The following is a 271,179-nucleotide window of genomic DNA, read 5'->3' on the forward strand; positions in this document are numbered from 1 at the left end:
GTGTCCTTTAAGTGAGCTAAGTTGCTAGGCATATCTCCAAAGCAAAGCACATCCAGTAATTTTGTTGATTTCCTAAACTTCTGGCTTTTGCTCATGTTTATTGGCAAAATACACCATTTGTTAATTGGTATAAACATATTTTAGGTGTATCTTTTGTATAAATATTTTAGGTTTAGGGTGTTTTTCCTTGATTCTATGGATACTTTATATTCTCTGAGAACTTTTCCACTTGGAACATGTTACTTAAGAAATAATTTATATACTGCCTTGAGGTTATACCTACTCAGTGATAATCCAAAAAGAAAAAAGACCAAAGGCCAAGATATGAAAAACCCAGAAGAAGATCTGTAGTGCACATGCCAGAATTCATTCTAATTGAAGAGAGAAACTTAATGCCCACTACTGACAGGAAGTAGGGAACTGGCTAATGAATGTGGTTGTACATACAACAGGCTTCACACTCTCTAATGAACAATTATCTTTTATAGTTCGCTAGACAAGAGCTCCCTTTGCCTCCTAGTTTAACTCCTCCACAGAAGAGTACATTTGTTTTCCTGCCCTTGACCTTTTAAGCCAAATGGATATTAAAGCATTTTAATGTTTGCTCTGAAATCAGGCACATTAGTGTGCAACAGAACATCTGGGCCTTAGTCCTTGTCCTCAAAGATTGTTTCTATTTTCTCCTCCTTGCTTTATATCCATCACTTGCTCATGAGTGAGGGAAAGAATTCCCTCTTTAAAATGAAATTCAGAGCTTACACATACTGACCAGTTAAACAGATACAATAATAACTGCAAGCCTCAAATTTCTTTAAGGGAGAAAACAAAGGAGAGAAGATTGAGTAGGAAGTGAGGTTTCAGATGTTTACAGTTATGTAAAGTTTAAAAATAAAATAAAATTAAAAAAAAAAACTTACCTGCAACAGAGAAATAAATAAATAAATAAATAAATCCTCCCTCCTGTTACTGTAATCACTGGTATTATTCATTTAACTTAAACATAAACATATTTATAAATACATATACATATATGTATGTAATCAAGTATATTGTTGCCATTATTATTTTAAATAAGCTGTTATTTGTAGATTAATCAAGAATAAGAAAAATAAAAGTTCTTATTTTACTTGAAAAATAAATAAATAAATAAATAAAATAAAAAATAAAGCAAAGTACTTGCTTTGGAAACACATATGTTAAAAAACAGAGAAGAATATTTGAAGGAAATATGTGAAATTTTAACATCTATTAAACATGATCAGGAGTCAAAGCTGGCACAATGGTAAAGAATCCACATGCTGATGCAAGAGATGCAAGAGATGTGGGTATGATCCCTGAGTCGGGGAGATCCCCTGGAATGGGAAATGGCAACCCACTCCAGTATTTTTGCCTGAAAAAATTCCATGGACAGAGGAGCCTGGTAGGCTACAGTTCAAGGGGTCTCAAAGAGTCAGACACAACTTAGCAACTCAACAACAACAACAAAATATGATTGGGAATAAGTGGTTGCCTATTACATCATTTTCTGGGTTTTTTCTGCATGTTTGGAATAAACTAATATTGGAAGAAATGGTCTGTCTCCAGCTAGACAGACAATGGTCTGTCTTCAGCCAGACAAGACAAATTACAATAGCAATAAGATTTAGGATTTCCCACCTTCTAAATGTCCAGTATTCTTTGCCAATTCCTATCTCTGATTAAACTCTAGTCCTACCTCCAGATTGACCAGAATTGCTGCAAAACACCTTGAAACTGTTCACTGATCCATTACAAATTCATTCCAACAGGTCTAAGTTAGACACTCACTGTTTCTTAGCAACTTGTTTTATTTCTCCACTTAAATCAACTGTTATCATGTTGCCCACTTGAACTCTCTCAAAGTCTTTCTACTTTTCTCTGACCTCATCACCCATAAAGCTTCCCAGATGGCTCAGTGGTAAGGAATACACCTGCCAATGCAGGAGCCACAAGAGATGTGGGTTCAATCTCCGGGTCAGGAAGATTCCCTGGAGAAGGAAATGGCAACTCACTCCAATATTCTCGCCTGGAAAATTCCATGGACAGAGGAGCCTGGTGGGCTACAGTCCATGGAAGTCACAAAGAGCTGGACATGACTGAGCACACATACCAGTATTCTGACCAAGATAATCAAAGAGTTGAGCACAAACACACACAACACCCTTATCTCATTTCCTGAAAGATCTTTGCAAAATTTGTTGAGCTCTCCTAAGCTTCTTAGCTTCAAGGGTACTTTTCAAGGTAAATGTCTTAAATTCATGCTTTCTATTGCTGTGATATTTCTCCAAGAATTCCGGGTGTGGTACCATATCTTGATATCTTGTTCATAGAATTAACAAGATTAAGGTTATGGAAGAGTTCAGTATGTCCTATAACACTGCGTCAAGTATCTGAGCATGGCAAAAAGACCCTAACACGATCCTTCTCCCCAGAGCATGTCCACTTCCTGTGTTTCGCAACTTTAAATAATTATCTCCGCTTCAGTGCAAGAGAGACACATGACCTGATTCTAGAACGTGTAACAGGTGACAGGATGTCATGCCCGTGTTTACATCACATCACACAATATTCCATCTTAGCAGTCTGGAGTGCGATTCTCCTCATCGTCCTACTAAATAAAGCAAGTAGCCGTACTGAGGAGGCTAGTGACAAGAAACTGCGGGAGGGATCTAGCCAAGAGCCAATAAGGAGTCTGGGCCCTTCATAGTACCTCCTCAAGGAAATGAATCCTACCAACTTGAATGAGCCTGGAAGCAAAATCTTCCCAGTGGAATCTCCAGGTGAGAATGCAGCCCAGCCAACACCTTGGATGCAGTCTTGTGTAACCCTGATCAGAATGCCCTTAAATTAAGCCTTGTCTAAACTTTTGACTCACTCAGACTATGAGATAACAAATAAGTACTGGTTTAAGCCAAGTTTTAATTATGAAAAATAATACTCTGGGTTAGAGGAATTCCCTCTGAGGTGCTGCCACAGAAAAGCGGAGGTTCAATGATATAACACAGGAAGTGTCATGGAATTTTGTTTTTACTTAATAGTAGAGAGTACATACATATTCAGTTTAGCACACAAGCAGTCAGTTCAGTTCAGTTCAGTTGCTCAGTAGTGTCTGACTCTTTGTGACCCCATGAACCGCAGCACACCAGGCCTCCCTGTCCTTCACCAACTCCCAGAGTTCACCCAAACCTATGTCCATCGAGTCGGTGATGCCATCCAACCATCTCATCCTCTGTCATCCCCTTCTCCTCCTGCCCTCAATCTTTCCCAGCATCTGGGTCTTTTCAATGAGTCAGCTCTTCGCATCAGGTGGCCAAAGTATTGGAGTTTTAGCTTCAACATCAATAAACAACATCAGTAAACACAAGCAGTAAACATTAATAATTCTGAAGCCCTACTATGGGTCAGTGCTCTGTTGAGCACTCTGCATGTACTGTCTCATTTAATCCTCATAACAACAACTTATGAGGTAGGTATCATTGTGACTCCATGTCAGAGATGAGAAAATTTAAGCAGATCAATGCCAAGTGATTTGTCCAAGACCTCACAGCATGTAACAGACAGTACTAAAATCAAACTCCAGCCTGTCTCTTTCTGAGTCTTAGCTATTAACCATCACCACAGTGAGGATGTGTGCATGCTAAGTAGCTTCAGTCATGTCCAGCTCTTTGCGACCCCCTGGACCGTAGCCCACCAGGCTCCTTTGTCCATGGGATTCTCCAGGCAAGAATACTGGAGTGAGTTGCCATTTCCTTCTCCAGGGGATCTTTCCAACCCAGGGATCAAACCTGAGTCTCTTACGTCTCACTGCATTGGCAGACAGGTTCTTTACCACTAGCGCCACCTGGGAAGCCCCTCGGTGAGGATAATGAAGATCAAGACAGAGAGCGCTAGGTGGGAAAGGTGATTAAAGACCAAAAGGAGAGATATAGACAGACATGGGGCAAAAAAAAACAGCCACTTTGAGGTAAAAAGAAAGCAGGCAGCAACATTTTGCAGAACAACATAAATTACACATTTTTCATAGTATCAGTGGGAAAAAAATTCTAAAAATTACCTTTAAGTGAAGAAGTTATACCCTTGGGCAGAAGACAGTGGGCAAAAATAATATGCAGCATACAGACGAGGATCAGAGGAAGGTCAGCTAAACTTGGTCACTATAAGAACATTCAAACCAAATAAAAACAAAAACTATTTCTCTGGTAAAGAGTTTTCACTAAGAAACTGGAAATGTATATCAAAAACCATTGTCCAGTTTCATTCTTTGTGGTATTAAACTGTATGAACTGAAGTTCTCTTTCCAGAATGGGGAATCAGATTGTCCAGAAATTCCTTTGTTCCTTACTGCTACTGCTAAGTCACTTCAGTCGTGTCCGACTCTGTGCAACCCCATAGACGGTAGCCCACCAGGCTCCCCCGTCCCTGGGATTCTCCAGGCAAGAACACTGGAGTGGGTTGCCATTTCCTTCTCCAATGCATGAGAGTGAAAAGTGAAAGTGAAGTCGCTCAGTCCTGTCCAACTCTTCGTGACCCCATGGACTGCAGCCTACCGTCCATAGGATTTTCTAGGCAAGAGTACTGGAGTGGGGTGCCATTGCCTTCTCCATTTGTTCCATAATAAAGTTCTAAATTAGAGAACGCCTCATATTGTTCTAGATGAACAACTGGATTGGGGTGGCTCAAATGGTAAAGAATCTAACTGCAATGCAGGAGACCCAAGTTCAATCCCTAGGTCGGGAAGATCCCCTGGAGAGGGGAATAGCCACCAACTCGAGTATTCTTGCCTGGAAAATTCCATGGACAGAGGAACCTGATAGGCTACAGTCCATGGGGTCCCAAAGAGTCAGACACAACTGAGAAATGAACACTTTCACACTTTTACTTTCAAGATTCTTAGCCAAAATTCTCATGGTCAGAGTAGGCAAAACTCTTTATTCGAGTCTATAGTAACAAGGTGTGTTCTGCCCAGGTAAGTTTATTTTATAAGCCATAAATGGTATGATCCAAGAAGGGGAACCAGAATCAGCTCTCAGTATTTCACAGGAAAACTCAACAAGCCCAGATGGCAGAAGATCTAAGAGTGCAGCCAAGACCAAAGCTGAAGATCAGTAACCAGAGAAAGCGGGTACCTAAGGGGAGCAAATAGGTAAGAATCAGACTGAAATGTGAACCAAGTACGGAGTCAGTCTGCTTGCCTTTGCTCCAGAGCTCGTTTTCCTTGGTTAAGCAAGACCCTAGTCAGAGAACATCCTACCCAGCTGGACGGTAGCCTTGCCTGCTAAATTAACTACCTCAGCAATGCTGCTGGATTAGTATCCCTCAAAACGTGGTTTATGTCCTTGGCCGACACACTCTGAAAACAAAGCAAGAGCGGCAAGCCTTCTCTGAGCAAGCAGTTTACAACCAGGTTTTTCTTTTACGAAAGACAAACATTGCTGAGGCATGCAACTACTTCCAGCGGCACTGGATCCATGACCACAATGATGCTTTCCAGACTGTCACCCACTTATTGATTCCTATGTCTGTGTAGTAAATGATAAAGGACTCTTCTTCCCACGGACACGTTGCCTTATTGTGTTGCAATAGTTCTGTTTAATGCCAGATGAGCAGTTGCATGTCATCAGTTAGGATTTCTGATCTGCAGCCTGGATGTGAAGTGGTTGGTTAGTAGAAAACATGTCTCAGAAATGTGGTGTGAGAAGTTGCATAGTGGCTGTAAGGCATCCGAACTAAAGCCATGCCAGCTAAACTCCTATCATGTTGCCATTGAATCTTTCTGAGCTTCATCTTTGCTCCCTCCATGTCCTGTCTGGGATCACTTGCTGTTCTTTTTGGCCCCCAACCCAGATTTGCTCCTAGGACTCTTGATCTGTTCTCATCTTACTATTTCATTTTTTGTTCCTAACTCAGCTATCCGCCTTATAATTGGCTGTGATTCTGCCCCAAACTCAGCCATGCCCATATTGCTCTACTGAAACTTCTCAGGTCAAATTAAATGAAAATTTCATCATAATGAAAATACAATTATTTTTTCTGTAGTTCTTAGTATACCTCTTTGCCGGTTTGACACTTATGACACTTTCTGTTTCCATTACATTGCTCCTTTCTAGTTTTTCTCCTACCTCTTACTCCTCCTGTTGATCTCTCTCCTCTATGTTTTCCTCTGATTACTAGTTAAGTGTCTTCCTCAGAACCCTAACAGTCTTCATCCCATCACCATGAGGGTATGACATCCATGCCTATAGCATCAGTTCATTGGATACCTTTATGGTCTTTACTTCGAAGGCAATGGCACCCCACTCCAGTACTCTTGCCTGGAAAATCCCATGGATGGAAGAGCCTGGAAGGCTGCAGTCCATGGGGTCGCTGAGGGTCAGACACAACTTCACTTTCACTTTCACTTTCATGCTTTGGAGAAGGAAATGGCAACCCACTCCAGTGTTCTTGCCTGGAGAATCCCAGGGATGGGGGAGCCTGGTGGGCTGCCATCTATGGGGTCACACAGAGTCGGACACGACTGAAGTGACTTAGCAGCAGTAGCAGCAGCAAAACATATTATTTCACTTAGATGTGGAATCTTAAAAAAAAAAAAAAAACAAATGAATAAGAGTAACAAAATAGAAACAGTGTCCTAGATACAGAGAATAAAATCTGTTTTTTCCCTGTAATAAGGGTGGTAAGGGGATAAGTAAAATAGGTAAGAGAAATTAAGAGATGCAAACTTCCAGTAACAAAATAAATGAGTCACGGGGATGGTATGTCTAGCACGGGGAATATAGTTAATAATAATGCAATATCTCTGTATGGTGACAGATGGTAACTAGATTTATTGTAGTGATGATTTTGTAATATATAGAAATACTAAATCACTGTGTTATGGCACCAGGAACCAATATACTGTTGTAGGTCAACTGTACGTCAAAAAAAAGAAAACAAGACTCATAATTATTTACCTACTGCAAACTTCTTTAACTCCATCTCCTAGAATTCCCCAAATACACCCCTTTTTTTCCAGCTATATAGACTGCTGTAAACCTGTGAATGTCTTCAAACATCCTTAAAATGAGCTCTCCCATTCCAAAACTCCATTTTTTGTCTAGCTATTTCCTATTTATCTTCAAAACTCTGTTCAGATGTCACCACTTCCAAAAAACCGCTTCTAATTCACCCCTTTACTTCCAGGTCTAATTTCACTTTCATTGTGTGTTCCTCTGGTAGGCTGCAGTCCATGGGGTCGCGAAGAGTTGGACAGGACTGAGCGACTTCACTTTCACTTTTCACTCTCATGCATTGGAGAAGGAAATGGCAACCCACTCCAGTGTTCTTGCCTGGAGAATCCCAGGGACGGGGAAGCCTGGTGGGCTGCCGTCTATGGGGTTGCACAGAGTTGGACACGACTGAAGCGACTTAGCAGCAGCAGCAGTGCATTTATAATTCCACCCCACTAGACTATGAGATCCCTAAAAACAGAAAAGTATCCATCAATCCATTCCTAGCATTCAACAGGCATTTAATAAACATATTTTTTAAAATCAAGGGGAAAAGGAAAGAAAGGGAGGAAAGGAAGGTAGATTTGAAAAACCTACCTTAGAAATTAAATTTCAGGTTGATTATTGGAAGACAAATGTAGCTGTAGAGTTAATGGCCTACTTCCCTGGTGGCTCAGAGGTTAAAGCGTCTGCCTGCAATGCGAGAGACCCAGGTTCAATCCCTGGGTTGGGAAGATCCCCTGGAGAAGGAAATGGCAACCCACTCCAGTAATCTTGCCTGGAGAATCCCATGGAGAGAGGAGCCTGGTAGGCTACAGTCCACAGGGTCACAAAGAGTCGGACACGACTGAGAGACTTCACTTTCACTTTCACTTTTCACCCCCCACCTAAATTAAGTAAATTCTGAGTCTTGTAGACATCAATTAATAAAATGAAATCTAACTTCTAGAAGAATCATCTGCCTCCTTCAAGCAAAAATTGATAAAAATAGCCCCAAGATAGCACAAAGTCTGTTCCAGCCACATCTCCTTATAGGAGATTGTTAACAATAAGAAAATGAATCAACCAAAGGGACCTGAGGAAGGGTCTTGGAATTAAAAGAAAAAGAAGAAGCACTATAGTGGAACTTCTTGGGGTCATTCTACCCATATCAATTCTGAAGTTAAGTCCGTCTCATTCTTTACTAATTCCAGAGACAGCCACTTTACATTCATTGTGGTAATTATTAGGAGCTATTCACACAAGAATATTTGTGTGAGTGTACATGTCTCTGTGTCTGTGTGACTTTTTATTATTAGAATATGTCTATTTATTAGAGTCATTCAGGATCTATGATTAACATATGTGTTGAAAATTTAGTAATGTTCCCTCTTGTACTTTGTCCTAAACCTTCCTTACCAAGGGTTTACACATACAGAAATAATATCAGCCTTTTGATTTTATTCCCAATTTCCAATCTAATAGATTGCCTTGACTTCTATGCCATTAATTCAACTAAAATAAACTCATCTTTCTTGTCTTCCTTTAATAGACTTCACCAACTGAATCCTCTAATTCTATTATGTTCTTAGGTGAAGTCGCTCAGTTGTGTCCAACTCTTTGCAATCCCAAGGACTATAGCCCACCAGGCTCCTCTGTCCATGGAATTATCCAGGCAAGAAGACTGGAATGGGTTGCCATTTTCTTCTCCAGGGATCTTCCCCACCCAGGGGTCGAACCCAGGTCTTCTGCACTGCAGGCAGACTCTTTAGTGCCTAAGCCACCAGGGAAGCCATTATGTTCTTAGCCTTCTTATAATTCCCTATGCTCCAAGCTCAAATCATCTTTAACCTCTCCCTCTCCAGCACTCTTAATAACATACATACATATTCAGTCAATTACCAAGCCCTATCGAATATAACTCTAAAGCTCATCTTAAATTTATCTCTAATTCTTTATTCTCATTGATGCCATCATAGTTCACGTCCTTATTTCTAACCAGTACAATTTTTTTCTAATCTACACAATGCTTTTTCCTAATCTATATTATTGTCTAATAGTATCAGTTCAGTTCAGTTCAGTTCAGTCGCTCGGTCATGTCCAACTCTTTGCGACCCCATGAATTGCAGCACGCCAGGCCTCCCTGTCCATCACCAATTCCTAGAGTTCACTCAAACTCAACGTCCATCGAGTCAGTGATGCCATCCAGCCATCTCATCCTCTGTCGTCCCCTTTTCCTCCTGCCCCCAATCCCTCCCAGCATCAGAGCCTTTTCCAATGAGTCAACTCTTCGCATGAGGTGGCCAAAGTACTGGAGTTTCAGCTTTAGCATCATTCCTTCCAAAGAACACCCAGGTCTGATCTCCTTTAGAATGGACTGGCTGGATCTCCTTGCAGTCCAAGGGACTCTCAGGAGTCTTCTCCAACACCACAGTTCAAAAGCATCAATTCTTTGGCGCTCAGCTTTCTTCACAGTCCAACTCTCACATCCATACATGACCACTGGAAAAACCATAGCCTTGTCTAATAGTATAATCTATATCATTTTCTAGCCTATACTATTGCAACAGCCTTCTAACTTCTAATCTTCGATCCTTTTCCACTTTATCCAATGCTACACATTGCTGCCAAAATAATCTTCTTAAATCTGTCCTACAAAGCAGAGTTCTGATTGTGTCACTTTGTGACACTTGTAAGAATATCAAATGAAGATAAGATGGCACAATTCAAAATATTTTTGAAACTCAAAATTGCTTACTGAATAAAACTCAAGTGCCTTGTCACAGCATTCAGAGAATTACAGGATCATGAAATTGTTAAAAAAGGAACTTAAATATCATCTTGTACAAGGGCCCCAAGTTCTATCCCAAAGTATCCTTTCCTGTCTTATCTTTTTAATTACCTTTAACATGCCCTATACTCTAGTCAGATTAAACTTATTATCACTTATTTGACATTTATGCCTCAACGGCTATTCTCAAACTGTTTCCTCTGCCTGAAGTCCCTTCCCCTGAAATCTCTCTGTCAAAATGTACTCATCCTTCTAAGTTCCAGGTCAAATGTCCCCTCTTTCATTAACCCCTCCCTGATCCCTGCAAATGAAAAGTCATCTATCCTCTAAACTTTTACAACCCTGTTCGAATCTTTTCTTAAGGCACTAGAGCATCCTACCCTATATTATAAATACCATGAATATCTCTCATTACTGCCACTTGGCTATGAATTCCCAGAAGATAGAGACCTCAGTGTACGTATTTGTATCCCCTCTAAATATTTTCTCCTACCCTTTAGGAAAAATAAATTACTGTTTGTAAGTTGTTATTTACTCTGTTAAAAAAAATTGATAAAAGTGAAAATTTTCAACTGAGATTTCTCTTTTTAATTACCAGCCACTATCATAAATTTGGGAAAGAATAATTTTGAAGCCTAGATTTATACCAAGTAGTAAACAGTGTCTCAGATTATTAAACAATTTTATTCAAAAAATATTTACATGCAAGAAGCTCTGTGCCAGTGCTTAGAAAATACAAAGCTATAACCCTATTCATTAAGAAGAACATAGACTAATGAGATAAAACTAAATTTGTCATAACTGCAACACCAGTGTAAGCGCCATATGAGGAACAAATTGTTGGAAGCATTTAAACAAGTGTAAAACTCTAGGGGAAATCTCTAGAGGAGTGAGAAGCATATGGACTTAGAAGTCATTAAGGCTGTTTGAATCCTGGCTGACTTCTTTTAAATAGTGTAATCATGGGCAAAACATTTAATTATGCTAGGTCTCAGATTTCTCAACTGTAAAATGGAAATAATACCTACATTTGGCTAATATTCCTAAAATATAGTAAGTGATCAAAAAGACCTTCCCTCCTTCATTTCCTACAGATCTAAAAAAAAAAAAATCAAAGAAATACACCGCAGCTCTGGATTAATTTTAGTTCAAAGTGTTAAATTTGGGATGATTTGAATTCTCTCACCATACCACACTTCACAACGACATCCCTAGGAGAAAGTAAAATGAAGCCAGAGTAATTAAAAGCCACAGTTCTGGGGCTATCACAGGGCCAGGGCTGATTCACTGAAAAGACTGAGAACTTCTCTGAGGATGATAATTTCAGTTTGGGGTAGCAAAATCAAGTGCCATTAATCTAGTGTATCAGAGTCAGTTCTATTTGGTTTCTCATGTTGATTAATAATTGAGGCCATATCTCACAGTTATAAATATGCTCCAGCCCTGAAATGTTCCCAATAAATTTACCATCATTCTTAAATGAACATTTTACTGTCAGAACACAGTTTCCTCTTTCTGTTATATTGGCATTGAGCAATACGCGTTTAAACAACTCCAGTAAAAGCACCAAAATAGGTGTTTCAACATGCCATTGAGGAAAGTCCAGTTTTAATAAGCAGTTTAAGTCTTCCTCCTCCCAGTTCTCCAGCTTCTCTGGACCCCTTTTAGCAGCACAAACTTCTCCAAGTGGAGGAGAACCAGGCATTGCCCCAGACTACTTACATTACAAACCTAAGGAGACATCAAACTCAATTATAAACCTAACTACCTGTTTCAAGTCTGTTGTTTCTCTCAATTTCATGGCCTTGAGATTAATGGCAACCCTAAAGCAGGCTGGATTCTGGGTGAGGATCAAAGAACCATCAGAATTCACTGTTCTCTGATAGGAGACAGGAAATCGGGATCTAGATCTTAAACAGCTCTCAGTGTATAGAGTGCCTGATTATCCACTCTCAAAGGTACCAACTCGATTTGATTTAGCACACATTTATCAAATGCCTGTGTGTGCCAGGAATTCTGGTAAGCATTAAACATAAAAACACAAATAAGACAAAGTATGACTTCTAAGTGCTTAGAAAACTGAAACGCTGAGGCAAGTTGTTACAGGCATGAACTTTTTTAAAAGTAAAATAAAATAAGACTTCAAGGATCGTAAAGGAAAAAACCCTGGGAGAGATGGTACGTGGGTTCTCCAGCCCACGGTGTCCAGGCCTAGGAACCAGGTCATCCACTTGAGCTCATCACTGTCCCTTGTGATCTGGGCAGCTCTCTCCTGTGCTCTGCTCTAAACATAATATAACAACGTGGTTCCTGCCCTCAAGGCTAACAATTCAGGCTGAAGAGACAGTTTGTTCTGACACATTCCTAAATAAGCTTCAAATGTACAAGAGAGAAGCCAGATCAAATCTAAAGAAGCAGCCTCAGAAACACAGTAAATCTATGATGACTGACTGACCTTACTTACCACCTATAAAAATCATTTTTCTTCCAGAGACAGTCAATGCACTCATAGTCACCACTGTGCCAAAGCAAGCAACGTGATCAATCTGTTTATTCCAAGCTGATACCTGGTCTAAACGCAATATGGTTTAAATAACCTCAAACATGTTTATAGCCTCCAGGAGAATTTGCATATTTTTGATGAGACTCGTACACCATCTTAAAAAATACTTCATTCATTCAACAAATAACTATTGAGTTCCTGGTACTTGCATAACACTGCACAAGGTATTAGCATGTATAAATGAGAAAGCTCTCCCCATGGGGCATTTACTATCAAAAATAAACTTTACAAAGTTAAAATTTAATATTTTTTACTTGCTTCTGATTGCATGTATTTATCCTAATTACATAATTAGATGCAATCATCCTGAAAACAAAAGGGAAACTGAATTTTATTTTAAGAAGGCTCTCAAGGCACAAGATTAAAAAAAAAAAAAACTAGTATGTGAGCCAAATGCCAGAAGCCAAAATTTAAATCTAAACTATGAATATCAAAAAAGACTACAAAAGGCAACAATAAAAATTTATGTCTAGGGGTAAAAAGAAGTGGTAATCATAGAGTACATAGGAAAAAAAAACCCATAGTGTGTGGTGTACTCTATTGCAATAGAGAGGAAGTGAAACTCTGAAATTCCATCAAATCCCTATCATGTGTGTATCAAGGTCTAAAGACGAGAAGTAAGTAGGGTAGTAAATCTGGTGGTTCAACTTTACTAGATTGGTTGGTAAAAGAATAGGGATAGTTAGGGAGTTGCTATTAAGAGAACTTTATTAAGGCTTTGAAATTCAAATATAATTTAAAAAAATTTTTAATTAAGATATCCAGTAAAGAACTACTGTACCAATTAGTACATTACTTTGGTATTGCTTCTGAGTTTGGGAATCATAAATCTTACCCTTTTATATTGCCAGAACTAACAGAAAGTCTCATATTCAATAGACCACTGAGAAACATTTGTCATTAGTGATTATGATTGTATATGTGTGAATAATTTATGAATACACCTTACACATGTATTGATATTTGAGTACTTTAAACACATCAACTCTGATCTTCACAACAACCCTGAAAAATATAGGTAGCATTATTCTCTCTATCTAAGGAAACTGCATTTATGAGAGGGTAAATTTCTTGACCAAAGTGAAACATTAAAAGTAGCAGGGCCAAGTTTCAAACCAAGGTATATATTTAAAATGCAATGTGTGCAAACCATAATATCCTGGAACAAGCAACAGTAATGTTTCTCTAAACACCAAAATTCCTACCAGTGAATAAAATGCTCTGTTTTCTAAGTTCCTTTACAGAACACTTGCTGAGTTAAATAGTACATAAACCAGACACAGAGAACCAGATTCCAATTCACTGATGATAAAGAATATTTACCCTAGCAACTTTGAAAATATTCCTTATAGTTAATTTGAACATGGCATCAGTTTGCAGGGCTAACTCATTAGAACTCAGAACTCCCTCCTTTTCCAACCCAAGTCAATATTACCATTAATCATATTCTCAATAAAGGATTAAAATAACAAATCCCAAAATATTAGTTGCTTTTTATCATTTATTGTAACTGTCCCATCATATACACATTCACAGGCTTATCCTCAATTAAGATCACTAAATTCTTTGAATTGTTAGTCAGTTATAGCAGATTCTAAGTGAGGGATGAACCACATTTCATTACTGTGCTCAGATGCTCAGTCATGTTGGATTCTTTGCAACCCCAAGGACAGTAGCCCACCAAGCTTCTCTGCCCATGAGGTCCTGCAGGCAAGAATACTGGAGTAGGTTGTCATTTCCTCCTCCATGGGATCCGATCCAGGTATCAAACCCAGGTCTTTGAGTCACCTACTTCAGCAGTTGGATTCTTTACTACTAGTTCCATCCGGGAAGCCTGGGTTCATTACTGTACTGACTATAAAAATCTTAATTTTCCAATAAGTGCTCCAGTATACACTTTCATTTTAGTTCTAGGAAATGGTTATCTGTGATGAAACATATATGCAAACCATAAATGCTACCAAAATTACCAACTGATAAGATTTTTTCAAGAGAAAAAAAATTGATGGTCTGTGGGTACTGAGTCACTTCAATCATGTCCAACTCTGTGCAATCCTAGGGACTGTAGCCTGCCAGGCTCCTCTGTCCATGGGATTCTCCAGACAAGAATATTGTAGTGCCCTTCTCCAGGGGATCTTTCTCACCCAGGGATCAAACCCACATGTCTTATGTCTTCTGCACTGGCAGGTGGGTCCTTTACCACTAGCGCCACCTGGGAACCAAGTAATGGTCTCTTAAGGATCATTTTTTAGTGTTTCCTACTGAATCACTGAATTTTATTAATAGAAAACACATTAGAAATAGTTTATCCAAGCTTCTTTTGACAGATTAAAAAAAAAATCAACAGGCTCAACAAGTCTAAGAACATAATGATAAAGCTTCAACCTTCTGCATAAAAGATGATACTAAGATTCGATTTTGTAAGAAAGAAATCTTCCTAAGTTTTCACTGTACTACTACTACTTCTTGCTTCATTCCTCTCATATAAAAGCCAAGGATGCACAATTTCTTTCTCATGAAATAATGGGACTCCATTAAAACTGAAAAATTATCCAAGTTCTAACAAAAATATGTATGTGACACACACTTCAGCTATGTACTATGAAGTTTAAAGTTTGTAGTATAAAGAAGGGAGTTGATTTTAGAAATATACAGAAGATAGAATCAACAAGATCTGATAATTGATAAGGTGGGGGAGATGAGAAATTGAGGTTTATACATCCTAGACAGCAGCTTGAAGAGGAAACACTGTAATCGAAAATTAGAGTAGAATTGATGGAGAGAATATGGGATGGGGAAAATATGGGTATTTTGAAAGCTGATGTGGAACATTTTCCCTGGGTATTTTCTGAATGCAACTGGCTGGATGTATTGACATGGCAAAAATTTTCTTAAATTATCATCAGGTAGGACTTCATATGGCATCACCAACTCGATGGACATGAGGTTGAGCAAGCTCTAGGAGCTGGTGATGGATAGGGAAGCCTGGCATGCTGCTGTCCATGAGATCACAAAGAGTCGGACACAATTGAGTGACTGAAATGAACTGAGTACTTCATATAAGCACTCATGTGTTTGAGTACTTACATAAAGAGAATAAACAATATGATTGATCATTTAAAATAAGATTAGGACAAGTTTATATCTGAGGTGAATAACATCTCATTTTAATAGTAATCCATTCTGAATCAGATGATAATTGTAAAAAGTATTATTCTATCCATTTATAATATTGCGTAAATAAACCTAGACATATAAACTATAATAAATATCTTCTCTACAAATTATATGTGGAAGATTTATAGTCATGATCTTAATAAATACAAAATTCAAAACAGAAGTTTAGCATAGGTGAACTTGTTTAACCTATTAGAATTCTTAGATGAGAGAGAAAATGTCATTAGCTAGGAACAAAACCCCCAAAAATAAGGTTAAGGGAAATGGAAAAGCAACAGTGACATCTGCTGTCTGTTTTTATGGTTTCCTTAGAATTATCTTATATTTCAAATCTTTTCCTTCGATTTTCTTCTATATTTATCAGTGTTATATCTATAACATAAGAAATGCTATGCTGACTAGGCACATTCTGTCTACTCCACTGACTTGTTCCCATAAAATAATCTGAAGCAAACTATTTTTAAATATATGGTATGTCTCATGGACCTTTAAATAAACACAGCTTTACTGAAATCAGAGATATCTATAAATCAGTAAATTTAGAACATATAATCATGTTGGGCTTCCCAGGTGACACAGTGGTAAAGAATCTGCCTGCCAGTTCAGGAGACACAAGAGACATGGGTGCAGTCCCTGGGTTGGGAAGATCCCCTGGAGGAGGAAATGGCAATCCGCTCCAGTATTCTTGACTGGGAAATCCCGTGGACAAAGGAGCCTGGAGGGCTACTGTTCATAGAGCCACAAAGAGTCAGACACGACTGAGTGACTGAGCATATTATAATGTTACACACAAACTACTGAGAAGCTAATAGTCTTACTACTGTTCTTCTTTACATTTCCTCAGTAATGTTTTTATAAAAAATAAAATGACTTTACCTCTAATTTCTATGATATTCTACGAAGCACAATGCAGTTACTATGACATTAGATTCCTCCGCAGAATAGAGATGCATGACTTTAGGACTGAAAATCCAGGTTGCTTGCGCCACCACCAGGACCAGTCTTACCAACAGGAGGGGTATGCAGAAGCTTACACATCTCTCCCAGATGTGCAACATCCCAGCATCCCACCTCATGACTGCTGAACACCACAGTCATGGAGTCACTTCCTTGGTTAATGAATTTGTTATGAAATTATTCATGGCATAGTATTCCACAATATTCATCTTCACCCTAGAAGAATAAGACATTGGGCCATAAATGTTTACCTAGCTCCCGGAGGGGAGTTAATGAAATTGATTTTCTGTTTGACAATCAACTATTGAGTGTTTTAGTTGAAGAAGAAAAGAGAATGGTTTTGTTGTTGGTACACTGGCCCAAGAGAGCAGGCAAGTTATGAGGAAAATTGACTAATTAAAGCGTAAGGACACTAAGTACTTGGTCGAGGGTAAGAAGGAAGGAAAACTTGACAGAAAAGAGGTAGAATAACACCACAGACGGATCTGAACTGCATTGCAATTTTGTTCAATTCCCAAAATACCCATAAAACAATCTTTACATGAATATTGAGTAAGCAGTAACAAAGATCTGAGAAACAATAAAAAATAAAGCACCAAGAATATTCCTCAATTCTTAAACCAGTGATACAAGACCAAAAAGACACAGGAAAGAATGTGTGTACCAAGTACATTTATCTTACCTGAGCAGAGAGGCACTTATTTTTTCTTATTTGGTATAAGAAGGAAGGGATGCTATTCATCTAAGGTATGACAAATGACATCCTTTCACTGACAGCACACACCACAAAACAGAACCTGTGGCAGCTGATCTCACAGTTCCATATAAGAGAAAACAAGGTATGTGTAAAGGTTACTGGTTTGATGAAATTCTTTTTTAGATGACAATACAAAGATCCTCTACTGGAAAAGAAGCAGTTTTCATTCTAGGGAAAAGAGAAAGTCAAAGGCCCATATTGGGGAGAGAGATCATTTGTTCTGTTTATTCTTGTTTGAACAGACACATTCTAAAATGCTCATCAATTAGGATAAACATAGATAGGATAAACATTCAGAAGCAAATATTTCTATTCTCTTAATCCTGACATTTGAAGAAAATTTATAAAGAATCTTTATATAAAATAAATCTCAGCTATTCAATAAAGGCAGTATAGCTCAGGAATCTAAGTGAAAGTGAAGTCGCTCAGTTGTGTCCGATTCTTTGCGACCCCATGGACTGTAGCCTACCAGGTTCCTCCCTCCATGGGATTTTCCAGGAAAGAATACTGGAGTGGGTTGCCATTTCCTTCTCCAGGAGATCTTCCCAACCCAGGGATTGAACCTGGATCTCCTGAATTGTACGAAGACCTTACCATCTGAGCCACCAGGAAGTCCTAAGGAATCTAAGGTCATGATGAATATCCCAAGCCAAAGAAGAAATGTTTTTTAATGAAATCATTATTTGGTAATTTAATGTCTAAAAACAGCATCATCAAGCAGATGAACAAAATTATCACTGGAGAATACACTGGGTATATTAATACAAAGATACGTGAGTCATGTACTCTGCTCCACAGAGTTTTCAATAGATAAATAATGCATAAACATATGCAAAAGAAAAAAGTTATTCTTGTCTGTGATTTTCTGGTCCTGCATCACTGGTTTAAGGAATCTTCTTGACTCTTTCCTTTTCGTTGGCTCATTCTTTGTCACCACACTCAATGTCCATGTAAAACTTTGTTTTATGGGCATTTTGTAATTTGCTGATAAAGAGTTCAAAGTAATCTAACTTTACACCTAAATTAACTAGAAAAAGAAGAACAAATGAAGCTCACAGTAAGTAAAAGAAAACAAATTAAGATTCGAGTGAATCTTAATAAATAAAATAAGACCAAAAGGACAATAGAAAAGGGCAATGAAATAAAAAGCTTGTTTATTGAAAAGATGCCAAACAGCCAAAACAATCTTGAGAAAGAATGACAAGGCTTGAGGCATCACACTTCCTGATTTCAAGCTAAACTACAAAGTTATACCAATCAAAACAGTATGGTAATGGCACAAAAACAGACACATAGATCAACAGAACAGACAGAGAGTCCAGAAGTAAACCCATGCACTATGGTAAATTAATTTATGACAAAAGACGTAAGAATATATAACAGCAAAAGGATAGTCTCTTTGATAAATGTGTTGAGAACACTGTACAGCCACATGCAAAAAAAATAGACTATTAACATATGCTACCTGCAAATGAATTAAAGGTCTCAACATAAGACCCAAAGCTTTAAGTCTCCTGGAAAAAAAAGTAGGCAGTAAACTCCTTGACATCAGTCTTGGCAATGGTTTTTTGCATCTGAATTTAAAAGCAGAGGTAATGAAAGCAAAAATAAGAAGGTGGGACTACATCAAACATAAAAGCGTCTGCACAGCAAAGGAGATCATCAACAAAACCAAAAGGGAACCTACTGAGTGGGAGAAAGTATTTGTGAAACATCCTACCTGATAAGGAGGTAAAAAAATATTACAAAAAAGAGCTCACAAAATGCAATAACAACAACAAAAAAATCTGATTTCGTAAATGAACAGAGGATCTGAATAGGCATTTTCCCAAAGAAGACATTCAGGTGGCCAACAGACACATGAAAAGATGCTCAATATCACTAATCATCAGGCAAATGCAAATCAAACCACAATGAGACATTACTTCACACAAGGCTATTATCAAAAAAGACAACAAACAACAAGTGCCGGCAAGAATGTGAAGAATAGGGAACCCTCATGTGCCATTGGTGGGGATGTTAACTGGTGCAATCACTATGGAAAATAGTATGGAGATTCCTCAAAAAATTAAAAATAGAACTAATGTCTGACAAAGCACTTCCACTTCTGAGTATATATCCAAAGAAAATGAAAACAGAAATGGGAAAAGATATATGCACCCTTATGTTCATTACAACATTATGTGTAATAGACAATATATAGAAACAACCTAAGTGTTTGAGCTGTTCCCTAGTGGGTAAAGCATCTGCCTGCAATGCAGGAGACCTGGGTTCGATCCCTGGGTCAGGAAGATCCCCTGGAGAAGGAAATGGCAATCCACTCAGGTACTCTTGCCTGGAAAATCCCATGGACAGAGGAGCCTGGTAGCCACTGTCCATGGGGTGCAAAGAGTCAGACACAACTGAGCGACTTCACTCACTCAATCAAGTGTTCATCAATGGATGAAAAGATAAAGATGTAGTGTGTGTGTGTGTGTGTGTGTGTGTGTGTGTGTATGTATACATATACATGGAGTGTTAGTTGCTCAGTTATGTCCAATTTGCCACCCTGTGGACTGTAGCCCGCCAGGCTCCTCTGTCCTTGGAATTCTCCAAGCAAGAATACTGGAGTGGGTTGCCATTTCCTTCTCCAAAGGATCATCCAGACCCAGGGATTGAATATGGGTCTCTTGCATTGCAGGCAGATTCTTCACCAACTGAGCCATTAGGGAAGCCCATTGAATATACTCAGCATTAAAAAGAAATGAAGTTTCCATTTGAGACAATGTGATGGACCTTGAGGGTATCACACTAATGAAAATGAGTCAAACAGCAAAAGAAAAATACTGCATGATTCAATTTACGTGTGCAATTTTTAAGAAAGTAAAGCAAAACATAAATACAGAGAACAGATTGGTGGTTGCCAGAGGGGAGGTGTTGAGGGCAGAGAGAAATGGTGAACGGGGTCAAAAAGTACAAACTTCCTGTTATAAAACAAAGAAGTTATAGGGCTATAATACACAGAATGATGACTGTAGTTAATAAAATTGCATTGCATATTTGAAAATAGATAAAGTATATCCTATAAGTTCTCATCACAAGAAAAAAAACTTGTAACTTTATATGGTGACATGATAACTAGACATTGTGGTGATCATTTCATAATGCATACAAACATCAAAATGTATTTGTAAATCTGAAACTAATATGTTATATGTTAATTGTCCCTTAATTTTAAAAAATAAATTAAATTTTAAAGTCTTTTAAATTTAAAAAATAAATCTTTATAAATTGTTCCCAAAAATTTAACATAAAAATAAATGAGAACATGAAAATGAAGACAATGACCTAGTAAATGGTAAAGTTTTATCATCTTAAATGCCTTTTTTGCATACTTAGTGCCTCAGAAGTGTTTATCAGTCAATTATAGCCTTAAGAACAGATGAAATAAAAAACTACCCAGTGATACCAGTTCTCTTTATTAAACATTCTTTCTGGGCACACAGCTAGAAACTTTCCATTCATTCAGCATTTGTTTATGGGTGAGATAGTCTTCCCAGGTGGCTCAGTGGGTAAAGAAGCTACCTGCAATGCTGAAGATGCAGGACACATGGGTCCAATCCCTGGGTCAGGAATATCCCTTGGAGGAGGGCATGGCAACCCACTCCAGAATTCTTGCCTGGAGAAACCCACGGACAGAGAAGCCTGGTTGGCTACGGTCCACAGGGTTGCAAAGAATCAGACATGACTTAGCAACTGAGCACTGAGCATGAGACAGTATTAGACCTTTCCCAAAAGCACATGTACTAGGACTTAATGAGTCTAGACAGACATCTGGTTAGAGATACAAGAGCCACCTGAACTGCAGAAAGCTTTTTGGTTCCAGTACAGAAGTCTTATGGGTTTTTTTTCCCCCCACAGCTGTGTCTGTGACAGGTAGGTGCTTTCTGAAATGAGAATTTAAATGATCTCTGCAATGAAAGCCCATACCTGGAGTCATGACAAGAGCAAAGAAAGTAAGACGTTGATCCAAGTCAGCAACTGCTATGATTGAATTACCTTTTGGAGACAACATGTCTTACAAACTCTATAATACTACCTAGAATATCAAAACTTGGAACAATAAAGAGTGCAGTAAATATTAAGGAAATAGTGTGAGGAGATGGATGCACAGCTAAGTCCTTAGCTAAGTCCTAAGTCTTAGTATACATTAGTGTCTTTCACTTACATAAGTATACATATATGATTCTGATTCTTTATAATGCAATTATAATAAAAGCAGATAACAGAAGGAAAATATATTTGAAAAACTTTACTGAATATCTCTTCTACATTTTACTCTCACATAGGAAAACAAATATTTCCATTAGGATGCAAAAACCTCTCCTATACATTCACATGTAAGACTTCATGCAGAAGGTTCCTCAGTTTCCTTCATTTGCTTTTCCTATTTCAATCTTTCATAAACAAAGCCATTTCTAACAAGCTCCCAGGTGATGCCAATGATGCTGGTCCAAGGAACATACTTGGAGTATCAAGGCTTTCAAGCATAATGACCATAACTCACCTAAGAAATATTTTCCTAATTCCTGTACAGAAGGAATCCACCTAGAAGACTCACTAGCTCTTAGCCTGTGGTTCCTCTGTGGGGTGCTGATATTGTTTCTCTGGCTTTCTTTGGTAAATATACATCCTGTATCTTAACTTCCTCATCAAATTCTATGCAATTTTGAGCAGATGAATTAAATCTACACTCAATGATAAGAGGTAGTGTGCTGTGTGCTTAGCTGCTCAGTCATGTCCAGCTCTTTGCAACCCTTTGGACTATAGCAGGAAAATGAAGAATCTATAGTCAGACAGCTGTAGGCCCAAATCCTTCTCCTGCCTACCCAGCCAAGTGACTTTGCGAAAGCAGTGTAACCAATCTAAACCTCAGTCTCCTCATCTGTAAAACAGAGATGCCAATGGTACTTCCAAAGTTTACTCTGAAGTTTACATAGGATAATCCATGTAGTATTACCTGGTGAGAACTCAACAAGTGCTAGTTGTTAATATTGACTAACACAATGTCACAGCATCTACAATGCTCTAATTTGTATTCACATCTCTATTGATAGCATTTGAGACTTGAAATTCACAAGTTGATTTAGCCTAGTTGAATATGTTAGTCTCACAACCACCAGCAATGCCCATCCTCTAGATATATTAATCAAATTTTCCTTCCAAATACTAAGTGAAGAATAACATCTGCAATCTTTACATGTATATTCCAGGCATATGGAGTATTTAAAATTTTGTATTTATCATTGCAGCTTTCAAATATATAATACAATTTTATTAACCTACTGTCTGAAACTCTATTAATCAGGGCTTTTACTTGCAAACAACAGAACTGAATGAGCTAGTTTTAGCATAAAGGGATTTGTAGGAGAACATTAGCTAACTCATAGACTCCCTGAAATGGCTAAAGAGCAAGGCTTAGAGGCTCACAGAGTCAATGAGCCAAGAACACAGTGAGAAGAAAAGCATAGCTACACTGTGGGTCTGTCCTAAGAAACTCCACTGACATCCTTACTCACAAGTTAGTTCACTTGGTTCTGAATGCCCAAAGTCTTCATCAATTCAGTTCAGTTCAGTTCAGTTGCTCAGTCATGTCCGACTCTTTGTGATCCCATGAATTGCAGCACACAAGGCCTCCCTGTCCATCACCAACTCCTGGAGTTCACCCAAACTCATGTGCATCGAGTCAGTGATGCCATCCTGCTATCTCATCCTCTGTCGTCCCCTTCTCTTCCCATCCCCAATCCCTCCCAGCATCAGGGTCTTTTCCAATGAGTCAACTCTTCACATCAGGTGGCCAAAGTATTGGAGTTTCAGCCTCAGCATCATTCCTTCCAAAGAACACCCAGGGCTGATCTCCTTTAGAATGGACTGGCTGGATCTCCTTGCAGTCCAAGGGACTCTCAAGAGTCTTCTCCAACACCACAGTTCAAAAGCATCAATTCTTCGGTGCTCAGCTTTTTTCACAGTCCAACTCTTACATCCATACATGACCACTGGAAAAACCATAGCCTTGACTAGATGGACCTTTGTTGGCAAAGTAATGTCTCTGCTTTTTAATATGCTGTCTAGGTTGGTCATAACTTTCCTTCCAAGGAGTAAGCATCATAGCTACTCTGAAAAAATTCATCACCTTCATAACCATGCTTGTAGAAGGTCCAGTCTCCCTGTATATAACCAACATCTCACATGACTTGGCTTTATATCTCAATTCTGTCTATGTGGCAATGAAGCCTGGGAATGTAATCCACCATTTTCCAAAGACTGTCTGGAGGAGGGGTGGAATGGATGTTGGGTGAGCCAACCTATAATATCTGCTACCACCTTACGAGTTATAAGGATTTCCCCCCGATGAGTATTATAGGTGGCAGAGCCTGCTATGCACTATGGGAAAAAAATGCCAGATACTCACTTTCTTAGTGGCCTTCACAGCTGGCATGTTGGCCCTTGACCTCAGTTCTATCAGTCTTAGATGCATCCACTCTAGTTTTAACTGTGAACAATGACACAAAGAAGAGGAGAACATGAGCGATTTACTCTTGCAATGACAAGAGCTAGAGCATAATATGGCAATTGTAGCGGCGCTAGTGGCCCCAATCCAAAGTCCGCTATTACTGTTGTCCGTGTTGCAAAACACAGCACCCAGTCTCAGCAGCAGCAGCAATGTCCTTGGAGGACATGATTTAGAGCAATGTTCCTAGCTCTGTAGCCCTGGAGACTCTGTGCAGTTAAATGTCCTAAGAACTAGTTCATTTTCTGCTTGCATTATACACAATTGCTTTAACTAAGAACAGTAACATCAATTGATACCAGTTACAGTTGTAGCCAATAGTCCCTCAAAAAAAGGAATTGGATGTCTGGCCTGGTTGAAAATGAAAACAATGAAAAGCCAGCCCATACTAAGAGATGGGAATCTGGAAGCTCATGGCACAAATTATCAAATTATCACCTTACAGAAGTCCTCACTGAACAAGGACCACATAACCCACTGCCACAAAAGTATATGACAGGTGTGAGGAATTCAAGAACTATGGGCATGGAGTTTGCTTCTAACACTGCTACAGTGCTTAAAGGAAAAGAATGACGAGCCGAAATCACAAATTCTTGTCTAGAGGCATAAAGTGAAATCCCAAGTTTCTCTGACTGCTAAAAGAATCTCTTATCGCTTTCAGCCGCAGGGCTGAGATAACTGAAAATCAAACTCAAACTTTGATCCTGCAGGTTTCTAAATTATAATGTCAGCTGAATTCATACCCCACTGAGATCACTTATGTGAAAGTAAAAGCATTGATCAGAATAGAACAAAACTGAGATATGGAGGAGGGGTGGGGAGGGGAATGGTTGGATTTGGATGTCATAAATTCCCCAAACTCACCAAATCCCAGGGCAAGCCCTTGCTGGTGAAGACAATCTCACTCTCCTTGTCAAGAGAGTCACAGGAGGAATAAATTACCTATGAAAGTGAAGGGGCTGTCACAAAAATCAGGTTCTTTGGGTAGCACACATAGCAGAGTCAATGGCAGCTTCCGGAGTCCATTGCTAGGTGTGCCAACAGTGTGAGCTGCAGTTCTTGTGACAGCAGGGTCCCCACTGAGCTAGTTCTACAGCAGGATTTGGACTGCTGTTCTCATTTGCATAGTCCCAAGACTGGCTCTCCAGCTTAGAGTCCTCTGAATAAATAATATTCTTCCTAAATCAGCCAAAACTCATTTCCACTGCTTATGACTAAGAGGTGTTATGCTTAAATTTTTCAATAATACTTTATTTTACCCTTGACCCTGCCCTCCCGACCAAAAAAAAAAAAAATGTGGTCAAGATGTAAAACATTTCAACTCTGATTGCTTTGGAACAGTAAGTCCATAACCAGTTTAAATTTTCCTTACAATAAGAACTCATGCTTAGAGTGACAGGCTCCCTGCCTGGAAAATTTAATAAGAGATTCATGGCTGTTTGCTACTTAAAGAGAAAATTTATTCCCTTACACCTTTATCCATCCTTGTCTCTTTTATATGCAATATTATTATTCACAGTTTTCCAGTGGATTATCATAGAAAAGGCAAACACAAACTACTCCCTATGTAGCAGCAGTCATCTAATTTATCAAATCATAACCTACAAATTCCAACATGAGCAATTGCCTGGTCAGTCTAACACCGTGACAAACTAAATGCCTGATAAACAGCCACAACCCCTTAGAAAATTTATGGCAAAGACTTTTAAAACCTCCAGTAAAGGGCATTGTTGGTGTGACAGTGAAAACCATAGATCAAGCATACCCTTTTGATAAGGCCATTCAAATACTTAAAATAATACTTGGACTATTATCATATACATTGGAGGGGGTGGGGGGTGTTAGCAGAAAAGAAAGTCATTTTGCTGTCTGAGACCCATAATAGGTCACTAGTCTCATGGTCACTCAATTCAGCTATCAAACCTTTCCAGATTTGCTCCAGTCCACCATCTCCTGGGCGTAGGATTCTTATTCAAGGAGAACCCAATCACCCCACCAGCCCCCTGTCTCCTCATCTCCTAACACCACTGCCTGGCTCACCCAGGCAAGCTTTAGCATGGCTCTCCTCAGCAATACCACAACCCTGGCCACAGTGGCTCCTCTCACTACTTCTAAATTCAGGTGAAGCTAGGCTGGCTCCTTGCCACCCAAGTGTCAAAACATTCATTCATTTCCTCTCTTCCTCTCTCTACTCTCCTTTATTTTCATCATAACACTTGCCAGTAATTGATTATTCTTGTTCATGTGATCTCCATGACACCAGGAATTTTATCATCTGTCTTGCTCAACACTGTATTCCAATATCAAGAACAGTGCTCAGGATACAATCATGAACATGAAAGTGTTAGTCATTCAGTTGTGTCTGACTCTTTGCGAACCCAGGGACTGCAGGGTCCTCTGTCCATGGAATTCTCCAGGCAAGAATACTGGAGTGGGTACCCCTTCTCTTCTCCAGGGGACCTTCCTGACCCAGCAATCAAAGTGGTGTCTCCTGCATTGCAGGCAGATTCGTTACCATCAGAGTCACCAGGGAAGCTCCAGGACATAACAGGAGATCTACTAAGTTTTTGTGAATGAATGAAAATTGAAATTTTCCTATTTGGTTTAGTGGCAAAGAGATGATGAGTGATCTTTACTATTTCAGTAGAGTTCTAATGGAGAAGTATAATTGGAGAGAATGGGAAGTGAGAAAAATCAACAGAGAGAGTATAGTTCTTCAGAGAAGTTTAACTGTGGATGCGGGATTGCTGTAAGGGTGAAGTAGATATAGGGAGGCTTTTTAATGATGAGCAGATGAAGATATTGAAATGCTAATGGGAGGAAAAGAAGTCAAGATTCACTGCTGCTATTCTAATCTCATCCATTCACTCACTCATTCCCCTGGGTTTAGGAAACCAAGAGAGACTAATAAAATGACTAGCATGCACTCTTCAGAAAAAGCACATGCTGTGAGAAATACTTTCAATAACCAACATATTTGTGTGACAGTGCCATTTATGAACGCAGTGAAGTGAATAAACAAGCTGAACTTGTTGTCATTAGCTTTCAACAGGATAGCAGTTTTCCAGACAAATTCAATCTTTTCTGACTCTGAAAGAACAATTTTATGTTGAAAACTCTATGTTCAAGGAAGAGACTCTTTTTTTCTTTTTATTTTTTTATTGAGGGATAATTGCTTTACAGAATTTTGTTGTCTTCTGTCAAACCTCAACATGAATCAGCCATGCTGCTGCTAAGTCGCTTCAGTCATGTCGGACTCTGTGCGACCCCATAGATGGCAGCCCACCAGGCTCCACCATCCCTGGGATTCTCCAGGCAAGAACACTGGAGTGGGTTGCCATTTCCTTCTCCAATGCATGAAAGTGAAAAGTGAAAGTGAAGTCAGTCGTTCAGTCGTGTCCAACTCTTAGTGACCCCATGGACTGCAGCCCACCAGGCTCCTCCATTCATGGGGTTTTCCAGGCAAGAGTACTGGAGTGGGTTGCCAATGCCTTCCCCGTGTGTATATGTATGTATATATATATATACCCTCCCTTTTGAACCTCCATCCCATCTCCCTCCACATCCCACCCCTCTAGGTTGATACAGAGCCTCTGTTTGAGTTTCCTGAGACATACAGGAAAGTCCCATTGGCTATCTATTTTACATACTGTAATGTAAGTTTCTATGTTACTCTTTCCATACATCTCACCCTCTCCTCCCCTCTCCCCATGTCCATAAGACCATTCTCTGTTTCTCCACTGCTGCCCTGTAAATTCTTTAGTACCATTTTTCTAGGTTCCGTATATGTGCATTAGAATATGATATTTATCTTTTTCTTTCTGACTCACTTCACTGTAGAATAGATTTTAGGTTCATCCACCTCATCAGAACTGACTCAAATGTGTTCCTTTTTATGGTTGAGTAATATTCCATTGTGTATATGTACCACAAATTCTTAATCCATTCATCTGTCGATGGACATCTAGGTTGCTTCCATGTTCTAGCTATTGTAAATAGTGCTGCAATGAACAATGGGATACATGTGTCTTTTCAATTTTGGTTCCCTCAGCATATATACCTAAGAGTGAGATTGCTGGGTCTTATGGTGGTTTTATTCCTAGTTTTTTAAGGAAACGCCATACCGTCTTCCACAGTGGCTGTATCAATTTACATTGACACCAACAGTGAAAGAGTGTTCCCCTTTCCTACACATCCTCTCCAGCATTTATTATTTATAGACTTTTTGATGATGGCTCTTGAGAGTCCCTTGGACTGCAAGGAGATCCAGCCAGTCCATTCTGAAGGAGATCAGCCGTGGGATTTCTTTGGAAGGAATGATGCTGAAGCTGAAACTCCAGTACTTTGGCCACCTCATGCGAAGAGTTGACTCATTGGAAAAGACTCTGATACTGGGAAGGACTGGAGGCAGGAGGAGAAGGGGATGACAGAGGATGAGATGGCTGGATGGCATCACTGACTCAATGGACGTGAGTCTCAGTGAACTCCGGGAGTTGGTGATGGACATGGAGGCCTGGCGTGCTGCGATTCATGGGGTCGCAAAGAGTCGGACATGACTGAGCGACTGATCTGATCTGATCTGATTCTGATCGGTGTGGGGTGAAATCTCATTGTAGTTTTGATTTGCATTTCTCTAACAATGAGTGATATTGAGCATCTTTTTATGTGTTTGTTAGCCATCTGTATGTCTCCTTTGGAGAAATGTCTACTTAGGTCTTTTTCCCACTTTTTGATTGGGTTGTTTGTTTTTCTGGCATTGAGTTGTATGAGCTGCTTGTATATTTTGGAAATTAATCCTTTGTCAGTTATTTCATTTGCTATTACTTTCTCCCATTCTGAGAGTTGTCTTTTCACCTTGCTTATAGTTTCCTTTGATGTGCAAAAGCTTTTAGGTTTAATTAGGTCTCATTTGTTTACTTTTGTTTTTATTTGCATTACTCTAGGAGGTGGGTCAGAGAGGATCTTGCTTTGATTTCTGTCATCGAGTGTTCTGCCTATGTTTTCCTCTAAGAGTTTTATAGTTTCTGGTCTTACATTTAGGTCTTTAATCCACTTAGAGTTTATCTTTGTGTATGGTGTTAGGAAGTGTTCTAATTTCATTCTTTTGCATGCAGCTGTCCAGTTTTCCCAGCACCATTTATCGAAGAGGCTGTCTTTTCCCCACTGTATATTCTTGCCTCCTTTGTCAAAAATAAGGTACCCACAGGTGCATGGGTTTCTTTCTGGGCTTTCTATCTTGTTCCATTGATTTATATTTCAGTTTTTGTGCCAGTACCATACTGTCTTGATGACTGTAGCTTTGTAGTATAATCTGAAGTCAGGAAGATTGATTCATCCAGCTCCATTCTTCTTTCTCAAGACTGCTTTGGCTATTTGGGGTCTTTTGTGTTTCCATATGAATTGTGAAAATTTTTGTTCTACTTCTGTGAAAAATGCTACTGGTAATTTGATAGGGATCACACTGAATCTGTAGATTGCGTTTGGTAGTATAGTCATTTTCACAATATTGATTCTTCCTACCCAGGAACATGGAATATCTCTCCATCTATTTATGTCATCTTTGATTTCTTTCATCAGTGTCTTATAATTGTCTGTGTACAGTTCTTTTATCTCCTTGCTGCTGCTACTGCTGCTAAGTCGCTTCAGTCGTGTCCGACTCTGTGCTACCCCATAGATGGCAGCCCACCAGGCTTCCCCGTCCCTGGGATTCTCCAGGCAAGAACACTGGAGTGGGTTGCCATTTATCTCCTTAGATAAGTTTATTCCTAGATATTTAATTCTTTTTGTTCTAATGGTGAATGGGATTGATTGCTTAATTTTTCTTTCTGATTTTTCATTGTTGGTATATAGAAATTCAAGTGATTTCTGTGTATTGATTTTGTATCCTACAACTTTGCTAAATTCACTGATTAGCTCTAGTAATTTTCTGATACTGTCTTTAGGGTTTTTTCTGTACAGTATCATGTCATTTGCAAACAGTGAGAGCTTTACTTCTTCTTTTCTGATCTGGATTCCTTTATTTCTTTTTCTTCCCTGATTGCTGTAGCTAGGACTTCCAGAACTATTTTACTATGTTGAGGTAGGTTCCTTCTATGCCCATTTTTTTAAGACTTTTAATTATAAATGGGTGCTGAGTTTTGTCAAAGGTTTTTTCTTCATCTATTGAGATTATCATACGGTTTTTACCTTTCAATTTGTTAATATGGTGTATCACATTGATTTATTTGCATATATTGAAGAATCCTTGCATTCCTAGAATAAACCCAACTTGATCATGGTGTATGAGCTTTTTGATGTGTTGCTGAATTCTGTTTTCTAAAATTTTGTTGAGGATTTTTGCATCTATGTTCATCAGTGATATTGTAGAAAACTATAGTTTTCTATTTTTGTGTTGTCTTTTTCTGATTTTGGTATAAGGGTGATGGTGGCCTCATAGAATGAGTTTGGAAGTGTTCCTTCCTCTGCAATTTTTTGGAAGAGTTTTAGAAGGCTAGGCATTAGCTAAGGAAGTGACTTTTAATATTACACCTTGGGACTGAGAAGACTACAATGACTAATTTGATGAATAAAAAGAAATAATAATTGTTTCCTCCTGTAAAATACCTACTTTAGGTAACAGTTAAAGTTGAAAGTCTTTCTATGTTCATTAGTTTCAAGTCTCTCATCAATTCCATAAAATAGGATTTTTTTTAATTTTATTTTATTTTTAAACTTTACAAAATTGTATTAGTTATGCCAAATATCATAATGAATCTGCCACAGGGATACATGTGTTCCCCATCCTGAACCCTCCTCCCTCCTCCCTCCCCATACCATCCCTCTGGGTCGTCCCAGTGCACTAGCCCCAAGCATCCAGTATCATGCATCGAACCTGGACTGGCAACTCGTTTCATACATGATATTTTACATGTTTCAATGCCATTCTCCCAAATCTTCCCACCCTCTCCCTCTCCCACAGAGTCCATAAGACTGTTCTATACATCAGTGTCTCTTTTGCTGTCTCGTACACAGGGTTATTGTTACCATCTTTCTAAATTCCATATATATGCGTTAGTATACTGTATTGGTGTTTTTCTTTCTGGCTTACTTCACTCTGTATAATAGCCAGGACATGGAAGCAACCTAGATGTCCATCAGCAGATGAATGGATAAGAAAGCTATGGTACATATACACAATGGAGTATTACTCAGCCATTAAAAAGGATCATTTTTAAGTGGTTAACTTTTGCCCTTTTATTCTTACAAAGGAAACTCAACTTATCCCAATAAAGTTTCTTAGCTGGGATAAAATTTTCATAGTGCAACACAGTCATCTTAAGTGAGCTCGATAGGTGATTGTCCCAGAGGAAGTAGTATATAGAAATAAGTGATATTAAAGTGAAAGCACTTTAGTCTAATACTTTAAATTTATGATTCTGTTTTTGAAAGTAATACATAAGAAGGCAAACCAAGAATATGCCTCTGATTCCTATTCTTGCCTAAAATATACCTAGAATTACTTTTTAGTAATTTATTTTTAAAAAAGAAAAACTCCATATGAACTCTAGAGAATAAGAACAAACTACCTCAGTATGTTAGACATAACAAAGAACCCTAAAAAACAGAGGGCAGGTGGATTCAGAAGTATGAAGGAAAGCATGCCCCAAACACAGAAAAGATGGAGTCTCTAATGAAATGGAGTCTCTAATGCCAGGAGTACTCCAAGCACTGTAGTGGCAAAAACTGGTAGGAGAAGAGAACCTGGAAAACTGCTCAGGTTATTGTCAGGAGAACCAGATTTTGTGCATCCAGGTGGGTCTGCCAGTCTGGGACAGACTGTTAAGATGGTCATTTATCTTTCCCCTCCCTTCATTCACACTCTTGCAACGTGATGTTGCAGCTCCTCCCTTCTAGAAGTAGAATCTACTTCCCCACACTTTGAGTTGACCATGTGATTGCTTCAGTCAGCAGACATTAGCAAATATCATACAAGCAAATATGACTGAAAATCTTGTTTTCTTGTGCTTAGAACCCTGAGACAACCATTTGAACAAGCCCCAGCTGACCTAAAGGATAAGAGGCCTCATGGAGCAGAACCAAAGTGTTCAGCCTACTGCCAGAATGAAACCAAATATCTGAGACCAGTTTCAAAACCAACCTACCAATTGACAGCAGAACAGAAAAGTCACAGAACCACCTGCTGGTCACAGAAGTGTGAACAAGATCAGCAGAAAAAGCAGGGCAGCCTAGACCAGATGAATCACCATCAGACCCACAAAACTGTCAATTTAATAATTGTGCTGTTTTATTAAGTCACTTAGTTTTGGTTTTTTTGTTGTTTACAACCATAGATAATTGACACAACTTCCCCTTCTACTACTGAACCAATCAATGCATGAAAGTCAGCCATCTCTGGCAACAGCAGTTAGACTGAATACATACCTTGCTGATATCTGGTACCTGGCAAAATCTAGGAAAAATAGGAAATATCCAGAATCAGAATACTGGCAATGGGCTCACCCTTCCCCACAATAACTGAACCAAGCTGTGGTAAACAGAAATAACATTATAACATTCAGTGTCTTATCACAGGGATTCTCAAATACAAGGTGAACACACAACTAAAAATGACCAAAACATTTAAGGAAGATAACACAATAAAACAGAAGAATTAAACAACAGAAGAAATGAGAACACATGAACTAAGTAAGAATAAATATTAGAGGAAACAAAGTAAATTTAAAAGAAATTTAAATAACCTTAATGAAATAAGAAAGGACAAAAACTATGATGAAACAAGCGTGTGCTAGTGGCTTCAGTCATTTCTGACTCTTTGCAACCCTACAAACTGTAGCCCACAGGCTCCTCTGTCCATGGGATTCTCAAGGCAAGAATACTGGAGTGGGTTGCCATGCCGTCCTCCAGGGGATCATCCCAAACCAAGTATCAAACCTGCATATCTTATGTCTTCTGTATTGGCAGGTGGTTTCTTTACCACTACTGCTTGTCAGGCTATAAAAAAGAAACAGTTAGAGATCTTGCCTATGAAAAATGCAGTCATCAAAATAAAAACTCAAAATTCGGGCTGGAAAAAAAAAAGAGTGAACACAGATAAAAATTAAAGATACTCAGACTGTACCAAAAATAGAGCAAAAAGCTATCATATAGTAAAACATTTTAACTAGCTAGTACTAGTATTAATATATCATTGCTAAATTTTCCTGATTTTAATTCATTGTAATATGATTATAAAAGAGAATACCCTTGTGCTCTTACAAATTACACACTGAAGTATCTAAGGGAAACAGGAAACTAACTCTGTGACTTACTCTTAAATAGTTCTAAAAAAAATTATATACGTACAAAGAGAAAGAGAATGATAAAGCAAATGAAAAAGTAAATTAAATAATATTTAATATTAAGTAAAATTTAATGTAAATTAACATTTTAAAGTTAAGTATAGTAAGTTAAAGTATAATTAAAGGTCAAAACATAGGTGGCTCTAGAGGTAAAAAAAAAATCACTGCAGATGGTGACTACAGCCATGAAATTAAAAGACGCTTACTCCTTGGAAGGAAAGTTATGATGACCAACCTAGATAGCATTGAAAAGCAGAGACATTACTCTGCCAACAAAGGTCTGTCTAGTCAAGGCTATGTTTTTTCCTGTGGTCATGTATGGATGTGAGAGTTGGACTGTGAAGAAAGCTGAGCGCTGAAGAATTGATGCTTTTGAACTGTGGTGTTGGAGAAGGCTCTTGAAAGTCCCTTGGACTGCAAGGAGATCCAACCAGTCCATTCTAAAGGAGATCAGCCCTGGTGTTCTTTGGAAGGAATAATGCTAAAGCTGAAACTCCAGTACTTTGGCCACCTCATGCAAAGAGTTGACTCATTGGAAAAGACTCTGATGATGGGAGGGATTGGGGGCAGGAGGAAGAGGGGATGACAGAGGATGAGATGGCTGGATGGCATCACCGACTCAATGGACATGAGTTTGAGTGAACTCGGGGAGATGGTGATGGACAGGGAGGCCTGGCGTGCTGTGATTCATGGGCTCGCAAAGAATCGGACAGGACTGAGCGACTAAACTGAAATGAACTGAGAGGTAGAGAACCCGCCTGCCAATGCAGGAGACATAAGAGATGCAGATTTGATCCCTGGACCTTGGGAAGATCCCCTGGAGGAGGAAATGGCAACCCACTCCAGTATTCTTGCTTGCAGACTCCCATGGACAGAGGAGCTTGGCAGGCTACAGTCCATAGGGTAACAAAGAGTCGGACATGAGTGAAACGACTTAGCACATGCACATGCAGTTAGGTGTTTCATATGGTAAACTATATGGTAAATGTGAAATGTGAAATATGAATATGAATTTGAAATATGAAATTTTAAACATAGGCTTAAAATACATAAAATCTGATAGAAATGTGAAAATAAATCTACAATCACAGTAAGAGATTATAGTATTTTCTCAGTTCAGGAAAAATCAAGTACACAAATATAAATAGGAGTATAGAAATTTTAAAACAAAACAACCAAGGTTTGATCTAATTGACATGCAGAGAAGGAATATAGCATAATTTGCTTATTAAATCATGCTGACCTGAATTTCACCAATGATCTTAGGGTTCACATAATTCTTCTCCAAATTTATTTCTGACGTTAAAATTTGCTCCAAACCAATCACTCATATCACTATTGGCCCGATACTATAAAACAACTCCCTAGTGTGAGGACTCAGTGGTAACAATGCCTGAAAGTTAACAAACACATCAGAAAAGAAGAAAAGCCTGGGTTTGAAGGAATGCTATCAAACAGCGGCAGATGGTAAAGCCATTTTTTGACATAGAAAACTGGGAAACCAATACATTTAAAGTAGGAAGTATAGCACATATCATGTATTTATTACTGAGTTTAAAAAGTGTAACTGTAAGATGGTATGACCTTTTAAAGTCAGGAGCTCATTGAAAACTTTGACATTTGTAAGCACAGCATCTGTTACAAGTCATTCATTCTTCTTTCCCTTACTGTTGTGCACACAAATAACTGTATTATCTTGCTCAGCAAATTTGATTTAACCCGAAGTTGAGTGAGTTAAAGTGATAATGATTCACATGACAAAATAATACCTGAAGGAAAAAGTCTGATTTGACCAGTAAAACCCTTTTAAGAGAGAAAAAACAACTTTCAATAGAACTAGACATGTTGAAATTGCTAGTGTTTCTTATTTGACCATAATCAATTACCTTCCAAAATTGTCCTTGACACAATTGTGAGGTGAATCCTACCCAAACATGTCTTTAGGGAAAAGCAAAGACGATGGTGACGCTAAAAGATTTCATACAATCATTCATTCATTCTGCCAAATACTGTCACCCAAATCACAAAATAACCTTGTATAGTGCATGTCAACACAATGAACATCCGAATGAGGTAAGAATAGAGAAATTTTAGGTCGAAAAGATGATTCTCCAGCATTGTGTTGGTAGGTGGAGATATCTGATTCAGTTCAGTTCAGTCGTTCAGTCATGTCCAACCCTTTGCAACCCCATGAATCACAGCACACCAGGCCTCCCTGTCCATCCCCAACTCCCGGAGTCCACCCAAATCCATGTCCATTGTGACAGTGATGCCATCCAACCATCTCATCCTCTGTCGTCCCCTTCTCCTCCTGCCCTCAATCTTTCCCACCATCAGGGTCTTTTCCAATGAGTCAGCTCTCCACATCAGGTGGCCAAAGTATTGGAGTTTCAGGTTCAACATCAGTCCCTCCAATGAACACCCAGGACTGATCTCCTTTAGGATGGACTGGTTGGATCTCCTTGCAGTCCAAGGGACTCTCAAGAGTCTTCTCCAACACCACAGTTCAAAAGCATCAATTCTTCGGTGCTCAGCCTTCTTCACAGTCCAACTCTCACATCCATACATGACCACTGGAAAAACCATAGCCTTGACTAGATGGACTTGTGCTGGCAAAGTAATGTCTCTGCTTTTGAATATGCTATCTAGGTTGGTCATAACTTTCCTTCCAAGGAGTAAGTGTCTTTTAATTTCATGGCTGCAGTCACCATCTGCAGTGATTTTGGAGCCCAAAAAAATAAAGTCTGACACTGTTTCCACTGTTTCCCCATCTATTTCCCATGAAGTGATGGGACCAGATGCCATGATTTTCATTTTCTGAATGTTGAGCTTTAAGCCAACTTTTTCACTCTCCACTTTCACTTTCATCAAGAGGCTTTTGAGTTCCTCTTCACTTTCTGCCATAAGGGTGGTGTCATCTGCATATCTGAGGTTACTGATACTTCTCTCCGCAATCTTGATTCCAGCTTGTGCTTCTTCCAGTCAACCGTTTCTCATGATGTACTCTGCATATAAGTTAAATAAACAGGGTGACAATATACAGCCTTGATGTACTCCTTTTCCTATTTAGAACCAGTCTGTTGTTCCATGTCCAGTTCTAACTGTTGCTTCCTGACCTGCATACAGGTTTCTCCAGAGGCAGGTCAGGTGGTCTGGTATTCCCATCTCTTTCAGAATTTTCCACAGTTTATTGTGATCCACACAGTCAAAGGCTTTGGCATAGTCAATAAAGCAGAAATAGATGTTTTTCTGGAACTCTCTTGCTTTTTCTGATATCTGATTACTATCCTCCAAACTCAGGAGCTTTGAAATGAAAAAACAAAGCAGGCAACTCTATAACGTGCAATTAGGAAGTTTATTGCAGGTAGCTTACCTACAGGCAGGATTGGGCAGATGATGATGGAGAGGCATTTGAAGCTGTATTCTGCGATGCCTAAATGGGCACAAGACTTTCAGGAGCCAAGGCTAAAACCAGAATCTGACTACATAGTGAGAAGCATCTCCACACCTATGAGAGATGAGAACCAGTGAAACCCAGGGGTCTGAAGACCATCAACTATCTGTGTCAGCAAAGTCATTCTTCCAGTTTTTGTATCAGATGAAGACAGTGGTAAAAGCTGTTAGGGAATTTATCTGGCTTGGGCACATTTCTTGTGAGGAGGCTAAAGCTGAGTCACACAGGAGGAGCAGGGGACAGGTCTAACATGGAGCCTTCAAAATGGAGTGTGTGGCTCAACCACACGTTGACAGGCAACAATATAAACCTATATACCCCAGGATGTGTTTACAGTAGCAGATATTAAATATCTTTGATAATCATTTGTAAAGAGTTTAGAAAAAAATTCTGCAATATAATATGTTATTGTATTGTTTCTTGGGGTTGCTTTAGCAAAATACCACAAAAATGGTTTCAAACAATGGCAATTTATTGTCTCATGATTCTGGAAGCCAGAAGTCTAAGATTAGGTGTTGGCATAGTTGCTTTCTTCTGAAAACTTTAAAGAATCTGTCTCATGCCTCTCTCGTTTCTGGTGGTTGGCTGACAATCTTTGGTGTTTCTTTGCTTGAAGAGATATCATCTCAATCTCTGCTTTAATTTTCCTATGGCATTCTCCCTGTGTATATGTCTATCTCTGTGTCCAAATTTCCAATTTATATGAAGATACCAGTCACGTTGGGTTAGGAGCCACCCTAATGACTTTGTTTCAATTTGATTACCTCTGTAAACAGCCTATTTCCAAATAAGGTCACAGTCAGAGGTACTAGAGGTTAGGACTCCAATGTATCTATTTGAAAGTGACACAATTCAAACCGTTACCTTAAGGTAAGCAGTAGATACAAATTTATTAGCATAATCACACAACTACCTTTGGAATCAGTAGCAGTCAATAACTTTGTAGTTTACTAATGCCAAAGTGTCATTCCATATAAATCAACCGCTTTCCTGACTTTAATGCATCCATAATGAATTCCAGCTAACACAGACATTCTATGTCCCACTAATCTGAAAGGCAGGCATCCTACTTCTTATAAGTCTGGAGGAAATACCCAAGTTCTTCCCTTGGTTTCCTTGATACACACACACACCGAGCAAACCTAGTCAGTAGCCTACTATCCTTAACAAAAATAATCTATTTTATTTTTTTAATTTAAGCATACAAAAAATATGAGGTTCAGTTCAGTTCAGTTCAGTCGCTCAGTCGTGTCTGACTCTTTGTGACCCCATGAATTGCAGCACACCAGGCCTCCCTGTCCATCACCAACTCCCGGAGTTCACTCAGACTCACGTCCATCAAGTCAGTGATGCCATCCAGCCATCTCATCCTCTGTCGTCTCCTTCTCCTCCCGCCCCCAATCCCTCCCAGCATCAGAGTCTTTTCCAATGAGTCAACTCTTCGCATGAGGTGGCCAAACTACTGGAGTTTCAGCTTTAGCATAATTCCCTCCAAAGAAATCCCAGGGCTGATCTCCTTCAGAATGGACTGGTTGGATCTCCTTGCAGTCCAAGGGACTCTCAAGAGTCTTCTCCAACACCACAGTTCAAAAGCATCAATTCTTCGGCGCTCAGCCTTCTTCACAGTCCAACTCTCACATTCATACATGACCACAGGAAAAACCATAGCCTTGACTAGATGGGATTATGCAAACCAATAGTTAACTAAAAACTCACAAATGAGACTGTCTTCCCCTAGATAAATTGATATAGCAAAAGAGTAGTTCAGGATAAACTGAACGTGAAAATAATTTCAGAATGTTTCATTTCATAGTAAACTAGAATGAAAGTGAAAGTTGCTCAGTCATGTCCAACTCTTTGCAACCCCATGGACTGTAAAGTCCATGGAATTCTCCAGGCCAGAATAACTAACATGGGTAGCCTTTCCCTTCTCCAAGGGGTCTTCCCAATCCAGGGATCGAATGCAGGTCTCCCGCATTGCAGGCAGATTCTTTACCAGCTGAGCCACAAGGGAAGCCTAGACTAGAATAAGAGATCATTATTTACTGACAACAGATACTGTACCCTAAAAATGCTTTTCCTTTAAAATATTTCTAGAAAGATGGTGGACTATGTAGCTACAGACATTCTTTCCTTCGCAGAGACACTGAATAAATAGCAATATATGAATCAGAATACCTTTGTGAAAACTTTAGAGACCAGCTGAGGAGCTATAGCACCCAGGCCACTGTAAAGCCAAGAAGAGATCCCAGTGAAAGGGGTAGAAAAAGTATAGTGTCTGGCACACCTGTTCTTGTCCCTCACCCTGTCCTGCATAGTAGAGTATCCAGGAGCAAACTCCATGCCAGGGCTCTTCCCTCAGCATGGAACTACAAAGTGGACTTTGCATCCAATTTTCTGGCTTATATAAAGACTGCCCAAGGGACTCGTTTGTATCTCGCTGGGCTCAGTCTTGCTTGACCGAAAGAGATACACTAAAGAAGGAATGAATTCTCTTGTCTTACCCCTAAGAGAACTTTCTGTTTTAACTCACTGAAACAATTTCTATGCAGGCACTTCAAATTGATTTACAAAGCAGAAAGACCTAGAATGTTAATATGTAGTCAGATATAACTTTACTAAGCTTTTACTTATTTTTAAATGAGCACAGTAAGATGAAACTCCTTAGGCTTCCAACTTAAGGCTTACATGTGTCTAAAGGAATCATACAGGCTTTATTTTTCTTGAGCAATTGGAAGATGTTTTCATTTTGTAATGGGAAGAAAAATCTAATTTGACAATATTTTCTTTTCTCCAGTGGCAGTTGACTACATAATTACATTTTAAAGTGATGGTAGAAAAGTCGATCACATTATCCTTATAGTAATCATTTTTCAGATCATACAGCACAACTATATCATGACTAGACGTTCACAATCTCTGAAAAGAAGCTGCCTTCTTCAGCATCTACCTTCCTTCAAAAGAACCTTATGTAGGGAATTCCCTGGCAATCCAATGGTTAAGACTCCTCTTGTAATGCAGGGGTATGGGTTTGGTCCCTGGTCAGAGAGTTAAGATTCCCCATGCTTGTGGCCAAGAAGAAAGAAAAAACAGAGCATAAATAATAGAAGCAATATTGTAACAAATTAAACAAAGACTTTTAAAAAATGGTCCACATTTAAAAAAATCTTTTAAAAAAAGAACTCGCTATAAAAGCCCTGAAAGGCTAAGTGAAGAGAAGAATAAATACAGCTATTCAAATTACAGCCAAGTAATCCACTTTGAGACAAGAGGGTTTTCCTACTGAAGTATCAAGATAATTACCAATTCTCAGCTTTAATTGTCCCAGGGAAGAACTGGTCTGAAAAAAGCATGCTCTAAGAAATTCAGAAAATAAGTTTTCTGAACATGCTGTAACTTGAAGAAAAGGACTTTGCAATTTAAGTAGCACTTTTTGCAAACCCTAAAGCAGAGAAGCACAAGAAAGTTAGGGAGAACAATATAATAGCAAATAATTAGGGCAATCTGCCTTCTGCCTGATTTCTGGTCAGAGAGCAAGCAGGAATAAAACAGAATGTTTCCCATAGCCTATTTAATTGGGGATAGAAAATAACATAGAAACATTACAGTAAGCACAAGTTGAAAGAAATCATATTTTAATAATATTGTAGACACGGAATCTGAAATTAATCAGACAAGTTGGAGGAAAGCTTTGCAGGCAAGCAAAAACACTTGGAAATCTCTCATTTCCCTTCACTATCTGGTGATAATTTAACGCAGAAAGGTATCAATTTCCAGATTTAGAGGTACTTTTTTGTTCTAGCTTAGTGAATGGGAACATTGGTTTTTTTCAGCCTAATTTAGGTTTAATGATATCCCTGCTTTCCCCCATAACCTTTCCAGTTTAGCCTGTTGTAGCCCCTGAAAAGGACATAGATTTCCCTCAGGCTGTAAATGCTAGACAACCTATAATCCTCAGTACCTTTTTTCTCCCTGCCTGGCATCCAGGTCTGCTTCTGAACAATTGCTCCATTTGGCTCTATCATAGGGTACAGTATTGGTGCAGTTGCGATCCAGGTTCCCTGCCCTCAATTCTTGATGAAAGTCAGAGAGGTCCCTGACGAGTCCCTCTGAGAGTTCAGATTCTGGAAGTGGAAACTATCAGATTCCTTATCCTAGGATTTAAATCTACCATACCTTTACGGTAGTGATAGCACCATGTTTCTGAACCTCCTTCTCTATACTTTCCATCAATTCCAGAGACTTCTTGAGATCCTCCCACAAAAAAAAAAAAAAAAAAAAATCTTTTAAGTGAACTAAAGAAGGTTTCTTCTACACATAATTCAAAAACAGTGGCACTTTGATGTCATCGTAAACACTATTTATGGGTTTTTTTAACTTGGAGAATCAATCTAAACCAAGCCCTGAGAACACAATTTTGGTTATAGAAGAGACTTTTCATGGTCGTGACTTGAAATACACAGCAGGTAGTGTTGTAGGACGTTATTACCACACTTACAAAGAACTCTATAAAATGTGACTTCTTTAACAGCAAAGAATTTAAGCAGATTGAAGAGCATGAGAAAATCCAATGATGCTGGGGGTTCCCAATTAGATGGCATTGTTGCTTATCTTCCCAGCATTAAATTACACTTCACTAAGTCTCTATCAGATAAACTTAAATTATCCCTTAGCTGCCAAGATGGAGCTCCTATACTTAATTTCCCTTAGCCTTTTCCTGGCAGCTTTTACTTGTCTTTCCTGGGCATCTCAGGGGATGGTTTCATAAGCAGGGCAGAGCCTTCCTGAAAGGTCCAGCTGAGTTTTGTCAACTTGCAAGTGCATCCACCCTATTTCAAGTATCTCACATTGCTTAGGGACTTTTATCTAATAATAATTCACCCTGAACAGGTGCAGTGTGTTTTTATTACATAACATTTTCATCATTTTGAACTGCCCCAGACTAAATCCAGATTCCTTTCTTTCACATTAATAGAAATCAAGACACTAGCTAAAGTTTAAACAGAACAAAAATGGGAGCAAAAGGAATTAAACAAAATTAAGCAGTTGAAAAATTAAAAATTAATCTAACATTTAAATAATGAGAAGTAGAGATAAAGTAAGTAAATTATATCTCTATCTTTCTATTTGCAGTTAAAAGTTGGATTAGTTTTCTAATTCTGCATGATACGTTATTATAAGTTTATCAGCTTAAAACAAAACACATTTATTACCTCTCAGTTTTCTGTGGGTCAGAGTCTGGGTTAGCCAGATGCTCTGTTCAGGATCTCACCAAGTTGAAATATAGGAATATAGGTGTAAGTGACAGTTGTAGTCACATATGAGGTTTGTAGTTCTCTTCAGAACTCTGTAATTTCTGGCAGAAGTCATCACCTTGCAACTGTATGACTGATGTCCTGGATTTCCTGCTCCTGTCAGCAAGGAATCGCTTTCCACTCCTAGAGGTCACCCTCAGGTCCTCGTCATATGATTCTCTTTTCTCAAAATACAGCAGCTTCCTTCCTCAAGCCTGGAGGAAAGACCCAGTTTTGAAAAGACCTAGTCCCTCTATTAAGGGCTCATCTGAACAGGTCAGGTCCACCCAAGATAATATCCAATGTATTAACTAAAAGTCAACTGATTAATAAGCTAATTGTTAGAGTCATGTGCTGTGCTTAGTCATTCAGTCGTGTCCGACTCTTTGTGACGCCGTGGACTGTAGCCTGTCAGGCTCCTCTGTCCATGGGGATTCTCCAGGCAAGAATATTGGAGTGAGTAGCCATTCTCTTCTCCACGGGATCTTCCCAAACCAGGTATCAAACCCAGGTCTCCGCATTGCAGATGGATTTTTACTATCTGAGCCACCAGGGAAGCCCAATTGTTTAGTTATAGCTGATAATATTCACAGGTCTCCAACAGCCCTCAAAGGGAGAAGATTATATACAGGGCATGCACACCATGAGGAGGAAATTTTTTTTAATTTTCTAAGTTGATATTTTGTATTTTCATTTTTATTCAGTTCAAGAAATAGTTTTTTAATTTTCTTTCCTTTTTGTTTTTTTGGCCACGCAGCATGCGGGGTCTTAGTTCCCTAACCCAGAGATCAAACCCATGCCCCCTGAAGTCAAAACGCAGAATCCCAGCCACTTGACTGCCAGGGAAGCCCCCAGTGAGGGAGTCTTCGTGGTCATCTTAGACTTCTGATTAGCACACATCACGATCTAAAGTAGGTAGATCAAACATCAGAGGAACAAGCATACTATTCAAACTTAGATATAGACTTTTAACAACTAAAATATACAATGAAACATATATTGTTTTTGAGGGATGGACTGAGCAGGGAGAGAGAGTTTTCATCATATGCTTTTATGTACTATTTCAGTGTTATTGTTTTATATTACACAAGAATAATGTTACAGTAAAAAAAAAATTAGAAATCACAGACAGGGGATGGAAAAATCTCACATTCACAGACTCACCTTCCTATTCTTCTCTTAAGTGATCAAGTTACTTTGTGTTGATTCTGTGGACCTACTCTCTTCTTTCTTTATACTCTCCCTGGATGATTTCATCCATTCCTGTGGCTTCAATGATATTCTAAACACTGATGACTATCAAATATATATTTATATCCCTGACCTCTCTTTTGAATTCTACACACGGTTTTAATTCTTCCTACATACCTCCAACTACTTAACTAACCAGCATCTCAAACATAAAAAGTCCAAATTTTATTATTTGCTGTCACCATACCTTCTCCTTCTTATATTTCCTATATCGGTTGATAGTGTAACTATTCACTCAGTCTCTCAAACTATAAATTTTGGAGTTGTCTGTCATATCTGCCTATCATTCCTGGTCAGCAAGTCTTCTTGTGTATAATCAGACTAGTTCTACATCTGACTATCTATCATCACCACTGCCACACCATAGCCAAGCCTCATTTCTTTTAACTGATTTCCAAATACCAACCTTCCACCTACTAATCTACCCTCCAGGCTCCTAAGGATCATTTTCCTAAAAATCAAATGTGATTATGCCACTCCCTGTTTAAACTCTCCCTCTCCCCAATTTCCTTCGAGATAAGCCCAACCCAAATCTCATCCTTATCTCCATTTGTTCCTCATCACTCCTCTGTTCTTACTTCTCCCATGCAAACACAGTCCATCTTCTAGCCATGCCGAATTTCTCACAGTTTGATAAATAAGCCGTCTCTTTATAATTACTGAATTTTACACATGCAGTCTTCTCTTCCTAAAATGTTCTAGCTTCATATCCATCCACTCTTGTCTCCTCCCTGATCCTTCTCCCTCTCACCTTCTTGCACACTGCTCATTCCTATAGCAAACCTCTAGTCATTTTATGAACACATCTGCTCTTCAACACTCTGTCTATTCACACATTTTTTTCCTCTATATATAGAATACATTCATCAAATTCCTACTTATTTTTGAAGATCCAGTTCAAATGTTGCCTCCTTTAGCAGAGACTTCCTCACCCCCCTCACAAAGAGTTCATTTCTTTACCTTACAACATGATAACTGCATTTTTCATTTTCATCTCACTTATTATTTTCCCCGCTCAAGGACATTTTCGGGAGAGAATCTCTATTATTTGTATCTATATCATTAGTACCAAACACAATTCCTAGCACAAACTATATGTTCAATAAATGTTTTATAAAACAAAATTAACAAGAATGTTCACAAAAGCACTATTTGTAATAGCCCCCAAATGGAAACAACACAAATGTCACCTACTATTAAATAGGTAAATTGTGGTCTATTTATAAAATATAAATTACACACTAACAAAAATGAAAGAACTACTGCTACTTGCAAAAACACTGGTAAATTCACAAAATGATGAACAAAAGAAGCTGGACACAAAAGAGTACATACTACATGGATTCTACTTACATAAGCTTCAAGAAACAGGTGAAACTTCTCTACAGCAATAGAAGACGGAGCTGGGTGTAATGGCCAGGGCGGGGCACAAGGCACTCCTCTTGGGGTGCTGGTAATACTGTATCCCTATCTGGGTACTGTTGACATGGGCTTGCTCATTTTGTGAAAATTCATCACGTTGTATGTACATTTATGATTTTCAGTTTCCTCTATGTATGTTATACTTCAATAAAAGTTTACTTAAAAATTAATTTGCACTGCTCCTATGTTCTGCAGTATTGATGATCTGCTGGTTGGACTGTAATTTCTACCACCAATAAGAAAGGGAATAGCATGTTACCATGTTACTATTTCCTAGAACCAGTTTCTGAACTGAGATCATTATCCCAGCATGTTAAATGATTTGAAAGCATTATAGAAGCCTATTACACTTGAATATCCCCTTAACTTGTTAATTTTTCAAAGGACAAAAGTTTGAGCTTCACTAGGAAGTTTCCAAATGAAAGTGCTGATTGTCATTGTCAAAAAAAAAAAATCAGTCTTCTCTGTATCTTCCTTTAGAAAGTTGTGTTCAGTTACTATGATTGGCTGATAATGGTCCCCCAAATATATCAGGTTGTAATCCCAGGAACTTGTAAATGTTACCTTACAAGAAAAAAAGGTCTTCACAGATGTGATAAAGTTAAGGACCTTGAGATGGAAAGATCATCGATTATCTAAGTGGGCTTTAAATGTAATTATATGTATCCTTATAAAAAGACTTAATGACACACAGAAGAAAAAGCAATATAAAGACAGAGCAGAGATATAAAGATGCTGACCTTAAAGAATGGAATGAAGTGGCCAGAAGCCAAGGAATGTTGATAACCACCTGAAGCTAGAGAGAACAGAGATGACTTAATAGATATTGACTGAATAAATAAGTGGATGAATTCTACTAATTCTAATTTTTCTTTTATGAAGATAAGACAGACTCCATGAACAATAAAAGGATTTGATAATGAAATAAAATTTGGAAGTAAGCTTTGAAAAAAAAAAAAAGAAATGCATTTTCCCCTAAAGTGTCCAGAGGGCATGTCACCCTGCCAACACCTTGATTTCAGTGCAGTGATAAAGAGCCTGTACTTCTAGCCTCCAGAACTGTAAGAGAATAACATTTCTGATGTTTTAAGCCATGAAGTTTGTGATTATTTGTTACAGCAGCTACAGGAGACATTACTTTTCCAACAAAGGTCCGTCTAGTCAAGGCTATGGTTTTTCCAGTAGTCATGTATGGATGTGAGAGTTGGACTATAAAGAAAGCTGAGTGCCGAAGAATTGATGCTTTTGAACTGTGGTGTTGGAAAAGACCTAAGGAAATCAATCCTGAATAATCATTGGAAGGACTGATGCTGAAGCTGAAACTCCAATACTTTGGCCACCTGATGTGAAGAAGTGACTCACTGGAAAAGACCCTAATGCTGGGAAAGACTGAAGGTGGGAGGAGAAGGGGATGACAGAGGATGAGATAGTTGGAGGGCATCACCGACTCGATGGACATGAGTTTGAGTAAACTCTAGGAGTTGGTGATGGACAGGGAAGCCTGGTGTGCTGCAGTCCATGGGGTTGCAAAGAGTGGGACACAACTGAGCAACTGAACTGAACTGACAGGAGACAGGTAATAAATGTCAACCCTGTCTCCATTTAATTACAGAACTTGTCTAATACTGAAAATTGTATAATATCTCTCAAAAGAATACCCCTTTTTAAACTTGTATAGTAAGTTATTTTCCAAATTGATATGGATTGTGGCATTTTATTGGAGAAGGCAATGGCACCCCACTCCAGTACTCTTGCCTGGAAAAATCCCATGGATGGAGGAGCCTGGTAGGCTGCAGTCCATGGGGCCGTGAAGAGTCAGACACGACTGAGTGACTTCACTTTCACTTTTCACTTTCATGCATTGGAGAAGGAAATGGCAACCCACTCCAGTGTTCTTGCCTGGAGAATCCCAGGGATGGGAGAGCCTGGTGGGCTGCTGTCTATGGGGTCGCACAGAGTCGGACATGACTGAAGCGACTTAGCAGCAGCAGTGGCATTTTATAGGACACAGAAATATTCACAGAAAGTGAAAAGATAAAACAAATATTAGAACATAATTTATGTGGTTCATCATGGAGACCTTAAAACATATAAGTCTTGTGATTTTTTTACTCTCAAGTTATCTTTTGTCTACTAAGGGCTGAGCTTTAATATTCACTAGTTATTCACCACTTCAAGTGGTGTTAAACATAGAATGTAAGCCTACTAACTCAAAAACTCAAATGAGAGTATAAAAAGAATTTAATTCATTAAGGATTGTTTAAAATGCAAATATATAGGGATATATTGAGATCTCAGAGGGTTCTCAAATAAAACCTAAGTGCTTTATGGTAATTCATTAATCCACTTATCCTCAGTGAATGCTTGAGCTAATTTTAGCATATTGTATTCTCAGTGAATATGTCCCAATTCACCCAAAAGATTAATAGTTTCTTCAGTGCATACTTGTCAGGTACAAATATACAAAGTAATGTGCTAGTTGCTGATGTTAGAAGGTGGAGGAGTAAGCCATAGAGAACAAAATCTTTTCAGTGCTGATTTCTGCTGTATAGGACCTACAAGCAATAAGGTACAGACCTACAGAAAGATAAAATGAACATAAATAGCTATATTATAAGACTGCTTCTCTAAGTTATATATATAACAAGAGAGTTATAGGTAAAAGGTTCAGAAAAAGGAGAAATTTCCATGCAGCTAGGGTGGGAAAAGGGTGAAAGTGATGAAAATAGCTCATGGAGAAGACAGGCCTTGAATGATCTAATGTGCCAAGATGAACAGTTCAACTGATAAAGTATCATGTGTCCAATTTATTGTACAAAGATGACTTTGGCTGGGATTTATAATTGATTGGAAACAAAACAGTAAAAGTCAGGCTAAGAAGGTTGGACTTGTCTATAGGCCATGAAAACCCACAAGAAGTGTAAAGCAAAGGAGTGATAAGCCTGAGAAATTAATTAAGCAAGGTATAATAGGAAAAGGGACTAGAGAAAGAACACTGGTGAAAGTGAATCAGGTTCTGGCTCAGCCACTTATGCTAATCTCGAGCAAATTACTTGTTTTCCTGGATCTCAGACTTTATTTCTATAAATGGAATTAACTGAAATGACCTCATAAGATTGCTATGAGGGTCAAAAATAAATATGGAATTTAACAATATTGTATAAACTTTAAAAGAAGGTAAGTAAAAGGTATAAAATGCAGAGCATGCACTTACATTCATAATCCAGGCAAGAGTTAATGAGGGCCTGAAGTATGCATTGGTAATCTTAATCAAAGAAGAGATACCAGAGATATTACAGCAGTAGACCTAACAGACTCAGCAACTGATACAGTGCGGACGGAGTTGCAGGGAACAAGGACTGAGAGACCTTAACCTTAGATGACAAAAAGAATGGAGGCATAAAAAGAAAAGTAGGCTTATGGTTCACTGGACTTCTTCACTCAACAAATAATTGTCATTTGCAGGCAACATTTTAAGTGCTGGGACTGCTACAGAGAATAAAGTAGACAAAGAGCTGCCTCATGGAACTTGTATTCTGTGAAGGGACACAGGCATTTAAAGATAAACACAAGGCATGTCAGTATATTAATCATGTTTTTTACTATCTGTATTTTATGATATTTTGACATCTCCTTTTATGAGTCTCCTGAAGTCTGATACACTATCTCCCAGGGCCTAAATCACGCCAGGGCAGGATACCAGACAACTAGGAACCACCCTTATATTTCAGAGGCTGCAGAAGTTACTCAAACTCTCCAATCCTAAACTTGTTCTACTACTTACTCTGCCTTTCTCAATCCTTCCCACCAAAACCACAATAAAGGCTCTGGTCTGTGCTTTCCCCTCACTCCTGCATCCTGACCTACCCGTCTGCTTCCCCATCTGGCCCTGCATGGCATGACATATTTCCTCCTGAAAACTACAAAAAACTATCTTTTCAATGGCGATCATTTTCTATCATCTATCAGCCAAAAGAATACATTCTAAGTCGCTTCAGTCATGTCTGACTCTGTGTGATCTCATAGACAGCAGCCCACCAGGCTCCCCCATCCCTGGGATTCTCCAGGCAAGAACACTGGAGTGGGTTACCATTTCCTTCTCCAATGCATGAAAGTGAAAAATGAAAGTGAAGTTTCTCAGTCGTGCCCAACTCTTAGCGACCCCATGGACTGCAGCCTACCAGGCTCCTCTGTCCATGGATTTTCCAGGCAAGAGTACTAGAGTGTGGTGCCATTGCCTTCTCCGAAAGAATACCTTATCATGGTAGTTAACTAAAGTTTTACTTCATATAATCAGATTAATTTTTAGAGTACTAAATGGCTTTTGTCACATCCTCCAACATACCAAAATGGTATTATACTTGGAAGTAATTCTTAAATATAAGTTTCACTATATTTTTTCCCATGATAATGCAAATGAATAATTGAACTCTTGAAAACTTGCAATAATCTTCCCCAAAGTATCCCTTTTCTCTCATCTATACTGCTTATCTCTAAAGAGGATTCATGGGACTTCTCTGGTCCCATGAGTAAGAATCTGCATGGCAATGCAGGGGACACGGGTTTGACCTCTGATCAGGGAACTAAGATCCCACGTGCAATAGACCATTAAGTCCATGCACCCGTACTCTCTGGAGCCCGTGCGCCACAATTAGAGGGCACGAGTGCAGCAACTCCTGAGCCCATGGGCCACAGCTAGAGAGCCCTGTGTCACAGCAAAAGAGCCAGCACGAGGCTGGAGATCCCGTGTCCAGCAGCTAAATAAAGAAATAAAGAAATCCTGATGCAGTCAAATAACGACAGATTCATAATAAAAATAAATAAAAAATAATAAATAAATAAAAATGAATAAATAAAATAAAGAGGGTTCATATAATACTTCATATTTTTCAAGCATACAACCTAGTTCAATAAATATTATTAGTATGTTGTTAATATTTTATAATAAAAATAAACTCATACATGAATTTCTACATTTATACAATTATTCTAAATTGCTTTTTAAGATAAACAATAGCATTATTGAAAAACTTCATATTGGTGTAAATGTTGGAAACATTGGAAATTAAAAAAATGTTTAAACCTTGAGTCTATACACATTAAAGAAGCTTTATATGTTGCTATATTTGTTACCTAAACTTAACTAAAATTACTTTCACCAGCATGTTTTGAAGAATATTAGTTGCAGATTCCCTAAGTAAGGGAAATGTAACTATTAACTTCAAAAGATAGATAATATATAGATACAAAGTATCATAATCCAAATAAACCAAGATAAATGTCTTCGGAAAAGATCTGTAGTAATTTTAAGAGTTGAAAGTGTATTTATTATCAATTGTCTATAATGACCCATAGTTATTTGTTATAAGATGCATTTGAATCTGCAGTGGAGAATCCACAATTATCTAAAGCCTCAAGGTGGCAAATCAATTATTCCATAATGAATGGCAAGTTATGTCAGTTGTAAATATGTGTCACAAGGATCATGTTTTAGTAGAAACACTGAAATAAATCTTGAAAAGCATTTTATTACCATGCTAATGCAGTAGAGCCTTCTGGCAACTATATAGAATCCAGAATATAATGTCTCAATACCCAAGGAGAACATTTAGAATATGAACACTAATATTCTCAAACAGCTGTTTACTTTATGCTAAACCAATAATAGTACTCAACTTTTTGGCCTCAGGATCCCTTTACCTTTAAAGATTATAGACAGCCCCAAAAAGTTTTTATGTGAGTTCAATCAATGGTTTATTACCTTATAAGAAATTAAAACAGAAAATATTTAAATAGGTATTTACTTATTTAGGAAATTTTTTAAAAATCATAATAAACACCCCATGTTAATATCAGAGCAACTATGCTATCTTGTTCTGTAACCTCTGGACAAGAAAGGAAGAAAGAAAAGTCTGAGTTTTTTTAATAAAAAATAAAAATAAAATAAAAAATTTATCATTAAGGAAACAGTTTTAACCTTGCAGACTCCCTGAAGAAGAGAACTGCTTTGAGAACTGCTGCTCTAAATCTTTAGTTTATCAGTAGGAAAAGTTGAATTTGTCTACTAGGTCACATTAAAATGCTGTTTTCAGAAGGGAAAACTAATAGTAACCAAGCCAGTTCTTAGAGTTTTAAGAAACAGCCCAAGTCCAGTGACTAAGATAAGAATATTAACTTCTAACTTTACACAAAGTTCAGGTTCTCAGCCTTAGCCAATAACAGCAGAGGCTGGATATACTCATAGACAGCAGTAATGCTTTGAAATGCACATGGCCATCAGCAGTGAGTTAACTGTGACAATGCTCTTAGTCTAAAAATTAACTTAATGATTTCTTTACGACTGTTTAATTCATTAGAGTTAATTACATATCAATACTGCAGTTAACTTATAAAAATGATAAACTGTGCTTCTGTTTCTCTTGTGTTGTCTAAAACATCTTCTGTGTGCTACAACTCCTAAGGATAGATAAATAAGTCTTTGAGCTGGAGCTGACAAAAGAGCTAATGAAGAACATTTGTGTAATACAGTGCATGTGTGAGTAGCAAATGTTTATATTTATTTGGCATACATAAACATGCATGTGAAAAGTGAAAGTGAAGTGAAAGTTGCTCAGTCGTGTCCGACTCTTTGCGACCCCATGGACTATACGGTAGTCCATGGAATTCTCCAGGCCAGAATACTGGAGAGGGTAGTCTTTCCCTTCTCCAGGGGATCTTCCCAACTCAAGGACCAAACCCAAGTCTCCTACATTGCAGGCAAATTCTTTACCAGCTGAGCCACAAGGGAAGTCCAAGAATACTGGAGTGGGTAGCCTAGCCCTTCTCCAGGGGATCTTCCCAACTCAGGGATCAAACCCAGGTCTCCCACATTGCAGGCAGATTCTTTACCAGCTAAGCCACAAGGGAAGCCAAAGAATACTGGAGTGGGTAGCCTAGCCCTTCTCCAGGGGATCTTCCCAACCCAGGAATCGAACTGGGGTCTCCTGCATTGCAGGGGGATTCTTTACCAACTAAGCTATCAGGGAATTTGCCACGTTAATTTCCTTTTTAAAGCAAAACCAAAATATGAACATTTTTCTACAACTCAATGAATTTCAAGACAGAATTACAAAGATTTTTAAATAATTTTTAGGTGTCTATATAGTAGACATTTTGTTTGTCCACAATTATTCTCTCCCCCGACACACTAAATGTACCCTAAATGATCCTAATTATTACAATCTGAGTGGGCTTCAAATTGATTAAAAGCCAACAGAATACACAATGGAAAAAAAAAAAAAAGATCTCTTCAGCAAGTGGGAGGGTTGCACAGCCACATACAAATCAATGAGGTTAGAACACACCCTCACGTCATACACAAAGATAAACTTAACATGGCTTAAACACAAATTAAAACAGGACTCCATAAAACTCCTAGAAGACAATGTAGGCAAAATACTCTCTGACACAAATTATACCAGTTTTCTTAGGTCAGTGAAGCAAAAATGAACACATGGGACCTAATTAAACTTACAAGCTTTTTACAACAAAGGTGGAAGCCCAAGGAAAAATGAAAAGGCAACCTGTGGACTAGAAGAAAATATTTGCAAATGATGCAACCAACAAGGGCCTAATTTCCAAAATACACAGACAGCTCATACAACTCCACCCAAAAAAGCAAAGAACCCAATCAAAAAATGGGCAAGAAGAACAAATAGACACTTCTCCCAAGAAAACATACAGATGGCCAACAGGCACATGAAAAGATGCTCAACATTGCTAATTATAAGAGAAATGTAAATCACAGTGACAATGAGGTACCACCTCACACTGGTCAGAACGGCCATCATTAGGAAATATACAAATAACAAATGCTGGAGAGAGTGTAGAGAAAAGGGAACCCTCCTACACTGTTGGTGGAAATGTAAACTGAAGCAATCACTATGGAAAGTGGTATGGAAATTCCTCAAAAAACTAAAAATAGTTTCTATATGATCCAGCAGTCCCACTCCTGGGAATATATCCAGATAAAACTATAATTCAAAAAGATATGTGCACCCCTATATTCATAGCAGCACTATTCACAATAGCCAAGACACATGTGCTTAGTCCCTCAGTCCTGTCTGACTCTTTGCCAATACACAGAAACAACCTAAATGTCCATCAACCGATGAATGGACAAAGATGTGGTGCATATATACAACGGAATACTACTCAGCCATAAAAAAGAATGAAATAATGCCATTTGCAGCAACTTGGATGGACCTAGAGATTATCATACTAAATGAAGTAAATGAGAAAAAGACAAATGCAATATGATAGCACTTGTCTATGGACTCTAAAATAGGACATAAATGAACTTATCTATAAAGCAGAATCATAGACATAAAGAATAGACTTGTAGTTGCCAGTGGGGAGGGTACTGGGGGAGAGATGGACTGGATTTGGGGATTAGTAGATGCAAACCATTATATATAGACTGAATACAGAACATGGTTCTACTGTATAACCCAGGGAACAATGTTCAATATCCTGTGATAAGCTATAATGGAAAAGAATATGAAAAAGAATATATATATATATAAATGAATCACTTGGAGATACATATATACATATATATATATATGTATATGACTCTTGGCTATACATCAGAAATCAACATTGTAAATAAACTATATTCCAATAAAATAAATTTTAAAAAATAAAACACATATTGTATTGCCAAAAAAGGAAGCTAATAGAAAGATTCCTGAATTAACAAATACAAAAATCAAACCCATTTGAAAACTAGAAAGTAAGCATCTCAAGAACATAGATCTCTGTCCATTTCTTAACTGGTGATTCCTAGGCATTAGTAAAAGCCTAATATATAAAAGGCATGCATTAGATAGTTGTAGAATAACTGAATGTATGAATAAAGGTAAGGAACTATCTTTGTGACATATACAACCAACATTTACCAGTGCGAGTTATATTTCCACATTCCCTAATTGAGGCAATAGTGCTCAGGTTTGACAACTTGGAAAGTTAGGTGTTATGTGGGTCAAACATAGCAAACTGTTTATTATAAATAAAAGCAATTTCCCTAAATCTGGATTGATATTATTGTGAAACACAGAAAGTTACTAAAATTATTCCTCTCTTCGTTGGGAGAATGTAAAATTGTTTATCTGTAATATATTTGCCAAATAAAATGTTTCCCCTGTTTTTCAACAGTTCTAATAATCATGAACTGGCTTACAAGACATTTTCTAGGTTAATTATATGCTGTCATTGCAGGAATGAAATGTTTAAATCAAAGCAGAATAGCATTTACTATTTACAAGAGTTTGTTAAAGGCAATATATAAAGAATAAACTCCCTAAAGTCTAAACAACCTAACATTTTATTATCAACCTTGTTTTAATCAGTATATTTTTGCTTTCCAATTTTTGGTAATATTAAAACATCCTTTCTTCATTCAATGTTTGCCCCTTTTTCTTCTGGTTTACTTTTGGGAGATGCTGAAGTCAATTCTGGTTAGCCTATGACAAAATATAAACTTATTAATAGGATACTAGGAAAACTCATAGAACTCAAGAATTTGAAAACATATGGCAAGAATACTGGAGTGGGTTGCATTTCCCACTCCAGGGGATCTTCCCAGCCCAGGGATCAAACCTGAATCTCCTGCATCTCCTGCATTGGCATGCGGATTCTTTACCAACTACACTTCTTGGGAAGCCCAAGCATATATACACATCGCAGAAAGGGCAAGAGCAACTGGATATCTCAAACATAGAAGTTCACAGACTATTTAAGAGCATTGCCATTGATCTGACCCAGCTCCCAAAACATAATTCGAAATGACAAGTGCCAGCAAAGAAATGGTCATTTAAAAACTTTAAACATTACTCATCTCTAAATAAAGTCAATATAATATTTAATAAAATAACATGTCCCCAAAATCATAAGAATGAATCAGACTATTTGAACAGTTTAGCCTAAACATGCTTTAGGATCATATCATCCCCCTATACCTAAATCTGTGTTCACCAAAACAATTTTATGATCATTGAATTCATTTTTGATGTATTCATATCTAGTCGAAAAACAGATATCCAATAGAAAGAACAAAATAAAGTCATTAGTGGTTCTCTCATCATTACCACATCCATATAAATTTAAATATTGGTATTAAAACCAATAACCCCTGTCCAGTAAATTAGGTTATTGTGAGACAACACCTAGACTAGATGGACTCTCAAGACCACATAATATATGCTTTAAGAGTGAAGGTTAGTTATTTTGGAAGTTCAAAGGCAAATACAAAATTATGATAGTGTGGTGGTTTCATCTCTAAGTCATGTCCGATTCTTGCAACCCCATGGACTGTAGCCTGCTAGGCTTCTCTGTCCATGGGATTCTCCAGGCAAGAATACTGGAGTGAGTTGCCATTTCCTTCTCCAGGGGATCTTCCTGACCCAGGAATCAAACCTGGGTCTCTTGAATTGCAGGCAGATTCTTTATCAACTGAGCTATGAGGGAAGCCTGAAAAATTATTGATAAAAGATATTATATAAGATAAGAAGCTCTGGGTCACTAAGATGTGTGGTGAGGTAAAAGAGGAAAGAACATGTGTGCATGAATGAATGAATGAAACTCTCTCAGTTGTGTGTGACTGTTTGCCACCCCATGGATTATAGCCCGCCAGGTTTCTCTATCCATGGAATTTTCCTGGTGAGAATACTGGAGTGGGTAGCCATTTCCTTCTCCGGGGAATCTTCCCAACCCAGGGATCAAACCTATGTCTCCTGCACTGCAGGCAGATTCTTTACTGTCTGAGCCACAAGGGAAACTAGGTTATACTCTAAATTAGTTAAGCAAGTAGAATGAAAAGACTGGTGTAGAAGTGCTTTTTTATTCATTATTTTATTCAGTCCTATACTTTTCTGATAGATACATGATAGGATGGATGGATGGATGGATGGATAAATGGATGGATGGATAGGTAGGTAGGTAGGTAGACAGACTAACAAATGACTTCCTTGACAATGAAAAACTGATCCACTTTGATTTTACAGCTAAAAGCAGAATCCTCAGCACAGGTTCAGTCCCAGGAAAGAGTAACAATTCAGAATATCCACCCCACAAGGTTTTTGCATGTAATAACTCATTCATCTTTAACTTTATGGGCTTGTAAATGATAAAGGAAGAAAGTACTTTACTGAGACCAAACTGAAGATTTTTATCTGCTCTCAAAGATTTTCCAATTAACCACCTCAAACGAATTTTTTATGATTGGCATTTACATCCTATCTTTCCAAAGTAAATTTAGAACTCAATCTGGTTTGATTCAGAGCTCAGAAATGTTAATTATATTACCTAAATGTGTGAGTCTTGACCAAAGTGAAGTATTTTAATTTAAAATCCAGTCATTAGTACTAAATAGGGAGTACCCAAATGGCTGTCCACAGGCAAATGAGGCTCTGATTAAGGTTTCATTATTTATAGTGAAACTGAGAAAAATAAGAGCAATGCAGAAAGTTTTTCATAAAACTAAACTTTATTTTTATTTCTATCTATAATATTTATTTTATAATTAATTCTTGGGAAAATATGTCATACATTAAATAATAACACCATATAATAAATGCATATTGCATGTGATCAAGATATAATCCTAAATTGTCCATGAATTAAAAATTAAAGAAGACAATTATATCAGTAGGGTTACAGTGAGGAGGCAGCAATCACACAGTTATTTGAATGAAGAGAATTTTAAAAATTGGAAACTGGAGAAATAAAAAACATTCTTAAGATACCAGAAATAACAACTGCAGAAAGTAGTATCTCCACCTGTAGGGATGGAGGAACAAGGAAAGAGGTTGTTAAAACTTAGAAACTAGAAAGGTAGAGGAGGGAGCCCATATGAACTCAAACATCCGAGGTGACGCTGCATGCCTGATGCTTATGTTGAGGGTTGGAGTGGAAGGAGTTGTGCACAAGGAATTTCTTTCTGCAAGTATGGGAAAACTGGCAAACCAGTCCCACTTAATGCTGTAGGAGGGAGGGAACTGCGGCTGCCTGGTGAAGGGTTGCTGAGCTAATGCTCACAGGAACAGGAAGAAGGCAGAAAGAAAACTGGAAGCTGACAGGCTGCAGCAAGTCCCTCCTTTCTCCTGCCACCTCCCAGTCTCCTCTAACACTCCCTAGTGGAAGAGCCTAACAGGGAGCCAGCTTAACAGAGTAAAAGTGGAGTTTACAGAGTCCAAGCATCACAAAGCGGGGCACAAAAGGGCTTAAGAAGTTAACTGGTACAATACTGCTGGCTTTTACTTACTAAATTTTCACTTATATATAAAATACCACTTAGTGACAAAATTTTATCAATAGAAACTTTATAAGTCAAGTCAGTGAAACTGAGGTGGATGAACCAAGAGCCTGTTATGCAGTGAAGTAAGTCAGAAAGAGAAAAACAAATATCATACATTAATGCATATATATGGGATCTAGAAAAAACGGTAGTGATGAACCTATTTGCAGGGAAGGAATAGAGATGCAGACGTAGAAAATGGGCATGTGGTGGACTCAGCAGGGAAAGGAGAAGACGGGAGGAATTGAGAGAATAGCACTGAAACATATACACTAATGTGTAAAACAGCTAGTTAGTGGGAATTTGCTGTATAACACAGGGGGCTCAGCCTGGTGCTCTGTGATGACCTAGAGGGTTGGGATGTGGTGAGGGAGGCTCAAGAGGGAGGGGAATACATGCATACTTACTGCTGATTCACGTGTTTGTGAGACCCTGGGAGAAAGCAAACATGCCATCTCTCACCTTTGTAGCCTTGTATTGGAGAGGGGAACACTGGGGGCACTCTCAAAGTCGAGTTGCTCTCCAGACTTTGTGCTACCAACTTCAGAACTTTTCTCTTTTGATGCTCTTCAACTGTACCCTTGCCTTTGAAGCTCCCACCACTATATAGAACCACTCTTCTCTTCCCATGCTTAACACTTTTGTTACCAGCCTCCAAACCCCTCCACCATGTTCATTAAGATCTGAAGCATCTGGCTCAAGATACTCCTTCACACCCTGAATCCTGCATGTTCAGCCTGATTCAATCATACACGTGAAGGAAACATTAAATAGTAACTGCACAGTTGTCTGATCCAGACCCCAACACACTTGGCTTCTACGGCACTTCAGCAATCCTGTCTCAGGAAATAACCAACATCAACCTTAATTATAATCACTAATTTCTGGACTACTGAACTCTGAAACTAAATCCACCTAAATTCTCTAGTCCTTTCACTCATCTTAAGGCTTACCTAAGGCTTACCTTAGAGCTTCTCTCTCTAACCACTTTCCCAAACTATCAGCCCCTTTAATTTTGTCTTTCTAACTTAATCAGGAGTTATAATTAACGTTTATTGAGAGCTTACTCTGCCAGGCCCTACTCTAAGTGCTGCATGAATATCACCTCATTTCATTCTCACAGCAACCTTACAAAGAAGCTGCTACAATCTTGTAAACAGTTATTTCTACCATTTTCTAGCCATGCCTTCAATTTCCTTTGACAGTGCACAACACTTGCCTACCTAACTGTGGGCGTAGTTTATCCTTTTTTTTTTTTTTTCAGACTTCCAAAAAAGAAATCACATAATTACAGAAAAAACAGAATAATTAAATTGATTGGTTCAGGTTCCTAAGCTAAGACTCCAGCATTATTCAGTAGCCCCATATGCACCCCAAGTTAAATTCCTTTGCCACTTTTATAAAAGAGTTCCAAAGCTTTAACGCTCTGTTCAAGCTGCATTTTATGTTCTCTTCCGCTACTCTACTCAACTCTATTCTATTCTCACCCTCACTCTCAACCTGTGGCCTGAACTTCCACTTTATGAAGAATATAGACATCATAAAGCATAATTTCCCTCTCCTTGAGCTCCTGTTTTATCGAAGTGTGCTTATTTTTGTCACCAGTCTCAAAGGAAGGAGATTGCCTTGATTCAACCCCTTCTTTCTTACCTCATGATCTCATTTCATCTGTCTCTCTTCTATCTTCAGTCCTTCATTCAACAAATATTCATGAGCATCTACTAGGTGTCAGAACCTGTTTGAGGGAAACTGGATACATAAGTGGACAAAACAAATATCCTTGCCCTTACATTTTAGCCTCTCTATTGGTCCATGTGCCTTAGATCTTCTTTAAATAATCAAATTCACCTTATATACCCACCAGATGGTAAAGCGTCCGCCTACAATGCGGGAGACCCAGGTTCAGTCCCTGGGTTGGGAAGATCTCCTTGAGAAGGAAATTGCACCCCACTCCAGTATTCTTGCCTGGAAAATCCCATGGACAGAGCAGCCTGGTAAGGACCTCTGTCCCAGAGGACCATGGGGTCGCAAAGAGTCAGACACGACTGAGCGACTTCACTTCACTTCATGCATCTCCAAAAAAAGTTGTCAGTTGCAACTTCTGTCTCTTCATCATTAAATTACTTAAAAAGGATATCCTTGAGGGGTAGGAAACAATATCTTAAGAATGAAGTATATGGTAAATAACTGCTAAACAGAAAGAATCACGGTGATGCCACCAAATAAAATGCCCATGAGCCACAGAGTCACACACTTGTCCCTCCTCTTCCTGAGGCTGCCTGCTTCTTTGGATGACCAAGATTCAGAGAAAGCATCCCCAGAAACAATGTGTGCTCAGGGGATGTGATTCATCACACCCAAACTGCAGACGCCAGTTGACAGCAAACTCAGCTTACTTTCCCTTCACTTTTGGGTAGCTAAAGGCCTTAAACAAAGATTATAGGACAAATGTTTCCAGGCCTCCAACTCAAATCCAGCATAAATTCCAAGAGTACGGATGAGAAAGTACCAGATTAAAGTAGAGTAGGAAGTCAAGTCAAGGAGAGTGCACCCATAATTCTCTAGGCAAACAGCAGGCCTCTATAGATGAATAACAGAAAAACTTGAATACAGAGCCTGTGAAAAACTATTACTAAATGAATTAAATAAATGTATGAGAAAAACAAATGAAAAATATTTGTTCAAAATATGCTTGTAATTGAACAAACAATTTTAAATAAGGATTATTCACTCAGTCTCCCTTGCTGGTTTTGAGTATAGAGGAAAGAGATCACAAGGCAAGAAATATAAAAAGCCTCTAGAAAATGGAAAAAGCAAGGAAATGAATTCTTCCCTGGAGCCTCCATAAAGGAACACAACTTCACCAACACCTTCAATTAAGGCCTATTCCCTAATCTATTTTAAGTTAATTTTAATGTATGGTATAATACAGTTCATTTTTTTGCTTGAGGATATCCAGTACTCCCAACATTTACTGAAGAGACTTTCATTTCTCCATTGCATATTCTTGCCTCTTTTGTAAAAAATAACTGACCTTATATGGCTTGTTTTAAGACTCTGTTCTGTTGCATTGACCTCTGAGTGTTTTTATACCAGCATCATACTGTTTTGATTACTACAGATTTGTAATTTGGTTTGAAGTTAGGCAGTGTGATGCCTCCAGCTTTGCTGTTTTTACTCAAGATTGATATCAAATTTGGGGGTCTTTTATGGATCAAATTTTTAAATTGTTCTATTTCTATGAAAAATTTCATTGGAACTTTTAGAGAGATTATACTGAATGGACATTTCAGCAATATTTTTAATCTATGAATATGGAATATCTTTCCATTTTGTCTTCATTTTAATCATCAATGTCTTACACTTTTCAGTGTACAGATTTCTTACCTCCTTGGTTATATTTGCTTCTAAGTGAGTATTAATATTTTATTATTTTGATACAGTTATGAGATTATTAATTTCTTTGATAGTTCATTGTTAATGTATAGAAAAGCAACTAATTTTGTATATTGATTTTGTATCCTGCAAATTTACTGAATTTTTATTAGTCCTAACAGTTCTATAGAGAAGTCCTATGGTTTTCTATATCTAATATCATATCATCTGCAAAAAGAGACTTCTGTTCCTTATTTGGATTATTTTATTTTTTTTTGTCTAATTGTTCTGGCTACAACTTACAGTACTATGTTGAATAAAAGTGACAGAAGTGGCATCTTTGCCTTGTTCCTAATGTTAAAGGTAGTTTTCAGGTTTTCACCATTAAGTATGATGTTAGCGGTGGGCTGGCATCACCAACTCAATGGACATGGGTTAGGGTGAACTCGAGGAGTTGGTGATGGACAGGGAGGCCTGGAGTGCTGAGGTTTATGGGGTCACAAAGAGTCAGACACGACTGAGAGACTGAACTGAAGTAGCTGTGGGCTTGGTATCTTGGAAACCCATCCCTCATGTGGGAGTCAAAAGCTGAGGTGCTAGATGTGCCGTCCAAACTCTGCTTCTCAGGGAAAAGCTGGGAATAGGCATTCTCTCTCAATAGTATTTCACTGCTGGGTGCCGAGTTTATAGTGAGCATGTGTCTCAGCCTTTCCTACCCATTTAGTGTTTTTTCATATGTCTGATATGTAGAAATTGCTTAGCTAGTTTCTCAATTGTTTTTTCATAGGGAATTTCTCAGAATGTACCTATATACATGATGCTTCCATGAAAGGAAGAATATTCAGGAGCCTCCTATGTCAACATCTTGATAAACTCTTCAAACTTTTGCTATTCCTAGAAGACACTGGAGGACACTGAAATGGCTCACTCACTACGTGTCTTAACTTCTTCTAACATGCTGAGGCTAACCAGCTAAAAACTATTTCACAATCCCTTGTACCAAGGTTCTAGGATTTAAGTTCCTACCATCAGATGTTAAACTGGACTTTGGCACTCACTTTGTTGGTGTGGTTTGGACAGCAGTGGCACCGGCTGGGACAGCAGCCCCTAAATTGGGAGACTATTTTCTGCTCACAGCAGAGGTTCACGAGCTAATAACTTGTAGTCATTTCTTTCTGATACTATAGCGTCCTGCTTGGGTTAAAAGCAATAATTTCCTGACAGCCAGTGTAAGTTGGGAACCATTCCTGGAAGCTCAACCTAGAATCTGTGAGCCATTTAATACTCTGAAGAATCTCTTTGTGCTCAAACTGACTATAGTGAGTTTTAATCTCCAAAACTGAACACTGACCAAAATGCTACTTATTTATTCTGGAGAAAATTTCCATCTGTGAAGAAAGAGATTTGTGACCAAGACAGCAATTCAGACACAGATTTCACTCTGCATATTAGACTTTAAGTCAGTAAAGCAGGAACCACCTAAAAAACAAAGAATGACAATTACCTTGTGCTATAGTAGGTCCTCGGAGAAGGCGATGGCACCCCACTCCAGTACTCTTGCCTGGAAAATCCCATGGGCGGAGGAGCCTGGTAGGCTGCAGCCCATTAGGTCGCTAAGAGTCGGGCACAACTGAGCGACTTCACTTTCACTTTTCACTTTCATGCATTGGAGAAGGAAATGGCAACCCACTCCAGTGTTCTTGCCTGGAGAATCCCAGGGACAGGGGAGCCTGGTGGGCTGCCGTCTCTGGGACCGCACAAGAGTCGGACACAACTGAAGTGACTTAGCAGCAGCATAGTAGGTCCTTATTATCTACTTTATATATAATGTGTATCTGTTAATCCCAAATTCCTAATTTATCCCTCACCCTGCTTTTCCCTTTGGTAACCATAAATTTGTTTTCTATGTCTGCCAGTCTGTTTCTGTTTTGTAAATAAGTTCATTTGTATCATTTTTTTAGATTCTACATATAAGTGATATTCAACATCTTGTATCAATATTCAATACCCATAATGGAAACTAATCTGAAAAATATACATATTTACATATATATTAAACTGAATCACTTGGCTGTAAACAGAATCTAACACAACATTGTAAATCAACTATTCTTAAATTTAAAAAAAAAGAATGGCAAGCAATGATGTGTTATGGTCCTCATTGGGCATTTGATGTGTTGAAATTTGGATGTAGCATTTAAAAAGATATCCGAATTTCTTTACTAAAACTTAAGAAAGCAACATGCACTGTTGTCTTATATTATTTCTTTCTATAAACATGCATCAGGACTTTTCCATATAAACACCTTCAAGAAGCAGTAACTACTCATCTGCATGAACCTACAGGCCCTGGGAAGGTCAAGCATTGATTTGAACTCCAATAGGAAGCAAAAGAGAACTCAGAATCCAGGTCTATTACTCCTGGAGCCTCAAGGCTGTTCTCTCTGAATTTAGTTATCCATCTTTCTTTACCTCTGGGCTGTGGAGAAGCTCTACATATCCTATTCTTTTAACCCTATTTCAAGTACTGACTGATGACCACCTAAGAGGGATATGTGACATTCTCCATGGTTTTGACTTCTATAGTCCCATGATTATTTCTTAGGTGCACAAACAATAGCCATAGAATAGACAATAAATTTTTGTAACAGATAGTGTGGCGACAGGAAATAAATATTTGAGTGTCAAAGGTATAAAGCATCCTGGGTAGTTGAGATACGTATCATAAAACAGACCTAGTTCCTGCTCTTAACTGACAGGCAGTGCCCATTTTGCTTGAGTGTTTCTGCTTGCTTGTAAAGTCAGAGCTCAAACTGAAACAACAGCAAAAAAGCACAGATGCAGAGCTTAATTTGAACTGGGTTTCTATACCTATAAAACTCACTTTAAATCCATTACACTATAATAAGCAATTTCTTACCAATAGTGTACTCGGACCTGGAACTCTCAAGAACTTAACCATTTTACACTCCTTGTGTATGGAAAAACTAACAAATAAATCCTTTATGGAAATTTTCTATATTTCAATAGGGGTTTAGATAACCCAGGCTTTTGCATTGCTCAAAACTTATCTAATAGTGCACTTAAAATCTGAATATCACAGTTATATAAATTTTACCTAGAAAAAAAAAAACCTGAAAAAAAAATTACATGAATGCTAAAACGTCTAGGAGTGAAAAGTACCTATGTCTGCAACTTAGTCTGAAATGCATCAGAAACTTAGATGCACAGAAGACAAATATAACAAAATGTTAACAATCATAGATTCTAGGTGGCATATTGAAATATTCTTTGTATTGCACATTTCCATAAAAAGTTTAGAGGAAAAATGGTCCACTATAGCAGACCAATCTGAGACATTGCAGGTGGATTCTTTACCAGCTGAGCTACAAGGGCAGTTTATTTTGTAGGCACATGGAAGATGCAGAGAGGTGCAGAGGACTCTAACAAGCTCACTTAACATTACCCTACTAAAGAAAAACCTGCAAACACCAGCTGAAAACTAAAATCACAGCCTTGGGGATTCTTTTTAATATCTGCAGGGCATGTATTTCAAGTATTTTTATTACACTGAAAACTGAAAAATTGGTCTGCCTTCTGTTTCAAGGTAATAAACTGCTACTAATGCCTTTAAGGAAGTGGGGATCACACAGAGGGAAGAGCCCTTTACTGTAGGCAATCTTAGTGGGTTTTGGGGGTGCAAGACCAGGAGAAAGAAAAAGGGAGGAGGAGAGGCAGAGGCAGGGAGAGGAAACAGGGAAATAGGAAGGAGATGGAGAGAGGGGGAGAGGAGAAAAGGAAAAGAAATTGAAGTTCCAAGGCCTAGAAGGGTAAAAGGAGCCAACCAGATGAAGGGCTGAAACAAAAGAATTCAATGAAACTCCAAGATGTTGCACAGCTGAAGGACATTTTGAGACTTGGGAGGCCAATTCACTTGTGCTTGTTTACACTGCTGGTGTGTAAACTCTATCCTTTATCCTTTCCCCAAATCGTCACTAACATCTCTTAGATTCATGAATATTTTCTGTGAATTGGCTTTTACTGGACATCAGACAGGGAGCTCAGTTTTTCTTCTTGGGTCAGTGTAGTGGAGAAATCTTGAGATGGGCTTCAGACTCCCACAAACCTTGAATGAAAGGTATCCAGGTCAATTTTATGGAGATCTCTTGGGCTCAGGATGAATGGGAAGGAGGAGGGGGGTGGGGTTCCAACACTGGCATTTTCAATTAGCCTGTTGAAAAAAATAAAAAAATTCAAGCTGAGTTTTCTTATCCATTTTTAATTCAGAACACCCTCATTACCAGATATGGAAATTCAGGAAAGACATTTTCAGATTTTGGCGATCAGTCTTTTTTCATGGGGTAATATTGCCACCTGCTGGTATTTGAAAACAGAAATACCTTTATAACATTCAGTAGTTTTAAATTTGAAATTGTTTAGAAACCTTAAGAGACGTTCATTTACTGGCAAATTCTTCCTTTGTGCTAGAATACAAACTTCTATAAAAGGCAAGTTCTTTGTCCTCAAAGACTTCGTATTATCTAATGGCAAACTTAAAAACACTTTCTTACTTTTCAAGATTCAGGCCCCATTTCATCAGTACAACTTACCTAAGGTGGGTGGCCTTGGCCTGCAGTGGCTTGGGGGTGGGACTGGGGCAGGGGGTGGGTTCCCAAGGAGAGATTGAGGCGGGGTCACGGCAGTGAAAACATCAGTTCCTACCCACTAGATCAGTGGTCCATGACATGGGCCCCAGCCTTTCGGCTTTGCAGAAAAGAATTTCCACAAAGATACAGAAAGTAGTGAGGCATGTGAAGTATTTATTAAGAGGGAAAAGAGTATAGTACGTGTAAACAGACACGAGCAGACTCAGAGGGACAGTCCCTGAGTTGCACTGTCGTGGCAGTTTGAATTAACTTTATGGGGTATTTCTTACAGGTTTCCTTTAGCCAGTGGTTTTGACTGGCTGGTTATGTCCATATTTGGTATATCTTAGGATCCTCCCATGTGTGCACACACATCTCTTAGCCAAGATGGATTTTACCAAAAAGGAGTATGGGTACAGAACATACTTTGACGTAACTCCTCCTTTAACATCCAAGGAGACTTTTCTGTGCATCTGTAGTTGGGGAGTTGGGGCAGGGTCCAGCCTCCTCCCTTAATTATCCTGCTTTTCTCTTCTTGAGAGTTTCAGTTCATAGAGAATGAATCTCCAATTGCTTTACCCCGGTTGCAGGGCAATCTGCCTCCTACTTCAAAACTTTTTGACAGCAAGTTCTCACCCTTCTGAAACAGAAATTGACTGCTCCCTCCCTCAGGCCCTAGTTCATCCTGTACATATTTCTTTCTTAGCACATACAATACACCACAGTACTTGTTTTATTACAACATCTGTCTCCTATAACCAGACCATAAATTCCTTGAAACTCAGGGACTGTATCTTTGGTGCATTTATACTCCTAGTACCTGGAACAGAACCTACACATTGTAACCAGTAAGTATTTGGTAAATGAATAAATGAATGACAGTCAAAAAAGCACAAGCAAAGTAAATATTATTACATATAAACTTTTATTAATTCAAAATAACTTTAAATATTTTGGCTTCAGATATGCACATTATGTACTTCCTTATATATGTGTGTGTGTGCGTATGTGTGCTCATTCAAAAAACTCACCTTTTGCAAAATTCCTATACATGAAATCAGTAAAGAACAAATATGAAGCTACCTCAGTAGGTAATTTTTCCATCAGCATATAATCCATAAACTCTTCATTTTTATAAGGTAATCCAAAACAAGATACTGATGGACTGTCTCATCAGTTAAGAGCACCAATGAAGACAAAACATTCGGAGTAAATAAATTTTATCTATTTGATAATGAGTCACCATTGTTGAGGTACAAAAGAAACTGAAAAGTTGTGATATTTGAATTATGCATGTTAGTTACATAACCCAGGATCACAAACAGAGCTGAGTTTGAGATCTGTTGAGATCTGCATATGAATTCTGTGGAACTCCAGGGCACCCAAGTCCCCTGAGTTTGAACAAGAACTAGAGTTCTCTTCTTCAGAACTCTTTGGAAAGGCACTTCCAGGGAGCCTGGCTGTTTACCCTCAGTCAGGAGATTGTCAAAGAACATGCAAATGAAGTGTGGGAGGTAGGAGACCAATTCTTACAGGGGTCTATATACAAGTACTCTGAGCAGATAATCTGGATACCTCTATTCCATTAAGCAAAAGCTGATGGAAATTCCTGTATGTTCTTCCCATTTGCCTCACACCTTCTATTTCCCACTCATTCCTCTTTCCTTCTTGCCTTCCATTCCAAGGTTGATCTCATCCTTTTCCAGTTAAGTTCTGAGACCTTAACTCATAAATTATCTTTCTTCAGTCTTCCTCCTCTTTTCCTCACCTTCCTCCCTACGTATCAAAACACCAAGCTTCTTCTGTCTTGGGGGGAAAAGAGCCCTCCATTGAGTCCTGTTTCTGAAGAGCCCAGCGACAAATCCTAAGTCCTTCTTACCTTCACCATCAATCTTCATAAAAGATTTTACTTGCTGCCACAGTTATCTTCTCCCTTTGATGGCACAATTTCTTGAGACCTGAGTTTTCTCAGACTTGTATCTTGATACTGCTTTCCTCCCCCAGATTACCAATCATCAACAGACTTGTCAGCTTCAGTTACTCCGACTCAACTCTTGACATTTTGGGCAATAGGGATTATCACACTCGACTGAACATGCTTCTCCCCATCTTCTGCACTTCATCCTCTTCATACTTCTCAATCAGTTCTCAGTTTTCTTCCCTGGAACCTCTTCTTCTTACCTCTAAAAGAGAAGGTAGAAGAACAGTTTAGTTCTTCTAGAACTGTTTATGACTAAACAGTTTAGTCCTCATCTTGTTCTCACTTGATATACTCTAACTTAGGGATTTCAGCTATTATTTCTGTCCTTCATAACAAAAATCTATTAAGGGCCAACCATGTGACAGGTACTTATCCTTGGAGTTTGTGATTCAGTGATGAACAAGACTGAGAAGGTCCCCATTATCATGAGTTGATATTCTTGTGTACATGTATACTGTAAGGGAAGGGTAGGTAGTGACAAATATTAAACAAATTAAACAGCAAATAAATAGGAAAGTATCAAAAGTGACAAATACTAAACAAATTAAATAGCAAATAAATAGGAAAGTATCAAAATATCAAAAGTATCAAAAATAAAGTAACAAAAACTCTGCAATTGAGTCTTGTTAGAGAGGCACTCTGAGCTTAGCTTCCCCAAGGCTGGCATAGGTTAACCCCAGACTATCTAGCTAGGGAGATTGCCAGTTGAGGTTTCTGTGTGAGGCTGAGGGTCATGGCTCGAAGTGAGCCACCCAAGCTGAACTGACCCCAACTCACTGCCAGATCTCAGAGGGGTCTCTAATACCAGAGGTCTTGAGAGCCAAGAAGCATCACTAGGCTTTGACCAAACTAAAGGACAGGAGTCCAAACAGAAGAGCAGCAACTGACAGAGGTGACCATGGTGACCAGAGGAACCTTGAGACAATATAGAAATCTGAGAATCCTGCCTTCTTCAAGCCAGAAGATCACAGAAGCCACCTCTCCATCATATACTCAGATAACATCTTAGAGAAAAATGCTTAAGAGAGCAGTTATACTAAGACATTAAACACTACTGAAACCTGAAAGGAAATGTTTAAATGCTTACACGAGCCTAAGTTTAAAACCTGGCAATTTCCTTGTATTTTTTGTTACTGTTGTTTGTTCCCTCATACTACCAATCCCCCAATAACCAGCAAATTGAGACTTGTAGAGGGTGAATTAGAGCAGTGATAGCAAATAAACTTTTCCCTGCAGTTCTGAGTTGTGAAATGGGTAGCCCTATGACATGGCTATGTGTTTGTCTCTAATTCTGACCTCTTTCTTGAGTTCCAGACCAGGAACAGACACACAGATGTAGAGAACAGATGTGTGGACACAGCAGAGGAAGGAGAAGGTGGAATGAATTAAGAGAGTGGCATCAACATAAACACACTACCATGTATAAAACAGCTAGTGTGAAGCTGCTGTGTAACACAGCTTGCTGCTCCATAGCGACCTAGAGGGGTAGGACAGGGGGATGGGAGGGAGGGAGGCTCATGAGGGAGGGGACAGATGTATACTTACAGCTGATTAATACTGTTGTACAGCAGAAACCAAAAACATTGTAAAGCAAGTATCCGCCAATAAAAATAAATAAAATGTATCTGTCTCACCTACAGACCAACTTTTTCCTAAATCCTTTGCCTCAGTTAAGATGAATTTCTGATCTTCATAATTAATCAGATTGAAAATTTTGGAGTCTCTAAAGTATCACAAGCCTAACCTGAAATACTGTTCAGATATAACGTTTATTTATAGTCTCTGCCACTCTGCTAGCTCAGGGCCTCTTTAATGTCATCTAAAAGATTAAAGTCTCTTGACTGGTTTTCCTGGGAACAGGGCATGAGGATAGTCCTGTGGGAATGGACATAAACTGAGAATCTTTGTATTAACATATTATTAATATTAACACCCATCAGAAAGTACTCCACCATGGAAGAGGCACTAAACAACCAAGTATACAGAATACTAACCAGCTGACATCATCCAGCATGTCACTGACCCCCTTAGTGCTGGCATAATGGGCTAAGCTGCCAGGGTGGCAGAAACAGCGACTATGCATGGGCCCAACAGTCTGGGCTCCCTCTTACCAAGGCTGATCTAGCTAAGTCCTAAAACAGATTATATAATCTGAAAGAGACCAAAGCTGAACCCCCAGTATAGAACATTTCCCCCAGGAGACCATCAGACAGGGTAAACTGATTACACTGGACCCTTTTCCACTCTGAAAGGGGCAGTGATTCACTTTGACCAGAATCAACACTTATTAAAGGTATGGATTTGCCTTTCCTGACCACAAGTATAAATGTGAGCTTGTGACTTAAAAATTTTAAATGATGCACATTTATGACTTTTCCAAAAATAAACTCCCAAACCTAAATTAAAAATAAAATGGAATAAGGAAAGAAGACAGAGACTTAACACCAGTACCTGAGATTTAACAACGTTTCTGTTTCACTTTATATCCTACAGAGCTTTGCTACCGACCAAACAGATGTACTAAAGCAAGGGAGATGTCAATACAGATTGCTCGGTGCACTATTCCTATTACATACCACAACGTTCAGAAGCTGCCAATCGGAGATGGTAATCTGGAATGCTCAAAAAGCATTCTGAAGGATGGTTGAGGTGATGATACCATGTGAAGATAGGACACCCTCCTCTGGGTTGTAGTTATGCCCTAAATCAGTAAACATTATGCTATCGCATCTGTAAGAAGTAACATACATGTAGGCAAGAAACAAGGGGAAGAAGCAGGAATGGCCTCCTCAGTCCCAGCGCCCATTTAGAAATTTATATTTCCTTTCCCTGCAATGCTAGGTTCTATGAATCTGGAAGTCCTGTTCTCACCAAGGGACAGAGCCCATTAAACTTTAAGTTACAACTGTCGCCTGGTCACTCCAAGTATCTTGAGCCAAGAAACAAATCTGGCAGGAGTAATTGATCTTGGTCATCAGAAAGAGGTAGGGCTTCTGTCACAAAAGTGCAGGGTATTTTTTATTGCCAGATGACAAACGTATGTTTGTCATATGATGGGCATATATGAAAGGGATCTATCTCTTCATACTCCTTTGTCCAATTTTGACAAATGGACAAATACAACAGTCAGAGCTGGACCATATCAGGTCTAGAGCTCATAGTGCAGAAGATAAAATGCATCACAACTGAACTTCCTCCTCTTCCAATCCCGCTTTGTTCACTCCCTGACAGGTGGTTTTTCAAAAGGCACTCAGCAATAAATCTTTTTGTATGCACTCTCTGCCCTTTTATTACGGCACATTTCTTTGCCATGTTAAAAAAAAAAAATGCAGGCTCACCTATTTTTCCTGCCCTAGAACCAGCCATTTCTAAAGAATAGGAAGCACTCTACTGCAAAAGAAACTGCTTAATCTAAGTAAAAGTCTTTCCGATTTTTATTTTTAAAATTTTCAAGCTGAAAGGTTGAGAAAAAAGAATATTCCTTTAGAGCTTATAGTAAACATTTTCTAAGCTGGTCTCTAACCACTAAAGCTGGACCATGTGTATACTGACAACTTCATTACTTAGCACCATTTCCTCTCTTATCTTTCCATTTCCCATAGTCACTGTTCAAATCCTTTTGTTAGTTAGTGTATTTTCTCAAGACCTCTAATATTTGACTCCTCAAACATCTGCACATCTCTCTCCCTGACAGGTGACTGATAACTTAGCCCAGTATAGGATTCACTGATGTAATTCTATCACTAGTTCAGTGACATTATCCTACCATCTTCTAGTCTCCAAAGTTCGATGCAAGAAATTTAGTCTCACTCTCATTTTTTTTTTTTTCCCCTTCACAAGTAACTTTTTTTTTCTTTCTGGAACCCAGCAAGATTTTGTTATTCCTGAAACTTAAAAAATGTATAGGAATACATCTATTAGTTTTCCTCATCAATGCTAATTGAAATTTGGACTGAGGGAAAGGAATAGGGTAATTCTTAAAAATGCAGATCTTCTTTCTAATATGAGTTCTTACAATTTTCTTTTTTTTTTTAACCTTGTAGAACTCCTCCTTGTATCTCCTGAATCTATTAAGTTTATGTCTTCTTTTGTTATTTCATTTTGTTTTTAATCTAGGGTTGGTGGGAAGGTATTTTTGGCAAAGTCACACGTGCATCATTTAAAATTTTATAAGACTTGTTATGAAAAACATTAGGCCTCACACATTTCAGGGGCTTTCCTGGTGGCTCAGACGGTAAAGAATCTGCCTGCAATGCAGGAGACCTGGGTTCGATCCCTGGGTTGAGATCCCCTGGAGAAGGGAATGGCAACCCATGAGAATTCCATGGACAGAGGAGCCTGGCAGGCTACAGTCCATGGGGTGCAAAGAGTCAGACATGACTGAGCAACTTTCAGTTCACTTCACAATTCCACACATTTCAAATTTCTCACCCTAGAAGGCAACTGCTTTCAATTCTTCCTGTTGGTTTCCGGTATTTATCCCCAGTCTCTACATAACATGTTTACAGTCTTATGTTCTTACTATCAGTTACTGGCTTTACTATCTACTGATAATATTTATTATTAATACAGATGATGAGAATTTAGCTCTTTCACATATAACCACCATTCTCACCCCACCCCACCCCACCCCACACACACACAACTGGGTTCCCACATTCTTCCAAAATCTTATAAAGTTATGATTAAATCAATATCCATTTTATTATTAATACAGATGATGAGAATTTAGCTCTTTCACATATAACCACCATTCTCACCCCACCCCACCCCCCCACACACACAACTGGGTTCCCACATTCTTCCAAAATCTTATCAAGTTATGATTAAATCAATATCCATTTTCTCCTAGTCTCTCTCCCTCACACAGCTCCCCTAGCCAGCTCTTCAAAAGGTCTGTGGTATCAATACCACAGGATAATACTGCAGGACCCATATCTATTGTTTAGATTAATCTTGTTTATGTTGACCATGTAAATACTATGATAGCTGAATCATGTTTACTATGATTATTTTCTCTAATTAAGATTTTTTTTTTTACTTTTCTGTTTTAACATTAATTTTTCCTCCCATATTCTCCAGAGCTTGTGTAAATCTCTTCCCAATAGAGTCAAATCCACTGATTATTTTATTAATTTCATCTTCTTGAAGAAGTCTCTCCTTGAGCTTTCTGACCTGTCACAATCTATATCAACTCATTTTCAGGCCTGCTACAAAGCTATCATTTGATGTGTCTCTTTACCCACACTTAGCAAATTCCTTTGTCTCTTTTATGTTGGATCCTGTTCCCTCAATTTTGTTTTCTTCTTCCTTGATTTACACCAGTATTTTAATGATGCACAGGCTCCAATAATGTCCACAGAAATGGTATGTGGAAAATCAACCTCTGAATGTTTTTGTTATAATCTATTTCTCTGTATGAATTTGTTCATAGTTTTTAGATATTCTTCCTCTTGATTTTTCCAATCCACTAATTTGGATTGATCTCCAGAGTGACTAAAGTTTGAAATACCTTAACGATTTGAAAATTAACTCCTGATTAAGGAGAAAAATCACAAACACTCGTGATTGCATGCATGCTAAGTCACTTCAGTCTGTCCAACTCTCTGCAATCCCAGGGAGTGTAGCCCATTAGGCTCCTATGTCCATGGTATTCTCAGGGTAAGAATACTGGAGTAGATTGCCATTTCTTCCTCCAGGGGATCCTCCTGACTTAGGGACAGAACTTGCGTCTCTTGCGTCTTCTGCATTGGCAAGCAGGTTCTTTATCCACTAGCGCCACCTGATAAGCCCACAAACACTTTAGAAATTAATGAAAAAGTAACTCCATAAAAATTTACAGAACACAGAAAAAGCCATAATTAGATAAAAACTGATGTCCCTAAATCCTTTCATTATGAAGACAAATGAGCACAAGTTCAGAAACATGTTTATCCTAAGTATTTTTTTAAAAAGCACAAAGTTAACTAAGAAAATTTGAGGAGTCAATAGATAAAGATAACAGAAATAATCTATGATACAGAAAAACAGTAGAAGAGTTACTAAATAATTCCAAAAGATGCTGTTTTAAAGACTAACAAACAAGATATATACACACACATACAAACACATACACCATTTATGATCCTGCTTAAAAATGTGAGAACAAAACAAATATTAGCAAGACTAGAAATAGAAGAAATGTGTGATTTCCTAGAAAATACAAATAAACCAGAGAAAACCAGGTAGAAAACCAACTTGATGAATTACCAAAGAAGGGATTCAAAAGGTGACTATTATTTTAGATAATAATAATACATCCAAAAAGCTTTAAATCTTAGTCTACCTTTTAGGAACAAATAATTACAATACTATTTAAATTATTTCATATCAAACAGAAAGATGAAATGTGTCTCAATTCATTTCATGAAGCCAGCATAACTTTATTACCAGAACTTAATTAAAAAAATAAATTCAAAATGATAAACCATTCTAAATATTTCAGCTACTAAGACTGTGTTAAAAAATGACCCTAGTAGTTATTGACCTAAGTGCAAAGAAATAGAGGAAAACAATAGAATGGGAAAGACTAGAGATCTCTTCAAGAAAATTAGAGATATCAAGGGAATATTTCTTGCAAAGATGGGCTCAATAAAGGACAGAAATGGTATGGAGCTTACAGAAGCAGAAGATATTAAGAAGAGGTGGCAAGAATACACAGAAGAACTGTATAAAAAAGATCTTCACAACCCAGATAATCATGATGGAGTGATCACTCACCTAGAGCCAGACATCCTGGATGCCAAGTCAAGTGGGCCTTAGAAAGCATCACTATGAACAAAGCTAGTGGAGGTGATGCAATTCCAGTTGAGCTATTTCAAATCCTGAAAGACGATGCTGTGACACTGCTGCACTCAATATGCCAGCACATTTGGAAAACTCAGCAGTGGCCACAGGACGGGAAAAGGTCAGTTTTCACTCCAATCCCAAAGAAAGGCAATGCCAAAGAATGCTCAAACTACAACACAATTGACTCATCTCACACGCTAGTAAAGTAATGCTCTAAATTCTCCAAGCCAGGCTTCAGCAGTACGTGAACCGTGAACTTCCAGATGTTCAAGCTGGTTTTAGAAAATGCAAAGGAACCAAAGATCAAATTGCCAACATCCACTGGATCATCAAACAACCAAGAGATTTTCAGAAAAACATCTACTTCCGTTTTATTGACTATGCCTAAGTCTTTGACTGTGTGGATCACAGTGGATCCACAGTGGATCACAGTGGAAAATTCTGAAAGAGATGGGAATACCAGACCACTGATCTGCCTCTTGAGAAATCTGTATGCATGTCAGGAAGCAATAGTTAGAACTGTTCATGGAACAACGGACTGGTTCCAAATAGGAAAAGGAGTACATCAAGGCTGTATATTGTCACCCTGCTTATTTAACTTATATGCAGAGTACATCATGAGAAATGCTGGGCTGGATGAAGCACAAGCTGGAATCAAGATTGCCGGAAGAAATATTAATAACCTTAGATATGCAGATGACACCACCTTTATGTCAGAAAGCAAAGAAGAACTAAAGAGCCTCTTGATGAAAGTGAAAGAGGAGAGTGAAAAAGCTGGCTTAAAGCTCAACATTTAAAAAGCTAAGATCATGGCATCCGGACTCATCACTTCATGGCAAATAGACAGGGAAACAGTGGAAACAGTGGCTGACTTTATTTTTGGGGGCCCCAAAATCACTGCAGATGGTGAATGCAGCCATGAAGTTAAAAGACGCTTGCTCCTTGGAAGAAAAGTTATGACCAACTTAGACAGCATATTAAAAGGCAGAGACACTACTTTGCCAACAAACGTCCATTTAGTCAAAGCTACGGTTTTTCCAGTAGTCATGTAAGGGTGTGACAGTTGGGACTATAAAGAAAGCTGAGTGCCGAGGAATTGATGCTTTTGAACTGTGGTGTTGGAGAAGACTCTTGTGAGTCCTTTGGACTGCAAAGAGATCCAACCAGTCCATCCTAAAGGAAATCAGTCCTGAATATTCATTGGAAGAAATTATGTTGAAGTTGAAACTCCAATACTTTTGCCACCTGATGCGAAGAACTGACTCATTTGAAAAGACCCTGATGCTGGGAAAGATTGAAGGCAGGAGGAGAAGGGGACAAGAGAGGGTGAGATGGTTGGATGGCATCACTGACTCAATAGACATGAGTTTGAGTAAAGTCCAGGAGTTGGTGATGTCCAGGGAAGCCTTGGCGTGCTGCAGTCCATGGGGTCGCAGAGTCGGACACGACTGAGTGACCAAACTGAACTTAATTTGATTTCAGTACTGACCATCTGGTGATGTCCATGTGTACAGTCTCTTGTGTTGCTGGAAAAGGGTATTTGCTATGACCAGTGTGTTCTCTTGGCAAAACTCTGTTAGCCTATGCCCTGCTTCATTTTCTACTCCAAGGTCAAACTTACCTTGATGTAAGGTATCTCTTGACTTCCTACTTTTGCATTCCAGTCCCCTATCATGAAAAGAAATCTTTTTTTGATGTTAATTCTAAGAGGTCTTATAGGTCTGCATAGAATCATTCGGCTTCAGCTTCAAAATTGGGAAAGAAATACATCAAGGCTGTATATTGTCACCCTGCTTATTTAACTTATATGCAGAGTACATCATGTGAAATGTCAGGATAGATGAATCACAAGCTGGAATCAAAACTGCTCAAAGAAATATCAAGAACTTCACATATGCAGATGACAGCACTTCAAGGCAAATAAGATGGGGGAAATGTGCAAACAGTGACAGATTTTCATTTCTTGGGCTCCAAAATCAATGTGGATGATGACTGCAGCCATGAAATTAAAAGATGCCCACTCCTTGGAAGAACAGCTATGACAAACTTAGGCAGTGTATTAAAAAGCAGACATTGCCAACAAAGGTCTGTATAGTCAAAGCTACGGTCAAAGCCATTTTCCAGTAGTCATATATGGATGGATGTGAGAGCTGGACCATAAAGAAGGCTGAGTGCCAAAGAACTGACACTTTCGAACTGTGGTGTTGGAGAAGACCTTTGAGAGTCCCTTGTACAGCAGAGAGATCAAACTAGTCAATCCTAAAGGAAATCAACCCTAAATACTCATTGGAAGGACTGATGCTGAAACTGAAGCGTCAATAATTTGGCCACCTGATGCAAAGAGCTGACTCATTGGAAAAGACCTTGATGCTGGGGAAAATTGAGGGCAAGAAGAGAAGGGGGCGACAGAGGATGAGATGGTTGGATGGCATCACTGTCTCAATGGATATGAGTTTGAGCAAACTGAGGGCAATAGTGATGGATAGAGAAGCCTAGCATGCTGCAATTCATGGGGTCAAAAAGAGTCGGACATGACTTGGTGACTGAACAACAACAAGGGACTGGGATAGGGCAGGTGAAAAGACAAAGCACAGAGGATTTTTAAGGGCTTGAATAGTGGATACATGTCAGTTCGTGGGATTGCAGAGAGTCAGACACAATTTGCAACTGAACAACAACATAGAATATACAACAAGAGTGAAACCTTCTGTAAACTATAAACCAGGGGTGATAATGATGCATCAATGTTCAGGTTCATCGATTTTTCCAAAGGTGCTACTCAGGTGTATACGAGAGGGATGGGGGTATGTGGGAATTCTCTGTGCTCTCTGCTGAATTTTGTTGTGAACCTAAAACTTCTCTAAAAAATAAAATCTTTTAACTGTGTAGATTTCTTGTGAATCAATTTATAATCCACTCCATCAGACAAAAATCACACTCATAAATTGCAGTATATGTCCTTGAGCTTCCTATAGGTATCCTGAGAGACAATTCTGTTAAAATTCTTAGAGGACATTTTCGTTTAGTAAAGATGTGTGAGGCATGGTATATCCTCAAGATAGATTACTTGCCTTGGTGAGGCATGACATTAAATTTCCTGAGGCCTTATCAAAGAGTGTCACAATCACTCCCTTGGTTTCATAGTTAAACCATGTGAATCTAGAGTAAATCACAATACTCTAGATTTAATCTCTTTCCATAAGATTTTTCTTAATTTGCAAATTGTCTGCCACCTGGAGAAACTAGAAAAAAAGAGTTTTATTTTCAAACTCAGGAAGTCTGGTTCCTTTAACAATTCTTTCCTTAGCTTCTCTCTCTTAGTCTAATTGGACTACTATTAATGAAATGGCCAGAGGCTTGGTGGCTCATAAACCACAAAAATTAATTTCTCACAGCTGTGGAGGCTGGAAGTCCAAGATCAGTGTGGCAGCATGGTTAGGTTCTGGTGAAGGCCAGAACGTTCCAGGGGGCAGACTGCCACCTTCTCACTGTGTTATCTCATGGTGGAAAGGGCTAGGGAGCTCTGCATGGTCTCTTTTACAGAAGCACTAATCCTATTCTTGAGGGCTCCACCATTCAGACTTAAGGACTTCCCTAAGCATCTCCCCGTTTCCTAACACCTTCACACTGGGCATCAGCACATGAATTTTGAGGGATACAAGCCATTACACCACAGCACTTCCTCCTGTCAAGTTTACTATAAGCAGCAAGAAACAGCCAGACAACACCTGTGAATTTGTGCAATTCATTATAACCATTTTCTCTTTTCCACATTACCATAAGTGACAATGTTGCTAAACTTTCTGCTATTACATGACAAGGATCTTTTCTCCTGCTCTCAATGATACTTTCTCAATTTCCTTTAAACCTTCACTGAAATAATCCTTGACCATTAGGCTTCCACTAACACTCTCTTCAATGTCCTCCCACCTTCTGCCCATTGTCTAGTCCTATCTAGTTTAGCTTCAGTCACCACTACATTTTGAGGTTTCTGTCACATGGCACCCACCTCCAAATACCAAAATCTAACTCAGTTTCTATGACTGCAAAACAAATTACCCCCAAATTTAGTAGCTTAAAAGAACAACATTTGCTCAAGAATCTGAAATTTGTGCAGGGCTTGGTGGGGATAATTCATTTCTGCTCCATTCAAGGGAGACATAAACAACAAAGAACTACAGATGCTATGATAGATGTTGTAAAGAACAGATGAGCCCAAAGGATGCTATGCTAAGTCACTTCAGTCGTGTCCGACTCTGTGTGACCCCATAGACAGCAGCTCACCAGGCTTCCTCGTCCCTGGGATTCTCCAGGCAAGAACACTGGAGTGGGTTGCCATTTCCTTCTCCAATGCATGAAAGTGAAAAGTGAAAGTGAAGTCGCTCAGTCGTGTCCGACTCCTAGCGACCCCACGGACTGCAGCCTACCAGGCTCCTCCATCCATGGGATTTTCCAGGCAAGTGTACTGGAGTGGGGTGCCATTGCCTTGTCCGGAGCACAAAGGAGGCAGTAGTTAATTCCACCTGGGAAATCACAGAAATAAGTAACCCCTGAACCAAAGTTGGGCACTGACATGAAGAGGAGCAGGTATCAAACAGTGGGTTATATTTGGGAAACCACTATATTGGTATGAATAAGTCCATTAAGGTAGGAGAACAGGAAGGAAGTAATTAGTGAGAGTTGAGGCTAAAAGCAAGGCTGAGAACACATGATGTTTCTACAGGAGTAAGCAAGAGGCCTAGGGTCAAATCAGGTGTAACACAACCAGGGGGAACAGCTGCAGCTGGGAATTACAGGGGACTCTGAAGAACTACAACTGCTAAAGGCAAGCCCCTATGATGAGAGCCAAGAAGAAGTCGTCCAAGAGGCACTGTCACAGAGAGGTTGTCAGAAGGTGTCACTTCAATGGTATCTGAGAGAAAAGCTACCAGGAAGAAAAGCAAGAAAAGGTCAGGCTGGGGTTCCCTGCACGTTCTGTATTTCTAATTTACACACCCCATCTTTACCTTGGGGAGAGAGAAGGTTTTCCCCAGTATCTACTTGACAGTCAGAGGTGGTAGTGATCATGAGAATATCAACACAATTTCTCTCCAGAAAATCTTCAGAAACTCAGTGAGGGCCTGCGGTTGTTAATACAGGCCAGATTATTCTCTCAGGCTCATGGTAGGAAAAGCATAAACCTGGAAAAGAAGACTGTGTTCTCTCAGATCCTCTCTCCTCTCTTCTGCTCTCCCTCCCTCTCCCGGTCTGTTTCCCTTTCCCTCCCCTCTCTTCTCTCTCTCTCTCTCCAACTTCATCTACTAGATTTCTATATAACCACAGGTAAATCTCTTATTTCAAGCCCACTAGAAACCAATAGCAGGAACTCTATGGAATCCTGACTCCCTATTATATGTTTTCTCTTTAGAAGAATATTTTTAAAAGAAGTGAAGTTTTTATTTGCCAGTGACACTTTCTGGAACAGAATTGAGAACAACATTCAGATAAAAGAATATTACTCTGTAAAATAAACACTATCTTACCAAGCCTTCCTTTCCTAACAGATACAAAATCTTAACTGTGCTTTCTATGCCTAAAGGAGTCATGATGACAACTGAAGATGCTGTCAGTTCTTACAGCTCAAGTGGACAAGAATTATAGTGGAAATTTCAAATAGAATCACTAGTGCAACAACTGGAGCCACTCAGATAAGTAGATATGTATGAAGAATGAGGTAGAAAATAATGTCTCCTATAAACTGACAAAACATGAGCATTACTTCTAGTATCCCAAATCTCACTTATGCTTGAAAACAAGCGTATATCAAACTTAAATAGAACCTGATCAGATGAAAAAAACATTTTTTAAGATTTAGATTCAGGCAGCTGTAGCAGGAATTGGTGGATCTCTTTTTTATTATTTCAACACTGATATGACTCAGTTATTTACTTGCATTTCCTGATTCTTGCTCCTATAACCAACTGCCTATATCAATGTAACTTCTGCTTAAATTAAAAAAAAAAAAAGTTTCATTGACCAGCAAATGACCATTTCCCTTATGCCAGCAGTGCCTTCGTGGCAGCATCTCATAGGCCCTGGCTGGCTACAGCTGGAGAGATGGAGTACTAAGTCCAACCATCACCAGTCAGCTGTTGATGAGCTGGACAAGTCCTGTGGCACTGCATTGAGCCACATCTGCAAGGACTGCCTAGAACTGCTTCCCCAGCAAGAACTGTGACCATAACAAGCTCTACACAGATCAGGTAATATCCTGCTCTAAAATCTATCGGCACTAATATGCTCTGTTCTCAGCTTTGAGAACTCAGCCCAAAGTCCTATTTATCAATTTGCTACTGCAGTCTACTTTGAAATTTACATTATCTTTTAATTATTTATTTTAGCAGCTCTATTTAATAGCCCTTTTCAAAGAAAAATCTTTAGGCAAAATCTTATAGACAGTTGGACAGCAGAAATATTCATGTTCTTTTGATTATGCAGTAGTTTCTTTATCCCAAAATTGTTCCCAGAGAAACCTCAATGCACCCAAAAGACTTCACACACACACCAAAAAATTTCCCCATTCTATTGAAAAGAAAATAAGTCAAGGTAATTTTCCTTTGTTCAGAAAACACTGGAAGGTCTTGTATCTACAACAGGTACCATTTGGACAAGTAGATTAGAATCTTGTATAATATTCTCAAGAGTGAGCAAATGTATTTATTTGGCTATTGCCAAAAGGAGACACATGCAAAAAATGAATAAATTAATAAAGGCAATTGTGTCTGGGTCGTGCTCCAGATAGGAGTTAGGGGGAAAGAAGAGAACACTGCAAAATATGACACTGGTGACTGGCTATAAATGCCACTCTCCATTATACAGATTAAAGATCCTCCAAATTTTCTGCAAAACTTCCATAAGACACCTTACAGAACTGCAACATTCATTTCAGACTCAAGTGGTCTGATGACAAAAAGGATGCTAAACTTAAGACCTGAAACTATACAAGTCCTAGAAGAAAACATAGGGTAAAAGCTCCTTGATATTGGATGTGACCATGATTTTATGGATATGATACCAAAAGCATAAGCAACAAAAGCAAGAATAAATGGGATTACATCAAACTAGAAAGCTCCTTCACAGTGAAAGAAAAAATATAAACAAAATATTTAACAAATATTTCTTGAATCTGGGCTGGTTTTATGACTTATTTTGGTCAAAAGGGTCCAGCAGAGTGACACTGCTAATTTCTCAGCCAGTTCAAAGTCTATAGTTCAAAAGTGTTTCCAATACTGCTTACCTCACTGAGATCCTTGCATCTGTCATGTAAACAAGTCCAGGTTAGCCTGATGATAGGATGGGAGACACACAAGGCTCACTGCCCCCATGACCTCAGTCAAGAGTTCATCATCCTCATAAAGAATGCTGAAAACATTCTGAAAGAAGGACTATAAAATAAAGGCAAAGGTATTTCCTAGAACATACAGCAAAAAGAAAGAGGAAAAAATGGAACAAATGATATAAAAAATGGAATATAAATCTAAAAGATTCAATGTCAGATAAACAGAAGTTCCAGACAGAGAAAAATCAAGAAAATATAGAGGAGGAAATAATTAAATAAATAATAGAAGCAAATTTCAGAGAACTTAAGTAAAATGCAAGTCTTTATATTGAAAAGCTATATACCAAACACCAATCAAATGAATAAAAATAAGATCCTTATTTAGATACATTCTTGAAACTTATTCTTTAGTATAAGGCATATATGAAAAATATTTTAAAAGCTTCCAGAAGGTAAGAAATAAGCAGCATTCAGGCTTCTTGGTAACAACACAAAATGCTTGAAGGCAATGTGCTTTGCCTTCAAAGTTCTGAAGAAAAAATGTTTGTAACTTTGAACTTAAAATTCTATACCCACAGCTCCATCAACTATAAAGATCAGGCAAAAACACTCTCACACACACATCAACCCTAAAATTTGTTATTAAGCAATGTTCTGAAGACATCAAGGATGCAGTTCAGCAAAATGAAGTGAGAGACAAAACATAGGATCTAAGAAATAGAATATCTAGTCCAATGACACAGAAAGATCCAGAATAACAACCACGTGGCAGACCTAGAGAATAACAAATCTCACACTAAGACAAAAGCCTCTAAAAAGACTGTCTCCAAGAATAAAGTGGATTCTTAAAACTGAGTATGACAGAGAAACCAGATTATTTTAAAAACCAGATATTATTAAAACTGAGTATGGCAGAGAATATAATGAAGGTATTTTATTCTTATATCATTTAGAAGAAAAAAACAGTAATTCTAAATTCTAGAGAGGAAAAAAAGCTATATACGAAAGTCAAAGATGCAGCTATAAAGAAAACTGAACTATTATATAATTTTGAGAAATGTATGTAGTAGAAGAAAAAAGTAATCTATTTGACAGTGATCCTAGAAATATTCTCTTTAGGGTCATGACTTTGGACACAGAGACAAAAGAAATGTAATCATAGTATAAACTATTTGGTTCTGCATTATATAATCATAGTAAGTTAAATGTTGTTTACTGAGGTTTTTTAATTTAAACTAACTTTTAAACAAGCTTTTAATTTAAAGCTTGATTTATAGAAAAGTTATCAAGATAGTACAGAGTTCCCATATTATTAACATCTTACTTTATAAGCCTGGCAGGCTACAGTCCATCGGATTGCAAACAGATATGACTGAGCAACTAACACTTTCATTTCTTCACACTACACATTTAACGTGGATTTCACTAATTTCTCCCTAATGCCCTTTCTGTTCCAGATCCCATTCAGGATATCATATTTAGTGATCATGTTTTCCCACCTTTTTCTGGAGACAGTTTCTAAAGACCTTACTTTTGATGATCTTAACAGTCAGCTACTATGTTCATTGTAGCATTTCCCCATGCTTATCTCCAATCTCCCTTTCCAATGGTGAGAAACCTGGCTATCAGCCACCATACTTTTACACACTCATTCATTCCCAGTACACTTCTATAGTAGTTTCAAAATTGTTCATTTGCACCCCTGTGAGAAACAACTTTTATCAATGGCAGTACAGTGTTTATGTATACTTTTGTCTTTAATGTTACATATTCTGAGTCAAAACATTCTTTTCCAAAGTTATTCACATCAAGCATTTTTTTACCCATTCCTTCAGTGAGACTATGTCATATACATTTCTAAAATATTTGTTAGATTCTTTTATTACTCTGCATTCCATTTTGGGATCCCTCAAACTCCTGGTTGATTTTTTAAATCTGCATACATTAACTTTTTATGCTATAGATATAGAGTTCTATGAATTTTAAAGAATGTGTAGCATCGTATGTCCACAACAGTTTAGTTCATCACCCTAAAAACTCCCGTTTCCCCAAGTCAAACACTTCCCCTTCCTCAAACCTCTGACAACCACTGATCTGCTTTCCATCCCTATAGTTTTGCCCTTTCTAAAAGGCCATATGAATGGTATCATTTCGTATGTAGCCTTTTCAGTCTCTGGCTTCTTTAATTCAGCAAAATGCATTTAAGATGCATTCATATTGTAGCATTCAGTACAGTTCAGTCACTCAGTCATGTCCAACTTCTTGCGACCTCATGGACTGCAGCAGGCCAGGCTTCACTGTCCATCACCAACTCTTACAGCTTGCTCAAACTCACGTCCACTGAGTCGGTGATGCCATCCAACCATCTCCTCCTCTGTCGTCCCTTTCTCCTCCTGCCTTCAATCTTTCCCAGCATCAGGGTCTTTTCCAATGAGTCAGTTCTTCACATCAGGTGGCCAAAGTATTGGAGTTTTACATACTCAGTGAATGAGTATTCATATTCATATTCCATACCTGTTGAATATACAAAATAAGTTGCATTAATCTATAGTTATTCCTGCTTTTCATACCCATTGTATAGCTGTACCATCCTTTAATTATCTGTTTACCTATTATTGAAGAATTTCTTGGTTGCTTCCACTTTTTTGATGATTATGAAAAAAAGACAGCAGTTGTGAATAAAGCACACATAGGTTTTTGTATGTAAATACATTTCAAATCAACTTGCTAAATACCTAGGAGTGCAATGCTAGGTCATATGACAAGTCTGTGTTTAATTTTATAAGAAATTGCTGAACTGTCTTCCAAAGCGGCTATACCCTTGTGCATTCTACCAGCACACATGAGAGCACCAGCATTTGGTACTCCCAATTTTTTGGATTTTAACCATTCTAATCAATGTAGCTCCTCACTGTTTCACTCATTTCCCTAGTGAAAAATAATGTTGACTATCTTCATATGGTTTTTGGCATCCATAAATCTTGTTTAAAGTGTCTACTCAGATCTTCTGTCCATTTTTAAAATAATTGACTGTTTCACTGGTGAGCTTTAAAAATCTGTTATATATCCAAGACATACATTTTTTTTTAGATATGTGATTTGCAAACATTTTCTCCCAGGTATAATCAGACTTTTCATTGTCTTAACGTATCTCCTATAGAGCAAAAGTTGTTAATTTTGATAAAGTCCAATTTATCAATTTTATCTTTCACAGACTGTGAAAGGACCATCTCCAAGAAGGAAGTGAGTTTTTATAATCAAGTATAACAGAAAAGTCAGGTAATTTTGAGAATATGATAAAATATTCTTTTTGTCAATAAGAAGGAAAAAAAATAATTCAAAACTAAGTGGGGTTGGGAAGGGCTCCAAAAGAAAGTCATTATCCAATTATAAATAAAATTAAAATATACATAATTTTTCAAATATATGGTGTACAAGAAAATATAACCCATTTGACTTTGATCTTAAAAACCTTATTGCTAAGGTTATGATTTTGGACCAAGAAACAAAGAAATATAATCATGATGTACTATTTGTAACTTTTATTTTTTTTTTTTTAATTTTATTTTATTTTTAAATTTTACATAACTGTATTAGTTTTGCCAAATATCAAAATGAATCCGCCACAGGTATACATGTGTTCCCCATCCTGAACCCTCCTCCCTCCTCCCTCCCCATACCATCCCTCTGGGTCGTCCCAGTGCACCAGACCCAAGCATCCAGTATCGTGCACCGAACCTGGACTGGTAACTCATTTCATACATGATATTTTACATGTTTCAATGCCATTCTCCCAAATCTTCCCACCCTCTCCCTCTCCCACAGATTCCATAAGACTGTTCTATACATCAGTGTCTCTTTTGCTGTCTCGTACACAGGGTTATTGTTACCATCTTTCTAAATTCCATATATATGCGTTAGTATACTGTATTGGTGTTTTTCTTTCTGGCTTACTTCACTCTGTATAATAGGCTCCAGTTTCATCCACCTCATTAGAACTGATTCAAATGTATTCTTTTTAATGGCTGAATAATACTCCAGTATTTGTAACTTTTAGAATAAACTGAAAGCATGCAAGAGTTCATTATGATTTCAGAATAATGATAACACTGATAGCAATCATTCATATAGTACTTAGTAGGTACCAGGCCTTGTTTTAAATACTTTACATATAATAAGTCAGTTAGTCGTAACACTAATCTGTGAAATTCATAATATCATTATTATCCCCATTTCAAAGTTGAGGAAAGTGAGGCACAAAAGATGAAATAATTTGCCAACATCACAAAGTCAGGATGTGGCAGAGGTTGGATTTGAACCCAGGAGGCCTGGCTCCAACATCTACATTCTTAACCATAATGTTATACTGCCTTCTTTAGTGAAAATCACTCAGTCATGTCCAACTCTTTGCGACCCCATGGACTATACAGTCCATGGAATTCTGCAGGCCAGAATACTGGAGTGGGTAGCCTTTCCCTTCCCAGATCTTTCCAACCCAGGGACTGAACAAGGGTCTCCTGCATCACAGGCGGATTCTTTACCAGACCAAGGTCTCCCGTATTGCAGGCGATTCTTTACCTGCTGAGCCACAAGTGAAGCCCAAGAATACTGGAGTGGATAGCCTATCCCTTCTCCAGCAGATCTTCCTGGCCCAGGAATTGAACTGGGGTTTCCTGCATTGCAGGCAGATTCTTCACCAACTAAGCTAACCGGGAAGTCCACCTTATTTAAATAGAATATAAATATTATCTACATTTATCTAAATATTATAAATGTTCTGTTAAATATCTACTTTAAAATGATCAAAATTGATAATATTTATATTCTAGCCTTCTTTAAATACAATATAATTATCAACTTTGATCATTTTAAAGTAAACATATTTAACAGAAGTTAAAAGACAGAAAAAAGGTTAAAGGATATGACTGATAATAGTCTCGCTTTATAAAAAGGAAAATAAGAGATACTGCTGACAATTAATGGAACACAAAATAGAGGCTTACGTATACTGGAGCTGCAGAAACAGAGGAAATAACATCAATTAAGCATATAAAATTTGAAGGAAACTAGGGTAGAACAAGAGTAGTGTAAATAAACTAAAGCCTCATCTTTTTTTTTTTTTTTTTTTTAAGCCACATCACACAGCTTGTGGGATCTGGTTCCCTGACCAGGGGTCAAACAGAGTTCCCCTGCAGTAGGGGAATCCTAACCACTGGATCACCAGGGAATTCCCTAAAGCCTAATTTTTAATTACAGGTCATCAACACTTACTGCCTTAGCTGATGGATCAAGAAAAATAGTGGCATATTATAAATTATAGAGGCATCTAATAGAAGACAAAAAGAAATAATTAAAATTGGCTTTTAGTATTTCAGCAGTTAAAAATTAAAGTTCTGGATCAAAACTTCCTGGGATCAAACTCCATTCCTCCATTTAGTATTAATAGTGCTATTAAGTAAAGTTACTTGGTCTTCTTTTCTTCAATTTTCTTACCTAAAAATGGCTATATGCTAAAAATAGCTAATTCATATGATCTTATGAAGATTGAGAGTTAATACAAATAGAGCATTAGAACTGTGAGTGGTTCAGAGCAGTAAACCCTAAGTAAACGTTAGCTATCAGCTATGAATTAGAGGGAACACACACAAAATCAGTTTATATTTACCTCCTGACTTACTTAGCCAAAGATTCAAATCTCAGCAGTGAGGGCACCACGAAAAGCATGGACAAATGTAGCATATCTCAGCAGAGCTTCCGTTGGCCTGTAGAGCCAGGCACTACCAGTGAGAGGACAAGGTAGGGTCTTGCGATATTTGGCCAGCTCAATTCTCTTGGTTCCACTCTCTTTTATGCTTAGGGCTTACATCACCACTTTGTGCAAAACAATCTCTAACAAGTTATGCCCTTTAATGGGAAGATATTACAAACATCTGGGTTCCTGCTGGTTCCTAAGCCAAACTCAGTGCTAATGAGGCCACTGTTTCAAAAAATTTTTATTGGAGTATAATTGCTTTCCAATGTTGTGTTAGTTTCTGCTATACAGCAAAGTGAATCAGCTTTATACATACATGTATCTCCTCTTTTTTGGATTTCCTTCCCATTTAAGTCAACACAGAACACTGAGTAGAACTCCCTGTGCCATGTAGTAGTGATAGCTTACAGTGAACGATGTCGGATTTGTGACCTCCGAAGAAGATTCAGCTTCAGGACCAGAGACCAGGCTGGACCACTCAGGGCTCTTGTGTGGCAGGAGTTTTATTACAGTGAAAAGGGACAGAGAAACCTTCTGACATTAGATATTGGAGGCGGGTGGAGAGTGCTCCACTCGCTAGTCTTTAGCAAGGGAATCATACACTTTTAAAATTAGCTATTATGATAAATCAAAAGAATGTCTCAAGGTTGTAAAAATTTTACCAGACCCACTCCCACAATTTATATTTTAGGATAACAGGATTAGAACTTAACAAAAGAAAGATCCTACCTGACCCACTCCCATAATAAACATTTTACAATAACAAGATTAGTCAGAAGGTTTTCAGGAAACTGTCCTCAAGCAGAATACATTGTTGTTGTATTATCCTTAGTACCCAGTTTAAACTGAGTTGTTTGTTGTGTGAATCATCAATTCCAGACTTAAAAAAAAAAACATTTTATGTGACTAAGACTAAGGAATGTAGAGAAAAAAAAGAAAGAATTGTTCTTTCTTCCTCTTCGAGAATTCCAGACCTCTATCTCCTCCTTGAGAACCCCAGGCCCCTCTCCGCTCCTCGGGGACCCCAGACTTCTTACCAACCTGCCTAGGAATTGACTCTCTCAGTAGGTTCTCATTAGTTATCTATTTTATACATAGTATCAACAGCGTATATCTGACGATCACAATCAGTTACAAATTTTTATGTAATGGGAGGAACCAAAATTAATGTCCGGATGCTTCTAAACAGCCTTGCTTCCCCCAGGTTTCTAATGTTTGTTAACGGCTTTCTCCAAAGATATCCCCTGAGGAGGAGATCTGGGCTTCTGATCATTGTAGAAAATATTAAAAATCATGACTCCTGCTACAGATTTCATTAGCTTATTAGGGGAAAAAAGGACACATATAAAAATATAATGAACTTCACAACACAGACAAGATAAAGGGGGAGTGGAATAAATATGCAGACTTTCACAAAATGAAAGAATAATTGGTGTTTGTTAAAGAAATAGATCATTCTGTGGTGACAGGATAAAGGAGATCTTAAGCAACATAAGTATCCAGTGTGACTGACAAAAGAGATTTATACAAGACTAACTGTGAAAGGCCAGGAGAACCTGGAGCCTTTCAAGGTATGTACTACGCAGAGATACAGGGTATTTCAAAAAGTTTAATGTTTTGTTACTACATTCATTTCCAGATGACTCAGTCTCACAGTTTTAAACATGCTCTCAATTCTGATGAATCCCAGACCTGCTTCCTAAATTTCAGCCTAATAGGGCTTCCCTGATAGCTCAGTTGGTAAAGAATCTGTCTGCAATTCAGGAGACCCAGGTTCAATTCCTGGGTCAGGAAGATCCGCTGGAGAAGGGATAAGTTACCCACTCAAGTATTCCTGGGCTTCCCTTGTGGCCCAGCTGGTAAAGAATCCGCCTGCACTGTGGGAGACCTGGGTCTGGTAAAGAATCTGCCGGCATTGCGGGAGACCTGGGTTCAATCCCTGGGTTGGGAAGATCCCTTAGAGAAGAGAAAGGCTACCCACTCCAGTATTCTGGCCTGGAGAATACCATGGACTGTATAGTCCATGGAGTCGCAAAGATTTGGACACGACTGAATGACTTTGACTTTGACTTTCATACCCACCTGGACAGTTTTGCTCTGCTTGGATGTCAAGCTGGGATCACAAACTCAGCATGTACAAAGCTTAACTCCTATCAAACCTACTACCAAACCTGCTCCTCTCAGATGCACCTCTATCTCAGTTAATAGTAACTCCATTCTTCAGCTGCTCAGGCCAAAAGAACTTCAAATAATCCTTGACTGTCCATTTTCCCTCATGCTTCACATCCAATCCACCAGAAAATTCTATTGGTTCTATTTCAACTATATCCCAAACCAGAATACCTCTCACTACTCCCACTGCTATCACCGAAGTCTGAGCCTCTATGATATCTCACTGAGATCTGTGTCAAAGCTCCTATCTGATCTCCCTGCTTCCTCTCTCTTTTCAATTATAGTTGCCAGAATGATTCTATTAACAAGAAGGATCGTGTCACTTGTAACTTCAAAATCTTCCCAAGGCTAAACATTTCATTCAAAGAAAGAAAAAAAAACACCACACTCCTAATTGTGTCCTACAAGGCCCCACTCAATCTGTATTTTTCCACTCTATACCTATCTTCCTAATATAGGCCTTTGATTTCTATTAATATTACCCATCTTCCAGCTCACTCTACTCCTCCCTAATATTCAATCATGCCAGACATGCTTGCATCCAAGGTCCTTTGCACTTGCTGCTCCCTTTGCTTGGAAACCTCTTTTCCTCAGATATTTGCTGCCTTTCCCACTCATTTTCTTCGAGTCTTTACTGATATGCCACCTTTACAGAAGGGCCTTCCTAGGACCTTATCCAAAATGTCAACCTTTCACCCTCAATACTCCCTGTTTTCCCACTTCATTTATTTGTTTCTCCTTTCCAGTTATCACCATCTAAGACATTATGCATTTTGCTCCTTTGTCATTGCATGACCTCACTGGAATATAAGCCACCAGAGTCATAAGTTTTTGTTTATTAATTGCTATAATGATTATTATACCCTTAGCTACACATCCTTGGCACATAATAAGCACTCAATAAATATTTGTTAAATGAATGAAAGAACATGGCAATGCTGTTCAAAATACATAATTATAGTTAGAACACCATATTCTTAAAAACATTTCAGTTCAGTTCAGTCGCTCAGTTGTTGCAAGGCTTCTGGGGAGTACAAAGATGAAAAAGAGAAGTGGGACATAATTAACTATAATCCAAAATAGACATTCACAACTTTTATGTGAGAATTACAGAAAAAAAGTGGTATAAGGGACTCAAGAGAAAAACTCTTATCAGTAGGGGACAACTGCAGTAACCTAGGTATCAGCTGACTAGGCCCTATATTGGCTAGAGTACAATAAAAATGGAAAGGGTCATATGTTACAATGATCATAATAGAAACAGTTGGTAGGATTTGGTGACTAGTTGAATTCAGAAAGAAACAGCAAATCTCTGCTAAATGTCAAACTTAGGTAATGACAAAAATAGCAGTGCTATTTTTGAAAAAAAAAAAAAAAGAGAGAGAGAGAAAAGAGGAGGATTAAAGTGGCAGGAAAAATGTTAAGTCCAATATTAGATATGTTTGAGGTGATACCAGATTACATAAGAGAAAATTTCAGGACAGTTCTAGATTTAGAACTATGACTTAGGATTAAGAATGTAGTTGACCCTTAAACTGCAGAAGGCAACGGCAACCCACTCCAGTACAACCCACTCCAGTACCAAGGAGCCTGATAGGCTGCCAGTCCATGGGGTCGCAGAGGGTCGGACACGACTGAGCGACTTCACTTTCATTTTTCACTTTCATGCATTGGAGAAGGACATGGCAACCCACTCCAGTGTTCTTGTCTGGAGAATCCCAGGGACGGTGGAGCCTGGTGGGCTGCTGTCTATGGGGTCGCACAGAGTCAGACACGACTGAAGTGACTTATAGCTTAGGTTGACCCTTAAACAACACAGAGTTATGGGTACCAATCATCCATCCAGTCAAAAACCCATGTACAACTTTATAGTCAGCCCTTGGTATCTGTAGTTTTGTACCTGCAGATTCAACCAGTCACAAATTGTGTAGTATTATTAAACACTCGACATATAAGTGGATCCACGCAGTTCAAACACATACTGTTCAAGAGGCAACTATATAGACTTAGGAGTTATTTTCTCACAAAGATATCCGTGAACTGAAAAAAGTGAGATTTCTAAGCAAAAGACTAAAGGTAAAAACCATGAGAAATAGGTAACCTACAGGGCAGGAGAAGGAAGAGGTGCAACTGAACATAACAAAGAAAAAAGAGAAAGAAAGAAAAAGAGGACACCTCAAAAAAAAAAAAAATATATATATATATACATATATAAAAATTTCTCCAGTCTTTAAAAAAATAATCAAGCTACCATTCATTTTGCATTTAGCAATTTTGCAAATATGTTCATTCAAGTACTCAAGATATCAGATGAAATCAAAGCAATATTTCAGTTCAATCTTGGCTTAGAATTGTCAGACTGGTAAAATTAGACATTTTGCTGGTAAACTCTGAAACAAAAATTAGCTTATGTACTTCTTCACATTTCACGGACTGGAGTGCAGATGTAAGATAAAGAATATGATACAAGTCTCTGTCACCCAGGAAACCACCTAATGGCAAATTTCTCAGCCTTCTTTATAAATGTAACTTCACCCTGATCTGGCCAGTTCCATACATATATGTAGTAGTCAATATATATTCATTTACAATAACAGCAAGCAAAACAAGTAAACACATGCAAAAATAGGTAAAATTAAAATAATTAGTTTAGGGTAGGGAGGGGAAATAAGGAATTTTTTAATGGGTATAGAGTTTTAGTTTGGAAAAAGGAAAAAGTTCTGAGATGGATGGTGGTTAACAGTCACACAACAATGTGGATACACTTAAGGCCATTGAACTGTATGCTTAATGATAAATTTTTATGTATCAGTTCGGTTCAGTTCAGTTGCTCAGTCGTGTCCCACTCTTTGTGACCCCATGAACTGCAGCATGCCAGGCCTCCCCATCCATCACCAATTTCCGGAGTTTACCCAAACTCATGTCCATTCAGTCGGTGATGCCATCCAACCATCTCATCCTCTGTTGTCCACTTCTCCTCCTGCCTTTAATCTTTCCCAGCACCACGGTCTTTTCAAATGAGTCAGCTCTTTGCATCAGGTGGCCAAAGTGTTGGAGTTTCAGCTTCAACATCAGTCCTTCCAATGAACACTCAGGACTGATCTCCTTTAGGATGGACTGGTTAGATCTCCTTGCAGTCCAAGGGACTCTCAAGAGTCTTCTCCAACACCACAGTTCAAAAGCAGCAATTCGTGGGCACTCAGCTTTCTTCACAGTCCAACTCTCACATCCATACATGACTACTGGAAAAGCCATAGCCTTGACTAGACGGACCTTTGTTGACAAAGTAATGTCTCTGCTTTTTAATATGCTGTCAGGGTTAGTCATAACTTTCCTTCCAAGGAGTAAGCGTCTTTTAATTTCATGGCTGCAGTTACCATCTGCAGTGATTTTGGAGCCCCCCAAAATAAAGTCTGACACTGTTTCCACTGTTTCCCCATCTATTTCCCATAAGTGATGGGACCAGATGCCATGATCTTCGTTTTCTGAATGCTGAGCTTTAAGCCAACGTTTTCACTCTCCTCTTTCACTTCCATCAAGAGGCTTTTTAGTTCCTCTTCACTTTCTGCCATAAGGGTGGTGTCATCTGCATATCTGAGGTTATTGATATTTCTCCCGGCAATCTTGATTCCAGCTTGTGTTTCTTCCAGCCCAGCATTTCTCATGATGTACTCTGCATAGAAGTTAAATAAGCAGGGTGACAATATACAGCCTTGACGTACTCCTTATCCTATTTGGAACCAGTCTGTTGTTCCATGTCCAGTTCTAACTGTTGCTTCCTGACCTGCATACAGGTTTCTCAGGAAGCAGGTCAGGTGGTCTGGTATTTCCATCTCTTTCAGAATTTTCCACAGTTTGTTGTGGTCCACACAGTCAAAGGCTTTGGCATAGTCAATAAAGCAGAAATAGATGTTTTTCTGGAACTCTCTTGCTTTTTCCATGATCCAGCAGATGTTGGCAATTTGATCTCTGGTTCCTTTGCCTTTCCAAAACCAGCTTGAACATCTGGAAATTCATGGTTCATGTATCGCTAAAGCCTGACTTGGAGAATTTTGAGCATTACTTTACTAGCGTGTGAGATGAGTGCAATTGTGCAGTAGTTTGAGCATTCTTTGACATTGCCTTTCTTTGGGACTGGAATGAAAACTGACCTTTTCCAGTCCTGTGGCCACTGCTGAGTTTTCCAAATGTGCTGGCATATTGAGTGCAGCACTTTCACAGCATCATCTTTCAGGATTTGAAAGAGCTCAACTGGAATTTCATCACTTCCACCAGCTTTGTTTGTAGCGATGCTTCCTAAGGCCCACTTGACTTCATATTCCAGGATGTCTGGCTCTAGGTGAGAGATCACACCATCGTGATTATCTGGGTCATGAAGATCTTTTTTGTACAGTTCTTCTGTGTATTCTTGCCACCTCTTAATATCTTGTGCTTCTGTTAGGTCATACCATTTCTGTCCTTTATCGAGCTCATCTTTGCATGAAATGTTCCCTTGGTATCTTTAATATTCTTGAAGAGATCTCTCGTCCCTCCCATTCTACTGTTTTCCTCTATTTCTTTGCATTGATCGCTGTGGAAGGCTTTCTTACCTCTCCTTGCTATCCTTTGGAACTCTGCATTCAAATGGGTATATCTTTCCTTTCTACCTTTGCTTTTTCCTTCTTTTCTTTTCACAGCTATTTGTAAGACCTCCTCAGACAGCCATTTTGCTTTTTTGCATTTCTTTTTCTTGGGGATGGTCTTGATCCCTGTCTCCTGTATAATGTCACAAACCTCCATCCATAGTTCATCAGGCACTCTGTCTATCAGATCTAGTCCCTTAAATCTATTTCTCATTTCCATTGTATAATAATAAGGGATTTGATTTAGGTCATACCTGAATGGTCTAGTGGTTTTCCCCACTTTCTTCAATTTAAGTCTGAATTTGTTATGTATATTTTACTTCAAAAAAAAAAAAACTAATTCAGCTCATATATGTACTGTAAATGTTAATTCTCCAGAAGCAATGATTATATCAATATTCTTTTTAATCCCATGTCTCTGAATTCCTATCACTGTAATTCAGTAAGAAGAAAAGCTGTGATCCAAGATAAAACTGATAAAGGAAAATAGAGAACAAGATAAAAACAAGTTTTTTTAATTGAAAATAATTTTTATCAGATTGGATCTAGAAGATCAAGATGGTGGACAGAGTAGGAAGATCCCAAGCTCATCTTCTCCAACGGACACACACATAGAACTACATATAGAATAACTATCTCTGAAAATGACTTAAAGACTAGCAGAATACATTTTCTACAATTAAAGATATAAAAGAAAATGGGTATGAGGGGCACAGAACCCACACCCTAGTGCGGCAGCCCACAACTAGGAGGGGTATCACAACCGCAGACATTAACCCTGGAGAGTAAGGCGTCTGAGCTCCTTGTCAGGCTCCCTAGCTTGCAGCACTAGAACTGGGAAGACAAACCTTCACAAGAAGAATGGACTTACAGAGTATTATGCTAAGTGAAATAAGTCAGAGAAATCACAAATACCACGCAATTTCACTTATATATGGACTTTACAAAACAAGACAAAGGAAATCAAAAGAGAAACAGAGTCAGAGACACAGATAACAAACTGGTGCACACCAGAGGGGAACTGGGTGGGGGTTGGGTAAAATAGGTAAAGGGGATTCAGAAATATAAACTTCCAGCTACTAAACAAATGAGTAACCAAGACGTAATGTTCACCACAAGCAACACAGTTGATAATACTGTAATAAATATGTATGGTGACATTTGGTTAAAAAACTTACAGTTGTAATCAATTCATAATGTATGTGTGTGTTAGTCGCTCAGTCATGTGTGACTCTTTGCGACCCCAAAGACTGTAGCCTGCCAGGCTACTCTGTCCTTGGAATTTTCCACGCAAGAATGCTGGAGTGGGTTGACATTTCCTTCTCCAGGGGATCTTCCCTACCCAGGGATCAAACCTGTGTCTCCTGCATTGCAGGCAGATTCTTTACCATGTGAGCCACTGGGGAAGCCCATAATGTATATAAATGTCAAATCACTGTTTTCACTTAAAACTAAGATAATATTGATGTCAACTATATTTCAAGTAAAAAATAAAAACTTTATTTATTTATTATTTATTAGAGTCAACCTAATTACAAAAGTAGGAAAACATAAAATGAAACAGTCAGTGTTGAAATTAAGGAATTAAGTCAAATACATACTTGCAAACTTTGAGGAAATCCTGGAATTCCTGACAAAGGAACTGTGTGGTAAAGGACAGAAGGATCTTTCCATATCTCAATCCTGAGAAGGGCTGAAGGGAAAGTCAAGGTAGAACAGTAGAAAAAAAAATATGACTATAACTAAGACTTTTAATAGTTTGGCAACAGAAACTACAGACTACTGTGGTAGGTGGCTATAAGCAGGTTCAGAACATACAGGGAAATATACATAGTATGGAGAGTAGATTTTTTTCATTGATATTTTCACCTTGGTGTTTACTGTGTTCATTCAAAAGTAAAGCTGGCAAGCAACTTTCATGACAGGAAGATCACCAACTGAAAGGGATATCACACTCCTCCAGTGTGTGTAACTTTCAATGCATCTTCATGATAGTCCTGAAATATAATCAGAGCAGTGTCAAGTAAGATGCTAAGGCTTCTCTTCAGATGCAGCAATTTCCACCAAAAGAGTAAGTACAAATTCCCTTACTGACGCTGTGAGTTCCAAACTTACCACCTTAGGATTCTGTGTGATTAAAACTATAAACTAGTCTCATATACTCTGCTAGGACTCTTTTCTCCTTCGTCACCACAGATCGTATTATTAATAGCACAACTCTCTTCATTTGTAATCCAAAACCTCGTTATTCCTGCTGGAAATGCCACAGAGCTTTACAACCATCTGAATCTCAGTCACCTTTCAAAAAGAGATCTCATCTCCTTTGTGAAATCCTCTTCTAATCTCTTCATTGCTAAATACTCATAATCTTTGCAGTCTAAATTAGTGCTTCTTGGAAATTCCCTGGTGGTCCACAGCACTTTCACCGCCATGACCTGGGTTCAGTCCCTGGTAGAGAACTAAGATCCCACAAGATGCCTAAAATAAATGTTTCTTTTTTTTCTCTCTACTTGTGGCAAATGGGGGCTACTCTCCAGTTGCAGTGCACTAGCATAGGCTCTAGGCACAGGCTTCAGCAGTGGCAGCAATACGGCTCAATAGTTGTGACTCATGGGCTTAGGTGCTCTGCCACATGTGTGATCTTGCAGGACAGGGATTGAAACAGTCTCCTACATTGGCAGGTGGATTCTTTACCACTGAGCCACTAAGGTAGCCCCAATAAATGCTTCTTGAACTATCTGTGGTAAAATGCCATTTTTATAATTTTTCTAATCCTTTGTGGACCGAGCCTTTTATAAAATGAAATTTAAATGAATTACCAGAATTTTTTAAACATGTAAAATAGAAACCAAATTTTATTATAAATTTGACAGGCATATAATTTCTCTGTCAAATTCCTATAAAAGTTTCTAAAGCTTATTCTTAATTTCTGTACTTATATTTCAGCACAGTGGTAATAGTTCACAGACTGCTATCAGTCTGAAGACTGCACTTTGGGTTTTTTCATTTTGTTTTTAAATTTTTATTTTGTACTGGAGTATAGTTGACTAACAATGTTGCGTTAACTGCAGGTGTTTAGCAAGGTGATTCGGTTATTCTGCTCAATATTCTGCAATAACCTAAATGGGAAAGAATTTACAGAATGCACTTTGAACAGCATATATCTAAACAACTCAGGGTTTAAATTAATGAATATTCATTTATTTGGGAAAAAAACCGAAACTTGAATTCAGCATTTGTTTAAGCAGGACTCAGATATGAAAGGGACAGTAACTCTGGAAAGTAGACATTACATGTATGTACAAAGGCACAGATGTGAGAAATGACATGGCATGTTGCTGACACAATGAACTGAATCGCTCTTACTTGAGGGGCATGTACTGTGAGAGGGAACTAAGAGCCAGGTAGGGCTTACAGAGGGAAAGATAAGTGAGGAAAAAGCCCCAACTATTTCTAAAGAAGTACCATGATAGAATCAGTGTCTTTGAAAAAGTAAGCTGGGAGTGGCCCGGCTGAGGAGGGACTTTACACTTACAGTGTTATATATGAGACCTTTTTTCATGTTCTCCAGAGCCTGGAAAAGTGCTCAGTAGATGATGGATGGAAAGCATCTTCATCAAGTAGCAGGTGTTAAAAAATACTTGAAATTCTGTTAGAGGTACTAATTGAAAATATTCTATATTTACTACACCTGACTTCTAAAATTTAAAATAAAAAACAATGTACAGATACTTCACCTGCAACAGTAAAGAAAACTCAGCTTGGAAAGAGTTGATCATTGGCCAGCAAGAGATTTGGCCAGCAACAAATTTCTGAAAGACAAAAACAGACAGGAGTGTATTAACAAATTAAACAGAACAGACTACAATAGGAGGAAGCTGCAACTGAGATGAAAGCTGACCTGCCCCCTGGAACCCCAGAGGAATTCTAGGCTCAGGGATACCCGAGGAGCTGTCTCAAAGGGTCATTAAAGAAGGGAGTAGCTAAGGACAGAGACAACCAGAAGACCTGAATATAGAAAAACTGTACCCAAATACTCCACATTTATCTTCCTCTTCCACCTCTATCCACAAAGCATACATGGAAGCCTAATATTTATCCCTAACCAAAAATAACAAGAAGATAACTCTCCTTTGTGGCAAAGATGTTCAACTATCAATCTAAATTAAAGGAACTGCTTAGCCAAACCACCCACCCCTTCTCAGAGCCCTCTTGTACCTAGGTACTACCATATGACTAGTTTTAGCCAATGGAATGAAATAGAAGTAATGGGTCATTTCCCTGCCAGGCAATGAAGTGTCTTCTCCATTCTTTCCTTCCCTTCCTCTAGAAGGAGACAGAGAACCACAAGGAATTTTAAGGATAGCAAAATCACAAAAGAAATTCAGTACACTAAATCACAGGAAGGAAAGTTACCTGCTGAGAAGACCCTCATTGGACGACTAAAGAAGCAAAAAACTAAAATGCTTTTTTGTTAAGCCATTGAATTTTCAGGTTTACTGGTTTCGGCAAATAGCACACTTACTAACGATAGCCCCCTTTTTAAAAAGGAAATAGGAAAAGGAGGAAGGGGAAAACATCAACAGAAAAATTAAGCTTCAGTTTTAGTAACCCAGAGGCAGGCCTTCCTCTTTGTGGCATTTGGAATATCAGCAGCCTAACAGTTGGCTTTCTATCCACCCACACTAAAGGAGAGCCTGACAGCTGGCATGTTCCATCACACATGCATATTAAGACAAAGAACTAGGTCACTGGAATGGGAGAGACATGAATGATTATCACCAAGAGGTCAGATGTGGTAGATTGAATTATTCTTGTAGTACCTTACCCTGTGTGGCCAATAGCAACTAGCACATGCTTTCAACTTTCAGCCAACAAATTTCCTTGTCCAAAACTGCAACTTCATTAGTTAAACTGCCTTCCATGATACCACAGACAACAGTTTTATCAAAAGTTTTGCTACTACGTAACACAATTCACCATTTTCCCAGCCTCCTGTAGTGGTTTCCTTGCTAACCATCAACCAGTTTCAAAGCCAATGGTATGTAATTGAAGTTTCTGTTATAGCTGCACCCCACTCCGAGGTACCCATTTTTAAATTAATCACCCTTTTCAGGCAAAATAAGCAAACACAAAATATCAATAACTTACAAAAATAAGCATGTATTTCTCACTTCGAGAAATAAATTATTTAAGTCAATTGGGGCAGTTCTGTTTCAGGCTGTAGATCAAGTTGACATCTTTCCCATGCGTTTCTATCTAGGGCTCTACAGTGGCCAGCAGATGCCTGGGACCTGTTTTATTATGCAAAGACTGGCAACTCCCAGAGTGGCAAGTGGAAACATTTAATAGCTCCTAAGGCCTAGGCCTGATCAGAACTGGTACAGTCACTTCTTCCCAAGTTCTTCTGGCCAAGAAGTAAGTATCTGCTGAACAGTCACCTAATCTGTCACAATTCACTCTCCTGCACACAAAGATTGTGACTACTGTGCAGTCAAAGGTGAGTAATATAAGAACCAAGACATTAAACAAGGATTCAATTTTGCAATCTGGTACAACATGGAGGGAACCTGAAGGTATTATGCCAAATGAACAAGCCAAGAGAAAAAGACAAATTCTGTATGATTTCACCCACATGTGAAATATTTTTAAAAATAAACAGAACACACACACACACACACATGGATACAGAGAACAGATTGGTGGTTACCAGAGGAAAAGGGGAGTGGGGAGAAAACAAAATGGATAAAGAGGGTGTATGGTGATGGATGGAAACTAGACTTTTTGGTAGAGAGCACTTTGCTGTGCATAAAGTTGTCCATTTATTATGTTGTACGCATATTATAAGCCAATATTACAACATATTATAATAAGTCAATGTTACCTCAATAAATATATATGTGACTGTATGTGCGTATACACACACACACGAAAAAAACTTACAATTACAATTAACTACCAAACACTGGTAGGAATTGGGGAGGGAAAAGGAAGTAACTGAACTAAATCTTCATCTTTTATAAAGTGGAGGAAATAGATGGTGTTTAATCAACCAAGGAGTGTAGGTAAAAGCATAATAATTTAAAGTTTCCTGAAGAACAAACAATAAATTAGTTCAAATGTTTGTTTATGGGGGTAGGCCTAACAACTATTTGCAAGGAATAGAAACTGTTGCTTTACATCAAAAGTACTGTTGTACTACATTTTTTTGTTGACATGTTCACGTATTACTCTAAGAAAAAAAGTAATGAATTTCTACTAGAAACTTCTCCCTTAAAGGCTAGACTTTAGAGATGAGAGAATAACTGAATACCATGGAAAAAACTGTGTAAATGAAAGGAAACTTATACTTTCGTTGTGGTACAAAAGTATGAGTCTCCCCTTTATATTCAGTACAAATGCAGAAGTAGTTCACATTCCTAGAGAATGCAGTTAGGAGCTAATAAATTTAATATTTAGAAATTTACTTAACATCACTTTTGCCATAAAAAATTCTTAATATGGAAAAATTTACTTATAAAACCTAAAGACTTAAGTGATCTGCTGTTACTCACAATATAGAGAATTGATATGAATACTACCCACCAAAAAGTATATAGGTACAACAAAAGGAAGATAGAAAACCAACACTAATAGATTATTTAAACAATAATTAACCCAAACTACAAATAAAACACAGGTCATTCAGGTCAACAATTCTTTCCATCCATGGCAGACATCACAAATCAAACATGGCACTCTGCCCAGTAACACAAGGGAACAATCTCAAATTCCAAAATTCATCTCAATACAGTACTCCTCATCCTCCAAAACTGATCAGAGTTAGCAAATCAAGTGAAACTTCTTTATCTTAGAGCAAAGCAACACTCCAATTAAAGTTTACTACATGAAAATATTTACTTCATTTCACCTTTTCAGCAATTAAAAGGCTTAACAGATTTTTCCAAAGGTTAGATATTACATTGAGAATCTTGCTGTAATTGAACATTAAGAATGTATTTCTTCATGGCAGAGTCTTGTAGCTACTCAACTCATATAACCTGGAAGTCTGATGGATATTCAAGCAGTAAGGAGAGGCAAAAAGACTGTCCAAACACTTTTCAACAACTATTTAAAAGATCTGCTGACAACTTAGACCAATTTTGTTCAATACAGAGTTCCAGGCATCTCTGGATCAAAGGTTATTACTGAGCCATGGTATCGAGCAGATGAGCAGATAGACGCTGGCCCACATCCTGTTCTGAACAGAGTTCCTTCCTCTCTTCACCCAAATCCCCACATCCATCTGTCTAAAGCACTCCGCACATTACTACATCCTCCTTAACTCAGCTAAATGAACTAGGGCAGGACACTTCACCTTAAAGCAAGCCAATCAAGAGGAATATGATCAACTTTTAAAAGATGAAATGTCTTGATTTTCAGCTTTCACATAAAAAGTATTCTGTAGGGCAAACATAACCAGATTCAAGCAAAACCAGAAATCTGGCAGGATGCCAGATTACAACTTCTTAACCAAAGAACTTTCATATGTGTGGGCTGGAGCCACTTTGTGTTCCAAGAGCACAGGGCCTGCTAGCTAATTCCTGTGTTTCAGTTCCACTCCTTCAACTATTTTATATATATGTATTTTCATTCATTCCTTTCAGAGTTTAAAGAAAAAAGAAAAAGAAGTTTAACTTGAATGTCTTATTTTTATAGCATTACTATTTTCTTTTAATTCAAGAGATTGAATGTTTCTATAGGTACCTTTTGTAGTTAAAAACTGAATATTGCTATCTTTAATGCAAGTTGATACCTTGACTTCTAGTCAACATCAGTAATTGACTGATTTTAATTATCTTGGTTCGAATTGTACAGCTTATATTGTGTATGGGCAGTATCCCACAGTTACTCCAAGGGTGCTGTCTCTAAGTAGTCATTTTAATTGGGTTCCTTTAGTTTCTTTACTAGTTTATGTAATGCGGGGATTTTTTTTTTTTCTTTTCTTTTTCTTTTTTTAGAGATACTTTAGGGAGTTTTGAGGACATCCATATGCATACATTAGAACACACCTGAGCCTCCCCGGAACTAGATGGGGAACTAAAAACAGTAATTAATTGTTCCATGGAAGTGGAAGTGAAAGTCGCTCAGTCATGTCCAACTCTTTGCGACCCTATGAACTATACAGTCTATGCAATTCTCCTAGCCAGAATACTGGAGTGGATAACCTTTCCCTTCTCTAGGGGATCCTCCCAACCCAGGGAATCAAATTCAGGTCTCCCACATTGTGGGCGGATTCTTTACCAGCTGAGCCACCAGGGAAGCCCAAGAACACTGGAATGGGTAGCCTACCCCTTCCCCAGGGGAATCTTCCTGACCCATGAATAGAACTGGAGTTTCCTGCATTGCAGGCGGATATAAGCCTTTAGGATATGAGCTATCAATCTCTCCATTGATATAGATCTTCCAGTTCACAAACTTGCACAACCAACTTGTGAGTAGCTTGGTTAAGATCAGTTCTGACATCAACAACATGGTGCAACTACTAACAGAAAAAAAAAAAAAAAAAAAGACTTAGTCCTTTGTCCTGCATCCAGCTTAGCAGTGCAGACTTTTCCTACCCTAAAGAAAGTGTCCTTCAGTTCTTTGTTTCTTTTTCCTGTAATGTGACCTCTCTAGGAACCATCCCAATCCCTCAGACAAGGGTGGAGAGGAAGAATCAAATTATCAGTTCTAATCTCCCAGGAGGCTCCTGTGCCTCTAAGTAAACTTATGGATGCAGCTAATAGATAACTGGAAGGAAGTTACATCATCTCTACCAGCCAGCAGTGTCTGAAACTCATACCCTGCTCAGAAAAAAAAAAAAAAAAATTCTTTCAAAAAATGTTTGAATTTAGGCAACTTGCATGTTTACTGGTAGCCTTGAACATCTTTTCATAATGTAATTAACATAAAATTTTTGTCACAGATTTTTTCTGTATTGAAATTTCAAATGATTCAGTATAAGTTATATTTTTATAACTACTGTTTGGCAATGCAGAGAAAGCCAGAGGAAAAATATATTTAATATCCTAATAACCAAATTGGAAAAAGCATTAACTTTAGCATGTTAGAAAAGGAAGAACATAAGAACATTGAATGTTTTTCTCCAGAAAAACACATTAACAAGAATTAAGGTATCTCTACAAAAAAATCAATCATAATAAACATAACAAGAGAAACAGGACAAACACCTGACCATCAGCAGGCACACATATCACCCCACCAGGGTACATATCCATCTTGATGTTATACTCTTATCCATTATTCGTTGCCTGGGTTTCAAATCCAAATAAGCACGGGTAGTTGCTATAGAGACAATATGCCACTTTTGGAACCAGAAGCTTAGTACTACTGAGTACTTATGGTCTTCATAACGTCAGTACTTCCTCCCACACTTTGAATTATACATCCAACATTATACATTCCGACATTAAAACTTCACAAAATGTGATTTCATTCTGTCCTTTAAAGAAGTCAATTTGTTACTTTCTCAAAAATAGTTTCCCCAAAATAATTTATAGTTTATGTAGTATAGTAAATGTCAAGAGAAACAACCTAAGTCATTTTACATGTTAAGAACATACATACTCAATACATGCTTAATGGATTAATATTAAAGATTCTGGCTTAATAAAATAAACAAATTGTACACCATTATTGAAATGTACTTTTTTAAAGAATTTTTTATGTGGACCATTTTTAAAGATGTGGACCAGACTTTATTGAACATGTTACAATATTGTTTCTTTTTATTTAATGTTTTGGGTTTCGGGCCACAAGGCATGTGAAGTATTAGCTCCCCAACCAGCACCCCTTGCCAGGGACTACCAGGGAAGTCCCTGAAATACACTGTTTTTCAATTGTAACTGAGCATGATCATATCTTATTAATTCATGTCTTAGCTCAATGTCATTAATAATAGTATTCCTACCATCATTCATTTAATATGAAAATTAAATGATTTTCATATTAAATGAAACTAAAAATTTTAAAGCAACACTAAGAAGCAGCATTTTATTCTATAGCAGATTGATACAGAGGTCCTCCTTGACTTATAATGGGGTTCTGTTCCAATAAATCCATCATAAGTCAAAAATACCATAAGTCAAAAACAATTTAATATACTTGGGAGAAACATCAATAACCTCAGATATGCAGATGATACCACCCTTATGGCAGAAAGTGAAGAGGAACTCAAAAGCCTCTTGATGAACGTGCAAGTGGAGAGTGAAAAAGTTGGCTAAAAGCTCAACATTCAGAAAACGAAGATCATGGCATCTGGTCCCATCACTTCATGGGAAATAGATGGGGAAACAGTGGAAATAGTCTCAGTTTTGGGGATCCAAAATCACTGCAGATGGTGATTGCAGCCATGAAATTAAAAGACGCTTACTCCTTCAAAGAAAAGTTAAGACCAACGTAGATAGCATATTGAAAAGCAGAAACATTACTTTGCCAACAAAGGTCCATCTAGTCAAGGCTATGGTTTTTCCAGTGGTCATGTATGGATGTGAGAGTTGGACTGTGAAGAAAGCTGAGTGCCGAAGAATTGATGCTTTTGAACTGTGGTGTTGGAGAAGACTCTTGAGAGTCCCTTGGACTGCAAGGAGATCCAGCCAGTCCATTCTAAAGGAGATCAGCCCTGGGTGTTCTTTGGAAGGAACGGTGCTAAAGCTGAAACTCCAATACTTTGGCCACCTCATGCGAAGAGTTGACTCATTGGAAAAGACTCTGATCTGGGAGGGACTGGGGGCAGGAGGAGAAGGGGACGACAGAGGATGAGATAGCTGGATGGCATCACTGATTCGATGGACATGAGTCTGGGTGAACTCCGGGAGTTGGTGATAGACAGGGAGGCCTGGCGTGCTGCAATTCATGGGGTCACAAGGAGTCGGACACGACTGAGCGACTGAACTGAACCTACCAAATATCACAGCTTAGCCTAGGCTACCTTAAACATGCTTAGAACATTTATATTTAGTTGGCTAATCATCTGACACAAGCCTATTTTATAATAAAGTGTTTAACATCTCATGTGATTGATTGTACATTGTTCTAAAAGTGAAAAACATAATTTTTTTAGGGTATTTGGTTGTTTACCCTCAATATAGTGGTGCAACTGGGATATGTGGCTCACCGCCACTGTCCAGCATCATGAAAGAGTATCATACCATATATTACAAGCCTGGAGAAAATCAAACGTAGGTTTCTACTGAATGCACATCACGGTTTCACATCACTGTGAAATTAAAAAATCATAAGCAGAATCACCTACTTTGGAGACTATCTGTATTTTTATTTCCTTTAGGAACTATCCCTAATAATTAAAGATTAATTATTAGTGGTATCTAAGGCAGGTATCCGCCTGCGAATGCAGAAGATGCAGTTTTAATCCCTGGGTCAGGAAGATACGTTGGAGGAAAACCCATTCCAGTATTCTTGCCTGAGGACTCTCATACACAGAGGAGTCTGCTGGGCTTACAGGCCATGGGGAAGCAAAACAGTAGGATAAAACAACGAGAGGGTAGTTTGTTGCTAGTAAAACACTAAGAATAAGGAAAAATATCATTCTCAAATCAATCAGAGAATATCTCCAGATTATCAAAGAGTCAGAGACTGGAAACCCTCATACATAGCTGTTAGGACTGGAAAATGATACAGTCACTATAAAAACAGCTGTAAGTTTCTCCAAAAGTTATACATATAACTATCATACAACCTATCATTTTCACTTCTAGGTATCTACTCAAGAAAAACAAGACCATATGTCCACAAAAGACGTGCAAATGAATATTTAAAGAAATGGTATTCAAAACAGCCAAAAACTAGAAACCTAAATGTGCATCAGAGAATTCCCTGGGGGTCCAGTGGTTAGGATTTGGTGCTTTCACTACCAGTGCTGGGATTCAATCCCTGATCATGGAACTAAGAGTGGCCATAAATAAACAAATAATGTTAATCAACTGGTAAATGAGTAAACCATAACTAAAATGAAATTCTATTTAGCAATAATAAAAGGAATTAATGACACAAGATCAAAAACATTATGCTAAGTCAAAGAAGACAGACATAAGAGATCATATACTGTATGAGTCCATTCATATCAAATGTTCAGAAAAGTCAAATTTACAGAAAAGGAAAGTACATTCATGGTTGCCTGGAGGTAGAAGTGGGGATTAGCTGTAAATGGGCATGTGGAATCTTATTAAATCTTTAATCTTATTAAAGAGATGAAAATGTTCTAAAACTGATTTATAGTGTTGGTTGTACCACTTGATAAAATAAATTATTAATGTGTATACTTGAATGAATTATATATGAAAAATATATCTCAATAAAATAGGATGTTTTCTTTTTTAAAGTCAGAGAACATTAGAGCTGCAGGGAACCTTGCCAGAACTTACACAAATGAAGAAAGTGAGGCCCCAAAGGGTTAAATAACTTGTTTAAATGTTATCCAGTTAGATCCTGACAAAAGTAAAAAAGACTAAAATCCAGCCTCAGCCTCCTACAAAAAATAAAATGCCATGGAATTGTTTAAAATTACAATAACAGTTGCACAGATTTCTTTGTGAGGAGTTCTAGAAGTATTAAAATTTGAGAACCTAAAACAATGTTTAAAACATAAAAATCCTAAGAATGTGATGTTTAGAAAAATTTTTTAAAAGCTAGAAAAACTCATTTGTCACTCTTTGAGGCCATATAACTTTCAAAATTGGTAATAAAAGAAAAATAACTAAACATTTTTTCTGACTTTCCGATAAAAGCTGTATTTCAGGGTAATGAAATGCTGCCAGTTTATGACAGAAAGCTTCTCCAATAGAGAGGAAGAATGCAAATTAATAAATGTAGATGGAATGAAAAAAAACACAAATTATCATTTTGAAGCCCATAATAAAATTATGATTCAGGCAAGAATTATCAATTATTATTAAGGCCATTAAGTGAATGGTTGAAGGGAAAGTTGAACATTTACAGAAAACATCATACCTCACAGATTACTTTGTTTTATGGAGACTTCACCAACCTCATCAATCCATTAGCATTAAATGTCCAGGTTTATTAGAACTTCAGGTACTAGAGTTATAAGCTAAACACCAAGAGAAGGTAGTCAAACAATTACAGAAGGGAAGATATTCTCCAGGACAATATGCCTCCTCTTAGCTAATCAGAGAAATAAAAAAAAAAAAAAAAAAAGCAGGGGTGACTAGATTGAGATTTTGAAATATAAACAAAAACAAATGTGGTCCTTAACTGGATCCTGGTTTGGACAAGATGGCTATAAAGAATATTGGGGAGATAACTAGATAAACTTGAAGATAACAGAAGTTATCTTAAGTGTGATAACACTATTTTTGTAATATACTATTATGTTTTCAGAAATACATATTGAAGTACTTACAAGTGGGAGATTCAGATACCCATGGTCCACTTCAAAATATTTCAATGAATTTAAAAAATAAAAAATTCAAATCCAAGTCTCAACTTCCTAATTCATTGCTGTTTCCATTACTGCTCATTAATTCATTCATAAAATTATTATAAGAAGAATTACATAGAAAAATCTCTTGCAGACAAGAGACTCAGAGACGTGATCTACCACGAAGGAACGCATTTTTTTGTTGTTGGTTTTTTGTTGTTTTTACAGCTACGGAAAGACACATAACTCAGAGGTATCAACTCAGTATAACAGGCAACAAGACACCAAAAGGCATCAAAGCATCACGGAGAATTTTGCCCTCAAAGAGCTAAAAATATCTTGTAGAAGAGTTTCGTGAAGTTAATTCCAAGAAAACTAGGCTGTTTCAAGATCATAGTTAAGGCTCTGAAGCGGCAGCCCACTAATGCAATCCTCAATTGTTACATAAAATTACCTATTCCCTTCTGACTTCACTGCCCTGTACAAACCAGTTTACTACTTTTCAAGATGTGGTGAAGTTAACGGACACTCTTTCGAAAATCCCTCTCTCAAGCGAGGGCAGCCAAGCTAAAGAAAACCTTCACCATAACAACCAGCTTCTTTACACCTAGGGCCTCAAAACAGGGAACGCGGAGCCTCCCTCGAAGACCAGAGAAGACGCCGATTATCAACCAGCAGATCTAACTCATTTGCCTTGTTTCCGCCTCTCTCTCTAAATCCAAAGGGTGGCGCTGTCCTCATTCCCTCCCCGCACACCAGGTGTGCGCGCAGGTCCCCTTCGAGGTCCGACCGAGGGGTGGCGGCGTCCACTGACGACCTCGGTCCGGCTTCTCCGCCGCCCCGGCCCGCGCGGCTCCTCTCCCTAACCAGCCCCTCCGAGTGAGCCCGCGAAAGCGCCCGCTCCCCTTCTCAGGGGCTCTCTCTCAGAAACTCTCCACAACACTCGGGGCAGGCGGGACGGCTAGGAAAGACACAAGCCAGCACTCTGGCTCTGAGCCCTCAGCCCAGAAACAGAGAAGCGTATAATGAAAAGCGTCGCGACCTCTCGCACCAACGCGAGTTAACGCCACTTCGACCGCCAGAGCCCCCAAGATAACCGACTTGCAGACTTGACTGGACTGAGTGGTCTCTGAGAGACGGGAGAGGGCGCCCATCTGCCGGCACCGCCAGCGCTTCCCGCCCCGCCCCACCGGCCTACGCGCGTCAGGAATCACGTGCCTCGTCTCCCTTCCCTACCGGCAAGCGGACGCTCCCTTCTTCCGGAAGTCGCGCCCAGTCACGCCCAGTCTCCGCCTACCACCGGTGACGTCAAACTCAGCGCCTACCACTGCTCTGCCTCCGCCTCCAGGCGCGGGGAGGGCTCCCGGTTCCTTAAAATAAATCCTGCCGCTTCCGGGCTCCTAACCAGTACAAGGGAGGGTTTTTAAGTTCCCGGGAGCGCAGGCCTCGGACGAGCGTGAGTAAAGTTTGAGAGGCCAGAGGCTGGCTATCTGGAGGCCACCCCCGCAGAGGCCTTTCCCCCTCTCCGCAAGTTGTGCCGCACTTGGTTCCGCCGAGACCCACGACGGTTCCGCCCCCTTCTTCCTTGTCATTGATGTTGTTGTTCTTGTCAGTGCCGCAGCCCCGACCACCGGGAGCCCGAACCCGAGCCGGGGCCGCCCGGGTGGCGCGGTGGCGGCGGCTGCGGCTGCAGCAGCTGCGACGGCTGCGGGGGCTGCTCCGGGGACTGCGGGGGCGGCCGGGGACCGGCAGCCGGCGGCGGGGCCGGATGGCTCTGTGCGGGCAGGCGGCAGGCGCCGCGTCGCTGCCTAGCGAGCTGATCGTGCACATCTTCTCTTTCCTGTCCGCGTCCGACCGGCTCCGGGCCTCGGCCTCTTGCTCGCACTGGCGCGAGTGCCTCTTCTACCCGGCTCTTTGGCCCCAGCTCCGCATCTGCCTCCGCGTCTCGCCCGCGGAGCAGCCACGGCTCGAATTCCTCATGCGCAAGTGCGGCTGGTTCGTGCGAGAGCTGCGTGTTGAATTCGCCGCGGAGAACTACCTGAGCGGCGGCGGCGGCGGCGGCCCGGGCGATGGAGGAGGCAGCGCGGACGCCGGGACTGGCGGGGAAGAAGTCGAAGCCCTGCAGCTCTCAACCCGTTGGCTGGAAGTGCTGCGCACCTACTTAGAGCTGGTCCTGTGCGTGCTAGTTAGCATCCGGAACAACAGGTAGGCTCTTCGCAGCCCCTCCATTCCTCCTCCTCCCCACCGCCTCCACTTCCCGGGGCGCAGGGTCGTCTGCTTCCTCTCACCTCGAAATAGATTCAGTGTGGAAACGCCCCGCCCGCTTCAGCGTTGCTTTTTTCGGTGACTGGGGGTGTCAGTTCTAATCCGGCGATTTCCTTGAGGCAGGAGGACATAACAGGACTTAGCCTAATACTTTATAAACAGTGATGGACTTGGTGTTTATCAGACAGCACTCCTGGCGCCTTCCAGGCACTGTCTCATTCATCCTTTCGGCAGCAGTGGGATGGAGTTGACAGGCGCGGTCATTCTTCATTTTACAGATGACAGAGCTGAAGCTTGGCGGGTGAGACCTGTGAATGAGTCTGGGGAGAAACAAAACTAATCCGTTTTTTTGTTGTTGTTTCGTTCTGAACCTATCCGATCAAAATAGTTCGTGGTGGCGGAGGGAGTAGGTATGCCACAGGTTTCGCATAGGTTGGAGACTCTCCCGGCAAAAAAAGAAATCTTTGACAGCCATTTTCTTACCGGGAATGGTTTTAACTAGGCCAGGCACAGAGTAGGAGAAATTTTTTTTTTAAGGGATCGGGGAACTGCCTGATCATCAGGATTAGAAGGTCCCTCCCTTTTGCACCTCCTGACTCAACTTGTCCCCAGTGATTCACCTAAAAGTAGCACAGTACAGCTTGGTGTTTGCGTGTGTTGAGGGAACTGGCCAGTGTCTGCAAAGGGTAAGCCCAAACTGTCCTGATTGTGCATCAAGACTTTACTGTAATTCTGGGGCTCTAACTTCCTGTGTTCTGGCCCGTCGTCCTAATCAGTGTTTTCCATTATTTATCTACCGCCCTCTCCAGAATCCTCTTAACGTAGATTTTCTCTATCTGGATATTCTAAGCTTAAAATTAAACCGTGAGGTAGAGGAAAGTTCATAAGTTCAAAAAAGGAGCAACTTAGACAGCAGTAATAGTTTAGCAGTTTGCAAGTTGTTTCACATTCAGGATCTTATTTGATCCTTTCAGCCGAACCTGTGAGTTAGGACAGCTGCTATTATCCCTGCTTTATAGAAAGGAAACTGAAACCTAACAGGGTCAAATAATTTGCAAATTATCATACAGCATTTTATCATCCAGCAGATTATCATACAGCATTCTCATACAGCATTGTTTTTCTCTGACAGCAGTGTACCTCCTTTTGCAGTAAATACATTATGTTGAACAGGATGGAGTGAAGGTCCTGGTTATGCTAAGTGAGATAGATACATCTGTATTCTTAATTCTCTGTTTGAATCACAAGGGTGGAAAATAAGCATTAGCTGCAAGTTGTATCTGGAGCATGGCTGCATCATCCCGGTGTACTGTGTATTTTCCTAGCTTTTCACACCAAGCCGTTTTATTTCCTCACTTTGATTTTATGTGGCAAAAGAGGCTGTTTAAGCTATAAGTTGGTCTTAATCATGTTGGAGACTTTCTGTCAGAGTTGGATGTGTGGCTGGAGGCCCAGGTGACCCAGAGGTTAGAGTCAGTAGTGAGCACTTATTACTGATGATTCAGTGGAGGGTAGAAATGGGGTGGATTCTTTATAGAAAGGAAACTGAAACGTAACAGGGTCAAGTAATTTGCCAGTATCAGTTATATTTTTCTTGAGATTAGATAGCAGTTCTGAGCAGTCATTTAAAAATGCATGTCTTTTGTCCAAGTAAGAACCCACTTTACAAAGTTTCTATCTAGTTCCTTTTAACCGATTGGTTGGTTGGACAGGTAAAGGTTATATAGGCAAAATAGTGATATATCACTTCTTCCCTTTGTTGTTTAATTTTTCTCCGGCTCCCTTCCTCACCCCTATCAATTTTTATTTTTTTAGCTGTGTGTGTTGAGGTAAAGTTGACAAATAAAAGTGAACCTACCTCTTCTTTAGCATCTCAATCTACTTGTCTATAAGACTGCCGTCTAAAAAAATCTTTATATATTTGGAAGGAAGGTCTCAGCTTTATTTTTGAAAAGATTTTGAGATACTCTACTAATATTGGAAGTACTAATATGGATGTTAAAAATTAAAGTGAAACTAGTTTTCTTTAGAGAAATTTGAAAATGTTTTAAACCAAGATGTTTATTTGATAACTCTGATAAAGCCTATTCTTATTTCCTTCATAAACACTTAAACATCAGACTCAGGCTCAATGAAGAATGACTCAAATGCTTTAGTGTTTAGTGTTCTTTGATTTTATAAAACCAAAAAATTCAGTAACTAATGAGAAAAATCAGTATTTGACGTTGTTCTTTACATTTCCAAGGTAAATTTTACAGTGCTTTTGCCTTATTATTTCTACCAGTTTATAGGTAGAAGAGGAGGATATGAACCTACCAAGTCACAAGTTTTATGCTTCCTGCCTTTATGTTGAATTTCATACAATTCAAACTTTTATTTTGCTGTGTTTCAGTTATTTTCTTATCTGAGTTAAAGAACTAAAACCATAACCTTGAATTGTGGGAACTTTTCAAGGGTACTGTTCTGAGAGAATAATTGGCATTTTGCTTACTTCCTGGGTATGCACATGTACTCTCAGAGTGATTGTAGCCACCTTACCAATTTCTTAGGTGTTAGGGACAACTGATGAGTATCAAAGAGGTACAGAGATGCCTCTCAGAGGGTAAAAGACAGTCTTCTATCTTCAGAGTTCACTTTTCCAGAGGGGGCTAGGATACCTGCCTTCTTGATCAACAGTAAGAACGTAAATAAAAAATTATTATTCAAAATACTAAAAAAGAAAAAAATAAGTACACATTCAACTGTATTGTAGGTTAAATCGGCTGAATTTCTTCTATAGGAAATTGTACTTAGAAGTTCAAAACAAGAAATATAAATATGCATTTTTAGACTTTAACGTGGTTGTCAAGTTGAGTGCTACCTATTAAAAATGCTGTATTTCATACTCCTTAGGAAAAATGAGACTGAAGGGACAATAAGATTTATGATAATAGCTAATAGACTCAGTCACTAAAAATACTTAATCAGTAAGCATAGGTACATTGTCAACATCTGATTTATACTTTCCTGGACTATATAAATATTTTGCATGAGGCTTTTTTGGATGAAATATTAATTGAGGGCAGTACTTTTCTAAAAGATGCAAGCCAGAGAGACTTTGTACAAGCGTGATTTTCTTGTTAAAATTCTAACTACATGGGGTGGAGGGGAGGTTCAGGAGGGAGGGGGCATATGTATATTTATGGCTAATTCACATTAATTTATGGCAGAAACTAACACAACATTGTAAAGCAATTATCCTCCAATTAAAAAAAAATCTAACTATCTAGATTGACCAGGTTTTTTTACTGTGCCTGCTTATATACCCCAATGGCACCCCACTCCAGTACTCTTGCCTGGAAAATCCCATGGACAGAGGAGCCTGGTAGGCTGCAATCCATGGGGTCGCTAAGAGTCGGACAGGACTGAATGACTTCACTTTCACTTTTCACTTTCATGCATTGGAGAAGGAAATGGCAACCCTCTCCAGTGTTCTTGCCTGGAGAACCCCAGGGGCGGGGGAGCCTGGTGGGCTGCCGTCTCTGGGGTCGCACAGAGTTGACACGACTGAAGCGACTGAGCAGCAGCAGCAGTAGTAGTAGAACACCTATCAATAATTCTTAGATGTGGTCTGCTGACTTGGCACATGCAGTCACAGAGAATCTTAATATTTTTTTCAACATCAGTATGCCAGGACCCAGCAACTGATAAGGCAATCTAAAAATACATCTTAAAATAGATTAAAAATTCTTTGAACATTTCCTATTACTATCCAAGAAGGTAGGAAATTCTTGAAGGTTATCTCCAACAACCCTGAGCCTTATTTTTCTTGAAATATTTTTCCCATCAGGGGGCAGTAAATACATGGAATAATAATACTTCACTTTTGAGAGCTAACTTTTCTTATTTGTTTTAAAAAGCCCATTTGGAGAATATGTGTATTAAAATATAGTGGGACTCTGACCAGTCCTTGCTGCCCAAGAGATGGTTGCTTTTAGAGAAGAGATACTTTACCCAACAGACTCCTCACCTTAAAACAGACAGATTATAGTGACTCCATGGGGATAGCTTCAAGGTCATGGAGCAGAAAGGAGACTAACCTGATGAAGAAACTAATCTCCTTGGAGGGCTGCTGACAGGAATTAGAGCTCTCTCTAGTCCATAGGCGGAGAAGGCAATGGCACCCCACTCCAGTACTCTTGCCTGGAAATCCATGGATGGAGGAGCCTGGAAGGCTGCAGTCCATGGGGTCGCTGAGGGTCGGACACTGAGTGACTTCACTTTCACTTTTCACTTTCACGCATTGGAGAAGGAAATGGCAACCCACTCCAGTGTTCTTGCCTGGAGAATCCCAGGGGCGGGGGAGCCTGGTGGGCTGCCGTCTATGGGGTCGCACAGAGTCGGACACAACTGAAGTGACTTAGCAGCAGCAGCTAGTCCATAGGTACATTCTTCCAGTGACTGAGAACTGAAGATAGAGGATAGGAGATAAAACTCAACAAAAAGGTCATCCAAGTAAAATACTTTTCCTGTGTTACAAGAAGTGACTGAGCAGCTTTTGAGTGAAGGGATTAAGTGATCTCCATTTTAATGGTTTAGTTCTGAGGCAGCCTCGGAAGAGTTCACCCAAGTTGTTAAATTTATAGCCAATTTAAGAAGATAATTGTTAAAATATGTTTTTTTTTCCCCTCCAAATATTGAGAGTATACTATGTGCCAAGCAGTGAAGACAAACTCCCTGTTCCCATGGATTCGACATTCCAGAGGGAAAAGATAGGCAGAAGCAAGTAAACAAATAAAAGAAAGATTATTTCGATTGTGAAAGTAAAAGAGGACTACGTAATAGTGACTAGGTGGCAACTTGAGATAGATTGGTGAGGGAAAAACTTTTTCTATAAAGGACATTTAAGCTGCTACATGAATGACAAGTCACCCATCTGAAGATGTGAGCAAACAGCATTCCAAGCAGAAAAAAGAGTAAGCACCAAGGCTTTTGGCCAGCCAAATTTTTGGCTTCTTGCAACAGCAGGAGAGAAAGTAAGGCAGGACCATGTGAAGGGTGAGAGCAGTGTCACAGGGAGCTCTTAAGTGTAGGAGGAGGAAGGAATGTTGATTTTTTATGAGCACTTGTGGAATAAAGTTTGGACTATATTCTAAGAATAGAAGTTATTGAAAAAATGTTAAGGACAAGCATATGGTGATCTAATTTGCATTTTAAGGCAATCATTCTGGTTACTGTGTAATGAATGAATAATCCTCATAAGAGGTGATGATAGCCTAGAGTATGATGGAAGAAAAGATTTTTTAAAAGTGGATGGATATGGAATATATATGTTTGGAAGTAGAGCCAAGAAGACATGCTACTAGGATGTAAAGGAAAGGAAGAATCAAATATTTTTTTACCATTTGTCTTTAAAACTCACTGAGTTTTCTTTCTTTCCTCCTTAGTACTGTTAAAATTGTCTTTTAATAATATGTTAAATAACAGTTTTAAATGTCAGTCTTATTTAAACCTTTTTTTATTTCGTAACCCCTGGGATTTGAGGATGATGGTAATTCAATAAGTGGGGGCTTCGCTGGTGGCTCAGTGGTAAAGAATCCTCCTGCCAATGCAGGAGATGCATGTTTGGTCCCTGGGTCGGGAACCCACTCTAATACTCTTGCTTGGAAAATCCCATGGACATAGAGAGCCTGGCAGGCTACAGTCCATGGGGTCACAAAGAGTCGGACACAACTTAGCGACTAAGCAACAACAACAATTCAGTAAGTGAATTCATAAAACAAATTCTGGAAAATTGCTTTTAGTTAATGGATCCTAAGAAAGTTGATAAAGAATACTACTATAGGCCTATGACTTAGTTATGCCTGGAATGTGGGAGACCTGGGTTCGATCCCTGGGTCAGGAAGATCCCCTGGAGAAGGAAATGGCAACCCACTCCAGTACTCTTGCCTGGAGAATCCCATGGAGGGAGGAGCCTGGTAGGCTACAGTCCATGGGGTCTCAAAGAGTCGGACACAACTGAGCAACTTCACTTCACTATGACTTAGTTGTGGAATCTCTGAAGCTGTACCAATAGCCACATATAGCTAATCAAATTTTAAATTACTTGGCTAAAATTAAAGATTTAGTTTGCTGTACTAGACACATTTCAAGTGCTCCATATGTGGCTAGTGACTACCATTTTGGACACCATAGAATAGAGCATTTCCATCATGGCAGAAAGTTCTGTTAGTCAGCATTTCTCTAAAGTATTTGTCTTCTTTGTTTGATTTGGCTGTGGTCATTTATTAACATTTCTGAGACGAGGAAATATGTTATTAAAAAGTATTATGTAAATGCAGACATTTGATATCAAACATGGACTAAGAAGATTAGAATTGATCTGAAAAAATTTCATGCAATGATACAGATTAGCTTATTAGGTTAGAAAAGGAAAAAATTGCATTTTGTGACCTCCTGTGCATCATTGAGAAGGAAATGGCAACCCACTCCAGTGTTCTTGCCTGGAGAATCCCAGGGACGGGGAGCCTGGTTGGCTGCCGTCTATGGGGTCGCACAGAGTCCGACACGACTGAAGCGACTTAGCAGCAGCAGCAGCAGTGCATGATTGAGAAAGACTTAACCTTGTTAACAATTGCATCTTTTTAAAGAATCAAGTTTGTATGTAGTCTCCTTTTTCATAGTTAATTAGACTTAGCTGTATTAACTCTAATTTAAAGGTTATACTAAATAATCCAAAGAAATCTCGGAGAAAAATGAAGTTTTCAGCACTCTTCAGTTAGACCTTGGAGAGTATTTCTTAAGCTCACGGGTGGTTAATATTGTTTTCAAAGAATTGCCCAAACTAACACACTGAATCTGTATGTATAGGTTTTTATAATAAGGCTATCAAAAATTGCGTTGATTGTTTGATTCATAGGGAAATTTTTACCCTAAGAACAAAATAAGATCGCTCTTTTCAGTGAAAAGTTGTATGTGGTTGTTTAATTTCTTTTTAAAACATTTTTATTGAAGTATAGTTGATTTAGAATATTAGTATTAGTTTTCAGGTATGCAGCAAAGTGATTCACTTACATATTTTTTTTCAGATTATTTTCCACTGTAGGTTTTTACAAGATATTGAATATAGTTGCCTGTGTTATACAGTAAATCTTTGTTGCCTATCTATTTTATGTATAATAGTTTATTAATTTCATGCCCCTAATTTATCCCTCTCCATCCTCCTTTTCTGCTTTTGTAGCCATAAATTTGTTTTCTATGTCTGTGAGTTTGTTTCTGTTTTCTATATAGATATATTTGTATTATTTTTTAGATTTCACAGATAAGTGACCATTTTTTTGATTGATTTTTCCAATGTTGAGTTATATGAACTATTTGTATATTTGGAGAGTAACCCCTTTGTCAGTCACATCATTTATGAATATTTTCTCCCATTCCATAGATTATCTTTTTAATTTTTATTTCTTTTTAATAGGGGGAAAATTGCTTTACAAAGTTCTGTTGGTTTCTGCCATACAACAGTGCACATGAGCCGTTATTATACATATATCACCTCCCTCCCCTTCCCCTGTCCCACCCGTCTTGGTCATCACAGAGGCCAGACTGGGCTCCCTGTGTTACATAGCAACTTCTCACCAGCTCTCTGTTTTATACATGGTAGCTTATATATGTCAATGCTGCTTTCTTAATTCGTCTCTCTGTCCTTCCCCTACTGTGTCCACAATTCCATTTTCTGAGTCTCCATTCCTTCCCTGAAAATAGGTTCATCAGTTTCATTTTTCTAGATTCCGTATACATGCATTAAATACAATACTTGTTTTTCTCTTTCTGACTTACTCTGTATGATGGTGGTGGTTTACTTGCTAAGTTGTGTCCAACTCTTGCCATCCTATAGACTGTAGCCTGCCAGGCTCCTCTGTCCGTGGGATTTCCCAGGGAAGAGTGCTGGAGCGGGTTGCCATTTCCTTCTCCAGGGCATCTTCCCAAGCCAGTGATTGAACCCATGGACCCACGTCTCCTGCATTGCAGGCAGACTCTCTTACCGCTGAGCCACCAGGGAAGCCCTCAGTCTGTATAACAGGCTCTAGGTTATAACCAGTTCACTAGAACTGATTCAGATTTCTTTTTTATGTCTGAGTAATACTCCATTGTGTATAGTACTGCATCTTCTTTATCCATTCATCTGTCATCAGACATCTAGGTTGCTTCCATATCCTAGCTATTGAAAATAGTGCTTCTACGGACATTGGGATACATGTGTTTTTTTCAGTTATGGCTTTCTTAGGGTATACACCCGGTAGTGGGATTGCAGGGTCATATGGTAGTTTTATTCCTAGTTTTTAAAGGAGTCTCCATGTTGTTCTCCATAGTATCTGTATCAATTTACATTCCCACCAACAGTGCTAGAACATTCCCTCTTCTCCAAATCCTCTCCAGCGTTTATTGTTTGTAGATTTTTTTGATGATGGCCATATTTCTTTTGCCTTAGGAGACATAGCTAAGAAAGTATTGCTACAGTTTACGTCTGAGAATATTTTGCTTATGTTCCCTTCTAAAAGTTTTATGGTGTCATGTCTTATGCTGCTGCTGCTGCTAAGTCGCTTCAGTCGTGTCCGACTCTGTGCGATCCCATGGACGGCAGCCCACCAGGCTCCCCTGTCCCTGGGATTCTCCAGGCAAGAACACTGGAGTGGATTGCCATTTCCTTCTCCAGTGCATGAAAGTGAAAAGGGAAAGTGAAGTCGCTCAGTCTTGTCCAACTCTTAGCGACCCCATGGACTGCAGCCCACCAGGCTCCTCCATCCATGGGATTTTCCAGGCAAAAGTACTGGAGTTGGGTGCCATCGCCTTCTCCGGTCATGTCTTATACTTCAGTCTTTAAATCATTTGGGATTTATTTTTATGTATGGTGTGAGGGAGTGTTCTGACTTCAGTTTACATGTAGCTGTCCATTTTGCTCAGGACCACTTATTGAAGAGACTGTCTTTTCTCCATTGTATCAATATATTTTTCTCTCCTTTGTCTTAATGTCCATAAAAATTTTAGGATAATTTGTTCTAGTTCTGTGAAAAGTGTCATGAGTATTTTGATAGTTGTTGTTTTTTTGTGGGTTTAATTTCGTCGTGGAACTAATGTATAACATAACCACATTTATTTAAGAAATTGAAAGCATGGCTTGTCTTTAACCAGTGCTCTGCTCATATAGGCCTTACATAAATTAGAATCAATTTGTCGAATTTCCCCAAAAACTTCCTGGCCTTCCTCACTGCAGTCACTTGGATTTTTTTCTCCTCCTTCGCTTTCCTTTTCATGTAAACCCATCACTCCTTGAAATTTGCTTAAGTCTGACCCACATAAAAGCTGTAGGTTCAAGATGGTAAGACTAAGAGAAAAGAAGCAGCAAGTATTATATTGGTGCAAACATAATTGCGGTTTTGGGCCATGAATTTTAAGTTATTATAACTAGACTCAAACACATAGGAACCATTATAATCAACACATCTTTGACAATGAGAAATCAATTTGTTTATTCCTATAGCATAAAAATCCATGCTTCTGGGATTCAGTGAATTCTTGGAAAGCATTTTCTGCCTTCTGCTGGTTATGGAAGCATTTTCCCTACAAAAAGTTGTTGAGCTACTTGAAGAAGTGGTAGTCACTTGGCTAGACGTCAGGTGAATTGGCAGATGAGGCAAAACTTCATAACCCAGTTCATTAAACTTTTAAAGCATTGGTTGTACAACATGTGGTCAGGCATTGTCGTGGAAAACAATTGGGATCAAACTAGCAGCTGACCACCAAACAGTGACCATGACCTTTTTTTGGTACAAATTCGGCTTTGGGAAGTGCTTTGTTAACTCCTCCGTCCAGCCACTGAGTTGGTCATTGGCCAGTTGTCCTAGAAAATCTGCTTTTCGTCACATGTCACAATCCGATCAAGAAGTGGTTCCTTCTTGTGTGAAAAAAAAAAGAGACGATGACATTTCAAAAACAATGATTTTTTTTTTCAGTCAGCTTATGTAGCTTTTTCACCTTTCCAGTTTGCTTCAAATGCCAAACAACTGTAGAATGGTTGACATTGAGTTCTTCAGCAGCTTCTCATATAGTTGTAAGAGGATCAGCTTTGATGGTTGCTCTCAGTTGGTCATCGTCATTCCAATGGCCAGCCACTGTGCTCCTCATCTTCAGGGCTCTGGTCTCCTTTGCAAAACTTCTTGAACCACCACTGCACTGTATGTTGATTATCAGTTCCTGGGCCAAGTGCATTCATTGTTGATATCGTGAGTTGTCTCCACTGCTTTATGACCCATTTTAAACTCAAATAAGAAAATTACTTGAATTTGCTTTTTGTCTAACATCATTTCCCTAGTCTAAAATAAATATAAAATACACAGCAAATAATTAGTCATAAGCAAAAAACATAAAGCGAGAAGTGCACATTAAACTAATGTATAACATAACCACATTTATTTAAGAATGCATTGGAATATCAAATAGCAAAATTCAGCAATGCAAAACTGCTATTATTTTTGCACCAATCGCATAGTACTCTGCATAAGGCTTCTTCCTTTCGTTTGCTCCAAATCACTGGTCTTATCACTGTTAATACTAAGTCAGGTAAGTCAGTTTTTCTGTCCAGGAACTTCTCTTGTGTACTCTTCTGTTACATCTCTGAAATGGGCAAGGAAAAGGAAGGAAACTGGAGCGACACTTGAGCCATCTGTTAACTTGGTTTGTTATTCACATGTTGCTGATAACTTCCAAAAAGAATCTCATTCTTAGAAACCTCAAAAAATCAACTTTGGTTCAAGGCAAAGGAGAAAAGCACTCACCTGAGGCAAAAAAAACTTTGATCTTTAGCTTAGATCCACCTTCCCAAGCCACACACCTTCTCCATACCAAAGTCGCAGAAGAGTTACCACCATGATCATGGGGCTGGGTGAGCCCCAGTCACGTTGCCAGTACTGCAGAGAGCTGAGGAGTATTTGTGTTCTTGATAGTCTTGAAATCCTAAACTAGTTTTCCTAGAGAAACAGCAGTATTCAGCAACCATTTATCTTTACTAAAGTATTTGAAAGAAAATCCAATATATAGATGTCATTCATTTTATACTACACACTTCAATATAAAATTCTGAAAATTAAGGACATATATGTGAAGAAAGCTGAGCAAAGAATTAATGCTTTTGAACTGTGGTGTTGGATTTCTTTGGAGGGAATGATGCTAAAGCTGAAACTCCAGTACTTTGGCCACCTCATGCGAAGAGTTGACTCATTGGAAAAGACTCTGATGATGGGAGGGATTGGGGGCAGGAGGAGAAGGGGCCGACAGAGGATGAGATGGCTGGATGGCATCACTGACTCGATGGACGTGAGTCTGAGTGAACTCCGGGAGTTGGTGATGGACAGGGAGGCCTGGCGTGCTGCGATTCATGGGGTCGCAAAGAGTCGGACACGACTGAGCGACTGAACTGAACTGAACTGAACCATAAGTTTGTTTTCGAAATCTTAGTCTGTTTCTGTTTTGTAAATAAGTTCATTTGTATCATTTTAAATTAGATTCCACATATAGTAATAGCATATGATATTTGTCTTTCTGTCTTCATTTAGTATGATAAACTACATCCATCCATGCTGCTGCAAATGGTATTATTTCATTCTTTTTTATGGCTGAGGAGTATTCCACTGTATATGTATACTTTATCTTCTTTATCCATTCATCTGTTGATAAGACATTTAGGTTCCTTCCGTGTTTTGGCTATTATAAATGGCACTGCAGTGAACACTGGGGTTCATGTATATTTTGGAAGTACGGTTTTCTCCAGATTATGCCCAGGAGTGGGATTGCTGGATCATATGGTAGCTCTATTTTCTAGTTTTTTAATTAACCTCCATACTGTTCTCCATAGTGGTTGCACCAATTTACATCCCCATCAACAGGTATAGGAGGGTTCCCTTTTCTGCACAGCCTCTCCAGCATTATTACTTGTAGATTTTTTTGATGATGGCTATTCTGATTGGTGTGAGGTGATACATCATTGTAGTTTTGATTTGCATGTTTCTAATAATTAGCAATGTTGAGCATCTTTTCATGTGCTCTTGGCCATCTATATGTTCTTCTTAGGAAAATGTTGAGCTGTATGAGCTATTTGCACCCTTGTGGATTTCATCATTTGCAAATATTTTCTCCCATTCTGTGGATTGTCTTTTCATTTTGTTTATGACTTCCTTTGCTGTACAAAAACTTTTAATTTTAATTAAGTCCCATTTATTTTTGTTTTTATTTCCATTACTCTAGGAACTGAATCCAAAAAATATTGCTGCAATTTATGCCCAAGAATGTTCTGCCTGTGTTTTCCTCTTGAGTTTTACATTATTTGGTCTTATGTCTAGGTCTTTAATCTGTTTTGAGTTTATCTTTGTATATGGTATTAGAGAATGTTCTAATTTCATTCTTTTACATGTAGCTGTCCATTTTCATTTTTTCCCAGCATCACTTATTGAAGAGACTGTCCGTTTATTCATTGTATATTCTTGCCTCCTTTGTCATCAATTAGATCACCATAGGTGCCTATGTTTATCTCTGGACTGTCTGTCCTATTTCATTGATCTATATTTATATTTTTGTGCCAGTACCATGCTGTTTTGATTATTATAACTTTGTAGTATAGTCTGAAGTTAAGGAACCTGATTCTTCCAGCTGTGTTCTTCTTTCTCAAGATTTCTTCAAGCTAAGTTTTAGAATAATCAGACTTTTTAGTGAAACTAAGGTTACTAATTTGGGGAAATGTGTCATAATATTAAGAAATGTTATTTTTCATTTACTTAAATCTTTTTATCACTTTTGTGGGTTATACATTTCTTATTATAGTTATCCCAAACTTCTAGTTACAGATGTAATTCTCTAATGGTTATGTTAAGAAGGAAACAGCAGACCCAAAATGGTCAGTTATGCTAAACCCCATGTCACCAAACCAAGACTTAATACCTAGCACAGCTGTGGTTTCAATCTGCCTCAGGATGGTAACCTTTAATCAGTGAGCCTGGAATTACCAGGTCAGCATTAGTGAGGCAATCTGCCATATAGTCCCTTCAGTTCCCTTTGCTAAGTTGCTTCAGTCGTGTCCAACTCTGTGCGACCCCATAGACAGCAGCCCACCAGGCTCCACTGTCCCTGGGATTCTCCAGGCAAGAACACTGGAGTGGGTTGCCATTTCCTTCTCCAATGCATGAAAGTGAAAAGTGAAAGGGAAGTCGCTCAGTCTTGTCCAACTCTTAGCGACCCCATGGACTGCAGCCCACCAGGCTCCTCCGTCCATGGGAGTTTCCAGGCACGAGTACTGGAGTGGGGTGCCATTGCCTTCTCAGTTCCCTTTAGGAGAGTGACTATTGCCTGGAACAGTGCATTATTTACTAATAATTTACTTTTTCTACTTCCTTTCTACTTGAAAAGCCTTTCCTTTTCTATATCTCTGCAGGGCTCCTTTCTGTTTGCTACATAGGATGCTGCCCAATTAACAACTCTTTTAATAAAGCTAATTTGATCTTTAAATTAGTTGAATTTTTGTTGTTTAACCATTATTATTAGCATTTAGGTATTTTTAATCTTTATCCTTTCTCCTACTGTATTTAGAATTTTACTATTTAGAAAAGTGTGTTTTGTAGCTAAAGTTATTTACAGATTTTTTACATAGTTTTTTTTTTTTTTTTAATTGACCTCTTAATGGTAAGCTCTATGTTTGATCACAAAACCGGAGAAGGTTCTCTATATTTTAGTTAAAGAATATTTCTTACTGAGAAGATATCTCCAGGGCAGTGCCCCACCTTAGAACATTTAATGCACTAAGTTAACTGGTTTGGGAAATTTTAACTGGTTTGGAAAAATTTTATATTATAGTTAAAATGTATATGAAAAATATATATATATGAAACTTGAATGCTTCAGTGTTTCAATATATATATATGAAGCTTGAATGTTCTTTAATATGTCATTTTGTGATTTATTCATCCCTAAACCTTTAAGGTAGGTATTATTATTACTGATAAAGAGTTGAATTCCAGCAACCTTAAGAATACTTTTCCATGGTCACTAAAACTTTGAGTTCTGAACTACTTGTTATGCTGTAGTCTTTAAAGCTTATGCTGTTTTCTCCTATATCGCATTGTTTTTCATTGTATGTTAAAAGCAATCTGAAGGTACTTAGGTTGGATTCTAAATAAGTTATTAAGGTAGAAACTTCTGTAGAATATCCCTTCTGCATATGTTTACTTTTAATATTTATACTTTTATGTTGATTATTTGGACAATCATTTTAAATTACTTTTCTTATAGGAACCTCCAGAAGTTTAGCCTTTTTGGAGACATAAGCGTTCTACAACAGCAAGGAAGTTTGTCAAATACATACCTCAGCAAGGTGGACCCTGATGGCAAAAAAATTAAACAGTAAGTTATATAGCTAATGGAAAGGGACTCTATAATAATAAAAATATTTTTCTGAGAAATTTTAAGATACTGTTCAAAGAGTAATGGTATTTTTTTCTGAAAAGAACATGTACCCTGGAAATGCCTTAACAATGAAATAGTGATCAATACATACCATTCCAATCTTTAAGACAAAGAATTTGCTGTGTAATTATTGCTATTTAAAACTTAACCTCTCTACTTTACTATGCTATAACATGAATTGTAAATCATCAGTCTTTTCTTCTCTACTGATATAAAATGCTCCTTTACTTGAAAAACATATTTCTATATGTGTAATATGTATTATATTTTTATGTGAATTTTAATGATATTACTACTTGCCGGTCAAATGAGTGTACTCAGTTGCTCAGTCATGTCCAACTCTTTGCAACTGCATGGAATGTAGCCTGCCAGGCTCCTCTGTCCATGGGATTTCCCAGGCAAGAATACTGGAGTGTGTTACCATTCCCTTCTCCAGGGGATCTTCCCGACCCAGGGATTGAACCCATGTCTCCTGCATTGCAGGTGGATTCTGTGGATTCTTTACCATCTGAGCCATCTAGAGCTAAGTCTTAACAGGATTGTGTGGCATGTGCTTTCCTTACAGAATTCAGCAACTGTTTGAAGAAATACTGAGTAATAGTAGGCAACTGAAATGGCTGTCTTGTGGGTTTATGCTGGAAATAGTAACCCCAACATCACTGTCATCTCTCTCAAACTCTATTGCCAACACCATGGAGCACCTGAGTTTACTGGACAACAGTATTCCTGGTAACAGCACCCTTATCACCGCAGCAGAACTGGAGCGATTTGTGAATCTGCGCTCACTTGCCCTGGATTTCTGTGACTTTACAGCTGAGATGGCTAGAGTCTTAACCGATAATAACCATGTGCCTTTGCAGCGACTTTCTCTCCTGGTTCACAATGTTTCCGTGATGCACAAGTCTCTGGACAATATGCCAAATGATGAGCATTGGAAAGCCTTGTCAAGAAAGAGCACCAGCCTTCGGGTCTATATTATGGCTTTTGATATCAAGAGTGAAGATATGTTAAAGATTCTGAAACCCAGTATACCACTAGAGAGGATTCATTTTGACAGCTACATCACTTGTGTTTCAGGAGCTATTGTTGATCTTATATCTAGGCAGTACGACAAGTTCCTCACTCATTTTATATTAATGAATGATGTGATTGACACGTCTGGTTTTCCAGATCTTAGTGACAACCGAAATGAAGATCCGTTGGTTTTATTAGCATGGAGGTGCACAAAGCTTTCTCTTCTGGCAATTCATGGTAGGTAACTTTTGTTTGTTATAGTTTGAATTTGTTATTACAGCTAAAATATTTTATACCAATAAAAAGATAGCACTGACATTTATACTGTCAAAAACTCTTATAACAGGTTGATATGCAGATTTTTTATACTTTCTAACATGACTGAAGCGACTTAGCATGCATGCATGCATTGGAGAAGGAAATGGCAATCCACTCCAGTATTCTTGCCTGGAGAATCCCAGGGATGGAGGAGCCTGGTGGGCTGCCATCTATGGGGTCACACAGATTCAAACACAACTGAAGCGACTTAGCAGCAGCAGCAGAAACATGTGTATAACATGTATAACGTATACCATGTATAACATATACCACTTAGAAGTGGAAGGACACATTTCTACCCTATTTTGTTCCAGCTCCTGTATTACTGTTTTTCTTTCACCATGTGATTAATAGTACTTCACAAAAATGGCATATGAAATTATCCAAGAAAACATACATATTCACCTACAATAGATGTATTTCTTCTTCTTAAAAACATAACACAGAAGGAAGAAGAAAGTATGATTTCTTTCATGCTCACTGTCTCATCTTCTAGATTCTTGGTATCAACATGTTAATTTGTACATTTTTTAAATGATGGTTCTGTTGGTTGAAAAGTGCTCTTTTCTGGCGGCCTTTCATCTGAATGTGAACTATTTTTCATTTGGACAGAGTTCCTTTTATAAGTTAGAAGAACATATTATTTCCTTTCTGAAACTTGTAAGATATTTAGAGAATATAAACTAGAAAGTCTGCATGAACAACTTAAATTTACTATGTTTCATTATTTCCGAAATTAATCTTTTAGCTGCATTTGAGTGTGGGAGTGTATCTTGCTTTTCAAGTTTTGCTTTATAATTTGGCCAGTCATTGGAAGTAATAGCAAAGAATAGATCACTATTGAAGTTAATAAATTAGGATTTTTTTAATAGGATGAAGAAATAGCAAGATATTTAAAATTAAGTTGGTCTTTTTAAAGCTCCTTTTATTTTTTTGACTCTGCTGAGAGGCTTCTGGGATCTTAGTTACCCAACCAGATATCGAACCCAGGCCCCAGCAGTGAAAGAGCTGAAACCTAACCATTGGGTCAACAGAGAATTTGCTAAAGCTTTTTTCTCTTATTAAGAAGTAAAACGTTATATTTGCTAGTGATAATTAACAATTTATCTTTAAAGTGTCACTTTATAACTTTGGACTGTGAAGTACCGCATGCGTGTGTGTGTGTGTGTGTGTGTGCACGCGTGCACACAGGCACAGGGTGCTCAGTCACATCTCAGCTCTTTGGGACCCCGTGGACTGTATGCTGCCAGGCTTCTCTGTCCATGGAATTTTCCAGGCAGGAATACTGAAGTGTGTTGCCATTGCCTACTCCAGGGGCTCTTCCTAACCCAAGGATCGAACCTGCGTCTCCTGCATTGACTCGGCAAATTCTTTACCACTGCACCACCTGGGAAGCACCATAGGAGATGACTTTTACTAATGAAAAATACCAGCCTACCATGTATTGTTAATCAAAAGCTATAAAATTATACTTTAAATGTCTTCAGTTTTACTAAATGTGCTGATATCAGAATACAGTTACAGCACATATCTGTTCACCAGCTGCAGTGATGTTCTTGGAGACAATATCAGACTTCTAGTCTTTTTTTTTCTCTGAGCTAAACAATTACTGGGGCTTCCCTGGCAGTGGTAAAGAATCCACAAATCTCAGCATATTTTTAAAGGAAAAGGACCCCAAAGTGGTGAGATACAAATTTGTGGAAAAGACAGATGTATAAAATAGACAAAATAAAATACAAGGAAATGACAGCGCTTGTCTTCTGCTTATTTTTAAGGTTACACAGTGTGGGCACACAACCTCATAGCCATTGCTCGTCTTCGTGGCTCTGATCTAAAAGTACTTGAAGTCACCGAAGAAAGCATTGATTTTGACCAAGGTGAACTGGCCGACCAGGACGTGGATCCAGTGCATAATCTTATTGAGCAGGTGTCCCTGGGCCTCGGTCAGCCTTGGCATGCAGTCATGGACATCGAATCACTCAGTGTCTTCACTGAACCAAATCGTCATTTTTACAGAGAGATGCAGAGCTTCAGCGAAGACGTTTAGCTTTTTTTTAACGTACAATTCCTGTGGTTACATTTGCAAGTAGGGTCCTATTATGTTTTTTTTTTTCTTTTCCAGTAGTGTGAATTAACCCCTTTGTGCTGTGTTTAATCAGTATTAGCTTTATAGAATTATATGTGTATATTCTACTTCTTGATCAAAGAACATAGTCGGGTATTGGTTTAGAAGTTCAAAGTGACAACGTATAGGGCTTTCACGGTTAATGGACTTGTTACCAGACCTTAAGAATATACAACCGAAGGTTGTCTGAGGTTGCTGGCTAACTATTTTTCACTGAGTTACTCTGCCTTTTGATGTTTTTATTCTTTGTGTGTCAGAGCTCAGGAGCCAAAATATTTTTATACATATATAGATATATATCCATAGCCTGGTGGATTTGTATGCAATGCACTGCATTCATTCATTCTGATAGCATTTCACTGATTTTTATTTGAAATGGAAGAAGGGAGGATACTATGATCCCAAATGAGTCATCTTTAACAGAAAAGCCAAGACTTTAACTTTCATTACATATACAATAGTCAATTATCATTAATTACCACTCTGAATTTTATATAGTAGCAGGTTAGAACATTGCTTAATCCTTTTTAAAATGCATTTGTGTAAACATGAATACTCAAATTATTGGATTTTTCCTAACTATATCTGACATAATTTAATTCATCAATTACATTATACATTCAAGTTAGCTTTTTAGCCCAGATTTCAAATAGTGGAGGAAGAAAGAAATAATATTCCAGGGTAAAACCTCCTAAAAGAATATCATGAAATCACAGAGTTGTAAACACACATGCTTGCAAACAAACATTAGTCGTGAAATCCCTAGCAACAAGTCACTGGATTTTTCTCTGTCAGCGCGCGTGTCAGCTGCCAAAGAATAGACTTAACTGAAGAAGTGCCCACATGCTGGCAGGGGCTGGCCCACTCTGGCCAGCCAGATACTGCTAGATTGTAATATTTAAGGTCGAATTTCGACCTGTGGTACACAGCTGTGCTGTGGCTCAGTCAGCAACCTCAGATCTCTGAAAAAAAAAAACACAAAACAAAAAAAAAAAAGAAAAAAAAAAACCATGCACCTGTTTCACTGTGAATAGTGAATGTAAAGGAAAAAAACGGAAAAACTGAACGCTTGTTCTATCACAGGTATGAGCTGCTATGATAAATGAAGAACATTCCATGAAGTATGTTTTAAAACCTTGTTATATCTGAGAGGCTTTAAAAGCCGACTTAACTGTTTCAGGGCAACCGCGGTACAGACGTGGTCTCTGTGAGACTTCCACCTGACCCCAGTTTTAAGTGGTACGAATGTTGTGCATTTAATGTTAAAGGACAGTCTGCAATAATAAAGTAAGTAGCCAACGTGGGTGCCCAGCAGTGCTGAGACCTGGCTGCTCTATTGTAAGCTTTGGAAACACAATTTATGCAACAGATGTCCAGATATGATTCTATTTATGGAAAAAGTTTATATGTATTTTACAAATGGTTTTACCATCTTATATTAAAATGACCTTTTGACAGGTGTGCACTGTTTTGTCTCCAGTGAGCACATACCATGCGGATTTTTTATGTACATCAGTAGTGTGAATCCACTGGCACAGGGTGTGTAAATGCCAGATGTGGTGAGATTTTATCTTATAAATGTGATCAGATAAAATAACTCCTGACAGAAACTGTAAGGAAACCAGCTGAATGTTTGACCTGATGACTGATGTTGTATGGTTTATGTTAAATGTATATTCTTTTAATCAATGAATAAAGCATTAAAAAGTGATCATTGTAACATTTTCTTGTTCATGAAGCATGAAAAACCTTTAGTGTTAAATAAACTACAGTAATCTTAACAATGTGTATAATCATGTTAGCTCCTATTGGTAGTCTGGTGCAGCAAAGCTTAAATTTGAACAATTTGGAGAGTTTTGATTTTTTTTTTTTTTAACTCACTGTGGCAAAATATAAAACAGACTGGTTACCACCAAATCCAAGTGTAATATGTATTTAGAATACATTATTTATAGACTATAGGAACTTACATTTAAAAATTCTTCTACTGGATGAAAAGGAAAAAAAAAAAAAATTTCAGTATGCCAGTACTAAATAGATCTTAAACTTCTATACTGCTTTAGTTTAGCTTTGTAATCTCCATTCTTGGTTGTTAAGACAAACAGCTGTCATTCCTTCTTCCTTCTCTAATCATTCCAGACACCACTTCTTCCAAGCACTGCCTCATCATGGAATAATCTGGGATTTACAAAGAACTGTTGTTATACCTATTGCTCCCTCATTTCGTGGATACAACTCCTTTGGATGAATCAACATGTCTGTGTATATAAAAGACTAAAACAATACCTAAAATATATGAAAAAAGAAAGTCAATGAATATATACATAAGTGAAGTTGTATGTAGGAAAGCACTAAACTGGGGGGTGTTAACCTGTTTTCTCCACTAAGCTCTGACTAATGCTACATGAGAAGAGCACAGACTCTTGAGCCTCAGTTTCCTCATCTGTGATATGAGGGATTCGCCTAAAACTGATTCTTCATTGAAAGTTTCAGCTGATGTTAGTCTGACAGCTTATAGACAAATATTTATTTTCAAAACACAACTTACTAAACTATACGAAATTTGTATATCTAAAATTACTTTCCTATTTCCTCCACCACCCTGGGAATAGAGAGGTTAGGGAGTTGGTAGGGCGGGGCTCCGGAAGGATAGTGTGCTTACGACTGAACACATAGATTCAGCACCTAACTTGCTTGTGGCTTATCCAATAGCATGAACCAGACTGGGTTGTTATGAAGCTACTAACATTAAATGAAACGAATGGAGTAACATACAGTAGGTGTAAATAATACCCAACAGTCACACTACATTGTCTGTATCAAAGCTTCCTAAGCTTTTTCATATGCTGACACATAGAAAATATTATGCAGCACACTGATAGAAGGAATTGAAGCCAAAAAAAAAAACATTGTTTTCATTACATAATTAGAGAAATGCAGAAGGTTGATGGAAATAATTATTTGTATAGAACTTTCAAATAAAATCTTTTCAACTGTTTTAACTTATAACCTATTAAAAATGTTAATGTTCCCACCAAGAGGAACACCCCACAAATGGATGATAATTTTTAAACCTTACCGTCCACAACATCAAACATGTATGCAGTTGAAATTATACTTATGAAATCTAACAGCTCTAAATGTAATGGTAAGTGTAATGTTGAGCTTTCTTACATAATGTAAGTTAATTTTCAAATTCAAGTGATTTTTTTCACTATTAAGTATTTCAAAATAATGAATGAAACTCTAATTTGTACATACATAACTCTGCTGCTAGTTGAGCCACTGTTCACACAGAAATACCTGATTGATATGAAAGCAATTCAAGGCTTGCAGGAAGCCCTGCTCCCACTTCCAGCCCCCAACACCCCGCTCCTCACACCCACCAGCTACATATGGAATTTCATACCTGGACTTCCCACCTGCTCTTCAAACACCTGGAGCATATTTCTTTCCCAGCTTCATAGATCCCCATCGTCTGTGTGTGAACAGTGGAACACTGCATCTGGCAAGGGAGAAGTGGGTGCCTGGGTACAATTACAAGTACACACCACTCTGGTAAATACAATACCAGGGTGAGTGATTCCATACCTACTACCATTCATCTATTTTAAAAATGCAATAAGCTCTTGATCATTTGGAAATTTACATCATTTTCCCCCTTAAACCTATATATCAGTTATTAATTTGTTGCCTCAGCTCTGAATGCACCCTTCAATGTATGCTCTCCAATAATGGAGCTCCTTTGAGTAACACACCTTTAAAGTCAGAACAATGTTGTTCAGTAAGGGCCATGGGGGACATGGTAGAAGGCAAAGTTTATCGTGTAGGTTCCAGGGTAGGCAGCCTGGATGTAAGACTTCTGGTGGAGCCTCCCCCAGCCGTGGTCCCTCTGCTACCTTGCAGCCTCAGCCTGCCTGTCCTTCACACAGAAGCCAGAGTTGCGGTACAGCTCATAGGCTGTGAAGCATGTGCTTCCTGCGTGCACTGGACTCCCATCCCCTGCCCTGCATGTCACATGTGACCCACACACTGGCTCTGCAGGCCTCTCCATCCCTGGTGTCCACACTCCCACTGCACACGCAGTGCCAGCAGTTGCTGTCGGTCTCCTCCCCACCTGCACCCTGCTTGGCCTATTGCTTGCTGAGCATCTCCAGACTGGCTCAGGCCTTGTGGAACCAGTGATCCCTGCTGTCCTGGGGGCTGAAACACACCTTCACCAAAGACGACTGAAGCCCTCCCGAGTCCGTCCTACCATGACTGCCCCCTCAGCTTGAAGGGGCCATATGCAGTTTCCTCACATTTTACAATTATTATCATAGTAATAATTCTTTATATTAAGCTTTTCCTGCTCAAACTACTGTGTGCTTTGTCTTCTGATTTGATCGAGACTGCTACATATATCCTTTTCAACTATGCCACAGCTTTTTATGCAAATCGAGTCCTTTTGTTAGTTTTTAATTGATTACTTACATATTTTCTGCAACAAAAAAGTTTTAACGTGATTTTTTTTTCTTAAAAGCCATTACATTTTTTGTCCTAGATTTTATACCTATTAAATATAATTGATCAAAAATACAAATATTATTACTTGTTCCTGAAAATGAGTCCGGTCCATCATCCATTCTATTTCTATTTTCATTTTTATAAACACAAGTGGTAAAAAATTTGTTTCACATATATAAGTAGCTGAGAAGAAAGTTTTGTTACAACAATATCACTCATTCAACTTCTGAGTTTTCAGGACCAAACAAAGCACTGTCCTATTATCAAAAGTTATTTTATATAGGTCAACAGTTGAAAGTAATCATTAATTATTCTCATCACTGACACCAATATCACCAATATCTCAAACTGTGTCTTTAGCTCCATAGGTTTGCACACCTTAGTTTGATGCATCATCATAAGACTAGAAGGTTAAAGGTATGTGCTCATTTCATACATGGGAGAAGGGTTACCTGCAAAACGAAGAAAAGGAAAGGAGAACCTGCACCCTGTTCACAAGTTCTTTCTAGGCAGAATAGCCTTAAGCAGTATACACAGGTGAATTCTGTGAATTTTCCTAGAAGCATACCTGCACAACATTTGGAGATATTTTACCATACTCCGGGGGGCTGGTGGTGGTGCTTAGTCACTAAGTTGTGTCTGACTCTTGCCACCCCATGGATTGTAGACCGCCAGGGCCCTCTCTCTGTCCATGGGATTTCCTAGGCAAAAATACTGGAGTGGGTTGTCATTCCCTTCAAAGGGTCTTCCTGACCCAGGAATTAAACCTGTGTCTCCTGCATTCGCAGGCAGATTCTTTACTACCAGGGAAGCCCCTCAGGGGGTGTATCCCAGTCTGCAAACTATAGCTTCTGTGACAAGAAATATTAGCAGGCTTATTTCCACATTATTTACAATGAACAATCAGCAGCAACCTAATGACCATTAATAACAGAATAGAGCTACTGTGGCAAAGCCACACAGTGGAAAACCACACAGTGGTCAGAATGAACTAACTTGACCTACATTTATTAACATGATGGATCTCAAAAAAGCCAACTTCTAAAGGATATATGTGTGTGTGTGTGTGTATATGTATAAAGATGTTATTGATGTACATTTTTGAAAGGCAGGAAAAATAGACCTATATACTATACATAAACACATTTAACCAGAAAAACAAAAACCATTCACACTCTTTTCACAAGAATACTTACCTCTTCAGCATGAGGACAACTGTATCGGGAACATTTTTTTTTTTTCTTGAAAAAAATTAAGGCAAATGTTAAATTTGCTCTCTAGGTAAAGGAGTATTCTTTACATAATTGTTACAGAAAACAACCTCAGCTATTTGGAGTATGGCCAAGAATCCACAAGGGAATAGAAAAGGTTTCTGGGAGATTATTCCCTGTACTAAAAGGCATCAAATTCAGTAGAGCCACGTGTTTCCTTCCAGCTCATTTGTTCTTACGTTCAGCATAATTCTGATAAGTCTGTTTGTTTCTTGGTCTCCAGTAGATTAGAAGTGGAGAGAACAAATGAGTGTGGAAGGCAGAAGTTTACAATCCTCAAAAAGAATATAACTAATTTTAAATTATTGTGAAGGAACTTGAAATAGACCTGAACAACCCCATAACAAGCTTTAAATACAACGTAATGATAAATGCAATGACCCTGAAACAATATAAAAATATATTCAAAATATCTCTGTAGTGAGTTAATAGAACACTTAACATATCTTGGAAATCTTTTCACACAAGATGGTTCAAATAAATATTTGTGTTTAAAAGAATGGATTTTAATCAAGAAATAAGTGAAATTTTCTAAGAAAACACAGTTATTAGCTAAGAAATATCATGACTGATAGAAAATGAATATTTACTGTGTACCAAGCATAATTTTAACTACTTCACAATAAAGTATTTTATATAGTTCTCATAACAACCCTATAAGACAGGGTATTTGGGGACAGGGGAAAAAGGATAATTCTTTAGGGATATATTCCTAAAATATAGAGAAAAGCCCACACAACAACAAAGACCCAGGATGGCCAAAAATAAATAATTTTAAAAAGAGAGAAATATACTAATAGAGGCTTAAATACATTAAAAATTATGAAAGCAACAATAGAAAACTTTAACTGGGATAAATATCAAACATGAAGAAGAAAGGAAAATGGGGATGAGAATAGTACAAGTACATTAAGTCCCAATTTTTCATCTCAAGGAATCAATACACATACAAATTAATAAAAGTTCATAGATTATATGTATATCTTCTAAAATTCTAAAATCACCATAATTAAAAAGGGAAAAAAAAAGTCAAAAGAGAAAATGTCTAGGATGTATAACTGGGCATAAGGAATAAATGGGGAAAACTGAAACTGATCCTTAAATTCTATTATTTGATTTCTTCCCAGTTGTTTATATTACCTTAATAAAATGTATTTTTAAACTAATTATGTTCCTTTATTCTGTATTTTAGACCACTCAGCCCATACCAAGTCTCCTGCCTTCCACCATGCTCTCATCTGCCTCCGTGGTTTATTGCCATTCTCTCTGTTATGTTTGATTTGCTTTCTCCTCTCTCCTGTCTTAAGCCAAGTCAAGTCTTTCCTACCCCAGGGCAAAAAAATTTTATTTACTTGATTAGAACATTCCACATTACTCCTCTTACATTTCTCTTCTTTCCCTTTCCAACTTAAAAAAAAAAAATAGTCTTTATTTCCTTCTGAAGGCTGCCTTTTAATACTGAATATAATGATGCTTTTTGGTTCTCATTCTACTTATTATTTTATCCAAGATTTTCACACGGAGCCTTTCTTTTTAGCCTTTTTTCTATGGCAGGGGTAAGAATGGAGAGGGAGTGTAAATGCCTCACAAGGACAGCATTTCAAAGAACATCTGGGGAAATGCTGGTATGAAGTGTTCCAATTATAATGCATCACTGCTTTGTTCAAAAATAGTTAATCTTCAGTCTCTTGGCACTGAAGGAAAAAATCCAAGTAAACAACTAAAACCAATCAACTTTTCAATATAAACAGTGTAATATTAGCTATACTTAATTGCCTTTCCTTTTATAATCATATTAATGTGCAAGATGACCAACAACAGAATACAAACCCGAGTTACAGAGACGTTCAAAAGACACTGAGTCCAAAGCTGAAAATGACACACTGCCCCAATACAGCTCTCTTAGAGTAAATCTCAACACTCCCACTACAAACAGGAAATACCTTACAAATGAAGAGAAAAACAAGAAGAAATAAAGCTGCACAGGAAATCGGTGAATTAACTAAGAATATCCAAATTCTAAAATTTGCCATTAGACAATATCCTGATTTTAAAATATGATCTTTAGTGTACTAACTTTTTGCATTGGGTCATTCATGTCTATGTATAAGAAAAGGGCACAGTTTTGGTTAAGATAACTGAATGGGAAAGATCCAAAAAATATTATTTTTAGCCTCAAAGCCACTGGTAGAAGTAAAAAAAAAACTAACTAATGGAGCCATATTTATGAAAAAACTAGCTGATTTTATTATTATCAATGCCAATCAAGTCTTTAAATCAATCAAAATTTATTTAATTAGGCATAAAGTTACTTTCACATTTGCCTGCAACCATAGTAAATACAGTTCTTGGCATAAAGACACACAGCCTTTGGAGTTTAAAATATCCCCAACTGCAAGATTACATATATAAAACTCTCTTTATTGTTTATGTTATAGTGGATGAATTAAATTAAAATAATTATACCACCTAGAACAAAATAAAATGGAAATAATTTACTCATAGGATTCATATTTAAATCATCTTTATTTACAAAATACTATCCTGAGAATTATAATTCCATTAAGCTTCAATTTGAGCAAAAGTATAATCACTTAAGTAACAGCAGTTACTTAAACTGAAAATGAGAGAGAAGTCAAAATTACTTTTGAAGAGAGACCAACAATATGGTCAAGGTTCTTGCGGTGGCTCTGGATGCTCAGTAGTAGGCTCATTTGAAGGTGGAACCAGCCCTGATGGGAACTCACTTCTACTTTCAGGATGAGGGGGTGGGGGAAAAAATCCAGGTCTCGGGGGAAGATAATGAGGAAAACCTCTTGGTGGATAGACATTTCTCACTGTTCAAAGAGATTGGTAAAAGACAGGTTTTAACTTTCAGCACCTGCATTATGGCCCCAATAAATCAATAGCTTATAACTTCCCGTACCTATCTTTATTTTCAAAAGATGACACCAGAATAATTATCTGATTTAACAAATGAATTTTTACAACACTGAGAAAAACATATGCTCTTCAACTAAACGTGATTAAAAGGAATATCATTCATTTTAGCTGCAGATTTTTGTCCTATGAAAATCTAACATCTTAACACTTTTTAAAAAGGAGAATTCTTTCAAAATAGAGTAACTTACTCTCAAAAAAGCTTTCATGTAATGCAAATTTCACCAGACTTAAAATTAAGATCAGTAATTCCCAAATCTAATTTGACAGTATCCTAAAATATTTACAGTTATATCAAAAACTGTCTTGAAATTCCTCAAATAAAATTCATTTTAGTTCACTCTAAACTTTAAAGAGGAGGAATGAGGAAAGGAATGACTCTCAGGCAAACGATAGGCTTTTTCCTAGTGTTTGTTAACCATGTATTTGTTCTGCTGAAACCTGTAGTTCTAAATGGGAACAGATAGTCATAAAAGCAATAATTATTTCTTTTCTCAAATGTGAGGCTGTGAGGAATTTTAATAAATTCAACAATTAATCCAAACATGATGATAAACACATTCTAGGTTTTAAATAAGTAGGACTGCATGGGAGCTACTTATGAAAAAAGATTTTAAAAGATTTTTTAAAATACTTTAGCCAGTCATTTTAATGCGAAATATAAACTGTAATTATTTTTACTAATTGACCCAATTTCTGTCTAATAAGATACAAATAATTTTAGTCTTAACATAAGACTGTTGCAAAAAGCCAATGATTCTCTTGGTTTCTGAAACACAGAAGTAATTCTACATCTATTAAGATGAATCAAGTTGAAGCCTCATTACTGATGGCTGGCAATCTTTCCAATTTGGAAAAATAATGCTATACTTACAGAAGATAAGAAAAACTTTCCTCCATTGTATTACTTCATGAATAGAAAGTAAAATGAATGTTTCTGATCTACTCTATAAGACATATATAAAGCTTTATAATGCATACTTGCGAATGGTGGAGGTGGTGGGCCAGGGAAATCCCTTGGTGGAAAATAATCTCGGGGACCTCCATACATGCTTCCTGGAGGAGGTGGAGGAAAAGGAGGCCCTCTTCTTATGAAAGGACCCCTTGTATCCATTGGAAACAATGGAACTCTGACTGGAGGACGAGGTGGAGGAACAAAACCAGGTCCAGTTGCTTCATTTTCAATGGGAAGAGATGAATCGGGAACATTTAAATTCTACAACAAATTGACATAGGGCAGTCACTGCAATAGCAAAGTTTGCAATAGCTTTCCTTATAAATTTAGGCTTAAAAGAAGGCATCTAGGCACCTAGACAGAAAGCAGTCTATGATACTATAAAAGACTCCAGAGAAAGATTCCGTTTTCTACATCAGATGGAGCTATCATAAATATTTTATTAACTTAACAGAAAACAGCTTTAACCAACAAAGCAACTGTCCAGTTAAAAATAAAACATAAGACTAGCCCAAGAGTACCAAAATATACATTCTTTTATCAAGCATATACTAAAAAAAAAAAAAGCTTATGTTAATATTTTCAAGGTGACCAAAAACCAAGATTGTAAGCACAGTAAACAAAAAACATACTTTAAACCAGCTAGATTTAAGATGAAAGTCCAAGAGGTAATTCAAGTTCTTGTTTAATTATATAAACTAAATCAAGCCTTGAGTCTGTACATTGTACTTTATCACCATGAGGTACAATCCAGAAAGGAAATAGCTATAATGCAAAGCATGAAGTACATTTGTCAAAAAGAAAGCAGCAGCTTTTAATCAAAAAACCAGATGCTGGCTAAATTACTATTCTAGTAAACCAAGAGATTAGAAAGATCCTGAATACATGGATACAATTCCACTTTCAATACTTACACCAAGATCATCTTTGCTTTCATTTCTACTGGATTCCATTTCTGAAGATACTGGCCCATCTAAAATTAAAACTTAAATCATGAAAAATACATTGTTTATCACACCATTCTTACAGCTTCTGATCACAAAGGACATTGATATCCCTACTCCCCTTGTTGGCACATAAGCCAGCTTGACACCAGCATCCTGTATTAGGGCCACAAGGACAGCTTGAAGTCCATGAACTTTCGGCAGACTCAGAGTTCTGTAAAGGCATGTGTTTGTGGTTTCCCCACCACGTGCCTAGATAATCCTGCAAGCTGCCTCATTAAGGAAGCTTCCAGGAGACAGCATTCCTCTCCTCTCCCCACCTCCTTTTCCTCCTGCCTTCCTTTCCTTTCCTTTCTTCCTCCCTTCTCTCTCATCTTTCCTTCCTTATTCTTCCATCACATAACATAGACTAGCAACTGCATTAGCCACTGTTTCTAAATAAATGTTCCTGGGCTTTATCATCAAGAATTGCACAGGCTCTGAGAACATAAATGTAAACAACCCTCTCTGACCACAACTACATGTCCCCTCCCAGCCTTTTCATTTCATTACTCTCACTATACGTGTCCTTGGGTATCACTGAAGCTTCCAGTCCTCTGATCTCTCAATTTCCTCCTTTCTTCATGTCCTTCCCTAATTAGCTGATCTCGGAGACTCCACTGCTAACAGCCAGTCACTAGCGTCTTTATCCTATTGGCCATTTTTCACCTGCCTAGGATTCTTCTAGACAATCTAAGAGCCTGGTTCTGTACTCAGAGTCCCCTGCCTCGAGCTTCCACTGGGATCTTCCATTCTGTTTCCTCCCTCCACCCTTTCTGCTAGACCTATCCTATGAGCAGGTCTCTCCCAACTACTATTTTAAAATTAGATAGAAAAAGAGAACCCCCTTACAGCTATCGCTTCCCTTCACAGTCAAAAGTTGTTCTTCTTTAAAAAAAAAAAGTTTTTCTATATATATTATTCAGAATTCCTCCCATTTTGTCTCTCAATTGTACTCAATCTATGTGCAGCATACACTGTTCCACTGAAATTGTATCGCCCAAGATAAAATGTCTTTTTTCCCCTCAATTAAAATAGAACTTTCAGTTCTTATTTAATGTAATTTTTCACATTGTTGACTATTCCCTCCCTCTTTCAATCCTCTCAGCCTTCACTTTCTGGGAGGGCACCTTCTCCACCTCTCCTTTCTAGCTGCTCATTCTCAGTCTTTTCAGTGGGCTCCATGACTCTTCAGGGGTGGTGTCTTCAGAGTTCCACCCTCAGCCTTCTCTCCTCTCATTCTCTCCTTGAGAAATTTCACCCATTCTACAGCTCGAATTTGATGTATACTACTACTGTACTTCCAGAAGTTTAAGTCAGATCTAGATATTTCCCCCAGGACTTCCGAGCTTGAAGTGCCTACTTGAATAACCTTGCAGCTGTATCACAGGAGCAGCTCATTTAAGTTCAAAGTTAACTTAAAATATTTCCCATCAAACATTATACTGCTTCTTGTTCCTTGTCTCACAACAATGAATGGCCCACATGCCTTAGCCAAGAAGCCAGCATCTGCCAAGACTCCCCCTCCTCCCACATTCCATTCAATCTGAAGTCCTCCCAATTATACTAGCTCTGTGTCTCTTCACATCTTTCTGTCTGCTCAGCTAAGTCACCACCATCATCCATGCAGATTTCTGTCACAGTGTTCTAAAAAGTTACCCTCTCTCCAATCTCAACCGCTCCCTCTAATCTATTTCCCATAACACAATCAGAATAATTTCTCCAGAATGCAGGTCTGATCTGATTATTCTCCATTTAAAACCCTTTAACGTGTTCCCATTATCCCACAAGTAGGTCCAACATTTCTGAACAGGTTTGCAAGGCCTTGAAAACTGCACTGCTTACCTCTACACTACTTGTTTCAATATTCTGACTTCCACTCCATGCTGCAGCCATATTTACAAGGCAATCCTACCTGTGTCTCTAAATATGCTATTCTCTCCTCCCAGAACATTATCAAACATCATCTGGCCCAGCTAATTCCTCCTTTAATTCTCAGCTTATCCATCATTTCCTCCAAAAAGACTTCCTTGACAACTCTACATTCAAAACATCACCACTTCTCATCTAGGTTCGTGGCTCATGGCCCATAAGCTCCCGTAACATTTTGCACTTGTTACTTTTGTCACTATACAGTGCAACTGCCTACAGACCACAGGTATAAGGAATGTGACCTCCTATTCACCACTGAAACATAGCAGCTACCACAGTGCCTGTCAAACGGTAAACAGTCTAAGATATTTAGTGCATCAATGGCAGGGCTGAGGCACTAAACTGATCCACTAGCCTCTTATTTCAGTAAAGCCTAAGGATCAAGACCATGGCTCTGGAGTCAGACAGGGTATCAAATCCTAGCTCTAACACTTCCTACCTGAGCTCTTTAGCACCTTTTTGAGCCTTGGTTTCTTCATCTGTAAAATAAGGGTAATAGTATCTACTTTACAGGTTTATTGTAAAGATGAAATGAGGTCATTCATTTCATTCAATAAATGTTTACTGAGCACTAGTGTTACTTAATGTATTTCAACCATTTCACACCACTTTCCTTCATGTAAATACCATACACTGATAAATCAATAACAAAACATTACATATATATAGAAATTTTTCAGCTTACAAAATACTTCCACCCACATTAACTCATTTAACCCTCATAAGATCAAGGGATTCATATCTCAGTTTTACAGGCATTACCCATCAATAACTCATGCTCTTTTCTTTGCTTATACTCTTCATTATTACTGGCACAGACCTTTACCTTTTAACTAAATTTTCAAATTCCCTAAAAGCAGCTCAAATGCCACCTCTTTCACAGAGTTTTCCCTCATCCTTCAACTATAAGGGCATTTTCACTTTCTGTGAACATAACATATTCTCTAATGGGACTTACCATTCTGACTAGTATCAGTCAAGCATATATATCTGTCTTTCTCCTCTATTAGTAATTATTAGCTCCTTAGAGCTAAAAACTATACCTTACTATAATTATATTGTCTACCATGTCATGTAGTGTACCTTCTAAAGTGAAAGAACTTAAAAATTACTTGCTAAATTGAATATTGTTCAATTGCAAAAAAATGAACAAAAATGTGAAAAATTTTAAATAGCATTAGTTTAGAAACAGATGTTTAATCACACATACTTTCATTCACATTAAGCTTGAATTAATGGGGGAAAACAATTTTAAACACCAAACAGAAATAATTATAATAACAGAAAGCCAGGCCATAGGTCTCCTTCTTTGCTTATTATTCAGAGAAGAATGATTTTCCAAAATAATACATATTCCAACTGGATAATTTCCCTCTCCTAAAATATATACCCTTTCCTGAGGAAATCTTTTACCCATAAATTTTTCATTTTCTACTTTTAATCTTTTGTTATGTACTTCTAAAATACATTGGGTGTATGTAATTCCCAATTTCAATGGGTTGCTATGAGGTGGTTTAAGAAAATGAGCCCCAGACAAATCATTGGTTGCTCAGTAAATGTTAAATCTACCTAAACATAAAAAATTTAAACAAGGTAACTGATTAACCCATCAACAGAGCATGCACTCAAATTATTTCTCTGATTTTCACATATCATTCACACAGCTTAATTTCTCTGATAACTACACAGGATTTATGTAAAGTGGACTGGAAAAACTAGAAAATTAATCGTGGAACACAGTAAAATTTACCACCATAGGTACATAGAATAAAGTCATTGCAATAGTGCTCAAACCAACCACCAACACATGTACAGATGCCATGGATGGGTACAAAACAGCAAGAAACAAAACCAGGAAGTTCTCAGGAAAGAAACTGTGACCTTAAGAGCTAAGCAGAAATCACAATTATATTAGTCCTTTATGCAGCTTCCAGTTCTTTAGTATGCCTTCATTACTAAAAAACACATATACACACAGATTATTTCTTACCTGTTTTATCCAAAGATGGCATATTAAAACTTCTGAGTTCTGCTGGTCCAGAAAGTCTACCAGAATTAGAATAAAATCTGTCTTGCCTTTGTAGAAGAAGAACTGGATCAGGATATGGCTGGCCTAAAAAACATGTTTTTAAAATATCTTCATTAAAGATAAAAATCAAGTTTCCTTAAATTTAATACATTGAACATAGAATTTTTCTCTCTAAAAGACTTTGACACATATTCTTGGTAGATGATAGTAAACAATTTTAGGAAAACTACACACTTTACTTAAAGCAATAATTTTGCTTTTTAGTAAACACAAATATGATGACACCTTGGAGTTTGAAAGTTTCCATTACTACATGTACATGAGAATATATGAACAGAATTTAGTTACATATATATATTTATAGATAGACTTAACTTTAATTTTAATAATAGTGGAAGGAAGTGGATACATCAATAAATCAAAAAAAGGCTTCAAGGAGCTATCTACTAGTAAACAAAGAAAAGATGAATGTGCTGTAAACATAGTAAGAACTAGCAGAACTGATAATGATAAAAGAAATAGTCACCAGAGCAGAAACAGTATCAGTGAGGTCATCAAGTAATCAAATTTTCAGTAACTTCAACATTTTAGAATTTAGCATCCCTCCAAAACTAAAAGGAAAGATCTCTGACTCAACAGATGAATGGAAGGTTCACAATGCTCAGATTAAGGACATTTGGGTGGACACAAATTTAGGCACAGACTCTAACTCAAGTGCTTCTACAGTCAGCCTCCTTTGTCATTTATGATGACAAAATGGAAATAATTCATGGGTCCTTGTATAACTCCTCATTCTTGAAAAAATATAGGTAGTCTATCTCATCTCTGTTAGGTGATGGTAGACTTTGATTAAGGATGCTTTTGCCAATCTTCAAAAATATGGTAGAGAACATGACCAGCATCTACCCATTTCTCCATCCCCAACCCCTGGTAGCCATTGGTCCACTCTCTTTCTACATGTTCTACATTTTCAGATGCCCACGCATAAGTGACGTCCTGCAGTATTTGTCTTCCTCTATCTGAATAATTAGGGGTGGAAGTTCTTAAAGACACTGCTACAGTGGGAGGGAAGGGCCAGAAGTTTCCTTAAGTAACCAGATTCTGGCAAAAGTTAATAAGTAATAATACTATTTAAAAAAATATGGCAGAGGACAAAGGGGATAACTTTTTTTTACCCTGTTTCACTCTCTCCCATCCTAATAGATATGGTCTCATACTACCTTCCATGACTGTCCTAGGTGAATATAATGTGAACTCCATACATACTTGTTATATGACTCAGTCCCTTGGGACCTTACAGACAAAAAGCCAAGGATACCATCTGACATCAACTGGAGTCAATGAAGAAAATTATATTTAATGAGTTCTCAAGGGTCAAGTGGAGAAGGAAATGGCAACCCACTCCAGTATTCTTGCCTAGAGAATCCTGTGGATAGAGGAGCCTGGTGGGTGGCTGTCCATGGGGTCGCACAGAGTTGGACACAACTGAAGCGACTTAGCATGCATGCATGCATTGTAGAAGGAAATAGCAACCCACTCCAGTATTCTTGCCTGGAGAATCCCAGAGACAGAGGAACCTGGTGGGCTGCCGTCTATGAGATCGCTGAGTTGGACACGACTGAAGTGACTTAGCAGCAGCAGCAGCAGCAAGGGTCAAGGGATGTGACTTAGGAAAGAAAGATTCAGAGAGTCTTGAAGCTCATTTCCTCCCTCTTTCAGAGTTGTCATAACCATCTGAATTAGCCCCATGGGAGAAAAGGCCAATACCAACCACTGAGGTCTAACCTGAGTTTTCCCTACTTTAAACACGGAATTAACTAAATGGCAGACTTTCCAACTCTCTTAAAATCAGGTCTCAAGATACCATATCATTATTTAGCTTCTAAAATACATCCCCACAATATCAGTAACCTGAGAAATACAAGATTTTGCTGTAAGTATTCTGTTTTACTGACCATAGGTTACACATTGCCCTCCTCTAGGAAAATAATCCACTCTTAAATCTACCAGCTCTTATTATGTGCCAGGCATTAGTGATACAAAGTTGGTTTTAATACAATCTGTGTCCTTATGATGATGAAACAAAAACAAATCATGTCTTAAATAAAAGGGCATACAAAAAATATGAGAGATGGTCTATCTAATTCTGACTGGAGGAGTCAGAAATGGTGCCACAGAGGAGGTAAAGCTTGCCCCAAAAGAAAAATAAGAAAGGACGAACGAGTGATATTGATATTTGGTATTGATTAGAATGATATTCTAGTCAAATTCAAATATACATATACATGTATATGTACATACATAAACAGACACATATACTTAATGTATTAAAACTACATGGAAAGCATATGACCAATGATAGACTAAAATACAAATAAGTACATGAAGGGTTCCTTTCTCTTTTGACTGCCTACCTTTGTTTTCTACCAGCCTTCTCAGAGAAGAGATGATTAAAAAGAAAGAATGGGAGAAGGAAAAGAATCAGGGGAAAAAAAAAAAACAAATAAAAAAGGAGGAAGAACCATACAGAGCACCGTGAAGCAATTTCATAAAATAAAGATTACAATAAAATTCACAATGTCTAGTTTAAACAAAAATGTTATTCATCTCTTTTCATTCCAAAACAAATCTCAGCTTATAATAGTTCCTTCAGTAGCTTTAATAACTGGGGGTCTATCACATAACAAGAACATTAATGTGGTTGAGAAGAGAATTATACAGATGGATAAAGGATTTGCACTTTTTAATTTCAATACTGTTCACTAATCAAGTACAATAAGCATCTTTACTCAGAATGTGAAGAAATAATTTAATTTAATGATTAAAGAATTAAATAAAAGTAAAACTTCCAGAAAGTAGCTGATAAAACCATCAACATGGATAGATTATGGCTCTGGAATAAAGAGGCCAATGGTACACAGAAAATGTCTAAGAAACATACATATGCAAATATGGACATTTAAGATAAAAGTAATATTTCAAATTGATAAATAAATATACAGTATTAAAACAACTGTCTATCCATGGGGGGAAAAAACTCTTCAACTAAACACTAAAACCAAAATAAAACCCATATTAAAGACCTAAAAAAATCAAAATTTTACATTTTTAGAAGAAAACAGTATCTTTTTGATATTGACAGGTTCTAAAGAAAAAAAATTCAGTAAAAATAAAAATGGATTAACTTCCCTTAAAAAAAATAGAAAACTTTTGGTTTTTGATATATAACAATAACCTACATAACAATAAACCAAGAAAATATTTATAAAAGATAGAAGATTAGCATTCAAAGGATACTAAGAATTCCTATCAAGCAAAAGAGAAATGGATCAGGCAATCTACAGAAGTAAATACAAATAACCAATAAACATAAAAAGAGGCTCAAGCTCACTAATAATGAAGGAACTGTAAAAAAATCAATCAAAGAAAAATGAGAAAAAATTTAACTCATATGGCTGGAAATACTTTTTAAAAGTTTTACATCAGGTATTGAAGAAACAGCTACTCTCAAATACTTCACACATAACCACTCTTGAAGACCAAGGGCAACATCTATTAAAACTGAAACTATGTGTATCTTACTTCCCAGCAATTCCATAACCTGGGCTCATCTCTAAAGAACATATGTGCAAAAATCAAGTGTTAACTTCAGCACTGTTAGTAATGGTGAAACACTGAAAACACCCTGAATGTTCATCAGAGGAAAATGGATAAGACTGGATAAATATATTGTGGTATATTTATATACTTAAATACAGCAATTTAATAATAAATTTTTTATTAAAATGGAAAGAAATCAGGAACATATGCTGACAAAAACTTGATAAAATAGAAATTTTTAAAAAATTATATATAGACTATAAGTTTACAAACATTAAACTGATGAGTAATTGTCTCTGGGAAAGAAGGTTGACCTTGGGAAAGGAAACAGAAGAGTTTCCCTGGTGGCTCAGAGGGTAAGGAATCCACCTGCTGTGAAGGAAACAGAACAGACTTCAACTTATATAGTTTATATTAGTTTTATTTACCCATGCTCTTTCTCTGACACACAGCTACACATACACACACACATACGTATGTATATATATATGAAACAAATATTAATATGTAAATTCTGGTAGGTGATAGGATTATGCTATTTTTTAACTTCTTGTTTTTTTTCCTTCACCTGTAAAATGGGAATAATAAATTTAAGAGTGTTAGAATGATTAATATAAAGCTCTTAACATCTAGCACAAAGTAAGCATCCCAAAGTAGATGTAATGATAAATTAATTTTTTTATAATTACAAACTATATTAAAATATAGTATTGACTTGTATGCTTAGTCGCATACAACTCTATGCGACTGCATGGACTGTAGCCCAGGTTCCTCTGTCCATGGGATTTTCCAGGCAAGAATACTGGAATGAGTTGCCATTTCTTCCTCCAGGGCATCTTCCTAACAAAGGGGTCGAACTCATGTTCCTTGAATCTCCTGCATTGGCGGGCAGGTTCTTTACCACTAGCGCCACCTGGGAAGCCTATAGTATTGACTGGTCTCTTTCAAATCTACGATCATAAACTTCAACTGGATACTCAACATTGCCGTGTAATCATACCACATTTCACTAACATGTAAATTCTTTCACTCTCCTAAATGGCTACTGTGTACCTTTTTCTCCCTCCAAATCTCTGACAATCCCCTCCCTTTCTCTCCTATCCCAAGTTAATGATCTTACACATCAAGGAACTTGATGCAACTAAACACACTCACTTACCCTCACCCAGCCTCTACGTTTGTACCCAGCTGCTCCGCCTTCCTTCCTTTTACAAAGTTATTCAAACACTATCTAATTTCTTAATTACCCTCTGGATCCCACTCTTTTTGTGTACTTTTATACCCTCTCCCATACATCATCAATTTCTCTTCTGATCTTAGATTATTCCCATCAGCAAATAAACATGTTGTAATGTTTTCTATCTTTAAAAATAAAAACATTGCTCCATCCAATTACCACCTCATCTCTCATTTTTATTAAAAGCAAATTTTTTCAAAAATTGTTTACATTTGTCCCCACATCTTAATCTTCCTCAATAGACTCTGTTCAGGAAGACTGCAAAATTAAACATGGATTTTTCAAGTGTATATAACTACATATAGCAGTAAGTTAGCAACCAAATGCTAATCATTAGAATTTAAAAAGGATCATTACACAAGAAAGTTGAAGTGCCACAAGAAATATATACTCCCAAAAAAGTGACAGCCTCAAAATTGGGAATTTGGAAATAACTTTAAAGTAAATCTCATCCTCTAAGAGTAGAAAAGCATCATTATGGATTTTAATACACTTTTTCAGCTTATGAAAACTCCAAAATCTCAACAGGAAAATCAAAGTGAACCTAACTTAAGACAAACTATAATTCTATCAAATGCATCTTATCTGAAAGAATATTTGCAATGCAGGGCAATGGTCTACACAAACATCTATAGATCAGAGCCAGTAATGTAAAAATCTATGCCTGTGTTCTCCAAACTGTTCTGATAAAGCTCTCCCAACTGTTTTGATCTGTTTAGCCTGCTTTTCTCTCTTAAGGTAAAATTTAGAACTGTCCTCTTCAAGTTGGCTGTATATGTCTTCTGTTTAGCTCTTTAAAAAAAGAGAGATAAAAAGCAAGTTTTTTAAACATGCAATGCTGAAGGCCACACTTAATTCTTGATAAAACCACCAAGAAATAGCAGCTAAGTCTCTTTGCTACCCCTTACATAAAATATATTATCTAAATCAGTTAAAGATAAGCACTGACCAAAATACAAAATGGAATACATACATACATACATATTCCCTGCTCTTTGCTAAAGCTCAAAAAAGTACATGGAGGAAAAATTATATAATTCACTATTAATGCATATCTCTCAAGTAGCACAAGATCTGCTGAGAATTAGGATTCTTATTCTTCTCTGCTACTTCTCTATTCCTGGAAAAAGAAACTGTGAGGCAACATAGAGGAATAAAAGGACACTGAAGGTGGAGCAATGAAAGATCAAGAGGGGCACTGAGAGATGAAGAATACCAAAGGGTGAAAAAAAAATGATAAAAACTGAAACTTTGCTTCATTAAAGTATCTGTGGTTTTATTTTCTTAACTTAAAATTTTACCAAAATATTTACATGAACTCAGACACAATTACTATCCTTCTTGTTAGATTCATGAATATAACCATGGACATATGATGAATCATTACTGTGATTAATACCTGTACTATAAATTACTTAAAGATATAATTCTCAAGAATCAGTTAAAAGACTAAAAGCCAAGAATCCTGCAGATTCATACTCTGACAGTCAAAAAGCTATCATTTAAATTTTAGCATTTCTTTTCTTATTTGAATTATGTTACTAGTACCGTAGAAACATACAGATACTAATTACAGTTTACAAAAAGCATAAGAACATTTTAATAAGCATGTCTCTCAAAATGTATTAATAACTACTAAATGTGGGAGCAGGAGATGCAGACGATATGGGTTCAATCCCTAGGTTGGGAAAATCCACTGGAGTAGGAAATGGCAACCCACTCCAGTATTCTCGCCTAGAAAATTCCATGGACAGAGCATCCTGGTGGGTTACAGTCCATGGCGTTGCAAATAATCGGACATGACTGAGTGACTCAGCATGCACACGTGGGAGTTAGATCATATTTTAAGACTTTCTAAAAACTTGTTCAACCATTAGTCAAGATTGCTTACTATGCACAGCTTTGTAAATAAGAGCAACTACAAAGAAAACAAGGCAATTAGGAAGAACTTAACAGAAAAACCATATATTCCTTTCTTCCAAAAAGTAATTTTAAAATTTTAAAATTATATTACCTACATATATTTTTAAAAGCCAGTTATATAATAAGTGAAAATACATCACAATAGTATTAACATAATCACTCTGGCTAGATTCTATTCATGACCTGAATTATTTACCTTTCCTTGTATCCTTGCCCTTAAGAGGTAGAATACCTATCCTGCCCAATGATTCCAAATTCTGCCACGTGACTTGCTTTGTCAATCAAATGTTAGCTGTTGTGATTCAGAGGCTTCAAAAAGTATTTTGATGTTTTTGCTTTTCTACTCCTGAACTTCAAGGATGAGATCCTCACAGAATAAAGTTCAACTTCTTACAGAATGAAACACTGAGCAAGATAAGTAACACTGATGAAATTCAGGTTGCAGTTAAATATTTATTAAGAATTTATAATGGGTTTGTTAATTACGGGACATCTTCTTGTTAAAATTTTAATTGATTACTTATGATGTGATATTTCTATCTAAATTCATAAGATGAATAAAAATAAACTGAAAACAGTTTCTTAACCTGAATGCTGGCTTACAGGTGTGCTCAAATTTTGAAACAATCATCAGGTTATATGCATAAAAATACTTGCACTTTATATGCACTGTATCCAGATAAGAAGGTTTTTTTACCTGTTGACTTTAAAATAAAGATTCCCAGAGACCTGCAAAAATAATGCAGAAAGTTCCTGCATACCCTTTACCCAGTTTCCCCAAATGTTTACATTTTTCATAACTATAGTTCAATGTAATAACAGGAAACTAACATTATTACTAACTAACATGTATAGTTCTTGCCATGGATAGATTTTATCATGAATAGATTTATGAAACCACCACCACACTCAAGATACAGAACTATTCCATTACCAAAAGGATCTCTCTCAGGCTTCCCTTTAATCACATCCACTCTCCTCCCTCTACCATCCCTAACTCACGGCATCCACTAATCTGTTTTCTAGTTCTATAATTTTGTCATTTCAAGGATGTTATATACATGAAATCATATATTATCTGACCTGAGATATTTTTCTCAGTCAACATTATGGCTTTATGTTAGTCACTCAGTTGTGTCTGTCTCTTTGAGACCCCATGGACTGTAGCCCGCCAGGCTCCTCTGTTCATGGAGCTCTCCAGGCAAGAATACAGGAGTGGGTAGCCATTCCCTTCTATAGGGGAGCTTCCCATGCCAGGGATCCAACCTGGCTCTCCTGCGTTGCAGGCAGATTCTTAACCATCTGAGATCTATTCAAATTGTTGCATGTACCAATAATTCAATCTAGTTTGATTCCACCATAGTCAGAGAACACAGGATATGATTTCAATTCTTTTAGATTTGTTAAACATTGTTTCATGACCCAGGATATGATCTATCTTGAGAAATGTTTCCTTGGGGCTTGAAAAGCAGGTCTATTCCAATGACAATTTATCTGATCCAAAGCATTCCTCAGTATATCTCTTTAAGAAGACTTTTTAGTGGTTGCTCTAGGTATTACATAACTTACCACTGTTTACTGCTGTCAACATTTACCAGTTTGTTTAAAAGGTAGCTTGACCTAGAACAGGAAGTCCCTCAATTAAGTTTTTAAAATGAAAAAGGTGTGTTCACAATTGAATTTAGAAAAGAATGCTGTAAATAGTCTTTGGTTTTATTAACATTGTATATTATATTATTTGGTCTGTCAACTAGATTGAACATTATCTTGAACATCTCAACATCAACCATTAATACTGAACTAAATGTTCTCTTACTCAGATAAACAGATTACACAGATCACTCAGTTCATCTCTCTCATTGTATAAAAGGACTGAGGTCCAAAGAGATAAAACAAATTTCAAAAATCACATAAAAAGATTAAAGAGTGAAGAAGAGAAATCAAATTTCTTAATTGCCAATCCACCAAATACTTTTTCACCTGCAGAATTCTGGACAGAGGCTACAGTGCATGGGGTTGTTTAGTTGCTCAATCGTGTCCAACTCTTTGTGATCCTGTGGACTGTAGCCTGCCAGGCCCCTTGGACCACGGGATTTCCCAAGCAAGAAAGCTCGAGTGGGTTGCCACTTCCTTCTCCAGGGGATCTTCCCGACCCAGGGATCAAATCCATGTATCCTGTATTGGCAGGCAGATTCTTTACCGCTGAGCCACCAGGAAAGCCCCAAATGTACCAGATGGGCTTAAGAGCAGAATGGAAGTAACACTGGAAAGATCCAGTATACTTGAAGAACGATCAACAGAAATTATTCAACCGAAAAAAGAAAGGAAAAAAATTTGGCAATAAAATGAGGAGACAGAGATCTATAGAACAATATCAAAAGGTCTGAAAAATTATAAGTTTCAGGCAATTGGTAACATGTCAAGTATGTTCCAACTTTATAAATAATGGTCACTATTGTTTGAGTTCCAGCCTCAGCTCCTCACCTAGCTAACTGTTCTAACCTAAGACTGTCAGGGAAAATCCCTCTTCTGGGACTTAGTTCCCTTCTCTATTTAGTAAAGCCACTGGATAAATTAGTGGTTTTTAAATTTAGCTATTCCTCAGAACCTCCTAGAGAGGTTTTTTTGGGAAATACAGATCTTACCTGCAGAGATCATGTTCAGAAGGTGTAAGGACAACATCGTAAAGCAACTATAATTCAATGAAATTTACAGAAAAACAAGGGCGGGGGAAAGCGGTGAAACCCAGGTATTTGCATTTTTTTAAGTCCCCTAGATTATTTCTGATAAGCCAAGTTTGAGCATCACTACCCTAGATAATACTTGGGGGGAGAGGCAGAGCATGTGACAGGGGCTCTTGGTACTGACAGCTTGTAAATTCTCAAAAGGACCATTCTTTACCAAAAAATGAGATTTCCCTGGTGGTTCAGTGGTTAAGAATCCACCTTGCAATGCAGGGGACACGAGTTTGATCCCTGATCAGGGAACCAAGATCCCACATGCCTTGGAGCAACTGAGCCCATGCACCACAACTAGAGAGTCCGTGAGCCACAAAGAAAGATCCCGCTAAGACCTGATGCTCCCAGAGAAAAAATTTTAAATATATATATGTGTGTGTGTGTGTGTATACACACACACACACACAGAAATACAATATACACCAAAAGCTTGAAATCAAACTCCTTAAGAAAGGGGCTATAAATTATTCATCTTTATTTTTATCACATCTAAAGTTTAAAATGAATGCTACTCAAGAAAAAAATCCTTGAAAGGAGGATTTCTATGCCACCTATTAACAGATTCTTAAGTTTGAAAGTCACAGCATATATATTTCTAAATATAAAAACAGTAAGAAAACTATTCAGCTTTCTTAGAATTATTTGGGTATTCATTCATTCAACAAATGTTTACTGGGCAAATACTACAGGCTCAGCATTGTTCTAGGTTCTGGAGATACAGCAGTGAACGAAAGTGACACAAATCTCTGTTTTTATGAAGCTGATACTCTCATGATATCAAACAAAAGAAAGTAACCTCAAACCAAGGAAATTACCACTTCATACGATATACACACACTAACAAAGCAAAGGCTAACTCTTGGAATTAAAGTTTTTTTTAACTACAATATTCTTCCTTCTCCAACTCCTCAGGAAGCAATCTGAACTAGTATATTTTTTTAAATGTAACTAATTTATGCAAAGCAGGCATAGCTCACTCTACATAACAGTGTCTGTCCCTGAAACACTGTGCATAAATAAAAGTTTAGCAAACTGAATAATTTTAATAACGTTCCTTGGGCAAATAGAGGCTATAAGGGAATAACAGTTATTGCCTTACTTCAGAATATTCTACTGTGAGTCTTCCGGTAAATATATTTATCTTGACAATTAATCTAAGATATATTGTTCAAGGGTAAAAAGTCAATTAGAAGAAGGTGAATAGTATAACTCCACAGAAGTGATGAAGGAATGGGTATACCTATGTTTATGAAAACATATCAAAAAAGAACTCCCTAAAAGATATAAAACTACATTCTGGGAGGGGCATGCTTAAGATGACAAGGGGGATTTTTTTCACTTTTCTAATTATACATTTCTCCATTGTTCGAATTTTCTAACATAAACATGCATCACTTCTATGAGCAACAAAAACTATAAAGACACTGCATGGTGGGGGTGGAGGGAGGACAGTTTTCTATAATGTGAATAATCATCCCTAATTATTCTCTTTGGAAATTTGTGTTACTACTGTTTTCTAATATGTATCATGGTTCTTCTTAAGACAGGGCACACGTGTACTTCTCTAGTCTTTCATTCCTGTATGTTGCACATACTGGCTGCCTTCCAAATATACACACTAACTATACTCATTCCATACCTGATGGAGGAATTATCATCCTACGATCTTGTTCCCAGGGAGGTGAAAGGGAACCAGTGTCAGACGATGCTCTGTGAGGATCAGTTAACCTATCAGAATTTGATTCTCCTCTTTCATTGGTAATCGGATGGTCCAGAGGATTCCCTGGGCCTCTTGAGCCTAATTAAAGAAGAAAGGTACAACTGTTTTATCTAAAAAAGTATTATAAGATCTCTCATCAAATAAAATCCAGGCCTTTTTTTGAAAGGCAGAACAATCAGATTCCAACCAAGTTTTCCTAAGACACATTAGACTATAACTCTATCCCTACCAAAGCCATTTCTAAAACAAAAGGAAATATTTTGTCATATACATAAATACTTGCCTATAAAACCCATTCTTAAATGTTATTACTATCATTATTTACATATAAAGTCAGTGGTTAAATGGAAATTATAAATACTAAGTCTGAAAATAAAAGTAGAAAGTAAATAGCAAAGTAAAGGATTTCTATATCAGATGTAATAATTATGAGATTTTTGTTAATTAAACTAATATGCCAATAGTCAAAGGGTATGAAGCCTTTAAAACAGTCATCTTAGAGGCTATATACCTATTGTAATAATTCTGCAACTACTCAAAGTATCTTTTAGAAATGTACTCATATTGACTTAAGAGCCACTCAAGAAATTGCATCTTACTCTTGTAGTAAGTAGAGGCATGACTCTTCATGACTTTTGCCTCAGAAATGATTTAAACCAGTCTGATTACAAAATTTATATATGCCACATAAATTTGGCTTTAAATGGCTTCTAGCAATTTTTAAATATCAAGTTCACCTCCAAAAGAGCTCACAACTCTGAAAGCAAGTCTAAAATAAAGAGTTTCAAAAGCAGCAGCACTGTTGAAATAAACACTCTGAACAAGGTAAACTCATTTGGATAAGAAAATCTGACACGCTGACATTTATAAAGAAAGGGAATCATTCCAAAGTTCCCTTCCTATGACCACAGAAAGAATGGCTCCTCAACTAATAACCCATATTCAATTAAAGTGAAAAACACAAATATAAAAAGTTTTAATATTAAATAACAAAATTAATTAATTAATATTTTATCTGCCATTGAAGGGGGAATGAGGTCTCCTCAAAACTATACTGCCCAGAAAACAAAAGCTTATTTAACTTTTCAAAGAACAACTTTAAAAAACAATTATTTTAATAGAAATCATTCTAAAATGCTCCCCACATTTCAGTACTTCCTCTAAGAGATAAAAGTAATATGACCTTTTCATGGTAACTTGTACCAATCAGCATAAGCATTCTTTTTTTTTAAATTTTAGTAATTTTTAAAATTGTTCTATCTACTCTTGTTGTCAGGAAGCCAACTGACTTTTATGTCAGAAGGTCAACTTTTCCTCATTCCTTCTAGTTTGTTCATCCTTCTAATCAGTTCATCAGAAGGAAAAAAAGGTTAGGAAAGCAGAAAATTAAATCGGTGAAAAATGTGCAAGAGTCAACTAGGCTGCGGTTGTCTAGAGGGAAAAACGGATCTTTAAAAGAGACATTCAAAGACTTTCTCCTGACTGCTTACTTCCAGAGGAAAAAGTACAGGCCAAGTGACTATTAGGTGAAAGACTGCCAACATGAACAGGCTAAAAGGTCAAGGTTTTTCATTCAGTCCACAAGTTACATGCAATTTACTCTAAAAAGACATTATTTTCCTTACTCTCAACCTTACTCAAACATGTATCTCATCCAAACTTTCAAAAAAAAAAAGATAAGAGGAAGGAAAAGAAAGGTCATTCTTCTTTTGTGGGTCATAGAAACGTTCAGTTCAAAGCAACTCTTTTAAGACCGGCTGATAACTTACCTAAAACTTCTGTAGCTTTTCTAACAAACAGTAAAACACCCTTGCAAATGATCTAATCACATTGTATCTTGAAAGTTATTTAAAAAGAAAGGAAAGTGATTTAAATAGGAGAGGAGAAATCAAAGGTAATTTTTTACTGTTATTTCAAATATTCAATTAACTACAAGCAATCCTTGACTTATATCATTCAACTTCTAGTGATTCACATTGGCAATTTAGCTAGTTTATACCCTTATAGGGCATTGTTTTTCAGACTGTTGGCTGTAACCCATTGTGGTGTATGAAGTTAATCTTAACTAGTATTCTTTCTTAATGAAATGGAATAAAACTGAATAGAAGTTATCAGAAAGCATCAAAGATAGTAAGGGTAGTACTATTTCATGTGACTGGCTTCGAGAACACATGTTCATGCGTAATATGACATGATATAAACACAAATTCAGGGCTAAAAACCTAAAGCTCTTGATTTTGGAATAAATATGTTTCAATTTTGCCACAACACAAGGGAAAGTTTTAAAGTAACTTGACAAACAAAATATAGTTGAGAGATCAAAAGAGGAAAACTCCAGATCAAAAGAGGTATACAGGTAACATCAGTGCTGATGAGGTAACTGCAGAAAGATCAATAGCTAATGCTTGTGCTTGAATGGCTCTGGAAATTCTCAAAAACACATAAGGGGGTAACAAAGCACACAATCTTGGGTCAGTTTCTCAAAGTATTGACAAATGAGTTAGGGCTCTTTTAAGGTTCCCAACAAAACTATGCCTACAGGAGAGCACTTCTGAATTCCTTATTTCTTAAAAAAAAAAAAAAAAAGCTCTTTCACTTTCTGATTTTCTACAATAAAAAGATCATGATAATAAAGTAAAAAAAGATTTTTTTATAAGTCTGTATTCCAAAAAAAATTAAAAAATTAAAGTCTGTATTCCAATAATGCTTAATTAAAATACAATTTTATGGTAGGTTATACTGTTACTGTATTTCATGTATACTTTTATAAAGTTATATATTATGTAGCAAAAGATACAGTTTTTAAAAAGATTTTAAAAGATGATATATCAAGTCCCTGACCAAAATGTAATCCATTAGAAATAGGTTTCTAAGGGAAAAATATATTCAAATTAGATGTCACAGAGTTCCTTTTCCAAACAAAAATTAACCCAGAGTAAGTGCAAGGAATGCCTGTATTTTTCAAAGGTCTACTTTAAAGATCATTTTAAAGATAAGTTGAGATGAAAATATAAAGTAAGGAAGAAATCTAGAGTAATAAAGATGTTTAAACAATATACCTCTTCCTCCTCCCCCTGGAAGCAAAGGTGAGAGTCTGAGTGGACCCTCCAACAAAGTTGGAGGGGAGAGAAAAGCTCTCATTTCAGGTGAAGGTCGACCCAATGGTGAGGGACCATATGGGGAATGCTCTGGAATAATTAAAACAGCATATTTAAATTCATAGTTTCAATTACCTACACTATAGATTAGAATCCTATCTCAGCAATTACCATCGGGTCATTCTATTGCCAATTTAAATTTATTCTCTGTCCTACATACTCAACGTGCCTTGGGTTTAGCTAATATGGGATAGAGCTATATATAGAACCATGTGTTTAAGTCTATCTACCAAATAGACACTTCAGTCAATAAAAACATCACTCTTTTGGTAACTAATACACTTGAATGATCATACACTAATAAGTAAAGGACACCATATTTTAGTTATAAGAGCATTTGAGGGGTATGAAGTTTGTTTGGTTTTTGTTTTGTTCTGAATGGCAGTATGCTTCCAGATGTTTCAGCTGGTGAGGGTTGTACCAATAGAAGGGCTCTGTTTAAATCAGGGCCAGATAGGGCATGTATTGGGCCATGAATTACCCAAGTAAAGTTCAGATTTTCAAAAGCTGAAAAGAAAAAACACAAAATACTCTGAAGCATCAGAAATTACTTCTGATTTATCACCAGTGAAAACTCAGTTTTACACATCAAATAAATCACTTTATCTATTAACCATATGACCAAAAGTCTGATCATTTTACAAACTTCACCATTCTCAAATAATGGTTATACTTCCAAAGATCAAAAATCAACATTATCAAAGAACAAACAAACTTCAATGCCACCCAAAATAATACTTTTCAAAACATGCTAAACTTTATTATGTAGCTTATATAATATTCAAATGTAGTTACAACAAAAGATCAAAGCATTATTTACCCTGAGACATTTTTGCATTAGATTCAGATAAAAATTCTTTCTGTATAACTCCCTCAACTCCAGATTTTGTTCCTATTTGAAATTCATAACAATCTGCTATTTCTTAACGTAGAAATACTTAATGAAACTGGACTCTCAGTGATTTTTATAACTTTTCAACAGTTATTAAAAGAGGAGTCTACCTACACAAGATAGGTTTGTTTTTACTACCCTAGAAGCTTAATTCCAATTCAACCAAAAGTATTTTGAAAAATGTAATAAACTATTTGGAATAGTATGAGATGATAAAGATGCTAACTCACTAATAAATGGACAGAAATATTAAATACATCTTCCAAATAACTGGTTCTTTTGGGGGTAATTAAAGCAATCAAAACTCAGATTAATAAAGTTTTCCCACATTTTTAATGAATTTTACATCATTTAAAACCAGCTGTTTTAATTCTTATTTTTAAGATTCAAGCAAATTCCAAAGAATGGTTAATATATAAACAGTCACAATGCCATTCCATTTAAGCAATCTTTACCCATACACTCTACAAAAAAACAACAAGTACCTTACTATGTACCAAGCACTTTGCTTCCCAAGGAGCTCAAGGTACTAAACATACATCATCCTACAAAATGCCACTGAGATAGCCATTATTCACATTATTGCTAGAGAACAAAACTCAGAAACTTGGGAGACCACAAGAGAACTCAGATTAGAACCCTAATTCCAAAATCTAAAAAATTCGTAAGGAGTAGTGTTAATTCACACTAATATAAACGGTATGTACAAAATATAATAAAATAAGTATTTTTTTAATGAGGGGTTAAAAAAAAAAACTACCTCTGCCAAATGCTGTATTTGGAACATCAAGTGCATAAGGATCTTTTTCTAAAAGTTCAATTTTAAACTCTGTTTCAGTTAATCTGCAAATAAAGAACAAACATTGCTGAGTTACTTATCTAAGAGAAGCACTCATATTTCAAGAAAAATGCCACTATTATAAACTACTTTTTATTATCTCAATATCTACATAAAAGAAACAGGTCCTGTAAAATTATTCTGACCGAAATACCTTTATATATCCCCCACTATTTATTTTAGGGTAACAGGTTCCTTTTGCCTCATGATAGTGGTTTTGTTGAGGTTTGAAATTGTTTTGATCTCTTTCAAAACTAGGCTACAAAGAATACCGTATCACAGAATCCAACTTTTAGAAATATCTTGAAGGGCCCTCCAAGGTCAATGAGTTCAAACCTATTATTTTACAACTAAGGAAAGTGAAGTTAGGAGTTCAAATGATTTATGCAAAATGAAAGTACCAGGGTTAAAACTCAGGGCTCCCAGCTCTGAGTCATATAAGCCTTCCATTGTAGTGTTACCCATACAATTTCAATCATAACATAAAATTGGAATCTGATTAATTCATCCTACTATTTTATCCCTTTCCAAACTTTTTATCTGAAAAATATGACATTTTAAAAGAATCTTATTTCTAGTTCTATACCATTAGATCTGAAATAAAACATTTAATCATATGGCTTTAATTTCTGAGTAGAAAAGACAAGAGACTTAAACTAACACTGGATAATGTTAATAGTACATTCTGTCAAGAAATTATAACACTATGGGAAGACTTTTACAGTCTTCATAGAAAACCATTTACTCTTCCCTTCAATTGAACATTGTACTCTTTTATCCTTTCATTTTGTTATTGTAAAGCAATGCCATCCAGTATAAGACGACCATGGAAAAAGAGAAATAATAAACATTCTATCCATTTATTCATTAAAGATGTTAATACTCTGCGAATTACCATGTCAAAGAGATTTATCCTTTCTATCTCCATCTCTTATAATCTCCTTCTACCCACCCTGGTTTAAACAAAAAATTTTTAAGTTATACTTTTTACAAAAAAAATCTATGAAGTTTCTTTCTGTTACAGTAACCTCTAAGACAAGTGTTTCAAACAAAAAATCTAGTAAACTCTAATAGAACTAAGGTATACTTTATTACTAGATATGTTGGGTCACTGAAAGTTTGTTTATCCTTATAAAAATATAACTACTTAATAAAGTAACAACTAAGAATAAAAGTCATAAGCAAAGTTTTTAAAGTATTCCTACTAAGATACTTACTTTTGTCTGTTGTGAGCATTTTCTTTCCTTAAATCATTGAGGTTTCTTTCAGCAGTCCGAGCTGCCAACTTAAGGAAAATAATATAAGCATACATAAATATCTCAATAATTGCATACAAATATACAAAAATTGCATACAATCACTTAAGTATCTAAGTATGCATTTCAGTAAACTCAATGTAAAAAAAAACTTAATTTAGAAAAATATATCAAAAAGGAATGAGTTTCATACAACCAGATGAGCCTAAGGCTGGAGTTTAATCATGTACTTGCCAAGAAATGCTTTCAGCTAGACGCAAAGTCAAGGATTAGAATTACTTGGTGTTGTAAATATCCAAATAACATGACAAGAGAAATGGAAGAGGACCCAAGCTTAGGAATGGAGACTCAGAATTATTATGATTATTATGCATGGCAGCATTGGCAGTAGAACAAAGTAACTATCTCTGGAAAGAAATCACTATAATTCTGTGAAACCATAAAGTTCTAAAAATGCTGGTAAAGGCTATTTTTTTTAATGGCTGAATATAATCAAAGCATGCTGCATGTTTATTAAGTACACAGCACTGTAGAAATACATTCCTTAGTCTTTTACATTTACTTAGAGACACTTACATTTAATAAAAATCAGAGTACCAATACATATGTTACAAGAAAAAAAAAGCTTATACCAAGAATATGCAGTAAACCCAAACAGCTGTGGGTAAAATTAAGTCTGCATAGAATACTACATGTTTCCCTGTTATTCTATGGACTCTCCAGAGTAGAAGCAGCAGAGTGTGGAACATCACACCTGCCAGATTAATGCAGTTCACTAGAGCAAATGTGACAGTCACCAAAAAGTGACTCTGTCTATAATTTTGAGAATTGACTTTAACTGGGCAAATATTCACCAAAAATATAGCTTAACCACATGTTAGCACTCAATACCAAAAAGATTCCAGGTGTAAATCTTTTTCTGCATTACATAATCAATTCTGGTACTAACAAAAAAGAACACCACTGTAACAATTTTTGTTAACAAAATAACAATTCATTTAACTTTTAATGATGCAGAACTAAAATCATTTCTAAATGCTTGCTAATATGTAACATATTTACTCTTAAACATATGGCACAAAAATGTGTAGTTAAGTCAAAAGTAAATTCTACTCTGATTATAGTATAGTATATATTAAAGATATACCTGCAACAAAGAAATATAAAAATAGACTGATGATAATGATTCACACTTGAAAAATTTACACCCAGAAGTTAGCAAAAACTGTAATTTTAGTAAATAACCAACCACATTGTATTCTAAAACATTTATATTCAGATATTGAACACTTAAATATGCAAAAAAGATTCTATTAGGAACAGGTGTTAAGAAGGAAAGACAAACAGTCCCTATAAGCTTAAATCTGTGGTAAGAACAAATACAAATAACCACAGTGCTTGCCACAGGATACAAAAAAAACAAAACAAAACAAAACAAAGAACTATGAGCAAAGAAATGCTCAACAGAGAAAGTAACATCTAAAATTAAGAAATTATTTATTACAGTAAAATAGTGGAAACAAACTCAAAGTTTATAAAATGAAAAACTTCATAGAAAATATAAAACTTCATAAAAAATATCTATGATATATTAAGAAAGGTTATAAAACATTAATATATGATCTTGTTTTTTTAAACATATATATATGCTTTATGTCTCAATGTATCTATAAAAGCATGGAATAAATTAAAGTACTACTGCTGATTACTTCTGTACTTTTCTACATGGTATAATTTTTTGTTCAATGAGTATATATTATTTTTATAAAATATCTTTTTAGTTTGAGACATGAAGGGCATATTTTCTGCATGTTTTAATTTAAGGTCAATGTCATTATTTACTAAACAAGAATTTCAATGTATTGAAAAGAAAAAGTATAAGACTTGGAATCTAAAAAACAAATCTATAAGACTTAGAATCTAAAAGGTCAATGTTTCAATCTCCAATCTTAACTCTCTAATCATGTGACCTAGGGCTGTTTCCTCATCAGGAAGACCTGAATTACAGTTATTGTATGGACTGAGTGAGTAATATATGTAAAATGCCTTAGAGTACAGTGCCTAGAATATATGCAATACTAATAAACATCAATTCCTCTCCATCTTTAAAAAATAATTTGCATCTGAGCATTTAGAAAGGGGTGAAGAAGACTAAATTCATTTCCAAGACCAGCATATTATTTCACTAACAAATCTTCACTTGAACCCTCATTACAGAAGCATATAAAAGCTCAAAATTGGGAAGGATCCTGATATTCAACTTATCTAACTTCTTACTCTAAGCTGAAATCTCCATTCCAAGAAACATCCATGCCTAAAAATAAAAATATCTTCCAAGCTTCAGTACACCAGTGATAATTTAACAGTTAACACTTACTGAATGCCTACTGTATGTCAGGTACTTGGCTATCAGAATTATCTTATTTAATGTCATCACAATAACTGTGAAATAGATACTAATATCTTTAGGTAAGGAACGGGTGGTAGGTGATAGAACCAGGATATCAACCAAAACAAGCTGACTCCAGACCCCATATTCACCTACTGTGCAAATCACTTCCCCTTGAAGACTTTGAGGGGCAAGTCTTTCAAAGGCCAGCTGTTAACAACAGTTCTTCATGTTAGAGAGACCATCCTGATCATTACTCAAAACCTATATAGTTATCACTTCCTCATACAGTTCCTCCACAGCACTGACATGTCCTTTCTCATGATGGTCTTTTTCGTACTGTGTAACAAGTAATTAAAAATCAGAGAATCAGATACCTGAATTATATTAATATAATTTTTAGAACTAGGACGGGCTTTAGATTATTACTTCAGCTAGTCCCATTGTTTTACAGGTGAGTAAACAAGCCCAGAGAATTTTAAAAATTTGTCCACAAGTAATTAGCTGGCAATCCACTGCTTGAAACAAGTCCATGAACGTTGCCTCACCTCCCCCAGAGTATAAGCCCCAAAGAGTAAAGCTCCTTGCAAAGAAGTAATATGCTAAAAGCAGAGAAGGAAAAATCAGATTTGTGAATAACTGTATCATAACAAAGTATTTAGTTCATAAGGGATATAATTCCACTACTGGTGAAATTAAAAGAAACTGATTTCTTTAAACACTACCTTTTTTTCTCAGTTGTAAAAGTGTACCTTTACACTGCTCATCTAAATTAGGAAAAAGAACAATTTGACAAAAAAGCCTAAGAAAATTTAATACTTACCCAATTATCATGTGCTTTTTTCTCATGAGAAATAATCTGAAAAAGAAAAGTCATTAAAATACTACTAATAACTGTTTTTTTCTGTAAAAAACATTCATAGCTACCACTATGATTTAATACAAAACTCATAAACTCAAAAATAACTCAATCATCTCTAAAAAGTCAGAAAGTATTATTTTAAAGCAAATTTTCATATACATATGATCTACTCTATTATACTTGTAAAACAAAAACAAGTAAAGACAACTGAAATTTTTGTCTAGTACATTTCTGTTTTACACAATAATCAATTACAATAGGAGGTTACCAATTAAGAGACAACTAGCCAGACTGGCTTTATATATATATAGAGGCTCCTAATGCTGCTATACATTTATTTATTTATGCAACTCAAATTCCCAAATCAGCAGTAGTTCACATAGCAACTTTAAACAATGTCTCTTGTCCCAGAATCTTTGCTCCCTAGAAATGTTCCACCACCACATGCAAAACCTCAAGAGACTAACTACACTCCTGCATCAAAACAGATATGAACTCAAACAAATCACCACTGTTTTAACTTACACACACACACACACACACACACACATACCTGTCCTTGATAAGAATGAATAGTTCTCTCCAATTCTTCTTCTAGATCTTTGGCTCGCTTTCTATAAAGAACAAACAATCATTCTACTCTTAACACAAACTAAGAAATGACAGAACACACTATCTCTACTGAAAATATTAATTAATTTAACACCTAGACTGCTTTGTTTCAGGTAACACTAGAACTCCACATGTTCATCACCTTTGTGGTGCTGGTTTAGCTGCAAGGTTCTAAAGCATATTTTTTTCCTGATATAATTAGGTAAGCTTTAGGACTACTACTACTTGAGTTTACCTAAGATTTAGATGGAATATTGGCTCATTTTCATTTTTAAGAAGCATATTTGGAGATGTATTCAGATGTCTGTAGTCTTAATAGAACTCTAGGAAATTAAAGATCTGGGAGAAAGAAAATGCTATTACCTTTATAAGACTAAAAAGACTTAAAGTTCATAAGACTATAAAAAGACTTTTTAAGACTAAAAACTTTTTTTGGATAAAATTCAAGCTTGCTCTTCCTAATGTAAAATGAAGTATCACAACTATTTGGCGTACTGCTGAATCTTGTCACTTATTTTCTCTAAGTTTTTATTATTTCTATTATTTTAGGATCAATTATTTCAGTAAGGATTGAGCTAAGGTAAAAACTAGATTTATGGTCTTATAAACACTTCTTCATAACTTTAATTAAGGCTTATTCTTCTTTTTGCAGCATACTTCTCAAATTGATTAATATTATATACATTCTTCCCCATGTGAACCAAAGAGGAAAGACCTTAAAATTAGTCACATTCATAAAGTTCTTAACTTTAACATAATATAGGATTGCCCATATTCAAATCTAACTAATCTAAGAGATTTTGAATTACATAGAGTAAAAGAAAAACTTATTTCCTTTTTATATTTTCTGTATAATCGCATAAAAGCAAGACATCTAAATGAAAAATAATAAATTTATGGGGGATTTTTTTTTGATTGCTCTATTATTTTTTTTCTGCTTTTGGGCTTTTGTATGGATATCCTTCCTACCTAAAAAAGAAAGGGGTGAAATATATTCATACCTATAGGTCTCCAGCTCTTCAGCTGCATGGTTGATCTTTTCATCAGCTTTGGAAAGTTTCTCCTCTTTCTCTAACCGGTAATTTTCCTCCATTGTCAATTTCCTTAAAACAAAAAGTATTTTATTTCTGTTACTGTATGTCATAAAATAATCAACGGTATACTTTTAATTATATCACAACTGGTGATTTATTCTACTGTTTCCCATAAAGCAACCTGCAAATATCAATAAAAACATCACATGTAAGAAAAAAACAAATGTACCTGAGTGTGGAATTTAATATTATAGACTCAAATTGTAAAGCACCTTATCCAATAAAGTACTACTCATACAGAAGCTTTAAGAGTTCATCATTATCATTTATATTTTTATCATTAAAGAAAAAATGTTTCAAAATCAAGTAACTTTCTTAAAAAAATATATTGATGAAATGCAACCCAATCATAAATTAAGAACTTTGAATAACAACATGCTGCTGCTAAGTCGCTTCAGTCGTGTCCAACTCTGTGCGACCCCATAGACGGCAGCCCATCAGGCTCCTCCGTCCCTGGGATTCTCCAGGCAAGAACACTGGAGTGGGTTGCCATTTCCTTCTCCAATGCGTGAAAGTGAAAAGTGAAAGTGAAAAGTGAAAGTGAAGACACTCAGTCGTGTCCAACTCTTAGCAACCCCATGGACTGTAGCCCACCAGGCTCCTCCATCCATGGGATTTTCCAGGCAAGAGTACTAGAGTGGAATGCCAGTGAAAGTCGCTCAGTCATGTCCGACTCTGTGACCCTATGGACTATACAGTCCATGGGATTCTCTAGGCCAAAATACTGGAGTGGGTAGCTTTTCCCTTCTCTAGGGGATCTTCCCAACCCAGGGATCAAACCCAAGTCTCCCACATTGCAGATGGATTCTTTACCAGCTGATCCACAAGGGAAGCCTAAATAATCACATAAGCTGAATGCAAAACATTTTTAAGCTATTTTATTTGCCACTCAATGGAGTGACAAACATAATTTATTACCTGTGAAGTATCATTTCATTTTCTTGATACAGTTCAGTCATTACTTTAAGTTTCTGCTGAAGTTTTTGAGTTTCATTTTCAAACTGTGTATTTTCTGACTGTAAAGATGCTTGTTCCGTCTGGAGATTTTTAATACACTCTACAGAAAAATGTTTTAAATCACAATTAAGGGAGCAAATATTTTGAGCTACACATTAATATTTTATAAAAATAAAAATTACAAAAACTAATTATTAATAAACTAAATTCTTTCTGACAGAAAATCGATATTTTGTTCGCCTAAATATCTTTTAACATGTTAAAGAGCTATATAAATTACTATGATTTTTTTTATTATTTAAAGATTTCCTAAAAAAATTCTAAAACCTTCAGTACTCTTTAATTGTAGCATCTAATTTTCAGTCTAGGAGACAAAAGTCACTAAAATTCTCAAAGTTTGGTGATGAGGATTTTGAAGGCAAATACTTTAGCTTAATATTTTCTGTGAACCTCTCCCACATAATTAATAATGCATCTTTTCTTCCCTAGTAAAAAGTTTACCCATTAATACTTCTACCCAGCCTCTTTTTAAGCCAAAATTTTTATACATGTTAAAAATCAAGCCAGAAATTTGAATCTTCTGATAATGAATGCCCCAAAGTCCTGCTGGCTTACACCAGATAAAGACTGGAAAGGAAAATACCAATTTTAGCTTTGTTTCAACCTCAAAGAATCACCAATGAAAATTAAAATAAACAATTCTAAATAATTATGATTATAAAATAATTAGTGGATGCACTAATTAGATAAATTCTTTCTCTTTCAACAGAACATAATTCAACTCCTCTAAGACTAAGGTGACATCTCCCCCAAAAATGTTTATGAATCACGACCATACCACAAATCTTGAAACATGGCAAAACTCACTCTGCCTAAACAGGACAATTCCAAAACCATACTAACAATCATTAGAATTTTATTGATTTATGTAATATTATATAATTATTCTAAAACATCTACTAATTAAATATACACACCAAAAAGATAGTTTAATACCTTAACATTAAAGGATTAAATGTGCAGGAAATTGTCCACTTCTGTCTTTCCAAGAAATTTTTAAATCTAGATCAGTAAAGTTTGTTGACCTTTGGCCTTAAGCCATTGCCATGTCATCTTAACAATTCTTAACAAGCCATTGTTAAGTCACTTAACTGACATTCACGTTGGATATTACTTCTTTTAAAATTGGATCATCTCTATTTAGAAAAAAAATTAAACCAGCACTTAAACCTTCATTATATTTTTTCACTTCTACCTTAACTATTTTGTTTCAAATCCTCTGTATCTTAAAATACCACTGCAAATGATTACGAAAAATGGTAGGTCAGAGGACAAACAATTCAGAAGAAAACCTTTCTGTTCTGAATAGAAGATCAATTATAGAAATTTATCTTTCATGACTCCCTAAAATAAGAAAGATTTGCAAGAAGGGACACAAAGTCTCCAAATACTAGTTTTAGAAAAATAGTAATTTGCCAAGATACCATATTATGTGATGGGGTAACTGGTGAGCAAATTTGTTACTATCCTAGCTCTTACTACAGTTCCTCACTGAAAGCCTGTTAGTGTACTAAAACAGGGCTTCCTTGAAAGTAAGCTCCATATCTTTTCCTCTTGTAAATCTCCCATGGCTTTTAGTACTATACATCAGCAAAACTTTAAGTTAATATTAATGTTTTTCAAAATTCAAAAATAACCCAACTACCAGTACCATGTGAATAGGGCAACGATAATTTTTAAAATAATCTCTATCTTTGGTGGTTCAACCTTTTCAAAAAATGTCTTATTATAAACACAGTTTACTTATTTTAGAAATTTTTGAAAATACAGATAAGTAAAAAGAAAACAGAAATCTGTCCATGATCCCATATTCAAAGAGAATCATGGCTGACATTTGAGAATGTTCTTCCATCATTTTTTTTGCTAACAGTTATGCTGATTTTTTTTTTTTTTTTACAAAATGGAATGTTACTTACATCAACTTTTAAAATTTTGGAACATAACAGTATTTGTTCACTTTAGGAAAAAAAAAAACGCTATCAGCAAAATTAAAAAAAAATTTTCAATGAAAAACAAATCAGTTCTACAGGTCTAACATCATTCCCATATATGTTAATATACTATGCAAGGACATTAGAGGAAAAAACTGTACCATAAAAAGATCTATGAAATATAGAAGTACCACTATTAAAAATCAAATTTGCAATTAACAAAGATTTTTTAAATTAAGTTTTAATTTGCTACTTTTAAACAACTAAAACCATATCAAATATTTGACACTGAAATTACAAGTACAGCTTTACATAGTTTTTTTTTAAATAATGCCATTAATTTTATATAAATATGGAGGAAACGATATGGCTTTACCAACAATAAAAACTCAGACTAACTTTTCACAAATAACAAACAAAAGTAAAAGTAAAAAAATTCAAATTGTATCTCCCCATAATTGATTCAATTAATGTTCTATTCTCTATAAGGAGACGTATTTATTTAGAAAAACTTTGTAAGTCTATAGATTATCTACCTGTAAGCTCTTCTTTTGTTTTATCAACTTCAGATAATTGAGTGTAAATTTGGTTTCTTTCTCCTTCTAGGGTTTTTAAAGAAGCTCTTAACTTCAAAGAATGGGAGAAGGAGAAGAAAAAAAGCAACATTAAACAATTATACCAAAACAAACAAAAATCTCAATATACCATCCTAATCCTTTGAAGCTCTTTTACACTCCAATGAAATTACTGCCCAGACTACACAAGCCAACAATGGAGTTTCTATCTTAGAAAGTTAGCAAAGTAATCAACACATGTAAATCTCAAAACAGGCATAAAGAAGTCAGTGATTAATGTTTGAACAGCAGCTGTTTGCTTTCAGCACATACATTTTGATCAAAGCAACCTTCACACTACATTACTGAAACTTCACATCGATCAATAAAGATCAGGATACCACTACTAGGATAAAAGAGAACAGGGATAAACCACAAGAAAATGAATCTAGTACCTACTTCTCAAGATAAGATATGGGGCAACAGAATATTAGAAAACACTGAGACCCGAGAGTGAAGAACATTCAAAGAGGAAAGTATGGGAAAATATGTAGTAAACATTAATACAGTCCTTATCCAAAGAAATGAGTGCACACCTTGAAAATTTTTATTACAATAAATTCTAAAAACTAACAATATGAATTTCTAGTTACCATAAAAAAAATTAAAAAGCAACTGAAGAAAATTCTGATCACTTCTAAAACTTCTATCACTTATATGGTAACTATAAAATGGACATTTAAAAGAGTTACTAGGATATATAGATTTAATCCATGCTTTATTTGTTTCTCTATATTCTTATGTAGTAATGCAAACCTTAGCAGCATGAATCAATTTCTTCAAAGCTCCTTTTGGTTGATTATCTATAATGAAAAACAAAACCATAATACCTTGATAAAACAGTACAATGCCACAACAGACAGCCAAATGATTTTATTAGTTCACTCAACTAGAGCTTTATAATCCCTTGCTACAATAGAGAATTTAACGTAAGGCACAACAGCCTCAGACCTGCTCCCAGGAAGCTAAACAAAAAAAGCAATGGAATTATCATAGTATCACGTAACACGGTTCTTCACCACTAACTCCAAAAACAGAGTTAAAATAAGCATGTGGTAGTCACCTAAATCTAGCCCCCAGTTTCAATTATTCTTAGAATCCCTCATCAGACAAAATATGAGCAGAATTATATTCCAAATTAAAATAACATTAAATGTGAGTTTTCTCATTAGAAAAATAATTATTTCTTACAAGATAAAGCAGAAGTAAAGAAGTACAAACAGAACTATATGTCTTTACTTTGAAGTGTACTTTTCTTCCAAGACATTAATGTTATCATCAAAGAAAATCTTTTAAAAAATCACACCTTCTCCTTAACACATTTTTTACTGATATAGAGAATGGAGGGAGAGAAAAGAGAAAGGTTACAAAAGTCAGAGAAACTATCATTGGGGGAAACTCAATGAAGATACCTGAGACCTCTTTGTACTGTTCTTACAATTTTCTGAGTATATATATCAAAACAAGATGTTCTTTTTTAAAGTCAAAAGAACTGATCTGAAAATACACTAAGTGGCTATAGGGAACCTAACTTCTGCTGAGTTTTCATACTGCAACCAGCAATGGCAATAGACTTTGGGATGGTCAAAATTAAAGTACTGTCACGATATGAACCATCTAAAAAAATGCACCCTAAGGCATTCATTTATATAACACTCAATTTTCCAACTACTCACCCACCCATGTGATCAGCTTACAGTACAGGGGAAAACAGGCATGGAAAGAATTACGATGCAATATGAAGACTCTGGTGGTCTAGTCGCTGTGTCATATTCGACTTGTGCGACCCCTTGGACTGTAGCCCGCCAGGCTCCTCTGTCCATGGGATTTCCCAGGCAAGAATACTGGAGTGGGTTGCCATTTCCTTCTCCAGGGGATCTTCCTGACCCAGGGATCAAACATGCATCTCCTGCATTGCAGGTGGTCCCCACATTGCAGGCGGATTCTTTACCACTGAGCCATCAGGGAAGCCAAAGACTGCTATAATGTACAACACATAAAAAGAACAGAGGAGAGGAAGGCTGAAAGTCTATCTGAGGCGCTGAAGAAAGATTTACTGAAATGGAGCCAGCCTAGCTGAAACAGCTGAAGCTGATAGTGAGAGAGGAAAAGAATATTACACAAGTATATAAAGAGTATTATAACAGCACATGGGGAACTAAAAGGACATACAAAAGCCAGTCATCATTTTCAGTAAGAGAAGATGTTATGACTTAATACCTAGGTGTGCATCATTTTCTGAATCACTCTTCATTTCCCATTCCAAGTTATCATCGTCTGCAATTTCTTCACCAAGTACAGCAGTCCAGTCTTTCATCTTTCGTAAGCGCTCTGTCAGAGACTTGACGTTTACCACAGGGGGGAAAAAAGAGGGTAATGCCTTATGCTGGCTTTACAATCTCTGAATGCATAACTGTAGTCTAAAAATCAACCCACACAGATAAAAAGTACATGAGCTCTCACTCTCTACCCAGCATAAAATATGTAAATACTCTCAAAAACTAACATTTATTTACTATTAAGGTCTACAAGTTAAAAAATAACAACTGGTTACTCTTAAATCAAATATGAAAAGTGAAAACTGAAAGTGGCAGTCGCCCAGTCAGGTCCGACTCTTCGTGACCCCATGGACTGCAATTCCCCAGGCAACAATACTGGAGTGGGTAGCCACTCGTTTCTCTAGTGATCTTCCAACTCAGGCATGGAACCCAGGTCTCCTGCGTTGCAGGTGGATTCCTTACCGTCTGAGCTACGAAGGAAGCCCAAATCAAATAAATAGAATACGTAGTACTGGCCCATTTTTACACGACTACACAGTAACAAAACATTCCTTACATGGTATTTCTCATTTGCCACAATAAGAGTAGTCACTAACATGAGAATAAATTTTGTGTGAAGTTAAACAAATCCCCAAGTGATGTATGAAAAAAGAGATTTCACAGATTCAATTTATTCAAGTAAACAACTAGCTGAGGAGATCAACTGACACAACTGACAGAAAAAGAAATTGCAAAAGAGAATCTGAGTTGGAACATTAGAGGTTTTGTTTTGCTACAGTACTTTTTGAATTTTCTTAAAGAGGCTCCTCTGTCCATGGCATTCTCTAGGCAAGAATCCTGGAATGGGTTGCCATGCCTCCTCCAGGGGACTGTCCCAACCCAGGGATCGAGCCTAGGTCTCCTGCACTGGCAGGTGGATTCTTTACTGTTGAGACACTGAGGAAGCCCCAGAAACATCCTTAGTAGTGAAGTAAACAGTGTAAATGTATAGCTTTCAAGGTGACATCATCCACTTCACTGTGCAGGTTACAGAATGTTAGTTGTACATCTTATTAGTTAATATTAGTTAATATAATAAACAGATACTTGAGTATCTGTTTGCTGCTTAAAAACATAAGATTTAAAAGTGTAGGCAGGAAAAACTGGTAGAAGGGAGAGATAAGAAGTAGGAAAAAAATCAATAAATCTTAACAGTAATACCAATTATCTTATTCCTAATGGAGTTAAAGTGCAATTAGATTTACTTAAAATATTCATCTCTGTGAAAGTACATACACCAGTTAATCTAGACATTAAAGATATTCATATTTATATTCAATGCATATAACTTCATTTGTCCAATTTATAAAATTCTTTCCAATTCTTCTCATTAACAAAAAAAGATGGCAATCTTAAGATGAAAGCCAAAATCCAAAATCCTTTGTCTTTCTTCATTAAATATCTAGGCTAAAATAGAAGAGAGAAGAAAAAAGGACACAGAGAATATATATATGTGTGTGTGTGTGTGTGTATATATATACACATACATACTACAAATCTACAAGTTTTCAAAGAACATTTGGCAACATGAATAAAAACACAGTACAACTAGTAATGTTTGCCAAAATGTACATCTCCTCAAAATAAAAGCTGCTAAAGCAAAATTTCTTATATTTCACAATTAGTATAAAATTCTAGCTTAACTCAGTCATTAAACTAGCAGGGCTGTTTACCTTAATCTGATTTTCTTTATCACACAGAACTTGTTCCACATGTACTTTGGAGTCTTCAAATGTTATTTTCTGTTTATTAAGCTCATTCACTTGTTCTCTCCATTCTTCAGCTTCTTGTAAAAGCTAAAATTTAAACCCCAAAGAAAAAGAAAAGCAACTCTTATTATCTCATATTTATGTGCAGGTACACTTATTCATGGGCTTCTCTTGTGGCTCAGCTGGTAAAGAATCCACCTGCAAAGTGGGAGACCTGGGTTCCATCCCTGGGTTGGGAAGATCCCCTGGAGAAGGGAAAGGCTACCCACTCCAGTATTCTGGCCTGGAGAATTCCATGGACTGTATAGTCCATGGGGTCCCAAAGAGTCGGACACAACTAAGCGACTTTCACTTTTCACTTTCACACTTATGTATGTAAGGTGTATCATTAAAAGAACCTCACAAAAAGGAGAAGTAACTCATTATTGTATCAAACTCAGGTGTGGATGCACTTATTTATATTACCTAGGTGCACGACTAATAAATAGGCTTCCCTGGTGGCTCAGTGGTAAAGAATCTGCCTGCCAGTGAAGGAGACCTGGGTTTGATCCCTGGGTTGGGAAGATCCCTTGGCGACAGAAATGGCAACCCACTCCAGTATTCTTGCCTGGGAAATCCCATGGACAGAAGAGCCTAGTGGGCTACAGTCCACGGAGTTGCAAAGAGTCCAACACAATTTAGCAACTGAGCACACACGCACCACTAATAAATATTATACAACACAGTGTGTTGCTAAGAAGGGCGAGAAAAAAGGTGACGGGGAAGAAGGAGTGTAATGAAGAAAGAAGGAAAGGGAGGAAGGGCTCCTTTTTTCAAAGAACTTTTAAAACATGGGTTTTAAAGTAAAATAACAGACTTTAACGTTCTTCAACTACTTACATGATAAATTTATATCAAATTAAAAGCTTTCTGAGACAAACACACTTGTTAGATTTGGCCATTTCTTGCCATTCTTTATATCCCATATAACATGCCATACCTTATTTATATTAAAATTTATTTTTAAATCATGTGTCGTTTTGTGGCTAACTAACCTTCAGAAATACCCTTAATCTAGAATAGATCAAATTCTGCATAAACAATCTTTTACTGTATAGACTTTTACAGAGGAGAACTTTCTCAACATAAATAAAAGGTAAAGACTGTCATAAAAGATAAACTTAACTACATAATGCTTATTTTAAAGTTGTGCAAATCAAAAAATAACAGAAATAAAATTTAAAATTTAAAAACAAGCAAGTAACTAGAAAGAAATCTTTATATACATCACAGGGTTAATAACTGTAATATGCAAAAAGCTTTTAGAAGTCAATAAGAAAAAAAGGTCCCCTCCCCCAAAAATAGAATCAGCAAGTGATTTACAAAAGAATCAGCCCATATATATATATATATATATATGGAAAAAAGGCCAATTTTACTTAATCTTTAAAACTCTATTCTATTAAATAGTAATTACTGGGTTTCCCTGAAAAATTAAGGTTTCATCAGCATATTCCCTAGCACACAAAAAACTAGTCCTTCTCCACGTATGTTAGTAAAGTAAGATAATTTTGACAGATTAAAAATAAATAAGAATTTAAGAATAAAACTTGGATTTGGTGACTGGCTGATCTTTAGTGAGTTACTAAGGAGACTGCATACATAGCCAGCAGTCTTATAAGGTTAAAGAAGGAACGTGTTAGAACATGGAGTCAGTGCATACAGAATAGTTTATTTCAAAAACTCTGATGAACAAAAGGAGTTAGAGTAAAGCAGCTATAAAGAGTAAGACAATCTAGATGAAATATTTTCAATGTACAGAAGGTCACTTTTGACTATATTGATAACACAGCAAAATTAACACAGGATGTATTGATACCAGCCACTTTCACCTGAAATCTACTAAGATGACAGTAAAAAGGTTTAAGGGGGAAAAAAAGCATAAACCCACAAGGAAAAAGACAAAATGTGATGAAGAAAAAGATAGTTCCAGAAGTGGAAAGTGATGGAAGGAAGCATGGTAAAAGACCAGACAATTGAAATCTAAGGCAGAAGATGGTAGAGTCTAAAAGTAGTGTTGACTTGATACAAACCAGGAAGGCTCATGATTTGGAGGTACAAGTACTAGTTTGTAAGTGGAGTGAAAAGAGAAGGACTACTCAAAAGTCTGTATGAAAACTAGTTAGAGAAAAGCCCATGTTCTCCCCACACATACATATACAAACACTCTAATTCTCAGTCCATCCCTCTCTCCCTCTTTTACATGCACAAACACATGCATGTGCACACACACTTACACACACATACACACATATCTGGCAAAAGTCTGGAAGGTTATTCTCTAGAGAGCTAGAATCTGAAACTCTGGGACATCTGACCCAGGTAAAGGTGTGAGTAATAAGCTGTAAACATAAAAGCTTTAAGCGAAAACTGACTTACTGAATAGTGAGATACCAGCCCTCCTTACCTCAATGTTCACAAACAACCCTATACCTAACAGGAACTGTGGCGGATTCATCCCTGTGGAGAATGGTATTTGAAAACCAACTGGGGACCCTCCAGTGAAATACCCTAGCCAGATTACTGTGTAGAAAGGCCCATAGGAAACACACACAGGGCTTCCAACTAGATTTGGAGAGCCCTGCTATTAAATAAACAGACACCCATGAATCACCAAACATCTGAAAAAAGAAACCCTTAGACAAAAGACATAGACTAAAACAGAACACAAAGGAACTTGAAGGAAACAAGGCAACTCAGGAAAAAAAAAAAAAAATCAAAAAAGAGTGGGGAAGAAAAACATGACATCCTCAGCAAAGTAAGACACTGCATCCATGAAATCAGTAAAAAGCATAAGCAAAACAACAAAGAATTCTTACAAGTAAAAAATATCAGAGAATAAGTGAACAAAAGTTTCATAGTCATAAAGAAACTAAAAAAGACATTTTCAAATAATTTCATACATCATACAAAATACACCCCAAAATGAATAAAATAATTCAAGTAAATTTCCCAGAACTGAATCAAGAGCAAGAGTTTCCAGACAGAGTGTAACCAATAAATATATGGAAAAAGACCCACACTAAGCCATAACATTGTGAAATTTCAGAGAACTGGAAATAATGAAAGATACTAAAATTTTCCACAGGGGAAAAGAGTAGGTAACAAAAAATGTTCAGTAATCCAAACAGCATGTGACTTCTCACAAGTAAGTCTGGAAAATGAAGACAATAGAGCAATAATGTCAAAATTTCAAGAGAAAAAAAAAATTGCAACCCAGAAGATATCCAACCAAGAAGAAGACATTCTAAGTCATGAAACTTCTTAAAAAGTTTCCTCCTATGCTTTTTCTCAGGAAGATAATCAAGGGAATTTACCACATAAAGCACACACATGACATAGGAAATAGAAGATCCAAAACAGAAAAAAAACAAGTCAAAGGATAGGGGTGAAGTGAAATCTCAGCACGGCAGAAATATAACAGACCTAGAGAACAAGTTCCTACTGAACTAGGAGGATGGAAGACCCCAGAAAGTACTGCTTCAAGGAAAAAATAAAATTAGATTAACCAAAGCCTTTGCACACATCAACAAAATATTTACATAATCTCTAAAAGAGACATTTATCATTGAAATACAGATAAATTACAGATAGGTCTAAAAGAAACAAGACAATTATTAACTCTATAGCAAATAAAAAGTTGAGTGAAACAATACGTAATCAGAGCACATCATGTGACTCAGCTTTGACCAATGTTTAGAAAATTATAAATAATATTATCATTAAAAAAATTTCCCACTGAAAAATTCTAACTGTATTGGGAGAATAGTTAGAGAGGAAATATGTTTGAGTACATGGCAGTGTCTACACATGTGAGGAGGAAGAAGTTAAAAGTTAAATCCTTACTATATCTGCCACCACAGCTGCTTCTGTCTTTAGGCCCCTAGCTGCAATAACTCTCATGGTATTCTCTGCTCTCCTACAATCTGGCTTTGAAGATTTGTGCTAAATGCTATTTGCTATTATTATCAAAATGGCGAGTGTCCAGGCTTACTTTCACTCCTGGGGGAAGAGGGTTCCAGGAATATAGACCTTTGTATTCTTTACAAAAGAGACACCATAGGGTACATAGGAGATTGCCCTGCTCTTGTGGTCTCCGGAAATAGCCCACTTTTGCCCCTAGCATGAGTCAGTCATGAGTATGCCCAGAACATTTATAATTATATACTCACAAGTTGAGAAGTCCCTTTACAGTACAAACCTGTTTCTGGCTTTCTTGAAGCTGAGAATTTTCACTCAGAGCATCTTTTATAGCTATCTTAAGTCGTTCTTCATTCATCTGAAATATTTTGAAGGTTGTTTTGGCCTAAGTAGAATACAACATAGTGAGATTACAAGAATTAGTTTAATAGCCCTTTTTCATACACACTCCTTGAAACACGGAATTAAAGTTAAAAACGTGCCAATATTAATAGGAGAGGCAGCATGCTATAGCAGAAAAAAGGCTGGCTTAAACTCATGGTCTAGTCACTCAAGGTCTAGTTGCTCTGCCGCTAATTGCTACATGACTTTGGCCACATGATTTAACCCCTCATAACCTTCTATGTACACTACCTGGCAACTTTAATTAACTTTCTATTGTCTCTCTTCAGTTCAGTTCAGTTCAGTCGCTCAGTCGTGTCCGACTCTTTGCGACCCCATGAATCACAGCACGCCAGGCCTCCCTGTCCATCACAAACTCCCAGAGTTCACTCAGACTCACGTCCATCGAGTCAGTGATGCCATCCAGCCATCTCATCCTCTGTCGTCCCCTTCTCCTCCTGCCCCCAATCCCTCCCAGCATCAGAGTCTTTTCCAATGAGTCAACTCTTCACATGAGGTGGCCAAAGTACTGGAGTTTCAGCTTTAGCATCATTCCTTCCAAAGAAATCCCAGGGCTGATCTCCTTCAGAATGGACTGGTTGGATCTCCTTAAAATCCACAAAAGCCTTTCTGTCCATTTTGTCTACTAATATTAAATGCCTATCACCTTCAACAGTGAACCGTATATACAGCTATAGCTCAATAAATATTATTCAATGAAAAAAATGAACTTTCCTCAGATGCTCTGTATTTTACAACTGTACCTAGGGCTTCCCTGGTGGCTCAGTGGTAAAGAATCTGCCTGTCAATGCAAGAGACACAGGTTCAATTCACGTGTCAAGGAGCATCTAAGCCCATTTGCTACAACTATTGAGCCTATACTCTAGAGCCCAAGAGTCACAACTACTGAGTCCACGTACGGCAACTACTGAACTTCATACACCCAGAACCTGCGCTCTGCAGCAAGAGGAGCCACTGCACTGAGACGCCCTTGCATAGCTACTAGAGAATTAGTCCCCACTGTCCACATCTAGAGAAAAAGCCCGCACAGCAACAAAGACACAGCACAGCCAAAAATAAATTAAAAAAATTTTAACTACTTTTTAAAGTAGTTTAAAAATACACTAAATTTTATTTAAAATTTTATTTAAATTTTATTTTAAAATAAACTAAATTTTTAAAATACTGTATCTAAATTTTTAAAATACTGTATCTAAATCACCAGATGGTCAACACCGAAATCAGATTGATTATATTCTTTGCAGCCAAAGATGGAGAAGCTCTATACAGTCAGCAAAAACAAGACCAGGAGCTGACTGTGGCTCAGACCATGAACTCCTTATTGCCAAATTCAGACTTATATTGAAGAAAGTAGGGAAAACCACTAGGCCATTCAGGTATGACCTAAATCAAATCCCTTATGATTATACAGTGGAAGTGAGAAATAGATTTAAGGGTCTAGATCTGATAAATAGAGTGCCTAATGAACTATGGAATGACGTTCATGACATTGTACAGGAGACAGGGATCAAGACCATTCTCATGGAAAAGAAATGCAAAAGAGCAAAATGGCTGTCTGGGGAGGCCTTACAAATAGCTGTGAAAAGAAGAGAAGTGAAAAGCAAAGGAGAAAAGGAAAGATATAAACATCTGAATGCAGAGTTCCAAAGAATAGCAGGAAGAGATAAGAAAGCCTTCTTCAGCGATCAATGCAAAGAAATAGAGGAAAACAACAGAACGGGAAAGACTAGGGATCTCTTCAAGAAAATTAGAAATACCAAAGGAACATTTCATGCAAAGATGGGCTCAATAAAGGACAGAAATGGTACGGTCCTAACAGAAGCAGAAGATATTAAGAAGAGATGGCAAGAACACAGAAGAACTATACAAAAAAGATCTTCACGACCCAGATAATCACAATGGTGTGATCACTGACATAGAGCCAGACATCCTGGAATGTGAAGTCAAGTGGGACTTAGAAAGCATCACTACAAACAAAGCTAGTGGAGGTGATGGAATTCCAGTTGAGCTATTCCAAATCCTGAAAGATGATGCTGTGAAAGTGCTTCACTCAATATGCCAGCAAATTTGGAAAACTCAGCAGTGGCCACAGGACTGGAAAAGGTCAGTTTGCATTCCAATCCCAAAGAAAGGCAATGCCAAAGAATGCTCAAACTACCGCACAATTGCACTCATCTCACACGCTAGTAAAGTAATGCTCAAAATTCTCCAAGCCAGGCTTCAGCAATATGTGAACTGTGAACTTCCTGATGTTCAAGCTGGTTTTAGAAAAGGCAGAGGAACCAGAGATCAAATTGCCAATGTCTGCTGGATCATGGAAAAAGCAAGAGAGTTCCAGAAAAGCATCTATTTCTGCTTTATTGACTATGCCAAAGCCTTTGACTGTGTGGATCACAAGAAACTGTGGAAAATTCTGAAAGAGAAGGGAATACCAGACCACCTGACCTGCCTCTTGAGAAATCTGTATGCAGGTCAGGAAGCAACAGTTAGAACTGGACATGGAACAACAGACTGGTTCCAAATAGGAAAAGGAGTACGTCAAGGCTGTATATTGTCACCCTGTTTATTTAACTTATATGCAGAGTACATCATGAGAAATGCTGGACTGGAAGAAACACAAGCTGGAATCAAGATTGCCGGGAGAAATATCAATAACCTCAGATATGCAGATGACACCACCTTTATGGCAGAAAGTGAAGAGGAACTAAAAAGCCTCTTGATGAAAGTGAAAGGAGAGTGAAAAAGTTGGCTTAAAGCTCAACATTCAGAAAACAAAGATCATGGCATCCGGTCCCATCACTTTATGGGAAATAGATGGGCAAACAGTGGAAACAGTGTCAGACTTTATTTTTCTGGGCTCCAAAATCACTACAGATGGTGACTGCAGCCATGAAATTAAAAGACGCTTACTCCTTGGAAGGAAAGTTATGACCAACCTAGATAGCATATTCAAAAGCAGAGACATTCCTTTGCAAACAAAGGTTCGTCTAGTCAAGGCTACGGTTTTTCCTGTGGTCATGTATGGATGTGAGAGTTGGACTATGAAGAAGGCTGAGCGCCGAGGAATTGATGCTTTTGAACTGTGGTGTTGGGGAAGACTCTTGAGAGTCCCTTGGACTGCAAGGAGATCCAACCAGTCCATTCTGAAGGAGATCAGCCCTGGGATTTCTTTGGAAGGAATGATGCTAAAGCTGAAACTCCAGTACTTTGGCCACCTCATGCGAAGAGTTGACTCATTGGAAAAGACTCTGATGCTGGGAGGGATTGGGGACAGGAGGAGAAGGGGACGACAGAGGATGAGATGGCTGGATGGCATCACTGACTCGATGGACGTGAGTCTGAGTGAAACTCTGGGCGTTTGTGATGGACAGGGAGGCCTGGCGTGCTATGATTCATGGGGTCGGACACGACTGAGCAACTGATCTGATCTGATCTAAATTCTAATATTTAATTCTTTAATTATAAAAGTAATAGCAAAATGTAAATGATTTTTAAAGCGATAGCCCTTTTAAAACAACTCAACTTACTTCAGCTACTTGTGATTTGAGGGACTTGGATTCATCTTCTAGGGACTGGATCCTTTTTGAAATCTCTGACATCTAAAAAGACAGTATCAATCAACAAGTATTTACCGAACTCCTCCAGTTTTCAAGATGCCATTTCTATCAAGTATATTATTAACCTAACACTTTTGCTCCAAAAGTGAGGATTCAGATTAAGAAAACTTCACAGCTATATGCTTAAAGGGATTTTATATGAAAGTTATATAACAACAGTATTTCAACTCATCTTTAATTCTTCTTAACATTTAAGTTATATATAAGAAGGCTACTAGCATTATATCTTACTAAATAATCTCACACACATTAAGATCATCCTTAAGATAGATTTTAAAATAAAGACAAATAAAGGGAAGTTTAAGTTCCTAAAACACTTTCAGAGTAATAAAAATCCAAAACCACTATATATGTGATTATTCAACTTAAATGATTTATGTGAGCTATTTCATAGTGCAAATAGAAAATTTCTATAAGAATATGCAAGAAATGTAACATATAATGTTAACTTTAACAAATGAAAAGAGCTAGAGGATCCAGAAAATTTTATTCTACACTTTATAGGCTTCTGTATTCTTTGGACTTTTTTTTTTTACAGTGCATGTAATACTTTAACCGATATCATATAATTTTTTTTAACTCAATAACATTCTTTTTCCTACAGTCTCCTCAAACACAAAAGTCCTACCAATTCATCTTGCTTCGAATGTTTAGATTTCTCTTCCTTTAACTCTTTTTCTAGAATGAGTATTTCATCCTCAAGTTCAGATTTGGACTCAGTCAGCTTTTCATAGAATGCCTGATAGAGGAAGAAAACTTTATAAGACAGTCATAGGAATATTTGGTGAAGATAAATCAGATGAATGTAATCAAATACACACACTATAAGTTAAATAAGTCTAGTTTATATATTTGTTCATTTTTATAACACTGAAATCACAGAAATATTAGCAGGTGTTAGCAAACTTTTTCTAGAAAGAGATAGTAAATATTTTAGGCTTGAAAGCCATGCAGTTTCTGTTCCAGCTAAAGTCACATACATATGTAGTGAGAAAGCAGAGACAACACATAAATGAATGAGCATGGCTATGTTTCAATAAGATTTTATTTACAACAACCGGTGGAGAGCTCAGAGCCTAGTTTGCCAACTTCTGCTCTAAAACATTATAAAAGAAGCATGAGAAAAAGTCCAATTTCATATAATTCAATACATAAAATAAAAAATAAACTCAAAAGACAATCAAGATAATATTCTACACTGAATTAAGACATATTTTCTGTGGCCTTCTTAATTTAAAATGATTAGTTACTGGATTATCCAATTGAAATTTAAATACTGTAATAAACATACCTCTGATATTTGTGATCCTTCAACAAACTTGTTAAAAGAAAAATAAACCAAAAGAATCAAAGAACTTAATGCAGGCCAAAATAAATGTAAAACAAGTACATATTATATCATACTGGTTAAAAAGCATATTTATATATATAGTAAAAATATATATATGCATATATTTCCCCAAATTTGACTACCTGATTATATGAGTTCTCTTACTTGAATCAAAATTACCCTGATATTTGGATTTTATCTACAGATTCAAAGAGCAATTTTTGTAACTATACCACATTATAGTTTATATTCAACTATGTTTACCAATCTTGAAAATAAACACTGTATGTTTCAAAAAACTACCAAAATTAGAGAAAAACTTCCAAAATATTCATTTTAAAGTAAAAACTCAATGCCTAAGAATAAATTGATATGCTTTATTTTATCCACAATGTTGCAAAGCTTAAGTAAATATATTTGCTCTTCAGTTTTTGTTCTTTTGTCAGCATGTTAAATTCCTTGTGAAATTCTATTTTATTCAATCTAATAAATTACAAATAAAATAAATAAATAAAATATAATAATTTCAACAAGTTCTTGAGAATATTAATAGGTAACATAAAGAAAAAAGGTTAAGAATTCAATTTTATTTGGAATAAAATTTATGACTTCCTTTGGACTCTACTAGGAAATTCTGATTCATATGCTTTGATGATTTATAGACATCAGTGATGGAGAACGCCAAGTTAAACTGAACACGTATACCAAAGGTACAAAGTCCATCATTTTCTATTTTAATATTAGTATGCTTTTTACAACACTTCCATCTCTAAACAGTAGCATGACACTCCTATTACAAACCCTTATCTGTCATACCTTAGCTAAACGACAGATTATCACAGTTTCCTTCCTTATTATTAGCCAAATCAAACCTGGATCAGGAGACCCAACTCTGTATTTCTTCCAAACTGCACATTCAGTGGCATCATGTTGGTACCTTGAAATTGGTCATGGTAGGAGTATTTACACAACAGAACTCAGCAGGTGTTAAAATAAAGGCTCCTACTTTTCAGATACCAGCACATCACTATGTGTAACATTCTAGTCAGCTCCTAACCCTTTGATGGGGTAAAGGCAAGAACTGCCTCAACTTACATAATTACTATTTCAAACTATTCCTAAATTTATGAAAGTGAACTCTGTTTTTCCTTCCTGGAGCAAACTGAGCCAAAAAAAGAATGATTATCTTAATACACTTCCCAGAAATGAAGAATTAAGAGCATCTATATAAATCTAGATGACAGTGAACCGAATATGCTTCACTCAAAACAAATCATCAACAAAGGCTCAAAATTTTAAAATACCTTATGCTACTTACTAACATTCTATTTCCTATATTTAACCTAAATTTCTTTAAGTTTTAATATCCAAGAAGTGTGAGTTTTGAGAAGATACATGACTTTTAAAGTTTATGTCATTTAGTAAAAACCTTTCCTTTAACTTTTATAAGTATCTATTTGTTCTTACCTCCAAACTTTGTGCTTCTGTTGACTCCTTCTCATAGCTGGCATCCTTTAAAGATGACTCTAAGCTTTCATACTGAAAGAAAGCAACACTGTAAGTAAAAGTACTATAAATTTTATTCCAAACTATACCTGCCCTCTGACCCACCAATTCCATGAAAAGCAACAGTAAAACCACACTGCAGAAAGACAGCATCATCCACAGCTTCAAATTTACCACGATAATTTTTATTATACTATTATTGATACTCAACATGGAAAAATCTGGCATTCAAGAAAACAAGATCTGAGTGAGAATGAAGAGAAAAAATGAACAAGAGAAAAAGACAATCTTAGAGGGTTCAAGTAACAGAGTTCTCCTTCAGACAAGAAAATAAGTAAGCTTAATATATAAGAGGAACTAAAAGACAATCACTGAGCCAAAGAAAAAGAACTACAAAAAGAGCCACACAACCTTTAGAACAAAAAAAGGCAACAGATGAAATTAAGAAGGTTTAAAAGGTGATTGGGCATAGGTGACAGAGAAAGCAATGGCACCCCACTCCAGTACTCTTGCCTGGAAAATCCCATGGACGGAGAAGCCTGGTAGGCTGCAGTCCATGGGGTCGCTAAGAGTCAGACACAACTGAGCGACTCCACTTTCACTTGTCACTTTCATGCATTGGAGAAGGAAATGGCAACCCACTCCAGTGTTCTTGCCTGGAGAATCCCAGGGACGGGGGAGCCTGGTGGGCTGCCGTCTATGGGATCGCACAGAGTTGGACACAACTGAAGCGACTTAGCAGCAGCAGCAGCAGCAGGTATAGGTGAAGACAATCAGTAAGATGGAAGCTAGATCAGAAGAAAATATCCAGACTAAAGTGTGAACAAAAAGATAAGAAATCCAGAAAAGAACATAAGAGATATGTGGGATATAGTAAAAAGCTAAAATACAAGTATCTGGAATCCCAGCAAGAGAAGAAAAAAGAGCAAAAACAGTATTTGAAAAAGCTAAGTTTCTTATTTGTTTTAATGTCTTAAAACAAATAAGGCATTAAGCCACAGATTCTGGAACATCATGAAGGCCAGGGATGAATAACAGAAGACACCACATCCATACAGCTAGTAACACTGCTGAAAATCAAAGATAAACAGAAAATCATAAAAATAGGCACATAGTTTCTTATAAAGTTATACACTTCCTGCCATATGACCCACCAATTCTAAAATACTTACAGAAGAGAAATAAAAACATATACCCACACACAAAAAAAGGTAAAATGATCATAGCAACTTTTTTCGTAATAGCCAAAAGATGGAAATAACCACATTCAGAGGTAAACGGATAAAAGAAAATGTGGTATGTTGATATAATGAAAATTTACTTTCAAGTTAAAAAAAAAAAAACAAAAAACTACTATATGCAACATAGTGAATCTCAAAAATACAATGCTACCTGAAAAAAGCCAGACACAAAAAAGTATGATTTCATTTACAGAAACTCTAAATAGACAAAAACTAATTTATGGAGATAGAAATACAAACAGTGGTTGCTGGCAGGGGTATGGGACTGAATGAAAATGAGGACAAGGGAAATACAAAGGTGATAGAAATGTTTTATGTATTAATGAGGAAGGTAGATTCCTGGGTGAATACACCTGTGAAAATAAAAAGAACTGTATTTAAGAATGTCCATTTAACTATTGAAAACTATACTTCAAGTTTTTAAATTGAAAGAGAAAAATAATTCAAAAAAAGACATTACACCAAATTTCAATAAAACTTATAGCTGACTTCGACCCACAAACAACATGCCAAGGAAAAAAAAGTAAAATGAGGTGTCCCCAAAGTGCTTAAAGAAAATAACTGCCAACTCAAACTTCTATAAAGAACATTATACAAAACAGAGAAATAAAGACATGGTCAAACAAAAACTAAGAGTTATCGACAGTATATAACAGAAAAAAAAGAACAGGAGGTCCTTCTATTCTTTAAGAGGAAGAAAAATCACCTCAGATGGAAGATGGAAAGGAAGGGAAGAATGAAAAGTAATGGAAAGAATAAATGTGTGGATAAATCCAAATGAATCTTGACTATCTCAAAGAATAATAAAATTATTTGGGGGTTTATATAAATATAAAGGCAAAATATAATGCAAAAGGCAAAATATAATAGATAAAAGGGGGCGAGTGGAATTAAAGCATTCTAAGATCTTTGCACTATTCATTAAGCAGTATTATAATAGCACAAATTTATATTAGAACTCAATAATTTAAAAATATACACTACAATCTCAAAGGTAACCATTAAAAAAATAAAATCCATAACTAACAAACCCACTGATGTAGAAAATATTGAATTAGTTAAAAACTGTTTCAATCCAAAAATAAAAAAATAGAAGAGAAAAAGGCATGTGGGACAGATGGGTCAAATAGGAAAATAGTTAAGATGGTAGATTTGACCCCTAATAAATTAGAAATTATATTAAATGCAAATGAACTAAATAGTCTAATTAAATAAAACGATTTTTTAGACTGATTAAAAAAAGAAAAACCTATCAGTATGATGTTCAAATCACTAGCTATGAGGGAAATGTACATTAAAACCTCACTGAACAACACTATAAATCAACCATGCTTTAATAAAATTTAAAAAAACAAACACCTCACTGAGACAACACTTCACATCTGTTAGGATGGCTGTAATCAAAAAGACATAATAACATGTGTTGGGAAAGATATGGAGAAAATGGGACACTCAACAAGCTGCTGGTGGAAATATAAACTAGCACGGCCGCTGTGAAACACAATATGGCAGTTCTTCAAAAAGTTAAATATAGATCCAACAATTCTACTCCTAGGTATACACCCAAAATAATTCAAAACGCATATTCACACAAAAATGTGTACAAGAATGTCCGTAGCAGCATCATTTATAACAGCCAAAAAGTACAATTACCCAAATGACCATCAATTGAAAAATGAATATGTCAATTGTGGTAAGGAATATTATTTGGCAAAAAAAGATATATATAGTATTGATATTTGCCACAACATGGATGAGTCTTGAAAACATTATGCTAGGTTTAAAAAGCTAGTCACAACGAAGCACATGTTATATATATCATTCCATTTATGTGAAATGGAACCCAGAGTGGGCAAGTTTATAGAAATATAAAGTGGGTAAGTTGTCTAGGGCTTGGGAATAGGGGAGATTGGGTGAAGGGTGATAGCTAAGAGGTGCAGGGCTCCTTTAGGGTGTACAAAGTATGTTCAAAAACATTTTGTTTTTGTATTTTGTTTTGTTTAGTAAATAAACTAAAAGTATACTAAATATACTAAAGTATACTAAAATATACTAATTATATAAATATTCATTTGTATAATTTAAATGGGTGAACAGTATAGTATGTGAATTATATCCCAACAGAGCTGTTTAAAAAACTACTATAATAGTTTCAAAACCCTCAGATACCAGGGAATAAATCTAAGAAAAGCTGTGCAAGACCTCAACACAAAAATGTATAAACAACACTAAGAATTTTAAAAAGACATAATTAGAGGGATATACCATGGTCCATCGACAAATACTCAACATTGTAAAAATGTAAATTCTTTTCAAATTAATCTATCTAATCAATGTAATCCCAAATTCCTAGCAGGCTATGTGCATGTGTGCACGTGTAAACTGATGAAGTGATTGAAAATTTATATGAAAAGACACAATCTCGAAAAACAAGTCTGGCGATTTACACTGTCAGATACCAAGGCGAACTAGGTAGCTTTTAAAAAGCATGGTATTGGTGCAAAGATATATACATATATGCTGCTGCTGCTGCTAAGTTGCTTCAGTCGTGTCCCACTCTGTGCGACCCCAGAGATGGCAGCCCACCAGGCTCCCCCGTCCCTGGGATTCTCCAGGCAAGAACACTGGAGTGGGTTGCCATTTCCTTCCCCAGTGCATGAAAGTGAAAAGTGAAAGTGAAGTCGCTCAGTCGTGTCTGACTCCTAGCGACCCCATGGACTGCAGCCTACCAGGCTCCTCCGTCCATGGGATTTTCCAGGCAAGAGGACTGGAGTGGAGTGCCACTGCCTTCTCCAATATACATATGTATGTGTGTGTATATATATAAAATAGACCAACAGAACAGAAAATATTATAAAAACAGACTCAGATATACACAGTCACAAGATTTAAGACAACAACACTATAGAACAAAGGGGAAAGATGGCCTTTTAATAGATGGTACTGGTAAATTCAGCAGCCATATGAAAAACATGAAATACTAACCTCCAAATCATACATCACAGACTCAATTTTAGATGGATTAGAGACTGATTAACTTGGGGCTGAACTGAGTTTCCCCTCAATATGTGTTTGTTGAAGCCCCAATACCTCAAAATGTGACTGTATTTGGAGACAGGCCTTTCAAAGGGCATTAAGTTAAAATGAGCCCATTGGATTAAGATAGGCTCTAATCCAATCTGACTGGTACCCTTACAAGAGAAGGAAATCTGGACACAGAGAGACATCAGAAACACGCACCTGCACAGAGAAAAGACAATTTAAGAACAGACTAAGAGGCTGGCCGGCTATGTCAAAATGACAGGCCTCGGCACAAACCAAACCAGTCCTCACCTTGATCCTGGACTTCTAACCTTCAAAACTGTGAAAAATTTAATTTCTATGTAAGTCATCCAGTCTGTGGTATTGTGTTGTAACAGTCCTATCAAACTAATAAAAAGACTAAATAAGAAAAGTAAAAAAAATAAAGTTTCTAAAAGATAACACAGATGAATATCTTCATATTCTTGAGTAGAACAAAAAAAAAAATTTAAGTAGGAAACAAACAGCAGTCATCATAAAGAAAAGATTGACAAATTAGACTGTTACAAATAAGAACTTCTGCTTACCAAGACACCACTTGAAATATAAAGGCAAACCACAGAGTAGAAGATATTTGTAATACAGGCATCTGACAAAGGACTTGTATCCAAAATACAGGAAAAATATATATATCAAAAGGAAAAAGATAACCAAAGATTTTCAAAAGATCAAAGATAATTTTTAAAATGTGAAAAAAAAAATCAACTAGGCAACACGAAACAAAAAGGATATATCCAAATGACCAATAAAACATCAAAGGGTGCTCAACCTCATTGGTCAGGGAAACAAAACCGGAAATCACAATGGGACATCACTATGCACCGACCACAATGGTTACAATTTAGACTGGTAATATGAAAGCAACTGAACTCTCATACTTTGCAAACAAAGCATTAATAATCTTAAACTTACACAGACATACCTGCACTGAAAAGTAAGGATCCTAGAGGATCCTAACATGAATGCCCACATTTTCAAAAATGTCTTACCTCCTTTTGAACAATGCTAAATTTTTCAAGCAGTTTACATTTTTCTTCAATCAGTGTAGAAAGTTCTACAGCAAGCTTTTTCTCTCTCCCTAAAAAAGAGTTAATGTTACCATGTTTTTAATCTTATTTAATTACAAACAACAATGATGTGAACTAAAATAGAAAAAAAGAGCTTACCCACATAAAGCCGGCTTCTAACCTGAAACAAATTTTTAACAAAAATTACATTAAAACAAACATATATTCAGGCAAATATAACTTATTTAACTGCTACTGACAACTTAAAGTGTTTCTATTACCTTTAGTATAAACGTAAGCTAACCAAAAAGTGTTGTATTTCCATTGAGAATATAATACTACATATTAAAGTCCCCCCATTGAAGATTCACATTATTTATTAGCATAATCAAGGCTCTGAAATAACTCTACCTTAAAAATACCTGTTTCATTTCATTTAGCCCACTGCTCCTCAAACATATTTGACCCCAAAACAAACTACTTAAAGAAGCCCCTATCATCTCCCCTAGTACTAATATCTAAAATAACACAATTTGAAAAATGTTACCATGGGGCCATGGATCTGCTGACTATAAAGTAAAAAACCTTTTTTCTTCTTTAACCTCTCTTTCAAACAATGAAGGGAAATTTTGAATTTATAAAGGGGTCAGGCTTAGGACTAAAAAATAATGGGGACATGCCTGCTCCCCCTTCACTCCCCAAATGGGCCACAAGGGCCAGAATAAACAAGTGCTGCTGCTGCTGCTAAGTCGCTTCAGTCGTGTCCAACTCTGTGCAACCCCATACACGGCAGCCCACCAGGCTCCCCCGCCCTGGGATTCTCCAGGCAAGAATACTGGAGTGGGTTGCCATTTCAGTACTGAGAAAAAAAAGCAATTGGGACTTAGATAATCTACACAAGATATACAGGAATAAAATTAAATGAAACAAGATTTAAAAGTCAAGGTACAGTATAATTAGTTAGATGAGGAATAACTAGTGAACTGAAACAGATTCAGAAACTATCTCGAAAAGTAACAGGAGGAGGAGGCAGCAGCAACGAATCTCTTATAAATGGTGCCGAAGCAGGACCCGAAGCCTAAATTCCAGGAGGTGAGAGAGTGCTGTGCTTTCATGGGCCTCTTCTTTATGAAGCAAAAGGCGTAAAAGTTGCCATAAAGGATAAACAAGTAAAATATACATTACAGTGGTTGGAATAAAAATTGGGGTGAATGGATTCCAGAAAGCAGAGTATTCAAGTACGTGGATACCAATCTGCAGAAACAACGAGAACTTCAAAAAAGCCAATCAGAAGCAGCAGGCAGAGGGGAAGATGAGAGGGGCTGCCCCTGGAAAGAAGACTGCTGGGCTGCAGCAGAAAAACGCTGAAGTGAAAACAAAAAAGAACAAACAGAAGACACCTGGAAATGGAGATGGTGGCAGCATCGGTGAGACACCTCAGCCTCCCTGCAAGAAAAGGACTCGAGTAGATCCTACTGTTGAAAACCAGGAAACATTCATGAGCAGAGCTGAAGTTAAAGATTCCTGAAGAACTGAAACCATGGCTTGTTGATGACTGGGACTTAATTACCCAGCAAAAACAGCTCTTTTATCTTCCTGCCAAGAAGAATGTGGATTCCATTCTAGAGGATTATGCAAATCACAAGAAATCTCGAGGAAACACAGATCAGATAAGGAGTATGCAGTCAATGAGGTTGTGGCTGGGAAAAATGAGTACTTCAGTGTGATGCTGGGCACTCAACTGCTCTACAAATTTGAGAGGCCACAGTACGCTGAGAGGAGAAGGCAATGGCAACCCACTCCAGTACTCTTGCCTGGAGAATCCCATGGAAGGAGGAGCCTGGTAGGCTGCAGTCCATGGGGTCGCTAGGAGTCAGATATGACTGAGCGACTTCACTTTCACTTTTCACTTTCATGCAATGGAGAAGGAAATGGCAACCCACTCCAGTGTTCTTGCCTGGAGAATCCCAGGGACGGGGGAGCCTGGTGGGCTGCCGTCTCTGGAGTCGCACAGAGTGGGACACAACTGAAGCAACTTAGCAGCAGCAGCAGCACGCTGAGATCCTTGCGGACCACTCTGAAGCACCCAGGTGTACAGAGGGCCACATCTCCTGAGACTGTAAGAATTGGAGCAATGTTGGCCTATACACCTCTGGATGAGAAGAGCCTTGCTTTATTACTGAATTATCTTCACAATTTCCTAAAATACCTGGCAAAGAACTCTGCAATTTTGTTCAGTGCCAGCGATTATGAAGTGGCTCCCCCGAGTACCATCGGAAAGCCGTGTGAGGCACATGCACCCACCCACATTTGATCTCTATAAACACCTTTTTGTTTCTTAGTCCTTCTCTTGTACAAACAATGTACTTTGAAAATGTTCGTGTATAACAAAATTGATGTTTTCTGTTTGATTTTAAACAGAGAAAATAAAAGGAGTTACAGCTCCTTTTTTCTTTCCTTTTTTTCATTTCAAAGTTGCTGCCAGTATATTCAGTGATGGACAACAGAGAGACATACTGTAGAGTGTTTTATTGCTTAGTTGACAAAGCTGTTTTTGAACACTGGTGGTTTCTATTCCTTTGACACTACGCACTTTTATAATATGTGTTAATGCTATATGACACAATGCTCTGATTCCTAGTGCCAAAGGCTCAATTCAGTGTATATAACTGAAAACATTTATCCATTTGTGCTCCCCTTTTTTTATGGTGCTTAAAGAGCCCATCCTTTGTGAGTAATCCATCCATATTGTTCTTTAGGCATTTTATCTTTGCCCAATTGCTGAAGAACAGTGGCTTGTTTCATGGTTTTTGTATTTGTGTCTAATGTACGTTTTAACATGAGAGACTCAATGCATTGTGTAGCTACAGTTTTCTGGAAAAGTTAATCTTTTAGAAATTGTTTTTCAGATCTTCAATAAATTTTTTCTTTAAATTTCAAAAAAAAAGCAACAGTAAACCATTTTTAAAAAAGGAGAAAAAATCGTTAAAGAGATAGGGAAGTGAGAAGAGCCAACATCTTAAACAGCAATAGTCCCAAAGAGAAAAAAAAAACATGTAAAATGCAGAAAAAACTTCTCAGAATTAAAAAATATAAAAGATTTCATATTTAAATATTTAAGATAATTCGAAGAAGAAATAAGAAAACAGTCAAGCCTAAACAAATTGTATTGAAATAAGGATATCAAAAGCCTCTACAGAGAACAGATCACTTACAAATGAATAAGAATCACACTGACAAGAGACCTTTCAATAAGTAACATTAGATATAAAAAGACAAGGAAGTAAAGGATTTTAAAGTATTAACAGGATGAAACTTTAGACCCAGAATGCTTAAATCAAACAAACTGCTGTTCCAACATAAGGACTTAATTCAAACATTCTCAAGCATATAAAAGTTCTGCCATACAAAGACCAATACTAAACACAATATAGAAAGAAGTATCCAAATATGAGAAGAATTAAATCCAGGAGACCCTACAAGAGGTATGTCAATTATTGATGATCAAATATCTTGGTAATATTTATTGTTGTCTTCAGGGATGGAGAAGGGGTGGAGAAGAAAGTGAAAAAGAAAAGAGAAATATTTTTAGAACTAAAATTCTAGATTATACCAACATGAAAGTAGTTTGGAAAGTGAAAGAGACCAAGGGATGTGAGAGTATGCTAAATAAGGTTCTTGTCTTCTCACTAGGAAAATTTACTTCATGAATGCAGAAAGAACTGAAAAGAAATATATCAAAAGTGGAATTAATAAAGTATGCTAGGAGAGTGGTCCAAATACATCAGTAATCAATAATCATAACATGTAGATACAGTAAACTCAGTGAAAACACAGATTTTCAGATTAAATATTTAAAAAAATTCACACAGAACTGAATCACTTTGCTGTATGCCTGAAACTAACACAACATAGTAAATCAACTATACTCCAATAAAATAGAGAAATTTGTAGAGTTACATACATTAAGAAAAAGGCCACAGAAAGACTGGAAAATATAAGCATGGAAAAAGACACAATAAACATTACCAAAAAGAAAATTGGTCTAGCTGTATTAACATCAGATAAGAAACTTTAAGACAGAAGCATCAGTAGAGTTATAGAGGGTCACTAAATATTGACTAAACAGTTAACCCACCAAGAAGAGATATAGCAATTCTAAACATATATCCACCTAACATAATATTCTCAAAATATGTAAAGAAAGAATTGAAAAAACTATAGAAAGTAACTGATAAATCCATCATGACAGTGGAATTCAGCCAACTTCTCTCTATTTTTGATAGATGAAGGAAACAACAACAAAAAGAGCAAGAATATGTGATACATGAACACTACAAATTAGCAAGTTAGCAAGACTGACCTAATAATGGATGGATATGGAATGATACACATGTTTTGTTTTCAATAATACTCAGTGGAATAGGAAAAAGAGCACAGAAAAGGTCTATGTCCGCGTGGCACTCTCATACGTAGCATGGCAGACAAATGGGAAAAGGAAAGACTATTCAATAAACAAAGCTGGGAAAAAGGTTACTTGCGGGGTAGGGTGAGGAGGATGGGGAATTACAGACTCACTACCCTACACCAACCAGAAAATTAACTCAAAATGGATCAAGCACTTCTGTGCTAAATGGAAACTGTTTTCATTAAGAATTTCTACTCATCAGAAAACATCTTAAGAACAATGAAAAGATGTTTCATATTGGGACATCTGTAATAGACATAATCAACAAGGATATCATCAAGAATACATAAGTAGGGATTGGGAAGAAGGCTCAAGAGGAAGGAGATATATGTATACTTATAGCTGATTCACTCTGCTATACAGCAGAAACCAACACAGCAGTGTAAAGCAATCAAACCCCAATTAAAAAAAAATTTTTAAAGAATACTTAAGAAATTCCTACAAATAAAAAGGAAAAGAACAAACTACTCAAAAGAAAAAGGGGCATAAGACATAAACAAAATATTTCCCTGAAGAACAAATACATATGGCCAGTAAATAAAGTTTCCAATCTCCTTAGTGATCAAAGAATACATCAGAACCATGGTAAGATACCATTCAAATAGCAAAAATAAAGGATTTCAACAATAATAACTGTTGGAGAGGACAGAGATCAAATGGATCCCTGGGACCTCTTATATATTGCTGTTGGGAGTATAAACTGGTACAGACATCTGGAAAAGAATTTAGCATCACCTTTTAAAAGTAGAACCTCCAGCATGCTAAACCAAGTAAATCTCAGACCCAGTATATTCCCAAGAGAAACTTACAAATACACAAAAGGAGACAAGTATAAGAATTTACACAGCAGCATGATCTGTAATAGAAAAAAGCTGGAAACAACTCAAAGGCCCAAGATCATAAAAAATATAAATTAACTGTAGTATTTTCTCTTGATGTAATATTAAAACAATCAAAATGAGCCAAAAATATGGATGAATCTTAGCAATATAGGATGGAGTAAAAAAGTTCTAAAACATGATATTTGGCATGAAACTAAGCAAAATTACTATACTTCTGAAAGATATATGTATTTAATACATATGACCAAAAATAAATTTTTTTTGAGGCATTGGAATATCAACACAGGATCTTAAACAGGATTACCTCTACTTCAGGGAGGCAGGGGGATGAAATGAGGAGGATCATCTAAATATAAGTGACGGTCAACATCTTTGATTCCAGGTGGGTGGTATATTCACAGATGTTTAAGACTATTAAAAATGAACACCACCCCAAATAATAAATAAGAAATAAAGGCAGGGTTTTAGTATTAGTATGGAATACTCGTGTAAAGGAATTTTTTAAAATTTCAGCACTTTAAAAAATTCCTACAGGGATTTCCCAAGCAGTCCATTGGTTAAGACTCCACGCTTCCACTGCAGGGGGGCATAGGTTCTATCCCTGGCCAGGGAACTAAGATCCTGCATGCTGCATGGTGTGGCCGAAAAATGAAAGAAAAAAAAAATTCCTTAAAATCTATATTCAGTTTCTAGTAGCAACACATTAACATGAGTAGCCCACAAAATGATAACCTGTTTCCTTAAAACAAAAGATACGTTTCTCATATTACTTATTCAACATGAAGACTGAATGAACATTCTCTTAGTATACCTAGCATTGGTTACTTACCGACCGAAAACTTCTCCACAAAAACAAGAGAACAGCAAAAAATCCAACAATAGTTCCACATATCACCAATTCCCATGGAAAACCATAGAAATTGGATTGTCTCATATCTTCAGGCAATGCTGCCACAGCCTTCAAGACAAAGAAAATGAACTTGTTAAAAAGTTTTGATTACAACACACCAGATCTGCAGCACCTTTATCATGGTGCTCCCAGCCCTACAACTATAATGAAAATGTTTGTTAAGTCACTCAGTCTACAGTATTTTTGTTACAGCAGCCCTGTCAGACTAAGACATAAACCTAAGTACAAGTTTACATATAAACATTACTAAAACCTGTTTCATAAAATGATCTGTTATTAACCACTATCACCAAGAGATGAAGGAAAACAGTAGGGTGAAATGTAATGATTTTTAAACCAGAACTCTACAGAGATGCCTGAAAGTGAGAGTAAGAGGAGAGAAGGCCAAAGAAAGAAGCTGAATCAGATGCTCTTATCCTGATTCAATCAGTTTAGGTTTTTTCCATAGAGTATATTGGCTTCCATATAAGATTTACCTGGGTGGGGGGGAATGGATCTGCTGCCTTATTAAAGTTTAAATACTACTGATGAAACCATGGCTTTAGAATCTGAATCCCTCTACCATACCTCTATGGCTCCCTTCTCTTATCTGTAATGGGAATAATGCTGTTTAAACATGGAGGACAGGTGCTCAATAGAGGTAACTCTTCCTACTATTTGTCTTCCAAAGACCACGATACTGTAATAATGGCCTTTCCACATTACTTCTTTCCCTAGCAAGTCTTCAGCACAAAACAGCTGAAGGCTTTTGCAGCTGCTTCTGTATTTTACCTTTCTCTGGGTCAATTCATCTTCACTGTCATCCAATGAGATTATTTTTTCTTCGTTACCAGGCCCCACATATTATTCAATCACATAAAAAGGTAAAAGGGGACTTCCCTACTGGTTGAATGGTGAGGAATCTGTCTGCCAATGCCAGGGTCATGGGTTCAATCTCTGGCCCTGTAAGACGCTACATGCCACGGGGCAACTAACCTCATTGTGCCACAACTACTGAGCCAGAGCACCTAGAGGTCTTGCTCCACAGCAAGGGAAGCCACCACCGTGAGGAACCTGCGCACAGTGGAGAGAAGCCCCTGCTCGCTGCAACTAGGGATAGCCTTGACTAGACGGACCTTTGTTGGCAAAGTAATGCCTCTGCTTTTGAATATGCTATATAGGTTGGTCATCACTTTCCTTCCAAGGAGTAAGCGTCTTTTAATTTCATGGCTGCAGTCACCATCTGCAGTGATTTTGGAGCCCAGAAAAATAAAGTCTGACACTGTTTCCACTGTTTCCCCATCTATTTCCCATGAAGTGGTGGGACCGGATGCCTCAAAACCACAAGGTACCACTTTACATTGTTGTTAGTTGCTAAGTCGTGTCCGACTCTTTTGTGACCCCATGGACTGTAGGACTGTGGCCCGCTAGGCTCCTCTGCCCATGGGACTTCCTGGACAAGAATACTAGAGTGGGTTGCCATTCCCTCCTCCAGGGGATCTTCCCAACCAAGGGATCAAACCCACATCTCCTGCATTGCAGGCATATTCTTTACCACTGAGCCACCAGGGATGCCCACACTCATCATTAGGGTGGTTGTATAGGAAGGAAAAAAACATATTGGAGAGAATGTGTGAAATTCAACTCTCATAAACTGAGGGTAGGAATGCAAAATGGTACATCATCTGTGGAAAACAATTTGGCAGTTCTTCTAAAAGTTAAACATACAGTAAATATGACCCAGTAATTCCACTCCTAGGCATACACTCAAAAGAACTGAAAATATTCATTTAAAAAGCTTGTACATGAATGTCTACAGCAGCATAATTCATAACAGTCAAAAAGCACAAACTCAAATATCGATTAAACTATGAATGAACATTCAAAATGTTATACGTCTAGTGCAACAGGGGTGAATTTTGAAATTGTGATAAGTAAATGAAGCCACATACAATATGATTTACTTTACATGAAATGTCCAGAATAGACAAATTCATAGAGATATAAAGTAGATTAGTGGTGGCCAAGCTATGAAGTAGGGATTGATGATGAAGTAGCGATTGAACAAAGTAGGGAAAAACCACTAGAACATTAGGGTATGACCTAAATCAAATCCCTTACTATTATACAGTGGAAGTGACAAAGAATAAGAAGAGGTAGCAAGAAGAACTATACAAAAAAGATCTTCATGACCCAGATAATCATGATGGTGTGATCACTCACCTAGAGCCAGACATCCTAGAATGCAAAGTCAAGTGAGCCTTAGGAAGCATCACTATGAACAAAGCTAGTGATGGAATTTCAAATCTGATGAGCTATTTCAAATCCTAAAAGATGATGCTGTTAAAGTGCTGCACTTAACGTGCCAGTCAATTTGGAAAACTCAGCAGTGGCCATAGGACTGGAAAAGGTCAGTTTTCATTCCAGTCCCAAAGAAAGGCAAAATCAAAAAATGTTCAAACTACCGCACAATTGCACTCATCTCACACACTAGCAAAGTAATGCTCAAAATTCTCCAAGCCAGGCTTCAACAGTACCTTAACCATGAACTTCCACATGTTCAAGCTGGATTTAGAAAAGGCAGAGGAACCAGAGATCAAATTGCCAACATCCATTCTATCATCGAAAAAGCAACAGAGTTCCAGAAAAAAATCTGTTTCTGCTTCATTGACTACACCAAAGCCTTTGACTGTTTGGATCACAACAAACTGTGGAAAATTCTTAAAGAGATGGGAATACCAGACCACCTTACCTGCCTCCTGAGAAATCTGTATGCAGGTCAAGAAGCAATAGTTAGAACTGGACATGGAACAACAGACTGGTTTCAAATCGGGAAAGGAATATGTTAAGGCTGTATATTGTCACCATGCTTATTTAACTTATATGCAGAGTACATCATGAGAAATGCTGGGCTGGATGAAGCACAGACTGGAATCAAGATTGCCAGGAGAAATACCAATAACCTGAGATATGCAGATGACACCACCCTTATGGCAGAAAGCGAAGAAGAACTAAAGAGCCTCTTGATGAAAGTGAAAGAGAAGAGTGAAAAAGTTGCTTAAAGCTCAACATTTAGAAAATTAAGATCATGGCATCCAGTCTCATCACTTCAAGGCAAATAGATGGGGAAATAATGAAAACAGCGAGAGATTTTATTTTTGGGGGTTCCAAGATCACTGCAGATGGTGATTGCAGCCATGAAATTAAAAGATGCTTGCTCCTTGGAAGAAAAGCTATGACCAACCTAGACAGCATATTAAAAAGCAGAGATACTACCAACAAAGGTCCATCTAGTCAAAGCTATGGTTTTTCCAATAGTCATGTATGGTTGTGAGAGCTGGACTATAAAGAAAGCTGAGCACCAAAGAACTGATGCTTTTGAACTGTGGTGTTGGAGAAGACTCTTGAGAGTCCCTTAGACTGCAAGGAGATCCAACCAGTCCATCCTAAAGGAAATCAGTCTTGAATATTCATTGGAAGGACTGATGCTGAAGCTGAAACTCCAATACTTTGGCCACCTGATATGAAGATTGGACTCATTTGAAAAGACTCTGATGCTGGGAAAGATTGAAGGCAGGAAGAGAAGGGGATGACAGAGGATGACATGGCTGGATGGCATCACCGACTTAATAGACATGAGTTTGAGCAAGTTCCAGGAGTTAGTGATGGAAGGGAAGCCTGGCGTGCTGCAGTCCATGGAGTCGCAGAGTTGGACACAACTGAGTGAAGTGAACTGAACTGAAGGGATGAAGTGAGGCGAGAATTGGGACTGATTAGTAATAAGGACGGGGTTTCTTTTTAGAATGATAAAAGTATTTCAAAATTGTGGTGATGTTTGCACAATGCAGTGAACATACGCCAAAAAAAAAAAATCACTGAATTCAGCATTCAAAATGGGTAAATTTTATGTTATCTGATTATATCTCAATAAATTATTTTTTTATCTAAAAAATTAAAAAGTAGAGCAGTGTTGTGCAATCCTAGGCCCCAGGCTAGTTTTGTGAGAATAGTGTATTTAGCCAAAAAAAAAAATCATCCAGGTGAAGATATTGTTCACAGAGTAGAACAACTTGCACAAAATTTGGCTACCCAAATATTTCCCATTCAGTACCCTCTTCTCTGCTTCCCAGGTGGCTCAGTGGTAAAGAATCCGCCTACCAGTGCAGGAGATGCAGGTTCAGTCCCTGGGTCGGGAAGATCCTCTGGAGAAGGAAATGGCAACCGACTCAGTATTCTTAACCTGGGAAATCCCGTGGACAGAGGAGCCTGGCAGCTTATAGTCTGTGGCCTCACAAAGAGGCAGACACGATTGAGCACGAGCACACCCTCTTCTCTATCCTATGTGACAAGTCTGTCACCTCTCCCTTACACTGTGCTCCTCATTTTGTTGTTCTTACATCTAACCTACATACTTCTATCAGGAAGATCTATTTAACCCAAAAGTCTAACCACTGAAATACTTTGAAGGCTCTCCAGCACCTCCATCACTTGGAACCTACTTATGTCTCCAACAAGCACCACTGCATATTGCTCCCTGAGCCCAATTTACACTCCAGGAACACTGCTCCTAGTCCGCTGTACACACCATGCTGTTTTCATTGCTCGCTTAGGCTATTCACTCAGTCTGCAGAGGCTTTCATAATCACTCAAGAAAATGTGCTGTCTCCCAGCCCTCAATTTCCTCAGCACTTACTATGTATGCTTCAGTAAGGACTTTATCCGTTTCTACCTTGCAGTGTTTTTGTCTTCTCTCCCTTAACTGACAGCATGACAGCAGTGGCCCAGACTACGTCTTGGTCTGTTTAGACTCTCCATGTAAGCATCATCTGTATTTACATTTATACATATACAGACACTAGACACACTATGGTTGAGTAAGTGAATACCACCGCAATAGAACTTTTTAATCTACATAATAATAAACAAAAAATTGTAACTGCCCCAATATTTAAAGGGGCTTTTGACATTTCTAACACAGTTTTTTTTTTTTAAATACGGTGACATAAATCCCCCTAAACATGTCAACAAAGACACTTGTAAACAGTTACTGAGAAAAATCCCTGCAACTTGATTATAAATTGAACCTTAAAAAACGGAAAAGAAATTGTGAACACTGGGAGCTCAATATCTCCAGATCTTGACGTTAACACGACCGTTTACATTAACAAGATAGAAAGAAGCGAGGAACAAACTCACTTATGGTAAAGCACCTCAAAAGAGCATTATTTCTTAAAAGAAACCGCAGAATTAGAATCCCAATTCCCTGTCCAGGTTTAGATGTCCTTTCAAGCAACGGGAAGTTTCAACATTTAAAAGGAACTGATTTCAGAAGATCAGTCCTCAAGTTTCTCACAGTCGGGGAAACCACGTGTCATCAAAATAAATAACATGACCGAAAGGCTAATTCATTTCAGGAAACTCACCTTTCTAAAGTCCTGCTAAGCATAAGCAAATGCTCTCTTCACCTTCCGGATCTCCAGGTCCCCCTACACCACATCAGAACCCGCCCAAGTACCCTAGGAACCTGTGCCCTGGACACAGGCCGCAGCCCACCGGCAGGTGAGAACTGGCTTCAGGACCTCCGACCACTGAGGCTCAGACCCCAAACCCAAAGTCTGCAGCTTCCTTCCCCGGGAAGCACCCGCGACCCCTGGGCCAAGTAACCCTGATCGCGCCTGGACTCACCCAGCGAAGCTTTGCCAGGACCAGCCCCAGGTACGGCTGAGGGGCACTCCCGGGCCCTTCCATAGCGCCAGGGCTGCTCTGGCAATCGGAGCCGTATCCAGGGCCTGCCCGAGCCACAACAAACGAACAGAACACGCAGCGTTCGGTCCGGAACCCAAACCTGCACCGGGCAACCGGATCAGACCACTGAGGAGCCGGCTACAGGGGGGTGTTGGAGATGAATGGCGCCGCCGTGCCTCGAGCGTCCACGTTGACCACCCGGGGAGCTTCGCCACCCACCCCAGGTTACGCTTTGCGTCCCTAAGATCCGAAGGTTCAAACCCGCCCGCGCAAGTCTGCGATCTGCACTCTCCTTGCCACCCTACCCCGGGGTTTGGTTTCGGCCGGGCCGCGGCGGGGAGGCGGGGTCGCGGGGACTCAGTTAATTTCCCTTCCTTCTTCGCGCGAGGTTCGTAGACGTGTCCCTGTCTTTCTCTCTTAAAGGGGCCGGCCCTCTACCTAGAGAGGCTACCCATCCTTGGAAATCGAGGTGCTCGAGGCTGAGAGAGAAGGATTCGGCCTCCGGCCCTGAGTTGTAGCGCGGGCCGCAGACATCCCCAGCGAAGGTCAAGACCATGGCCCAGAAATCCCCACCATCGGGCTGGCGGCTGCTAGACTTCTCCCGGAGGCCCCTCCGGGTCGCCCGGCTGGGTGAGCGCGACGCGCCTCCTCTGCCCGGCTGCCGGCGCCTGGCCCAAGCCCAGCCCCCAACGCTTTCATCTCGCAGCCCTGCAAGAGCCTGCTGTCCGCACCCCACAGAAGCCTTGATGGCGTCGTACCCCGGGGGACCCCGCCGGCCCAGAGAAACCGGCCGCCGTCTTCATTCCAGTCACAAAATGGCTTGCGGGGCCCGGGCCTCTGCGTCCTGCCAACCGTGTCCGGACTTTGAACAGGAAGGCGTCTCGGGTCAGCTGTGATCTGGGCAAAGTTTAACCTCTCCCACGCAAGAGAACATCGATCGGGCCTTCGGTGCCCAGCGGAGGGCTCCAGGGGCTTACTCACTTTTACCTGAGTTACCTGGGCACTTGCTGCGCAAAACTCTTCAACTCCATGAGCTCCTAGTTACCCAGACGCCAAATCAAACCCGCATGAACCTCAGCTGGGCGCGTGTTCTCTGAAAAGGGGAGCTAAAAGTAGCACCTTGCCCTCTAAATTTAGGACCCTATATTTAGGTCTGTTGAATAAAATACCCAGGGATGGATCTGTTCTTAGAGATGGGTTTTATAACCCATCTCTGCATTTTCCAACTGAAGTCCTCGTTGAAGCAACAAGAAAAGGAAAGGAACGGGTACGTCTTCCTTAACAAATCACCTGAGAGAACTCAGCAGTTGAACAATATGTTAGTTCCTTAGGAAACTTCCCTAATATTAAGCTCCAGCAGCAACAAAAGCATTGTGCCATAAAGAATCCAAAAAGGGTCCAATTCACGATCGAAGATTTTTGGAACCAAAATGCCGCCTAGATTTTCAGAACTCTTGTTTGCCACATCAGCCTAAGGAGTTTCAGGAACTTTCGGTAGCAAAGAGCAGCAGAAATTGCTTAATAATTCTCCATATTTAAGGTATTACACAACCTTCATATGTGTTGGACAGTATATACTCAAACTAAACTATGTGTATAGCTTATTAAGTCAAACAGAAGCCAAACTAAAACTCTGTCTTTAAAATTTAAAAGAATCTTAGAACAAAGTATGCCTCAAAACATTGTATTACTGAATGAAAATTCTTCAGTAAATCTGAACATTTTCAGAGAACTCCAGAATTACTTTCAGCTTTCAGGACTTATTTACAACCTAAAACATTTTTTTTTAAGTCCCTTTGCTCTCCCAGAGACAGTCTGTGCTCTTTTCTAATTTAACAATAATTACCATTACAAATATTAAAAACATAGATCAAGGACAAAAGGATAAATGAATTTTTTTTTTAATCTACAAATTTCCCCATGGCAAAAACAGTAAACCTTAAACTCAATGCCAGATCCGAACCTAATTTCTACTTAATAGTCATGTTGAAACTTACCTCTTCCTCTAGATCTTTCAATTCCATTTTTTAAAAAGTTCATGTTAAAATATCCTAATATGTAAGTAAAATTCTAATAAGTACCTCATATCTTTGAGAAAGATTTCAGGTTCTAATACATCCTGCACTTTTCTGTTTCTACAATGACTGTGATCCTGTTTTGACACTTGTGTGGTAAAGGGGTGCTATAGGTGGAGTTGTGACTACCAACCCATAATCTAATTTCATGGACAAAACTCCTGGTCAATTTTTGTCTTTAAATATCATGCAAGTACTACTCTCTTAAAATCTACAATTGAAAAGAGAAATCCTGCATTAGGTAACTGATAAAAATAAAATTGACTGTTTTAACATATATTCATATAGAGTATGATTTTTACCATATTTACATTCAAAGTTTGTTCTCCTTAAGTAGATAAGGGATTTTGCCACTTATATAGGCCTACCTGAAAGGAAATGGAGAACATAATGCAGTTAGTGTTTGTGACAGCTACAAGAACCCATACAAGAACATTGGAAACATGCTAACCAGTGAACTTTGTCCACAATCCAGAAACTGATTTCCCTTATAAAGGGCCCTGTTGCTAAACTATAAATGCTAGTTACTCCCTTTTAATTAAACAGTCAGTGTCACTGGCTATAAGATCTAGCCTTTCAAAAGAAAGTCAAACATGCTGAGCCACATCTTCATTCTCTAATGATGTAAGAGTTTGTTCTCAAAACATGTTAAATCAGGAGCTACCTGTTGAACAAGAGTTGGGTAATTTCCATTGTTTATTCCATATATAAATGAAGCATTCTAGTTAAGAATATATAAATGTTAGAACTCAAAGAGCCTCTTCAGTTATAAAATAAAGTAGATAAAAGTGGTGTTGATTCCTATTACTTAATTTTTTAAAAAGCTTTTTTTTTTATACAAAATCTAACTGAACTTGTCAACAAATAGAAACAATTTAGGCAAGAAAAAAAGGAAACCCTTTCACCTAAATTTATGGGTGCTTATTAGACACATTAAGATTGTTGAAATTCCTAGTCTGACAGGAACTCTTCAGAATATTTAGTCCAAACATTATGAACTTAAAGCCATATCGAGGCCAAACAGTTGAAATAAGTGTAGGGAAATAAAAAATGCATGTCTACTCAATACAAGCACTATTCAGCTTGAACTTCTTGTTGCTGTAGAAGAGTGGGAGACTATGTACTACAGTCTTCTACTCTTTCAACAGAATGCAGAAATCCAGATTTTTGTATGAATGCACACTTTAAATGCAGGCAACTGATTCATAATGTTTTACACAAAGCTCAAGTCTATGACCTGTCAAGCCTGTCATATAATCTCTGATATTAGAGTTTTAAACTGAGACTTCCCCAGAGAAATAAGTGACTTTCCAGGGTCACAAGATAATTAATACATTTAAAGTCAGTATTTTCATGTCTAAAGAATTTCAAACAAGATGTTCATATAAAATGTATTTGACAAAATTTACTGAGTCCACAAAAGTAAGCATACTTAGCACAGCCTATATTAAATAAGCACTTAACTGAATATGAAAGGTTAATATGGTATAGCAATAATTTTTTAATTTAGTAACTTCACTGGTATAATTTATGGAGAGATGACAAGTAAGGGCTATGTCAGTAGGACATACTAATAAGTAGAATTAAATAAGCAGTTGAAAGTTTTATTATAACTATTTTAGAAACTACATCATCATTAGTTTTTATTCTCTCTTACGCTAGAGCAGACTTCTGAGTAATGTTTTTAACCAACATCTTCAACATCAGATCATACTGAGTAAATTAATCATTTCTCTGAGCTTATTTACTAGGTAATGTCAACTCTCTGGAACCCACCAAAGAAAGTGAGGAGGAAGCCTCTGAAAGCAAAACAATATGTGTCATTAAGCCTAGTTTTCACAAATACTCTTAAAGTCAGTGATACCTGGTCACCTTAGCTAGAAATCTGGTAAATTTTCCTATGTTTTCCATTTTCTCCTTGCTACTTTCAGTCACTAAATCCAGTCAATTCTATCTGCAAAAGATCTATCTAGTTTGTTCTTCCAATCATTTTAATAACCACTATCAGATACTTAGGTCAGAGGTTAAAAAATATAGCTAGTAGGCCAAACTCAACCCACAGAACATTTTGTCTGACCTGCCTGGTATTTTTTTTTAATCTGAATATTTGCCAGCAATTAAAAATTGGGAGATTTCAAGCTTCCCTGGTGGCTCAGTGGTAAAGAATCCACCTGCCATTTTTCACAGAACTAGAACAAAAAAATCTCACAGTTCGTATGGAAACACAAAAGACCCCAAATAGCCAAAGCAATCTGATAAAGAAGAATGCAGCTAGAGGAATCAACTTTCCTGACTTCAGACTATATTACAAAGCTATAGTCATCAAGAAGACAGTATGATACTGGCACAAAAACAGAAATATAGACCAATGGAATAAGATAAAAAGCCCAGAGATAAAGCCATGAACCTATGGATACCTATTTTTAACAAAGGAGGCAAAAATACACAATGGGGCAAAGATAGCTTCTTCAATAAGTGGTGCTGGGAAAGCTGAACAGCTACATGTAAAAGAATGAAAGTAGAACACTTCCTCACCCCATCTTAAGTCTCTTCACTCATGTTCGACTCTTTGAGACCCCATGGACTATAGCCCACCAGGCTCCTCTGCCCATGGGGATATTCCAGGCAAGAATACTGGAGTGGGTTGCCTGAGCCCTCCTCCAGGGGATCTTCCCGACCAAGGGATTGAACCCACATCCCTAACACCAAACACAAAGATAAACTCAAAATGGATTAAAGACCTAAATGTAAGACCAGAAACTATAAAATTCTTAAAGGAAAACATAGGCAGAACACTCTATTGACATAAATCACAGCAAGATCCTCTATGACCCAACTCCTAGAGTAGTGGAAATAAAAACAAAAATTAGCAAGTGGGACCTAATTAAACTTAAAAATTTTACACAGCAAAGGAAACTATAAACAAGGTGAAAAGACATCCCTCAGAATGAGAGAAAATAATAGCAAATGAAACAACTGACAAAGGATTCATTTCCAAAATAAACAAGCAGCTCATATAAGTCAATATCAGAAAAACAGCCCAATCAAAAAGGGGGGAAAAGACCTAAACAGACGTTTCTCCAAAGAAGACATACAAATGGCTAACAAACACATGAAAAGATGCTCAACATCGCTCAATATTAGAGAAATGCAAGTCAAAACTATAAGATATCACCTCACACCAGTCAGAATGGCTGTCATCAAAATGTCTACAAACAAATGCTGGAGAAGGTGTGGAGCAAACAGAACCCTCTTACATTGCTGGTGGGAATGTAAATTGATACAGTCATGATGGAAGAGAGTGTGGAGATCGTTTAAAAAAAAAAAAACTGGGAATAAAACCACCATGTGTGTGCTTGCTAAGTTGCTTTAGTTGTATCCAACTCTGCAACCCTATGGACTATAGCCCGCCAGGCTCCTCTGTCCATGGGATTTCCCAGGCAAGAGTACTGGAGTGGGTTGCCATTCCCTTCTCCAAAACCACCATATGACCCAGCAATCCCACTACTAGGCATATATACTGAGGAAACCGAAATTGAAAAAGACACATGTACCCCAATGTTCATTGCCATACTATTTACGATAGCTAGGACATGGAAGCAACCTAGATGTCCATCAACAGATGAATGTATAAAGAAGCCATGGTACATATATGCAATAGAATATTACTCAACCATAAAAAGGAGCACATTTGAGTCAGTTCTAATAAGATAAATGAACCTAGAGCCTATTATACAGAGTGAAGTAAATCAGAAAAAGAAAAGCAAATATCATATACTAACACATATATATGGAATCTAGAAAGATAGTGCTGATAAAATTATTTGCAGGGCAGCAATGGAGACACAGACATAAAGAACAGACTTATGGACACAGTGCAGGGAAGGAAGGAGAGGGTGGGATGTATGGAGAGAGTAACGTGGAAACGTACATTACAGTATATAAAATAGATAGTTAATAGTAATTTGCTGTCTGACTCAGGGAACTCAAACCAGGACTCTGTAACAACCTAGAGGGGTGGGATGGGGAGGGAGGTGGGGAGGCAGGTTCAAGAGGGAGGGGACATATGTATAACTATTGCCGATTCTTGTTGATGTTTGGCAGAAACCAACACAATACTGTAAAGTAATTATGCTTCAACTAAAAATAAATAAATTAGAAAAAAAAAAAAAAAGAATCCACCTGCCAATGCAGGAGACACAGTTTCAATCCCTGGTCAGAGAAGATCCTATATGCCGAAGAACAACTAAACCCGAGTGCAACAACTGCTGAGCCCATGCTCTAGGGCCCTCAAGCCACAAGTACTGAGCCCGTGTACTGTAACTGAAGCCCCTGCACCTGGAGCCTGCGCTCCTCAACAGGAGGAGCCACTGCAGTGAGAAGCCCTTGCACCACAACTAGAGAGCAGCCCCACTCATTGAAAATACAAAAAACCTGTGCAGCAACGAAGACCCACCACAGCCACAAATAGATCAATAGTTTTAAATATTATTTTTAAAAATCAGGTTCTTTTTTAAAAATGGGAGATTTCACACACACACAAAAATCTAGATTTCCAACTTTTCTTGAAATATCAGAAGATCTGGAAAAAAAACAAAACTGAAGAAGCTCTATCCTTTGAGAAGGCATGCACTCTCTAGTTGGCTACAGTTCTCTCCTTTACCTGTGCTTCACTCATTTCATTTGAGTTTATAAACCCTAATTTAGACCTTCATGATTTATTTCCTGAACTCAAGTGATAACTTCTTGATTGGGCTCACTTCCTCTGGTCTTCAGTCAATAATTATTAATATTGACAATGTTGCTTGACAGACTTCATACATAAAACTTTTTCACTTTACTTAAAGCATTATCCTCCAATTAAAAATAAATTTAAAAAATAGTGCCCCATTATTGAAAAGATAGAGTTCAACTTCCTATCACAAATGCAAAGCTAACCTTTCTCTTTAATCCCAGTATTCAACTTCAATCCCAATATTCAATCAGACTGAATTACTTATAAATTGCTTATAAATTTATTGCTTATAAATTCAATCAGACTGAATTGCTTAGAAATGCCAGACTCTCTCCCACTTCTGTACTTTTTAAAATGCACTCTCAACCTAGAATGTTCATCCTTTCTTGCCTGGCTAACTCCTACTCTTTCTTCAAGATCAGCTCAAGTAAGATCTCTTCTGGGACATTTTCCCAGGCTCCTCCTCCCCACTCTCTCTACCTACCATTTCCAGTCAGTCTACCAGGCAGCTCCTCCTGTGTATCAGTAGCATCCTGTGGCCATTACAGCACGTACAATTATTGCTTTTTTTACTGTGTCCAACTAGAATGAACTCCTTGAAGGCAACCACTGTTAAGTTTCATCTTAAAATGTAAATGAGAAGACACAAGTGCTTCCTCAATTATTTACATAATAGCAGTAAATGAGAAAAGGAACAAACACTTGCAAAAGACCTTATGTGCCAAATACTACAGCTAGATCCTTTTGTAATATTTCATTTACAATAAATGAGATAGAATTTAATAGAAGTTACAATAAATGAAAAAGCAGACAGATTTTAGAATTTTAGTTATGACTGGTTAAATTTTGAAGTACTAGTTGTTTTGTAAGATTCTCATTACATCATTTTGAGGTCACAGCTGTCATTCAAATATTAATAATTTCCTTAAGATTAAATTTCAGTTCATATTATTTCTGAGTTAAATCTTAGCATGATTTCCTCTGATTTAAAAAAAAAAGAGAAGGGAAAAACCCTAATGCTCAAGATCAACTAAGTTTAAGGAAAGGCTTTAAAAAATATCTTTAAGAACATCTATGCAACAAAATATTCATATAAGGGAAAAGCTTCAAATAAGATTTTATGCAAAGAGAAATATTATGCATCAATAATATTTACATAGGGAGGATTCACTCAAACATAATTTTCAGCTATTCCTATATTTAGTAAAATAGGTAATATTATTGGGTGGCGCTAGTGATAAAGAACCCACCTGCCAATGCAAGAGATAGAAACTCAGGTTCAATTCATTGGTCAGGAAGATCCCCTGGAGAAGGAAATGGCAACCCACTCCAATATTCTTGCCTACATCATCCCATGATGTAGACCTGGCGGGCTGCAGTTTATAGCTTCGCGAAGAGTCAGACACAACTGACTCAGCACACACATAAAAGTATTGAAAAATATCTAAAAGGTCAACTTACCCCTTCTATAAGAATTACAATTGGTGAAAATGCAGAATTCAGGAAATCATAAACATCAATTTGAAATAAATATTCCAGAAGCTGACGCCAAGAAGCATCTTCTGTCAATTTATAAATTAAAATGTTAATACATGATAAGATACAAATTTTGAGTTTAATTTCTTCCTTAATTGCCACATTAGAAAACAAATAACTTGTTTCTTACCTTTTTTAGCAATGTAATTTTGAGAAGATAAAGAGTAATCAGTTAAAAGGATCTGACTGTTTGACAGGGTATTTTCCATAGATGTGTCCATTTCCACCTGAGTAGGCCTTTCAGTGTCTAGTGATATTTTTAATTTTTCATCACTATTTTCAGAAGATAGAGTTTTGAAATGAGCTTCTTCAATAATTCTCATAGGGAACTGTATTTCAGAGTCCATATCTGCAAATAGAGAGAAATGTTTAGGGTTTTTAATAATGTTTACTTTGTTGTAGGCTTCCTTTTTTTTTTTTTTTTTCTAGGCAGGTCATCCTTTGAATCTTTGTGGGCATTGTGATACTTCATTATGGAAAGAATTCGTTTGAAACAAATTTATAGTTTGTATTAGTTCCTACTGCAGATATAAATTAACACACAATTAATGGCTTAAACAACACAAATATGTTTCTGGAAATCAGAAATCCTAAAACCAAGGCTGTGGCAGGGCTGTATTCCTTCTGGAGGTCTAGAGGAGAATTCATTTCCTTGCTTTTTCTACCTTCTGGAGGCCACCTGCATCCTTTGGCTCATGGCCCTGTATATATGAAGATATATATACATATATATATGCACATCTCGAGAAAATTCACTTTAAAGAGGATTGTTGTCATTGTTGTTTAGTCACTAAGTTGTGTCCAACTTTTGTGATCCCATGGAATGTAGCCTGCCAGGCTCCTCTGTCCATGGGATTTTCCAGGCAAGACTATTGGAGCAGATTGCCATTTCCTTCTTCAGGGGCTCTTCCAAACCCAGGGAGTACCTGATGTGCATTGGCAAGCAGATTCTTTACCTCTCATCCATCTGGGAAGCCCTTAAAAAGGACTACCCTTCTCCAAAATTAAGAAAAAAATTTAATTAGAAATATATGTGTTATAATTTTCCACATTTGTAATGTTGCACCATATATTTATGTGCATGCCATGTCACACAGCCATCAATTCAATGTTCAAGTATAGTTTAAACTGATCACTTGATTCAATGAACTAATCAAACAGGATTTTTTTTAAAAAAAAGTTCTAACTAGTCCTAGCCTGAGGTATAGTAGTCAAGTAAATTGTAGGATTTATTTCTCAGTTACTTTTTAAGACAAGGATAGAAAAGTATCATTGCAGTCCTGAAAAACAATATTAAAGAATAGTCCTAACTTAATTATTCAATATCTAACTCCGCTCGTTGAGTTATGAATGTAACATATCATTTTCATGCTGTCACTTAGTCAGCATTGTTTAAAAGATGAAAGTCCCAAGTGAGCAAACAGATACCTGTAATTTAATAATGCCACATGTGGACATTAAAATTTAAAATGAACAGTCAATTCAGGAGTTTGAATATAATTGGACCATTGTAAATACAGGACTCAAATAGTGATCTACAATGATGTTTGATGGCATCAAACATCAACTTATTCAACAATTAATTTCACAAAATTTTTGGGTGCCTAGATTGATTCTTTTTAAAATATTATCTTATACTGCACTTAAAATAAATATATGTAAAAAAGTGAAAACTTTCTATATTATTTTCATATTTAATTATACTTCTGAGGTATTATTTTTACATTACTTAAATGTAAGCCTTAGGATTTACATTAGAAGCCAAAGCAATCTTGAAATTGAAGAATATTGAATCTTTAAAAAGAAGAATAGAGCTGGAGTAATCATACTCCCTGACTTCAGCCTATACTACAAAGCTACAATCATGAAAATAGTATGATACTGGAACAAAAATAGATACATGGATCAATGGAATACTCTAGAGAGCCCAGAAATAGGCCCACACACTTATGATCAATTAATCTACAACAAAGGAGATAAGGATATAAAATGTAGAAAAGATAGTTTCTTCAAAAAGTGGTACAGGGAAAACTAGAAAGCAACATGTAAAAGAATGAAATTAGAACATTCTCTAATACCATACACAAAAAATTTAAAGACATAACTATAAGACTGGATACTATAAAATTCCTAGAGGAAAACAATGGTAGAACACTTTTTGATATAAATCACAGCAATATATTGGGAAATCTGTCTCCTAGAGTAAAGAAAACAAAACCAAAAATAAATGGGACCTAGTTAAACTAAAAATCTTTGCACAGCAAAAGAAACCATAAACAAAACAAAAAGACAACCTATGAAACGGGAGAAAATATTTGCAAAGGTTGCAAAGGACAAGGGATTGATTTCCAAAATATACAAACAGCTCATACAGGTCAGTATCAAAAAAGCAAACAACTCAATCAAAAATAAGTGGAAGACCTAAATAGATATTTCTTCAAAGAAGACATCCAGATGGCTAAGAAGAAGCACATCTCTAATTATTAGAGAAATGTAAATCAAACCTACAGTGAGGTATCACACCAGTAAGAATCAGATCAGATCAGTTGCTCAGTCGTGTCCAACTCTTTGCGACCCTATGAATCGCAGCACGCCAGGCCTCCCTGTCCATCACCAACTCCCAGAGTCCACACAGACTCACATCCATCGAGTCAGTGATGCCATCCAGCCATCTCATCCTCTGTCGTCCCTTTCTCCTCCTGCCCCCAATCCCTCGCAACATCAGGGTCTTTTCCAATGAGTCAACTCTTCGCATGAGGTGGCCAAAGTACTGGAGTTTCAGCTTCAGCATCATTCCTTCCAAAGAAATCCCAGGGCTGATCTCCTTCAGAATGGACTGGTTGGATCTCCTTGCAGTCCAAGGGACTCTCAAGAGTCTTCTCCAACACCACACTTCAAAAGCATCAATTCTTCGGCACTCAGCCTTCTTCACAGTCCTACTCTCACATACATACATGACCACAGGAAAAACCATAGCCTTGACTAGACGGACCTTTGTTGGCAAAGTAATGTCTCTGCTTTTGAATATGCTATCTAGGTTGGTCATCACTTTCCTTCCAAGGAGTAAGCGTCTTTTAATTTCATGGCTGCAGTCACCATCTGTAGTGATTTTGGAGCCCAGAAAAATAAAGTCTGACACTGTTTCCACTGTTTCCCCATCTATTTCCCATGAAGTGGTGGGACCGGATGCCATGATCTTTGTTTTCTGAATGTTGAGCTTTAAGCCAACTTTCTCACTCTCCACTTTCACTTTCATCAAAAGGCTTTTGAGTTCCTCTTCACTTTCTGCCATAAGGGTGGTGTCATCTGCATATCTGAGGTTATTGATGTTTCTCCCGGCAATCTTGATTGCAGTTTGTGTTTCTTCCAGTCCAGCATTTCTCATGATGTACTCTGCATATAAGTTAAATAAACAGGGCGACAATATACAGCCTTGACGAACTCCTTCTCCTATTTGGAACCAGTCTGTTGTTCCATGTCCAGTTCTAACTGTTGCTTCCTGACCTGCATACAAATTTCTCAAGAGGCAGATCAGGTGGTCTGGTATTCCCATCTCTTGAAGAATTTTCCACAGTTTATTGTGATCCACACAGTCAAAGGCTTTGGCATAGTCAATAAAGCAGAAAGAGATGTTTTTCTGGAACTCTCTTGCTTTTTTGATGATCCAGCGGATGTTGGCAATTTGATCTCTGGTTCCTCTGCCTTTTCTAAAACCAGCTTGAACACCAGGAAGTTCACGGTTCACATATTGCTGAAGCCTGGCTTGGAGAATTTTGAGCATTACTTTACTAGCGTGTGAGATGAGTGCAATTGTGCAGTAGTTTGAGCATTCTTTGGCATTGCCTTTCTTTGGGATTGGAATGCAAACTGACCTTTTCCAGTTCTGTGGCCACTGCTGAGTTTTCCAAATTTGCTGGTATATTGAGTGCAGCACTTTCACAGCATCATCTTTCAGGATTTGGAATAGCTCAACTGGAATTCCATCACCTCCACTAGCTTTGTTTGTAGTGATGCTTTCTAAGGCCCACTTGACTTCACATTCCAGGATGTCTGGCTCTAGGTGAGTGATCACACCATCATGATTATCTGGGTCATGAAGATCTTTTTTGTACAGTTCTTCTGTGTATTCTTGCCATCTCTTCTTAATATCTTCTGCTTCTGTTAGGTCCATACCATTTCTGTCCTTTATCGAGCTCATCTTTGCATGAAATGTTCCTTTGGTATCTCTGATTTTCTCAAAGAGATCCCTAGTCTTTCCCATTCTGTTGTTTTCCTCTATTTCTTTGCATTGATCGCTGAAGAAGGCTTTCAAATCTCTTCTTGCTATTCTTTGGAACTCTGCATTCAGATGTTTATATCTTTCCTTTTCTCCTTTGCTTTTTGCTTCTCTTCTTTTCACAGCTATTTGTAAGGCCTCCCCAGACAGCCATTATGCTTTTTTGCATTTCTTTTCTATGGGAATGGTCTTGATCCCTGTCTCCTGTACAATGTCACGAACCTCATTCCATAGTTCATCAGGCACTCTATCTATCAGATCTAGGCCCTTAAATCTATTTCTCACTTCCACTGTATAATCATAAGGGATTTGATTTATGTCATACCTGAATGGTCTAGTGGTTTTCCCTACTTTCTTCAATATAAGTCTGAATTTGGCAATAAGGAGTTCATGATCTGAGCCACAGTCAGCTCCTGGTCTTGTTTTTGCTGACTGTATAGAGCTTCTCCATCTTTGGCTGCAAAGAATATAATCAATCTGATTTCGGTGTTGACCATCTGGTGATGTCCATGTATAGAGTCTTCTCTTGTGTTGTTAGAAAAGGGTGTTTGTTATGACCAGTGCATTTTCTTGGCAAAACTCTATCAGTCTTTGCCCTGCTTCATTCCGTATTCCAAGGCCAAATTTGCCTGTTACTCCAGGTGTTTCTTGACTTCCTACTTTTGCATTCCAGTCCCCTATAATGAAAAGAACATCTTTTTTGGGTGTTAGTTCTAAAAGGTCTTGTAGGTCTTCATACAACCATTCAGCTTCAGCTTCTTCAGCATTACTGGTTGGGGCATAGACTTGGATTACTGTGATATTGAATGGTTTGCCTTGGAAATGAACAGAGATCATTCTGTCGTTTTTGAGATTGCATCCAAGTACTGCATTTTGGACTCTTTTGTTGACCATGATGGCCACTCCATTTCTTCTGAGGGATTCCTGCCCGCAGTAGTAGATATAATGGTCATCTGAGTTAAATTCACCCATTCCAGTCCATTTCAGTTCGCTGATTCCTAGAATGTCGACATTCACTCTTGCCATCTCTTGTTTGACCACTTCCAATTTGCCTTGATTCATGGACCTGACATTTCAGGTTCCTATGCAATATTGCTCTTTACAGCATCGGACCTTGCTTCTATCACCAGTCCCATCCACAGCTGGGTATTCTTTTTGCTTTGGCTCCATCCCTTCATTCTTTCTGGAGTTATTTCTCCACTGATCTCCAGTAGCATATTGGGCACCTACTGACCTGGGGAGTTTTGGCCATCATCAAAAAGTCAACAATGAATACTGAAAAGGGTGTGGAGAAAAGGAAAGCCTTCTGTACTTTGGTGGGAACATAAACTGGCAGCCACTAGGGAGAACAGCATGGAGGTCCCTTAAAAAACTAAAAATAGAACTTCCATAGGATCCATACTGGGAAAAAACTATAATTTGAAAATATACATGCATTATTTACAATAGCCAAGACATGGAAACAATTTAAATGTCTATCAACAGATGAACAGAAAAAGAAAATTGTATGTATTCAATACATACAATGGACTATAGGCCATAAAAAAGAATGAAATAATGCTATTTGCAGCATTGGATAGACCTAGAGATTATCATGCTAGATGAAGTCAGATAGTGAATGACAAATATCATATGATATCACTTACATGTGGAATCTAGAAAAATTATACAAATGAACTTATTTACAAAACAGAAATAGACTCAGACAGAAAACAAACTTATAGTTACCAAAAGGAAAGAAAGGGAGGGATAAATTAAGAATTTGGGATTAACATTTATATACTACTGTATATAAAATAAACAACAAGGTCCTAATAATAGCACAGGAAACTATATTCAATATCTTATAATAACCTATAATTGAAAACAATCTGAAAAGTAATATATATTCTTATCTGTATATTCACATATGTTCTTATATGTATATATATTTTATATATATATATATAACTGAATCACTTTGCTGTATACCTGAAATATTGTAAATACTTCAATTTTTAAAAAAGATTTACATTAGATACAGTTATGACTTTCTTATAATTTTTAATAAATTAATAAAGTTTTAATTCAAATAAAATAATATTCTTTCATATTTAACTGTACTTGGAAAATTCATTATTTAAATAAGCTCAGTTGGAATCCTTTTGTAAAATAGCTATTAATATTGTAATATAAATAACTTATCTAATTAATTTATTTTGTAAATTCTTATATCAGCACTATTGGCTTTTTGTAAATGTGTTATCTCAAGCCTCAACTTTTCACAAATACTTATTCAAGATCAGCGATTCATTTTTCTTATGCATTCTTTACAAATAAGTCCAGTTTTCACTTGTTATTCCCTAAAAGGGGTAGTGAAATTATCTGAAAATATTGGCTATTTTAGCTATTTCTCCAATATCCAGAAAATAGACTCTGTGGCATTAACTGAATCCTTCCTTTAGTATTCTCTTTTTTAATAGCAAACTTTGCATGACCTTAGTTTGTTTTCATTTAGTTAATACTGAAATGTTTTGAAATATTTGTAGAGTAAGGCATCTTTTTTCTGAACCTTAAAAGAATTTAACACTTTTATAAAAATCCTTCAAAACTAGTTATAATTGCATAAATGCACTGCCTGACTATTTACCAAGTTATTTTCCCAGCATCACTACATGAAATAAATTCTACTAAAATGATATTCAGAATGCCCTGAAGTTTCTATATATAAGCTCTAAAATATTTTTATATATCTATATTTTGAAATGTCTATGTTTCTGGGTTGATATTGCTTTGTTTTAGTCTCTTCTTTCCAGTTACTCTTATCTGCTTTTTCACAAATATCTCTTTAGGATCTAACAAGCTTAGAATAAAATAATTTCCTCTAGCCTTTGACAATCTAGGTCTCTAATGTTTTCAGTCATGAAAATCATCATATCTACACCTTTCTTATTTAGAAAAGTGTTAGAGGTGGCCCAGATGGTAAAGAATCTCCCTGTGATGCAGGAGACCCAAGTTCGATCCGTGGGTCAGGAAGATCCCCTAGAGAAGAGAATGGCTACCCACTCTAATATTCTTGCCTGGAGAATTCCATGAACAGAAGAGCCTAGCCAGCTACAGGCCATGGGGTCTCAAAGAGTCTGACATGACTGAGCGACTAATACTTTCACTTCACTTAGAATCTAAAGTCTATATTCTGGTTAGAGGATGTTGATCAAATAAAGAACTCACATTTTATAGAATATTAAGAAATAACATATAGTTCTTCTGGAAATTCAAGAAAATCAACCAGCTCCAGTGAAATGTGTTTCTTTCTGAGTTTGCAACATTATTGATCTCTTCTTATGAAAGTTTTTCTGTCATTCTAAAGTTCAATAGTTTCTGTATTATTGGCCAATATTTGTTGAGTTTCTAATCTGTCCATCATAAAGACAGAATGGAGATGTGCGAAAGTCATGTTATATAACTCTACTTAAAATATAATCCACGTGTTTTTAATCATAGGTGTCACTGATGCCTGGACACCTAGAAGTCTCCTCCGCTACTCTGCTCTCTTCTGTTGCCTTCTGTTGAGCTCCCAGAATTGAGAGACTTGATGGACAATGTGGAAAACGTTTTACTTTGTTTTTGCTTGAGTTTCCATATTACCTTGTACACTTAAAGAAAACCCTTGTTATCACAGATCTTCTTAGTGGGGAGGTGAGGAACTATAGATCTAGAATAAAATATAATTTAGAAACCAAGGCTATTTTAAAGTAATGAAAGGTGTTTTTAAAATAACCTAATAAGCAAAAATTATCACCTAACAGAACAGAAAGTCAATGGACATTATCTAAAATAAGTTAATCAAAGGAGAACAATATAAATATTTTATTTAGAAAATAGATAAATACTAAAAGAAATATTCTCTAAAAAATAAAAGAAATTATTATCCTTGGGAGAGAGGTGGAAGTAGAGATGGACAAAGGGAACAGAAATTGCTTTTGTTTAGGGAAAAAAAAGCCTTAGCACTACATATATTTTTAAACCTGTCTACATATAGCAGTTTGATTAAAACTTATTGTAAAATACCTAGAGATCTCCTTGAAATATCCATATACATCCAATCATTCCTTGTCCCTTGAGATTTTATGATATTAAGATCTACTAAGCACTTCCCTGGTGGCTCAGACAGTAAAGAATCCACCTGCAATGTGGGAGACCTGCGTTTGAACCCTGAGTTGGGAAGAGCCCCTGGAGCATGGAATGGCAACTGACTCCAGTATTCTTGCCTGGAGAACTCCATGAACAGAGGAGCCTGGCAGGCCCCCAGTCCATGGGGTCACAAAGAGCTGGACATGACTGACTGACTTTCACTTTAAGATCTACTAAGTCCCAGAGCAAACCAGATATATCGATAAATGGGTGATTGGCAAGGTTGTTGCTGATTATTGTTTATTTAGAAAAACAAGGATTCCTGGATTTTTCATGTGATTTGTACTTTTAAAAATAGGCTCAGATTGTAAAGAATCTGCCCATAATGTGGGAGACCCAGGTTTGACCCCTGGGTTGGGCAGATCCCCTGAAGAAGAGAATGGCTACCCACTCCAATATTCTGGCCTGGAGAATTCATGGACAGAGGAGCCTGGCGGGCTACAGTCCATGGCACCTCAAAAAGTCAGACATAACTGAGCAACTAGCAATTTCACTTTTTCCTATGTTTAAAAAAGAAATCACATTATAGATATTTTTATACTAACCTGGCTGACTGTAACCACTTTTCAACGTATCTTCTATATTATCTGTGGTGGGGTACTTTTCAGCTGAAAATTCTTCTGTTTTATCATTTTCACCTACATTACTTTCATCCAGAGTCTGTTTGGGAAATGTCAATTCCGTTTCCTTTGGAGTGTTCTGGAACCTCCAGCGGTTGTCAAAATTATACAATAACTTTTTAAAATATGGTACAGTATCAGAATCCTCTGTTTTCTCTAAGACCCTTTCCTTGCCTATTTGATTTTCAGTTTCTGTAACTTTTATTAGTTTTATTTCTTGTTCCTTATCAGGGTCAAATTCACTTGTTGAAGGATGTCTATGTTTATCTTCCTCACCTCCTTCTTCATTTTTTCCATCATCTGATATCATTTTATCTTCATTAGCATATGCGAAGCCTAGCATAGCAAAACCAAAATCAAACCAACTTGGCTTGAGAATTGAGCTCTCATTAGTGATTACGTCTTCCTTTTCTGTTAATATTTCTGTACACGGAACAATGGGTTCTTCTTCAGAGGATATGGAACTAGGAACATCTTCTAACGGTGGGTTGCTTTCTTTGGACGATAACTCAAGCTCTGTATCCTCACCTCCAAAACCCAAATAACTTGTAAATCCACCACCAAACCAACCAGTGTCTTGAGGATTGAGAATGTGCTCTAACTCAGATACTAACAGTTCAGACTGTTCCTTTGGCACTGAATCAAACTCTAATTCAAGTTCTTGCTTAGGTTCTGTTTGGGGTTCACCACCGTTTAATTCCTCTGGGTCATTCCCATCTTCCACTGCTATTTGTCTACTTAGAAATGAGCTTTCTTCTTGAGGTTCAGTAACTGATTCAAAAGGCTTTTCTTCAGCTTGGTCCTTTCCAAATCCAAACCATCCTTTCACTTCAGGGACAGCTGAAGATGGTGGGACATGAACCTCTTCTGGAATAAGATACTGTTCTATACTTTCAGCTTCTGCTTCCCAATCTTCTAATTCACTAGTACTTCTGATATCTTCAGGAGCCTCTGAAGCTGGAAATTGGTCTTCAAACAAACTACTTTCAGAAGTTGAATAAAAGCCAGGTTCTATCTGAAAATCACTTTCATATACATTAGATTTGGGGTCATTATCTTCTTCATATGGATACATATTTTCACCATTATCACTGTTTAACTCACTAGCTTCATTTTCAAATATGTAGCTTATTCCAAGAAGACAGAAAAAGTCAGATTCCTGAAAGGAAAAATAAATATATGATTAACATTAATATACTGAAACTCCTTGTTTGTCCAAAATCATTCCAAATGAGTGTCATTTTCCCAAGGCCACACAACTAGCTCAATAGCTGAGCAAAAACTCCTAATTGCAAACACTTGTATCATAACTGACTTTTCAGGGTTAGTGATATAAACCTCAGTTAGGTTTATATCACTTGCATTAGGATTTGTTATCAAATAGTTGAAGAACTTTAGAAGAAAAGACAATCTAGTACTGAGTATATTCTGCAAAGAAACTCTAATGAAAAGGCGTACATGGCCACAAAAACTTGCTACTTGTAAGGGTACACTGAATGGACACATGGAGCTGTGCCGTGGTTTCAGAGTGGAACTTACAGCACATGATCACAGCTCAGAATAACCAGACTCTAAAGCATGATGGCCTGGTTAGAAGCTACACTAAAACACTCAGGCTTCTTTTATTGAGTTATTGCAAACAGCCAATGGAGGCAGGGATCCCCTTGCTCATCTCACAGAACAACCAAATTTTCAAGAATAAAATGGTAAAAGCTATTTTTTTTATCTGAAGGTATGAGACACTGATATGCACTGCTCTTTGGTTATCACCATTATAAAATGAGAATAAAATTCAGAATTTTACAAAAAATAAACTTCAGAATTACAATTTTTTACAGTATAATTTTGGCACTGCAACACTGTAGGTGATTAATAGACACTGGAGCCAAACACTATGGATTGAAATCTTAATCCCGCTGTTTACTAGCTTTGTGACCTTGGGTGAATTAGATGAGCTTTCTATGCCTCAGTCTCTTCATTTGTAAAATGAGAAAAATAATACCTTATAGGGCTGTTGTGAAAGATTAAATGAATCAAATACTTGAAATAGCAACTGTCTCTAGTAAATACTAGCCTAATGTAGCCCAAGGTTATACTACCCTAGATGAGCCAGCTGTGCAAGGATCAAAAGGCCCAACCCCTTGCCTCTATTCAGAACAAATCTGAAAGGCCATCCCAGCGTCTAAGTTCCTATAGAATCACCTGAAATCATTGCTGCAACTGCATCATAGTTCAACTTCTCTGTCTGTCCAATCCTGCTTTTTCTGGTGTTTCCTTATAAGTGCTATTCTTAAGAGTACCCACCCCCAGTACACTTCTTGGATGCAAAAGTCCATCTATTTCCCAGGGGACTTGACCTAAGAATTTGGGCCTCCTATATGCCTACTATGTGCTCTGCTCTGTGCCAAGTACTGAAATTCTATAGTAAATGATAGAAACAATAAATAATAGACTGTGATAAGTGCTATGCAGGAAATAAACAGGAAGCTGTGGTTGAGAAGCAATAATTCCTTTAGAACCATCATGAAAGAGCTCTCTGCGGCACTGATGTTTAAGCTGCGACCTACAGCTTAACGACTAAACAACAACAAAAGGCTAAGGAGGAACTAACCAGATAAAGAACTTAGGGAAAGCATTCCAAACAAAGAGAATGACCTATTTGGGTTTTTAGACAGGGAAAGCGCTTGGTATGGTCTAAGAACAGTCAATAGGCCAGCATGGCTAGGAGCATAGTGGGGGCCAGAAGAAGGGCATAAGACAGGGTCAGCAGAGGGCAGGAACAGATCATGCAGAGCCAGGTAAGGAGTAAGGGCTTGATTTCAGATTCAACGCAAAGCTGTTGAAAGGCTTTAAACCAAGTGAATGACAAGATCTGATTTTTTGAATTTTGATTCATGACTATAAGATTCATGGCTGTTTAGAGAATGAATTGGAAGAGGGCAAAAGTAAAGGTAAAAAGACCAGTTAGAAATCTACTGCAGGTTCTACTCAGGAGGTAATTATGCCTTGAGTCAGAGCTATAGGGAGAGTAAAAATGAAGAGAAGACAGATAGATATATTTTGGAGACAGAACTGGCAGGACCAATAGTTACAGAGTAAATAGACAGTTAATCCCAGAATTTGTGCTGGGAAAGAGCCAAATAATAGACAGTTTACTTAACCAGGCAGAACTGACTTCACACTGACCTCATTTAACGTAAACTGGCTTAACCTGTGTGTGTGTGTGTGTGTGTGTGTGTGTGTGTGTGTGTGTGCTAAGTTGCTTCAGTTGTGTCCTACTCTTTGTGATCCTATGGACCATAGCCTGCCAGGTTCCTCTGTCCACGGGATTTTCCAGGCAAGAATTCTGGAGTGGGTGCCCATACTCTCCTCCAGAGGATCTTGCTGATCCAGGGATCGAACATAGAATCTGAGTTAAATGTGCTAGTCAAATTCACATATTGAAAAGTCACCTTCTGATTCCCTTTCTCATTATCAAGCCCAGCATTATCAAACTCAGTTAAAAATCCAACAGCAAAAGAGGTTTACAGATTGGAGACCTAGAGAGTATGATGGGAAATAAACTCTGTCTCAGGAGGACAATAACATTAGTAATAATATCTAACATTTACATAGCACTTAGTAAATGCTGTTTTATGTGCTTTCATATGCTCTTTTTTCCTCAATACATTTATGAGGTAAGTTTATAATCATCATCCTCATTTTACAAATGAGAAAAAAGGCACAAAGATCACATGACAACTAAGTGGTTAAGTCAGGCTTTGAACCCAGCCCATCTCCAGAATTGATGCTCTAAACCACTGTATTCTACTGCCTGCTAATTTTTCAGTAAGCAAAATCTTTGTCATTAACCCTGTTTTACCTGATATTATTCACATACTCAAACTATTCCTAGTGTTAGTTCTTAAGGCTATTTTTTTTAATATAATACCCCTCATAGAAAAACTTTATTGGAAAGCAGGGAAAACTACCAAGATATGAATGAAGACAAAAAATAAAAAAAGTTCAGACATAAAGTGTATGACCTTGGTTTAAGTGGAAATGGAACCCTTTGGTGGTTTGTAGTTAGTGATCTATATTTTCACTTTGTGGCACTGATGCTGCTACAGCTAAGTCGCTTCAGTCGTGTCTGACTCTGTGCAACCCCATAGACAGCAGCCCACCAGGCTCCTCCATCCCTGGGATTCTCCACGCAAGAATACTGGAATGGGTTGCCATTTCCTTCTCCAAGGCATGCATGCTAAGTTGCTTCCGTTGTGTCCGACTCTATGCGACCCCATGGACAGCAGCCCACCAGGCTCCTCTGTCCACAGGATTCTCTAGGCAAGAATACTGCAGTGGGTTGCAATTTCCTTTTCCACTTAAGACTATTTTATGTATCCACTATATAAGATGTATAACTAATGGGCACTTACACCACAGAAAACTGTGTTAATCAAGAAATTTTAAATTCAACTAATAACCGTTAAGGGAATGGCAACCCCATCCAATATGCTTGCCTTGAGAATATCATGGACAGAGGATCCTGGTGGGCTACTGTCCAAAGGGGTCACAAAGAGTCAGACATGAATGAATGACTAACACACACACACACACACACACCCCCCACACACAGAATAACTATACTCCAATATCAATTAATTTAAAAATAAATTAAATAAAGAATACATTCATTAAAAGGAGAAAGAAGAAAAGGAAAACTGGTAATTGGAAAAGAGAATTCTTGGGTGTTTACAATTATTTCTTTTGTTAGAGAAAAAATATATAAATTTACTTTAAAAAATAAATCAGTTCAATTAACAACCAAAATCTGTTTACTCACTTTTGTTGGTATTTGAACTTCCTCAGATATGAATACTTCTTCAATCTGGACTGCATCTCTGGGAAAATATCCAAAGTCCTTTCCTTTCTATCAAAATGAAGAATAAATATTAGCAAGTAAGAGTGATCAAAGCAATAGCTATTGAGCCTAATTTTGTTCCATGTCCTTGACTTTCATGTATTTCAAATCACAAATATTAATTGGTTTTCATTTACTATCTAAAAGAAAGTCCAATGAAATCATATTCCATTTGCTACTCAACAGAACAGGGTTAATTTGAGGGAACAAAGGGGCAAGCTATAAAATGGCACTTTTTCAGATTTCAGAGGGAAAACTACTCATTTTCTTCCTCTTTCTGTTCTTAATGACCTTTCTTGCCTAGTGGACCACAGATTTATACTAATAAACCTGGAATATCAAAAAACAAGGGAATGGTGACAGTAGCCAAGCTAGATGGAGCTGTGACATATTCAGCATTTTCAGGATGTCAAAATAAAATGTTTAAACTCTGAAGAGCCAAGATGGATTCATCAAGATAGTAAATATCTACAAGTCCTCCAGAGGGAATTGGGTTCCATTCAACTTCTGTACCTTGGTGACAGAGATCCTCTCAATCTTGTTTAAGTGCCTTCAAGATGTCCCCCAAGAGTGAAGGCTTCACACGGCCACTCTCAGCCCATTTCCTACCCCTGTCCAAGTTTAAAGAGTGTATTTCTTTTGGCCCTTTGATTTAGCACCATTATACCTCAATTCTGATTTTTCCAGCTCTTCAGTTGCTGCAACTATTTGAAAACTGACAAAGCAAACTCCACAATGTGGCTTCTTTTCTATGGTCGCAAAACCTGGTTTGCAGGATCTTAGTTCTTTGACCAGGGATTGAACCCAGGCCCTCGGCAACGAAAGCCCAGAGTCTTCATCACACAGTGTAGATTCTTTTAATTTTATTTATTTACTTATTTTTGGCTGTGCTATGTCTTTGTTGCTATGCAGGCTTTTCTCTAGTTGCAGCAAGCAGGGCCTGTTCTCTAGTTGCAGTGTGCAGGCTTCTCATCGCAGTGGCTTCTCTTGTTGCAGAGCATGGGCTCTAGGGCACATGGGCTTCAGTACTTGTGACTCCTAGGCTCTAGAGTGTGGGCTCAATAACTGTGATCCACGGTCTCAGTTGCTTGGCAGCATGTGGGGTCTTCCCAGATCAGAGATCAAACCCATATCTCCTGCACTGGCAGGTGGATTCTTTACCACTGAGACACCAGGGAAGCCCACAGTGTGGCTTCTTAAATGGCTATCTGCCTGGACTAGACACCTAAGCACAAAACTAAGTGTGCTTGAAACTTCACCCTGGCTCCACACATTACGTGTTGCTTTGTGCGGAACTATCATTTTCACACACAGTAGACAAGAAAGAATGCTTTCTTCTTATGATACCTACTGTTTAATTTTTCTTATAGTTGCATTAGATACCTCCAGTGCATTCAAGGCAGAGAAATAATGTGTTTAAAGAACCATAAGCAGTAAGCAGTCTTGGGAGCTGCAAAGTCCAGGTAAACAATTCTGGTCGATAATGTCTGAGGTTCAGTCATATAGCCTCTAATGCTAAGAAGCAGGATTGACCCATGTAGAATCTGCTGCTTCAAATAAAGATCAGAGGCTTCCCGTGTAGATGCTATACAAGGAAGAGCTCTTATGCATATGCTATATGGAAATGATGTATGTATCAGGTTGGTCATGCTTGCTCAGCTTGGGAATAAAATCATGTGTCATGGTATGTTTTCATTCTAAAACATAATGATATAATCTAAGATACCAATCTGTTTTCAACTGAAAATATTAATCATTAATTTGTCTATGTTATATATTCAGAAAGATGATTCAGGCATCTAGGAATTTCAGTGTAATAGGACTTTGGGCCAAATAAAAGTGTCTCAGTTATTCTTTTTTTCCATGAAAAATTCATATACCTCATTTCCTTAGGCTACTAATCTTTCAGAGGACCTCTTCAATAGCAACTAAGTCCTTTATTTGCTCAGAAAGACATGTCTTTTTTATTTTTTTGGCCAACTGAGATCTCAGTTTTCCCAGTTAGGAAATGGAACTGCACCCTTGGCAGTGAAAGGTGATAGCATGCAGCTCTAACCACTGGACTGCCAGGGAAGGCCCAAGACATGTCTTTTAATCTGATTGATTAAAACTTCCCAGTCTCTCTTAAACTTGGCTGTTGGTAGCAACAAAGGATGGCTGGGCTTACCTAGTCACCCGGTAATCTCCATCAGTACCTCTAAGGTCTCTCCAAACAAATATAAAAGTTAAGTTCAAAAACTATGCATGCTATGTAAAATAACTTCAAGGCACTCTTAAGCCTTCAGCCCAATCAGACTGGCTTCCTCAAAGCTACTTTTATAGAAATTCTGGAACCAAGAGTGAACATGTCCATGTTTGTTTGTTTAAATATGTCAAAGGTTTTATATATATATATATATAAAGGTTTTACATATATATATGTGTGTGTATATATATATAAATATAAATATATATATATATATATATATCAGAGAAGGCAATGGCACCCCACTCCAGTACACTTGCCTGGAAAATCCCATGGATGGAGGAGCCTGGTAGGCTGCAGTCCGTGGGGTCGCTAGGAGTCGGACACGACTGAGCGACCTCACTTTCTCTTTTCACTTTCATGCATTGGAGAATGAAATGGCAACCCACTCCAGTGTTCTTGCCTGGAGAATCCCAGGGACGGGGGAGCCTGGTAGGCTGCCGTCTATGGGGTCGCACAGAGTCGGACACGACTGAAGCAACTTAGCATAGCATAGCATAGCATGTATATAGATAGTACTTTGAAATGTTAAAGTTCTTTTAGAGATAAAAAGCAGGCTTCTTCGTGCAAGCTGGTCATTTATTCTGTATTCAATTTATAAAATTAGATACTTACACTTCCTGCCCACAAGTCTTCCCTTTTTCCTGAGAGTTTAACATAAACCGATATCTCTTCTCCCTTAGTGAAGTTCAGGTATCGACAGTCAGGTCCTCTGTAATCTCTTATGGCGAAGACTCTGCTTATTAAAGCTATGTAACACACAAAGTAGAGAAGGGAAGGAAAAGATAATTAGTTTTCTTCCTGGCACCTACTATATTCCAGGCATCATGATAAGCTCTTTCATACCTTTTATCATTGTTATTATGAAATTCTCAAAACAGCCTATGAGGGAAATAATCTCATCTTAGACTAACAAATGAGCCTTTAATTAAGTCTCAAAGAGATGGTCACACACCTGATAAATACTGGAGCCAGATCTGAATTGACTTTCTTTTCACTGCAACATCAGCCTTCTATATTCTAAGCTCTTCTTTCTGTTTTTCCCTAAACCTTTCTAGAAATCCATCAGTCTCTCTTAATGGACAACTCATATCTTACTTCTTATATGAGATATCCCTAATTGGTCCAGCCTACTCTGCCCCTTCTCTGAATTTCAAAATTACCTATTATTCTTATGTTGTATCCCTATTTACTATTTCATATTGACCTGTCTTATCATCATTTACTAGAATGAAAATCGCTGGAGGAATAGAAACTTATCTTACATTTTATTTTATTCCGCTTAGATACACACCCCTGATCTTCCAGACCCAGCACATAACAGACCCTTAGTAACTATGATTATATCCACATATGCTAGATTTAGCCCTTCAACATGTAAAGTAATATACATACCATATTAACTATTATAATTATACTGACATATGTAAAACATTTTGATTAAGTTGTGCAATTAAAGTTAAAATAACTTTTATCAATTACTATAAATGTGAATGTTCTGTTTACATGATATGTGCCTAACCCTAAGGCAACTAAAATGAAGTTGTAAAAAAGGAAATAAAAATTGTTTTATTATATAATTAGATAATAATATAATTATATAATGCTTATATAATAATATTATCTAGTAAACATTTTCTCTATACTAAATTACATATCCAAATTACTAAAGAAAATGTTTACACATACAAATTTACTTTTAAATTATTTATGTTAATACTATTTTGCATTTTTAATTTCCATGTTGCAAATTAGAAATAATTCTCACATACTGGAGGGATAGAAGGTTTAAAGCAATTATAATATATTGGGATGAAAGATGCTATTCATTTTGTACCATAATGCCAATTTCAGAAAATAAGTTCTTAAAGAACAAAATGAAAATTAATTTATCATTGTAGAAGAAAGCTTAATATTCAAAGACATAAATAAAATTTACAACTCCTAAAACTCATTTCAGTATTTTTACATAATAAATTATGCAAAAATGATTAATGTTTGATAAAGTTTTGGACAATAAATCATGATAGTATGAAATAAAAAGTCTTAGAAAACTCATGAGAGTCAGAAACTTCTGATTGTGAAACAGAAACTAAAAAATGTAAGAGCTTCATAAAAATAGCTATCAAATGGCCTGATTTTTTTAATATAAATCATTTCCATTTATCTTAAAAAGTAGTAAAAGTGCTAATTTGTTTTTGAAAGCTGGATTAATATCCTTATAATTTCTGATATATTTATATATAAGGTTATCCTTACTCCTTTATATTTACATTAAAAACTATCACAAAACGTTTTGCTTCTAGCATGTCCTTTTTATAATGGACTATACCGTATAACTACAAATATTTCCCAATGATATTGATGTTCATTTTTTTATCATACATGCCCAAAATAACATTTTATATCATTTCAGAGCCTTAGTTTAAGAGGAAAAAAAGAAAAGCAACTTACCTTCACATTCCAAGTCACCACATTTTTTAAAGTCTGCCAGCAGTTTTGTGCTCTCCAAACACTTTGTCAGAGAAATAACCAAAAGGAAGATCCTGTGAATTTTAAGATCCGCCATGCTAAAATAAGCAGGAATCCCAAACAAGGTTTAAACTGATTGTTTAGGCAGTAGTTATGCCAGCCAAAACAGGAGATAACCCAGCCTATTTTCTAAATGTAAGAGGGAAAGGTTTGAGGTTTTTCAACCCCTTCTACCCCATAACTACTTTTTTCTATCCATGTTTAGGCTTGAGAGACAAACACTCTCTGTTCTCAATCTTCAGTATCTGCAGTGTCAGGTATCCAGATTATACATAAGGGTTTAATAATTAACAGGGATTTTTAGCTGGAGTCATGTCTTACAAAGCCGGCCCATGGAAAACTCTCCTGCTTAAAGGCACCTTGTGTTCCACAGAACAATTTTTATTTTTTTTATTTTTATTTTTTTATTTTTTTTTTTTAATTTTTAAACTTTACATAACTGTATTAGTTTTGCCAAATATCAATTTTTAAATGGCCTCCACAAAAGGTAGTTCATCTCTTTCTGTTAAAGTCTTCGAGTAGATCAGTCAATAAGTATATAGTATTTGCTGCATGTAAATACCAGCATCAAGAAAGATATAGTTAAATGTAGAAGCAATAATAATTTATATTAAAAGCATGGTTCAGGATTATCATGATGAAAGTTATTTGAAAAAATATCCCACTTTCATATTGTAACAACCTTCTATGTTACTCTGAAGTTGAAACTTGTATTAAGATAGTTAAAATGTGTTCAGTACTTATTTTGATCCAGGTACTATCTTAAACAATTACATGATCTGATTTTACTTTCACATCAACTGTCTAAGTAGGTAATATTATCATCCCTATTTTTGCATTATGAGGAAATTGAGGTACATGGAGATGGGTTAACTCACTTGCCCAACGTCACATAGTGCATGGAGAAGAAATTTAAACCTAGGTCCTGTGACTCGTCCTTCTCACAACCACAGAAAGGTGTCTACTCCATCTGCGACAATACCATTCCAGAAACAGAAGGCACAGTTTCATACAATACATACATACAGTGTCATTTCATGTATTTCAAATCATATGCATATTTCTGTATGTAGAGGGTGAATGAGAGAGATGTCTGAAAGACTCCTCTCCCACATGGTGGGAATATATCGTTTGAGTTCCAGTTGTTTTCACTTCCTCTTTGTACTTTCCTGTATTGTTTGACTTTCTTCTTAAAAATAAGTAAGCATATGTCATTTTTAAATAACAGTAAGGTTTTGTAAATTAAATTATTTGAATGACTTGTTTAGTCGCTAAGTCACATCTGACTCTTTTTATGACCCCATGGAGTGTAGCCTTCCACGCTCCTCTGTCCATGGCATTTCCCAGGTACAAATACTGGAGTAGGTGGCCACTTCTTTCTCCAAATTGAATGATATTGTCCCTTAAAGGAGATCAAATCTCTATATTGGGAATTTTTGTGTAAAACACTGGGTCAAAGTAGGCTTTTGCAAACTAAGTTTGTCCTATTTCAATCTTAGGGGAATATTTTTCTTAGTCCTTCTTTGCTGTACCTTTTCCCAGTGTTTGGGCATGCCAGCATATACGCACTTTGCAGAATGCAGCACTCGCTGCACTTGTATGACGCCACACTCCCCTCTAGTGCCTGAGCAAGCTAAAGTGAAAGTCTGTTACATTCAAAGTCCTAAAAAAAAAGATGTGTGTTCTCTATTTGTTTTCCAGAACCAATAATTGGTAGGAACCCTGTTCTCTGAGATCAAAGATTTTTGCCTGTTTGGAAAGAATCTGACAGAACATGAGTTTGAGGATCCTTTGGTTTACAATTAGAGCTATGCAGTACAGCACTGCATAGCTGTACATGTGCACACTCAAAAAGGTGTAGGTTTGTTTCTTGAATACTTTTGCAAATCTGTAAACTATGTTTGTCAAAGATATTAAAGAAGCTCTTCAGCTTCAAATTTTGGCACTGAATTACTTGCATAGTCTATAGTATCAAATCAAGAATGTTCAATAATTAATGTACTTCATCCTTTTCTGTATTCAGTATTAAAAATGTTAAAGCTAAATTCTTAACTAGCTAATTTAATTGTGCTCTGCATTATGAGACAGACGAACCCAGAGAAATTTGTCTATTCATTTGAGTCCAGAAAAACAAGAGAAAAATCCTTGCCTAAGATACCACCTTGCAGAGATTTGCTCTTGCTAGAAATGCTCCCACTATCTTACTACTTAATGCACTCAAATGATCTCATTTTATGTTCAAACCATTATTCAAATATATTTTAACAAGAAATCTGAAAATGTGGTAGCATAATGTCACTGTCTCTACAGATCCAGATGAAGAGGTGGTATATTAAAAGGATGAGAACATTTAAAGAAACTGAAGTATCAATTTTCACTGCAAAAATAGTCTATTAACTTAGCCAGACATTATATAATGGCTGATGCATTTTGAAGCTCAAGTGTTTTGTCAATATTAAAATATAATACTGCTTCTGAGGAGGATTTCATAGTACAAGTCAGGAAAACTGATTTGGAAAGCCTATCTTCCAAAAGATAGGCCTTTGGAAGGCTTTCTTTCAAATCAGTATTGGAATCAGTTTGCCAACAAAGGTCTGTATAGTCAAAGCTATGGTTTTTCCAGTAATCATGCACAGATATAAGAACTGGATCATAAAAAATGCTGAACACCGAAGAACTGATTCTTTTGAATTGTGGTGTTGGAGAAGACACTTGAGAGTCCCTTGGACTGCAAGGAAGTCAAACCAGTCAATCCTAAAGGAAATCAACCCTGAATATTCATTGGAAGGACTGATTCTGAAGCTCCAATACTTTGGCCACCTGGTGTAAAGAGCTGACTCATGGAAAAGACCCTGATGCTAGAAAAGATTGAGGGCAGGAGAAGGGGGCAGCAGAGGATGAGATGGTTAGATAGTATCACTCAGTCAATGGACATGAATTTGAATAACTTCTGGGAGATGTGGAAGACAGGGGAGCCTGCTGTGCTGTAGTCCAGAGGGTTTACATTCGAGTGATCAGACACAACTTAGTGACTGAACAACAATAGCTTTCTTCAGAAACCACACAGGATGAAAGAGTAACTACTGCACTGAGCTAAAGAATCAATCCTCAAAGCCACGAATGTTCAGTATCTTAGAGGTCATATGACAAAGCAGACCTTCCCATGAGAATATATAGACATAATCATGAATGCCACACTTCTACTGCTTGGTGAAGTTATTTCTGATACTATGTGGTACTACTTTTTCTCTTAGTACCTCAGATTTCCTAAAGTGGGAACATACTTCAATCAGCTGCCTGTTACCCTGGCAGTTTATAAAATAGAGAAACTTCATTACAGTGGTCCCATCTTATCCACATTTTCACTTTCCATGGATTCTGCTACCTGAGGTCTGAGAACATTATATTGAAAATTCCGGAAACAAACAAGTCACGTTTTAAATTGTGCACTGTTCTAAGCGCTGTGATGAAATCTCCTGCTGTCCTTCTCCCTCCTGCTCAGAATCATCCCTTTGTCCAGTACATCCTGTCCATCAGTCACTTAGTAGCCCCCTGATAACCATCAGATGGGCTGTCAAGGTATCACAGTGCTTGTGTTCAAGGAGCCTTTGGTTTACTTAAAAATGGCCCCAAACACAGGAGTAACAATGCTGGCAATTCAGATACGCCAAAGAGAAGCCATAAAGCACTTCCTTTAGGTGAAAATGGGAAAGTACTTGACTTAATAAGCGGAAAAAAATCATATGCTGAGATTGCTGAGATCTAAGGTAGAAACAAATCTATCTGTGAAATTGTGAAGAAGGAAAAAGAAATTTGTGCTGGTTTTGCTATCACACTTCAAAATGCAAAAGTTACATTCATAATGTCTGATAAATGCTTAGTTAAGATGGAAAGGGCATTAAATTTGTACAATAAGAAATGCTTGGAGAGAGAAGACATATAGATGGCAAAAAAACAAATGAAAGATACTCAATATAACTAATTTTTAGAGAAATGCAAAACAAAACTATTAATACAATGAGGTATCACCTCACACCAGTCAGAATAGATTTCATCAAAAAGTCTACAAATAATAAATGCTGGAAAGGGTATAGAGAAAAGGGAACCCTCCTACCTTGTTGGTGGAAATGTGAATTGATACTGTTATTATGGAGAACAGTATGGAGATTCTTTAAAAAAAATAAAGCTACCATATGATCCAACAATCCCACTCCTGGGCATATATACAGAAAAAAAAATTCAAAAGGATGCTGCACCCCAATATTCACTGAAGCACTGTTTTACAATAGCCAGGACATGCAAGCAACCTAAATGTCCATTAAATGAGGAATGGATAAAGATGTGGTACATACATACAATGGAAGATTACTCAGTCACAGAAAGGAATGAAATAATGCCATCTGCAGTGACATGGGTGGACCTAGAGACTGTTATACAGACTGACATACAGATTGTCATACAGACAGACAAAGACAAATATGTGAACTCAGTCATCCCCATCTGTTTGCAACCCCATGAATTGCCTGCCAGGCTCCTCTGTCCATGGAATTTTCCAGGCAAGAATACTGGAGTGGGTTGCCATTTCCTACACCAGGGGATCTTCCTAAACTAGGGATCAAATCTGCCTCTCCCACGTCTCCTGCATTAACAGGCAGATTCTTTACCACTGAGCCACCTGAGAAACCTCAAATACTGTATAATATCACTTATAGTGGACTTCAGAAAAATGGTACAGATTTACAGATGAACTTGTTTGCAAGGCAGAAATAGTGTCACAGATGTAGAAAACAATCTTGTGGTTACCAGTGGAGGCAGTGGGGGTGGGAAGAATTGGGAGATGGGGAATGGATACATCCACACTATTATATATAAATGTATAACTAATGAGAACCTACTGTACAGCACAGGAGTCTCTACTGAATGCTGTGTGATGACCTAAATGGGAAGGGAATCTAAAGAAGAGTGTATAAATTTAACTGATTCACTTTGTACAGCAGAAACTAACACAGTATTGTAAAGCAACTATGTGCCAATAAAAATTAATAAAAAAAAAAAGGTTGACAGAGAGACCACATTCATATGGCTTCTGTTCTAACAATGCACCTATTTCCAGGTCTGCTTCAGCTGCAGAGAGCCACCTTACCGAAGATCACCCCTTCCTGGGTGATCTGATGAATCTCGTTAATAAATGACAAGTGAATACAAAAGCAGGATCATCTCAGCCTAAGGCAGGACACTCTGACAGGCATTCCTCACTACAGAGCTCCTTGTTGGATTGACTGAAGTTTGCAGAGCCTGCATTGGAGTTTGACTTCCCTTTCTACCCAATCCCTCCTCTCTCCTCTCCTTTAGTAGGTGTTAATCTCTTGAATGCTTAACTCCGTCTCGGTATTTATTACCTAGAGGACCCAATCTCAGATGCTAGTGATCCACAGATGCAAAAAGAGATGGCAGAATGTGCACACTTTGACTTGTCATTGGTGCTAGTCACTCCATAGTTCTTCTTACTTTTGTTGCTTTTGTGTTGCTGAAGGCTGTTTTAATCCTGACCACTTCCTCTTATTCTATCAAGAGTTCTACCAGGAGACAGATGGGTATTCCATTTTGAGGGAGGCACTCTTGAGTGATTGAGGAGTTTCTAATAACAAAGGTGGGGGCAGGGTTAAAACAGACCAGCAGGGAATGTAACATCCCCAGGTATGAAGGAACAGTAACCACAGACTGCAGAGAACTCCAGGAAAGGACTGCCCAACACAAACTTGAAACCTTCAGTAAAGGAACTCAGTCAAGAGAATCTGTTTTTTTCTGATCTGATTTTATCTCCAATCCATCAAACCCAGTCAGAAGCTAGCAAATAGGGAACTCTTTGAAGCCATTCTAAAGTTCTGTGTTCTAGAGATGCAGAGCAGAGTGGCAAACAGTGGACTGGGAGGAAAAGAAGATAATACCCTCCATGTTGTCATTATTCCTTTACTGTGTGTTTTTGAATGATAGTATGCAGTATCCTCTATAGTCAAGATGGTAAGTGTGTGATATTTGCTGATCAGCAGACTGAATTGGTAAGTCTCATCAGTGGATAGGAAAGGAATTTAAAGTTTGTTGAACACCAGCTTTGTATCAATAAGCTTAATATTTCACATGAAAATCTCACCTTCCAGGCTAGGTATTATTTATTGACTGCCTGTGATGTGCCAGCCACTCTTCTAGGGACTGGAGGTACAGGAATGAACAGAGCAAAGTCCTTGCTCTCAAGGACTTTGTATGCTAGTGAAGAGAGACAAGAACAAACAAGCAAATAAATGAACAGGATAACTGCAAGTAGTGATAACTTGTTACATAAGCCTGCTTAAGATAAAATTGTAAGGAAAGGCATTTCTGGACAGTGACATTTGATTTAAGATGGGGGAGTAGAAGGCAGAACATTGTGTGCAGAGGGGAGAATGAATGAGAAAGTCGTACTTCATGGTCTGAAGTTTGATTGTGTGTGTGTGTGTTAGTCTCTCAGTCATGTCCGACTCTTTGCAACCCCACGGACTGTAGCCCACCAGGCTTCTCTGTCCATGGAATTCTCCAGGCAAGAATAGTGGAGTGGATTGCTTTTCCCTTCTCCAGTAGTTTGATTACAAAAGATGTACAGAAAAAAAAAAAATGAAAAAGGCACATTGAATGCATTCTAGTATGTCAGACACAAGGCTCTAAAGTGGAAACTAACTTGGCATATATAATCAAGAAGCATAAAGGCAGGTGGAGAGTGGTCAGAGGTGAAGTAGGAGACACAGGTCCCATCGTGTAGGGACTTTTGACTTTGGAAATGAATGAGCTTTGTTCTAAGTGCAGTGGGATGCCATAGGAAGTTTTAAGGAAGAGACTGACAATATTTGTGTTTATATAGAACCTCACTTTTTTTGGTTTACTAACTCCTACTTATTGTTCAAGTATCTTAAATCACTTAATGAATATATCACTCAACTTTTTGTTGAGTAAATAAACGAATACATTCCTGAATGAATAAACTGATTTCAAGGGCAAGATTCGTCAGGCCCCATTACTAAATGAAACTGTATCTTCAGCTGTGAGGCTCAACTACTTCTCTCTCTCATTTCTAAAAAAGTCAAGTGATCCTTTTGATTAAATTTGCATTGCTGAAGGTGTGTTACAAAAATCTATAATCCACCCACACTGTAATCAGGGGCTTGAGATTAACTTTATATTAGATCTGTATTTCTAATATTCTCAGACAGGGTGTGAGAATGATGCTGGAACAAAGCCAATATATTGTGAAAATGCTCATAGTCTTATCAATAAACATATTACCACACTTGAGCACATTTTGTTTTATATAACCTGTTGACAGAAAATTATCTCCATAATTATTTTAAAAGAAATAATATTTTCAAGTGACAAAGGTGTATTTTTTTTTTCTTCAGGATCAACAATTCAGACATTGGAGGGCTTTTACTCTAGGACTGCTTTCTGAGCCTATGCCAGAGAACTGCCTCATAACAAAGTTCATGTTGGTGTATCAGTCATTCATATAAAGGTCAAGACCTGTCTTACACAGGATTATACTCTACAGAGTACTGTAAACTACATCCAAGATATTTACTTTCACTTAAGCCCCACAACACTCCTGCTGAGAATTCATGTCGCCTCCATGCATTCTTCAGGACTCCATTACAGCAAAATCGGCACCTAGAGCTACATACATATGTTTCAAAATTTAGTGATAATAAAAAACTCTTTTCTCCAAAAATTCAACTCAAAGCATGTGAAGAGTGCAATGTCAGCCAAAGAGGCTTTTCTGCCTGTCTGCTTTCCTCACATTTGTAGAACACTTTTTTCCCCCATATTGTAGAGCATAAAAATACTTAAATGGTACACGTTAAAAGACTTAAGATCTCCATCCCAAGTATTAAATCCTAATTTTTCATTCTCAGTAGGAAAATCATGTCGGGTTACAGTAATCAAGCAATAGTTCAAACAAAAATAATTTAAAATATTATCAAAGTATTGCTTCTTATAGACCTGCACATAAAATTCAGACTATTATAAATTCACAGTAATAAAGAGCTACTTAAAAGCTTGAAAATTTTTGCTTTGAAACCTTACAAATTATGTATGGGCTTCTAAAAATATGCCATGTTAAATGAGTCACATTGTGGCAAACACACTTATAGATGTATCTCCACAGCTAGCTTTTCAGATGTTTTTGAGTATCTTCATGAAAGTTCCTCTGGAGATGAGTAATGTGGGAGCTGGCAGTGCATTTTCATCTGATTTCTTCCAATTCCTGTCCTATTGCTATCATGATTAACTTCTTTTTCAGAGTGTCATAGTATTTAAGTCAAAATGGAAGGTCTGTATTTTGGGCAGATGACTACTCAGCGCACTGAATGATGGAGCATCCTACTATTAAATCTGGGAAATGATCAAAATTTGAAGTACAGTTTCTACTAAATACCATATACTGCTTTCATACCATGGTAAAGTAAAAAAATCATAAAAGCAAAAAATCATTAAGTTGAACCTCATAAGTCAAAGACTGCCTATATAGACATATGTGGTGGTTTTTTTTGTTTTTTTTTTTTTTTTGCTGATATCACCGATCTGCCCAGTTAATTTCTTCCAAAAGGAAAAGCATTTAAGATTTTTCCCAAAATTGCCCAGCATATCTGTTCATTAAATGAACACTGCTATCATTTCAATGGAAACTGATTCCATAAAGTAACCATTACAGCCAGCTTTGCCAAGTATTCTTATGGGATGATTGTGAAAAATCTATAGAAGCTAAACCACAATGCATTATAAACACACACATCTTGACTATTCTCTAGGAAGGAGTGAGGTCTATGTGAATATATTCCATTTCCAGCATCTGGTGTTGAATAGATGCTCAATAAATTTAGGACTATTATCAGTCCTTAAGAGAGTGAAAGCAATCAGCTTAAAGTTTTTCTTAGTAATGGAAGGCAAGGACTACCACTCACTCTCTCATTGTCCAAATGTCTTCCTTTTACTGAATAAATAGCCTTTCAGGAACTTCCCCGGTGGACTAATAGTTGGGACTCTGCACTCCCAATGCAGGGGGTGCAGGTTTGATCCCTGGTGGGCAACTAGGATCCCACATGCTTCAGCTAAAAAAAATTAACACAAAAATAAAATAAATAGGCTTTCAATAAGCATTTCCTAAATTGAATCACTCAAATAACAAACTAAGATTGTTAACTTTGTTATGTTGAGAGACTAACTTGTTTGGGTTGATATACAAGTAGTAATAATCTATAAGCATTCTTGAGATGATCTTAAGGATAACAAATGTCTTAACTATACAATTCAGTCTTAACTATACAGTTCGGTAGATTCCCACAAGTATAACCATTGTCTAGGCGAAGAAAGAACTTTACCAGCAATTTAGAAGTTTCCTTCATGACCCCTTTCATCATTAACCTCTCCATTCGTCCCAAAGGTATCACTGTCTTGACTTCCAACACCATTAGTTCTAAAACTATGGATTAGTTTTTGAAATTTGTGTCAATGGGATCACATGATATGTATTCCTCCCTGATTTCTTTTGCTCAATATTGCAGTTATAGAAAGTATCATGTTGATGATGTAGCTATTCATTTATTTGAATTGCTGAACAGCATTCCATCATATGATTATGCCACAATTTATTCATCTCATTGTTGAGGGAATTTGGATTTTTACAGATTGGGCCATCTATAAACAAGGCTGCTAAAGATATTATGTACATATCTTGGTGAAGACTGCATACTTTTTTATTAGATTTATCAGTTCAGTTCAGTCACCCAGTCATGTCCAACTCTTTGCAACCCCATGGACTGCAGCTGCAGCAGACCAGGGTTCCCTGTCCATCACCAACTTCCGGAGCTTGCTCAAACTCATGTCCATCTAGTTGATGATGCCATCCAACCATCTCATCCTCTGTTGTCCCTTCTCCTCCTGCCTTCAATCTTTCCCAGCATCAGGGTCTTTTCCAATGAGTCAGTTCTTTGCATCAGGTGGCCAAAGTATTGGAGGAGTTTCAGTGTCAGCATCAGTCCTTCTAATGAATATTCAGGACTGATATCCTTTAGGATTGACTAGTTTGATCTCCCGGCAGTCCAATGGACTCTCTATGTCCAGTTCTAACAGTTGCTTCTTGACCTGCATACAGATTTCTCAGGAGGCAGGTCAGGTGGTCTGGTATTCCCATCCCTTGAAGAATTTTTCCGTTTGTTGTGATCCACACAGTCAAAGGCTTTGGCATAATCAATAAGCAGAAGTAGATGTTATTCTGGAATTCTCTTGCTTTTTCTATGATCCAACAGATGTTGGAAATTTGATCTCTGGTTCCTCTGCCTTTCTAAATCCAGCTTGAACATCTGGAAGTTCATGGTTCACACATTGTTGAAGCCTGGTTGGAGAAGTTGGAGCATTACTTCGCTAGCATGTGAGATGAGTGCAATTGTGCAGTAGTCTGAACATTCTTTGGTATTGCCCTTCTTTGGGATTGGAATGAAAACTGACCTTTTCCAGTCCTGTGGCCACTGCTGAGTTTCCCAAATTTGCTGGCATATTGAGTGCAGCACTTTAACATCATCTTTTAGGATTTGAAATAGCTCAACTGGAATTCCATCACCTCTACTAGCTTTGTTCGTAGTGATGCTTCCTAAGGCCCTCTTGTCTTCACATTCCAGGATGTCTGGCTCTAGGTGAGTGATCACACCATCATGGTTATCTGGGTCATGATCTTTTTTGTATAGTGCTTATGTGTAAACTCACCACCTCTTCTTAATATCTTCTGCTTCTGTTACGTCCATACCATTTCTGTCCTTTATTCTGCCCATCTTTGCATGAAATGTTCCCTTGGTATCTCCAATGTTCTTGAAGAGATCTCTAGTGTTTCCTATTCTATTGCTTTCTTCTATTTCTTCGCATTGATCACTGAGGAAGGCTTTCTTATCTCTCCTTTCTATTCTTTGGAACACTGCATTCAGATGGGTATATACTTCCCTTTCTCCTTTGCCTTTAGTTTCTCTTTCCTCAGCTATTTGTAAGGCCTCCTCATACAACCATTTTGCCTTTTTGCACTTCTTTTTCTTGGGGATGGTCTTGATCACTGCCTACTATACAGTGTCACGAATCTCTGTCCATAAATCTTCAGGCACTCTATCAGATCTAATCCCTGGAGTCTATTTGTCACTTCCACTGTATAATCGTAAGGGATTTGATTTAGGTCATATCTAAATGGTCTAGTGATTTTCCCTGCTTTCTTCAATTTGTTTGAATTTGGCAATGAGGAGTTCATGATCTGAGCCACAGTCAGCTCCCAGTCTTGTTTTTATTGGATTTATACCTACCTAGTGATAAAATGGCACCCCACTCCAGTACTCTTGCCTGGAAAATCCCATGGACAGAGGAGCCTGATAGGCTGCAGTCCATGGGGTCGCTAAGAGTTGGACATGACTGAGCGACTTCACTTTCATTTTTCACTTTCATGCATTGGAGGAGGAAATGGCAACCCACTCCAGTGTTCTTGCCTGGAGAATCCCAGGGACGGGGAGCCTGGTGGGCTGCCGTCTATGGGGTCGCACAGAGTCGGACACGACTGAAGCGACTTAGCAGCAGCAGCAGGATAAAATTGCTTGGATATAGGATCTGCAGAGGAATGTACTTCAGCAGATATTGCCAGTTTTCTAAAGTGGTTATACAACTTACTTTTTCACCAACAATATATGAGAGTTCTCTTTATTCCATACCTTACCAGCACATGGCATTGTCACTCCTTTTTAATTTTAGCTATTATGGTGACCATCTATTTCTGGACTTTATTTCATTGGTCTGTTTGACTATACTTGCACCAATATCACAGTCTTAATTTAGTTTATAAAAAGTCTTGATATCTGGTAGATATCCAGATATCCTTCTTCAAGGATTAGGTTCTTTACCTTTTCTATTTTCATATACATTTTGCTACTGCTGCTTAGTCGCTTCAGTCGTGTCCGACTCTGTGCAACCCCAGACAGCAGCCCACTAGGCTTCCCTGTTCCTGGGATTCTCCAGGCAAGAATACTGAAGTGGGTTGCCATTTCCTTCTCCAATGCATGTAAGTGAAAAGTGAAAGTGAAGTCGCTCAGTCGTGCCCGACTCTTTGCGACCCCATAGACTGCAACCTACCAGGCTCCTTCATCCGTGGATTTTGCAGGCAAGAGTACTGGAAGGACCTGTCAATCCTTACATACCCCACCTCTCCCTTCCCCACACACTTGTGGAACCTATACTAGAATAATGTTGAATTGATAGATCAACTTGGTGGAAATTAACGTTTTTATAATAATCTTAATGATTGAATCTGGTACATTCACTTAATTCTTCTAAAATTTCTCTCAATAATCTTAGTTTTCTGTGTAGTTTTCAATTTTTTTTTCCTGTCCAACCTTCCTACCATCTATTTTTTCTTCTTGCCTTAGTGCACTAGAATTGTCCATTCAGTAAAATGTTGAATAAAGGTGGAGATAGTGAACTTCCTTTTTTTTCTTAATCTCAAGGATAAAGTGTTAAATATTTTACCACTGTGTATCATTTTTAACCATTGCTGGATTTGACCATAGTTAAAGGTTTTACATTTGTGAGTGAATTGCACTGTAATCTTCCCTTTCACCTGATATCCGTGTGTCATATCGCCATCAGTGTTATACAGGCCTCACAAAATGAGCTAAGAAGTGTTTCCTCTTCTACTCTCTGGAAGGGTTTGTGCAAAATTGATAGAATTCAATGATGAAATAACTGGGGCCTGGAATTTTTTCCTTTGCTGTTTCCCTCTCCCCTCAGGGGAAAGGTCTGGATTATCTTCAGAGGAGCAAAAATAAGGCCATTATTTGACTTCAACAGAAACAATGAATACAGAAGGCAATAAAACAAGGTGTTCAAAATACAGAAAGAAAATACCTACCAACCTAGACTTCCATATGGAGCAAATATATCCTGCAAAAATGTAGATGAAATAAAAGAATTTTAGGATAAATAAAAACAGAGACTACATCACCAGAAGACCTGCATTGAAGGATATACTAAAGAATGTTCTTCCGGTAGAAGGAAAATGATCCCAGATCAAAACTTGAAGGTGCAGGAAGGTATAAAAAGCAATGGAAGGTGTAAATGAATATGAAAGTATGAATCTATAACAATATGTTATGAGGCTTAAAACATATATAGACAAACTATATGAAAAAACTAGCAAAATGGAGCAAAATGTTCTAAGGGTACTGGGTCATGCATAGATACATATTGTAAATTCAAGGACTCTACCACTTGAAAAAGTGCAAGTATTAGTCGCTCAGTTGTGTCCAACTCTGCAACCCATGGACTGTAGCCTGCCAGGCTCCTCTGTTCATGGAATTCTCTAGGCAAAAATATTTTGGGTAGCTATTCCATTCTCCAGGGACGTTCCTGACCCAGGGATCGAACTCAGGTCTCCTGCATTGCTGATGGACTCCTTACCTTTGAGTCACCAGGGAAACCCTTAAGAAACTTTAAAAGAATGCTATCAAGTTAATAGAGCAGGAAAATAAAATATTAGTAATTATTCATTCAGTTCAAAAGAAGTCAAGAAATATAAAAAAACAGAATAGGAAAGAAAAATAATCGATTATTAAAATGGTAAGACTTACACCTAACTATGTCAATAATTAAAGTTAGGCAGACTTATTCCAAATAAAAGACAAAGGCTATCATATTGGTTTTTAGAAATATCTTGCTTATAAAACACATCTTTAATACAAGGATTACAGAAAGCCTGAAAGTAAAATGTGGAAAATAAATTATGCCAACACTATCCCAAAGAAAGCCGCAGTAGCTATCAGAGTAGACTTTAAGAAAAAAAAATATTGTTAGAGATAAACACATTTGAAAATTCTAAAAGGGTCAATTCACAAAGATGATGAAGCTATTTTAAATTTATATGCGCTAAAACAGCCTCAAAAATACATAAAATAAAAATGAAAGAAGAAAAATCCATGAACTTACTGGCAAATTATAACACACCTCTTGGTAACTAAGTCAATAAAGAAATAAGGATATAAAAGATTTAAGCAACATATCAATAAAAAGAATCTAATTGACATGAACTGCAAATAGCTATAGAATCACTATTTTGTTCAAGGCCACGTAATAGTTATTCAACTAAACATATGCAAGGTCTAACAGTAATTCTCAACAAAATTTAATCAATTGAAATTACACAGAATAAGCTCTTTAATGACAGTAGAATTAAACTATAAATCAATAATAAAAAGATACTAGAAAATTCCCATACATTTGGATTTGGATTTGAAAAGTTTTATGATGCTTAAGTGCTTTTTACTTATTCCACTTGAGGTTCAAGACTATGGCCTTATTGTGTTTCCTCAGTTGTGGAAGATCCTCAGCCACTATTCATTGACCGTCTCTGATCTATTGCTAAATTTGGCTACTGAACTCTTGATTTCAAAATGTTTCTCAGTTCTAGAATTTCCATTTAGCTTTTTAAAACTGATTTTCCATTCTGTTAGATTCTCCATCTTCCCTTAGTTCCTTGTATATATTAAGCAGTTAAAGTCCAGGATTGATTACACCATTATCAGGACTCCCTTTGACTCTGTCACCTTTGTGTCTGTTGTCTTTTGACCAGGTCTTTATCTCTTTTTACTCCTGGTTATATTTGATCATGTACAAAAAACTGCATAAAAACTTGAAACACTGGTGATGCCATCTTCATACAAACCAACTTTGCTCCTCTGACTCTCAGGTAACAATCCAATAAGGTTCATTCAGTCCCTTTGAAAACTGGTCAATTAATACTTCTGGTTCAACCTATTCCTAGAGTATATAGTAACTTGGGGTTCCAATTCAAAGCCTGGGGCATGGGAGGCTTAAAAGTGCTCCCTTTTTTGGTGACTATTGAACTCAAGATTTTGTCTGCTTGGCACCTGATTCTGTAGTTTTCAGCTTCTTGGTAGTCTCTTCCAGAATAGGTCCTGGGGGAAAAGTAACCCCAAACACCAAGCACCTCTTTTTCTTCCTTTCTCAGATTTTGGCCCTATAATTCTTTAGTACCTTAGTGGTTCTCTGAAGGCTTCAGATGTTTGTATCTATACTTCTGTAATTATATACAGAGACATACACATACATATGTCTATGTATCAATCACATCTTTTCTAGTTCTAAGTGGGGAGATAGGTAGCTTCAATGTAACTACCTTAACTGGAAATGATACATTTCTTTTCCATCATGCTTACCCCATCACTCTCCTGAATCTGTTCTTTAAAAAATTTATTCAAAGTTTGTTAATTTTTGCTGTACAGCCAAGTAACTCAGTTATGTATTTTTTATATTCTTTTCCATTGTATCACAGGATATTGAATATAGTTTCACTGTGCTATATTTATAGTAGGGCCTGTTTTATGAAACTGTCCTTCTGAAGTTCACTAGTAGTGACCTGTTGCTAAATTCAAGGGTTCTTAACTCATCATTAACCTATTTGCATCACTTGGCACATTACACTACTTCCTCCTGGAAAGGCTTCCTTCCCTGACCTTCGAAAACACCACTCCACTCTATTTCCCTATTTTTCGGGTTTCTCCTTAGCTCCCCATTCTCTTACAAGTCGAAATGCCCAGGACTCTCATTACAACTCTTCTTCCATTCTTACCCTTGGGGATCTTACCATGGATACACTCATAACTCTTCAGATTTGTATTTCCAGTAAAGCATCCCCTGAATCAACTTCACTTCCAGTAAACTGTCTTGCTTCTTTTACTGCATATTGTCACTTGGATATCCAATAGGAATCTCAGACTAAGTTCCTGACCCGCTCACCTTCACTATCCTCAAACCTGTTTCTTCATTCTGATCTTTCCCATTTCAGTTAATAGCAATCCACTTCTAGTTCAGGTAAAATCTTTAATCACCCCTGACTTCTCACAACATACAGTCCACTTGAAAGGACTATCTTAAAACAGTGGCACCCCACTCCAGTACTCTTGCCTGGAAAATCCCATGGATGGGAGCCTGGTGGGCTGCAGTCCATGGGGTCACCAAGAGTCAGACACAACTGAGCATCTTCATTTTAACCTTTCACTTTCCTGCACTGGAGAAGGAAATGGCAATCCACTCCAGTGTTCTTGCCTGGAGAATCCCAGGGACGGGGAAGCCTGGTGGGCTGCCGTCTCTGGGGTCGCACTGAGTTGCACACGACAGAAGCGACTTAGCAGCAGCAGCAGCAGAATCTGTTAACAACTTCTGCTGCTACCATCCCCAAGTCACTACATCGTGTCTAATTATAGTAGCTCCTTAACCCTTTGTTACTGACCTCAGTTCCATTTAGCCTTTCCTTAGCACAGTCGCCAGAGTAATTCTATTAAATCCTATCATTTAACCCCTTTGTTCAAAACTCTCTAATGACATGCCATAAATAAAAGCTAAAGAACTTAAGCCAGAAATGTCTCCTTGGGTCTAGCTACAATGGCTGGTACATTTGAAACAGTTCATTGTTTCAAAGAAGCGTATTTTAATGTGATAGAAAAGGCAACATAAGTTGGAAAGAAAAAGATCAAATCACACAAACATTAATTACCCACCATCATTTATTCATTATATTGCCTATAACAAACAAGGTTCATATCCAAGGTATCTGAATTACAGCAATGGGATTAAAAAAATCACTCATGGAGTCTGAATTCTAATGGGACATATACAATATATCAAAGTACAATATACTAAGTATTATGGAAGAAAATAAAGACAAGAGGATAGTAAGGGTGTTATAAACTTAAATAATGTACTGAAATGGCAATGGGAAGTATTATGCTAGGTGAGACAAAGTAGTGTTTAAGATATTTTCAGCTACCTCAGGTTTGCCAAGCTGCAATCCTCCCCATTGATTTCTTACAGAAGCCAAGTCCAAACATGTAGACAGGCAACAGGTTTTCTGGGCTAAGTGCTTTAATGGCAGTATCTCAAGGGGAACTGATTTCACTTTTATTCAAGAATAAAAAAAAAAATTATCTAAAAAACTCATGTTAAGAAATGAACCCCCAAACATGCTGCTGCTGCTGCTGCTAAGTTGCTTCAGCCATGTCCGACTCTGTGCGACCTCAGAGACGGTAGCCCACCAGGATCCCCCGTCCCTGGGATCCTCCAGGCAAGAATACTGGAGTGGGTTGCCATTTCCTCCTCCAATGCATGCAAGTGAAAATGAAGTCGCTCAGTTGTGTCCGACTCCTAGCGACCCCATGGACTGCAGCCCACCAGGCTCCTCTGTCTGTGGGATTTGCCAGGCAAGAGTACTGGAGTGGGTTGCCATTGCCTTCTCCGCCCGAACATGCTAGTGACTTGCTATTCTGAGGGCACTGGCCTACATTACTATCCCATGCAATCATCTGTCAATTCAGTAGCCTATCAACTCACCTAATTGCTGCATTAGTGCTTGGCCCTAATGACTGGAGTATACATGTGTGTAATTACCAGAGTTCTAGGTAGTGCAAGGACAAGCCCTAGACTGGATACTGCTCATCGAAGATGATACTGTTTTCTAATTTCTGTGATCATACCTAACCTTGGACTCTTAGAGCAAAGCGTTTTCTTAACAGCCTCTTAGATGTCTCTAATTAACAGAGCTCCAAACTAATTGCAGTCCTTGGTCAGTAAATGTACCCCTTTTAAGCTTCTCCATTTTCCCATAAACATAATTTCTAATAGGATTCCTGTATGTCTTTTTCCCCTAAGAAATTGTCACTACTTTTACATTCTAACATTTCTTGTATCTTTGTAAGGAACCAATTACATGATTCTCTGAACATGAATTCCTTAAAATATCATTTACAAGGATAAAGCAAAACTCAATTTAAAAAATGAAACTTTCTAATTTATAAATGCATACCACTAAAAAGCTAACAAAGTTATTAGAATTTTCTTTATATACGTCATCAGTACAGCTTAACCAAAATAAAATTGTTCTGCATATTCCAAAGATCTTTTCCTTTTTTCTCCTCATGCATTATAATCCCAAAATAATCTTCTGTATAAGCACCATGACAACAGTTCAAATTTTATGGATAAAAATGAGTAACATTTAATTTGTGTAAGATCTTAATACATATAAGTATTTTAGATTCATCGAACAAGGATGCTTTAAGAAAAGAATCAGGTTGTCCTATGGCTATCCCTTTTAAGTGTTTACCAACCTTATCCCCATAATGGCACACAAGAAAATAAAGCTTATACTGTAATGCTGAAAAGCATTACAATTCCTAGGTAAAGTGACTCTTGGTTAGAAGCAACTGGCCCAGGGATGCAGGTATCTAGCTTTGCAGCTTGAGAAGATCTACACGTTTACTATTTAATAATTGCTCCAAGAAAGGATTTTTTAAAGAGATCTTTCTTTTACCACATTAACTAACATTTATATAATGCTGGAAATGTGTTGACATTTTAACTCTTACCGTTTTCTTGTCAAGAGAAGGCATAATGAATATTCAAAATTAAGCCTAAAGCTACAGTCACGACAAAAAATTATGAACTCAAAAAAAGACCATCTGCAATTTAAGTGCTCTCTTGTATAAACCATCAAAAAGTTAATACAAGTACTAGTCTTAAGCAGTCACACAAGTCTAAGCCACATTTATTTGCACATGTATAGTAATGGGCAACAGATACTCCAAATTCATACAAATTTATAAAACAACAAATAATCATTTGGTACCACTTGCGTGTTATCTTGCTTACAGATTCAAGTGTAGATGAAGTTCCTTCATTTTGTAAACTTTCACACAAATACTTAAAACAAAAATTCTTGAAAACACATATTGGCATGTTTCAGATAGGGCCAACACAAAAGTTAAGACAAGACCACAAACTTAAAACCCAAGTTTAGAAAATACTTTTCTACCTCCTTCCCCTAGAAAGTGATTATTTTCTTTAACAGATGTATATGCTGTATCACAGAAGCAACCATGGAGACAAAGATGCTGCCATAATCATAAAGAAAATGCCAGTCATACTGTTTTATCTACCAAATATATGGTTTAAATACGAGAAAACAGGAAAAAATGGGGAAATGCTTAGATCAAAACAATAAGGGAGATTAGAAAAATGTGCTAAGTGATTTTGAAGGAGAACAAACTATGTTCCCATCAAAGCTGGAAAGATCTGACTTTGACAACTAAAAATAATTGTCTAAGGCAAATAAAAGTGATGAAATCTTCAAAAACATTCTAATCATGTTTAGTATCTAGTGATAAAAGCTGAAAATGGTATCAAGAGGGTATTTATTATACAAGCGTCAACGAGGACATCCCAAAGCTAATGAAACAAATGCACATTTATTTCTACAAAAGCAATGTATGATACAGAAGGGAACAGACTTAAAGATTTACCTATTAAAATATACAGATTCTTACTGAAGAGTATAGGATATTTAAAAAAGATGACAAGGGATGTTAATCTTTTTTTATTATTATTGTTTTTACATATTTTGGAACCTCACATAATTTTGATAAATAACTCTTACAAAATTATGCAAAAGTACAAGAGTGTCTGGTAAACAAACAGTCTGTATTTTCCAAAAAAATTTTTACAACATGCAATTCTTAAGGCAGCATTCTCCTTACAAGGAAAGGTAATCCTTTTAACTCATCAAGAAATCTTCTGCTGCAAAGAATAGGCTAAGGAAGCCTGGCTTCTTCCATTAACGCCTCTTGTCTTTCCTGTCTGATTTTCGGTCTCTTTCACTTCTTGAAGATCTTTTGCCTGATCGACTACTCTCTGATATAGACCTCTTTCTGTCAGACCGGGAATTCTTATCCTTTGATCCTTTTGCATCTCTACTACTACCTCCTTTTGCAGACTTGTGACTTCTTTCTAGTCCTGAAGCATCCCTTCGCTTCCGATCCACGCTCCTTCTGTGCTTCCTATCTCTGTTATGCCCCCGGCCCCTACTCCGACTTCTACTCTCACTACTGCTAGTCGTGCTGCTGCTACTGTCTCTACTGCTGCTGCCACTTGTACTGGAGCTGCTACTGGAACTACTTCGACTACTGCTACTGCCACTGCTGGAACTGCTTCCACTGCTGCTACTGGTTGAACTGCTACTAGAACTACTACTGCTACTGCTTCGACTTCTACTCTTGCTTGTTTTATTTCTAGCCCGACCTCTACTTCTGCTCCTAGTTTTGGTTTTGTTCTTGCTCTCTGAATGTACCGTCAGGACTGGCTCTGTCACCTCCGTGAGTTTTATAGATTCTACAAGAAACTCCTTCCTCTCAGGTGGTAAATGCCCTTGCTCCTGAATAACCTGAGGTGGTGGCTGAGAAACAGCTAATGGCAAAGTCTCAGGCTGAGAGAGAGGTGGGGGCTGGAGTACTTGTTGGGGCTGAGACTGGGATTGAGATTGGGGCTGGGGCTGAGGCAGGGACTGAGGTTGAGCCATAGGCTCAGGTTGGGGCTCAGATTCTTTTTCTTCTTTTTCCTCAGGCTCATTTTCCATTTCTAGAGTACTAGCATTCTCTTTTGCAGGAGAAACAGATTTACATTCTTTATCTGGCTCAACTTCAAATTCCATTTCTGGCTCCAATTCTTTGCTAGTTTCATTTTCTGAAGGTTCTATGCTTTCAACTTGATTGATTTCCATTACCTCCTGCTCAGCAATTACATTTTTGACACTCTCAACCATCTCTAGCACATCCATAACTTCTTCAGGCTGACTATCCTGCTGCTTTTCACTTTCCCTTACCTCAGTTTCCTCCTCCATCTTTACTTCCATTTCCTGTTTTTGTTCCTCCTCCTCCTGTTCCTTCTCTGCATCACTATGAACTATACCAATTTCCTTTTCCTCGTCCTCTCCTGCTTCCTCTATTTCTACATCATTGTGCTGATTACCTGTCTCCTCCAACTCTTCCTCTCGCTGAGCCACCTTACCCTCTTCTTGTTCCGACTTCTGTTCTTCATTACGCACCACCACCTGATGCTCTTTCTCCTTCATTGATTGTCTTCTAGGCCTAGCCTCCATTTTATTTATTTGTTCTGCAAATTCGATGCGTCTACCTTCAAATAAAGCTAAAGAATAAAAATTTACATGTGTAAAATTTACTAAGATTTAAAAAATTCAAAGTCACAATTTGACATCTGGTCACAAAATGTCACTGGAGTTTTATCTAAATGTCTTTTTTGCAAAGAGATAACAAAACTGATTATGTCAAGTAAGTAATTCCAAACTGATACAAGATGACAAAAGCACACTGGAAACCTAAACACTTTAAGAAATCAGTAGCAGACAAAACTACACATTATCTAACTGATGGAAAAACAGGACAATCTTTTGCTATTTTACTGCAGACTAAATGAAAAAAGAAGAAAACTTCTTTTAAACAATCAGTTTCATGGTATCATATGATGAATTAATTTTTCTGATCCCAAAAAGAGACAAATGAGCTAATCATAATCTTAGTGGTATCTACCCTTCCATGTATATACTTCCTGTATAGACTACAACAATCTTCACCTTTTTCTTGATTCATCAGCATTTGAACCTGGCTACTAACAGTATCAAGCAAAAAAAGTCAGCTCACACAAATGCTTTAGAAACAAACATGCATTAAGCACCACCTAATATGTTAAGTTTCCTGTATCTAATATCTGTCATGAAACAAATGATCCTATACTCCAAACACATTAGCACCTTAATATCTTTCTAAAACATTAACGAATTCCAATTGCTACATGAAATAAGTATGTATGTATGTATGAGTGTGTTACCCATTAAGGAAATTTCAAGGGACCTCTTCTTTACACTTACCATTCATTTTTCTCTGAGACTCCTCTATTAATTTTTGGGTAGCAGGACACATTCTTCCAGGAATATAGAACAAATGGGGCTTTGTTTTAGTTCTGATATATTTAATTATCTTGGCATTATGCTCATTCCATTCTTCTTGCTAAAGAAAAGGTAAAAGGTCAGTGCTTTTGTCAACATGAAGGATTACCAATTTTAGAATTCCAAAATATACTCACCAGCTGCGCAAGCTCAACCTTCTGTTCCAAAAGCCGCAGTTCTGTCTGTTTAGCACGTCTCTCTTCAAACAGTTCTCTCCTCTCATTTTCAACCTGTTTTCTTTCTTCTTCTGCCTGCACTTCAAGTTTTTGTTCAATTTCCTGGCGTCTCTTTTGCTAAGGATAAACAATAACCTTTAAAAGCTTATTATGCATCCTGATGTGAAACACTGCAATTTTACTGATGTCTACAAACATGTGTCACATCTGTAATTCAGGACACCAGCGAATTCAAACTTGGCATCTGAAGCAGACTGCAGTTTCCCTTTCAGGAAATGGGGACTGAAGCCTTTTCATGTAAAAAATATAAATTTTAAAGCTGCTAGCTGTAATATCAGTTAGCATTCCATTCCAACACAATATATGAAAAAAACTTAACCTAAAAGTTCACCTGAAAGAGAAGAGTACTGTTTTATAGGTTATTTTCAGTTACTCTTTCCAAAGCAAAAAACTGGAGACAAGTGATATCCTAGAACAGACAACTAGTTCACTCTCTCTGAAATAAAACTTTATTAACTTCCTATAACTGAAATGCTATCTCCCGTCTCCCCTCAGAAGCAGTAACTTGGTGTTCAACTCCAAAGACACAATTTTGTAGCTTTAGTAAAATAAAAACTTCCACAAATAGGACAAATAAACTCTGGAGAGCAGGGAATATAATTTATACTTCTGCTTCTAGAGTACCTGAGTGTGTTTTAGAAATTATAATTACTTAATAAATTACAATGATTAACAAGTTCAACTTGCTGTTTGAAAGAAAGTACTGTAAGGCCTGAAGAAATGGAGAGACTTTGCCCAAGTCCTGAAAATGAGACTGCTATAGAGCTGAAACCCGAATCCAGGTTCTCCTGAGTCAAATTAGGCTCACTGAACAACAAAGAAAAGTTCACTAAGTTACTTAACAGCACCTCAGAAAGAACCAGTTAATAACAACTTGAGAAAGTTTTAAGTTTTTTCTTAGCTTCATTTTAGGCTGGCAATTAAATCTTTTTCCCTCAGGAAATATCAGTTCACTTTATTAATCTTGCAATTAAATCTTAAGATTTTTTAAAACATTTAACACATAATCAACTACTCTGACAGCTTAATAAAGGAAGCAAAAGAAAAACTGCATAAATACCCTTTCAGTAGCAACAGTGGATTCTTGTTTAAATTTCTGAAGGGTGCCCATCAACAAGCCAAATATTCGCCGGTTCCTAAAGAAAAATAAAATCCAATTTCAAAAGGTTCTACTTCATTTAAGCCTGCCATGTCCTAAAAGAAGCACAGTAGACACTTGAACAATTCCTAAAATTTTCTTAAAATTTCATTATTTAACAAGAGTTGTTTTCCTCCAGAAAGATACTTAAGATACCTTTGCTTTCCCTTTTCATCCATATTTTGATCCTGGATAAGGTCTCTCCGAGTGCGCTCTTTGGAGGTAGCTACAACTGAAGACTGCAAAGCTGGCTGCAGGAGAAAAGAAATCTCAGTAATTTAACTAACATACGGGTAGTACTCTACTAAATGTAGTAAGGTGAAAATACTATATTCACCCTCTATGAAGTTCTTTTAATCTCAATTACCTTCTTAACATCATCATCCTCTGGGTCGCTTTCTTGGCGTGATTCTCGTCGAGTCCGACGCTCCCCTCCCAGCCTGACATAGGAAAGGGAATTTAAAAAGGCCAATTCAAACTTTGATCTCTTATAGCTCTCAACCCAGTTAAGCTTTTGTAGTGTAAGACAGGAAAGTAACACAAACTGACTATCTCCTCCATCTTATCTTTCTCCTGACCTTTACTGTGCTTTCTTTTTTTAATTCTACCAGTTTATTGCTACCAACCCATCTCCCTCCAATCTCTATCGTGCATGCTTGCTCAGTCATGTAACCCCATGGACTGCAGCCTGCCAAGCTCCTCTGTCCATGGACTTTTCCAGGCAAGAGTACTGGAATGGGTTGCCATTTCCTTCTCCATGTGCTAAGATTTCTGTTACTGCCATGAAGAACTGAGTTTTGAGGGATACTGGCTGTCTCAGTTCAGTCAAATACCAAGTGAAAAGACTCAGAGTAAGTGATATACTACTCAATTCTAATACAACTCAATTCAACAATATTAAATATTTATATTCTACCTCATAAAATAAAGTATGCTTCCAGAATCTTGTCCTCCAACATACCTACTGACTGCCCCTTCAAGGTCTCTCTGTTTGGCTGGGGGTCCTCCTCCACTATCTGAGAATCCACGCCTGCAATACAAATGTCCAACATAAAGCATATGAAAATTAAGAAAAATGGTTATTTCTATTTAAGGAGATAATTTAATGCTGTTATTAAAAACTCCTCTTCCAAATAAAGGAACCTCAAATGGGCATTTACTTCAAGATGGATGTTTTTATAGCATTTCTTTTAGATCTATGAGAATAAATTAAGTTTGCACATAACTGATACAGTTACTATATTCTTCAATCTCTAGCTGTAAATGTAAATGAAAATAACTATACAGAAAACTACAGCTAATCACAGCTTCAAACAAACGAAACTTTTCTTAACACTGGCTCTAGCACGAAATTTGCTGAAACCGATTCATTTAGTACAGTACCAATGGATTACATTTTAAGGAACTCTTACCTCAGCAATAAACTACCACGTCCTCTACCTCCACCAGGACCAGAAAGGGCGAGCAACCTGGCTTGGATGGGCCTACAAAATAATTTACACATCAGTCCAACAATCGTTTCTAACGGCACCGAACACTTCAACGGGTGCGGTTCACCATCAAGAGAAAATAAACAGAAATATTCTAAGATGACGGTTTCAAACCCACGTGTTTGAAACACGGCAAGAAGCACTTTACTAACTTCCTCGTTTTCCCAAGACCAGTTTCACAAAATTGTGTTTATCTCAACATCACTACACGTTAACAGGCCTGAGTCAGGTTCAAATTTCACCAACCCAAAGAAAGTTGCACGTGGGCAAGAGCCGGAGGGGGAGGAGGCGGACCGCGTCCCCGGAGGGTCCCAGGGCCAGCCCTGAATCGGGTGGCCCGGAAGGAGGAAGGCTTTGTGCTGCAGTTCCGGGCCTGCGGGGCCGAGGGCGGGAATCGGCAGTCCCGGCCTTCCCACAGGACGGGAGGCCATCCCAGCGCACTCAGGCTCCGCTCTCCTTCCTCACGCACCCAAGACCCAGGACTTAACGCTGAAGGCCTTGGAAATTCCCACCTCAGCGAGGACAGGGTCCCACGGCTGCCCGGGAACAGGCCTCGATGTTCCAGTCTTCTCAGGGCTGACCGCCCTCCCCGCCCCCAATTCACCCCGGCTTCACGGCCGCCTCTGGGAGCCAGAATTTCCCATCCACTCCTTACCTCACGTCATTCGGATCCCGCCCGGTGAGCTTGCGAATATTCTCATCCACATTCTTTAGGCTCTCTTTGGCCTTTTCTAGCTGCTCCTGCAAAGTTCTCACTGCGACCGCCATCTTCTCCCTGCAGCAGGCTTCGAGACTGCTCTATAGGCCGCGCCTGCCTGTGTCGCGCCGCAAGACGCCAGAAGACTGACAGGTGGGCTCAGCCAATGGCAAAAGGAGTTGTATTTTGGCCTCAACCACTCAGCAACCGGAAGGGGGAGAAACTGCCGGCCTTTGTGACTCTGGGCCAATGAAAAGTGAGGCAGGGGTCCCCTCCCTCCCCAATTAGCTGCGGGTGGCTGGGCTCCGCTTCTAGCGCAGAGCCGGGGCGGGTTTAAGTATCTGGGTCCTCGGAGACGTGGGTTCGCGGCCCAGCTCTTCTGGTGAGGAGAGCAGGGTCTTCCTGGACCTTTTAACCTGTAGATGACGTGCCTCTTATCGTTTTACTACCTGATCCCCTCAGAGTAGGGTTCAGGCGAGCCTATTTTCCCGTATTCCCCCGGTAAATTATTTGATTAGGACAGGGTGCGGCCATTCCGTTGGTACGCATGCCCAGAGAGGCGGTGGGCGGGGCGCAGACTTCTCTTGATTAGGTTAAACCTTAAAAGAGCGGAGGGGCGCGAGTGAAGGAAGAGGAAAAGTCATTCCTCCTAGTAGCTAACAATTATTTTGTACTCTGTGAAACACTTTACGTGCATTATCCCCCACGAGCCAAAGGCTTGAATAAACTTGTTATTCAGGCTTGTTATTACTGATAAGGAAATTGAGTCTGGAGATACTGTAACTGTCCTTAGGTCACGCCGGCCCAGAATCATCCTATGATCAGACTAGTGCCAGACTGTACTACAAAAAAAATGATCAGATCATGTGCAGGGCTGTACTAAAAAAAAAAAAAAAAAAAAAAAAGAGCGACGATAACGGGTATTAGCCTCTACAGCTAGGCTGCAGCTGGTTGGTTTAAAATGGGTTCTGAAGAACAATGTTATGGATAATCTTTGTGTTCTCATCCTTCATTCGTTAGCCAGGCATCCTTGCACTAAGCTTAGCGGGCCATCAGTATTTAATCCGAGTTACTATTAAATTCATACAATCCTTAAAAGTTCTTGATCTGTTAATCTGGACTCTGGAAAAATCCTGGAGCAAGATAGCTGTGGTTTCTGCTTCCACGAAGTTTGTAGGCTTCTCAGGAAGCAAAGATGCTTCCGGTACTTATGCATTCAAAAGATATTTATGAAATGCCTACTGTGTGCCAGGCACTTGGATAGTCACTGTACAATACAGTATCTGCCCACAAGGAGTTTGGCAATGGGAAGAATGAGGAGACAGATAAAAGCATAAGTAAGTTGTAAAACGTGGTAGAAATGGGTTAAGTGCGATACAAAAAAAGAAAATGTAAAGCTGGGTAAAAAGGATGCGTGTGTGCTCAGTCATGCCTTTGCAACTCTATGGCCTATAGCCTCAAGCCCCTCTGTCCATGGGAATCTCTAGGCAAGAATACTGGAGTGGATTGCCGTTCCCTCCTCCAGGGAGTCTTCCTGATCCAGGGATCTCCTGCATTGGCCGGTAGGTTCTTTACCACTAGCACCACCTGGGAAGCCAAGAAGGATGAGTCTTGATAAATAACTAAATGATTCTGGGACTTCTTTGGTGGTGCAGTGGTTAAGACTCCTAAACTTCCACTGCAGGGGGCTCAGGTTTGATCCCTGTTTGGAGAACTAAAATTCTGCTTGCAGCTGTGGTATGGAAAAAAAAAATTACATGGTTCTGATTGTGAGCAATCACTGCAGATGGTGACTGCAGCCATGAAATTAAAAGACAGTTGCTCCTTGGAAGAAAAGTTACGACCAACCTAGACAGCTTATTAAAAAGCAGAGACACTACTTTCCCAACAAAGGTCCACCTAGTGAAAGCTACAGTTTTTCCAGTAGTCACGTATGGATTTGAGAGTTGGACTATAAAGAAAGCTGAGCCTCAAAGAATTGATGCTTTTGAACTGTGGTGTTGGAGAAGACTCTTGTGAGTCCCTTGGACAACAAGGAGACCCAACCAGTCCATCCTAAAGGAAATCAGTCCTGAATATTCATTGGAAGGACTGATGCTGAAGCTGAAACTCCAATACTATGGCCACCTGATGCAAAGAACTGACCCATTTGAAAAGACCCGGATGCTGGGAAAGATTGAAGGCAGAGGAGATGGTTGGATGGCTTCACCAACTCGATGGACATGAGTTTGAGTAAACTCCTTGAGTTGGTGATGGACAGGGAGGCCTGGTATGTTGCAATCCATGGGGTCACAAAGAGTTGGACACGACTGAGCAATTGAACTGAACTGAACTGATTGTGAGCATGCTTGGTCTCATTGATCCTTATCACAATCCTGTGTAGTAGGCAGTACTTGGAACCTGAGTGTGGTAATAGTGCCACAAAGTGTAACAGTGTTTCCATGGGAAGATGCTTTTAGAGTCAGCCAAAAAGGTAGGATCTAGTCCTACTTCCTTAGAATCTATTACTAACATCCTGGGGAAATTTAACTCTCATTTACGGGGGTTAATCAGTAGAATGCCACGTCCAACATTCAGTAATGCTCGATAAGTATTAGTTTCCCCTCTAGTCTCCAAAATATCTGAAGACACCGTTATTGTGGTTTGAAAAATCGACCTTAGTAAGACACCAAATTTTTGCCTAATCTTTGACCTTGCTGGTGGTGACGAGGGAGAATACAATTGGACATAAAGGACCTGATTTCACAAATGGGAAATTTTAGTGCTGGAAAAATCAAGATTAAGATTACAAAATACTCTTCAAAATTAGTCTATTTTCAAAGGGTTTGTTGAAACATATGCTTTTGTGGTGGTTGAAAAAACCGATTGAAACGTTAGAAGGGACATGTTTAAAAACAAACCCACCTCAATTCCAATTATGGTACATGGTCTTAAATTTTATTAAAGGATATGAAGAGTTGAAAGGTTAACAATTTGAGAAACTCAGCGTTACTTTTGAGGGAAGCAATGAATTCATTGGGCAAAAAATCTCTTAAGTTGCTAAGAAAAGAACTAATCATAGGCGCAGCAACATGTTTAAGCCAAAGTTTGCCAAATTTAAAATGTGCATATGGTCTAACATTTGTATTTGCACGTCTGCAGCGGTTGTCCCACATCCACCATAGATTCTTATATGAACTCCATCCCACAGTGACGTCGCATTTCTGAAGTCTTTTATTTGCATTTTCTGATTAAAATTTCCCTGTTCTTTCCTTACTCCATCCACTTTGTCCCTTACTCCCAGTAAACTTCCTGGCGGCCAAAATGGCTCTAAATCTTACACCTGGACTTCCCTGGTGGCTCAGATGGTAAAGCGTCTGCCTACAATGCGGGAGACCCGGGTTCAATTCCTGCGTCGGAAAGATCCCCTGGAGAAGGAAATGGCAACCCACTCCAGTTTGGGATAATTTCTCAGTATACCTAAAATGTATCAGTTCAGTTCAGTCCTCAGTCGTGTCCGACTCTGCATGCACTGCAGCACGTCAGGCTTCCCTGTCCATCACCAATCTAAAATTTATAGCCTGAAAACATGATTTATTCACTCCTTACAACTTTTCATATTTAGGAACATATAACAGAAGTGGAAGCTTTTAATGAAGCTATTAGACATTGTTGTCAGTTCTAACAAAACAAATTAACAGAGATGGCTGCGGGAGCCCTTCTCTTATCTTAGCAACTTCGCCATTTAGCACACGAGAAATCCTTCCTCCTATCGGCGCCAGCGGTTCACCCCGGGCAAGGAACTCTGTGACCATAGAGCTGGCGGAATGCCGGGGTAGAGGGGACCGGATGTTGTTTTTTCACCTCCCCGCCTAGGGGCCGGAACGGGTCTGCACGGGCTGGGTTTGGTTCCCGTTGCTGTCAGACTCTCCCGTTCAGCCGTAGGGCTGAGTGGCCCTGGGGTGAGGTCGCCCCGGGACCAGACTCGCTCCATTACCAACCTTCAGGAAGCTGCGGGGATTCCTGGTCTCCTAGCAACGAGGGCCCGGCCGCGGACTGGGCCCGGCCGCGGACTGAGCCAGCCGCGTAGCTGTCCAAGCATTTGGGGCGCTATCCAGAATCCCTAAGCGGGACCCAAACGGGAGCCGAAACCCCGAGCTTGGAAAAATAAACAGGAAATGGCGGACGAGGCGTTGTTTTTGCTTCTGCATAACGAGATGGTGTCTGGAGTGTACAAGTCCGCGGAGCAGGGGGAGGTGGTGAGTGCTGCCACACGCCCTGACACTCCTTGTTTCCACTCAGTTCTTTCCTTCAACCCCTGTCCTATCGCATGCCACGCGTCTCCTCCAGAAGTGTAGACAAATTGGTCCACCTTCAGGTATCCTAAGCCTTAGAACCTGTCAGCTGTCTTCAGTCTTGCATTCTTGTCTCTTTGTGTCTTCTACTCTATGATACTTTTTTGTCCAGTCCCGTATCTGTGTCTGGCAGGCCACAGATTTTCTTAGTTTCGTCCCTTCCATGTGTTGTCCCTGCCCTGCTTTGCTGCAGAGTTAACTGCTGATTTTGGCACCCCTACTTAATTCCAGTGTCACTTCCAGCAGTTCCCAGTTGTCCACTGGACAGACCTCTCCTAGCCAGAGAATCCTGTCCCTCCCTCCACATCCCTAACCCTCTCTAACACTCCAGGAAACTCAGAGAAAGAAGGTTAATGAGATTTGAGGTCGAAGCAAAGGAAACTTTGCATGTGTTACTATGATTAGGAAACACAATGTAAAAAATTTAGTGTGCTTTATATGTCAGAGCTGGACGCTGAGGATATAGTAATGAAGAAGGAAACAATGGCCCCATTCTTCTGAAAGTTACTTCTAATCACTAACTGATTCATTTAGAAAATATGTTAAGTGTATTGTGGGCCTGACACTTATATTAATAAGATGAAGTCCCTGCCTTACAGTCATTGGGGAATGTGGGTTCAATGAATAATTAACAGTATTGGGTGGTATGAAATAATGGAGTTGTAGGATTTCATATATAAAGTATTCTAAAGTCATGCTCAGGTCAGAAGCTCTAGTTTTTATAATGCTGTTGATAAAGAGGGGTAGAAAGTAAGGGCAGGACAAGCATCCTAGGCAAAGGAAAAGTCATAGTGGAATGAAAGGTATAGAGTAGTTAAATATGCCTACATATTTATGAGTATTATAATACACCTACATATTTATGAGTGAATATGAGTATTCACTGTGTCTAGATTGAATAGGTGGAGAGTGAAAACTGTTGAAAGCTGAAGCTAGAAAGAACCTTGTATGATTAAAAATATGGACCTTCTCAGTGGATGATTTTTAAAAAGAATGACACAGTCCATTTGCATTTCAGAAAGATTAAAGTATTCTTTGGACTGGAGAGGGAACCTTTTGTAGTGAGAAGCTCCATTATTATAGGAGTCCAGGCAGGAGATGATGAAGATCTGGATAAAGAGAAGAGGAGAGAGCGGTTTGAGAGATAGGAGGCCGAATCTCTTAAGAGTTGATTAGGTATAGGAATGAGAATTGAAAATTATCCCCAGGTGTTTAGCTTGAGCCGCTGGGTTGGATGGAGAAGGAATAAAGAAGAGGTGAAGATACTGAATTGTTTTGGACTGGTTGAATTTGTGGCACCTTAGGACATCCAGGAAGAGGTACTGTCAGTTTGTGAACTATAAGCAGGATACTATCTGTTTTAGGGGGCTGTAACAAAGATGCCAAAGTGATTTATACAGAAATTCATTTCTCACAGTTCTGAAGGCTGGGAAGTACAGTCAAGGCACCAGAAAATTCAGTGTCTGGTGAAAGCCTCCTCCTGGTTTATAGATAGATGTGTTTTGGCTGTCTGCTCACATGGTGGAAAGGGACTAGCTAGCTCTCTGGGGTATCTTTTATACAGGCACTAATGTTTTTCTTGAGGGCTCCACCCTCAAGACAGAATCATTTCCCAAGGCCCCTACCTTCTAATACCATCTGGGGGTTAGGATTTCAACAAACAAATTTTGGGGAGATACATTCAGTCTTTGGTATTAATTATGCATTAGAGATATTAATAGGAAGACATCAGGAAGAGTATTGGAAATAAAGCAAATTTTATCCCTTTATTTTTTTGGGGGGGCCACAGCTTGCAGCATGCAGGATCTTAGTTCCCAGACTGAACTCACGCCCTCGGCAGTGAGTCCTAACCACAGAACCACCAGGGAATCCCACAAAGTCTATTATTCAGTTCCATCAGTAATAAGAGATTTTTTCCAAATTACACACTTTTGACTTTAACAACCAGTAGTTAATGTTTAGCATCTTTGCTAAGTGCTAGTGCTTAATGGCTGGAGAAGGCGATGGCACCCCACTCCAGTACTCTTGCCTGGAAAATCCTGTGGACGGAGGAGCCCAGTAGGCTGCAGTCCATGGGGTCACTCAGAGTCAGACAGGACTGAGCTACTTCACTTTCACTTTTCACCTTCATGCATTGGAGAAGGAAATGGCAACCCACTCCAGTGTTCTTGCCTGGAGAATCCCAGGGATGGGGAGCCTGGTGGGCTGCCATCTATGGGGTCGCACAGAGTCGGACACGACTGAAGCGACTTAGCAGTAGCAGTAGCAGTAGCAGTAGTAGTAGTGCTTAATGGCAGACATTTGTGTTTGTGTAGAGTTCAGTTCAGTTCAGTTCATTCGCTCAATTGTGTCCGACTCTTTGCGACCCCATGGATCGCAGCAAGCCAGGCCTCCCTGTCTATCACCAACTCCCGGAGTTCACTCAGACTCACGTCCATCGAGTCAGTGATGCCATCCAGCCATCTCGTCCTCTGTCGGCCCCTTCTCCTCCTGCCCCCAATCCCTCCCAGCATCAGAGTCTTTTCCAATGAGTCAACTCTTCCCATGAGGTGGCCAAAGTACTGGAGTTTCAGCTTTAGCATCATTCCTTCCAAAGAAATCCCAGGGCTGATCTCCTTCAGAATGGACTGGTTGGATCTCCTTGCAGTCCAAGGGACTTAGCTTTCCTTAAATCCTTTTCCCCAGAGAATAATTAGTAACACACCTCTTTTACTCTTTTATCATAAAATCCCTGCTCCCTGCCCCACCACATATGCATCAGCTTGCTTCATTCTGCTCTCTTCTACTTTCTTTCCCTCTTTCAGCTCTTGCCCAGGAAAACCTTTTTTAAAAATCCCTTTCCCCCGCTCAATGGGTTAGCCAAAATAAAACAAAACGGTTGTTCTAATCGTGACTGATAATTTTGAGAGATGTGCTAGTCCTATAAGAGAAAGGAAATCCAAAAGTTTTGAATCATTAAAAATAACTTTCTTTTCCTATTGCAGTTTGTGTATGGTGGGGAAAAAACTGTAAGTGCAAAAAGCAAAAAGGATTTTTAAAAAGTTATGTAGTAGCCTTGATGATTAGAATCCATACTGGCATCTCGGTGTATGAGGGTTTGTTAAGTCTCTGAGTGTGCTTCAAATTTTTCATAATAAAAAAATGTAAACAAAAGACATAATTCTATCATCCAGAGATGGTCTTTATATATCTTTTTAGACATGAAGTCATAAATTTAAGTGATATCAAGGAAAAGACTAATATTCTCACACTTCAAATCAATAATTTTCCAACTGTGCCGAAGAGGTATTAAATCTAATAATTGAATAACTGGACATTTAGCAATTTATTGGGAATCATTTTTTTTTACACTAATGGATAAAATATTCCTAAGTTTTTCTTAAAAATTTGATACTTAGTAGTGAGCACTCATAGATGCCAAAGTAAATGAGCAAGTAGCAACATCAGAAGGTTTTCCTTGGGCTTAATTCAAGTTCATATGATTCATAGTTAAGATTTGAGAATGTCTGCATATAAGCGTATTTCCTGCTTATCAATATATTCCTGGGTGATTCTACAAAGAGTAGATTGTTTCACAAAGAGCATCATGATTTACAGGTCATTCTGCCTGAGCATGTTTGGAAACGGGTGTGGAAATTAACAGAGTGGTGCTGTATGGTCCAATGGAGAAACAACACAATTTGGTTTTTAGAAAGTCTATAGCATAAATACAGAAAATAAATCAAAGAAGAAAAAACTAGAGACAAGGAGATCAGTTGGAAGGCCCTAACTGAAGACCAGGAGAGAAAGGTTAAGAGCTAATTTAAGCAGTCAGGAGACAGAAGATGGATTTGGAAAAGCATGTACGTGACAGGCTCCACAGGACTGCAATGTGTGTGTAGGCTTGGCAGCACAGAGGTGAAGGAAATGGAAGTTGTCTGGTTGTAGTAACTAGATAGATAGTGGTGCCATTAATGAGGTTAAAGAATTTTGGAGGCAGAGCAAGCTGAGGATGCTAAGATAATATCATTTTGAACATGCCGTATTTAAGGGGCCTTTGGGACCTTGGGGCTTCCCAGGTGGCGCTAGTGGTAAAGAATCCACCTGCAACCCAGGAGACGCAGGAGACATGGGTTCGATCTCTGGGTTGGGAAGATCCCCTGGAGTTAGGCATGGCAACCCACTCCAGTATTCTTGCCTGGAGAATCCCAGACAGAGGAGCCTGATGGGCAACAGTCAACGGGGTCGCAAAGAGTTGGACACAACTGAGCATGCACACAGTGGGACCGCTAGATGATTGTGTCTGCTAAAATCTGTACTAGAAATAAAGATTTAGTAGTTATGGCAATCCACTCCAGTACTCTTGCTTGGAAAATCCCATGGATGGAGGAGCCTGGTAGGCTGTAGTCCACGGGGTCGCTAAGAGTCGGACACAACTAAGCGACTTCTTTTTCACTTTTCACTTTCATGCATTGGAGAAGGAAATGGCAACCCACTCCAGTGTTCTTGCCTGGAGAATCCCAGGGACAGGGGAGCCTGGTGGGCTTCCGTCTATGGGGTCGCACAGAGTCAGACACGACTGAAGCGACTTAGCAGCAGCAGCAGCAGTCAGCCCTGTTAGTGGAGTACTTAGAAGAAAGTTCAGCAGATAATGAGGCTTGTGGTGTTAATGGAAGACAAAGGCTTTAAAATATATAAAATTTCTTGCCCTCTTGTTGCTGTATTCTAGTAGGTGGGGATAGAGGAATACGAACAGTATAAAATTAGTAAAATGTATATTAGGTTAAATGGTGAAAGAAGTTCTTGGAGACAAATTAAGCAGAGAAATTAGAGCATCAGAATCACTTTTGGAGGGCTTCTTAAAACACAGGTTACTGACCCATACCTACAGTTTCTGATTCACTGAATTGGGGGTGGGGTTACAGAATTTGCAATTTTTGCAAGTTCCCATGTGATGCTGATGTTGCTAGTCTTGGGACACACTTTGAGAATCATTAGGTAGTTTCTGAAGTGGAATGATACTATAGTTTTAAAAGACTGAAATTAGCCTCATTGAGATGATGACATGTGAGTGAAGACCTAAAGCCAGTGAGGTGGTCACGTGAGTATCTAGATGGAGAGCTGCCTGGAGCCTGCCTGGCATGTTTAAGGACAGCAAGGAAATCAGTGAAGCTGGATGGAGTGAATGAAGAAGAGGAGGTGGGGTTAGAGAGGCACAGGAGTCTGGATTGTATAGGGCTTTGTAGGTCGTCCAGAGAATTTTGAGAGTCTTTGACATGGGTGGTATTTAAAGCCTTAAGAGTGGATGAGATTGTCAAAGGAAGAGTGAGGCAATTGCATGATTCCAGAAATAGGATGGTGGGGTCACCACCTAAGATACACTGGGAAATGGAAAGCTTGGATGACTCTAAGAGACATTTTGAAGCAGAACTTAGAACTTAGTGACAGCACAAAGGGAATGACAGAAAAAAGTCAAAAGCGATACCTTGACTTCAGTTTTATAACGGAAAGAATAGTTGAAAATGGAAAAAGCCAGGGAAAGCAGGAAGAGTAACTGGGAAGAGGCTTTGGCATTTCTGAAAAGTAGTAACAGTTCTCTGTTTATCTTATTGCTTTATGAAAATGATTAAGAAAACTCAAATATGACCTGTAATTCACTTTTTCTCACAATGTTTCAGTGAAATATTTACATTCTGGCATTCTAAAATTATTCAAAACTATTATTTTTTTAAATAGGAAAATGGACGCTGTATAACTAAACTGGAAAACATGGGGTTTCGAGTGGGACAAGGATTGATAGAAAGGTGAGCAGTATGGATTTGAAAATTTTCTTCCAGGTAGGTTATGAACAAAGATGATCCATTTCAAAAGATTGCATAAAACTTGAGAACTTTCATTTTAATTCCTAAATTTTATTTATTCTCTGTTCTTTATTCACAGATTGAAATTTCTTTTTAGGTCTGATGCTATTTTAACTCAGTTATCCAACTTTCATGTTTCAAAATTTGAAGAAAATATGTATTTGTTTTAAATTTTTTTCCTCAAAACTTTGGAGTGCTGAAACAACTAAAATCTTGTTGCATTTCCTACTTAAGCTAGTAGGTTCTTTATCCTAAATGGAATATGGTTTAAATGCGTACCTTAGTCTCTGTTTATGCATGTGATCATCTTCAAACTTACAGATCAATTTCTTATAGTATTCTTTTCTCCCTATCTGAAATAACTGAACTCTTATATTTTCCTGATCTTCCTTCATGGCTCAGGTGGTAAAGAATCCACCTGCAATGCAGGAGACCTGGGTTCGATCCCTGGATTGGGAAGATCTCCTGGAGAAGGAAATGGCAACCCACTCCAGTATTCTTACCTGGAAAATCCCATGGACAGAGGAGCCTGGCAAGCAACAGTCCATGGGTCGCAAGGAGTCGGACACGACTGAGCGACCACTCTTTCTTTCAAATTATAACAGTACCATGATCATGCTCAGCTTTTTTAAAAAAAATGTCAGCTGTACCTAAAATTGCTTACTGTTAGACTAATTTTAGCCCATCATTATATAACAGAATGTGAATTCACTGAAATGGGAACTACTTTGCTTGGTGCTTATCACTTTATGACTGTTAGTAAATGTTCAGTGCTATTGTGGCATTTGCAAATTAGTGAATAATTTGCCCCTCCTGCTTTCTCTGGATGAAAAGTACTGTATTACTTCTAGTTGATCTTTTTAGGTTTACAAAAGATACTGCAAGGTTCAAGGATGAGTTAGATATCATGAAGTTCATTTGTAAAGATTTTTGGACTACAGTATTCAAGAAACAAATCGACAATCTAAGGACAAATCATCAGGTATTTAGATAAATTAAGGTCTATTTTTTAAAGTCCTTTATCTTAATATAAATGTCCTATTTTAGTGATTTACTTGTTATATAAAACTTAATTTCTCAGCAACTTAGGAATGTTTCTATGTTATTAATACATCATCACTTTTTTTCTCTAATAGGGTATAGTGAATAAAGACAAGGGCAGTTATCTATATGACAGCTGTCCCTTTCTCTCAATAAAATTTTAAGTTTTAAAAAATAGCAAATATCAGAATGATAACAGTTTTAGGGCTTGGTTCTTTCATTATTATTACTTAGTGGTGATAATATGCAGAACCACAGATATATCACATTTCTGTCTTTCAAGTAATTCCTGAAGTCTCATTGTAATTCTTGCCTGTTCAGTTGCCATTGTATTTTTTATTCTTAAAATATTTTGTTAATATAAAAGTTAATAGGCTGCCTGAGAGATTATGCAAAAATTGACTTATTTTGTAAATTCTAGGAGATATTTAGAATATATTTGGCATTTACTGAAGTATAAAAAATGAAAATAATGTTATCTCTTAGCAACCAGTAGAATTCATTTTTTCAAATAACATCAGCCTTAGCCTAGAAGTACTTGAAATGCTTAGGGGGAAAAGTGACTCTAATTATTGGCTTTCAAGGTATGAGTTAATTAGATATAGCTGCTAATTTCACCTAGAATGTATTTTTGATTCTTTCACACGAGACTGAATTCTTTAAGGATAGGAACTGTTTTATGTATCTTTATATCTTTAGTATCTTTAAAGTATTCAGTAAATATTAGTGTTATAAATGATGAACAACTCTTCAACTTGAACACTGCAACACTTCTTTGTATAAAGAAAATTTGACCAATGGAAGGGAGAGTTTTAATAACTTTTAAAAATTCTTAAATTGTTTTGAAGGGAAGAGTACAGATTACATTGACTTTGGATGTTTTTCTATTTTTGGGACAGGGCATCTATGTACTTCAGGACAACAAATTTCGCCTACTTACTCAAATGTCTGCAGGAAAACAATATTTAGAACATGCATCAAAGGTATTTAATAGAATAAAAGATTGGTTTTTTATTATGAAACAAGTAGAAATGTTGGGAAAAGTATAATGCTAATAACAGACTTGAATTCAAAATGTTTTTAAATTGTTCCTTTTGTCTAAATACTTCTCTATGAAATAGAAAGATATTTATCATATTGAAATAGTTTATATTAACTTGTAACTAAGTAGGCTTATGATGACCAATTCAAGAAACACTGTAGTTTAAATGCCATTAAAAATGTAGATTAATGATAAGATTCTCAAATATAGTATGGATACATCAGAAAAGATACTCAAGCTTAAAAAACTGGTATTACCTATACAAAATTATTCACCTCGGAGTTCATATTTACAATCTCCATCAGTAAATTTAAAAAAATTTTAATATAGTTAATATTTGTTTCTAAGAATATATGTTTTGTATTAAGTATAACTGCATTTCAGGGTTTCATGTATTTTTTTTCAGTCTCAAGTAGGAATAAATAAATAGGCCAGATGTATTACAGAAAAGCTGACAAGTTTTAATATAAAGGTTCCTTTGAAATGATTAAAATACATTGGGCAGTATGTAAAAGCTGCTTTTTATCTGTAAAATTTGTCCACACCTAAATTATCTAACACAAAGGCAGTTTAGTATAGTGGGAAGAGGATGAACTTGGGACCAAATAAATCTAGATTTTAAGCTAACTCCACAACTTATAGCTCCCCTCTTGACCTTAGTTTCCTTATTAATAAAATTGATTGTAACAGTATATTATACACAATCTCTAAGTTCTCTCCCAGTTTATAATTTCATGATTTCATATCTGATTACCTATCAGTACCCATTTATGTATATTATAAAATAATTTCTGTATTATTCATACATATTATTGAATATCATGCAATACAAAAATGTAGATGATAAAATACCTTGGACTGTTTGATTTTGGGTTCTCATTTTTGTGCTGTCTCTGCTATGGCTTAGTCCTATTTCCTTGTTTCCTTAGCAGAGTTTGTCAACATTGGCACTTTGATCCTTTAAACTGGATAAGTCTTTGTTGTGGCAGGCTATAAGTCTTGAACAAGTCAAGATTCTTGGTTGTGGAAAGCAGAAACCAATCTTGATTGAATGGAATCATATTAGTTAGCTTACAGAATTGATGGGAAGGCTCAGAAAACAGGCAAGAACCATGGTTAGGGGAATATCCTGGTGATTTAGTAGTTAGGATTTGCTGTGGCCCAGGTTCAGTCCCTGGTCAGGGAACTGTGATCCCACAACCCATGCAACATGGTGTGGCCAAAATTAAAGAGGAAAAAAAGGCACCATGGGAAGTTAAAGCAGCCAGATCACTCCACAAGGAGCCTAGTTAGCATCCTTCAGGCAGCACTGATGGTAGACACAAGCCACCTTTGCTGTCTCTAGAACTAATTCTAACCTGTTTCCAGCTTGTTTTTGTCACTCACTGTAGAGTCAGGGTCATGGACTAGACCAGTGAGTTGACTGAGCTTAAGTCATGTGTCCGTGTTTAGTTGCCAAGGAGCTGGGAAATCTAATAATAAGAATTTTTAATAATTTGAAAAATTATTATACAGCTTTTCCAAATAAGTGACTTATTAACATCAAGGTTTAACTAAATGTCGTATTTATCAATACCTTTACTGTCTTAGTAAATCCTTAATACTTTTTACACTTTTGTTCCTTTTAGTATTTAGCATTTACATGTGGCTTAATCAGAGGTGGCTTATCAAACTTAGGGATAAAAAGTATTGTAACAGCTGAAGTATCTTCAATGCCTGCCTGTAAGTTGACTTCACATTTCTTAACAAACATTTTTAGCCATTATTTATCACGTCTGGTGTTCTTTGTTTCTTGTTTTTGTTACTTAGAGGACATTTAAAATGCTAAAACCGTTTCATTTTACTCTTGTCAGTTTTAACACAATGTAGTAATATGTAGCATACTTATATTTATAGTCAATGATTTTTAAATTCATAATAGACAATGATTTAAGAAAATGTGCTAAGGAAATGTCAATTTATACGACAATTAAAGGGTGACTCTTAATTTTTAAAGGAAAATTTTAAGATAGCAAATTTCCTTATAATTTTGAAGATTTTTAAAAATTTTCTCAAATACATCTATTATATAACGTTAGATAAAGCCAACTAGTCTTTTATCTGGAGAAGGAAATGGCAACCCACTCCAGTATTCTTGCCTGGAGAATCCCAGGGACGGAGGAGCCTTGTGGGCTGCTGTCTATGGGGTCACACAGAGTCAGACACTACTGAAGCGACTTAGCAGCAGCAGCAGTCTTTTATCACTAAACTCCTTTTCAAAAATCTCTTCACCACAGCTACTAACCAAGAATAAAATTGGCTTGAGCATCACTCTATTTCCTTTCTATTCATAGTAATTAGCAATGAAATACCTAAAATACAGAAATCAGAGAAACAAAGGCACTCATTCCCAAACCAGAGCATCATGATAAAAATGAAACTGACTTTATCAAAGTGTGAAAAGTCATTTGATATAGCAAGTTTCTTGATTGAAACAACTTATTAAATAGAGCAGAAAACGGATGTTTAGACATGTTTACCTTTTACCTGAAATCAAAATGATTTTCATGTTTTCCTTTTTAGGTAAATTTCAAGTGATGATACAGAAGCTGTAAGAACCTACTGAAATGCAAGGCTTTACTAGTGTAAAGAGATAAATTACTCCTGTATAAAGTATTTCAGATGGCAATGATTTAATTACATTGTTGGACATTTGTACTGATATAAGCTATTTGCTAACTTGTATAATGAAAGATGCACTCTTAAGCAGGAGGAAGGTTGTATTTTATCAATTCAAGACAGACCTTAAAGCAGGTAGAGACATTCTACTATAACATACATTTCACTGAAACTATTCAGAATGAAAACCTAATTTCAAATAACTAAATACCAATGCAGGACCCTTATTTAAACATTTTTATTTGCTTAAGAGTGATACATATCTAACCAGAAATGGAGAAGCAAAACTCAGGGTTTGGTAAATTAGTATAAAGAAAAGTATGCACCAACCAGATATTTGTGTAAAAATGAACAAATTTTGGTTTATGAGTTTTAGTTATTAAAAAAGCAAATAGTACACTAAATTTTAAACTTTATTATATTATTGCTTATAATTTATTTCTATTAAGTTTTTATGCATGTATAAGGATTTCATTATATATATTGTGTGTTGTGTGTGATATATCATATTTAACTGCCTAAATTGCTTTAAAACTTTATTTTACTTTCATATAATTCAGTTCTTGAAAGCTCCATTAATGTAATAAAGTAAAATATAGATCTAGATAAAGTGGGATACAGATGTGAAATCAGTGACTCCAGAGCCAAAGAATAATAGGTATTTGAGGAAGGAATTGTTATACTTACTCCTGTTAACAGTTTTGACTTTCCGTGTCTCTCTCCATATGTGGAAGTGCTGGTGAAGATTCTAACATCTGTATTTTTTCCCCTTACTTTTAGTCTTCCCCAAGGGCAGGAGGGTGGATGAAGCGATAGTCACACCAGTATTCATGGGCCCATAAGCTTCTGTGGGTTGAGGTCAGTGCTCATCTAGTGTATCTCGTATCTCTTCTTTCATCTGATGATCATGAAAGGACAAGCATGGAGATGAAAGCTATCATATGAGGATGGCAGGTGCAGATAGAAAGCACTTGAATTGTGCTCTTGAACTAATCAATCCTGGAACTGCTATACCTTTGGACTTTTTCTTTTATAATAAATTCCTTGTATTGTTCAGTCTCTCTTTTGTGTATTTTGTTGTGTGTGTGTGCTCAGTTGTGTCTGACTCTTTGCGACCCCATGGACTGTGGCCCGCCAGGCTCCTCTGTCTATAGAATTCTCCAGTCAAGAATATTGGACTTGGGTGCCATTTCCTTCTCCAGCAGATCTTCCCAATCCACGGACAGAACCTGCATCTCTTGTGTTTCCTGCATTGGCAAGCAGATTCTTTACCATTAGTGCCACCACTTGTAGCCAAAAATTAAGCCTGTCTTGGTAGAGGTGAGGCAAAAGTTAGGTTATACGAGAAACAGTATGGGAATATTGAATTTTCTTTTTTCTATAGGGGGAGGGGAAGACAAAGGTTTACATTTAAAACAATAAAACCATGAGGTGCTAGAGACAATATGAGGTTTTATGATCTTGTAGTAGAGAAGGCCTTTTCAAGACTTGTAGAAAATCAAATAAAGCAAAATAGTAGAAAAAATTAATAGCATATCTTTAAGAAATGGTACTGGGAAAACTGAACACACATCCACATGCAAAAGAATGGAACTGGACCCTTATACGATACACAGGTCCATGAAGATGCTAAGCATCATGACCAATGAGGGAAATGCATATCAAAACCACCATTAGTTACTACCCCACACCAGTTAGGATGGCCATTAAAAAAACCCAAACCAGAAAATGTGTGTTGGCAAGAATATGAAGAAATTGGAACCCTTTGCACTCTCAGTGGGAATGTTAAAATGATACAGCCACTATGGAAGATTTCACAAAAATTTAAAAGTAGAACTACTATATATTCCAGCAATCCCACTTTATAGAGTATTTATTACAAATAATTTAAATCAGGATGTTAAAGAGTTATTTGCATTCCCATGTTCACTGCAGCATTATTAATAGCCAAGAAGTGGAACCAACCTAAAGGTTCATTGTATGTATAAGGATTTTCACTATTTGCTTATATTCATTGATGGCACTTGATTTGTACTGGCAAACAAGGAAATAATGTTCAGCCAGTAAAAAGGATGAAATAGAGCTGTATGTATTTGCTTACATGGAATGATGTTAATTGGTCTTAGAAAGTTTTGTTTTTTTACAGGATACCACACATGCAATATATAAAATACATATTATAAACATAAATATACATGACTATTGAGTGTATCCAAGTTATAAGTAAATTGTACAGTTTAATCCCACAATAAAGATTTTTTTGGGGGTATCTTTCTGTACAACTATATTTTAATTATAGTCATCAACAGCCCTAAGTGAACAGTAAACTTGTGTTGAAGAGCAGATGTATGTTTCAAAAGTAAATATACTGTATGAATGACAAACTGTAGGTAGCTTTATAAACTAGTTTTTATAAACTGTAGTCAGTGGCCTATTCTAACCATGATGACAGTTCAACCCTTGTCTACTAGCCAAACCTCTATAAAGGAACTTAAGCCTGGAGATGTCAGCAGAACTTGTCTCGGTCCATTTGGGCTGCTTTTCTACTATATACTGCTATACTCGTCTTTCTCAGTTTCTAATGCATTTTTATTATTTTTGTCCCCAGATGGTAACTTGAACCACTTTTCATCTAGTTCAGTCTCTAACTGACTTATTCTGCTAAGAGACACAGATGAAATAATCTTATCTTTAAAAAAAAAATGCATACAATAAAAGTACAAACACAATTTAATGAATGCATAATGTTCTCCTGACCAAAAGAAGTAATGAATCTTTTTTTTTTTTCCGGTTGAGCTATTTCTTTTTTTTTTTTTTTTTTTAACCTTTACAATATTGTATTGGTTTTGCCAAATATTGAAATGAATCCGCCATAGGTATACATGTGTTCCCCATCCTGAACCCTCCTCCCTCCTCACTCCCCATACCATCCCTCTGGGTCGTCCCAGTGCACCAGCCCCAAGCATCCAGTATCGTGCATCGACCTGGACTGGCAACTTGTTTCATATATGATATTATACATGTTTCAATGCCATTCTCCCAAATCATCCCACCCTCTCCCTCTCCCACAGAGTCCAAAAGACTGTTCTATACATCAGTGTCTCTTTTGCTGTCTCGCATACAGGGTTATTGTTACCATCTTTCTAAATTCCATATATATGCGGTAGTATACTGTATTGGTGTTTTTCTTTCTGGCTTACTTCACTCTGTATAATAGGCTCATTTCATCCACCTCATTAGAACTGATTCAAATGTATTCTTTTTAATGGCTGAGTAATACTCCATTGTGTATATGTACCACCGCTTTCTTATCCATTCATCTGCTGATGGACATCTAGGTTGCTTCCATGTCCTGGCTATTACAAACAGCGCTGCTATGAACCTTGGGGTACACGTGTCTCTTTCCCTTCTGGTTTCCTCAGTGTGTATGCCCAGCAGTGGGATTGCTGGATCATAAGGCAGTTCTATTTCCAGTTTTTTAAGGAATCTCCACACTGTTCTCCATAGTGGCTGTACTAGTTTGCATTCCCACCAACAGTGTAAGAGGGTTCCCTTTTCTCCACACCCTCTCCAGCATTTATTGCTTGTAGACTTTTGGGTCACAGCCATTCTGACTGGCGTGAAATGGTACCTCATAGTGGTTTTGATTTGCATTTCTCTGATAATGAGTGATGTTGAGCATCTTTTCATGTGTTTGTTAGCCATCTGTATGTCTTCTTTGGAGAAATGTCTATTTAGTTCTTTGGCCCATTTTTTGATTGGGTCATTTATTTTTCTGGAATTGAGCTGTAGGAGTTGCTTGTATATTTTTGAGATTAGTTGTTTTGTCAGTTGCTTCATTTGCTATTATTTTCTCCCATTCTGAAGGCTGTCTTTT

The 271,179-nt window shown here is 37.5% G+C and overlaps 4 protein-coding genes, 1 long non-coding RNA gene and 1 pseudogene across 24 annotated transcripts; 3 read left to right on the forward strand and 3 right to left on the reverse strand.

Moving 5' to 3' along the window:
* Window positions 1-56,042: 56,042 nt before the first annotated feature.
* On the reverse strand, window positions 56,043-108,249 carry LOC123330835. Its single transcript, XR_006640368.1, has 10 exons — window positions 106,989-108,249; window positions 106,577-106,676; window positions 97,303-97,377; window positions 95,167-95,562; window positions 83,355-83,533; window positions 66,772-67,075; window positions 64,373-64,477; window positions 58,522-58,606; window positions 57,279-57,303; window positions 56,043-56,354 (listed from the first exon to the last, which is right to left on the reverse strand). It is a non-coding gene; the product is annotated as an uncharacterized LOC123330835 (long non-coding RNA).
* Window positions 108,250-108,514: 265 nt separating this feature from the next.
* Window positions 108,515-128,923, forward strand: FBXO33 (F-box protein 33). The gene is made up of 4 exons (XM_006053782.4): window positions 108,515-109,211; window positions 123,582-123,692; window positions 124,321-125,006; window positions 126,863-128,923. Exons 1-4 carry the CDS (start codon window positions 108,601-108,603, stop codon window positions 127,132-127,134), a joined length of 1,680 nt encoding a protein of 559 aa, XP_006053844.4. The 5' UTR covers window positions 108,515-108,600; the 3' UTR covers window positions 127,135-128,923.
* A 6,573-nt stretch (window positions 128,924-135,496) lies between these two features.
* Window positions 135,497-227,172, reverse strand: MIA2 (MIA SH3 domain ER export factor 2). 18 transcript variants are annotated; one of them, XM_006053772.4, is made up of 30 exons: window positions 226,839-227,164; window positions 225,000-225,133; window positions 222,062-222,148; window positions 217,165-218,398; window positions 208,301-208,519; window positions 208,096-208,196; window positions 194,020-194,148; window positions 188,040-188,061; window positions 187,863-187,951; window positions 182,513-182,584; window positions 181,007-181,033; window positions 180,344-180,454; window positions 179,626-179,697; window positions 175,977-176,081; window positions 171,701-171,823; window positions 169,930-170,050; window positions 168,466-168,512; window positions 167,632-167,722; window positions 165,066-165,204; window positions 164,055-164,156; window positions 162,995-163,055; window positions 162,403-162,438; window positions 159,152-159,219; window positions 157,857-157,939; window positions 156,106-156,234; window positions 152,966-153,124; window positions 141,790-141,912; window positions 137,799-137,857; window positions 136,911-137,145; window positions 135,497-135,826 (listed from the first exon to the last, which is right to left on the reverse strand). In XM_006053772.4, exons 1-30 carry the CDS (start codon window positions 226,951-226,953, stop codon window positions 135,660-135,662), a joined length of 4,260 nt encoding a protein of 1,419 aa, XP_006053834.4. In that variant the 5' UTR covers window positions 226,954-227,164; the 3' UTR covers window positions 135,497-135,659. The 18 variants fall into 18 exon arrangements, with proteins under 18 accessions (XP_006053834.4, XP_006053833.4, XP_006053836.4 ...); XM_006053771.4 differs by having other exon boundaries at window positions 137,799-137,869; XM_006053774.4 differs by lacking the exon at window positions 181,007-181,033.
* LOC102408169 lies at window positions 188,934-190,169 on the forward strand (annotated as a pseudogene).
* Window positions 227,173-245,548: 18,376 nt separating the features above from the next.
* On the reverse strand, window positions 245,549-252,627 carry PNN (pinin, desmosome associated protein). 2 transcript variants are annotated; one of them, XM_006053767.4, is made up of 9 exons: window positions 252,346-252,627; window positions 251,613-251,684; window positions 251,162-251,230; window positions 250,568-250,640; window positions 250,357-250,451; window positions 250,123-250,198; window positions 248,964-249,119; window positions 248,749-248,887; window positions 245,549-248,009 (listed from the first exon to the last, which is right to left on the reverse strand). In XM_006053767.4, exons 1-9 carry the CDS (start codon window positions 252,456-252,458, stop codon window positions 246,643-246,645), a joined length of 2,160 nt encoding a protein of 719 aa, XP_006053829.1. In that variant the 5' UTR covers window positions 252,459-252,627; the 3' UTR covers window positions 245,549-246,642. The 2 variants fall into 2 exon arrangements, with proteins under 2 accessions (XP_006053829.1, XP_025127360.1); XM_025271575.3 differs by lacking the exons at window positions 251,162-251,230; window positions 251,613-251,684; window positions 252,346-252,627 and having other exon boundaries at window positions 250,538-250,591.
* A 3,590-nt stretch (window positions 252,628-256,217) lies between these two features.
* Window positions 256,218-268,361, forward strand: TRAPPC6B (trafficking protein particle complex subunit 6B). Of its 2 annotated transcripts, none has more exons than XM_006053768.4 (6): window positions 256,218-256,625; window positions 262,437-262,504; window positions 263,426-263,543; window positions 264,502-264,585; window positions 266,273-266,366; window positions 267,207-268,361. In XM_006053768.4, the coding sequence occupies exons 1-6, from the start codon at window positions 256,545-256,547 to the stop codon at window positions 267,236-267,238; spliced, it is 477 nt and encodes a 158-aa protein (XP_006053830.1). In that variant the 5' UTR covers window positions 256,218-256,544; the 3' UTR covers window positions 267,239-268,361. The 2 variants fall into 2 exon arrangements, with proteins under 2 accessions (XP_006053830.1, XP_006053831.1); XM_006053769.4 differs by lacking the exon at window positions 256,218-256,625 and adding an exon at window positions 256,682-256,744.
* The last annotated feature ends 2,818 nt before the right edge of the window (window positions 268,362-271,179 follow it).

This window comes from Bubalus bubalis, chromosome 20 (assembly GCF_019923935.1).
Source record: "Bubalus bubalis isolate 160015118507 breed Murrah chromosome 20, NDDB_SH_1, whole genome shotgun sequence".
Classification (NCBI taxonomy): Eukaryota; Metazoa; Chordata; class Mammalia; order Artiodactyla; family Bovidae; genus Bubalus; species Bubalus bubalis.

Bases quoted from the DNA above. Each gene is read 5' to 3' on its own strand.
- TRAPPC6B (XM_006053768.4), top strand. From the start codon at position 256,545: ATGGCGGACGAGGCGTTGTTTTTGCTTCTGCATAACGAGATGGTGTCT. The intron at 262,505-263,425 runs GTGAGCAGTATG...TGATCTTTTTAG, and splicing joins GGACAAGGATTGATAGAAAG to GTTTACAAAAGATACTGCAA. The intron at 263,544-264,501 runs GTATTTAGATAA...TTTTTGGGACAG, and splicing joins ATCTAAGGACAAATCATCAG to GGCATCTATGTACTTCAGGA.
- FBXO33 (XM_006053782.4), top strand. From the start codon at position 108,601: ATGTTGTTGTTCTTGTCAGTGCCGCAGCCCCGACCACCGGGAGCCCGA. The intron at 109,212-123,581 runs GTAGGCTCTTCG...CTTTTCTTATAG, and splicing joins GTTAGCATCCGGAACAACAG to GAACCTCCAGAAGTTTAGCC. The intron at 123,693-124,320 runs GTAAGTTATATA...CTTTCCTTACAG, and splicing joins GATGGCAAAAAAATTAAACA to AATTCAGCAACTGTTTGAAG.
- MIA2 (XM_006053771.4), bottom strand. From the start codon at position 226,953: ATGGCGGATCTTAAAATTCACAGGATCTTCCTTTTGGTTATTTCTCTG. The intron at 225,134-226,838 runs GTAAGTTGCTTT...TGTGTTACATAG, and splicing joins TGGTGACTTGGAATGTGAAG to CTTTAATAAGCAGAGTCTTC. The intron at 208,520-217,164 runs GTTAGTATAAAA...CTCTATTTGCAG, and splicing joins AAGTGGTTACAGTCAGCCAG to ATATGGACTCTGAAATACAG.
- PNN (XM_006053767.4), bottom strand. From the start codon at position 252,458: ATGGCGGTCGCAGTGAGAACTTTGCAGGAGCAGCTAGAAAAGGCCAAA. The intron at 251,231-251,612 runs GTAAGAGTTCCT...TTTGTATTGCAG, and splicing joins CGTGGTAGTTTATTGCTGAG to GCGTGGATTCTCAGATAGTG. The intron at 248,010-248,748 runs GTAAGTGTAAAG...TTTATTCTTTAG, and splicing joins GTCTCAGAGAAAAATGAATG to CTTTATTTGAAGGTAGACGC.